General features: G+C 33.0%; 6 protein-coding genes across 40 annotated transcripts; 4 read left to right on the top strand and 2 right to left on the bottom strand.

Moving 5' to 3' along the window:
- Positions 1-1,679: 1,679 nt before the first annotated feature.
- On the top strand, positions 1,680-62,444 carry LOC129791759 (bifunctional heparan sulfate N-deacetylase/N-sulfotransferase). 4 transcript variants are annotated; one of them, XM_055830139.1, is made up of 8 exons: positions 1,680-2,297; positions 33,818-33,926; positions 41,812-43,128; positions 45,088-45,291; positions 53,438-54,514; positions 56,287-57,055; positions 58,600-58,952; positions 59,140-62,444. In XM_055830139.1, exons 3-8 carry the CDS (start codon positions 42,851-42,853, stop codon positions 59,240-59,242), a joined length of 2,784 nt encoding a protein of 927 aa, XP_055686114.1. In that variant the 5' UTR covers positions 1,680-2,297; positions 33,818-33,926; positions 41,812-42,850; the 3' UTR covers positions 59,243-62,444. The 4 variants fall into 4 exon arrangements, with proteins under 4 accessions (XP_055686114.1, XP_055686112.1, XP_055686113.1 ...); XM_055830137.1 differs by lacking the exon at positions 1,680-2,297 and adding an exon at positions 15,741-15,991; XM_055830138.1 differs by lacking the exon at positions 1,680-2,297 and adding an exon at positions 15,741-15,995.
- Positions 62,445-63,786: 1,342 nt separating this feature from the next.
- LOC129791758 (calcium uniporter protein, mitochondrial) lies at positions 63,787-127,979 on the top strand. The gene is made up of 7 exons (XM_055830135.1): positions 63,787-64,068; positions 76,915-77,014; positions 110,185-110,413; positions 117,897-118,002; positions 120,206-120,307; positions 120,760-120,963; positions 123,296-127,979. Exons 1-7 carry the CDS (start codon positions 63,976-63,978, stop codon positions 123,578-123,580), a joined length of 1,119 nt encoding a protein of 372 aa, XP_055686110.1. The 5' UTR covers positions 63,787-63,975; the 3' UTR covers positions 123,581-127,979.
- Positions 78,976-89,145, bottom strand: LOC129791757 (protein javelin). 4 transcript variants are annotated; one of them, XM_055830133.1, is made up of 7 exons: positions 88,846-89,145; positions 88,550-88,754; positions 86,052-88,410; positions 83,652-83,775; positions 83,176-83,588; positions 82,824-83,037; positions 78,976-80,456 (listed from the first exon to the last, which is right to left on the bottom strand). In XM_055830133.1, exons 3-7 carry the CDS (start codon positions 86,607-86,609, stop codon positions 79,405-79,407), a joined length of 2,361 nt encoding a protein of 786 aa, XP_055686108.1. In that variant the 5' UTR covers positions 86,610-88,410; positions 88,550-88,754; positions 88,846-89,145; the 3' UTR covers positions 78,976-79,404. The 4 variants fall into 4 exon arrangements, with proteins under 4 accessions (XP_055686108.1, XP_055686109.1, XP_055686106.1 ...); XM_055830134.1 differs by having other exon boundaries at positions 83,185-83,588; XM_055830131.1 differs by having other exon boundaries at positions 83,176-83,775.
- Positions 127,980-128,879: 900 nt separating the features above from the next.
- On the top strand, positions 128,880-171,435 carry LOC129791748 (serine/threonine-protein kinase mig-15). Of its 29 annotated transcripts, none has more exons than XM_055830097.1 (18): positions 128,880-129,199; positions 140,088-140,153; positions 146,331-146,775; positions 148,298-148,540; positions 150,078-150,601; positions 151,788-151,808; positions 152,816-153,054; positions 155,929-156,070; positions 157,054-157,755; positions 161,749-161,877; positions 164,613-165,095; positions 165,158-165,313; positions 165,397-165,564; positions 165,637-165,786; positions 167,137-167,271; positions 167,350-167,424; positions 167,529-167,698; positions 169,436-171,435. In XM_055830097.1, the coding sequence occupies exons 1-18, from the start codon at positions 129,137-129,139 to the stop codon at positions 169,443-169,445; spliced, it is 3,921 nt and encodes a 1,306-aa protein (XP_055686072.1). In that variant the 5' UTR covers positions 128,880-129,136; the 3' UTR covers positions 169,446-171,435. The 29 variants fall into 29 exon arrangements, with proteins under 29 accessions (XP_055686072.1, XP_055686082.1, XP_055686073.1 ...); XM_055830107.1 differs by having other exon boundaries at positions 128,891-129,199; positions 157,057-157,755; positions 164,853-165,095; XM_055830098.1 differs by having other exon boundaries at positions 128,891-129,199; positions 157,057-157,755.
- An 11,876-nt stretch (positions 171,436-183,311) lies between these two features.
- Positions 183,312-188,016, top strand: LOC129791751 (fork head domain transcription factor slp1-like). Its single transcript, XM_055830123.1, has 5 exons — positions 183,312-184,225; positions 185,558-185,648; positions 185,939-186,130; positions 186,218-186,437; positions 187,752-188,016. The coding sequence occupies exons 1-5, from the start codon at positions 183,537-183,539 to the stop codon at positions 187,916-187,918; spliced, it is 1,359 nt and encodes a 452-aa protein (XP_055686098.1). The 5' UTR covers positions 183,312-183,536; the 3' UTR covers positions 187,919-188,016.
- A 27,412-nt stretch (positions 188,017-215,428) lies between these two features.
- On the bottom strand, positions 215,429-220,474 carry LOC129791754 (fork head domain-containing protein crocodile). Its single transcript, XM_055830126.1, has 2 exons — positions 219,484-220,474; positions 215,429-217,795 (listed from the first exon to the last, which is right to left on the bottom strand). The coding sequence occupies exons 1-2, from the start codon at positions 219,841-219,843 to the stop codon at positions 216,950-216,952; spliced, it is 1,206 nt and encodes a 401-aa protein (XP_055686101.1). The 5' UTR covers positions 219,844-220,474; the 3' UTR covers positions 215,429-216,949.
- Between the last annotated feature and the right edge of the window lie 2,442 nt (positions 220,475-222,916).

The following is a 222,916-nucleotide window of genomic DNA, read 5'->3' as shown; positions in this document are numbered from 1 at the left end:
CATGTGAAATTTCCTTTAAAAGGGCAAATCCAATTTGCCCGCCAATTTGATTAACCCTTTAAGGTTTTTTGGGTCATACGCTGACCCAAACGTGAAACATTTTATTTTTTCAATTATTTATGAATGTAATTGTTTTTCCATGTTACAAATGCATCAAATTCACGCATAAGGGGTCAAAGAAGACGTTCTGAGTGAGAAAAGTCCTCTAAAAAAATTCATAGAATAAAAATCGTGATAAAAGAGCGCATGTTTCAATGTTTTTATGTTTCACGTTGGACGTTAAAGGGTTAAATTGATGGAGGAATATGCGATTTGGGAGGCAAACTCATTTGTTCGAAGGAAAAGGAGGAAAACCACGGCTTTCAAGCAATTTATAGAACCTATAGAATGGGAATGCATTTCCATCATAACTAATAAGAAATAAATGTTGTCCTTTAAAAGAATTTTTAAATTACAAAATATTTCAAGAGCTTGCTTATTGGAGGAATTCTCTTTATTCGGATGATTCGACAAGGAAGTTAAAATAATAATTTTTGCCTCAAAATGGCTTAAATTGAGGAGCAGAAGCTAAAAGAAAAAAGTTATTTCAAACTTTAAAAAGACCTAAAATCAAGCCGAAAAGTAGAAAATTCAACTTGAAACGTGATAAATAAGGCAAAGATTGAGAAACAAGAGCTTAAAGAAATATTTAATCCAAGCCTAAGAAAAGGGCAAAAATTTAAGCCAAAAAATAGTAAAATCAAGACGAAAAGGGCTGTTTTTTTCGATTTTTATTTGATTACGAGTTATTCGGTTATTAGCAAGGATATTTAAGTGAATTAAAATATTCAGATCTTCGTAAATATTCTTACGATTTGCAATAATAACCAAAATGTCAGATAAGCGCCCGTTTTGATAAAATTGAAAGTAAAATGGTCAAGAAGCAGATTTTTGGAAAGGACTTGCAGGACCTCCAAATTCATGAAATTGAATTTCATGAAAAATTGAAATATAAACTAAATAGCGGTGGTAACGTTTAACGGTAAGTTCAAATCCGTATGCGCCATTTTGAAAACAATCTTTAATTTAGTTTTGGCTTTGTTTTAATCTTTCTTACTTACGCTAACCTAAGAAACTGCAATTTTAGTTCGTTATAGGGGTCCTTACTACTTTTTTAAAAAACTAAAAAAAAATGGCGTAATGGCTGCCTAAAAATTTTATTAAAAATTGGCCATTTTGAAATACTTTACCTGGAGTAATAGGGAAGCTTTGCAAATTAATCTTCAGGAGACATCAAAAAAGATAAAACGGATAAAACACATCATAGGTAGGTATTTTGCAAATTATATTATTCATTCTTTATTGAAATTTATTGTAAACGTCTAAAACAATTCTGGGTACAATTTCTTTTGCTTTCAATTTATTTTTCTTTCGGATAAAGGTGTAAAGTAGCGGGAATATCAATCCCACACCCACTTTTTTGCACTATATCTAACTTTAATAAAAAGCTACAGCCGGAGAAACTTTTCATTATATTTTCCAGGTGCGATTGAACCGGAAGTTCCTTAATTTCTGGAAGTTCCGGAAGTTCGTTATTAACGGTCATTTCAAATTTGAATTTTCAAATTTTTCCGTTATTCCGTTAACGGCGAATTTCCATCATCTTTTTCACTTCTTCTCTATACATTTATCCCTCTTCCACTTCGCTTTGTGCTTGTCAATAAGAAATGTCAAAATGATTATTCTTGTGTGTTAGCCTATCGTGCGGTTCCAAAAATTTTCTTGAGCCATTTGCTCTAGTGCCCGCGATGTAAATTGATGGAAAAATAATGGAAAATTGACTGTTGATGGCTACGGTGGTAAATGTGCGGCTCATATGGTGAAGACTTTGGGTGAAATTTTAAATGGAAATGCAACTTCCGCGGACGGCCTTCCGCTTTATCAGTGTTCACTAAAAGAAAAAATCCCAACAAAAAAGTGCTTGTTTTCCAATAGGACCACTCAGCTTGGGAAGAACGACATTTTCTCGTAAAGAAGAAAATCCTTGTGAATGTTTTAGGAATTTTGTGTGATAAGGATGTGCTATCAGTAGCAGTGACAGTGGTTGGTACGGAGGCAAAAGGAAGTTCCGGTGTCAATGGGAATTTTCCATTAGGATTCTTTTTTGCCCCCTTTGTGTCCAGGGTGATTGCTAAGCCCACAGAAAAAATTCTTTCTCATCGTCTCACATTCTCCTTCGGTTGGGATCCTTAAGTGTGGGTGCAACAAGGACGGACAAAGGATAAAATACACAAAAGACGCAGAAACGACGAAAGCAGGTAAATTTTATTATTCACAGCCCGAAGAGGGACACATAACAAAAATGTGGAATTTTGTCAGGCGGGGGTGAGTGGATGAGCCCAAATGCTTCATCCCACACCGCATTCACTCAATGTCTTTTATATAAGTATGATGCTTAGAAGATCTGACACCCCCCTCTTTAATTCCTTTCTGCGACTTCTTGACTTGCGAAATTAATTCCTCCGCTGAAGTGCCGAATAAACCCAAGTCCGCAATATTCATTAAATCCACAACACACATACCCACCAAAATAATCCCACTCAAATTCACTGCTAAAGGAATAGATTAAAAGTTTCGTTCTAAATCCTCCGTAGTTTTAGGTGTTCTTCTAATTTCAGCAAATATACAGCTTCATTAAATTTCTAACGAACTTTTTTTGAGCAAATAGAATGGAATAGAAGGGAAAAAAAAGATTAACTTTTGGATTATGTTTTGTAAACATATTAGGTTTCTTTTTTTTCTATGATTACGTTCTTTTCATAACTTGGCACGAGAATTTTTAGTGTTCGTTGGCTAAATACAATAGCTTACACGTGTGTAGTGGGTGTAAATTCAAGACGACTTGACTGATTGTTACAACGACGTTAGAAAGCCCAGAATTAAAGGGTTTAAGGTTATCTTCACATTCATTACCCTCTTCATCAGATACTGAAATATATCAATCCAATTTATGTAATTTTTAAATTATTTAGCGTACTAAAATATCGTAACGTAATTATTAACCCTCTCGCGTCCATTGGGTCACACGTAGATCCAAACGTAAAACAATTTATCTTCCTACTTTTAAATGTCGTAATTTTACATAAATAAGGCCAAAGAAAACGGCAAAGACGGGGAGCACCCATAGATTAAATATAGGGATAAAAGGAACGCCTGTTTCAATGTTTCACATGGACGCGAAAGGGTTAATTTAGTTAATTGTAGTTAGTAACTTATGTAGAAGGGTGTTCTTATAGGACAATTTTTTTTTCAAATAAAAAGACCATTAAAAATATATATTTAGGGGAACCTGGGGTAAAATTGTACATTTTTGGGAGATAATTTTTCGTGTATTCCGTGTAAATATTTGAGTTTTCCCATGAAAACTATCTTATAGCAAATTTTCCGGGCTACAAGTTTGTCTCAGACGATTTCTCTCTATCTCAAGGAGAAATGCTTTTCAGGCCATTTTTCAAACCCTTGAACTTTTACCGTTTCGCCCCAACCCTGGGGTAAAATGGTGAATTGCGTTTTTTGTTCGCTAATCTTAATTTAATGAAATTATTTTAATTAGGCACTATAATATCCATTGAGAATTAGAGATTTGTCTACTAGTTAAATCTATTTTTAATAAAAGAAAAAATACAAAAAAAAATTTAATAAAAGAAATTGCCTTTTTTATTTTTTTAGTTTATAAAAATTGGTAATTCTAGCGTTTGATGTAAAACTTTCAATTTTCTAAAATTTGACATTTAAGTCATATGCTTGGCATTATTTTCAAACGTTGGAAAATAAGAAAGTTTTTTCAAAAATTCTATATAACTTAAGGCAAGAAAATAATTAGCTGATTTTTTTAGGGTGCTTAGACATCTAACCCTGGCTTCATCGTTATAGAGGTAAAGGTGCCTAACACGAGTTCCTAATTCGAATGCCTAATCCCATACAAATTCTCTATTTTTCCGAAAATCTGGCAAATTTCCCCTAATAGCTACACAAATAATAGATTCTATGTTATAAGAAATATGTTGAGTTAGTTTATATATTCACCCTCTTCATAGAGCTTCCAATGAAATTAGCTCACACAGGATTGGGGGCTCGGGTTAACTTATATTTCGAAAAAAAAAAAAAAATCTTCCATGAAATTCCTAAGAGTTTCTGTTGCAACTCCAAACAGTTTAAGAACAGAACATTTGGTAAATGTATACAATTTTGAGTTTTATTCTTTCACTATATGCAATGCTTGCATGTCATGGGGAGTTCTGAGAAGTGCACGAGTCCAACATTTTGTGAGATGTTTCGGTGAAGTGAAACAAAACCGAATGTTTATCATTGAGAGCATATTTAATTTTTTTTAAAGAATGTCTCATGAGAGCGCAACAAAAAGGGTGTTGGGAGTTGAGGTGAAAAAAAAATGAAGAAGAAAACGAAGAAGTTGGGATTAGAAGAAGTGAGATCCCCCCAATACAATCGGAACTTGTCTATTCCTCAGTATTACACTCATTTCTTTCCATCATCTTACTATGTTGGTTTACCACTTAAGACACCTCCTTTTCCACCTCATCCCTCCAAATGGAATTTTTCTTGTTGGGTTATCGCCTTCTGTCACGTTCATCTGACGACCAAATGGAGTGAAGAGAGAGATGATGCTCAGTGAGGCGCACCAGGTACTACATAAAGCCAAAGGCGGAGGACCGCATGTGAAAGAAGTGCGTGCGTGGGATGGTGGATTGTTGGTGTTGAACGAGAAAATCTCAAGAGTGTGTGTCAGTTTTATGTTGACTCTGCACCGGTTTTCTACAAATTTCAAACACATTCATGGCATATTTTGGACCATCTGGCACAATTAAGTGCGAATTTGCACATTTATGCGACATTTTGGGCGCCACATCTTGCCACAGATGATCACACCGTGCGAAAAAATACGATAAGGAACCCACCCAGGGAGTTTGATGGCAACATTTATGCCAAAAAAAGCCGGCATCGTATTAACCCAAGAGTCCAAGACTTTTTTTTCTCCATGCCTATAAACTTCAACATAATCTCCCAAAGACGCGCGAGAGAAAGATTCAAAAGCCAACACAGAAAAATTGAAATAAATTCCATTAGCATCCTCATTACAATTTGTGGTCTCGGGGTGAGCATTTATTAAAATAGAAAAATCAACATAAGAGATAATTCCACAATTGAATCATCGCACACCGCAAAAGTATTTAGCGCCTCTATCCACCAGCGTGGCGACTTTTAAATTAAATTGGTTGAATCTGATTATGTTTATAGAGATGAATTCCTCTTGTTGAAGGGAATGTGATACCCAACAGGGATTTATTTTTGCATCTATTATCACGTCTCAAAGCTTATCTTGTGTGTGTGTGTGTGTGTGTGTGTGTGTGTGTGTGTGTGTGTGTGTGAAAAAATAAGTAATTTGCAAAGAATTCCAATTTCAGCATCTTTCAGAATTTTCCATTTCTCAAAAGTCTAACATAATGCAAAATTGCAAATTCCTCAATGGCACCATTGAATGGAACTCTTGAAGAATTAGCTGAATTGTTTCAAGATAATCCCTCAAATTCACTCTCTGCAACAATATTACTGAAAACTTTGAAGAATTTAGAGCATTTTGCTGTTCTAAATGTGAGACACTTGCAAAGTTTTCTTATAATAATAAACTTTACAATTATTGTTGAATTTTTCAATTGTTTTAAAAAGTTTCCATTGAGGTTTTCATGTGAATGCAAGAGACTTATGTAGAAGGTAATTGAAAATGTTTTCTCACTTACTAAACTTAAGTACTTGTTCTGTGAGAGTACTTCGGGAGACTCCTTTAGAATGGTGTGTGATAGTTTAATGTCTTTTTTGCAGAAGCTGAGATATAGTCATTTTATGTATGTAGGTTTATGTAATAATTTTATACAGATAAAGTTTCATGTAATAAAAGGCTATGAATGAATAATTAAATTAGGAGTATTTTTTGTATTCAGTGGGATTTGAACTAACGTCGGATTCGTTGAAGAATATTGTGAGCAAACTAGAACCTCTCGACTAATTGAAACCTGAAGTATTGAAGTTAGTCACCTTATCTTAAGGCTTGAATTTAATAGTTTTGAAGCTTGAATTTAGTATTCTTTAGGCTAGAGTAATAATACTTTTTACGCTCTTAGTCCTAAATTTGAGTCTCTTTAGGACTATTACCGAAAAAGTTTTTTTCAGTTTGAATTTAATAGTTTTGATGCTTGAATTTAGTATTCATTATGCTAAAATTTAATACTTTTTATGATAGAGTTTAGTACTTTAGCACTTTTAGAACTGAAAACAAAAAAAAACATTTTAGGGCTTGAATTTAGTCCTTTTTTTTAGACTTTTTCTCCTTCAAATAAGAAAAATAATTTCAGATTTTTGGATTAGATATTTTTGGTAAAAATATACCTAAAGCTCATTTAAAAAGCTTACTAAAGTTGTAGTAAAGAAAACTAAAAATTCAGATGTTTTCTTAAACTCAAATAAAAAAGATTTCATTAAAATTTTAATAAATAATTTTTTTTATTAAATTTTCGGTCAATGTCTATTGTTTTTTCACTCATGTCTATTGTTTCATTTTTGTTTTTTCACTAAAATGATTTTTAGTGTGTACAATAACCATAATATTTTTCACAACTTCATTCATCATTTAATTTTCTCCTTCATATTTAGCATAATATTTCTTTTTTTGTGCTTCTTTGTCACGTTCAACTGAATCAGATTATATTTTTCATATCAAAATAATCTTTCTTCCATTTTCTCTTACAATGTTTATCTCACTTCTCTCTCTATCTTTTCTTTTAAGTCTCATTTCAATGTTCTATTAATAAAAAGAAATATTTTATTTTTACGCCAAAATATTTTTATTTCAATAAAGACGCGCGTCTGAATGTTTGATGTCTTTTTATTTGCTTTATGAATGGGCACACAAAAGTTCTATTTAGAATTAATTTTTCAAAGAATACAACAGCAGCCAAAAATTACCACGAGAGAGGTGATACAAACTACAACCAATTTGCTCAAGAACTGTGGTGTATAATTTGTTTTATTTGAACTGTGGCAATAAATCTCCGGTGTGGCATATCGAAAGCTTCAGGTTTTTAGTTTACAAGCTCTTTTTGTTTATATGAAAAATATGCGACACAGAGAACATGGTAAACATTTTGGCAAAGTCTGCAACTACCATTAAGCCATGCCTTAAAATGTTAAATCATTTGTTGCACCAAACTTTTTTTGCCGCAACGTCCCAGAATATTAATTATACCTGTGCTAAATGTTACATTGTGTTTTATGTTGTGGGTGGTTGAAACAAAAACATACGGTAGAAGTGTCTATATTTGTCTAAATTTGCGTCAATTTTAGAAGAAATATTTTGTGATTAATTCAATTTCTCAATATTAGTTGAATTATGTGCAAAATTTTCAAATCTATTTTAAGAAAATAAAATCAAAAAAAAATTCTATCAGTGTTTGAGATTATGATGAGGGGAAGATTATCATGAAATCCTTATCAGAATTTATGGGAAATCAATGAACTCAAGTTCACAATTTGCTTCTCTGCGATGCTGATGGGGAATACAGCATGATAAAGTTTCTGTACGCTACCACGCGCTGTTAGATGTATGGTTTTGGAATAAATTAAAGTACAAACTGTGAAAATCAATTTCCATTTGAGAGTGTCGTTAAACAACAAAATGGGAAATTTAAAAAGTTTCAATATTTATTATGCTTTGATAGCAAAAGTCACTGAACAGTTTATGTTTAAATGTTTTTTTATGTGTAGCGATGTTATAGAATTTTATTGGATGGAACAGAAGGATCTCATGATGATTTTTTTTAATGAATTTTCACACATTTTGATTAGTTTAATTGGAAAAATCTACCTTTGCTGGATTAAATTAAAACAAACAAAATTTAAAGCAAAATCAACAAGAAAATAAAATAATGACTCGCATGAACAAAGTTGGGCACTATTGCGGTATAGAACTTCCATCGATTCCACTTTACAGAAATTTAATTTTCCTATGGAGAGCTATTTACTTTGGATGTCCCATTTAAAAGTTAATTGGAATGTTGGCACTCTAAATTCAAGAGGTTGCGATTGTGATTTCATGTTAAAACTCTAAAGAGCTTGTTACAAGAAAGGAAAATGTAGACACGATTAGTTTTCCCCCCCAAATAAAAATCCAAATTAATGAAAAAACGTTTTTAATGAAAAAAAAAAAAGTTTTCTGAGAACATCCAGAATAAATATCCTAGTGAAAAAAAATTGATGTAAGTTTAATTTTGATGGTTGCGAAAGAGTTAAATCTTATATTAGAACATTTCCTGGAAATTAAAATTTTTTATGTTTATTTATGATTAATCAATATTTTTAATTTGTTAACCCTTTCGAGACCAATGTGAAACATAAAATATTAAAGCATGCGCATTTTTATTACGATATATGACTGTTCTCAGAGAACATTTTTCATGCAAAACCTTCTTCGACTTCTTCTACGTGAATTACATGTATTCCTAACTAGGAAAAAAAACTTTAAAAAAATGTGAAAATAAAATGTTTCATGTTTGGGTCAACGTATGACCCCAAAAATGTGAAAGGGTTAACTTACTTTGCTCAAAACTTCTTTTGGGGGTCTGTGGCTGATTCTGCGGACTCTTCCATGAAGTCTGAAAAGCCAGAATCATCAACATCAGCGACCTTTATCCTCTTAAACTTTTTCCTTCCCTTAACCCTTTCTGGTCCAAAGTGAAACATAAAAACATTGAAACATGCGCTATTTTATTACGATATTTGTTCTACAAATGATCTCAAAGAACTTTTTTCAGTTAGAACGTCTTCTTTGACCTCTTTTGCGTGAATTTGATGCTTTTATAACTTGAAAAAACAATTAAATTAATAAATAATTGAAAAAATAAAATGTTTCACGTTTGGGTCAGTGTATGACCCAAAAAACGCGAAAGGGTTAAGATTAATGTTAAAGAAAAATCAAATTTCTTTAAAAATGTTCTTTTCTAATCCAAAATTTGACTTCAAATTCTTCGATTCATTGACTTTTGACTTTAAAGATTTCAAGACTCGTGTTGGGCTTTCTTAATAAAAAAAGAGGAAATTTAATTTTGATAAGAGTGATTGATTTGTCTCTATCTCTACCATACCATTCAATTCAACCGTTTTAGATACATACAATAGTTAATGTTTGTTACCTTTCAGGTGAATTTTCTTCTTCTTTTAGAAGAAACATTTCATTCTCCTACATTTCTTAAGCGAAACAATTCTTTTGCCAAGCTAAAAATTACACTCTCCTGAAAGAAGTATTAAAGTGTAAAAGAAGTAAAGTAAATAAAAAAAAGGCCGTTGGCGTCATTCACTATAGAATAGGGGTAACTGGGGTAAAATGGTGAATCGGGAAAAAAATTAAATTCAATATCTCATGAAATATTTTGTCCCAATCATTCGTATTCAGTTAACAGGTGCTTCTTACACCTCTTAATAATCCCAGAAAGCTTTAGTTATGTAGAACGAATGCTTTGGATTTTATTGAGGAAAATAATTTTCCGATGTCTAAAGTTACTTTTACCACCTTACCATATTTCAGTTCTTACCATCTTATTCTGTTTAATATATTATGGAAATGCATTTTTTCATTAAAGCAATTATTGCTGAACACAAACCTGTTCTGATTTTTCCCAAAAATTTTCCGAGTTTTCTATTATCCAGTTTTCACTAAAATGTAGCACTTGGGGCAAGACGGTGAATATTTTTTGGGGTAAAATGGTGAAAAATTTGCCTCCTTCCACTCATATAGTGTTTTCTCTCTCTACAATCTATTTTACTATTGACGCGTATTTGAATAATCGCCCAACATTTTCGCCCTTCAAAATCAATGTTTTTATTCCATTCCATTCTTCACAGATAATATGTATTAGGTAGGTTAGGTAATATAAACAATTAATTAACTCGAAATAATGTTTTTTCCATAATTTTTCTTAAAAAATTTCTCCTTGTTAAATAAATTATCATATTGATTTTGCTACCAAAGTAGCTACGAGTATTGAATTCATTGTCAGCTGGGTTTTTGTTGCACGCAGATCTGACGGGAAGTTGTAGAAAACAAACAAATGGAAGTTCTTTTCCAAAAAATTTGTGTTTTATCAATTTTATAGGACTAAAAAGTGAATAATCATTACTATACGAAGTGAAATCTCTCAATCGAAACAGGTAAGTTTATCCCAAAGCAAATCATTAACCTCTCAGACATGGATTTTCAAAGAAAAACGCATTTGAAAATCATTCACCATTTTACCCCAGGATTTTTGGAACAGGCAAATGTGGAAGGGTTTGGAAAATGACCTGAAAAAGCATTTTCCCATTGAGATAGAGAAAAATCGTCTGAGACAAAGTTGTAGCCCGGAAAATTTACTATAAGATAGTTGTCATGGGAAATATCAAATATTTCCACGGAACTCAGGAAAAATTGTCTCCCAAAAATTCACCGAATTACCCCAGGTTCCCCTACCATGTTAGAGATGATGGAAAAAAAAACTCAAAATGAAAAGTTTATTTGTGTTCTAATGTTCCATTTTAACATTGTGCCCCATACGTGGGGGGAAAGTGTGGATGTTAATGGTTGCAATGCATTGCCTATAAAAGAGATAGACAAATATTAGGTGCAAGAGGAGTGCTACACGGTATAGAGCTAAAAAAAAAGAAAAGAAAAAATATATTAGATGAAATAAATTAACTTGAAGAATATCTTTCTTTTTTTATTTAGAGGGAAAGCTGACAGCTTTTATGTTTTGGGGGATATGTGGGAGACGAAAATTTGTATCAAGCATAAATGTGTGTGTGTGTGTTTGTGCGTATTAATTAAAACTGCGGGAATTTATTTTTTATTGCCTCAAATACAACACGAATATTGATCAATTCTTCCACTATAAAGAACAAATTAAACTTTCAACACTCGCGGAAGAATCTCCGAAACGGAAAAATGGGGGAGTTGTGTCAGATGATCCATACGTTCCATCACGAATCGTCTCATGGCTGTGTGGAGATCATTAAAATAATGCAATAATTCATTGTTGATTGAGATTCACAATGGCACGATGTGAGTGGCAAAATTTCAATGTGATTTATCAGATTATTGAAGATTAGTCAATGAATGAGTCACTTCTATTGTGGCGAATTAATGTTTATACTCATTTGATTTATAAATGAGTTGATTGATTTATGAAATAGAAGTTATGTTGTTTGGCTTTAGCATTAAGCAATTAAAACTAAAACTAATTCTTCATTCTGTATTGCTACCAATATTTAATGTATAAATTTTAAACACTTTTGACATTAAAGTGATTTACAGTTGATTAACAAAATACGATTATAAAATAACTAATTTTATCAATTTTATTCCTCTTCAAATTATTATGCGTTGAATTCACTTCCTAACAACATGGGCGTTTTATATTGTGTTTGCCCAATAAACTCTCTATTTATTCAAATGATGATTACACACCTTTTTAGCTTGATACACAAACGGAATTGTGTGCGATATGATAGTTTTTTTGCAGCTACTGTTGGCGATAAAAATAAAAATCCATTCCTCACATGATAAGCCACATATAGACAGATTGTTGATGGAAGTTTTATATATGAAGGCTATGCGAGGATTTAAAAATAAATACTTCTTGAGTGGTTTATTTGCGATTTAGAAAAATATATTTGCTTGAATAAACTTCCTCACATTTATCACATGAAGTATTTTTTTAACCCTTGGAGGATTTTGCTGGCCAAAATGGCCAATTAGACTTTTTTTTCAATCGCCATAGAATTAAAATCTATAAATTCTACATTTGTCTATAGGGGAGCTTAATTACTTCAGGATCATCGAAAGAAAACTCTGAAAAATATTTTCTTTTCAGAGAAAATAAAGGTCAAACTTTTGAGGTTAGAAACCTCGATCCTCCAAGTGTTAAATGTGTAAATTGATATTTTTATTCACATAGAAAAATATATTTTTTTTTAAATTAGAGAGATTATCTAGCTTTAAATTAAATTATTTCAAGAATTTCGATGGATGTGTAATAAAAGTACGAATAGATCGGAAAATATTATTAATTTTACCACGGAAATAATATTCTTTGAGAAATAATTAAATTTCTTAAGATAAATCCAATATTTTATGTTCCAATTTATGATAAATCCAATTGTTTACCCAAAAGTCGTGTAAAGGATAATAAAAGTTCATAAATATTCTGAAATTGAAAAAGCTTTTTTTCACCAACACTTGCACTGATTTACTCGTAAAAGTTCACGACAATTTATCATTTATTGGCATCTCTATACATAAATGTAATCAATATAATCGAAAATAAACAAGAGAGAGAAAAAAATGTAGAGAAAGGAGAAAAAGCAAACGAATCCTTATTTTATGTAATTAGACTAATGGATAAATCAATTTATTTTAATTTGTGAACATTTCTCCGTGTGATATTTTCACGCCACAGTGAAACTTTTTCTCTCCCAGGTAGAACACAACGATTTTCCGAGCCAGAGAGAGGAAGGGCTGGCTAGACAAACAGCAGAGACAGAAAGTAAACATTTTAGAATTAAGAGGAATGTCGATTGACCTACTATCCATTGATTACTTATTATAGCAAATAAAAGGCATGAGAGCAGCATTGTTTACCAGTTTCTATTAATAAAAGTTTGCATTAATTAGCGTTGGGAAAAGTTGTGTAATATCTCGAATACTTGTGAGTACCGCAGAAATGCGGAGAAATTATATATTGGAAAAGTTAGTTAAAACCACTAAATTATAACGAAAAATCCGCTTTTTGGAGTTTGTTTCTATAACGCGAAATTTTTCCTTTTCCCAAACAGAAAGCAATTATATTATGCATCTTTTGCCATATAGAGTAACCTACGTAAAAGTATAAGTTTAACAACAACAACGCAAAAAAAGCTCTGGCAACAAACCACATTATAGTTTGTAAACTCCTTCATCCACCCCCGTTTGTGCAGGAAAAACTATATTACCCGAAAACTCAACATTACGGCGGAGAGGTATTCTTTGAGAGGGATTTAATTTATTCACAACAGGAAGTCCATATGAGATTTATTCAAAGGGAAAAAAAGTGCACAAATAAATTGAAAATTTCTTCTATTTCCCCCACAATGTGTTTGAATGAAAATGTTTGGTTTTCTCCATCGACTTCTTATACACGTTCTATTTATAAATATATTTCCTTATAGTTTTCTTTTCAAACACAAACATAACCCAAAACCACTTGGGAAATTCTTTAAACAAACTATTTGCAATACATGCAGTCACAGGAATTTTCTTTTCAATCTTTTGAATTGAAAAGATTTTTTTTAAATAAAATTTGCTGAAAGTTAAATGTTAATTAGTTTCAGCTTTGAGTTTTCTTTTAAGGAAAATTCTGGGAATTGTGTGTGGGTAAAATATTCAAATTTAACTACCAATAACGCCCACTAAATGCAAATCGCGCGATTCATTGTGAGAGATGATGTCTTAAAATTCAATTAACATTTTTTCTCCACATTGCCTAATTTGGAAAATGAACAAAATCTTGATCAGAAAATTTGTCTTTTGCTTAAAATAAAATTCTAATTAACGAATATTTTATTGATGTAAAATTTCTTCGAAGTTCAATCAAACCCTTAATCATTGCACAAACCCTTCATCATTGAATTCTTCCAGCATAATCGTCAAGAATTCCATTTCAGCGAGAACTCAGCATAAATCTCGTGAAGAATAGAAATCAAATTTGATGACTTGTGCATGATTACATTCATTTTTGCAAATGCAAGCTACTTTACGCGACACTCCAAGTGCGCGATTACCGAGAAATGTTTTCTATTATCACTTTCCACCCATATATACATAAGTACATAACTACATACAATGCTCTATCCCCATATCTTTGCTAAAGCATTGAATGACACACTCTGTTGCTTACTGATAGGGTAAGTTTCAATGCCAAAAGGAGGGAATCTCGTAGATTGATGGAAAATTCCAAAAGGGATTTTCTATATTGCGAGAAAAGTCAGAATCAATTGAATTGGTAGTTTTGGTTTTCCGCAGCCCCAACTTTGCTCATTGTGGAATTGCGGATATGTCCAAAAAAGCGGATTACTAATCGACAAGAGGGAGTAAAAATCAATAAAATTGGAATTGATGGAGAAATTCGTATATAAAGAAGAATGACAAGGGGGAGAAGGATGTATTGAGAAGAGCTTTTCGACACGCCATATAGCTTTTACTCCACACAAAATATAGGTATCTTCACTTGGGTATAGCGAAGGCAAAGGAGAATCAAGGGATTATTGGGTGGATTTGGCAGTTGGAGACATTTTTTTTCCTTCTGAAAAAAAAATTTCCATGTGAAATGGAAAGTCTCAAAGATACGCGAATGACGGTCTGTGAGGAGTTATAATATTCTTTTTTTTATTTCCCTCCTGTGTGTGTTGTAAAAAAATATAAATATAAAAATGCCTATAAAAGTGGTGTGTGGTTCTTGTGTTTTATATGTCCACTCCACGTGATCTCTTACGAGAGTCACGATCTTTTGTATTTGCTCAATTTCACGAATTTAACGGTCGTAAAAAGAACTAAATTAGAATACTTTTTTTTTATTCCTAAAATATCCAAAAGCATCGTGAAGCGTGTGGAGCCATGCTGTGGATTAGTTTTTTTTAGAGAAAATTTATTAGGGGTACTCCTGAGAATGTCAGGATAAGTTTCTGAGGGTAGTTACTTCTACTTCCTTGCGCATACCTTCAAAGCATAAGAGTTTGTTAAGTTCTGGTTTTCTTTAAGAAGTTTTAAAGAAAATTATTTCCAGTGTGAAATCATTAGTAGTTGAAAAGAAAAACGTTTATGATGGAGAAAAAAATCAAACGTAAGAAAATAAGCGTCAGACATTGAAACGAATGTAAAATACTTGGTATGCCACGATTGTGGTATACCAACTAATATTAGATACAAAAATGTCAAAAATTAAATGATAAATGACAGGTCTTTGAAAAAGTAACGTCAGACGTTAAAAGCGAACAAATGTAAAAACGTTAAAAAAAAACATTATAAATAAAGAAATATTCAAATTTTTAAAAGAAATATCGAACCTTAAAGAAAATTTTTAAAGTTCAAAAAATATTGTTAAAGGTTACGAAGTAAACTGATAATTTGAATTCAAAAGAAACTAATAATACTGTAATTAACTAATTTTTTAGCGGTGTGGGAGGACACAGTTTACGACTTTTAGCAATTTCTTAATCAATTTCACATACGACGTTTCGTAGGTTTTATTCCTTCTTCATCAGGTTTACTAAATTCGTTACAATCTTTATAAACTTTGACTTTTTGGTCGTTGTTTTTGCAACAAATTTTCAAACTGCAATTTTTTAAAATTTTAAAATACATAATTGAATAGATTTCTGACTACGTCACTGCCACACACGGATTTTCATTGAAAGATTGCTTTCATTTCGAGAGCAGATCATGTTCATCCCATTTTACTGAAAGAATCCTTTTTCTCTTGACACGTTGTAAAAACTTATCATGCGCAAATGGGTTAAATTACTTCATTTTCACCAACGTTGCTACTAAACTTTGTTCCCCACACGACCAATTACAACCACGAAAAAGTTCAGTATTTGTATAAAAAGGGGAGTACGTGGTGCCAAAAACGCCACATGTTCCAGTGCTTTTGTGCATTTTGCACGTCGACTCCCTTTTCTCTCCCAGAAGATATTGAAAAATTCTTGTTTGAACGTTTTATTATTGCTAATACAAAAATTGATGTGAATGAGTGGAGAAAGTATTTCCTTTTCCCCCCTCTGGGAAATGCTTCAAGTGTGCTAATGTGATATTGAGTGCAAAAAATTGCAGTGCAATCGATCACGAGGACTCGCTGGGAACATAATAACAATCTATCAAGTTGGTTTGTGTATTTGACAGAGCAATCAGAGACGATCTCAACTCTCCCACTATCCCAGAGATATTTTCACATTTATTTACACAAAAATAAACTCCGCTAAAACGCTGCAAATAAGCATAGTTAATGGTAAAGTTTAAGTCCATAAAATCGTCAAGCAAAAGGGCTTTTGGGGGACTTTTTTTATCATAGTTTGTGGTACAAAAAAGGATCCGCAGAAATATTTCAATCAAAGCGAAAATACTTTATATGCAAAGCTTAGTGGTAAATATTCAAATCCAAAGTCGATAAACCTATATATGTAGGGGAGGACGGGGTAATTTGGCCACTTTGGCGGTTTTTGGGATATATCAAGCAAGTGTGGTAGTACGAAGAAAAACAAATAGCCCTATTTTGTAGGAAATTTTCCGGTCTACAACTTCCCCATATAACACTTTTCTCTATCTCGATGAGAAATGGGTGAATTTTCCATTTTCCTGGACCCTTAGCTTAGTGGCCAAATTGCCCCGAGCACGGGTAATTTGGACACTTTTGTGCACAAATTGTTAAATATGAAAATTTTTGGACACCAACAAATTTTTATTTTTTCGATTATTTTATTGGTAGATAGGATATTTATCTAAGATTCGTTTCCAGTAATTTGTCAGATAAAAATATTTAACAGAGCCTCAAACTTTATCATTTTCTGAACCATAAACGAGCATGAACTCAAAAAGGCCATTTTTCAAACTATCCTAAATTTTTTTTTCTAGCTTAAATTTTTTGTCATACTTTGCTTATAATCTTTAAGAAAACATTAAAATGCACAACCATAATTAATATCTTAAATGTGGTCGGAAAATTCTGCCGGAAAAACTCAAGTGGCCAAATTACCCCACTCCAATTTTCCGGATAAAACCATTTCCACAGGAAAATCTGTTTATGATATCGGAAAATGGATGTCACTATCGTGTTTATGAGGGATCAATGACCCTTAAAGACTTAAAAGTTCATTTTTAAGTGTTAAAAATTTTTCGAAAATGACGAATTTCCAAAATGCCAAAAGCACTTGAAAAAGCGAAAAAATGATTTTTCTTAAACAAAAGAAAATCCAATGATCGGATTTTCCCCAAACTTGGTACGATTGAATATTTCTATGAGGAGTATAAACTGTAGAGAAATGAATTTTGTAGCATTTATCATACTTGAGATATTGCCATAAATGACTTTGCCAAAGTGGCCAAATTACCCCGTCTTCCCCTATGTATCGCATATTTGGAGGGTCGTGAAAATGCCTGAAAAGCTTTTTCCCCATATTTTAGCCCTATATAAACATTTCATCCACACTCCTCCATACACATAAACATTTCACTGGCTCTGTGTGCTTGAATTGAAAGTATAAGAAAAGTTCTATTGCTTTTAAATATTTGTGGTAAAATAGGAAAAGGGATTGTAGGAATGGAAAATATTTATTGATTCATATATATTTTTTATTTTTATTTCAATCTTCGTGTCAATTTTATTCCACTAAAATTATGTATAATTTTTTCCTATGTATAGTTGCTACCTACATGTGCTTTTAGTAAATTTTAATGAGTTTTCCACAGAAAGGAAAAAAAAGTTGTCAGGCTTATCACGGCCGAAATGTCGTGAGAGTAATAAAATTAAAAGAATCTCCTAGTTTGTTTTATGACATTTTATGTATATAAGTATCTATTTAAGTTAGAGCTAATAAGCCTAGGTTGGCATGGCTGAGAAACATGAAACTGTTAAATTTTTTTTGCCCACATTATGGAGCTTAATGACTAAAGAATAAGGAAATATAATAGTGAAGTATCACTTTTCATGCTTAACAAAAATTACGGAAGTACACGAAGGGGGTGGGGTGAGGGCTGCAAGGATAAAAGGAGGGACAATTAGGGTACATAGCAGGAAAAAACTTGCCACAACTTTTTTTTCTCTCGCTTCTCACAGCCAACAAAATGCGTGTATAAAATGGTTTTTCTTTTATATTACATAAAATGAAACCTTTTTTTATTATTTTTGTCAGAGTCATCGCTATCTACCGTGGACACGTTGTTGCCTTTTTTATTCTCTTCCTTTATTTGACGTTCCTTTTAGACGTCTGAAGGTGATGGCGTACAAAAATTTAACAAGGAATGTGTTAATTTGTTCATTTTATTATTTTTTTAGGATTACTCTACGTAAAATTGTTTGTGAATAGCTTCTAATTAGGAATAGATATGGTTTGGATTACAGTAATGATCCGCAGTAGAAAATAAAGCTATTATATCAAGGCTTTTCTACGTTTCTCTTTTTATCTTTTACTTTAAAGTTGAAAGCTTTTTTTATTACCTAAGTAGCACCTACATACTGTTCAACATAAATATTCAGAAGTAAAATCTTCTTTTGCCTACACAAATCAAGAAGCTACATGGCACCCCCATGACTTACAACAACGCAGTTAACAGGGAACATAAAATCTCACATTTTAGCTCATGTCACGTTAATTGCGAGAGCATCTCTCTATGCTATAGTTGAATAAATCTAAATGTGTTTAGTGGAGGGCTTAGTGAAGAAAAGACATGTTAAGCATTTAAACAAATCACAATATAATAGTGGGATAGTTTGCAGTAAAATGTGTTCGCTTCAACAACTATATAACTCTAAAAACTTACCCCCAAGGCGCGTGTTTCTCACTCAAAATCCAACCCCCATTCATGAAATCAAAGTAAAACAGAGAAACTTGCTCGTTTGCAAATTTATTCCTAACATACATAACATCTTAAACAGAGGTGGTTTCAAATTACGAACAAAGTTATTGTATTCAAGGGGTGTTTCGGTTTGAATTTAGTATTCTTTTGGTTTGAATTTAGTCCTTTCTAGAGTTTAATTTAGTACTTTTTAGGCTTGAATTTAGTACTTTTTTAAGCTTGAATTTAGTACATTTTAGGCTTGAATTTAACACTATTTAGACTTGAATTTAGTACTCTTTTGGGTTGAATTTAGTACTTTTTTAAGCTTGAATTTAATACTCTTTAGGCTTGAATTTAGTACTCTTGGATTTGAAATAAGTACATTTTAGGCTTGAATTTAGTACTCTTTTGGTTTAAAATAAGCACATCTTACACGGAAAGAAAAAAGTTGAGGCGGCGCAAAAATTCAGTACTTGTTACAATAACAAGTAACAATGTTATTGTACCCGCCACTGTCCATTTGCACTAGCCGGAGACTCCAGCTGTGCCAACTAGAAATTCCTGTAGAATCAAATGAGATTTTCTGCTCTTCTCACACATTTGTCACTCTGGCTTTTCGTCGACTGCGCAACCTTGTCTCGTATTTGCTTTATAAATCTTGTGCAGATGCGTGACATGCTACTTCAGTCGACGGCTTTGCCGACTTGTGAAAAGATGAGATATATAATTTTAAAGATATAGATGTCTCTTTTTCTCCAATTATAGCATACAAAAATCTAAACGAATGAGACAAAATGTGTGTGCATATACGCCATTTCCTTCTGACTCATTGGTGACATAGCCAGTCTGTAGTTGAGTTAGAAGCAAACTTCAGCTCTGCCAACAATGTAACAATTCTGACGCCAAACTGTTGGCATAGCAAGAGTTTCCAGCTAGTATTAGTAGTTATTTTTCTCCGTGTAGGCTTAAATTTAATACTCTTCACACGTGAATTTAGTACTCTTTAAGCTTGAATTTAGTACAATCAGTTTGCGCGTATTCTCGTAACATTATCATAAAACTTTAAAAGAAATAAATATTTTTTAAGTCTTCTTTAGTACAGAAAATAATAAAAATTCTTTGAAAAAATTATTTTCCTTAATAAAATTGTCTATAATTCAATACTTTACTGTAAACTAAAATCCCTGCATATGCATACAGCAAAACTTTATTTTGTTCGTTTTGCTCCCATACTTGCCTCCAATTTTGCATGTAGCACTATGTGGAAGGAATAAAGTTTTCCATATCACAACGAGTACCCTTCTCAGTTGTAGTGCATATGACAAATTTAAACAATCGAAGCTTTTGTACATAGTATAGCGCACATTGTTAGAGAAAGTTTTCACCAATTTGTGATTTTGTTTGTGGATTGGACTTTGTAATTTTAAATCATTCAACTCAATCTATGAAGAATTTTTCTTTCAATTTCACCCTTCTTGGGGTAAGAAATTGGCGAAATTGAATTATAGAGCTTTCAATTTTATTGCTAATAAGAATTTATTCTTCTTAAGCAATAAGCATTTACATTCAAGGGGAATTTTTCACGAAGAATGTTTAAACTTTTCCTAGGAAAGGGTGAGGGCGACGGAAGAATTAATAAATATTCCATCCGGAGAAAGTCTTTAGAGCTTTTATTTAAACTTCTGTGTATAATCTAGCTTTATTCTGAACTTCTTGAGAAATTTCTTCTCAAGAAAATTCATCTATTGATAGAATTCAGCTATTTGATAATTCTCCTGTAAAACAAATAAAGGCTTCAGGCTTTGTTTTCGAATTGACCTAAAACAATATTTATTCACTAAAGTATCTCTCGGAGGTAAGATAACAAGAAGATTGGCGATAATTAGTTCCAAGAAACCCAAGAACTAAACTAACATACTAAAGCTTCGGCTTAAGATGAAATATAAATACAAAGAAATTAAGCTTTAGTCTGTGCATTGGGTGAATAATTTTATTTTCTCTTTCATTTCATATTTATTAATTTTAAAATTCATAATGCTTCATTGAAGATGTATATATGTATCTGTAGGTAAAGCTGTGTGCTGAAAAAAGTTTTAAATATAAAGAAAGAGATCAAACAGAAATTTTAGAGAATATTATTAAACATTAAAGAAGAACAGAGGAGGATTTCCATTATCACGAATTTTGCTTTTCGTACATTGTATTCATGCTAAAAGAGCATACCAAATTAGAACATTATGGTGCATTTATTTAACCCTTTCACGACTGCAAGATTTTAATCAAAATAAAATTCAGTGAAAAGAATTAATTTTTTGTTTAGTTATTTATTTTTAGACCAAAAAATAATTTTTCCTCATTAATAAAGTTTCTAAATGATGTTTTGCAATTTATTTAATTATTCTTCTAAATACCATATATACATTTCTGTAATGTACAAGAGGAAAACGAGACAAGAGATTCCTCATTAAAAGCATCAAACTCAAATCCACACACTTTATTCTTTCACATGGGAATGTTCATTTTCATTACAATTTGTGCTTTTCACATGTTTGTTGTTGTATGTAGCACATATATGTGTCATTCATTTTAGGTGAACTATACCTACATAGATATATAGTGAATTATGGGAAATGCAGAAGCTTTCGCTATAGTTGGAAAAGCTTCTGGTGCTGAAACTTTCTATTCAGCCCCTATTTGTGTAATTGTTAAACTTTGTGTCAGTTTGCTGCTTTTGATGATTGCTTCAAATTCTGGGTTCTTTTTGTCAGTCAGTTGGGGGTGGATGAAATTTCCACCAACACACTCTGGTGGGTGTTGTACGGAATCCCGTGCATGTGGATGATACAATTTCGTATGGCGCGAGGGGATGATGAGGTGTCAGTTGGTGGTGCAAAAGTGGCAAACGCTGCAATGTGTTTCCATCTTGCATTTTCACAGTGTGCGTTCTTTAATAATTGTTTAGTGTGGCGCAAAAAGCCGGATGTGAAGGGAATAGAGGGGGGTGGGAAGGGTTGGAATTGTTGCAGGATACGCGGGCTCTTGGGACGAGAGAAAAGCTGTATAGTGTGGGGGTACTTTCGCCAATTTGTCGAGGGATGGAGCAAACATTGAAACTGTTAATTTAATTAATTTAAATTAGAGTACTTTGTGTGCTGACAAAGACTTATCATGGTACTCCAGCAGACTTTTCCTAAATGAAATGAGATTTTAGATTGTTAAACCCAAAAAGCACTCTTGGAAAGAAAATGAAACAAAAAGGACCACTCATTGTTGAGCAATGTGGATAGTTTGCAAGTCAAGAGAACCAACATTGTGTTTAAAATACTTTATTCTCTACATTAGTGTTGATTTTTTTATTTTGCGCCATTTTATTAAGAAATTTTAATTTATAAATTAATTTAAGGTAATCTATTGAATTGTTTAAGAATTATGAAAATTCCGCAGATTCACCCTTACTAACCCCTCAAGGAAAACAGCAGAAAATCCAATTCTTTAGCAAATTCTTTGTCAAACTCATGCAATTTACAACAAACAATCTCCATTAAATATTCACAAACAGAAAAATTGAATTTTATTTCAATTTCATTGAATGAATAAAAAAAATTGTTAATTGAGCTTTCAAAGCTCAGACTTTGTTGAAAGCTAATATTCAACCCCTTTCACAAAAGTTTATTTAATTGAAATCATAAACCCAGCACTTTTAGGGTGAGAGAGAGAAAGATGAATGTAGCTTTCAGAAAAGTTTGAGGTTGGAAAATTTAATTTGAAAAAAATCCTTGTTTTCCCCCGGCAGGAAGTTGAAAAACAATCTCAACTTATCAAAGGTTCCGGAAATGAATGGCCACATATTGTACTTCTAAAGTAAGAGTTATTGCAATTTATTAAATGTTTCACTTTTACGGCAACCCAAGGCAAAAACAAGCTGTTACATTGCCTGAATTCTTAATATGGGAAGAAAATTGATTTTGAATTTAATTCGTAAAGCACATAGAAAATTATTAATGGGAATCCCCTTCCCTAAAATAATCTCATGTGTTTAATGCGAAGAGTTAGAGTCTTGTGATTGTGCGAATTATGCAAATTTTCAACTCGGGCATGCATTTCAAAATTGCATTCATTGTCGGGGAATTTATGTGCATACACATGTGAACTAATACCATTGGAGGGGTGCCATGTTGCGCCCGTCAAATGAGGAAATACGCTGCGCCTGAAGATGAGCAGTGGGTTAGAAGTGTGGAAACGGAAGTACTACTATGAAGTATTCAAAATGGTCACAGGTGTGCGCGCGAAAACTGAAATCCCCAAGAGTGATTGATGCTGTTGTATATACGGGCAATCCCGGGTGCTTTTGCAATAGATTTTGTGAATTGAATGCTACGGGAAAAGGGTTTATTAACCATTAGAAACAGGATTTGGGATAAGAATGATTTTCGGGTGGGTGGGCCGGTGAAAATATGCAACATGAATATATGTGTGTGTACATGCCAGAGAGATTAATTCCCATGAATTTCAAACATTCAAAAGCTCCTTTTCAGTGCAACCGTTGAAATGTTGTACAGATGATTTTGAATGGAAATTTTGACTCACTACAGCAGAATTATTTCAAACATAAACTGTAAGAGTTTTAGTCTTACTAAGACTCTCGGTGTTCCGGACATTTTATCCTTCACATTTGAAGAGTTCTCAGAATGTATGAACAACCCTTCATACCCCATGTTTCAATGGTGAAGTATCACACCGCCCTGAGGTGATTAAAAGGTAGATACTTCAAATAGCTTTTCTTTTTTATTCCTCCTCTTTATCCTTTTCAAGTATCCATACTTACATAGGTAGCTATATTGTATTGTTCTCAATTTTCCGATTAATTAATTTTTAATTTCACACCATTTTTGTGAAAATCTTTGACTTTTTCTTAATTTGTTTAGTTTCAAAGCTTTTTTTTGGTAAATTTTTGATACTTTAGAATCAAAGAAAGAAACCTTTCTATGCGATTTTCCTATAAGTCTTAGCTACCGTAAAATTGGGTGAATAGAATCAGTTTTTGAGTTTGAGAGGCTGTAACTAAAAAACTATTTAAGCTAGACCGATAAAATAAAAACGAAATTATGAGTCTTCCCTTTTACTTTAAGGACATTATTTAACTTTTTCACTATAAGTTGCACCTTTTCGTTAATAAAAAAAAATTGTCCTGATTCTATTCACCCCAACCTTGGGGTGAATGGGATCACCTATTTTATTTGTAATTTCTGTCTAGAAAATCACTAATTATTGTAGAAAAAATCATTTTTAGTTAATTTCAATGTATTTTTAACTAGTTTAGCCAGGCCCTGAGTAAATTGATGACTCTTAACCGGTTAAGGACCGATGAAACGTTTTCGTCCTATAGTTTGTTTTTTGAAAATGCCTAATTTTGCCAAGTTAATTATTTATTCAGTTAGAAATAATGCAGAACTATGTCTTAATGGTCACAGAACCTTTTGATATCACAAAGGAACATCACCAATGACTCACAAGATAAAGAAGGACGAAAAATAGAAAACTCCAAAGTCGAGGTTTTTGGTAAAAAATAAACGTCATACTTGAGCTCAAAGGAACCTCTATAATTTATTTTCACGGCATTCCGGAATTTTTGCGAATCCTTCCTTATCAGAATCTACCCACTTCTCTCTTCTCTTGATAAACACACAAAAATTTTCACAACTCTCCAAGTTTTTTTTGGAATTTTTTTTTTAATTTTCACGATTGAAAATATCCATTAATTTCATTTCCTTTTTTAAAAAAATATAATTTTGTTTAATACTTTGTTAAAAAATCTGTGAAAATTATATTTTCCTCCCAACAATGCATTTATGCTTGCTCCAAAACTGCGGGTAATGTGAGATTTTGCAGTAAAGGATTGATTTTATATGCAAAAAAACAAAAATCAAGAAAAAAACTAAAACTGGGATTCAAAGTCAATTAGGAGAGCATATGGGGTCGTTTATTGTGATATATATGGTGGTTTTTCATCAATATTCATTCCTGGAAAATAAATTCACCTGATTCCATGACTCACGTATTAAATTCAAAACACACAGAGGGACCATTGATGGGTGGGGGGTGGGCAGGGGATGAAGTGAAAGAGTGGATAAGGATTGATTGGACTACCGCTGTGGGGAATATCCATTGGATTATGTGTTCTCTCCCATGCTCCCAATTCATTTGGCATTTAATTTTGAATTTCTCAATGGAAGTTTGTTTGCTTTTTTGTCATGACTGCTCTCTCCCAGAATGCTGATGATCAATTTCAGTCAATGTTATTTGGTAACATTGGTACAACATCATAAATATTCCATATATATTATGTATAATATGCTACTCCCCCCCCCCCTCATCATCCTCAATGTATTGAATAGATGGGGTGTGGGAGGGGGTGGTATTTGTGAATTTAATCAGCTATCATTAAATACATTATATGGGATGGAATGTAATAGTGATTTGTGGAAATATCAAAATTTACTCTGACACACATGATATTAGCCATTGTGGTGGCAATTTTCCTGGGTACCCAGGGGACTATATATTGGGAAAATATTGTTGCGGTGAAGCCTCAACAGCTGCAACTAATCGTGGTATAGTCATATCATGATAGAAGATGACCTCATGGTGGTTGGAATTGAATGAAAATGGGCGGAAAGTGGGTGGCACTGTGAAAATCATAAGGCTATTGCGTGCTTATGAACATTATGAGTTTTGTTGGATATATATTTTCCCTTTTATATATTGCGTTTAATATTATACGGACCCGAGATGGCATGATGGGTTGAATGAGGTGGGTGGAGGAGGGTGGGTTTGGGGTGGTGGTAAATGGTATTTCGATGACGTGACATTTAGCCTGAACTTGTTTTTGATGCCTCCTTTTAGTATAAGGATCGCACGTCATAAAAAACAAATTAATTACCTACACAGACGAATGGGGGAGTGAGTAAGCGATGAAAAGCGAATTTTTCACACCTGTGCGAATTTCTATTAGCATTTTTTTTATCATTTCGCAAATGATTTAAACCATTTTGTAGGAGAGAGATTTTTTTTTGATATATACAATTCAATAGATTCAATGAATCGTCATTTATTATTGATAATGCCTCAGGGGATGAATTGGGTACACGCGATGGTGTACACAAAAAAAAGTTTCGATGGATGTTTCCCAAAACTGATGAGGAATATTCTGTGATTTTAATTAATTGATACGATGAATTTTCATGGAAAACTCCATAACACCGCTATGAATTAATAATGATTTTAGCATTTTCTAATGAAATATTTAAATGTTTTTTAGGAATGATTAAATAATTTTTTCATGATGAGAATTTTACTTATTTAATTTATTTACCAGATATGTAGTACATATTAATTTATATTTAGTGAATGGGAAATTTGGGGAGGGTGGGAAAATAGGGAAAAGCTGGGTAAATGGGATTTACTGTGTTCCTTCACTTAATCTATTGTGATTACATTGACCACAGAGGTAGAGGGACATTTAAATGTGTGTGGTGGTGGGGCTAAGGATTTCCGGTGTCGCTTGAATTGTGTGTATGTGAGGTATTCTAATTTGAGGTAAATGTCCTTTCTCACTTCCTGATTTTAATGAAGGTACGCTTAAGGATAACTAAACATAAATCACAGCACGATAATACACTTTTCGTGTGACAGTGATTGAATAGTTTGTGAGTGAATGTCAATTCATGCCGGTTAATTTGGTGAAATCACTTTCTCACTGCCTCCAAATGTGACATGAGTAATTAATAATTAATTGAAGAGATGAAATGCGGGATGGGGGAGAGTGTAGGATTTCACAATGTCTACCTATATACAAAAAATATACATACATCACAAGATGGGGTTTGTGATTAGGAGGGATGCTAAATTAATTGTTTGTCAGGGTCCTTTTTCTGTATTGTCTCACAGTTAATGAAAGCGCCGGGCAATTAAATACTCTTTGACAGTATTAAATTCATCAAGAATAAATCTGAATGATTTTTTTCTCTTCCCCCTTAAAGTCCTTCTGTTGGTAGATAGATGCGTTAAATGCGAAAGCCTTGAATCCCTTGAATGATTCAATGAAATGGAAAAGGAGGAAAGATTTTCCATCGCTACATATCTATGTACAAATGCATAACATCCTCCATTGTCTGTCACATCCATTTCCCTTTTGAGCCTACTACATATTTCTTTCCATAATCCTTACCATTTGTTGGTATTTTGCTCCTTAAGTCCCTTCGGTTGATGTCTTTTGCCCCCATTCCCACGCTGACCAGAGTCCTTTAATGATTTAGCACAGTGTTGAGAGATTAATGAAGCACATTCTGTCACTCCACCCATGTCCGGACCACACATTACTGACAGTTTCTATTCTCTCTGTAAGAATTTTTTGGTGCAGAATTAAAAATAGCAAATGTGCAAGGAATTTATGTATTGGATTATTTTCACATTATATTCCATGAATTTTACTTTATTTTCCTGTTTTTTAATTTATTTTCATTGTACCCATTTCAGGAATTTTTCTTTATTTCATTTAGATGATTTTCCCTTTATCCTAATTTCCTGATTTTTTTTTTTAAATTAACGCTTTTGCGTCTACATGAAACATTGGCGGTCTTTTTATCCCTATATCTATTCTATTGAAGCACCCAGAAGACATTTCTCATTCAGAACGTATTCTATGGCCTTTACTTATTACATAATTAAATTCATTTAAAATTAAAAAAATTAAACTTTCGACCGAATGAACGCGAAAGGGTTAACCCAGATATGTGACTGTGCAAAGTTTTTTAGAAAAGCCCAATCAAAATTCTTGAAATTTCACTTTAAAAATTCTCTAAAACTCTTCACATTTAATCGAATCAATTTACATATTTTTTTGTTTTTATGGAAAGTCAACAAAGAGAAAATTTCCGAACGTACTAAATATAGAACAAGGGAGAAATCTCGGTTAATATAGAATGTTTTGCCCGAATTAATATAGAAAATCTTTCCAAAAAAAATGCTTTATTCTTTAAAAATTGATAATCACTTTAAAATAAATCCAAATTAGGGTATGTAAATGAAAAGACTTCGTAGGGAGATTATAGAGGAAAGATTGAGCTAAATCCTGAGAAGAGCAACGTCCATGTGAATAGTAGGTATATGTATTGTATATAAAGGGAGGAGATATGTAGCATGACAACGGAAAATTGTGGCATAATATAAGTTCATATGAATAAATGTATCGCTTTATCAGGTGTTTCGCTTCATTGCACAAGAATGGGATTTTGCAGAGTGAAGGGCAATGGAAAGTTACAAAATTACCTAACCCATGTACAATTTTTCACCATCCCCCAAGCATTTTTCCACATACGCTCCATTGTGTTTCGCATGTTAATCAATGATGCTCCCCCCGGATTGACTTTTAGTCTGGTCGTTTCAGCATTGCATTACACAATTTCAATTCATAGGGATTCATCTTTATCCCTGCATCATCACACATTATTTCATATGTTCCAATATGTTGCAATATATGAGTCGAGTTGATTTGGCTATTGTGACAAACTACATACTAGCGTGCAATTTATCGGATTTGTAGGAAAATTTGCTAAATCCTTGATTTCCTTCTCATTGAACTAGTTTTTGTGACTTATCAACTACATTTCTCTAATATTTATGTTTATGTTGCAAATTTCGTATTGATTGGAATTATCATAAATCAATGAAGGGGTTGAATTTGAATTTTCTTTAACGTATTTTCTTACTCTTTCCTACCTACTCTGGAGTGAAAATTGAAGGGAAATTTAAAAGAATTCTCACAAAAAGCTTTTTCTTTTTAAATATAATTCTAACTCTTAGATAAACTCCGTGAAAACCCCAAAACTTGCCTTAAAAGTGAAATATTTATTGAAGGGTGTATTGTTGATTTTCATGGTGTTACCCCTAAAACACAACAACAATTTTTCCTTAACAAAAAATTCACCTTTCTAGCGCTTGGAAAATTGCGGGGGATTTTTTTTTCTGAAGCCTGGAAAATGTTTTAAACACACGCAATGTTCAATAGTTTGGAATTCGGATGCGTTTGCATGACGTTTATTTACATTTCAACTCCATGTTCTCTAGGTTTTTGAGGTGAATGAACTATGGGGCAACGGGGAGGAATTAATTTTGTCCAAGACATGATTTATTTCCCCTTTTCAGCATTAATCTGATTAAAATTTCCATCGCGCGGAGGGGGTTGAAAAAGGAATTTTCCCAACGCTTAGACTTGGGGGAGGGTTAAGAAAAAAAAGACTCCCCACAATGGCTAAATTTAATATTCAAGACTTGAAAAGGAAAACTAATTAATATGTATTTAATTTTGTGACTTAAGGAAAGATTTATATTATGCATTACCTACTTTATTAATTGCCATTGTATAATTCAAGTACGAGTTTGTTTAAAGTTTTACTTTGTAAGTTTAAAATGATTTAATTTAAAGGGAAAATCCAAAGAGAAAATTATTCTTAACAAACTTTCTTGTTTGAAGTACAAAAAGATTTTTTTTAGTCTCTTTAGTCTTTTATTATTCATTCAATGTGTCTAGAAAATAAGTCGGTACATACATATATTTTTTTTAGTACCTTAAGCAATTTTCGTTCCATCTGTTTCTTAGAAAAATCCTTTAAATATTTATTGCAATTTACTCGATGATTTGTTTTTGGTAAATTGATGGTGACATTTTCTACATGGATACACCTAATAGCCTGTCAGAGACTCCAAAACGAATGACCGATACATAAATCTTTATGAGATTTAGAAATGTAATTCAATTCCATACGATTTGTCTAGAATTAAGGCTTGAGAATTTAATAAACTTTTTGAGAAAATTTAATATTAACTACACGAAAGGATGCAATGTTAATCGTTAAATTTGCATTATATTCATTTGAAATGCAAATACATTTCAATTTAGACGCAATCCTGATTGGAATTTCTCAAATGCGATCTAATTGACAAATCTCGTATATATTCCGAGATTCAATTTATCTAACGTTGGGACAATTTGCATTTTCCTTCTAGAATATATAGTTTGCAAATGTATTTGTATGCTTGAGATTTGGGTTGTGAATTGTGATGCTACATAGCGTAGTAGTTGAATGATTACTGAACCGTTGGTGTAGCTTATTTCCTGCCTTCGCTTATGCAAAAGGTCTCCAACAGACTCCACGAGAGTAATAGAGTCTTAATCTCTAAGTTTAAGGATTTATCGAATGGAAGAGAGTTTTTACGCAAATTCTCGTTCTAATAGTTTGAAAAAATATGAGTTAAGTCTTAATCTATTATTATTCTAGCTTATTGAACAATTATTTCCCGATATTTATATCAAAAAATTGGAGGAGTCAATATTTGCTCAAAAATTGATCAATATTTCATCAAATATTTGTCAATTTCACAACTTTGTCCAAAAGCACAAAAATAAATTCTTATTGTCTTTGGGGACAAGTCTGAATCTCAATCTTGGTCTCAGGATCCGAAACAGCTGAACCCAATAATTGATCAATATTTGTGCAAAAAATGATCAATATTTCATCAAATATTTGTCAATTTCACAAGTTTTTGTCCAAATGCATAAAAATAAATTCTTATCGTTTTAGGGACACTGAATCTCAATCTGAGTCCTTCATTCAAAAGTAATGTAAGGAATTTAAACTGAGAATCCGAAATAACTGAACCCAATAATTGATCAATAATAACTCAATTTTCTCTCAAGTTTTTTTTATTAATCGTTTAGCGGAATTTTTATTAAATTAAATTATCGAATGAATAAACATAAATATTGATTCATTCATTCATTCTAATGTTTGTCAAATAAATGTCGAGATATGCAGTCTCAAATATTGGCTCAATGTTTGCTCAAATAGTGCTTGATAAATATTTAACTTTAATCTCCCTGGATTTTCATGCTAAATTAAATCTCATAAGCATCCCCTAATCTTTCTACTGTGCTTCCAAATTTGTTTTATTTAATTATTAAAACAAATAAATATTCATTGATTAAAGCGAATTAAAATAGGATTAAAAGTATATTTTAGATTGATTTGAGTGATTTGTTTGAATTTTCACATAATGTGCGCAATAATAAAATGAATTTATTGAGGGGAGGTTGGGGAGGGAAAATGAGTCAAATAGTGTTGTTTAATAAAGTTAAATTACTTGAAACATGTGCCCATGATTGCTACTACACAGACGGGTCACGTAAGCTGTAATGTTTGAGATTTAATTGAATTAACAAAATGAACACAAAATACTTATATTATGTGACCCCTCTAGCATGGTTCATTATAGGGCTCTTTTGAATGTGCACAGAAAGCTTTCCCTTCCATTGTGTGTGTGTGTTTCACGTAAGATGCCATGGTAATTTCTAAATGGAGGGTGAAAATATACTTGACAAGAGCTTTCATCACAGTTGAGGTGTATTTTAGGGAAACCCGAGAGAGAGAGAGAGGGAAATGTCTATGGGGGGTGTGTGGGCCTTCTGGGGTATAACAACGACGAGAGAAATTGAGGACCACTTCATCAGTCAAGTGCAAAGAGTGACGGTGGCATGGAGAATTGAATTAGTGACACGGAGCACTATTGTTAAAGTTTTCACCATGTGTACGGGGGGGATGGGGTGAGATTCTCTTATACCCAAAAAGCACTTAAGTTCCGTGTGACACGGTGTTATAAATGTACCATGAGGTCCTTTGTGACAAATTAATGCAATTCGTTGACAATTTCGTTGCATTATTTAGTCACAAATTGGGCAAAGTTTTAACATACATACATACATATGTATATAAGGAATTAATTCCATCGTAAGGAGATTCTTACAGGCATTACAGAGACCTAATAAATGAAGGAAAATTACTATCAAAAAAAGCTCAATGAGTTTTAGGCATGTGATGCTGTGGGTATAGTTTTGTGATTTGTGACGCCCACAGAAAGCTCTTCGTGATCATGAAAATTGTGGAAAACCCCGCAACTAGCTGTACATGGAGAAAAATACATTTTTTGGAAGAATTTGGGGAGAAAGAAATGTGGAGGAATGAAATAAATGCCCATGTCATCCATTATTTGGTGTACAAATTCACTTGTCGTCCAACACAGCTGAACAATTTACATTTTATATATAGAAAAAAACGCCATTTCTCCCAAAACTTCCTCTCCATATCACTTTTTTTTGCATCCAGAGGGCTTTTTCGAGGGGTTCCAATTCAAATTTGCCTGTTTTGGACATTTGTCTCTCACCAAGCTGATTTTTTTCACACTACACCAACCAACAATGTTCTGGGGGATACTGTAAATAAATTGTGGAGAACTTTTCATTCATTATGGGGTGATTCACTTGTGCCTGTGGTAAAATACACCACGCAATAAATCGTGATGTAAATTGAGATTTTACGGAGCTTTTTATGCTAAAAATCAGTCTAGAAGTTTTTTTTTATTTAAAAGAGGAGTGGCATTAATATGAAATATTGTAAAAATGAATTTATCCGCTCCCACTAGAAAAAGATCTTTCATTAGAGGAATCAACCATACGAGCAATATTACAGATAATAATAAATAGATTAAGAAATCGTCGAAGAAAATTCCCATTTTCCAATAGGAACTGCTGGGAAAAACTATTAAAAGTTTGCATAAAAAATGTAAAAATTGACATTTTTTGTTTTTTATCTCTTAATTCGTGCTAATGGTTTGTTAATGATTTTTAACAAGTTGTATTTATCTCTTAAAGATACAAAAAAAAACAAAATGGTGATGTCATTGTATACATTTTTTTGGAGAAATTTTTGCAGTATTCTCTTGCTTATTCCACTGGAAAATAAGGAGTTTTTTTTAGTATTTCTTTAATTGATTCTATGCAAGTTTTACATGTGTTCTGAATGTTTTCTCCAATCCAGGTTTTTCTCATACAGAAACAGATAAACTCCTTTTCTTCTTTTCTTTCACAAAAAAATAAGAAAATGATTTTTCGTAACAAATCTAAATTCATTTGAAAGGGTTAATTTGGTTAAATTAGATTATCCTTTAAATGTTCTCGTCTCTCTTATGTACAATATTAAATACATAATGAGCTTCTAAATGTCCTTACGAATCCCCCATTGATTATTATGGTGAATTTTGCATGATCATCCAATACACCAGCACTTCTACTTATAATGCAGTTAAATCTACGTACATTATGTCATGACACATTCATTGAATAATTAAGCTATACTCAATCTGTAAATGAGGTAAAAGCATTATGTATAGTCAATAACTTGTCAGTGCCAATGAGTGAATTATCATCAATTTCACTCTTGGCTACCAATATTAAACCAACACCCATAGCTCACCACCAGCAATGTTTAAGAGACAGAGAAAGAGAGATTAATTAAAATTCCACTTGGATTTCCTTGAGCTACGGCTAATCATTTTACAAAATGAAAATTGCTCTTTAATGCATTAACTAACAACGACATGAAGCAGATTCGAAATGATCAAGAAAGTGGACAGAGTGTCATGTTATTCTAAATCATGGATTCGGAATCAATTGAAAATTCATTAGTGGGTGAGATTGCAGTATATATTTGCAATAAATTCCATTCAATTGCACCTAAATGGTAATAGTTCTTGCTCTAGCTCCCATTACATATGTTTCACTATATATAAACAATGTAGGTATGTATATATAAAGGATAGTTTTGTCAGTGAGAGAGCATTATATATAAACTGTAGAGATGCATCAAATAAAGCTACATGTACAACAAAATACGTTTAGGTTGTGTGAAGAAGGAAAAGAGAGAAGTAGAAGCATTTTTAGGGGCATGTTTTGCAATGTGAAAGACTTTTCGAATAGCAAGAAAATTTCATTAGAGTGGAAAAGAATATATGATGGAGCTTTCTCGGAGGAAAATGGGTGAAAGTATGGCGCACGAGGGAAGAGAGAGAGAAAATGAAAATTGCATTAAGTGAAGTATCCGTCATGGCATTTACATTTAATACTTGCATTGAGTTTCAAGATGAATTTCCACACTAATTATGCATCTTTTGGAATTTCTTCCCCATTTTCCTTTTAAGGTACTTCATCTTTGCATTCATTGCATACTTTTCTCACCTTTCTTTACCATTTCTTTTTTTTTCCAGAATTTCTTGCTCATTTTCCAACTGCAAATTTCAAAAGGAAACTCCCACCCTGTGAGAGATGACATTGGAAGACCATTAAAATGATACGAGGAAATTAAAATCCCTTCAGGTAATTTTTTTTTCAACTTGAGATTATAATATTTGACTACATATTTAAAGGAGATTTTCTCTCAAAATATAAGTAAGAATTATATAAATATTTCTCATGAAAGTATTCTCTGTTTAAACTACATATAACACGATATACATAAAGAAACTTTAGCGGAACTTACATATCACATTCAGATGAGAACTTTGCATAACATTACGTGCCTGCATATGTGGAATGGCTGTAATGGCATACATATGTATGTATGTATAAATTCAGTTGTTAATTAAAAGTGGCTTCTTGTAGACCACTTTTGGACGTGTACCGAGATAAACTTTGCTGTTTACTAAAAGCACCATAAGTATTCACTTGTCGCGACACAAAAAATTGCAACTTTATTCAGTCGCCCTGTTTAGAGCTTTATTAATCTCCCCATGACACCCGCTTTAAAGCAAACATGACTTGAATATGCATACGAGGACTTTCCATATCCTTATCTAACCATTCTCCCTAAATGTGTTAAGAAAGAAAAGCATGAAAAGGTATCCCATTTGCAGAGATTTAATATTTAACATTCACTTAATGAACTCTTTAAGTTTATCCTTTCTTCTACCTCCTCAAACATTTTTTATTCTTTTTTTTCACTTTGTTTCCTCTACAATTACTTACATATATAGACAAAACATTTATTACGCGTCCTCTCTGTCTAACCATGAAGTAAATCCATGGCAATTAGATGTGACGTACAAATGGCGTGTTCACAGCTGGTGTTTGTTCTTCCAAAAAGAAAATTGTTTAATAAGAGAAAACAAAACTTTTCTCGCTTTGCAAATGCAAAAATATTGGCTTTTCTTTTGTATTAAATATACTCACGAGTACATACTTTTAGTTGCTATTTTATTAACCTTTTGTGTTTGAGGAGGAAAATTAGATTTCTGTTATGTCGTCCGCAAACTAGCTGCGAATTGGTTGAATGCGGGAACAATTGGAATTCTTGTCACATGCAGAAGAAATTAATTGTAAGGATTTTCACGATTTTACCAAGAAAACAAAAGAAAGGTTGGAAAGAAAGAAGTTAAAAAAGCAACAAAAGATCAATTATGACTGGTTAGAGAAATTCCTTTCTAAGTCCAACTTAAGTTTCATAGGTCAGCTTTACGCTTTTGAGCTAGATCTAATTTTTAAGACTAGACTAACTTTGCTTAATTTTTATAAAGCCGACGTATGATATTTAAGAAAAAATTGTTCGGAAAATTGCTTTTTTATCGGTCATTGTCGGAAGTCAGATCTCAGTGCAGAATTATAGACACAATTCTGCCAGAGCTTTCGGAACGAGTCTCAGGCATTGAAATCCGACTTTGGACGCTAGCAGGTTGAAAAGCAATTTTCCGAACTATTTTTCTTTTAACCTTTTCGCATTTTTTTAGGTCATACGCTGACCCAAAGGTGTAACATATTATTTTTCCAATTATTTTTGAATTTAATTGTTTTCCAAGTTACAAATGCATCAAATTCACGCAAAAGGCCAAAGAAGACGTTCTGACTGAGAAAAGTCCTCTAAAAGCATCTAGACGCTAAAGGGTTAACTATGCTTAAGTTATTTTTAACTAAACGTAATTTTTTATGCTAGATCTAGAGTTTTGAAACTAGGCCTAAGTTTCTTAAACTAGGCTTAAATTTTTCAAAGCTAATAAGTTTAGGTAAACGTACAATCCAATATAAAATTTTCTTAACCTTTTTAGAGCACCTTTATTATATATTTTCTGTCTTTAATGAGGTGGAAAACTCATTTGCCCTGTTTTCGGTACAACGATTCAAAGTCGCGAAAATGGGTTCAACATACTCACACCGGGAGATATTGAAATGTCAACTTTGGTAATGCAAAATTATGTATCCTACTATCAAGAAGAAATAAGATTTTTTTCCCATTTTATACATAAGGCACAGGATACATAATGCCATTGCAAACGAAACGGAATTGAAAATCCTCCGATGACTTTCGTTTCTGATAAAACCCATGGGATCATTCATAATCACATTATGCATGTGATTTAGCAAAATTCTCTTATAGGGAATATTTTATCTACATATATAATGTTGGTACATATGCATTGTATATATTTTGGTGAATTTTATGGATTTTATGTAAATGCAATTTGCCCTATATTATAAATTTTTGCGACAGTGCCAGATTTTTCTATATATGCCATTTTGTCTACACCCACATGGTGTAATCTTTATTTTGCAAATACAAAGAGTCAGGAAGTGGGTGGAGGAAGGGGTGTGGGGGTTGTGTGGTCTGTGTGTGGGTGGCAAAAGTCACCGAGTCGAAGTCAATTTGGAAGGTGGGATTTTTGTCTGCATGCCAGATCAAGGTGGAAAATTGGGGGAGGGACATTTTCCCCATAAACATACATATTTTTTCTCCTTGGAACAGAAACCACAACTCAAGAAGATAAATTGGTGAAAAATTGTGAAGGAAAAGAGCAAATGTCCCACTTGAAGTCACCTCTTTTATCGTGATGACATTAAGAAAGTTTCCCCTCACCACTCATTCATTCTTTTTCCTTTTCCATGGCCTTTGCTTGAAAATTCCAGCTCATGTTGGGAAATTTTTGTGTATTGAGTGGGTGAAGAAATTTTATGGAAATCTTAAACTCCTTGTTATCCCTTTCACTTCCACCTACATACCCCCTCATCTACCTACCAAGCTGTGTGTATAAGAGCATACAGCTTTTGGGATGTATATAGCAAACAAAATATTTCTCGGTACTGCGGGGAGAATGGAAAATTCACAAATGTGGTATATGCTAAATTGTGACTATCTAAAATACCATAAAATGCTCCTCCTTGCAGGCAGCACAGACAAGTCAGTATTGTTGTGAAAAGGAATTGGAGATGCTGAGTTGAAGGCATTGTAATGTTATATAATTTATATGTTGGAAAAGAAAATGGAGAATGAAAACAACGCACAACACATAACCCTCAAACTGAGAGAGACACATAAATGGATGTTTTTTTTTAAATAAAAATCACACACGAAAGGATTTCAATTCAACTCTCTTTTCTCTCCCACCGGAAGTTAATTCTTTTTGAAGATTTTTCCTTCCCCTGAAAAAAAAAAGAAAAATGAATTCAGCTCCAACAATGTATAATAATATTGTGCAAATGAGCGTGGTGTTTGCCTAATTACAATATTCTATTTGAATTAATTTTCCACCCTCACTGTATACTTGAGCAATTCAATATTTACGAAGTAAAAGAGGATGGTATTAACAGCTTAGGCACCAAAACATAGTGCTTTTCTGGTTTCATTTCATTAGCAAAGATAAATAGAAATATCATCTCAATTTTCATCTCCAGAGTGGAGGTAAATGTTATTCCCTCATCGCACATTTGGTCACCCTTTGAGGCAGGCGAGAGCACACATAATAGGATGATTATGTTAAAATCCCTGTGAGTGTTATCTTCATTAGTAGAGCATTTCACACCTCCCCCCACCCTTTGTACAATCATGCAAGTTTGATCTGTAACTAACACCGCACTCTCACGATTACCTACATACATAGCACAATATTACCTCCACATTATATGCAGGATAAATTCTCAACAATTTTGATATATATTTTCCCCTTACCACCACCAAATCCACAAGGCGAACTACCTCATCTTTCCTGGAAAATCCCCATCTATGCCGGAGAAGTATAGTGAAAATGATTAATTATCCTAATACCGCACTTTCATGCACACATTCATCATCATTCTTGGGCACCAATGTATTTTAATTAGACTCCTCCACAGTCCCCCCCCCTCAAAAGCATTCATACCAAACAAAACTTTAGAGTTTGTCGCTTTCGCATTTTCAGCAACCACTTCAAAACTATCCCACCATGAATAATTTATGACATAATTACCCATTTAAGGAAATGAAGAAGGGATGCATCAACTGGAACTTTTTTCCAGTTTTTATTTTCAGCTTGAGAACTACGTACATCCTACATAGGGAAAGGTGGCTCAAAAACGAACCCAAGTTGAAGATTTTCTTGCATAAAATACATTTAATATTTTTTGTGTTCTGTTTATTTTTCTGTAATAAAAATAAAACTAATTTTATTTTTCACTTGAAAATGAATTATTTTCTGAAAAAAAAAACTTGAAAAGGGTCGCATTAGAGCCATCTTCCTGTATTCTGTGGGAAGGTACGGAGATGATTAAAAGTGATATTGTGGGAGGAAGAGCTTTCAACTTTCAAAGGGATGTAGAGTGGTTTTTTTTTTAATTTTTTGTGACGTTCGTTCAGGTCAAGTTTGTGGACATGCTCAAGTTTTTTAGAAGGTATAATATTTAGAAATAAATTTATGGTCATAAAGTTTTCCTTTTCATTTCATAAACTTTAATTAAATATATGATGGGTACACTTTTGACAAAATAAAGTACAATGAGGGATTTTTTTTTAATAAGAACGTGAAATTAATAAATGAACACACTTAAGAGATAGCTAAAAGGGAAAATATTTAATAATCTACATCAAGAATTTATTTAAAAATGTTGAATTCTGTAGAATTCTGTGCGTTCATCTCTAAGAAGTTTATTATGTTGATTTAATTACTTATCTTTGAATTTTGTCTCTGATTTATGTACGTACTGGTAATAATATATCTGACAAAAGGACTACAGTCGTGCTCTCGTGGTAAGACCGTCGTCAAAATGACTTCTCCGCGGTAAAACGGCTTCAGAATGAAGTATTTTGCCTTCGCAGTGGGACAATTAGTACTATTGGAAAGGTAGGATACTAATTGTCCCACTGCGAAGGCAAAATTCCTCATTCTGAAGCCGTTTTACCGCGGAGAAGTCATTTTGACGGCGGTCCTACTACGAGAGCACGACTGTAATTTGATACTTCATTATTATCTGCCTATTTGACTGCAGTCTTCTCATTCATTGACAACGTCTCTTTGTGTTGACTTCCTCAAGCCTTTATGCCTTTAATATCCTTTGAACCTACAATTGTTACGTCTTTGACTTAATTCGTATCGTATTCATTGGACCAGGAGACATTATATTATAGTACACAGAAACAATAGTAGGATTATACAGAAAAAAAGTAATTACTGACTTAAAATGTTTTTTTTTTTTTTTATTTTCCATGCTCGTATAGAAGAGTCTAAGGACTATTTAATTCTTCCTTGCCAAAGGAGAGTTTTTCTTCTTTGTCATGATTGATTTCCCAGCTCAAAGCTAGTGAAAGCATTCGTAACAAATTTTTCAAAGTATAAAAGTTAACATGTTCATTTATTTTAACTTTCTTCTTATCCAAATAATTCCCAAAGACATCGTTGAAGATCATATACAGTCTGTCTGGAACCACTGAGTGATCCTCGTCTCCGTCTGGCTCTTTTTCAAAATATTTAAGATAAATGGTTAAGAATTTTCGAAATTCTTATTTTTCTCTCCGACTCGAACTGGTTGAGTGCATAATTTCCGGCCGATCTTTTATTATTATTATTATTATCATTATCGAGCTGGTTGACGAAAACATCATAATTCAAGCCTGAAAGCCTTTTTGTAATGCCGGATTCGATTCTCCAAACTATCGGTCTGTTTGTAGCTTACCCAATAGCAAATATTGTATTTAAAAATTTTGGAAGGCATATTCGCAAAACTCTATGATTGACTGAATATTTTTCAACAAAGCATTGAATATTTCTCTCGTCAAATTTTGTGTTAGGATGTGCATAACCTTTATTGACTACGGTTCAACTATCATGGTACGATCTAATCGATTTGAACTCACGGTTATAAGTAATGACAGAAGATTTCATGAGGCATGTGCCAACCACATTTTAGGGTGATCGGCACAGAGGCCTGTGCCTGTGCCGTTCCCATGCTTCAAGCTAGTTTATAAAATCTCTCAAAAAGATCAACCCAGCACTATTTTTATCCTAAATAGGCTAGGCCAACATTTTTCTGAATCGAATGCCTTGATTTTGGAACCTCACATTGCTTACTGTCCACCAATTCCGCATTATGCTGAGAAAATCTGCGGTATTCGGAAAGAATTTCTTTAATTACAGCGATTGTGCTCTCATGGAAGATATTGTCAACCAGTACAACCTTTTACCTCTCAAAACTGTTTGGATACAGTGTTTGATGATTCAGTTTGTGCATTCCTTGATGGGCAGATTAAGTTCTTCTTCATAGTGGTCACGAATTTCCTGCAAATTTTCTTTTTTCGGTCCTTTTGTTTCAAAATATGACAAAAGGTGATGTTTATCCAGTTATTTCGGATGTTTTTGAATAGATGGACACAATCAAACATTAAAAATATGCATTTGACAGTAATAATTTGGATTTTCGAAGTTTTTTCCTTCACGTTCTTGCACGAAGCAGTTGAACATTGTCACAATTGATGTAACATTTTACTTCCAATTTCAACTGAATCTTTGAGAATATAAAGGGTATTTTGGAATGAATTCTATGACTTGTATTGTGATTTCATGTAGTTCTATTCCATTCATTTTTTTTTGTTGGAAGCAATTTAATGACCTCCATAAATGACCCAAAAATGGATTTGATCATGAAGCATTGAACGATTTTGGCTCCAACATTATTGTATTTTCTTTAGCAAAACCAGTTACTCTACAACCTTTATAGGTGAATCTTTCTTTCACGTGTATCCCATCAATAAGGAGGGCTACTTTCTTTTCACGATCACTCAGATTTTCAGTCACCTTTCGCTAATAATTGGTGTTTTCGTCCGACTTTGGTGACACATTCAACCTTGATGTAAATTTTCGCAGAACGGTGTGATGCGGAAAAATGAAAAATTCGTTTTCACCACATTTTCTTTTTTACCATTCAATTTCACCATCTTTCCTATCTCACCTCGGATGGGCGCCAAATTCAAACTCAATATTATATGTATCAGTTTCCGGGAAACGGGTATTCATTTGTTGCTTCAACCAGTAAAAATGAAGGGATTTAAAAGTATTTAATAAATTAAAGAAAATAATAGATCATCGCAACTAAATGAAAAATTGATTCTTCTTTTATTTCCCTCACATTGTAAACTACTACCAGACAACAACAAAAAATTTGCTGACTAAAATCTTGCATATAAATGTATTGATTTGAATATCAATGACCATGACTGACTGTGGGGGGATGGTCGGAAAATTTCTCTCTGTCAATCTTTCAATTCTTATTCATAACTTCGGTGCCATGTTTTATTTTTTTATTGTAATGTGAAATTGTCTGGAGGAATGATCGATAAATTCTTCAAATTTCATAATATGTGGCATATGCATGAGCAAAGGCTCTCCCATTTGGGAGCTTTTTTTTGTTGCGAATCACCTGAGAAAATATATTCCATGCATTCTTGGAATTTTAAAATTGGGTTACACTTGGTGAATATTATTAGCTCATCACCTTGTCTCTTCCTTTTGCTCGTCCGTATATTGCCTTTCTTGTCTACCCACGAGGGAGGAAGTTTGCTCAGTGCACCAGTTTATGTTGGGAAAGATACAATGTGAAAGGTTGTATGGTAATCGATATTGTGTGCATTATACACAGTTTGCAAATAAAAATGGAAAAGAATTTTTCTTCAGTGTTTTTAGAAGAATAAACTATAAAGGAAAGAAAGAATTCCGGGAGCTTCTTTTCACTTTTTTTTCTGACCCACATACTTGGCATATTTAACATATTTCAATATTTTATGATTTTTTTATTTGCATTGGCAACATAAAAAAATATTTTCATCATCTTCCTTGATGGAGTTGACGGAGGAACTTGCAAAATGCATTATATTAAGTCTTGTGAAGAATACTTTCAATGAATTTTATCTCGGAAATTCTTTCAGAATTTTATACTTTTTTTTTCACATTCTACCTTCTCAATTTAATTTCAGAGAGATATAATACAGCAGATGGAAATGAGATTCATGTGAAGTACCCCACAGAGGAGAAGGTGAAGGAGCCACAAAGGAGAAGGGATTCAAAAATCCCCGTGTTTTTGGGAAGAATATGAAAGGAGTCGCGATGCAAAATGTGGACAGTGTGTGTCTCATGTCATGAATATTTTGAAATTTGGAAGCATAGCAAATGGCGAAAGAAAAATCAATTTTGGAAGAATTTTGGGGGAAAGAAAATATGAGTGAAGTGTGGGACTTACCCCTGAGAGATGGTTCGAAAGAATAGCAGACAAATTGATAGTGCAGTGTGGGAAAAAAATTGAACTCTATTGTGCCATTGAAATAAAAAAAAATCTCCATACTCGTAAATCCATAATTTCACTGGCATCTCCATCCGCTTGACGGGTGAAAATGAGAAAAATCTCTCAAAAAAATTCTGATGGATATTCCGTGTCATCGATGGAATTAAATATCTCGTTGGTGGAACAAGAAAAATCTAAATTAAACGAATTGTTCGCGTAATTTTGATTCACTTGAAAAATTTGTTCATTGCATAAATTTAATCTATTTTACAACAATAAAAAAAACTATCAATGGATTTTTCGATTAATATAATAAATGAATGAATGAACCAATAATTTCGACGGAATGTGCGTGACGTGAAGTGGATTTTATTTTTGAAAAAACATTACAACAATACAACCAACGAGCAATAACGAGTTTAATTGCATTTCCGACCCGTGGGAAAATTTTAAAATTTTAATTAACGTGTAATCCAATAGAAAATTATTCCACGTGTATAAAAAAATCAAATAAACATTTTTATGAATACTAATAGACGAAGCTCTGTGTGCCATCCTCTGTAAAGTAGCCTGATGGTCCAATTAAATAGAGCTAGAAGGACTATTTCCTCAATCGAGCGATATAATTAAAAAGAAAATTTCCGCAGTGAGAGGGAGTCTAGAGACAAAAAAAAAAATCAAGTGTAAGGAAGAGTGAGAAAAAGAAGTAGAATTTTCCAAAAAAAAAACAGAAGATGATTGGTTTGGAAAAGACACCACTATGGAAGCCATCGGGTTCACCACAAAGGGAGAATCACATTGAAAATGGGCACGTGATTCTGCGTAGTCCGGCACGTTTGTTAAATGGCAACTTTCCCACAGCCGCCAATGGAAATGGTGGAAATGTGGTAATGAAATGCACATTGTACCTGTTGAAGAGCGTCAATTTTCGAAGATGTGTCGCCGCTCTTGTTCTAGTCACCGTTGTAATGATCTTCTACTACACAAGTGTCGTCAATTCACCATTTCCTGGGTAAGTTTCCTTAATCTTTTCTATAAATTTTCTTTAATTTGTTGAGAAATGAGGAAATTTTGGTCATTTTTACTTTAAAAAATATGTTTCTGACATGATTTTTGAAGTTTCCAAAATGGCGGTGTTTCTGAGCGTCTGTTTTTGTTCAAAATGGCGATTTTTGGGCGTCTGTTGTAATTCAAAATATCAGTTTTGAGACATTTGTTATGATTCAAGATAACGGCATTATTAAGCATTTATATTTTCAAGATGTTGGCCTTTTAGGCAGCCATTTCTTTAAAAAAAATCCGCTTAAAATTTCGCAATAAATAGTACCTAATGAGCAATTAAAATTGCAGACAATGGGGTTATCCTAAATAAGCTGGGCCAAATTTTTCTGAAGTGAATACCTTGATCTTGGAACCTCACACTGTTTACTGTCTACCAATTCCGGAATATTCTGAGAAAATCTGAGGTCTCCGGATAGAATTTTTTAAGTGCAGCGATTGTGTTTTCGTGAAAGAGGTTATCATCCAGTACATACAACCTTTTGCCTCTCAAAACTGTTTGGATAGTGTTTGATGATTTAGTTTGTGCATTCCTTGATGCGATGCGTAGATTAAGTTCTTCTTCATAATAGCTGCGAATTTCCTTCAAATTTGCTTTTTTCGGTCCTTTTGTTTCAAAATTTGGGAAATCGAGAATTAAGTTGTTGAGAAAGTTATTCCGGACGTTTTTGAATAGATGAATAGATGAATAGATGGACACAAACAAACATCAAAAATATGCATTTGACAGTAATAATTTGGATTTTCGAAGTTTATTCCTTCACGTTCTTGCACGAAGCGGTTGAACATTGTCATGTAAAATTGTGGGTTATAATTGTGGCTACTTCCAATTTCAACTGAATCTATAAGAATATATAGGTTTCATGTAGTTCTATGCCATTCATATGTTTGTTGGTAGCAGTTTTATGATTTCCTTGAAGGACCCAAAAATGAATTTTAACACGAAGTATTGTATGATTTTAGCTTCAACATTTTGTATTTTCTTTAGCAAAACCAGTTACTCTACAAGCTTTATAGGTGAATCCTTGATTCTTCTGTAATCCCATGAATGAAGAGGGCTACTTTCTTTTCACGATAACTCAGAGTGTTAAAGCTTAACCATACTTCAGCGTCAAAAGACGCTGTTCGTTGTTTTTTCTCACTTGCTCCTTGTCAAATTGTATTGCGCTGTCACTGTCAAACAAGAAACGCGGTTTCTATGTTTTATAACCGCGTTTCTTGTGTGACAGTGACAGCGCGATACAATTTGACAAGGAGCAAGTGAGAAAAAACAACGAACAGCGTCTTTTGACGCTGAAGTATGGTTAAGCTTTTACTGTTGCACTTTATTTTTGTCTTTTGTGTTGGCAGTAGGGATGCGTCCATACCATTTGACTGGACGATGAGCTCTTTCTTCTTTTTCCTTCTCCGCGCTCACAGCGCCTCTCGTGGCAATAACGCCAAAAGATTTTTAGTCATCGTTCGCTAATAATTAGTGTTTTCGTCCGACTTTGGTGAAATATTCAACCTTGATGTCAATTTTCGCAGATCGGTGGGATGCGGAAAAATGAATTCATCACGAATTAAGTTATAAGTTTAGGAAGATTTGGTGTATACCAAAAATGCGAAAACTGTTGATTCGGTATTATAATGTGGCTGGGTTCGAATAACATTTTGCAATTGATTGATTTTCAAAGAATACGAAAAATTTTATAATGTATTTGAAAGAAAAGTAAAGATTTTTATCAAAATCGACCCCAATTATCTAAGGACTATTAGTTTTTAATAATTCTAATGCCGATGGAACCTCACTGTATTCAAAATTCAAAATATAACAACATTTTAATTAATGAATAACGTAATTCTTAATTTTCTCAATAAATCGTTTTCCTTATAAAAAGAAAATATTTTATAAATTTCTTTTTTTTTGCAGTTTCATCCATCATGACACAAGACCATCACCCCTGGTGAATTGTCGAATGATGAATAGAAAGGTCCACATGGAGGGGTCCACGGCGCCTGATCATCGTTCCGAAGCAAGGCTGCGTATCGATCCCAAAGTGCTTGTATTTGTGGAGACCACGTACTCAAGGCTGGGTCGTGACATTGCAGAATTGCTTGTCTACAATCGAATCAAGTAAGTGGCAGTTTGACTTTCCTCATTTCGCATCCAATTTCCGGTTTGGGGGGAAGAAGAAGAAAAAAAACTCCTCCCCCGTCTTTTCCCACACACATTTTCCCTTCAATGTCTATTGCGGTAAAAGATCCCGCGAAAAATATAACTTCTTTTCATGTGGGGTGGTGAGGGAGGTAGAAATGGGTGCTTCGGTGACTTTTCGACAGTGCTGATTGGCATGATGCCACGATGGAGCATAAAAGTTTTTCACCAGACACAAACTTCTTGTCTCGATCCTTTTTCACGGAAGAACAAGGAGAATGTGGGGAAAAGTAAATAATAAGAAACAAGGGTGTTAGTCTTATTTACATGCTTCAGCGAAATATTCATCTTTTGGCGGGGTGAGAAGTATCGTCAATAGGGGGTGAATAGTTCACATGAACTGCTACAGGGGTGGAAACTTTCCCGTAAGCAGAAATTCCTATCTGTCAGAATGCTTTTTGTCAGCATTTTTTTCTCTTTTGAGTCTCTCAACTAACTTGCAACTCATTAGTCATTAGTAAGCAGTATACTGGAAAGAATTTATTAGATTATTGGTAATTTATTTTAAAAAATCTTTTGCTGAATAATTAAAATCTTTTTTATAAAAAAAATTAATATTTGTTCAATGAATTTAATTTATTCCCAAAAAATGAAAAGAAATATTTAATGTTTGAAAAAAAAAAAATTTAAATAAAAAGGAATTTAAGTGTTTGAAATTAAGTGTCAAACGTTAAAAAAGAAACATCAAATAAAATAGGAAAGGATCGTCAAACGTTAGGAGAGAAACGTTTTGATCAGTTTTGTTTTCTTAATTTGAAAGAAATCATTCTCAAAGAACAAGACATTTTTTAAATAAATTTCTAACTACGCCCCTGGCATATGGTACCACCTGGCGTCTCCACTGTTACCAGGCGTCCCCATCGTTGTTTAATTTTACTTATAGTACAAATTAATAAATAAAAAGTGAATTAAACGAAAAATTATTGCAACAAAAGTATATTTCACATAAAAATTGAGAATCCATAATTTCGACAGAACTCCCATGAGCAGGGAGGGTTCAAAAAAAATTAACTACCTATTGAAATTATTTTACAACGTATATATAAATTTTTCAAGTGAATTAACAGCAATTTCAATTAGTTCACTTTATGGTGGTTGGCTACTAAATGGAATTTGGCAAATAATTTTGTTTTAACCCACAAATTTGATGGATTTTAATTGTTTTTTAAACATATAACATAAAATGGTGTTGAGTGGGATATAATTGAATATGTGTGCTGACTCTTCATTCTTTGAGTGAGCAAATTATACGGTGGGGAGGTGCAGGGAGGAGGAGGGGGCGGAGGGTGTCAATTAGTGCGCAGAATTGCAGGGGTTGAAATTCAATGGTGATAAATTCAATGAAGAAGGGCGGACCATTCAATGCAATTTACCGTTTCAATGGGCAAATTATGTCTCGAAAGTGACATGTTGGCATAAATGTGTGTGCGTGTGTGTGTGCCTCTAATCATCCGCATAAGGATCGCTTTTCGGGGACGATGAAGAGCATCATCACCCATCTGGATGTGACACATGGTCAGAAGTGTGTGTATGGTGTCCTCAAAAGACTCTTCCTCTCCTCGATATTCTCATCATTTTTCGGGTAATATGCTGTGTACAATATTCTTGTTTGGTAGGGCGGTGGAGAAGGGAGTGGGAGAGGCGAGTATTTATTTCACCATTTTCTTCCTCTTGGCACTCATTTTCTGCGTGCCCCGGAACTCTTTGAGCCGAAAGTGGCTTGTGCCGCAGCAGATTTGGCAGAACTGGGGCCGTTAAGATTGCCATGGTAGATGGTACGTGATGCCCACAAATAAATTAGTACTTTGGAGAGCAAGTACAACACACAATGGGGACTCATTCAGTGCGGTGGGCTACTCTCTGGGTGTGGGTGGGAAGTGCGGGATGGAGATGTTTCGGTATACAATATACAGAGGAGAAAATGAAATCAGGGGGTTCTTCGCATCCTCCTTTTACGACACCATGAATCTCTCATGGCCAAAGGTACTCACAAAATCCACTTCGTTGTGGGATTGTGAGGCATCAATAATCGTCCCATATTTCCTCTATCGCATCTGCTTCAATAAATTTGTTTATTTAGTAAATGTAACTATATTTTCTATTGATTATTAAAAAGACCTTTTTGGCTTAAATATAATAACTTTTACTTAACATTTTAACCCAGATTTGTCCATTGGACGATATTTTACACTTACAGAAAATTTTCTCTGCTAATTTTGAGCGCCTAAAGATTCGGTGAAAAGAAGAGTTTCACAACTTCTTGTGCAGAATTTCAAGAATTTCGATTAAAAATTAAACTTTTTAGAAAATTTTCAAATCAAACTTAGCAAAAATTCTTTAAAAAAAATTCTTGGACCCATCTGCGTTAACATTCAAAGAATATTTTGAATATCCCTCAAAATCATAGATAAATTTTCTAAAATTATTTTGAAATAGTTGTGTGGAGGAATGCGTAAGACTGAGGCTCAAATGGGTTAATCTTGGAGCAAAATTAATATGAAAAAGAAGTTTACCAGTTTCTGTATAGGAAAACCCATCATTTGAGAAAACATACATGCATGGCCGTACGCATAATCTTGTAAAGAATTTAAAAAGAACTAAATTAAATTAATTAGAATCAGCTGGAAAAAGATGGTTAAGGCAAAAAAAAACTGTGACGTCATTGTTTAAATTTTTGGGGAAATCTTTGCTAAATTTTCTTAACTAATTTCAATAGAAAATAGGAAGTCTGACGATTATTGATTTGTTTTGTGATTCTCTGCAAGATTGCGCATTTCCTGATTATTTCCTTAAACGCTCTAGTTTACTAAACAGTTAAGGGTAAACTCCTTTAGCTCTCTTATTGAATATCCTCAAAATATTACGAATATAAAAAAAGAAGTGATTTTCCGACGTAGAGATAATAATAATTTTCCGGGTTTTTCATCGGTTAAATGGGGGTTCTCACCCAGAAAAACTCACGTTTTTCAGAGCTTTCGGCTTTGTTCGGAGCCTTCTTCAGTGGCTACAGAGAGATGGAATTTATTTACAAACATTTTCTACAAAAGCAAGACAATTTTCCACTCACTCAAGCGTGGGGAAATTTTTACTATTCTAAGCGATGAGAATCCCCATTTAACCGACGAAAACCCCGGAAAATTATTATTACGAATATATTTTGTAATTGCGGAATTTCTGATTCATGCCTCTCATTTCTTAAAAAAATCGATTCTATTCCCAGGAAACTTTCAATGAAGCTTCTCACCCCCTTAGAGCTAAATAAAGAATTTTACTTGAATTATATAGAAACCATATAAGTATTCAATTTCACGTCATCATTCCTAGAGGATGGTCATTAAATATCAAATAAATGACACATGACGGAGTTTTTAGTCATTTTATACGCCTCCGTGTGTCCTTATTTCATCCAATGTGTGTGCCATAAAGTTCTCTATGTGTGGAACATTTAAGAGGGGGATGGGAGGCAACACTCATTTGGCATGGGGTGCTTAGCAAAAATATACGGAGAAAATTTGGGAAAACTTTCTAGCGGGTGGGGGAAGGAGGAAAAATTGCCCAAAATGGCATCAAAAATTGGTGTAGGTGGAAATTAAAATTTAGTTGAGAGTTGAAAACTACAAAAATTGTTTTTTCTAGTGTATGAAAAAAGGGAGGAAGTGAAAAAATGGCCAAGGAATGGCGGGTTTTAAGAGGAGAATTTAATTTATGAAAAGTCATTCTTTTTCTGCACATGACGGGAAAATCTGTGTGGTACAGAGTATTATTTAAAGGAGAAGCATGAATTACCATAAATATTAATTAATATGTATGCGAAATCTGGGTGAATTCGTTGGAAAGTGTATTTGGGGTTGGCACGGGGGTAAAAAAAAGTGCACGGGGAAAAAATGAGAAGAGGAAAATTGGCAAGGCCTGTGAAATGAAAAACGTACACCGGGCGGAGGGAGGGAGATGTGGGTAAAAACTGAAAATGAAAGCTTCAATTGCTCTTAATATTTTGTTGATTTTCCTCTTGCCACACCGCTGATTTATGTATAGGGAAACTTTTTGACCTCTCTGTGAGTGAAATGGGAAAAGCTTTATCATAATTTGATGTGGAGTAAATGGGATAATGAAAAGGCAGTCCTTTCCTTGTGGGAAAGCTCTAAAAATTGCTTTAGAAGCTTCTTAGATTATAAATCTGAATTATTACTTTGAAAAAATATAATTAGTTTTTCTTCTTTAAACTTACTCCCTTTTTAAGTATCGCGAAATCGTCGTCTTGTGTCTCATAAATAAATAATTGTCTATTGAGTGGGGAGACATGCAACACCACTAAACCTACATATATATGCAGAGCTTGATGAATTTAATTGGATTGCGTGGGTGTGGGGAAAGTCCAATGAACAGGGAAATAAAGTGGAGGATTGAAGTTTTCCGCACGTTCTCTCATTTAGCCATCAAGGAACACGAAAAAAAGCTTCGACTGTAAATTGATGGTTCACAGACAGGAGTAGGTACATAGCACACAAAAAAGGACTAATTTATTACTCCACTACTCTAACAAAGTTTACCCAACCAGGAAAGTCAGGAGCATTCTCTATATAAATGACTCGGGAACTTTCCACATTTTTTTCCACACTTCATCCTTTTTCACCATTTAATTTAAACAATTTTCATGTATCCTTTCCCCATTTCCCACTTTCACATGAACTTTCCTTGTTTATCTACTTATCTCGTGCAATGTGATTCCACGAGGAAATGGATGATGGGGTATTTAAACGTCCGTTTAAAATTTTAAAGGCTTTGTTCGCTTTGTTAGTTTGAAATTTAATATTGAAATTCTTTTGCAGATGTTTCAGAATAAATTGGGAGTTTATTAAAATTGAAATGGAACAGAACATAAAGTAAAGGTCAAATTATATTTTAAAAATTCTGAAAGTTTTTCTGAAGATATTAAATAACATTCTCAATTGATAATCCGTAAGAAAAAAAATTCTTTTTCTCTGCAAAGTTTTCAGATGAAAATATAATTTTTCAAGCACTTACAAAGTGTTAAAAAATACCAAAGATAAAACAACCCTGGGGTGTAGCAACAAAATAGTTAATTTTCAAGCATTATATTAACCAACAAGCAGAACAATATTGTACCAACTATATGATGAATTTACTTAGTTTTCTTTTTATTGTTGACTTTCATGACTTTCATATTGAATTATTTCTCTCGCTGGGGGGGTGGTAACAATAAAAAGAAATATAAACCGGAGTTAGAGTGAAAATATATATTTGATTAATATGTACGCAGGAGTAATGCAATTGCGTATAAAAAGTAGAACGTGGGCGTGCAATGACAACGAGCTGGTAGACGTGAGGACTTCTTTATTTAGTGATTTGATGCGATAAAGCAAAATACAAAAGTTGATTCAATTTATTGATATTCACGTCACATGCATTTTTTCTCATTTGTGCCTTTCTGCTGATGCGCAAATAGCTGCTTTTGGACTTCCACAGCGTACAAGCATAACAAACAAAGTTTATGGGGGAAATCCTTGCTTTTTTTTTGGCATGTCACGTTGATTGATGTAAAACTAAAGGAGATCATTGTGGTCAGATTTGAGAATTAAATCTTGATTTGTTTGTATTTAATGGACTTTTATTTTTCAATATCATTTCACTGATTCAGAATTCTAATTTGTCTTCTAATGGAGATTATGTTTAACCCTTTCAGGTCCGCGACTTATCTAGTTTGCTAATTAAACTAAAAATAATTTTAATTATTATGGGTTCCTTTGAGCTCAAGACATTTCTAGAAAAAAAATCCTAACTCAAATTTTTTCGATTTTTCGTCCTTCCCTATCCTGTGAGTTCTTGAGAATGTCCTTTTGTGGTCATAAAATGATCAGGGATTGTAAAGACAAAGTTTTGTACTAATTTAAACTCAATATTAAAAAAATTTATATATAAAATGAAACGTTTTCCAAATCGAGCCTTTGGGTCAGCGTATGCAATGGACCTGAAAGAGTTAAAATCTTTCTCAGTCAGAGAATTTTTTTTCGTAAAGCTTTATTAAAGTTCTACTGCTGTATTCAAATTAACCTTGCAACGAGGCTCCATATCATGAACAAGCGGCAGCCAATGAAAATGCTTTACCCGAATTTATCAACCAATCATAGCTCTTCTTTCCAATAAATTCTTCTTCTTATTCATTTACATTTCATTGGCTATTTATTTGATTAAAATTGAGCAAATAAACATAGATAAATTGGAGATTTAAAAAAAATATATAAAATTGAAATAAAATAAATTACATTTAGCAAAATTTACCTAAAATTAATCAAAAGACTTGAACATATTCTTTAAGATTTAAAAATAATTTGTAGGAAATATTTTTATAGAGATATTAGGCACCTACCTACCTATATCGTTTAATATATAACAATACATATAGGTAAGAAAATAAAGGGGAAAAATCTATTATCACGCATCATCGATAAAGTTTTCCCTTTCGCATTTTTTCAATTTATTCGCGGAATGTGAAAGAATTGGCCACCAGTATAAATTTATTTCGGGACACTCAAATGATCATGAAAAGTGAGAGTTAAGGGAAACGTGTGCAATTGAAGGGAGAGAGACAGCGAAAAAAAGTTAATTTTATTGCCTTATAAAATGAATTTATTGATCCGAAGGTAATTTCCGGGAAATAAACATTTCTTCCCCGCAGCATGTTGGTATGTGTGTTGTATATAAAATGAAGACTGACGCACAAAAGTGACTTCTCGATGGGAATCTCCCTGAAAAGAGAGGGGAGGCGAGGGTGGTGGAAAACCAGATGAGATGTTCACCACTCTGTGTGGGAGCATTCGAAAGGTGGCCGGAAGGAAAATTGGAAGGAAACAATGGGAAAATCTCACCATCACCCCCATTTCTTCTCTCCTTTTATTATTTGCAGTTAGACTCCACCGCCAGTAAATATTGCATCACTCGATCTCATTCCACCCACATTTCACTGAAAAGAAAATATTTCTGCTATTTTTGTTGGCGTTGTGAAAGATTGATAACAATTCTTGTTGGGTGTGAGAAAGGAAAACAGTGGAGAAAATCATAAATAAGACTTTTTTTGCGCTCCTTTTTTCTCTCATTGAATTTCATAAATATAAAATTATTCAACCCACCACAGGAAGTTATATGTAGTATTGCAATTTTCTTTGCTTTTAACTAAATATATACATATGTATGTGATTTACATATATGTATATTCCGTATATTATGTAATAGAGATGAATCTAATATTGACTTAATCAATTTGTTTTTGTTGGTATTCAATAAAGTACTTTTTTAGTTCATAATTTGGCAGCAAATTTTAATTTTTTTTTATCACTCTATAGATTAGAATTTCAAGGAAGAAGACACGGAAATTACCTTTTTCTTTGTTTTTTTTTATCACGACGTTTCGAGGGTTGTTTTCCCCCTTCTTCAGCCCTACATGAATATATTTACAAAACAATTACAAAACGAAACTCACAATAATTAAATTAGAAGTAAAATCAATCAAATTTAAATACATAGTCACAAAGAAAATTGCAAATATTTAAATTTATTATGGAATCGTTCAGAGGTACCAGGCGCCTCCACTTGTGCTCTAGGTTTGATCTAATTATGTTAAAAGAAAAAAAGGAGACGCCTGGTAGTACTTAGTGCCTGAAATTAATCTCTTAATAACCTATTTTAAAGCAAAATAGTGGCATTTGATTGTCCTTGGCTCCTTTCCTTGAGTTTTTAATTAATTCGGAGTAAAATGGAGGCGCCTGGTAGTAATTTAAAAAATCTCTAATTTACTTCAGATTGTAAGTTAGTAACCAAATGAAGCCTTCAGTCTTTACTCAGAACGTCTGTTTTCCCTCTAAATTAGTTAGAAACTAAATGGAGGCGCCTAGTTATACCCGGCGCCTCCACTTTAGTTAAAGTTTCCTTCAAAATATTCTGAATCAATCTTTTTCCATCAATGGAACTTACGCAGAATAATTCTTCATAATTAAAAAAAATTAAAGATTAACCAATTTAACGTTGTTTTCTTTGAAATTCTTTCCAGGTACAAAATAGAAGTGGCTGGCAAAAGTCTTCCGGTACTTACGAATCTGGACAAGGGTCGATACGGTGTAATTGTATTTGAGAACTTTGACAAATATTTGCACATGGACAAGTGGAATCGTGAGCTTTTGGACAAATACTGCCGGGAGTATTCGGTGGGAATTGTTGGATTTATCAGTGCCAGTGAGGAGACTCTCGTGGGTGCTCAACTACGTGGCTTTCCCATTTACATTCATACAAATCTCAGGCTACGGGATGCCACACTGAATGCCCTCTCGCCAATATTGAGGCTAACACGGGCCGGGGATACGGCATGGGGTGCCCTCCCTGGGTCCGATTGGGCTGTCTTCCAGCACAATCACAGCACGTATGAGCCCCTTGAGTGGGCACAGAGGAATACGTTGGATTATCCAACGGACGGTGTGACGCAACCCCCCTTGGCGACGGTTGTGCAGGATCATGGTAAATTCGATGGGATTCAGCGTGTTCTCTTTGGGTCTGGCTTGCGATTTTGGTTGCATCGTCTTCTCTTCTTGGACGCCCTGTCGTACCTGAGCCATGGGCAGCTGAGCCTAAGTCTCAATCGGATGATCCTTGTGGATATTGATGATATCTTTGTGGGGGAATTGGGGACACGCCTCAAGCCGGATGACGTTCAGGCGCTCATTGCAACACAGAAGCGTCTTGCAACCCTCGTGCCGGGCTTCAAGTTCAATCTCGGCTTCTCGGGGAAGTACTTCCATCATGGGAATCACGATGAGAACCTCGGGGATGACATGATCCTCCGGCATGTGGATCAATTTAATTGGTTCTCCCACATGTGGAATCATCAGCAACCCCATTTGTATGATAATCTCACAAATCTCGTGGCGGACATGATGCTCAACAAGGAATTTGCAAGGGAGAAAGGGATCCCCGTGGATTCGGGCTATTCAGTCAGTCCGCACCATTCGGGTGTCTATCCCGCCCATGAACTCCTCTACATGGCATGGAAGAAAGTTTGGGACATCAAAGTTACCTCCACAGAGGAGTATCCACACCTTCGACCAGCACGACTGCGACGGGGATTTATTCACAGGTAAAAAGACATCTACATATAAAAATAATAATGCACTTCCGCCAAGACTTCCGGCTTCTGCTCACTTTGAACTTTCCCAAAGTCCAAGGAAAAAAAAATTCAATTGATATGATAAAAAAAAGTCCTTTTGATTTCCCTGTGGAAACATTTTTTTTTTCTGCACAAGTCTTGAGGAAAAGAATTTCCACCATGGAGTGAAGGAAAAGTTGTCTTTTGATGTTGAAGGGAGTATGATGGGGGGAAAAGAAGAGATATAAAAGAAATTCATTTAAAGTTTGAAGAACTGAAATCATGCCAATGGAATTTAATCACTTTTGTGGTTCTTTTTTTGGCCAGTAAACTCGAGAAAGGAATGTTTGCCTCTTTGACAGTAAATTTCTTCTTTAGGAAAGAAAAATGTACGGGTAAGCTGACCAAGCTTACGGGAGCTGTGTTTCTTTCAGTGTACCAATTTTGTGAGAGCAAACTAGAACGCAAATTCATTTAAATACGCGCAAAGTCGGGAAAAGTTGAAAAGTCATCCCGCAAGAAATCTTTAAAATGCCATATCTCGGGAACGGTTCCATAGATTTTCGAGTTTGAGCTATCGTTGGAAAGGTCCTCAACTATAATATATTAAAATATGAAGTAAATCGATAATGGCATTTTCGAAATATTCGAGTTCGAAATTTTCGAAAATTTTGATTTTGACTTTAGCGCCTCTCGCGGTCATTTCTCGAACTTGTAATGTTCTAGACATTTGTAGGGCTTCACGAAACCTTTCATTTGCACTTGAGTTGATCAAAATCGGACTTGTAGAACCCGAGATATGACATGCATAACTTTGGAAGGCTATATCTCGAGAACGGAGATATAGATTTTCTTCATTTTTGGCATGGAGCTAGATAATATGGTCAGCTATAACATATCAAAAAATGAAGCAAATCGATAATGGCGTTTTCGAGATATTCATCGAAAACTCATCGAAAATTTTGTTTTTGGTTTTTGGCCCCCTAGCGGTCACTTTTGAAACTTCGTATGTTCTAGAGAGTTGTAGGGTTTGTTGAGAGCTTTCATTTGAGCCCGAGTTGATCAAAATCGGTCAAGCCGTTTTCGAGTTATGGTCGATTTTCGATAAAAAATTGTGGCGGCCATATTGACTAAACGGATTGACCGATTTTCGAAAATGAGGTATCGTTGGAAAGGTCTTGATGGCCCCTACAACATATCAAAATTTCAGATTTTTAGCTATTACAGGGGCTGAGATATAGCGAAAACAAAATTTTGAGGTTATTCAAAATGGCGGACGGGGGGGTGGGGGGTAAAATTTGACGTCATAATCGGACGTCTTCCAGTCGACTTTTAAACTTTGCCGTTTACCGCAAGTCTCTATCTATTACCGTTCTCTTGCAATTCAGTCATAAACCACGGCCGGACGGACGGCCGGCCGGCCGGCCGGAAAAAATTTTTTTGGCGCATACGTTTTTGGAATGTGGGGACCCTAATTCGTGCTCATCCCAAGTTTGAGCCCGATCTGACGACTTTCGATTTTGCTCGGTACACAAAAGCTGTGTCTGAAAGAAACACAGCTAAAATGCTGTGGGGGGTTCCTTCAATAACCTCCAGTATACAAAGGACGATTAAAAGCCTTTTTTGGGGAATAAATTCGTTGAAGGAAAGAGGAATTTTTAAAAGAAAAAAATTTGTGATTTTTGATAAAGAATTTTTCTGAGAAGAACTTTCGCTTTTTCTTTACGTAAATTTTCTTCAATTTCTTTTCTTCCCTCATGAAGAAACATCATGGTACTCCCACGACAAACATGCGGCCTCTTCACCCACACAATGTACATCGATCGCTACCCGGGTGGTCGTGAGAAGCTCGACGACTCAATCCAAGGTGGTGAGCTCTTCCAGACAATTGTCTACAATCCCATAAACATCTTCATGACCCACATGTCCAACTACGGGAGTGATCGCCTTGCACTGTACACCTTTGAGTCGGTGATAAAGTTCCTGCAATGCTGGACGAATTTAAATCTCACATCGGCACCACCACTTAAGCTAGGTGAGACGTACTTTAAGCTGCACCCCGACGAGGTGGATCCCGTGTGGGGGAATCCATGTGATGATGTGCGCCACATAAAGATTTGGTCGAGGAATAAGAGTTGCGAGAGTCTCCCGCGTTTCTTGGTGATTGGACCGCAGAAAACGGGCACAACCGCCCTCTATACATTCCTCAGTATGCACCCCAGTATTGCCAGCAACCTCCCCAACCCCGATACCTTCGAGGAGATTCAATTCTTCAACGGGATCAACTACTACAGGGGCCTAGATTGGTACATGAACTTCTTCCCGGTACAGAGCAATGGTTCAGCAAAATACATGTTTGAGAAGTCAGCAACATACTTTGATGGGGATTTTGTACCAAAGCGAGCACACGCCCTTCTGCCAAAGGCAAAAATCATCATGATCCTCATATCACCGGCTAAACGTGCCTATTCCTGGTATGAGCACATTAAGGCGCACGGTGATTTAATTGCCAACAACTACAGCTTCTATCAGGTGAGACCTCTATTCTCTTTCTTTTCATTTATTTTTGTTGAATTTTTCTTTTTTTATTAATTTATATTTAAAAAAAAGATTTTTTGTTGTTTTTGACAAAGTTTTGTTGAAAATTTTCAAGGGATGTTTATCTGTTGAATATTTTAGTTTTTTTACGAAGATTTTCCGAAGATTTGAATATTTTCATTCAATTCAAACATCCCTTAATAAAAACGAAATAAATCTGAACAGAATAAATGCCGTAAAATGAATTTAAAAATTTTTAGGCTTGAGTAAGGTTGATTTTAAGCTCATTTTAGGCTTGAATTTAGTCCTTTTTTAGTTAGAATCTAGTCCTTTTTAAGCCTTAAATTTAGTCCTTTTTTCGGCTTGAATTTAGTCCTTTTTTTTAGCTAGAATTTAGTCCTTTTTTAGATAGAATCTAGTCCTTTTTAAGCCTTAAAATTAGTCCTTTTAAGACTTGAATTTAGTTCTTTTTTCATCTAGAGTTTAATTCTTTTTAGGCTTAAATTTATTCCTTTTTGGTTTTAATTTAGTCTATTTAAAGCTAGAATTTAGTTCTTTTAAGGCTTGAATTCAATTCTTATTCGGCTTAAATATAGTCCTTTTTTTTCGCTTGAATTTAGTCCTTTTAAGACTTGAATTTAGTTCTTTTTCGGTTTGAATTGTCTTCAGTTTAGTCCTTTTTCTTCTTGAATTTAATTCTTTTTAGACTTAAATTAGGTCCTTTTTCGTATTTAATTTAGTCTTTTTGAGGATTGAATTTAGTCCTTATAAGGCTTGAGTTCAATTATTATTCGTATTAAATTTAGTTTTTTTTTGGGCTTGAATTTAGTCCTTTTAAGCTTTAAGCCTTGAATTTAATTATTTTTAGGTTACAATAATAAATTTTAGAGCTTTTGCTTCCCAATCTGTTGAAAGCTCATCTTCTTGTAAATTCCCGATTTTATTCATTTACATAACAAAAAAAACAAATTTTTTCGAATGAATTCCTTCAATGCAATGTTAGTTTAATTTCTTTGTGAATTTTTCATTTTTCTAAACCCTGTTAGTATACCAATTGCCCTACTTTCCCCTAAAAAATATAGAAAACTTGTCTTCAAACCATTTTTCTTTAACGAGAATTTGTCAAACTATTTTTCTTCTCTTAAATAATTTATTTCCAAAGACAGAGAGACTTTCTCCTCTCATAGAGCTTTCATTGAAGTGGAGAAAAAATTCAAATAAAATGTTCTCCTTGTAATTGCACCGTATCAATTTTCCAGGGGAAAATTGCAAATAATTGCTTGTTAATTGATGGAAGGAAAATTAAAAGAATAATTTTCTACTTTGCATAATTATCTTTTATTTTCTTTTTCGCTCTGTTTAGAAAAAAGAACCAAATATAATCAACAAAGAAAATTAATTTTTATTTAATTTTATAATTTCTTAGTCAACAATTTATTATTTTTTAATAATTTCAATAATAGTTTAAGGGGGAAAGGAGAAAATATTCCATGAGCGCTGCAATAAATTTCTCATGATTTTCAATTGAATTTCTTCAGGTAATAACAGCGAGTGATTCCTCCCCACGTCCCCTGAAGGATTTGAGGAATCGCTGCCTAAATCCAGGGAAGTATGCTCAGCATATGGAACGATGGTTGGCCTATTATACAGCACAGCAGCTCCACATAATTGATGGGGAGCAGCTGAAATCGAATCCGGTGGAGGTGATGATGGAGCTTCAGAGATTCCTTAAAATAACACCCACCTTTGACTACTCCAGTCACCTGCGCTACGATGCCAAGAAGGGTTTCTATTGCCAAGTTGTCGGGGAGACACGGAATAAATGCCTGGGGAAGTCCAAGGGGCGACAATATCCGCCAATGGATGAGAGGAGTCAGAAAATTCTTCAGAGGTGTGTTATATACGAACTTCTTTTCATCTCTAGATTTTTCTTTCAAAGTTAAATCACAAAATAAGGAAGAAAAAATGACTTCCTTCAATTTTTGTTCTTTTTTGTTAATTTAAGAAAATTTAATTTGATTTTTTATTCAATAAAAATTAATTTTTTTATGGAAAATTCTCACTTCATTTTTTTCCAGATACTATTTGAGCCACAATACAGCCCTCGTGAAGTTGCTACATAAACTCGGCTCTCGCCCAATTCCACAATGGTTGAAGGATGATCTCTCCACGACATCATAACATGCAGAGAAGCCCATTGGGGTGGAGCAAATTGCCTGCCCAGGAAGTCTCCGGTAAATGCGGTGCGCAGTGTGAGCCTAACTAAATGGAAGAGTTGTATCTTTCGTCGATTGTTGTATTTATTGAAAAAGGGGGTATATATTATACCCTTTTTATACCCTTTTTATACCCTTTTTGTATGTATTTTACCTTAATTCTCAACCTCTTCGAAAATACTACACTTCAATACACCGACAAAAGTATTTAATTTGCTACATACTTAATTTTTTTTTATTCCTTCAAAAGAAAAGAAGAAAAAAAAACGAAAATCTTGGAAATAATGCAAAATTTTTCGCTGCTCCAACATTTCTTTCTATTTTCTCCCATCATGAAAGAAAATCGCAACAACAACAAAAAAAGAACTATTTATCAACAATAGAATGGAAAATTGAAGAAAATAGGGGTTGCAGAGCACGATGTTCCATTGAAAAGTGATATATAAAAGAGTGAACGACGAGAGGTGAAGAATGGGGAGAAAATTGACAATGTGAAGCCTGCAAAAAAAAAAGTGAGGGGGAGAAGAAAGCTAAACCGTCCACCTGTCTACTTTCCGTCCTACTGACTCAAGTAGTAAATCCCTTGATTGCCTCAACTTAATCCCACTGCAATGCATTTTAAGCCAATAAATTGCTTCTGTGAAGCTTTTCCACACTCTCATCCTGTCCCAGATGTGCCCTCCACGGTGGATTTTCTTTTGACATTTTTTCTTTCGCTCTAAAGACATTCCAGAAATAAAAATTATTCTAAACTCTTTTTTTTTAAAGAACTTTTAAATTTTTTTAAAAAGACCTCAAAAATGAACCATTTTTGGGATTTTATTTCCAATTTTCCTTTGCCTAATAACAAGGATTCAATCAAAATTACGAATTAAAAAAAAAGAGAAAACGCAATGAATGAATTTAGGTAGAAATAAAAAATATATAAAATTAATGTTCCAATGGGGTTATATACCTTTCAACCGTTCAGATTAAAACAGTTATTTTGTCTTTAATATTTCGATGAATTTACCGAAGAGCTTTCGTCTAAATTCTAAAGCTCTAAAAGTTTGGATTTTGCAAAAAGAATTATTTTCAAAATATTTTTTTTTAAAGAAATGGATTGACTTCTGTGGTCAAGACTTTCAAGAACTTGAAATTTTTATTAGAAACATTTTAAAAAAGATTTTCAAGAATTTAATTTTCAGTTTGATTTTAAAATTAGAACTATTGGGTCGTATTCTGTGACCAAGTTTTCCTTGAAATCGTTGAAATTTCAGATGAAATTCTTCAAATTTCCAGGATTTCTTAATCACTGAATATACCCCTATAACTTCCAGAATTTAACATTGAAAATTCTGGAAGAAGTGTGGGAGGACACTACAACCGAACCGAAACCCACGCATTCCGGAAGAAAATCAAAAGTTAAGAGAAAATCAAAAATTTTATTTTTGTTTAGAAAAAATCTGTTAGTATTTTCTTGAAATTTTGATTCGAATATTCTTCTACAATTGTAAAGAGATTTTTTATTCTGTCAGCGAATTATTGTGTTAAAAAAAATGTCAAATTTTATGCATTTCTCTGTCAAAAATAAAAGATAAGAATAAAAGATTCTTTTGACAAAAATATCTTTAGCAAGGATCTAATTGTAAGTTAAAGATGATTTTTTTTTAAATAATAATATCAGAAAAGTCTCTTATTCTGTAAGCATTCTATCTTTCTATTCTATCTGTAAATGAATTCTGAATAGAATGGATTTTTTTTTCAAAATTGTTCAGCAAATATGGGCAATTCTGTCAAAGAAATCTTTTACTCTTTTTTACCTTTATGTCTTACAACGATAAAATAAAAATTCTTTTCCGTTTTAAAGAGAAAAATGTGTTCCGGCTTTGGGATCTAAAAGTAGGTACTATAATATTTTTTTAAGATCTGACAAATCTTTCAATTCTTTCCGACGTAATTGGATCAAAATCGAACTTTTAGAACCAAAGATGTGACATATCAACCTTGAAAGACTAAAAGAAATCAAATTTTCCATTAGAAAGGTATATAACCCCTCATGTAATCCCCAAAGTTACACAATGAAATTCAATTTCAGCTGCAATAAACTTTTTTTTTTATTAGGACACAAAATCAACGTGGCCACTAGTAGAAGCAGATTTATTGAAATGCAAAAAAAATCAATTAAAAAACGTTTTTTAAATAAATCAAAAAAGGGACACGATTAATTTTGCATTATTTCCAACTTTGTGTACCATTTAATTATTTAAAAAAAAACACTGAATATATTGAAGAGGATATTTTTTATTTCTTGTACTTTATCCCAGTTTATTTGGCTTTAATTTAAATGAGAGATTTTACGTGGGGAAATACAATATTTTATTTTTTGAATGGGACACGTTTAGGGGAGGGGGTGGGGCGTGTTAAAATGTGGGTGGGCGTATGACGTGTCAATTGATTCCAAATCCTCGGGGTATTTCACACACAATGTGTTAAGGAGAAATAACTCACTTGGATACATATCAAATGAGATAACAAAAATGGTTTAATATCAAACCGATATGACCAATATTTTATCCACCTTCAATGAAAAAAAAATTGTCAAAAATTATGTTTATTAAAAGGAAAACGAATTACATATCGAGTGAGAAATTTCGGCACAATAAGCAAAAGAAGAATTAAAAAAGAAAACAATTCCTAATAAAGAAAAAAAAAACGAAAATAAGAAATAAAACTTTAATGCAAGAAATATTTTCAATAAAATGGCAAAAAAAATTTAAAAATTGTAGAATAAAGATGAGAAAAATTCAAAATTAATGCAAAAGTTAAGTTTAAAAAAAAAAAAAAAGAAATCCCATTAATTTGTGCCATTAATTATTAAAGAGAAAAAAGAAGTATCAATTGTAGATTTTTATCAACGTAAAAAAAAACTTGTAATTAGCCCATTGAGTAATGTGAAGAGATGGTTAAGATGACTGTAATTGATGAAATTTACGTGAAGATGAGGGCAAAAGTGAATGGTGTGAAAATAGAATTTACAGCCCAATTAATTGTGTAAATATTAAATAGTAAAATGTGCTAAAATTAATGATAAATATTGGACTAAGAGTGACAGAGGATATTTAAAAGAAAAAAAAAAACAAGTCATGTGGTAAATCCTTGTTTGACAATAAAAATTATAAAATGTACCCAAAATGCATTTTTATTTAATTACAAAAAGCTTTTTATTAAAGATTTGCAATCATACCGTCTTTGGGGGTGAATTTAGGCAATTTTAGTGTTCAGGGGAGTTCGTTATACGTTTTAGTGGATTTAACCCTTTGACGTGCTTTGGATCGTGCGTTGACCCGAACATGAAACATTATATTTCTTTTTTTTTATTTTAATGAATTTAGTTTTTTTTTTTTCAAGTTAGAAATGCGTTGAGTTTACGTTAACCCTTTTGCGTCCACGTAAAACATTAAAACATGCTCTCTGTGCTTCCTTTTTATCTCGATATTTAATCTATGGAATCTATGGATGCTCCGAGAAGATATTCCTTGGGCAAAACGTCTTTTGTTTATTTCAGTTTATTTCTAACTTTAAAAAATAATTTAATTCATTCAACTCATTTGCGTTCTTTGTATCATACGTAGTCCCAAACGTGAAACAGTTTAATTTCTCGAATCTAAATGAATTTAGTTATTTCTTCAAGTTGGAAATACGTTAAAATTACGTAGAAGAGACCAAAGAAGACGTTCTGATGAATAAATGTCTAAAGGCATAAAAATAAGTATCGGGATATAAGTGATATAAATATCGAATGTTTCATTATTTCTATGTTTTACGTGAACGCGAAAGGATTAAATTAGAGAAAATAAAATATTACACGTTTAGGTGTACCTTATGACTCAAAAAAACGTGAAAATGGCTAAATACTCACCTTATAAAAACTCAGAAGAAACATTTACGCTAATGTTTCACATGTTTGAAGAAACACGTCTAAAATGGTTTACGTATTACCCAAACAACACGAAAGATTAATAAGACAAAAAAAAGACGTTTTGACTGGAAAATGTCCTCTTTGAGTATTAAAAAAAGGAACAAATATTGCAATGAAAGATCGAATATTTCAAAACTATGAGTCACGTGGACGCCAAAGGGTTAAATATCTTGTAAAGACCCATCGAAGAAAGATTTGCGCGAATGTTTCGCAAAGCTAGTGACGTCATTGTTTAATTTTTTGGGATGATATTTACCTGCTTTTCCCAGATAGTCTTGATGGAAACATAGATGTGTCTAAAAGGGTTAAATATACACTGAAAAACAGATAACAAAACGTTTATCCGGTTTATCCAGAAAATTCAAAAATGTTTCTCAAACGTTGCTGTGCCAAAATCAGCGCAATGAAACACGGAATCCACGGAATTATCCGCAAGAAACATGGGTGTGGGTGTTGACTACGTACAATGTTACACAAAATGCGCGAGAAATCCATGAAACGCAAGTTTTGCACGTGCCGACTGTGTGAAACATGGGAAATGTCAGTTTTTTGCGGAAAATTCTGTCACATTGCGCCAGTGCGAGTGGAAGAAGTGGAGGTGACGGAGTTTTCGTGTGTTTTGTTGTGTGACGAATTTAAAGTAAAAATCCCTGTGAATTGGGCCCCCTAAATGCTCAAAAGTGTCCGCAATTTGTGCAGTTGTGCGATGTTGCTGTAGAGCCGCTGCAGCAGGTGCAATGTCGCTCCAAATAGCACGGTGTCAGCTATTCAGGATTGACCTAGCGCGCTTTGGATTAAAAACATTGGCTGGTGCCCAGGAGGGACGAAAGGTAAAAAGGCAGCCGGGAGATGAATTTTCACACAATGCTTTTCCACCTCTGCCCCCCTCCCCGCTTCCCGTGTGTGTGGCCGTACACGGGGAAAAGGAAAAGCTCAATTGGGCCAAAGTGCGCGAAGAAGTAATGTTTGGGGGAGGAAAAGTGAATGAATTTTCGGCACGGGGTCACAAAGAGGGTGTGTGCGCTCCCTGCGGACTTTTCCGGGGGATTTTTTTTTAATTGGAGAAAAGTCCATCCTCATGCTTTTTCCGCGAGTGAGCTTTTTGGGCTGTGGCAGCCCCAAAAATAGCTCCTCTCTCGCAACCAAAATTCGCCAGATGGAAAATTAAGAAAAAAAATTGTTTTGCGAGAAAAGCGAGATTTACATTTTATGCTCAGGAGGAGGGGGGGTGGAAGCCTTGAACTTTTTCAACCCCCGCACATGATTACAAGAAATTCTTCTGAAGGGTAGTACCCCGAAAAAAAATCATCCCACTTCTTAACCTTCTGATTCAGCTCGAATGTTTTAAAAAGAATGATTTTCTTCTTAGAATCGTACAGCGTATGAATCACAGAATATATGGGAACAGATAAAAGAGGCTAAGAGGTTTAGCTAAAAATAAATTTATTCTTTTTCAAAAAATAAAATTGATTAGAAAGATTTATTTGTTGCAAATCAAAAAGGGAAAACAAGTCGTGTACGATAAGAATTTTGTGCACATGCTAATCACAAGAGTCAGGTGTGTTGTGTGCAAATAATTCGTTGATAGAAAGGTAAACAATTTAAAGCAAAAGAAATATGTGAAGTGATAAAAGTGAAAAAAAGCTTTATCAGGCTGAAAAAAATGTAGAATCAAAAATGTGAATGATAAGCACTTTATGTGGGTTATCAGAAAGACATTCAAAATACATTTATGCTACCTTTATGCTCTCTCCCTCTCCCCACGATTAATCATGTTTTTCGTCAACGGCTTGTCGATTTTTCTATTGACTGGGAATCACAATAAAATTTAAACTTTAACGAATAATTTAACAAGAATTGATTTGATGGAAACGGGGCTAAATGAATCATTTGAACTTAATGTATTTTTTATTATACGGTGAGATTTAAAAGCTTTTTATTTTTAAAATGTTTAGATTTTTTAAAGTTTTTTTTTATGATTAATTATGTGAGTTCTTTTCGAAAGTTTCTTAAAAAAGAATTTCAGAAGTCGTGGCGGTTATGGGGCTAAATGAATCAGTAGAATATTTGGCTCTTTGAGGAAAATGAAAAATTGATCAAGAGCTTTTTATAAATAACCTAAAACAGAACTCAAAAGTTCTTAAGAATAAGTTTCTTTACAAAAATAGAATTTGGGTGATAAATTAAAAAAAAAATTCTCTGCAATAAATAAATTCCTCTATTTTCCTAAATATAATTTTTTATTAATCTATCTTCACAAAAAATGGTATTTATTCAAGATTTCTTAATTCTCTGTATATTGATAATGCTGAAAAAAATTTAAAAAAATGAATAAATAAAATTTGATAACAAAACACAATATGTGAATTATTTTTTTTTATCAATATTTAACTCCTTCAAGAGAATGAATATTTGACTGAAAGTTTTTTATAAATAAAAATCTTAAATGGAACTCAAAAATTCTTTAAACTTTTAACCCCTCAAAGGCGTTAAGCTCGTTTTTGAAAATTAAAATTTTAGAGTTATTTTACTTTTATATATTGAGTCAAAATCAATACAATAAGTCCTGATATTTTTTAACACCTTCAAACCATAAGAGGATATCTTTAAGGACTCATAGGATCCAGAAGGATGAAAAACTAAAAACAAAGCTGCGATGTTTTTGTTAAAAATTCTTATTTGAGCCCAAAGTAATCTCCAAAAGATATGTTCAGTACACTTGATCCACTGAATGCATAACGTTCCTTAAAGGGTTAACACTTAAAGTTTTTTTCTCACAAAATAAAATTCATTCTAAAAAGTCTAAATTCTAAAATTCTAAATTCGCAGCATTCTAAAAAATAAATTAGTACTTCACTGTAAGTCCACTAATTAATTGTTAATAGTTCCTGGCAGAGAGAAATGTCATTTTCACAGCTCTGTGTATAGACTTTAATTGAATGGATTAAATAGATGGCAACAGATTCATTTCTAATGCTTTTAAGCATTTCAATTTAATTAAATTTTTATTCATTTTATGGTCACATATATGTATATTTTCAACCCCTATATACGTTGATTTGCTTCCACACCCTGCGGGAAGAAGCTTTTTATTGTGATCTCGCGTAACCCACAGAATTAAGCTTAAAATTTTTGCCATTTGAAAATGAAGAAGTCCATATAGATTTAATCCAATTAGGGGAAAGTGGAAGAGATTAAATGGGATGTTTTTGAAACTGACCGCATTTGGAGGAAATTCTCTCGACTCATGATAAACTTTCCTCTTTCATTGTCCGCCTTTCCGCGATTGAATTTAGCGACGGGTGGGGTGTGAATGAAACGTGAGAAACGTGCTTTTAGCTGGGAGGATTTTATTGCCATTGTAGCCCCACCTTGAATTTTCCTTTTTTTTTTTGAAAAGTCTGCAGGAAATTTAGAAAATTTTCTTGGCTAGTGTTTCCTTTTGGGCACTATTAGAAAAGTTCCGGGCAAGCTTCCGGGTGGAAATTGCACGAATTTTGGACACTACATGACTTTTTAATGGCACTATCTATGCCATTAAAAGGAGGAAGCATGTAGTTTTCCTTTTTTGCCAATAAAAAGAATTGGATTTTATAAGATACGTCGCATATAACGTGCATTTTAGCAGCATATGCTGTGGGGAGAAAACGTGCGGAATATCCCCGAAGGAAAAATATTTATACCATCACATAAATCACGCGCGTGAAGAAGTCATCAGTGTAGAGCACTTTAGTATGAATGGTGCGAAATGGAAATGTTCACACTGTAAGTCCCTTTTCTTGCATGATAAGAGGAGTAAGTATGTGTAGTCACTGAAAACAACTGAATACCAACTAGAAAATCACCAGGGAGGGCTCCAAAAAAAAATGTAAGAAGAAGGGAATGAGAAAAATACGTTGTGGAAACAGACGGAAAATTTAGCAACATAGTTTTTTTTTCATACATAACGTGTAGAATAGAAACACCCAAAACATTATATCTCAATACGGTTCCTCATCCAAAAAAGGAGAGAGGACCTAAACTGCTCGCTATATATTCAGTTTTGACACAGAGGGATCAAATTATCCCGAAACATTTCAACCCTCTATCCGCTATAAATTCAAAAACTTCCTTTTGCCCACCCACAAATTCATTTGCGTAGAAAATTGCAAACTAATGCTCTCTCTCCTTTTTGGTGGAGTGAGAGCTTACAGGAAAAAGAAGAAGAGTTTGGCATGAAATAGAAGAGGGTATTTTGGATGTGATATGTGTGAAAGTGATTTTAGAAAGACACAGACACTTCATAAAGTCGAAGCTAAAATTAGTTTTGCGGTATATTCATCTATTTTTCAACTTCAGTGCTTTATTTTAAACGTGAAATTTTTTCACACAAGACACACATTTTTGCTAAATCTCTGCAAAAATGTTGAATGATTTTTCTTGTGATACTCAATGAAAATTTTCCATTACTAGGGAGGACTGGAGTCAAATGATAGAGAACTAGAAGATAAATTTTCTTGGGAGAATTTTAATCAATTTTTTTTTAAGTTTCACTTCTTAATTTATTACATTGTTCAATATTATTTAAAATTACAGGGGAATCATCAGCAATAAAGGCACCCCCTTTATCAAATAAAAAAATAATTATTTAAAATTTTAATTCATAATAAATCTCTTAAAATGTTTTAAATTAAACTCTGATCATTTAGAGAAAACCCTAAAAAGCAGTTAGGACTAATGTGGACGCAAATTTGTCTTATTGGAACGCAAAAAATGTCTAATTGTGACTCAAAATTACCTTATTTGGACGAAACTTTTGCCTAATTTGCACTCAGTTTTTTACCTAATCTTGACATAATTTATACATAATCTGGACAACAAAATACCTAAAGCAGTCGTAGCAAAAAATTTCGTTTAAATCAATTTTTTTGAGTCTCATTAAGACATTTGAGTCCTAATTAAAAATTACTTGAGTCACAATCACACAGAGCTTAAACAAATTTTTACAGCAGGAAGAATTAAGGAAAATTCTAACTTAAAAAAATATATTTTTAAAATTAATCAAGCGGAAAGAATTAAATGTTTCTTTCAAATGAATTTTGCAAATTTCCTGAACTAGAGGCAATAAAAAGTAGATTCTATAAAATTGTTCTTGCGGAGAATTAGGTTCCATAAAAGTCCAGTAAAGGGATAAAATTGCTGATGTGGGCTAACAAAAAATTTGATTTTACTGAACAGAGTGTAGATGCCATTAAAATTTTAGCAAAAATGCATAAAAGAACTCGAAATGGTCGTAATATTAAAATTAAAAAGCTTTTTCATTCACCGGGCGAGACTTATTTCACTTTTTCGATTAAGTTTTGCACCATTTTCCTCTTCTATTTCCCCAAATTATTTGCTTAATTACTACAAAAATAGGACTGAATATTTTCATTCCATCCTTCTCTACAATGCATACAGTGGTGGTGGTGGTAATAGCACCATTAATTTCTTCGCAAAATAAATCTATGAGTCGACAGAAGTGGGTTAAGTTATTAAAATTCACACTGAACTAATATTTTTTCTCACACTTTTGGAAGCTTCTGGGCATTTTTTTCACACCTCTTTCAAGCTTCTCACACTTCCTTCTTTCAGTTTTATGCCAATAACGTGCCAGAAATTTGTTAATTTTCCAAACCTATTAAAAAGTAATTTTTTAAAAAATATTTGTGTAGAACAGACTACATTTTAAGGATATATCGCGTGGCGGGGTGTTTCGAAATATATAAATCTCATGCAATGGCACCGGGAAAATTCTGTTAATTTTATGGGATAATAAAACTTTATTTCACTCCAATGATTTACTATAATAATAAAGTTGAAAGAAGACTCAATACACGACCAAATGACTACAATGGAGAAAAAAGAAAGGAAAATTTTAAAAATTTTGAACAATTATAAATTGTCCAACGTGATGGGATTTATTTTCAAAGTATTTTACCTTCGTCTTGAGGGGTTTTGGTAGTTACTACGCCCTTCATGCCCTTCATACATGTGGAAAATTTTCGTTGCATTTACGTGCATTGAATGTACAGTCCTGGGTAAAATATGATTGTACTCTCTTTATATCCTCCCAATTTGGACATGAAATTCCCCATGAAAGTGGAAAATGGGAAAAGAAGAAAGAGCTGTGAGAGCAACCATTCTGCTTACTCACTCGTGTGTTTATGAGAGCTTTTCCCCGGGTGCTCTCAACCCCATTTTCTCCAATTGTCGACGATGCTAAGAGGATAAAATGGCTCTGTTTTATTGGTACAACTTATAGGTAAAAAACTACATATTAGACAACATCATGCATGTTCTCAAATAAAATGTTTTCAATGTTGCTTTCTCGCATAACTCAAATATTTATCTAAAGTGGTGTATAAGACTCTTTGCCAAAACAATTTATGCAAAACATTCTCAAGATTCTCAATAAAATAATGAAGATTCTTGAGAATAAAATGGACAAAATAATATTTAAATGTTTTTGCTCCTTCTTCACTAATGAATTTCACAAATCTTCACCAGAGTGAGGTAGGTACCTTTTAAAGGATGTACGAGTAATAATTTCAATTGGTTCCACTTAAAAAGCTTCGTTGATTGTAACATTTAACAAGCATACAATACGACTAAATAGTAATGAATTTAAAAGTCTCCCCTCATTTAGTGTTAATGATGTAAATCCACTCGAAAAATATTAAATTGTCCCATTTAGTAGGTATTTTCGATGGAGTCTATATAAGCTCTTGCTATATACGTGATGAATGTATCAAAATTGCGCATTGTCATTAAATTTAGCGATGAAGAAAATTTTCAACGACAAATTTATTCTACTTCATAAAACTTCCTGACATTTTAGCACATTTTGCGGTATCTCCATCCATATTTCTTCCTCCCATTTATTGTCCTTCCCTGATACGGCTATATAGTAAATGATACCGATTAATTTCATCTCGTCCACACCCTCGCCCAACTTTAACATTTATTCAAGATCAAATTAAGTGATAGGAAGAATTTTACGAACTTCTATGAAGAATTGAACATAAAAAAAGTTCAACGGAGAAAAGCTATCAAAGGAAAATTTCGGGGCGGGGGTTGGGAAAGTTCCAAAGGGGTCAACCAGTTTGTAAGTTAGTTAGTGGACTCTCAAGGGGAAACACCCGAGTTCCTTTTTTGTCGAATGTGGGAAAGGAATTTAGAAGTTGTCCATATGTTTTGTTTTTACCCAACGGACAAAGAAGAAGAAACATTGAAAATATTTGTACTAAAAGGTTAAATAATGGGTACCTATCTAATTTGTTGTATTTGCTGACAAAATTTGCTACTTGGTGTAGATTGAATAATAGATTGAGAAAAGTTTTTAACGATTTTTTTAAAGGTTTCTTGTTAAATAATTAATTTATCAAATATTTTAGCTGATATTGCTTGGAAAGAATGATCAGCAACGATTTTCGATCCCATGACGTTTGCTTTTAATGACATTTGTTTAGTTTACGTCATCAAATTCTATTCTATTTTGCCAATAAATATGCTAGGAAGTATGGCGGTTATTTGAAACGTTAAAACATAAAACAAAATGTAAAATTTATAAATAAGTAAAAAATTAATTTAAAGATTATCAATTATTCAATTAATAAGAATTTCAGTGATTTCTTTTAATGGAAAGAGTAGAAAAAGATTCGATAAAGTTAACTAAAATGGATAAAATGAATTTTGAGGTAATATTGGCGTTAAAGTTCTAACTAGAATAGTTCTGTAGGAAATTATCTCCTCTACGATTTTTCTTTTAAAAATTTTCCCAGTTCTATGTGATGAAAATCTCACTTAGCTATAACAAATTTCCTCAGTCGGGCATTAGGAGAGAGAGTAGGTTAAGTTAAAGAGGTTAAGTAAGTTGAATAAGTTTGTTTATTAAATTTCGAAAATGGTCTTAATACGATAAACACGAATACTACAGTACTCATCATAAATATGTTGACGTATTACATATTTTCAAACAACATTTTATCTCAAGAGAAATTTTCATTTCCAAACCAAAATAATAAATGATATTCCTCTGTATGAAATGTTCTAAAGAATTCTTCAATTTGTTTTATTTTTCGTAGAATATTTAATTCTTCTCTTTCCGTGGGAGTTTCTGTTTTCTTTTGCTGTATTATTTTGTTCGATAGACTTTCCATTTCCTCGGAGTTTCTTTTTTTCTCTCCCGCCACGACTGCCACACACGAACTTACGTCAGAGTGATGTTAATTTATTAAAAAGCTTCGAACTTTTTTCTTGTTCAATGCACACATATATTTTACAGAACTAAAAAAAAGTTTAATTATTTAAATGCAATGCTTCCCCCCAAAGCTTATGCTGCTGTATATATAATTTATGCTACATATACTACCTCTGTGTAAGTATATACTTATGCTCCGTACGTGATAATGAGTAAGCTTCTATTAATAGCCTATAGCTTGTGATTGTACCACAGGCCACAGGTTTATTACAAACGATTGCCACATCAGAGGTCAGTCTCTGTTAAATTCCTTTGATTGTCTGTATTATTATTTAATCTCCCGTCTTAGTACGTCTCTTCTCACAGATTAATTTTATTGTGATGAAAATTCATTCAGGAACAGCATCATTTTTTATCAGACAATTATGGGAGCTTTTTGTGATTTATTTCTGTGCATAATCGCTTCGAATTTTCTTATTTGCATTGCTTAGTTGGTCTAATGACCTGTCTAACGACTCAATGACCTCAAAGGAAAAAGGAAAAGGGGTGTAAAAAAAGCTCAAAATTCCCATATCGGCTACAAATAAATATAAAGCTAAATAATAATAAAAAAAACTCGAATTTACAACCCGCATATGGAATGAAAACACGGAAAGATAATAAAACAATATCACCGTGTGGAAATAAATTGAAAAACTCATCGCAAAAATTTACTATTAATTATTATGTATCCGCAGAAATCCTGGCAAAAGCCAAACAAATATCAGTTCCACGTGCAAATCATTGAAAATTTATAAACACAAAATACATTATTCATAGCATGGGCACAAATATGTAGATATGACTGAAATTGGCTTAATTAGTCGTCGTAATTCTTTTATGTATGTTGTGGTGTGTTTTGCATGATTAAAATTAATGATAATTTATGTGAAAAGAAATAGAAAAAGAAAATCAATTATTAGTTTAAAAAATTTCCTTTTCAAAGTTCTTTCATCAGGTGTAAAAACGTTAAAAACCAACCTTATTCGATTTTGGAAAATAAATCAATTTTTCCGTAAAAAAACGATTTTTTGTCCAAAGGAATTTGCATTATTTTCGGCAGGTGTCTGTAAGTGGGGCTGTATGAGAATTAATATTGATTTTCCATTATATTACCCACTTAAACTGTTTTGCTAAATCGAAATAGTAACTAACAATAACTGAATTGGTAAAAATAAACAAATACGTCTCTATACAAAACTCATTTCACCTCCCCCAATCCTCCTTTAAGAAACCCTTAAAATCTTCAATAATTATTTGGAATTAATCAAAAATATTTATTTGCCAAAGGTGCCAAAGTCTGCGGGGAAAAAATTAAATTTTTATTCAAGTAGGTAAACATTAAACACGCATGGAAGAATGTGTGTCAGTGTTTGCCCTAGAAAATAAATCGTGGGGCGTTTTTGCCCTTTCTTGCGTTTACTGTAAATTTTCCTGCCAAAATGAGGGTTGGTTTTTCTCCGGGGTGGTTCACGTGAAAATTACATTCGGTGAGCATGTTGGTAGTAGAGCTATCTGGAAAAAAAGAGCAAGCTCATGAATTATTTTCAATGGAAAAGGATAAACTGCAAAATGCGCCCAAAGTTATGGTGGTTTTTCTTGACATCTTAATGCTGCTTTTATCTCTTCCTTTTTACATTGAAAGCTCGTGTAATTACTGACTTCTTAATAAGCTTAAATTAAATTTATTTGATTGGGAAAAAAAATCTTTTAAAACTTAGAAAATATCCAAATTGGTAATGAAACTGGACAATAGTTAACTTAACTGTTTTAAAAATCTTTTCTTTTAACAAAAATTCTCAATCAAAGCTATTGAATTACATTAAAAAAATGAATTATAAACAACTTTAAAGTCATGCATTACACCATAAAGGGGACAAATGTTGAGAAAGAATTTGAAAAATACATTTATCAGTTTCCTTTTGATACAATCATGTGAATTTTCTGACTTTTCCATTTGGTATTTGGCGTGAAAAGTTTGTTTTCTCATATCAAATGTATGAATAAGCGATGGGCAGGGCTGATAAAAAAAAGCTCCAACAACCCCCATACATACATACTCCTATCTGTATATATATGAGGATGTATTGAGAGGAAATATCAGTGAGAGTGCTTCGGTTACGTGACATGTGAACTAATTGTCATTTACACATTCACCAAGCACTTTGATGTGCGTTATATATATTTTATCATTTTCCCTTCTTCATTATCAAATTTATTGATCTCTTTTGGAAAAATCAATAGTTTATTATGTATACACAAAAAGGGGGAAAACAAAGGGAAAAAATGGGAGAGGTTCTTTTTTATCTTTAAACTAGGTTCATTGGAAAACCCGAAAAACCCCTAAACAATGCAAATAAAATAGGAAAATAAATCACAAAAAAATAATTCGAATTGGGGAGAAACTTTCCCCATATTTTCTTTTGTAGTTTTCGAAAAGCTCTTACATAGAAATAAAATAAAAAAAGTGGAAAAAATTGCGTGAATAATTTTATCATTGATTACATTCCAGCGATGACATGGGAAATGAAATAAATGAGCATCACATTTCTCCATATTTATCGCAATAATGTATGACACGGCTTTTCACGTTTCTCCACTTACAAGAGGAGGTTCTTTTTCACGTGGAAAATGGCACGAGAAAGGGAACGAAAAGAAAAATATGAGAATAGAAAAATAACACGAGAAAAGGTGTACATGGCAGCCCTTTTAAGGAATACCACACAATGGGGGAAATTGAATGATATTTTTTTCACATGTTTCTCACTTTTCCCTTCGTCTGTGAGACCTCCTATAGTCAAGCTCGCACTCTTTAGTATTAATAATTTTCCTCTTCAATGCGCTATAATGAAAAGGATTTTGTTGTGTGTGAGAAATAGGCCATTGGGTAAATAATATCCCAATCCCAAATGTATATCCAAGAGAAAATCTGTGGGTTCACTTGTGGTGCTCTCTTGACCATATTTACCTTGCCTTTGTGTTTATACGAAACCACGGAAATTGGTTGGATTTACAAAAAAAAGAAATTCGACAAACAGCTGCTAAATAAATATAGAAATTGTTTCATCATTTTTTCAGGATGTTTCCTTTCTTTTTTTTATTTAGGGAAAACAGGGGCTAAATAGGTTTAGAAAAAGGTTAATAAGAGAGCTTAAAATATCATTTTTCACAACGATAAATTGTAGAAGAAAACGTTGTATAGGTCGAGAAATTTCTTACAATATTTTAACCCCAACCTTCGGTAATTTTCTCTTTTCTTTTCAATACATAATTAATAGAGAAAACTGTTTTGTGTTCTCTATGAATTTTCGCTGACTACTCCACCCCCTGCCTTGACTGCTTTAGGGCCTTAGGGCAGTCATTTGTGTTGTATGTTAATAAATGAAGCTCATTAAATACCCTTGTTGTCATCAACAATATTAAAATAAATCAATATATGTTCATTTTCGTTCAGCTACCAATCATCAGGGCTGTTGTAATCAGAAAGAAATTAAATTCCGACTTATTTATATTAAAAAATTAACCCCTTAATCTATTGTTGGTATTCAATTAAAGTTTAGTGAAAGACTTTCGAATATTAAATTTTCCCTGAATATGTGAAAACCAATTTAATTTAACCTCTAATGAACTGAGCTCCTTTGAAAGCATACCCCGTGGTCTTCCTTTCACCATCACTCACCTGCATGCGAACATCAAAGCACCAATGCAGGATCAATTTAATTGCTAATCAGGCAAATATTTGCAAATGTTGTGCTTGAATTATGCACTCGAATAGGGTAAAGTGGTCTTACATACGGTAATGGGTATAATGACTAACCCTTTGTGATCCTGACGGTTCTTCTATTTCTTTCTAATATATTTCTAATATTTTTTAGAATAAAATTAGGAATAATATCGAAGTGATTTTAAAAAGTTTATTCCGTATTGAACTTGTTAAAAAAAATCGTATATAGTGCGAAATTCATTATCAGTTTTGACTCAGTTTGTTTAAGCAAAGTACAAAAGTTTCTTAAGCAAAACTTTAGTTTCTAAACCAGGCTTCAGATTTCACTTCCATATCAAATTAATTCTGTCTGACCTAACTTTAAAACGTTAAAAGCCTGACTTTTAAAAATCTAAACCGAAACTAAAAATTAAAGCCTGATTTAATAAGTATTAAAGCCAGCTCAGAAAATTTAGACCTGACCTAAAAAAACTTTGACCTAGTTTAATAAAGTCTGGGCTGAAAAACTTACTCCATCTTAAAAAAAAAACTTAAACTTCGTTTAAGAAAACTGATATATGTCTTAAAAAACCAAAGTCGGTGTTTGTAGTGAACTTCCCCTTTATTTAAGACTCAGTTATTTGGCTAGAATTGAGCTGATATTTTGTGGAACTTTTGTAAAATAAACTACGAAATATGAAAGGAAAAGACGAGAGGAGTTCTTATAAAAAGAGAGAAACCTAGAGCCACATAACGACGCAAGCTGATTAGGTTGGTTGCCCCATTAATGATGCGTTGTCTTGGCCACAAATCTGGGTTATTGGCTTTGAATCGTAAGCGGTGGAAGTCCTTTGTGGTTGCCCAATCCTCCTCCTCCCTAAACCTATAGGCTAGGAAATGAATAAATGAGGAATAAATGAGAAATAAATTGAACAAAAATCACCCAATATTTGGTTACACTAACCCTATACAAATATTTAGTAAATTCATATCATAATTGAATTATCCAATTACAATTCGTGAGTACATAAGTTTGTTGAATTCAAAGGAAATTGCAATGAAAAAGTAATGACAAAAAGGCACAGACAAACCATATTGAAATGAAGAAAAAATCCTTTTGGCAATTTAACTGATTTCCTGCAATTTATCGATGTGGAATCCAATCGTAAAGATTGGTCTAAAAATCAGATTAAAGGGTTTGTTGTGGATATTTTTACGAGTAGGGTGAACATTGCGTTCAAAAGTGGGTTAAAAGGGGATTGGGTCACATTTGGTTGAACAGGAGAGATGGCTCCAGTCCATTTGGCAGCAATTTTCCTCCTGGGAACTTTTACTCTGGCCTCTGGTAAATAATTTCTGTTCACGACCCTTTTTTTCTCCCCTCGTCTTTGCCCCACATTTTGCCCACTTTTCTTCGTCACTCCTTCCAAAGGGAACGACGATATTCTTTCAAGAATAAGAATTTGTATATTGTTGAATTTAGATTAAGTTCAGTTGTGCTGGTGAATTTGTAATTTCACAACTTCCGGTGAAAATGCAGACATCTCGATTGTTTTGCAGTTGTGATGTTGTTAATGAATATTTAAATTGAGTCCTGTCTGGGTTTTTTTTTTTTTGAGGGTAGAACTTTAAAACACGAAAATTTCAACATTACGACCGTTGTGAAATGAATGCAAAATGAAAATTTTCCCTTCTCGAAATTCCCTCTTGCAGGAAAGCTGGTGTCGGCGTGGAAAGAGATACTATTGCTCATCGAGTCCACCAGATTCAACAACACAATCCCAATCACAAAGTGCACCTAAAAATGTAGAAGGTGAGCTATTCCCCACAGGTTACAATGCCATGATTGAGACCACATTTTGTTCGATAAATCAATTTCATATCAAATTGAGGGTGTCACGAGGGGTTTACATTGCGTTATTTCCAACTGATTTTACCACGATGACATTCTAATAGAAAAAAGCAATTCCAATTACAAATTTCAAATGGAATTTCTCCGCGCATGAAAATGCGAAACAATAGAGAGAGAAAGGATTCAAATTTAATTTAGTGGAAGGCTCTACATTTCCAATTGGAAGCAATGTTGGGGTAAATTGTAAATTACATAAGTCGAAAACAATATTTGTGTTTTGTTGTCTCTTAACGCAACTCTTACATCCATGAGAGAGTCATTAATGTGACACACAGAACGCCTAATTAGTATCATTCTACACGAATTAGATACTTGAATGTGAATTATCACCTAATTCAGTACGATGGAACGCATTAATTTTGACCAAAATAAATCAACACGCTAGATTAGGCATACATGCATACATATTATGCTAACATGATTGTATAACATTGGTGCAAAAGCTCCCAATTTGAATAATTAAAGTTGTGGAATTAAGTTAAGAAAACTTTCAATGAATTTTGGAATTTATATGAGCTCATTTTTGGATTTCTCTTAAATAGCCCTTTTATTTATTAAAAAAATATTTTTGTTTACCGTTTTTACGAATTTGCTCAAGGGGTGTTTATCTGAATGAAAATATTCGAATGATTCGCCAAAGAAATCAAAATATTCAGCAGATGAACACATTTTTACTTTTAGCTCTAAAATGGTTTAGACTGAGGAGCAAAAACCTGAAAAGTACTAATTTCAAGCCTAAAAAAGGACACAAGATTGAGGAGAACAGAACTCATTTCCCAGCCTAAAATTTACTTAATTCAAACCCGAAAAGTACTAAATTTAACCCTTAAAAATGACTGATTTTAAGCCAGAAAAGTACTAAACTTAAGCTGATAAGTGTTGTTCGGTTTAATCCTAAAAACCGAATTTACCTACTAAATTCATGCCCAAAAAAACTACAATTCGGTTTTGAGAAAAAGGTGTCTATTTTCGGAAATAAATAAATTAATCGTCAATATTCGAATTACTCACTTAAAAAATCAAAATATTAAGCAGTTAAAACCCCCCTGACTTAGCTGCAAAAGTATAAAAAGTGCGATGAAAATATGCAGAAAACATAAAACATGAGAAATGTACAAAATACAAAACGTTATGATCTTGATAAGCTGCTGATTTTAAGATAATAACAACACTAATGCGCTTTCATTTCCATCCTGTAATTAATTGTCTTGTTTTCTGTCATTTTTTATGATTTTCTGAAGATAAAACAATCCGATTACAGTGGGGGCGTTAGCATACCTATTTGAAAGAAAATTGGAAGATTTTTAAAACGTTTTCATCAAAATTAATCAATTAAAATTAAATTAAATTTATATTAGCCTAGATTTGTCTAGGATTTTTTTTTGAAAATTATAGAAGAGTCAATTCTTAACCAAAAGTCTTGAATTTTTGACATTAAAAGTTCATAAACTTTACCTTTGTTTGAATCCATTCAGTTGTTGTGAAAAAAAGAACTTTGTATGCGAATTTTATGCTCTCAAAGTTAATAAAGTGAAATTTTTGAGCACAAAAAAAGAAAAAAAGTTTAAAAAAAAGGAACCACAAAAATTTTTTTTAAAATATTTCTCCATAATTTCTTTACATGAATAAACAGCGTAAAGTGATTTTTACGAAAGTCTTTAATGTGAGAAATGAAATTTTAAAAATTTCCTTAATTTTTTACAATGAGAAAATTTCTTACTTTTCACCTTTTACGCTGTTCTTTACATTTCTCAGTGAATTTCCTAAACGAATCATTTCCTAGAAATTAAATAAAAAAATTTTTTTTTCAGTATGACAATAAATGTTTGTAATTTATTATTTTTTAAATACAATAATATACATTTTTTTTGTTTTGAAAGTAATGAACTTTTATTTTTTTTAATTGCGCAATAGGATTATGTGTGTGTGTAACAATAAACCACAACCGAAATATTTCTATTCAATATTCTAATGTGATTTTCTTTAAATGTTTTTTTTTCTTTAGGGGAATAAACTTAAGAAATTAGATTTAAAAGTGGGAAAGAGAAATACTGATACATTTCGTTTCATTTTTCATGACTTTATTCAATATAATATGTACCTTATAATGATAAATTCTACATTTAATTAAAAATTTTTTTTATGTGAGATGTAAGTTGGAATGAGTTGGAAGAAGGAGAGATTTTTATTTGATGATGGACGATGTTAATGATGATTGAATTAATTCGCTGGTCTTTGAAGGATAAATCACACTGTTGTGCGATAGGAGAGAATGTAGATATTTTCCAGCTTCATTTGCAACTGTTGAGGCTGTCGTAGCATTCGCCATTGGGATCGAGTACTTCGAATTCCTCAAATTCCATTTCGTCGTACTTTTTCTTGTGCTTCAGCTTCGTATCATTCGTGACGTAGTTCTTCTCATCAAATTTATTCAGTGTACCCCATTTAACCATCTTATTCTGCATTGGGGGCTGCTGGATGTTCCCGAGTGATTGAGTGGGTGGTGTGGTGCTCACATCGGGTGGTTGACTCTGTGGGGTGTTCTTCTGTGAATCGTACAGGATGTGGTCGGAGAATCTCCTCATGACAACTTTGGGATTTCTCTGTGGGCCACCATCACTGTCGATTGAGTTGGATTTCTGTTGGTGATAGATTATCTTCGCCTTGGTGGATTCACATGAATTCCCCTTGATATCCCGAAAAGTTTGCTCATTGCGCCCATTGACTAAATTCTCAAGTGACTGAGATGCCTTCTTGGCATTATTCTCCTTGTCCTTGGTTGGCTTTGGTGTTGGCTGACTCTTTTGCGTACTACTCATACTAAATGCTAAGTCTACGTTCTTATTGCGGCACACTTTGGTACTTTTTGTCGTCTCACGGGCAGCATGTGGGGCCGCCTGGACGGCTGGTGTGGCCGCCGGGGGGCTACAGAAGCTTATGTGATTATTCACGGTGACTTGAGTGATGAGTTCAACAGGTCCAAGACTCCGATGCTCACTGCTTTTTCCACCCTCAGTCAGTTGATTGTTGATGGTCATTGTTGTGCCATCGCCCGTGCCACCCTTCGCGTCGTCATTTCCAATTTTCTCAATGCATTTCGATTCGATTATCCGTGGCACGGGTTTTTGGTGAATTGCACCCGTTTCCAGGCGCTCAACTATCGTCCTCACCGATTGTTCCGTTTCCGCATCGAGTGAATGCTCTTCGGAACCATTTTCCTGAATTTTCTCCTGTTCCACGGATGCAATTTTATTCGGTGAACAAGTACTGTTGAGCTTCCCCGTGCCCACAAGCTCCAGGCGACTGCTGCAACTATTTGACTTTACAAGCTTAAATTTGACTCCTGAAATCACAAAATAAACAAGGAATCAGATTTATTATTTTAATCATTTCTTAAGGATTCAAAGGATTGATTATTTGTCCTTAGAAAAAGAAACTAATAAAAAAATATTAGGTATTTGAATTTGGCGCGAACTTGAAGCGAGATAATCATGGTGGTGAATTCGAGTGGTGAAAACAATGATTGTGGGGAGAAAGGAGAGATTTGGCAGCAAAAGAGACATATCGGATTTAGAAGGCAAGGTGTACGGACACAAACGTGCTTGTTCCGTAATAAAGTGTAATTTTATCGTGTAAAATACAGAAATTTTGCGAACAGACAAGAAAAAGAAAAAAAATTAATTAAATAAATTGTTGTCGGTTTTGAATAATAAAATTTTAACAGAATATCTTACTGAAAATCCGTTATTTTAATTCTTTAAAATAAATCAATTTTAAACAATGAAAAATCCAATTTCAATTTAAATTAGTTTTCATTGATTGATCAGAGCTACATCAATTACAACGCATAGTTACCTATATCCGATATTTACATATTTTAATATGTAGCAATATGACACAGATGCTATCTGTGGAGGATTATTGAATATTTTCCATAACATGTGTAGAAAATTCAATGTAAAACAATTTTAAATAATTTTCTCTTGAACAAATTAATAAAATATTAAAGAAATAAATTAAAGAACTAAATTATTTTGAGAAATAAACCTGAACCTACCTGAAATTTTAAAAGGAAACATTTTAAAAGAAATGAATAAAACATTTCAAAAAGGGAAAGAGGAAAAAATGACAAACAGATGAAAAGTCTTTTGAGTTCTTTTAAGCTGTGGTTGTCAGGTCAGGAATTTTCTCAAGGGAGGAATTTAATACTTCATCCCAGAGGGCTTTTTTAACCACAACCAAAGCCCTCGTCACCGGAAAATCCTCTAAACATCACAAAATGAATTTTCCAACATATGAAAATTCGTGGTTTGCCTAAAAGTTCACATCTTTTGAATATTTATTCTATCGATTTCTCTGGAAATTTTTATTTTACAACGATTTTCATTTAAACGTACAAAATAGAATCTACTAGAAAAAAAAGCTAAATAATTTATTTGATAAATAAATAAAATTCCTCTCGACTATTCCATTAGCTTTCCAAATATCCACTCTAAATTGCATTTTGAATTAAAACCACCGAGAGGAGAAATTTCTGCAAAAGCTAAATAACTTTGCAAACAACTTTTCAAACTAAAATTAAGTTTCTTGCTCAGGTTCTGTATGTAATTATTATCCCTGCATGACGTGTACAGTGGTGTGAAATAGAACAGCATCAATAAATTTCATTTTCCCAGAAAATCCACATGTTCCTTTCTTAATAATTCAACTCTTGACCCGACTGTTCAGACAGTTTAGGTTCGATTTTGGGAAGTTGCCAAGAGTTTGAAAGCTTCGTTCATCCCAATTTCAGGGCTAGGATATTTTTAAAAATCCATTTCTTCGTTTGATTTTAAATACTTTCAGTGTTAGCTTGGCGAATCTTCTATAGGCACAAAAGATTCTCAAAATCGTATACCTTAACCGATTTTGATTTTATCATGTTTGAAAAGAAACTTGCTGAGGCATTTGAATTTTTTAAATTTTCATTCTTTATCTTAAGTATTAGTTTTTCCAATAAGAAAGAACATTTTAGAAGAACATTTTTAGAACATTTTTAAATCAGACTTTGAAAAAAAAATCTAGATTAATTAAATTAAATCATAACCTTTTCCTCTTATAAATAATTAATTAACTGACTGTCTTTACAATAAAACTTTAGTCAATTTTTTTTCTGAGCCTGAAGATGATAAAAATCTTTCCGTAACGTCGCTGAAAATGTAATAAGTTATTTCAAAAAGATTTTCAAAAAAAGTCGTTAAAAATATGAAGAAAAGTTTTTTTTTTAAAACTTAAAAGATTTTCAGAATAAATTAGAATAATGGGTTTTATTCAGAGACTAAGAAACCTCTGAAATCTTTGAACTTTGTACTGAAATTTCAAGATTTCAAGCGAATTTCAAGGTTTTCTTTGTCGCTGAATAAGGCCCAATTATAAGAATTATTAAAGAATTAATTAGATAAAAGTTTTTGCTGCTATTTTCTTTCTCATCACTGTATTTTTGCTATATTTGTGCACATATTTACTACATATACAGAACTCTGTGATGGTCCACACATCATCATCCCTCTTTGTGTGTCAATTTGAAACAATTTCTCATCCGAAATCAATCCAACGTAATAATCTATATTATACTACATAATATTCATCCTTTATTTAGCTTCTGCACAAAAGCAGCTAGTTGTTGGCTTTGATTGATTAATTGGCAGATTTGTGTGGGAGTGGAACTCACCGAGATAATTGTTGTCTGATCTCTGAAATTTGGCCGTAAGCTCCTCCGTTTGTGGGCAGTTGTGGGGTTGACATGCCCCACATTTGATTTGTGACCCCCTAATTTCCTGCATAATGGCCTTTGTCATTGGGCTGATGTTTGATTTCTTATCCACAACACGTCCTCCGTAGTATGTGACAGATGAACCACGTTCGCGAATTTTTTCCAGGACATCCTACACAGGTGGGGTTGTTCCAATGTTTCAGGGGAATGTTTGGTGAGAAGAAGAAAATTTTTTTAATCAATAATCAAGAAAAGTTAATTAATAAAAAAATAGAGAGAAAAGTAAGAGAATTAAGTCTTAATTTTGTACCTGACTTACGTAGTGTGTATCACAAAGTTCATCGTCGCAGAGATTCTCTTCGCTGGAATAGTGGATCACTTTGTGACCGTCGGCCGTGAAGAGGGTGTCCCCGTGCTCGGTGGTGGCGGTACATTCGCATGGGGAGCTCAGATCACCGCTGGAGATGCCACTTGAAAGACTAGCAGAGTCCCATTTCCTAATGCTGCCAGCTGCATCGTCGTATGATGTGTCAATTGCTAAATACCTCAGCGTTTTCTTCCGCAGGCAATCCGTGTGCTTTGCCCCAATTGCCGGGGATGCCTTCATACCAGCCGCTGGATGCTCCTTACGCATACGCAATGTACCCTCAAAGAGTTTTCGTACATTTCTCACTGTGTCTGGCGTTGGCAATTCCTCATCAATCAATTCCTTGTTTACCCTAACTGGGTGATAAAAGAAATGTCTCTTGAGTCCATTTTTACCCTTTTCATTTCCCTTGCCCGCACCTCCTGTTATCCGACACGCCGGGCGATGGTGTTTCACGGGTTTATCGCTGATTTTCTCAATTTTCGTGCGTACAGGCTCTATAATCACCACATTATTGTTCGCCAGCAATTCCTGCAGATTAAACTGAATAATTATACAAACACACTCGCTGTACAATCACATTTCCTCCACAATTTCATACTCCAACAACAAATGTTATCACGTACAAAAGCTCTCGGTTTCCACCCTCACAAACAGAGATCATCCCCAATTGGCATTTCACAATGGTTGCATATTATGTTACTGTTGCTGCCTACATACGTACAATGCGAAAAGCTCACAATGCAATGAAAATGCAGAATTTTCGAGGATTTATGTATAGGAAGGTCAATGCAGGATATGAATTGAAAAGCAAAATTGACTATTCACAAGACGAAGAGTAATTGAAATGTTTTGTAAGATTTATGCATTTATGCAAAAGCAAAAGCAATTTATTTCCTTCAAAATGTATTCGAAGAATTGGAATTGATTTTAGGGAATTTACTGCATTTACGAATTCTTTTATCCTAATAGGATTCATTCAGCAGATGGATAGAATAGGAAGGACAACGAGAGATTACAAATGACGAAATTTCTACATTTTTGGAATAAATTATATCTTTTTTCTCTCTTTTAAATAAAGGATTGAATATTCATCTTCACCACCAAGGATTTTGTCAATTTTTTTTCTGAGCCTGAAACTCACAAAAAATTTCTAAAACGTCGCTGGAAACATGGAAAGTTACGTTATTCGAATGCAAATTTAAAAAAATCGAAGAACTTTATTCATTTTTGCCCATGATTCTCAATAAGCTAACTTTGCTCTATCTCAATATAGGGTGAAATTCATTAATCAGGCAGACTTAAGTATTTTTTTTTTAATTTAATTTTTCTTAAGAATGTCTTAAGTTTTCATAAGATTTCTCAAGCTTCTTTAAGAAAAAAACTTAAGCTCAATAAAAATTTAAGATTTATAAGTTTTTTCAGTGAAAATTAAGATTTCTCCAGTCAGGTTTAATCGGGCTAAATATCTATGTTCTGATTGCCTTCGGGGCATCGAAATTCGTAAAAATCATGAAAAAATATGTATTTATCTCGATTTATTTAAGTAGTCTTAAGTTTCGCTTAAAAATACTTATGAATCTTAAATTTTTTTCTAAAAAATCTTAACTTTTTTCTTAAGGAATCCTAATAAAACTTAAGAAAACTTTGTAAAACTTAATACATTCTTAATAAAACTTTTAAAATATTAAGAAAACTTTAAGAATATTAAGAAAACTTTTAAAAACTTAAGACGTTCTTAATAGAACTTTAAGAATCTTAAGAAGTCCTTAAGAATCGTAAGAAAGTCTTAAGCAAATTTTAGAAATCCTAAGAAAACTCAAGTCTTTCTTAAAGAATCTTAATTCTGTCTTACTAGTGAATTTCACCCATAGAAAGCTTTTTCCACTGAAAGTACTCCGAAGAAGAGACCCAAGCTGGCACAATTTAAGCCAGTTGTATCGTGCAGCTGAGCTTTTATTTTGATCTGCAGAGCTTTGAATATTTTCGTCGTTTTCGTCATTATCAAGAACAGCATAGATTTTTTACGTTCAAGAACCGATTAGAATACATTTTTTAAGGTTCTATAAAATTTTCTTAACCCTTTCTCGTCAACGTGAAACATAGAACCATTGAAACATGCCCTTCTTTTATCGCAATATTTATTCAATGGATGTGCTCTCAGAAAACATATCTCAGTGAGAACGTCTTCTTTGGCCTAATTTACATAAATTTAGCGCATTTCTAAGTTAAAAAAAAATCAATTTAATTAAGTAAAATTTAGGAAAATAAAATGTTTCACGTTTGGGTTTACGTATGACCCAATAGACGAGAAAGGGTTAATTTAACAGCTTATTTAATTATTTGAATCTTAATTCATTTAGTAAACCAAAAAAAAAGAAAGAAATGGCGGACACTGCACAGAAGCTTAGACCTCGCAAAATATTAGCTGGAGCCGCATTATTTTAGCGTAGCTTAGGTCTCTTGTTAAAAACCATTCAAAGTCTTTCATTTCCTGAGCAAAAAATCCAACAAAAAAATAATACTCGTCATTTTCATTTGATTTTCCTGTCAATTAATACATCAAACGAATTGTAAAAAAGCTCGGGGCAAATATGCTTTGGATAAAAAAGAGCTTTTTCATAAAAAATTGAACATTCAAATTGAAACTAAAAAAAATGTCAAAAAATCATCCCTTATTGAACGAAAAAAATGAAAACCTCGTCGTGTTTTATTTCAAATGAAATGACAAATCAATCAATCCATCCCCCAGCATAAAAGCAAAACATAAAATGTGGAATGCCAATGGAGCTAAAATTGGTTATAGAGATTTAATTTACCTGAAAACTGTAGTCTTGCAGGTATTGCATTAATCCATCAAATTGTGCTTCACGACGCGATTGAGTGAGGAGATTTTTTTGGAATGTGTCGGATTTCATAACTTTATATCGAACATGATCAAAATCATTTTCCGCACTTTTGGCTTTAACGACGGCCGTTTGGGTCTTCCCGTCGAGCTCGATGATCTCAACGGTGGGACAGAAACTCTTCTCACCGTTGAATTTGCCCGAATTGAAGACTTTCTTGTCACCCACATCACCCTCAATGGTCTTAACGATGTTCTCAACGGACGTGAGTGGGGCTACGTCATTTTGATTCTCTTTGGCTTGCGCCTCATTGTCGGGTTGCTCATCGGATTCACTGGATGTGGCCAATTTTGACCAGTAGCACCGAATTGAGTCGACTTTATCGTGAAATTCCTGCTGAATTTCATCTGGATTTGGCTCAGGAGGAGGCGGTGGTGGTGGGTCAACCTTTGGCGGTTGCAGGTTGAACGACACCGAAGGTTTGCTCTTCTTCGTTGGTTCAACAATGTGGAGGATCTGTGGTCGTGGCATGTCTACGTGACGCTTCCCGTTGAGTACTTTTGACTTTAAACAATCCTCTTTGGCGCTTTGGTTGCTTCTATCATTAAGTGACTTCACCTCATCAACAACCTTTATAGGGCGTGCATTGAAGACTTCCTCTTCGGGACTGTTTTCAGGAGCGTCCTGGGATTTAGCTTCCTGATTTTCCTCCACGTCACACGATTGACTTTCTTCGGGGAGTTCCTTAACTGGAGACGGAGGACTCGGAGGTGTGAAGTTGCAGCAATTCCCACCTTCGTCCTTTGTCTCACCACTCGTATCAGTTATGAAGATTTTTATCTCTGAATTCCTCTCTTCAATACTCCCCTTGAGGACTTCGCTGTCGCGCAGGCTATTTGACCGTTTTACACTTCGATCCTGAAGACGATCTTCGGCTTCTTGCAAATGCAACTTGTCCACTTCATCCACAATCACCTTCTTCCCACCAATATTAACGGCGTACGCTGTTTGCTGACTAAAGCCAATTGAGCACTCCTGATCGGATGCAGCTGAAAAGGTGTCCAGGGAATTTTGTTGTGTCTCAATGTCCAAACCTAACTGACTTAGGTACTCATTGGTTGAATCTGAATCCTCAACTTGCTTTATTGGCGTTTCAACTTCAATACTCGGCGCCTCACGTGGTTGCTCCTCAATTGAAATGGGATTGAGAACGACCACTTCGCAATTTTCACGCTGCCGTAGACGCTTGTGCGCTCGACCAAAATGCGATATGGAGTCGTAGATGGTCTTCTCTTCCTCAATATCGCACGAAAGGCGCAATTTGGCATCAATCCTCTCGGATGCTCGAAGGCATTTGCCAATGTTAATGTCCGGAAGACTGCAGTAGTGATTCTCCACGAGTTTCCCCTGAAGATCCCGATTGGCTTTGGCGTCGTTGAGAAGGCGATTCGTCGTGAGGAGTGTTAGACGTTCGAGTGTGCCGCGATTTGAAATGTCCGAGAATGTTGTGAGATTCGTAACGGATGCCTTTGGTTCAATCCCAACAATTTTGGGCTTTGACTTATTCACTTGACTATAGAGTGTGTCCAAGTCATCAGCTATGCGTGGATCAACGTACTGATTGCGACCCAAAACTTCGTCATAATCATCCACTGTTATGTGGATTGTCCCATCCCCTGAGGATATGGTTACTTCTGGCAGAGGATCGCACAAGCTCTCATTTATCACGGTTTGTCGATCACTTGTCTCCGAAGACAGGTAGATTGAATCGTACGAAACTACACTTTTGAGGTCGTCTCGGAACTTTGTTGTATCACTATTTAGCTCAATAATGAGCTTCGAACGCTCCTCAGGAACTTGATCCGACTGAAATTCCTCCCCTTGCTCACGTTCATTCGCCTTCAGCCACTTTAGTGTGTTATTCTGTGAGGCAATCTTTTGATCTTCCGTCTGAAGAATCTCATCGAGAAGTTGAATTTCTGGCAGGGATGTCTTCTCACCAACTTCCGGGCAGTGGTCAACACTATCGGAATTGGATGTTGTTGTATCAGCGAGGATTCGTGAATCAGCACAATGAATATCAATTTCAGCTTCTACGTGCTTCCCATCGCCACATTGATCACGATTCAGCTCCAAGGATGCTTGATGGGAGGAATTCTTGAAGTAGCTCGAATCTAAACTGTCCAGATCACTCTTCTCATTCTGCCACGTACTCGATGCAGGTTGCGTTGAGGCGTCCAGACGTTTTAGATTCGCATAAAATTCATCAGACTCCTGGGAGGTGTGAGTTTTTGCACTAGCAGCGTCGTCTTCCTCCTTTTTGGCTTTGTACCTGGAAAAGGGTGAAAAATACAAATTTTCATCAGATTAAGTGGAATTCACCTCCCTCCCAACATTGTGTGCACATTGAAAATCAATGTTGATTTATTGTGTGCAGAGAGAGAAAGAATTTTATTGCGCCAATCTTTTACCTCTCTTGAAAGAAATTCCTATCCACAAGTTTAGCTCGTGGAATTAATTGGGAACGTCTCGTTCGGACGCCACTTATTTGCAAATCATTAAATGTTTCCTCCCTGATTACAGCCAAACTTCGTGTACGTCTCAAGCTGCACGCTTCAACTCCACCAGCATTGAAAAGTGGATCCACGTGATCGTAAATTGAATCTCCCTTTCTTGCTGCAAAAATTCCAAAAGAAATATTTTTTTGTTGAGAGATTTTTGCATTTTTTTTAATATCTTTTCTTCATCTCTAATCGTGCGGTTTTACCTTTATGATTGACAGCATAGAAATCCTCGTAATCACGACCAGTATCTACGCGTGTGTAGAGATCGTAGAAACCACCGTAGTCACGAGATCGTCCACTACTGGTGGAGAGATCGATACTCGAGAAAGATCTCTGCCGCCACCCGGATCCTCTGCCTGGTCCACTGAAACTATGAGGCTCTCGCAGTCGTACACGATCCACGTAGTTAAAATGCCCCTCGCCAATTCTAGAACAAGAGATAGTGGAGAAAATGAAAGATAAAGCGCGAGTTCTTATTTTCTTCTTATCACAAATGCTCCATGTTTAACTTTGTAGAATAAAGACCAGCGCTGTACATTTCATCGTTAAATATGTTTTTAATCTCAGTCTCTGTTTACATTGTTCCCCCTCTATAAAAGAGTTGAAAGTATTAGATAAATTTTATTTAAAATTATTTCTTTAAGGAATTAAAATTTTAAATGACTTAAGAACACTGTGAGAAATGATTTGATTAATCTGATTATCTTAAATTGTAAGAAAACGTTTTTAGAAAATGTTTTAAGGTTTTAAGGATTTTCTAAACGTTCTTTAGACATCAAAAAATTATTTATTAGGCTAAAAATTATATTAAAAACATAGAAAAAATATTTGAATTGTTTAAAATTAAAAGAAAAACGTTAGAAGAGAAGGAAAATGCTAAAAAGATACGTCAAAGGTTCAAATAAATGTCAAACGTTAGAAAAAACGTTAAACATTAGAAGAAGATTTAAAAATAATGCGTGAAAAAGAATAAAAAACAATAGAAAAGAAATAAAAACATTTTAAAACGTTTTGAGTAGGAACATAAAACTTTAGAGACTTTAGAAAATAAATGTCAAACAAACACTAAAAAAAATAATTAAAAAAAAAACTTTAATGATTGAAAAGAAACGTAAAACACCTAAAACAGTTCGCCTAAGATCATCAAACGTCAAAAAGAAACGTCAAATGTCAGGCAAACGTCAAATGTCAGGACAAACGTCAAATGTTAGAATAAACGTCAATCATTAGAAAAAATCAATAATGAAGAAAAACGATAGAAATGAAACCTATTCCTCTCAATTAAACGTATTGAGATTAACATTAAACGTTAGAAAAAACGTCAAACGTTAGAATTGCAAATATTTTCATTAAATTGATTTCTTAAACAATATTTTTTTAACAGATTTCCAACTACATCTCTGCCCTTAAAAAAACTAAACCTAACGAAAGGAACTAAAACCATAACTCATTCATTTAGGTTCAGATTTCTTTAATAAAATTTCAGTGATTTCAACCCCATTCAAACCTGATTCTATTCACCCCACTAACTTCTTGGAATCTGTACGCATATAGAATGGAAAAAATGTCCTCTATAAATGCATTTTACATTCAATTCTGTGATGTTCTACTTTTCTTTCGTGAATAAAATGTGATTCACTGTGATTTATTGAATCAATAAAACTCCAAGATCATGGCGATTGGCGATGGAGGTAATTTAGCAAGAATGAAAGATGGAAAAAAAGTAAGAGAAATTACATGAAATGCTCAGTTGCATTTTTGAATTAAAACGCGGGAATTTTCTGTGAGGTGGGGCCGTGAAACATTGGAAGATGAGGGCGATATTAGTGGAGATATATTGATTTTTTAAATGCAAACAAGTAATTTTTTCTCATGTTTATCATATTAATTCGGTTGAGTGAATACAAAATATTTGCGCATTTTTAATACGCTTTACCTTCGTAAATTTTTCTCATTTTGCAATCTCGCGATGAGAGCTTTTCTCCTACACACGGAGCCCTATGCAAATGCACTTCTACAGCCACTTGAGATACGCTTCTTTCATATTTCATCTTTTCACAGCAAATATTTGTATAAATTTTCTTCATTTTTTTTTTTTTGTAAAAAGTGTTGAGATAAAATACTTCCATGTCTTTGCATTTCTTCAATCCACAAATCAGCAACTCTTTACATACATAGTATGAGGTACTCTGTGCCATAGAAATGCTTTTTTGTGGATGCTGAAAAAAAAACTCTCAAGAATACACGAAAAGAGTATGTTGGTGAGTTTGATTGTACAAAAACCGTGCTTCACGGTCAATGATTGCATATCCAATAGAAATCACGAAAAGATCTTTTGTAGTACAGCTCATATATATATATAAAAAGTTGTTACTATAAAAATGTTGCAATATTTTAAATATTCTATTGTCTGTCGCCACTGTTGGGGGAGACATATATACATGCTGTACGTACAATATAAGGGATAAATAATGTAATTTCACTGTTCTTTTCTTAACCATCTTTCCACACAACACAAAATTGTGTCAATTGGGTAAAATGGAAATTTTACCCGCCACAAACGTCTGAGAGATTCTCGTTTTTCATCAACTTCTCATTAAAGCGTCACTACAAATCACTTGAGTAAATATGATATGATAAATTACTCAACAGAATATTTTCTTCAATGATTATTTACGCAGATACTTAAGAAGCTTCGAGCAAACTGCTAATTTTTGATTCTGAGCTCGTGACATTTTATTTAGAATTTATTATTAAACGTAACTCGTGCTAAAAAGTATATTTTTTTATGCAAAATGCACAATACGGAGAACTTTTTGGCGCATAAAAATTAGATGAATTGTTAACGACCTAATACGATTTTGCATGTTTCAATTTTTATCCTCAACATTGGAAGCACAAGCTGACACCGTGTTGTATTGTAGTTTATCCTTATTTTCTTATCGCCAATGGCAGAAAAGTATTTGACAACACTAACAGCTTGTTAACACAGTGATGGTCATGAAAAAGTTTGAAGAAATTTTGCCAGAGAGTTTTTCCTAACTTTACCATAGTTTTTGTTAACCCTTTATGCATCCATTGGACGATTACACAGACCCAAAATGTGAAACATTTTATTATCTAGATTTTAAATTAATTTAATTATTTATTAAGAATGTGGGGAAATCATCTAAATAAATGGAACCAGTTATAAGTCAATCATAACGCGTCCAGTTATTAGAGTTGGTATACCACAACGCGGATGGGTCAGTCTATGCGTTGTAATTTAATTTTTAAGTAGTATTAGTAGGCAAAGTTGATTTTTTTTATGAAATTCATCAATTCGAAAGACAAAAATGGTTATATCTCAAGTTCTACAAGACCTACAAAAATTTCGAGACTAGTTCTGGAAAGGTATTGAAATAAGCTATAATCTGACATATATTTCGATACATTTCAAGGTCACCTCCAGAACACAAAATGGCGGATTTTTGTTCTACGAAAACAGTTTTTTGCATTTTTTGTCCTCAAGGAATGGTTCTAGAGGTTTCTGATGTTCTAGAAAGTTGTAGAGTTTTGCAAAACCTTTAATTTGATACCAAATTGAGCAAAATCGGACAATCCGTTCAAGAGATATGACTCTTAGAACTTTTCAAATTCAAGAATTTTTCAAATGGCTATATCTTCTAAACGGCGACATAGAATTTCTTCATTTTCGGACTGATGAAAGATATTGAGTCAGGCTACAACATATCAAAATTTAAAGGAAAACGATAACAGATGTTAGGAGATATAGCCCCTTAAAGTTAGGTAATTTTTGTTTTTGTTTTTAGCGCCTCTTGCGGATGTTTTTGAAACTTGAAATGTTCTAGACAGTTGTAGGGCTTCTCAATACCTTTCATTTGATACCAAGATGGTCAAAATCGGTCAAGCCGTTCTCGAGTTATATCGAAAAAACACTTTTTGATTTAGGCCGCCATATTTGCTAAACCGCTTGACCGATTGTCAAGTATAAATTATTGATGAAAACATTTCACTGAGCTCTACAACATACTAAAATTTCAGATCTCTAGCTGCAAGGGAAGTGGTTGACGGTATTTCAAAATGGCGGACGGCGGCCATCTTGGATTTTGAAAATGCGAAAAAATGAAATTTTACACCCACATTTCTATAAAAAACTTCAAACCGGAAGTCTCTATCTGTTATCGTTCTCGAGCTATAAGGCAAAGTTTGGCGCACCGGCCGGCGGGACGGCCGGCCGGCAGGCCGGCCGGCCGGATCAAAAATTTTCCACCACAATTTTCGTAATGTGGGATGTCTAAAACGTGCTCATACCAAGTTTGAGCCCGATCTGAGGTGGTCGGTTTTTCCGACGATTACAATACTTGGTATGCCACGATTGTGGTATACCAACTAATAAAAAAAATTTTTAAGAAGAATATAAATTAGGTTTAAGTAGAATAGACCCAAATATTGAGATAAACAAATGACCGATTGTTTCTATGTTTCCTGCGAACGCGAAAGGGTTAACTGATATTAAAGTCTATTAGAGTCTACACAATTACCAGGCGGCCCCATCGCGTGATCTATGACATAACTTTTGGTCAAGGCAATACCGGCTGAAGAAGATTACAATTTCGCACAAAAAATGATTTTAAATTGTATTCAGGGTGCTAAGTATATGAGAAAGAAGAATTTATAATTAAAAATAATTTGCATAGAATGAATTTTAAATCATGAAAGAATTTAGAACTTTATTTGAATGAAAACAAGTGAAGGTTGTTTCTTTTAGTCATTTTTTGAGTGGAAGTTAATTATTAAATTGTTTTGTTTTCCATTTTTTTCTACTTCTGAGTGTTTAAGGTTTTTTTTTTAATTTTCTAATTTATTCCTAATTAACAGTTATGATTTAAATAAAGCTATTTAGTATATCCTGACGAGTCTAATTGCAATCTATTACTTTGTAGAGAAATCGATAGATATATAGCAATGACCAGGCGTCCCCATCTTAAAATCTACTCTATGTACTTTACGTTTTAAATTTTTTTCTTCATCTAGACAATCTAGAAGAGGCTTTAAATATTCCTAAAATGATATCTATTTTCTTTAAAGTGCAAGAAAATTAATAAGAAAGTTCATTAAAATTTAAAGTCATAATGATCCTTCAAATAAATTCTTTTAGCTGTAATTCTTTCAATTTAAAATCTTTTAAACTTATTTTATTTGATTAAAAAATTAATAAAACTGTGGATGCAAAAAATCAGTGCAGATGAGTTAATTAAAATCTTCAAGAGATCCTTAATTATTCCCTTTTCCATCTTACACCATAATACGAACACTTCAAGTAAATAAGCTAACACAATCTATAGATTATATCCACTTGCGTATCTCTTGTAGTACCTACTTGAAACTTTCTTAATTTTCAGTTTACACAAAAATCAAACATAATATTATATCACAAATACAAACTTTAAGCACTTTTCTCCTTCAGATTACGATTGTTTGGAGGGAATAAAAACAGCCAAATGGGAGTTTCTTTTAATCCAATGCAATTGTTGATTTTATTGATTATGCTCACATTCATTAAATTCTCCATTATTTGCCTCTTTTTACCACAATCTTAGAATCTTTTCTCCACAATCTTCACCACGTGACTTGAGAGAGAGAAAAACAATCATCTTGGAACGTTCTAAAAATAACATTAAATGAGTTCTAAGTAGAAGTTACATAACAAACTTCCCGGCAATTAATGGCGGAGGTTTTGTATATTATTTTCATCTTTGCAAAAAATGAGATAAATGAGCGATGATCCAAGAGTTTAATCGCGAAAAAATTTAATAAAAAAAAACTTCACAAGAAATATAATAAATAACTTTTTTGTGCATAGAGTAAACTCTACTGTCGTACCTCTTTTTTTTGCGTGAGGTTTAAGGGAAAAAATGCGTTAGAAATTACACTGAATTCACGTTAAAAAAAAACAACTTATTCACAGATGATTGGAAAGGTGTAATCAGAAGAAATGTTGTGTTTTCGTGGAAAAATCGCTGCGGGAAAATTATTAATCCATTCCCGTTGGCTGCCAAACCGCGACTAACCGCATGCGCCACTGACTTAATTGATGGGAGGGGAATTTCATTCGTCGCATGCAACATGGTGCTGTATAAAAGCTTTTTTTCTCCTTGATTTTTTTCTCTCTTCACCATATTTCCATGTTGTATGTAGGTATGGTAGTTTGGGTTTAACTATGAGATGATGATTTTCTGTGTGTGTTAAATTCATGCCAATGATCATTTATGAGAAACAAAAAGGTCTAATTATAATGCTGTTATTACACATTTGCACACATTTTATTTTATGCAAAAGAAGTGGATAAACGAATGATTTCCCAATATGGGGAAAATTTCACAGCTCAGCTTTACCTTTTGGATGGTTACTTTTGTTAAATATAAAATGCTGTGTGAGTAAGTTTGTGGGGGTGGATTCTATTGAATTTATTCAGAATGAACAAAAGGTGACAAAAAGGTAAAAGTCATGAGGTGAAGAACAAACAAACTGCCATTGATGATAAGAGAGCAAAGTTTCACAATGTCTAATTAATAAACAAATCTCCACAATCTTAATTTCTTCTCATCACATTTTTTTTTACAACACCCATCAGTCCCATCTTGAATGATAAACAAGGTGTTTGTGTAGATTGTGTCTGCTATTCGCTATATAGGAGCGACAATAGTAATTACAATGCTCAATTTGTGCTTCTATAAATATTTACTTCTTCCACACGTGATGACTCATGCACTGTGAGGGAGTCAAAAGACTCTCTTCGTTTGGTTCCACAGGAAGTTCAGGTGAGGAAGTGAAATATCCAATGCGCTCACAATTGTTTGACAAATTCACCTCCCCCTCTTTAACTGTGCACAAGCACGCGAAAAAAAATACGAAGAATCCACTTTTGGTGGCAACAAAGTGGATGGACAGTCATTGTCTATCGGTCACGGTTTGTCAATCACTGCGTCACGTCCATTTGGCGGAATATTTACGCATAGACGCGGCATAAAATTCAGTTATTTCATCTCACATTGTTAACATCACCGAAGGGAACTTTTCAATGAAAATGAAAATGAATTTTTACTCTTTGTCCCTTTCACTCTTCTCTACGTACAGTATTCTTCCATTTTAGTTGCAATATTCTTTTTTTTAAAGAGCACAAGCTCTTGTTTTTGCTTCCCAATTCATAATTTCTTTTGTTTTGACGGTAAGTGGCATCTATGCGGAGATTGAAGTGCTTCTACGAAGGGAAGCTAGAGTTAGCTAGCTATCGAAACTATGATTTTAAAGTTTTCCGTTTATTCAAATGCTCTTAATTTATTTAAAATTAAAATATCTTCAATTTGAATCTAATATGGGGTGGAATTCACTACACAGTCGGGCTTAAAAATTTAAGTCGGTCTTATGTTTTAAGTCAGTTTTTTTTTAAAAGTCGGTCTTAAAGTTTGTAAGTCGGTCGTATAATTTGTAAGTCGATCTTAAGATTTTCAGTCAGTTTTTTTAATTAGGTCTTAAAATTTTAAGCAAGTACACATTTCAATTTTTTAAGTTCAAAATAGTGCATCTGACAATCTCTAAACATCAAAAATTGTAAAATTTTTTGAAAAATATGTAATTTGTTAATCTGACTTAAAAATTTTAAGACCGACTTACAAATTTTAAGACCGATTTATAAATTTTAGGTCATACTTAAAATTTTGAAGTCAGATTTAAAAAAAACTGATTCAAAACTTTAAGACCTACATAAAAACCAACTTAAATTTTTAAGTCCGACTGAGTAGTGAATTTCGCCCATGATCAAAATCGAGCCATTAGAACGGAAGACATTTCAATTTCTTTTTTTTTTTTTTAATAATTCCGCTATTTTGATTTTGTTGTTTAATCTTGTTCTTAACTTTTCTTAACACCAAGTTAGCGTATAGTGTTATAATCCCGATGTGCTCTTAGACATTTTTGTAAAGTCTGACTTCAAAATTGCCTAAAGACTCAAATCTTAACTAAAATTCTTAAAATTTGTTCTAAGAAGTTCCTTAAGTCTTCCTTAAATCGAAACTATTCGATTTTAGGAAAATAAGAGTCCTCTTTTGTTTCAATTCCAAAAATTCATCATTTTCGAAACTTAAGTTTTCAAAATAAAATATTTTTAATTTTTCTTGCAATAAAAATTAAAAATTCCACGCCGTTTAGTGAAAGTAGAGCACTGCTATTGCACTCATCTTTAACCTCTCAAACAACCCCAGCAGTAATAACAAATCCAACAACCAAAAAATAAATGAAACAACCAAAAAAAAAACGATGTCATATTTAACCTAGAAAATTTAATAGCAAGACTTATGTGACGGCATCATACAATTCTTTGCATAATCTCCTATATTGCACGTAGGCCCTAAAAACAGTGTTCATAAATTATACCATTTTTCGTGCGGTAAGGCGAGGGGGGAACGTGGTTAAAAAGACTTTCTTGCTTCATATGAAATAATAAAAATGTCTCTATTTCTCAAAAAGAAATATGAAAAAAAAATCCATAGAAATTCTTCTCTAAAGACTCTCGCTTTTTATTTAGTTTGGTGGTGCTTACATGAAAATTGCTTTTGCTGAGTAAAAGCAATATGCGCGCGAGGAGACCTCCTGAAAAGGTGCTATTTCATAATTTTTCTAATGTGCAGCATTATACAACGAAGTAGAACATCCGGTTAAATTTTGCAATGGCATTTTTTGTTGTTGTTGTGGTGGTTTACCTGCACGCGTGACATTCGCCAAAGAGAGGTCCATTTGGCGTGTTTTATTTTTATTTATTTTTTAACATTTTTCCTCTTCATGCAACTCTCACCTGTTGCACTAATTGCAAATTGAACATTCTATGCTATATAGTTATTTTTTTGTTCACAGGAATTTTTCGATTAAGTACGGCAATTTCTTTGAGCAAATTGTACGGCGAAGATGTTTGGTATTTTGTGTTTCTTTGAGTGAAAATTGAAGGTGTGTTCCTTAAGTAAATTGAGGGGTTGGGAAAATTGCGAAAATTAGGTGAAATTCACCCCACAGTGCTATATATATGTACATTGGTGTTCTGAAAGTAAACTCTGTGGCTTTTCTCAACAATCCCAAATTACCTCCTGAGTCACGAACAAATGTTATCATCACGTCATTAAGATTCATTTACGCAAATACAGCTTAAAATCGAAATGGGAAAACTTTTGTTTACTAACTGCCATACCTGCGAAGATTTCGAGAGACGTAACAGTGGTTAGAACTTGAGTTAGAACATTTTTTTTCGAGTTTATTGATTGACATTTGAACTATATTTAATTTACCTCTTGTATGAAGGTTTGAGGGGGGAAATTTGGAAGAAATTGTGAAAGTTTTTCTTTAAAAAAATGTGAAAGTAAAATTCCTTTAAGATCCTTTCTTTCCTTTTTATTATACTTATTGAAGGCTCTCTTACTTTTAAGAAATATGAGAATTTTATAGATTGGGATCGATTTTGTGAAAATCTTTTCTTTCAATTTAAAAGTTGTTATAAGATTTTGACAGTTTATGTTTTTAGCTGTGATTCTTTCGAAGAAAAGAATAGCACAGCTTCTGTGTACCACCTAAAATGCAATGTTGTCCGATCGGGCTCAAACTTGGTATGAACACGAATTAGAGTCCCCACATTCCAAAAAACGTATGCTCCAAAAAAATTTTCCGTCCGTCCGGAACCTTTCGCTGAATTACAAGAGAACGGTAATAGATAGAGACTTGCGGTCAACGGCAAAGTTCATATATCGAGTGGAAGACATCCGATTATGAGGTCAAATCCACCCCCCCACCCTTCCGTCCGCCATTTTGGAACACCACTAAATTTTGTTTTCACTATATCTCAGCGCCTGTAATAGCTAAAAATCTGAAATTTTTATATGTTGTAGGGCCCATCAAGACCTTTCCAACGATACCTCATTTTCGAAAATCGGTCAAGCCGTTTAGTCAATATGGCCGCCACAATTTTTCATCGAAAATCGGTCATAACTTGAGAACGGCTTGACCGATTTTGATCAACCCGGGCTCAAATGAAAGCTCTCAACAAACCCTACAACTCTTTAGAACATCCGAAGTTTCAAAAGAGACCGCTAGAGGGCCAAAAATTAAAAACAAAATTTTCGATTAGTTTTCGATGAATATCTCGAAAACTGTACGATAGATTTTGATGAAATTTTAGTATGTTATAGCTGACTATATTATCTAGCTCCATGCCAAAAATGAAAAAAATCTATGTCGCCGTTCTCGAGATATAGTCTTCCAAAGTTAGCATTAAATATCTCGGGTTCTACAAGTCCGATTTTGATTAACTCAAGTGCAAATGAAAGGTTTCGTAAAACCCTACAAATGTCTAGAACATTGCAACTTCGAGAAATGACCGCAAGAGGCGCTAAAATCAAAAACAAAATTTTCGAAAATTTTAAACTCGAATTTTTCGAAAACTAGATCATAAATTTTGATAAAATTTTAATATGTTATAGTTGAGGTTAAGACCTTTCCAACGATAGGTCATTCAAGAAAATCTATCGAGCCGTTTCGGAGATATAGCGTTCTAAAGTTAGCATATAATATTTTGGGCTCTACTAATCCGATTTTGAGCAGATCTTTATTATTTATGTGAGGTTTTGTAAATGAATGTTAAAATTTTAAATTCATATAAGTGTATGATCAAATAGTGGAATATATAGGCACCCTGCGCCCCGCGAAGCGGGGCGCCTTATATATACATATATAAGTATATAAATACATAAAAATATAAAGAAGAAATGAAACTTTTTGGCGCCCCGCGAAGCGGGGCGCTTTATATATACATATAAAGCATATAAATGTAAATGCAAAGTAAAATATAACGGTAAAATATATATAGCAGCATAGTATGGATTACTACAAAAAGGGAATGTACATGGTAAGTTTCACTTACGGGCTGTGATTCTTCCTTCAGAGGCCAAGTAAAGTATATGTAAATGCAAAGTTTAATATATAGCTGCAGAGTATGGATTAATAAGAAAAGGGAATGTACTGGTAAGTTTCACTTACGGGCTGTGATTCTTCCTTCAGAGGTCAGTCCAAGTATGATATTTGATGAAGATTGAGGTGAAATGTGGCAGAAAATTCAAGTGTGTCATAAATTGGGGGTGCAAACTCTGGGGAAGGATGACTCGCGCCAGGAATCACAGCCAATGCGCGAGTTAGCCTTCCCCAGAGTTTGCCACCCCCAATTTATGACACACTTGAATTTTCTGCCACATTTCACCTCAATCTTCATCAAATATCATACTTGGACTGACCTCTGAAGGAAGAATCACAGCCCGTAAGTGAAACTTACCAGTACATTCCCTTTTCTTATTAATCCATACTCTGCAGCTATATATTAAACTTTGCATTTACATATACTTTACTTGGCCTCTGAAGGAAGAATCACAGCCCGTAAGTGAAACTTACCATGTACATTCCCTTTTTGTAGTAATCCATACTATGCTGCTATATATATTTTACCGTTATATTTTACTTTGCATTTACATTTATATGCTTTATATGTATATATAAAGCGCCCCGCTTCGCGGGGCGCCAAAAAGTTTCATTTCTTCTTTATATTTTTATGTATTTATATACTTATATATGTATTTTTTAATAGTTTTAATGTCGTTCTATAAAAGAAAAATTAAGAATTTGTTTTTCCAGAAAACGGCCAGAACGATTCTTAAAGTGTCCTGGATAAATAATTTTCCTTAAAAAAAAAACGATTAGAGAAATAAAGAATTGTCAAAATTTTATAAATTAAAAAAAAAATATCAAAAATGTTGAACTGAATCGAGCTCTTTGTCTAACTTTTCTTTTATGTACAAAATCTTGTTCAAACTCACCCCTTTTCACAGTATAATAATATAACTTGATATAAATTAAAATTAAGGAAGACATTTTCCCATAAAAAAAATCATAATCTTATTTCAGAAGATTAAAAAAAGCTCCATCTGATAGGGTTTATGATGTTTCTGTTTGTTTAACTCTAGCGAAAAAGCGAAGATAAAATATTTTCATATTTGAATGCAAAAGTGGGTCAACTATACTCTTGGCTCTATATTGCACTTTATGCTCCGCTTTATTAATGGATTATTTTCATAAAATATTAATATTTTTCCATTCATTCTCTTCTTTGAAAATGCTCTTAATTTAATTGTTGTTTAATTTTTTGTTCCACGAAATGATTAATTGATTGTAGACGAAAAAAAGTAATAAAATTAAAAAATAATTTTTTTATGAAAACTTCTTAACATTTTATGCAATATTTGTTTGGAGTTTCCTCAAAATTCTCTAAAAAATAAATAATCAGAATAAATTTAATTAGGCAATGTTTTTCATGAACAGAAAATCATTGTCGTTCAGATGAATAAAAATGTTCAATGGTCTCTGTCAAGGTTAGAGGAAATGACAAATAAGTTGATCATATCAGAAAAATCTTTTAGCATGCAAATTATATTATAAAAATCCGTGTGATCGCTGTACTTGCAATTTCAATGGATATTTTCCATGTTCTCGTCAAGCACTTATATGTCTAATCGCATGAGATCTTGAAATAAAAGAATTTGATGTGGTCTCCCAGGCGATCAAAATTGAGTCATTGAGATTATTTTTGAGTCCATTGTCGTTGAAAAATTGTGGAGTATCTCACGTGGAAAAGTTTTCTATAAAAGTTTAATCACACTTTTATCTTTCTTTGAGTGAATGAATGTTGATTGTGAAGTATAGGCAATTGTTTGTTTGATAAAATTGATAAGAATACAGCCAACATGAATAAATACCGTCAATTGGAGTTAATTTGATTTGAATTTAGTACTTTTTACGATAGAATTTAGTACATTTAGAGTTTAGTACATTTTTGGCTAGAATTTATTACTCTTGATCAGCATTCTGAGCTTCTTTAGGACCATAATTAATAAACTTCTTTTTCGGCTTAAAAATTCTTTTAAGGTTAGAATTTAGTTTGATTTTTGGGCTTGAAGTATTTTCCCTTCTCAATGTAAACGTTTCTCTAGGGCTAAAAACAATTCCGAATTTATTGTTTTGAATATTTTGAGTTTTTGGCGAATCACACAAATTTTCAGCGAATAATGCAAATACTTTCGAAAATCCGATATTTTTATTCAGATTAACATCCCTTTATCAGTCTAAAAATCCATAAAATGACGTCACTACAGAGTTTTTTGTCATTTTCAGTTCACTGAGAAGTTTTTCCATACAGAAACGAAAAAAACTTCTTTAAGTTAATTAACCCTTGATGGCTTTTGCTGAGCACCGTGGCCAATTTGATTTTGGATATCGTCAAAAAATAAATTCTTTTTAGAAAATTGTGACAAATTCTACATTTACATGAGTAGGGAAGTTCAATTACTTCAAGTTCGTTAAAAGAAAACTTGGGAAAACATTTTCTTTTAATACAAAAATTAAGGTTAGAAATATCGAGTCCTCCAAGGGTTAATAACTAAGAAACATGTTAAATGTATCTTACTTTTTACGCTTTACTATTTCAAGAGAGCTGCCCTAGTAAAAATCATCAATAAATATGCAATTAAACTACTAAATGAATCCATAACAGCCCCATTTGACGGTATGACAATTTTTAAAGTTTTTTTTTTTATTAAAAAATAAATGAGAATGTTGTAAATCACAAATGGCACGTGATAAACATTTTTATTTCATTTTATTCCGGTGCATTTGCAATAATTAATACAAATTAAATGGTGTAGTATCAAAAATTTTAATCATTCGTTTAAAAAGTATTTTTCATAAAATTATTATTATACTCTACATGCAATTTTAATGTACAACATTGCATAAAATATATGAAAGCTTCCCTAATTTTCTGCTCGTTGACGTTATAAGGGAATTTGGGGGAAGTTAGTTAATTTGAATTAAATATAATATGACTTTCTGGTAATTTTATTGTTAGTCAAAAATCTGCAAAGTTTCATATGGGAAATTCCTCTCCTAAAACTTTCTCATGAGCTTTTTTGTTCTATGTCAAATGGGAAATGCATTTTTGCGAGCTTTTCCGAAATAGTTGTATATTATTAACACCACCCCTTTCTACTCTATACAATACAGCTTATATTATGTAGTGTAGTGACACAACTTTCAAATTTATCGTACACCACAGAGAATTATGATGTTGGAACTATTGTGGTTGTGGCTTTATATTGTGAATTGTTCAGAAATAAATTTTATATAGGTCATTTCGAGAAATTCAATTGTTTGTCGGAGATATTTTATTCCTGGAAAAGTTGAGATAATTTTTTTGGCAAAATAATTGCAGTTTCGTGCATTTTTTTTTAATGTTTTGTATTACATTTTAAAATGCAATAATGTTTGATGCGTGGGAGGGTATCAGTGAGGGTGAATAGGTGTGGGGAAATTTATGATTTTGATGATGTGTTTGGAAATTGTGTAAATTTTTCACCTTCCCACCATGTTGTTGGTGGCTGTTCAAAATCCTGTCACAAAGGATATCTTTTATGGACGATGCGGAGAATGAGAAAGTGAGGCGAAATGTATGAAGAGAATACCATGGGAGTTGTAAAAGATGAAAGCTTTGGTGGTGTATTAGAGGACATAATAATGGGATTATGTTGGGGTGTGGGGGGATGGTAGAGAGCGGAGGAGACTGAAGGAATAAAAATAATGGTGTCTCATTGATTATGTCGAAAGGTTGAAGTGAAGGGCGCCGTGATGGTGGATTAAAGCTATATCTATTCCTGAAACATATTTGTTCACCCCCGCATTTTGCTTCTTGTCATCTCCATCGCCCTTAAGTCTCTGGCGGAATGAACAATGACTCTTCGCGCGCGTATTCATAAAGCACCGTCCTCTTGAACAAAAAATATAATTTAATTATTTTGAGAGAGAGAGAACTCACTTCTTCTTCCTGCGATTTTGCGATCCCTGTAGGTATCCAGCTCGGGTTCCTCCATGGCATAAGCCACTACTCTGTCCGGAACCTATGTTGAAGAATATGTCGTGTACTTTGGTCAGAAGACTCGCAATATTGGCGCCGAAATTGGGTACGAGATGATGACTATCGCAAGGAGAAAATTTGATTGTAATCACCGCACACAAGAGCACAGAAATTCAATTTATTTCTGTGGCAATGTTCCACAGAGATGAAGAACTGAATGATATTTTTGGTGAATTAGGGAATGCGCACAAAACTCTCTTACAAATGTATCTCTACGTCCCAATCACGAGTTACAGAGAGAAAAAAATCTCTTTTTATTGTGATATGATGTGCAATCTCTCTTAAAATTTCATGAATAAGTTTTAATTAAGCACGCTCCACAGAATTATGTCTTACTTCACGTGGAGGAAGAACAGTTTTAACAAATTATTTTCTAAACTTTCTCATGTACACAGAGAAAGGCCAATTTGTCCTCAACTCCTTTTCGCGCACACGTTCCTTCTCCTCTCCCCCAAAAGAAGGTAACACAACTCAACAACTTAACACTGGAAATTATGAGAAGGAAATTCTCCTTTTTTTAAAGCCAAAATTTCAACGGAAAAGTCTTTCTTAATTCACGTAGAATAAATCACTTTTCATTCACTAAATAACTACACAATCATCCTTTGATAAAAACTAATTACACCAAAGTGCAACTGATGCGATGTCGATGAATTTTGAACTTCAACTAAATTCACAAATTCCAAAGAGAATCTCCCCATTGATGTACTTTCCAAATGGTAGAACACATAGTCGAAGAGGAAGATGTTGGTTTTTAACTTTTACCAATGAGGAAGATTTGCAGATGATACGCCAAGGTGAAGATTGCTACGTGCAATGCTTAGACACAATAAAATGAATATTGGCTTAGGGAAGTTGTGTGTATGATGATTGAAACTCAAAATACATTTTACTCTTGCGTGTGGTATGATTTTTTTCTTCTTCATCTTCTTTCAAAGCCACACTATACTAAAAAACCAACATTGCGAAAGAGAAGATGATACCACTGAGTGGCGAAGAAATTTTCCACATTTAAGGTGTTTTGGATAAAAAGAGTCAGACATTGGTGATGGTTTTGGTGTGAAGGTGGGTAAAGCAGCAATATAAGAAAAGTATATCTCTGCGGTGAAAAATGTGAAAGAAGCACATCTTCTTTTTTTTATGCTTTAATTAGAAGATAAGACAACATGGTGAGAGAAAGAGGCCCATATAGGTGTGTGAAAGAAGAAAAAAAAGGCGAAGAATTGAAGAAGAGTAATGTAATTTTTCTGCTCTGTAGCATTTTTGGCACACTGAACGGTGTGATATGCAATTAAAAATGCTACCTATGATATGATTATTTTGTCTGCTCATCGCACTCAGGCTATGTGCCATAGCGCCAATTGCCCATCTTCAACTTCTGGGATGTGCAATCTCCCATATACATATATGTATAGCCTGCAACGGATTTAATCTCTCCACCAAATGCATCTCAAATGCATAAGAGATGCAGTTAACTAATGGAAAAATCACTCAATGATCGTACACTTTTAATTCAACTAATTGGACTTGCACATCTCATTATATTTCACATATCAATACATTTGTATTTATTAACAATTTATGCATCGCAATACAGGTTTATGTTCACTGCACTGAATCCGTAAAACATCTCTCTGCGCGCGTGAATTAATTTTCTCTAACATTAGTCATTGGGTAGACCGGCGAGAGATCTTCCTCATCATTAAGCCATTTTACAGTAGCCACAGACGATGCAAATTGTGCACTCAAATAATTATTTTTTCAATGAAAATTAATCAATTATTTTTTCAAATTGATTTTGCAAGAATTTTTCTTTTATAAATTTCTAAAGTGATTAAAATTCTTATTTAGGAAATTTTTCTTCAGCCTAAAATGGTGTTTCGTTGTTCAATTTTATTGAAAGGTAAGACATTTATTGACTTATTAAATTTTAACGATTTTACAGAGGTAATTTTTTTGTCATTTTGTAATGTGTAGTGTGGCGCCCTGCTTTGGGGGGCGCCACAAGGAGGCCCTGGTCAACTCCCCCAGTAACTTGAACCCTCGTCCTCACACAATCTAATAGAGCACCAACTACTCTGGACCGAGGCTAAGCTAAGACTAACTCTCTACACTCATCATTACTTTCTACTATTCTCTCATCTAATTCCTCTCTCCGTGCTCTCCTATATTCTCTTGTGGATTCTTATCTACTCTCACCTATTTGAGGGTTTGTCACCTCAAATAGGGGGGTAGAAGACCATCGCCAAGGGGTGGGAAGCTGTTACAGTTACTGCCAATCTAAGGGTACTCACTCTATGAGCAGGTTAATATTTGCTAGATAGTGAGTCGGGCGCAAACAGTAGGTAACGTTATTTATCGCGTAAATGTACATTTTTTTTTAAATTTATCGTTCTTATTTAAAATTGTTTATCCTGAAACATAAAGGGACTTTCTCATACAGATACGACTAAACTCCTTAATTGGGTTTAAAAAATAAATTATTTTTGTTCCTAAGTTACGAACTTTCCAATTTTGTAAAGAACCTAACCGCTATTATGTTTTTTCCCAAAGTTTTAAAGAAAAAACTCACTAGAAAAATTAAGTTTACGAATAAATACTTATACGCTCAGTATTTTTCTTATACTCGAATCAACAGACCCTAAAGATTTCAATTAATTTATTGCCAAAACGTCGCTAGATAGCATAGAAGTGGTGCGTTTAATTTTTTTGTGGCTACTCTTCTGAGGTTTTCTTCCTGAAAATATTTACAGGAGTCGTTAAGATTTCCCCAATAGTTTTCCTACGCCTGTCTTACGTTTACTCCTCTTCACATACTTGTGTTCTCTTACGTTTTTTTTGTACGTGAATTCCCCTATTGCTTCACACTACAAAGCAACGAAGAAGAAAATTTATTTTCAAATGAACTTCATTAGAGGAAATATTTTGTGTTTTATTGCTTTGAGTGTAATGAAGCATCTTTCTTTGGAATTTATGTTACATAGAAATTGCATATGTAGCTAAAAGCTGATTGTGGGATGGAAGTGACGAGTGAAAACCCTTGAATTTGCCAATAATGTCTTAATTAATCAATACTTGGAGGATGGATGGGCAAAATTCCAGTGAGAAAATTGCTTTCTCTCGCAACGATGGAAATCACATTATGATCTATGATCTAGTGTTATGATGAATAATGTTTTTTATATTAGTTTTTTTTTACTTCTGTGTGAATAGGAAAGTCTTGAGAGCTCATTTAAGAACTCAAATGAGTTGAGAATGTTTCTTTGGAACATTTTGAGCATCGGAAATTGATCCAGGAGATGAAATTTTAAGCTCTCGAATGAATTGTAGGTAGCAATTAGGCATCGAAACATAATCCTTTTCGGTCAAGGCAACAAGTCAAGCAATTGATTAGGATTTAATCGGATCTTCCAGGACGCAGGGTCAGGATTTAAAGCACAAACAATTCATGAAAATCGTAAATTTCACAAATTCAAATTCAGAATGTTATCTCAAAGTCAAGTTATGCCTTCACTTATATGCATTTATGCTGACTTTCGAGGAGTCCAGAAGGATGCAAGAGTGCACCTGAGTGAGGTTTAATTTGTGTGTATTTTGTCTGAATTTACATTGAAAGTTAACTTCCCTGCATAAGTTTACCCGCACCATACACATTAGTTTATAAGTTTCAATGTAAATTTATTATTAATACTTGCAATTAGCAAAATATTGCCATGAGGAAAATCAATAACGGAATTTGTTCGTGATGTACAAACTACAGCAGAAACATAATGGTGCTGTGTAGTGGATGGAATTTCCACGAAAGGGGAAGAAATAAAAGGCATGGTAATAAAATTGAGCATTATATTATATCTTATGGAAGTTGTGGTGGGTGAAAGAATTATTAAAAAAAAACTCGAAGCAAATTTCTTATAGTTAGATGCATGGTTTGATTAATAGATCGGTTAAGAGGTTTGTAGGATTGCATTTTTTCCACATTCATGAGTACTTTTGCATTTGAGCTGTACTACACATTTTCATGCGCCGACGTATTTTAATAAATTAATTTATAAGAGTTAAGAGGGAATGTATTTATACAACACACAGAATTTGCAGTCACTTTAGAAATTCCACCGCATGTAGATTACTGCAGCACGTTTAAACTCGCAAGTTCTTTAATTATGTAAATGTATCTAAATCAAAATTTAAATTTACTATCTTCGCATGTAAATTCTGCACCATATTTTCGTAATCTAATGTTGAAATTTTGTCTCCACTCTACCATCCAACGTCTATTATGCTCACTAAATCTACATAAAGCAGAGATGACTTAATTGGTGGACTTTTTTTTGCACAATTTAAAAATTTGTTAAAGATAGAATAAAGGATGTGAAACAAGATGAAAGAACCCAAAAGTCATCAATTTAAACTAATCTCTAATCGAAAAAATCGATTTTAACAAAAAAAAATCAGTCTTTCATCATTCGAATGATAGATTTAGGTGGAAGGGAAGCTTACAGTGCCACCGGGAAGACTAACGAGCTTTCCTCCACCCACAAATCGTTTTTAGTGCTCTTGGGAATGGCTTTGAATCAATTTTAATTGGTTCAAGCGTCATCGTTATTAATTGAAAAGTGTTTTACTGAATTTCAACAAGAAAGAAGCATCAAACGCAGTTTTATCAGAAATTAATTATTTTTTTATATATAAGAAACATATATAGAAATAATATATTATTTACGCCTTTCTTTTACAATTTCAAGTGAATTAGTTTCCTATATTCCAGGGGTGTAGCTTGGAATTTATTTAAGAGATGTTTTCCATTGCATTCAAATTACTATCAGATTTAGATAATTTACGCCATTTTAATGCTTACTACGTAATGCTTTTCTAGTTCTAATGTTTAAAATTTCTTTTTAAACGATAGAAAAGCACTTAACATTTTTTTAAAAAATATTTGACGTTTGTTTTTCATTAAGAAAATGTAGAAAGATGCTTAAGAATTTGACGTTTAATGTTTCTTTTTCAACGTTTCACAATAATTGTGATAGTCACATTTATAGAATTTGACATTTAATGTTTCACATTAATTGTCCAATCCTTGCTGTTTCTTTTTAAAAGTTTGACGGTTATTCTATGCTTGACAATTTTTTTCCAGACTTTAGACATTTCCATAGAGTTTGACGTTTCTTTTCTAACTTTTGGCGTTCTCTTTTGCAGTAATGTTCGAAAATTTCCTATTTACCTATGATTTTTTTAGAATCCTTTTTTTTCATATAATTTTTACCCTGAAATTATTTCATTTGACAGCTAAAGAAAACAAAAGACCAAACCTATTTAAACTTTTAGGATGTTTAGAGACCTAAATACATTACCTGAATACGCCCCTGCTATATGCATCATGCATTCTATATGTTACACTCATGAATATTTATAAACTGATTTTATTTTAATATGCCGCTAATATTAATGCAACAAAATCCGCGGAAACCTACATAGTTAATAAATAAAATAACAATATAAATTGTTTATAAAACAAATACAAACAATTACATTTTTCCACTATTTTCACTAAATTATAACATAAATGTTAGTAAATATTAATGTTTTAAATAAAATTCCACCACAGGTGAATCCCAATTTCTTCTAACTAGGATATAATTGACCCAAAAAACAAACCATTAATTTCTGTTCGGGGATTTTAATTAAATTCAATATAAAGGTGGATAAAAGAGAAAGTACCAAAAACACCGCTTTGGGTTTAGATAAGAACATTCAATTTAATGTGTTTACAGAATAAATAATTATTCCGAGGGATGTTGGTTGAACATGTACGCATAAGATGAAATTCTCTGTGGTTGATATATGTGAGGTGTGCGTAGGCGAAAAGGGTGGAATTTTTATGTCCTCTCTGTGACCCAAAATGAACACAAATTCCTCTCTTTGCAATTAATTCGAGAGATGAGATTATATTGATTTCCTATTTCTATGTAGGTTATGTACATAATGTGTAAGACGAAGCAATATAATGAAGTATATATTTATGAACTTTTAAAGGTCATTTTGTCAGGTATTGAGGCGTCACAAGGACAATGTGAAATTTTCTAAAAGGGATGCGAAATGTTCTGAAAATGCTAAAAGGTCTCAATGGGAATTAAATTTTGGACTTTTATAACACAGAAATATTTCTTCTTAGGCGTCTCTTTGTTAAATTCTGCTTCGTTTAGAAATGTAAATTCCAGAAGTAATTGAATGAAAATTTTTGTGGTTTTCCTTTTAGCATCAATTCTTCCTTTTTTTATGTATTTATTAAAGAGAGACAGAAAATTTAGACAAATATTTATTTTCCAGTAAAAAAAAGAATTCATTGAATTCAATAAAATAATTAATTAATTATGTTCCAGAGAGAAACATGATACAGAAAAGATAAAATAAACAAATTGTGTTCTCTCATGTAGGTGGAAGTAATTAGCAAAAATTAATTTATGCTCTAAAATCCTCTCTGTTGCAGACGTAACTGTGAAGTATATCCGTGGGCTTCCTCATGTCACTGTGCCACTGCCAAGTCGAAATGAGAGATGTCAGTTTGCTCTCAGGCCTGTATCACACAATGTAGGTGACTTCCTCAATATGCTGCACGAGGAGGATCGTGGCATCGACCGTGCAGCTGTCTTGAGCAATGAAGGCATCAGGATATCCTCGGCGTGCTCAATAGAAAATCTTATGGATGATAGTTTCTGGTAAGTTCACCCTCCTTCATCCTAATTCAATTTATTCTCCGCAATTTTCTAATTAAATTTGCAAAAAATCATTCAAATAAACTGATTACGACTTCCCGTGCGGGGGAGGTGCAAGAGGATAAAATATTGATTTTCTTCTCTCATTTACGTGCTTATTAAAAAGTTTAATTTCAACAAATAGCTCCAACAAACTTTTTTATTAGTTTCTATGGCATGTTTGTTTTTTGTTAGACCTCCTACAACGGTGGGTGGGTGGGGATGGATATAATAATGCTTTTGAGGGAAAAGTGCCTTTCATGCTCAAAATCCCCCAAGTGCGTGAATGAAAAAGGCTCTTGGTGGAGTTTTCAAATAATCATCCTCACCGGCCCCAAGCGAGCTTTCGCCTTTTGAAGATTACAGAAAGAGGCTGAAAGAATTTTAAAAAAAAAGTTTAGAAAAGAGAATTTTTTACACCACCAAAGTGAATCCCCCTCACAAATTTACATTAATTATTAAATCTCTTTCTTTTATCAGTGACTTTTCTTTCTTAATTGGATGTGGCATTTTTGGGACAAAAAACATTTCTCTAAATGGGTTAAAAAAAATGAAAAGCATAACTTGGAGAATGATGATGAAAAGGAAAAGATGAGATGCTAAATGAATGTGATGAGATTATGAAAAAATAATATTTCTAGAGTATAACTATATAAACATGCAATTGTTACTAATTAAACATACCTACGTTAATTAATTAGAGCAGATTGTAAATAATTCGTTGTCAAGCACGAAAAAATTCGTCACAATTTCCATGGTAAAATGCACACCGAAAAACATGAGCTCTATGTGCTCTGTTTTTGCCATTTGGGGGAGGAAAATCGTTAGCAGTGTACAATTCTTCTTTTTTTAGCGTGTAATTGGTAACATTTACAGAATGTACTACATCCAAGTTGAATCATTATGAACATGGTTTTATGTGGTTGATGCGAACGACCGACAACTACTATGTGTACAAATGGGGTTGTCTTGTCAGTTCTAGTGAATTTTTATCGCTAGAATTATTCCGAATTGAGTGGTAGATTTTTACAGCAACTCTTCCGTTAATTTTCATGGAGTGTTTTATATTTTATTTTCCATAAAACTTTTCCTCTTGAATTTTTATAAAATACATGCATATACAGTGAAGCCTCTGCAGAACGACTTTCAGCTTGAATTGTTATTAAAATTTATCGAAATTATATATTTTCGTGCGTCTCGAGAAAAATTCTAAAATTAACTCAAAATAAAAGTGGAAGGCTGTCGTTCTCTGGAGCATCACTGTATATTGCAATTGTGGGAAATTCTCTATTTAATCCGCCCTCAGAAATGTTTTACAATTTTGCAAGTTCGTCATGAAATTTTCCAAGAAGATTCCATTTGAGCATACATAATGAGTCTTTCCGCAGTAAATTTTGACAGAGAAGCACCATGTAAATCTCATTCAACTCCATTCTGGCTAATTATTTCTGCAGTACAAGACTAAACTATGTAAAATAAAGTCTTCAGGGGCGTAGCCAGAAATCTATTTTAGTACAAATTAATTTTAATTTTAACCTAAAAATGGTTTCAAAAATTTCTTTACAATTCTCTACGAACATTTGACATTATTTTCTAACGATTGATGATAATTTTTAGTTTTTTTTTAACGTTTGATATTTCTTTTGTTAACCCTTGGAGGATTTTGCTGGCCAAAGTGTCCAAATCGACTTTTTTCAATCGCCACAGAATTAAACATTGAACAATTAACATTTCGTGATAATTTCTATATCTGTATACTGTACAGGTAAGTTTCATTACTTCGAAATCGTCGAAAGAAAACTTGAAAAAATCTTTTCTTTTGAGAAAAAATGAAGCTCAAACTTTTGAGGTTAGAAACTTCGATCCAGGAAGTGTTAAAACGTTTCTTTTTTGACATTTGAAGTTTGTTTTTGCACCTGACGTTTTTTTTCTAACGTTTGACGTTTTTTATGACACTTGACATTCGTTTTTTACGTCTGACGCTTTTTTCTGACGTTTGACATATTTTTTTAACGTTTGACATTTCTCTTCTAACATTAATTACTCGTTTTAATTTTTGGTGCCTACTTCTTTTCTAACGTTTGACATTTTAATAAACGTATGACATTTGTTTTCTATGTTTGACGCTCTTTTCAAATATTTCTCGTTCTTTTTTCTAACATTAAATATTTATTTATTTTTAATCTTCTTTCTAAATTAGTTAGTTTTTCGTTTTAAATTCTTTTAAGCTTAGAAATATCGTTTTAACTTCTAAAGAAATTCCTTAACTTCCTGAAGTTTGGGGGTGAAAACTTAGACACCAAAACCTCTTCCCGCGTTACGTCCCTGGAACACTTGGGATTTATTAACATAATTTTTAAGATAAATAAATTTATTTTTTCATTTAAAAAGAATTACTTTTCATATCAAAATCATCGTCCAACTCAAAGGAAAAGCTCTCGAATTTTCCAGTAGAATGAAGGTAAAATGTCTCATTGAACATTTTTCCATGATATTCAATGAAAAATTTTTCATCCTCTTGCAATTCCCTTAATAAAAGCCCACAGGGGATTGAGAACTTTGCAGAGGAAATAGGACAAATTTGCTCCCTCGTCAACATGGGGAGTTTTCCTGAAAAGAAAAATTGCTTCCAGTAGGTAATCACAAGCAATAAGTTATATTAAAGTTTTCTTTTTCTTAAATAACGATCCAATTTCGTCAATTCCGATTAGGTCTTCAAACACTCTCACCCTTATAGGGTGAGTTGTGGGAAAAATCTGTGTTTTTTCTACAACTAAATTATGCGTGTTTAGTTTTCTGAACACACAAGAACAATGAATTTAATTTGTTCTCATGTCGTTTTCATATGTGACCCCCTCCCATCCAGCAGCAAAGAAAAACTTTTTGCCACAAAAACGCAGGAAAAGTCTTGTGGTACACAGAACAAAAGAATGGTGTGGAAAAAGTTTTTCTCTTCCTCCACAGAAGCTCAAATGATGATATCAATGACGAGAGACAGGCTGGTCCTTACGGGTGTTGGCGGATGTAACACTTCTTCTGTACAAATATTGACTCTTCCGAGCACAGAAGAAGGTGCCACGAAAATTCGTGTTTGCGGTATTTTGGCAGTGAAACGAGGTCAAGGGCTCGGTGCAGGGAGGCGAGGAAGATTATTTTATATTGACGCAAGATGAGCATTTACATTTTAAAGTCCCGCACCATGCGAAAGTTTCCATTCTCTTTGGATTATATCCAAGAAAACAATACAAATTGCAATAAATCCTTTTTGGGAAAGAAAAAAATTGCTGAATCTCCCCCAATAACAATACATTAAGTTTTGCTTTTCCTTTTATAACCAACGCATTTCCCAAAGTCCAGTAAATTTTTTTTCATATTAAAATTTTGAGAATTTCCAAACACGACAGCTTTCCCACATTACGTGCATATGTCGTGAAAAAAAATTTAGGCCACGGGTTTCCCAGGACATTAAAACGTACATAAAGGAGGGAATGGTAGCGGTGCTAAAGGTGAAAAAAAAAGAATTGACATGGAGAGAAAATCGAGGTGGTTTTACTTCGAGAAATCGATAAGCTACATACAGGATACAGAGTATACAGAGAGACGTCTGAAATGTATGAAAATTTTCCCATTATTGACGCTTTCTTTGGCACTGCTATAGGAAACTTTATTATAAGACTTTAAGTTGATTATAATGATTTTAATTAAAAGTTTTTAATTAAAAGATCTTGCAATTAGAAAACTGAGCGTCTCTATTATTAATTCTTTATTGGTTAGAATACAGTCTAATAACGGAAGAAACTTTCTTGGCTTCTACAAGATTTTTAAGGACAATAAAACTGTTTTATTGACATTTTATTGGTTATTCTTGTTCCTATATTTATCGACGGTATTGATGGCGCTTTAATTATTATTCATGCAAGGAAATTCGCTTTTCACATTTTCCCCTATAATGGAAATTTGCCGCATGTTTGTCATGCGTTTCCGTATCCATTCTATTGAACCTTTCAAAAATATCACCGCAAAAGTGAATGGAATACCAAACATTTACAATACATAAATTTTAATGGAAAAGCAAAAAAGGGCATGTAAATGTATTTTCTAAAAATATATTACAGCAACAATATTTTCACGAATTATGTACGTTTTTCATCGCAATTTCTTTTCGTATTTTTACAAAGAAAAAAAATCAAAATTTATCTTAATTATTGTTTAACAATTCTTCTTTGAAAGGGTTGAAATGATTCAGAACTTTAGCTTGAAATTTTCTTTTATTTTTCATCATCAAAATATAAATAGATTGATGCGAATAAATTCAGAGCTTTTCTCCAATTTCCATAAAAGAAAATCAGTGTCTCTTTGGTCGTGTTTCTGCAATTCATTCGTGCGAAATTTAATTGTTGTAACAACCTGAACTACCTACATATACCTTGAGGAAATGTGTGCGAGATGAATAAGAAGTTGCGCCTAAATTATTACGATGGGAAAATGATTTTCTCTCCAAAAACATTCGCAGCTTTTCCCCAAAAACTTCTGATTAGATTTCATGGGAGAATTCTCAATGGAATATTCAGGAGTTTTGTAGTCAATACATCCATTGAGATGGTAGAGAATTCACGATTATATTGTTATTCAAAACGTTTCCAAGCAATTTTCCTCTCAGTTCCGTTTTAGTAAAGATGGAATATAATTTCTGTCTTCAACATCCTTCAGCCGCATGAGAATTAATTCCCCCAAAAATCAATCCCTTTGAGATTTCCTTGTGAAAGTTAATTTTCTTTTTATTTTTTGTTAATTTTCTGCATCAAAAATCCAAAATTTGTACTTTTTCCCATTTGAAATTTTGACACAGTCCCCATTGAAAGAATTTTCCATGCAGTCATAAATTTTCTTTCATTTCTTCTATTGTGGCATGAAATAAACATAACAAAGTTCTCACTTCGCACTAACACTTTCCTTTGATTCTTTTGTGTGGAAACTCGGAAAATTCTATTGTTAAGGGTTGTTTGTAAAATATAACATTTACATTTTCCCCATTTTCACATAAAACGCTTTCATTATGTCGCAAATACAATCACACGTCATTTAGTAAATAGGACAACAATGGATTTGTTTTTGTATTAAATTAATTTTAATTAAATTTTATATAGTAAATCCTTTGTTATTGTTCCCTCAGTCTTTTGTGTCCCTTAAAACGAATTTGATTAATCATTCTTGGGGGCATTGAATGCATTGAAATTGATTGCAAGAATACATTGATTATGATTAAATATTATTTAATGGATTTTTTTTTATTCTCTTGTCGTTACATTGTCTCGCAAATTGTTGTAAAAAATTCAGTAAACAGGATAAAGACTGATGCAAATGACGATTTAATGTTCCCCTAACATCCCTTGCAGAAGTTTGATGCATATTTCCCGTAAATAATCCCTTTAAGCATGGCTTAAAGATATGTTTTACCTAAATAAAAAAAAAAACAAACATCTCTCTTTCTCCCAGTTAAATGTGTTTTTAAAACTTGGGATTACCATCACGTTGACATAGCGAATTCTCATTAAATCAACATTATATTTTGACAATTTGTAAATTTTTCCCTCATTTTACATGCGGGAAGAGAAAGAAATCAATAAAATCGAAGAATTTTCCTCGCAATTTGTGGGAAAAGAAAGTTCGTAAGCACAAATCTATTAAGTAAAAAGTTTACTTGCACAAAGTATTTGGAGTATTTAGGAGCCTAAGGGGATACAGAAAGACTATATAGCTACGGGGTGAAAGCTTCAAACACCCTCAACTCATCTCAGCCACAAAACTCTTTCAGAAATAGTCCAAAACAAAGCGGAAAGTTCTGAAAAGCGTCAACCATTCACCAGAGAGTACGTTCATCTTTGAATATAAGACAATGCAGATGTGTTAAGGGGAGGGGTGGTTCTCTTTAGTTTTCAGAGTTGAAGAAAAGATAGATAAATGAGCTTTTTTGTGGGTTTCAGGGGAAAATTATGTTGCTGAAAATAAAGTGATGAGTTGAAGGAGTTTATTTATTTTGAGGGCTTTTCAAAAGAAGCATAAAATCCTAATAGATTTATTAATAGCAGCTTAAACTGTCTTCTATCTAGATACAGCTTTCATTCTTTCCAGCAACGTTTCGGCAGATTTATTGCCATCATCAGGCCCTATTACATAAAAGAAATAGAATTTCCATTTCCCAAATCTTTTAGTTTTAAATTTTCTTTAATTTAAAGCAATATTTTCCATATTTTCTAATTTATATTTTCCTACCAAGGATGAAATTTACTATTCAGACAGCCTTAAGTTTTCTTAAGAAAGACTTAGATTTTCTTAACATTCTTTAAATTTTCGTAAAAATGTCTTAAGTTCTTATAAGATTTCTTAAGAAAAGTTTAGGATTCTTAAGTTATCTTAAGCAAAATTTTAAATTTCTTCAGTCAAGCTGAATTAGGCTAAATTTATTTTTTCGATGATTTTCTGGTCGCTTCCGGGTATAAAAATTCGTAAAAATCATCAAAAATATCCATTTTGCTCGATTTACTTAAGTTTTCCTTAAGAAAACTTAAGGATCCTAAATTTTTCTTATGAAATTTAAAATTTTTTTCAAGGAATCTTAAGAAAACTTAAGTCTTCCTTAAGGAATCTTAAGTCTGTATGAGTAGTGAATATCACTCAAAGTCTTAAATTGCCAAAATGAATAAACTCCCTTTCAAGAAAATAAATTTATTTGTCACAATAAACAAACCCTGTTACAACACATGAAAAAAATCAATTTATAAAAATCAAAATTAATTCTCAACTCTATCCGTTAAATCCTTAAATATGTACCTTTTTCTGCACCAATTGGGAACCTTGGGAAGCCATAAATAAAGTCTGTGTCGCATGAGGGTTGAACTTGACAGAGAGATGGTGGATGGTGGCTTTTTTTTCGTTGATGTATTTTATCACCCTTGCTATGTGGGGGGAGTGTAGAGAATTTGTGTGTCAGCTGAAGCTGATGCTATGTATGAATGATGCCGTAAAAGGCACTAAATGCAAAAAGAAGTTGATGCAGAGGCATTTGAGATGCGGGAAAATTTTTAGAGTCTGGGCTTTATTTTATTTATCGTTGTCTCGTAGATAAAAAAAAGTCAAGAGGAAAAGTCTTGCAATTTGTGTTTCTCTCATTTATGTCTGCTGCTCTTTTTTTCTGGTGTTAGACTTTGACTGACTTTTTGGCAAGAATTTTCTTTCTAACAAAGAAAAAAAATTAATTGAACGTTTTTAATTCAGACAACTTGCATTAACTTCTTGTATTTGCGTCATTTTCTCTTTCAGACATAAAAGTCTTTGAAGAAGCAATTAGTTAATGAATATTCCGTTCTTATAGAGCTTCTCACGTGAAATGTTGTATCATGAATATGTATTTATGCATTGCACATCTAATGATTCTCCTCTTTTCCAGGCTCCACATTAATGACAAGCAATATCATGTGATGCCACCGATAAGAGATAAAATCACATCGGAAGAGTTGACGAAGATAGGAGATGTTCGAGTTCTCGTAGCGCAGGTAAAAAAAAGATTGATGATTTGGATACTTTTTACGCTTTTCGCCATTGAGTAGGTAGTTTAGAGTAAAATATTTCACCCACAAAGATTACCGCCGACAAATGATGGATTGATGATGACTCAATCAATTTTGGGGGTAACGCACCTATTTATCTCCTCAAGATTGAGGGCATTAAGTTTGGTCCCTCTTCCAGATTGATAAGCTCATGAATGGGCCCCCAATATGATTTTCCGATTTTCATCAAATTGAGTGCTTTTCTCAATAAAAGTCCATCTTCTTGGTTCTTCTTTTTCCCTCTCAATAAATGCCCAAACGTATATGAAATTGATTTTATATGATTGAGATGATTGAGGGCGCTTTTTCCTGACACTCCTTTGAAACTTTTAACTAAACAACAAGACTTTGATTGATGTTTTTATTGGGATTTATCAACACAAATTTACTGGAAAAACATGATTTTCTTGCTTTGCTCTTTCGACGAAAGATATTTATTCTTTTATTCAAAGGCATAATCTTTTTTGAATTTGATAAGAAATCTTCCTCCCACTGATTTGATGGCAAGTTTTACATTCTAAGGACTTCCTTAGTAACGATGCAAACGCAGAGCTTCTTAAGACACACAATCATCCTACAGATCGTTCATTTGAAGCGTGTTTTACGGAGCTTTTTTTTGCAAACAATAGACTTACAGAAGAAGCTAAAGGGATTATCTCTATTACGCTTTTTGTTAAGTTCTCTAAATGGGATCTTTTCTTTAAAGGGGCACACAAATGAGAAATTTTTATGATTTGCCGAAAAAATGTATTTGTTTAGCTAAATCGTTAATTTTTTTCAAGGTTTTGACTAATGAAAATTTTTGTCTCTTGATTTAATAATGTTAAATTTTAATGTTAAGAAATTTTTATTTTGCGTGACATTTGATTTTTTTCGAGTTTCGAAAATGGCGGCGAATGACATTTTCTTTATATTTCTATCGTGAAATATCATTTTCTAATCTTAAATTATAGACGTTATTGGATGACATTTTGTTCTCTTGAATTTCCAATGTTTTAGATCATTTTATTCTCTAGAATTTTTAACGTTTTTTTTGACATTTTCCTCCCTTAAATTTCTAACATTTTAAAGCATTTTATTCTCTGGAATTTTTAACGTTTTTTTGACATTATCGTCACTCTAATTTCTAACGTTTTGGAACACTTTATTCTTTCAAATTTATAACGTTTTTTTTTGACACTTTCATCATTCTAATTCCTAACGTTTTAGAACATTTTATACTCTCAAATTTTTAACGTTTTTTTTATAAATTTTCATCAGTCTAATTTCTAACGTTTTAGAAAATTTTATTCTTTTGAATTTTTAACGTTTTAAGGCACTTCCTTCTCTTAAATTTTTAACGTTTAGAGAAATTTTAATTTCTAACGTTGAATATCATTTTCTTCTCTTAAAAGGCTAACGTTCATTGACACTTTCTTCCCTCTAATTTCTAACGTTGCCAATTTCTAACTTTTAGAATTATTCTTGTAGATTCTATTCAAAATTTAAAAGAACAATTCTAACGTATACATTGACATTTTCTTTTACAGTCTTCAAACAATTAAAACTCACAAATTATTTGTCCCTAGTTTTCCTTTAGCTGAGTTGCTTTCAGACACTGCTTTTCCTACTTAAAATCCCTTTTGTGGTATCCTTTTATGTTGGTTGGTTCTAAAAGAGAAAATTGTCTGTCTGACGAAAACAGGAAGTTAAACTCACATTAACGTCAGTGTCAGTCCATAAATTATGTAAAACGCTAGAATACTCAAGGGTGTGAATTTCTTTTCTTGTATGTTCCGAAAAAAATAAGACAGATAAAAAGAACGCGCGAGTTGGTGAAGAAACTTCTCTCACTTTACCTTACATTTACTAAAATATAAATTGATGAAGATAAAAGGAAGTTTTCCTTCAATGAATGCCAAAATGTGCATTTCTTTCTCTGAGATACCTTTCAAGTAACTTGAGAACTGAGCTCTGAGTTGTGAGGAAATTCTGAAGAAAATTTCTTTGGTGGAATTTACAGGAAGAACGAATAAAGAATTTCTTTTAGCAATAAAATTATTCAAAGTTTATGAAAAGTTTTGTTAATGAAAAAAAAATTAAAAGTTAAATTATTTCTATTGCCCATTTAGGGAGGAAAGTAAATATATTTTCATTGGAATTTTTCCAGCTGTACGAGGCCCTCCATGTTGGTGAGCATCAGATTAAGAAGGAACGAGAATTGCACGAGAAGCTCGAGGAATTGAATAGTAAAATTTCACCCCTTGAAAAGGTATGTTTAGAGAGAATGTGGAAAACATAAAAAAATATATTGATGGCAGTTTGTTGCGGGAGACGAGCTGAAATGGGAGGAATTGTATAGAGGGCTCCAAAAGAAAAACGAATGGAAAGACATGGGAAAGCTTTTCTTTTCTTTTCCTTTGCCAAAATATATGAGAGATTCATGGAATGTTTTCAATTCCAAAAGAAAAAGAAGTTTTCCTCTGCAGAGGACCTTTTTTTCCTTCGCTCCCTCTATCTTTCCTCTTTAATGCAATATTTATTCGTTTCAATGCGTATATTTTTGGCGTCTCGTGTTTTCAGTTCGTTCATCCCTTTTAAGAGATTTTGAGCGATGTGTGTGCTGGAAAGCCATTTAATTTTCCGGAAAATCGCCTTTTAAACAAACCCTTAAAGGAAAAGTGTTAAGTTTTTTTTATCGACTTTGTATATTTTTTTATGCAGAAAAAGAGCGAATTGGAAATGAAAGCTGTGAGAAGGACAAACATCCTCACGTGGGTGGGCCTGGGATTTATGTCTGTTCAATTTGGAATAATCGCCAGATTGACCTGGTGGGAGTATTCTTGGGATATTATGGAGCCAGTTACATATTTCGTCACATATGGCACAGCAATGGCAGCGTACGCTTATTATTGTATTACGAAACAGGTAAGAATAAATCCAGGACTTGCTCCTTTATGCACCATCTTCACAACCCCATAAACATCCATCGTTGAAATCACCCCCAGAATGAGAGAAGGGAGAGAGAGAGGAAGTCCCCATGATGAGTTTCCCTTTTCATGGCAAAATGCCAGGAAAATTACCTTGTCAGCCTCTCGAATAGAGATATCAAAGTTTGTTAATAAAAAAAGCACCCTTCTCCCCCACCCAAAGGGATACATGACTCCGGAACCTATACTTAATTTTTAACACCCAGAGCCTTTTTTATGTTCCATTTGAACCATCTAATTCACTACACAAGGATACATCGTAAGTCCCATAATAAAGAGAAGATAGACACACACATAATCCTAATCAAAATTGGACTAGAAGAATCAAAAAAGAGTGATAAAAGAGAATATCAAAAAGTCATGAAAATCACCTTTAAAGGAACATTTAGAACATTTTCTTTCTATTTATTGACATTTTAGGGAGTTTATGATTTTATTTTTTCTAAAGTTTCATTTAAATAAAACACTTCTGTAAATATTTAAAGGAAATACTAATAAATAAATTGGTGGAAATAAATTTAAGTACCTACTTGAATGATTAAATAAATTCAATATTATTTCTGCAATAAAATTCATATTATGTAATAATTTAATAATATGTAATAACATTACGCATGTATGTAATAACATTATGCATTTTTATTTAATACTTACATGACAATTTTTAATGTCATGTCTCGTCATGACTGTAAAATAAAGGTACCTTTTGAACATAAATAAGCTTCAAAGATAATTTTTTTAATTTAGCAATTTAGCTTGAAATTCTGGGAAAAGCTCTCAGAGAAATAACTATTCACAAGAAAATCTTATCAGTAATACATCAAGCTTATTTAAGCAGAAAAATCATTAAGTTTTTGAGCTTGGAAAAGCTCACAGCAGGGGCGTAGTCAGAAATACGTCAGATTTACGTTATGAAAATGATTTGAAAAACAATTTGATATTTCTTTACAAATGTTTGAAATTTCTTTTGTAATTTTGGATGGTAATTTTCAATGTTTGACACTTCATTTTTTAAGATTTGACATTTCTTTTCAAATATTTAACGTTCTTTTTAACGTCAAAAGTTTTTAACGTTTGAGGAATACTTTTGAAGACTTTGACATTTTAAAAAGCTTTATAATACTGTTCTAACATCTGACGCTCTTTTAAAACATTTTGCATATTCTTAATATTTGACATTTCTTTCTTAACGAATAAAGAGTAATTTTACCAATCGTTGATATTTGTGAGATGAATACTTCTTTGAAAATCAGCCAAGATAGGGTGCAAGAAAAAAATTCTTTTCTTACGTTTGACGATTCTTTTTAAACGTTTAACATCTTTTTAACCTTTGACGTTTCTTTTCTAACGACGTTCTTTTTAACGTCTAACGTTGGAACGTTTTTTTTTTTTAAAGTTCCACATTTTAAAAGCTTGATGTTGATTTTCTAACCTCTGTCGCTTTTATGTTAAAAAATATATTTGACGTTTCTTTTCCAACGTTGAACGATTATTTTTCTAAGTTTGACGTTTCTTTTAAATTATGATTGATTTTTTTCAAACGTTTAATATCTTATTAATAAATTTTCATCATAAAAATGCTTTCATTTCACTTCTAACCTCTGAACTTTCTGTACTGAAAGAGAGTGTTTTGTTTAGATACTCAAACATTCTCCCTGGCTACGGCCCTGTCACACAGGGTAATTCATAAAATAAGTAGAAAAATAATCTTTCCTTTATGAAGCTTTTTTCGTATTAAATATAAATCCTTAAAGACCATCAAATTGGGTAAATATGAAGGAAAGAACATTTTTTTTAAATTGATGAATTGTACTTGATTCATGAAGATGAATAATTAAGGAAAGAAAACAATGAATAAGGACACCCCACCTTGTACATTTTATTTTCCCAAAATCTTGCTCTTTAATTTAAATTTCCAACACATTTCTTGCCTCGAGCACCATTCAGTCATCTCTCCTTGTTCTGCCTCTCTCACGGAGGCAAATACAGACATAAAAATAATTTTCAAATAAATTATTTTCTGTGTGCGAAAAAAGAATAGGACATAAATGGAATTTATTCAGTTAGAAAAACTTTCTCTCTTCCATTTTTTTCTTTACTCTCCATCTCCACTTTATATTTGACTTGAAACTTCATCGTGTTCCTTTGGCTCATTTGAAAGCTCATTCAATTAATCAAAAAAAAATTTTTTCTTCTTTTTCCAAAAAAGTTTTTTTAGTGTGAAATAAATTTTTCCATACTCTGAAGGTTTTTTGTTTGAATTTGCACAGGAATACGTGCTGGAGGACGTGAGAGATCGTCAGTATCTCATTTCGATGCACAAACGAGCGAAAAAGCAGGGACTGGACTTGATGACATACAATCAACTTCGACGCGAAATTGCCGATGTGGAGCAGGATTTGAGGCGACTACGGGACCCGCTCCATCTCCACGTACCCGCCGTACCTAAGAAGTACTATGACGAATTTGATTCGGATGGCAAGGAAATTACCCTAAGCGCTAGCAAAAAAATTAGGAATATCCTCAATGCCGCCACGAAAAGACTTAAAAAGTAGATTTGACATGCACGGTTTGTTATTTAAATATTTTTATGTTTTTCTGGATATTTTCTTGATCCTCCCCCCCCCCTGCGCCCTTCCTGCCCCTCTGGATCTCTTATTTTTTGTCCTTCTAAAGGTATAGAGAAGATTTAAATCTTTATTTAATTTAATGAGCTTTTTTTCGGTTTAATTTAAAAGCTTAAACGGAAAAGCTTATTAAATATTGTTTAGATTTAAATCTTCAAGCAACAGGGGGCCCTCCGAACTTTCTTACAAAATATTTTAATACAAATTTCTAAAGGATTATTTTTTCGTGGGAAATGTCCTTTTTTTTGTTACTTTGCTGTTTTTTTTTCAATGACTCAACAATATTTAGCTTTGATTTGAAATCATCTTAAAAGCTATTCAATAGAAAGGACTTATTGTGTGTTGTATATACAATATTATATAATTTATTCTTGTCAACGAAAACAAACTCGATATAGTTTTAAGTTAACAATGCTGTGTATGCTTTAAAACAAAAGGACTATGTACTTAGAGAGACATTTGAATAACATTTAGGAATGATAATGAATGTGGGGGATGTATAGAGGGTGGACGATGATACCTCTTGGTGTTTAAAATACAAACAAAAATATTTTAAATTCATTGCACGTAAAAGTCTTGAAAGATTTTGTAGATTAAATCTTCAGTCTAGATTTGAATGAAAAAAAAAAAACATTTAAAATTGTTTTTTGCGGTTATTCCGCTTAGCAGAATCTTTGGACCAAAAGCACTAAAAGCTCCTTTTGTATTTGAGGCTAAAAGAGAACACCTTAATCCCATGGAAATCCCAAACAATTAAAAAAATGTTAATTCCATGAGGAAAAACAATCTAATGCCTTTTTATTCAACTGAAAAGAAAATCTGTAACAATCTGTTGAAAGAAAAAATATCTTGTCTTCCTGATTTATTTTTAAAGAAAAAAGGTATAAAATCGCCCATCTACTCTCTGAAGAAGTGAAAACCGAATAAAACTGATCTAATTGTATCTTTAAACATCACTATGACTATCGAAACACATTAAAAATGAAAATAAAACTCCAATATTCGTTTTCCTTCGATGCCAACTTATGAGAATCTTTACAACAACAAAAAACTTACTTCTAATAAAATAAAAATTAGAGAAAAAAAAGTAATTCTTCTATTGTTATTTAAATCTTGTTAATGAGACAAAATGTAAGAAGTTACGCGTAGAGCTAAAAAAAAAACAAAGTGATTGTAACTTCTTAATTTACTGATAGCATGGGGAGCAATCACTTTATAACCATACGCTCCTTACACTGCACTGCAGTTCTTTCTTAAGAATTAAATTTACAGCATTTTACGTGTTACACTCCACAGCATTTTTTGGGAGTTTTTTATTTTATTTATTTAATATTTCAAAGACATTGCCAAGGTTGCAAAATTCCCTTCTAGGTCGTTCTTCTGTCATTGAAATAAATAATTAAATTTGCTGCAAAACAGATTCCAGCGAAAAATAATTAAGCTCTGTTTCTTTCAGTTTTATTATAAATAAATTTTGTGTCAGTTTTAAGAATTAGCCCAGGAGAGATGTCTTTAAGAGTTAAAAAATTTCGGAAAGACCCAAATTGACCACTGTTTGATTGAAATAATTAAAATAAAAGGTTTTTACATTTACAAAAATTTTGATCAAACGTGAGCTTTTTCCGGGAAATTCGTTTTAAGATTTTCACTCAATTTTCTCGTTGAACAATCGAAGCCATTTTACGAATAAATTGTTTCAAGAAGTTGATCAGAAAATTCATGTAAATTACTTTATTTTCTAGAACTTCCGCTTAACCGATTAAAATAACTGTATTAAAAAGATAGGATTAACAACAATAATAACACTTTTCTGGAAAAAAAACTTCCCAGAAAAAAAATATTTACTCAAAAACTCTCAACTAAACACTCCGCAAAGTTACTTGTTCGGTCAATGGTTTCAATGGCTCCTTTGGGAAAATTGTATAGAAAATAAATAATAAAACGTGTTTAATGAAGAAATCAACCGTTTTATCAAATTTTTTGTAAATATAAAAAAGTTTTAATTAATTTTTTAAAATCGAATAATGCCAAATTTGGGCATATCCCAATTTGTTTGAGGTTTTACGCCAAGTTTTTGTTATTTCTCCTGGGCTAAATTGCGAAATTTCTATGATATTTTTTTGTTCTACTTATTAAACAATCAATGTAATTTTATTTTATTGAAAAATAGGTATTCAGAGAATTTTTTAACGAGATTCTCTCAATCAATTTTGATAAATCTCTTTACAATCTTCTATTTTGTCAATTTAAGGAGAGAAATGATTTTTCAAAGTCACAAAATTTATCAAAGTCGAATGCATAGAAAGCAAATAATTCAAAAATATCACAGTTTATGACGCCAATCCATTTTCCCAAGCAGAAAAGAAAATATAAAAGAATCAGAACTAAAGGAAAAGTAAAGTAGAACGCCAATTAATTACAGAATCTGTCTGAAAAATGATTCAAGAGCTTCAAGAAGCGAATATATTTCCTTTGATAAAAATCACCAACATGAGAAAATCAATTCAGTCATAAAAAGTATAAAAATTTCCGCATTGAGGATGGATTTGGGATGAGAAAAAATACCTCCCACCCTCCCCCTGGAAAATGCTGTGGTGTGTTATTCTTGTGTATTTATTGATAAAAAAAAGAACTTTATATTATATTCCTGTTACCATATATTTGAGGGATTTATATATTTTTGCAATGTTGTCTTCATAATTGTTACAAAAAAGAAAATCTTTCATAAAAATCATCGAATGAAAAATCCTTTCTTGCGTGTTTCTGACACAAATTCAATCCTCTCTTAAAGAATCTTTAAGGATTGAATTTTACGTGTGTTTGTGAAAAAAAATCGCAGAATAAATGTTGATAAAAAAATCATCGCATCATATCAAATAAAAAAAAAACATAAAAATATTCTTCTCATTGTGATCACTTTTTCCAAAATCTGCAATTTCATCTTTTTGAGATTGAGTTGGATTGAGTGCAAATTTTTTATTGTAAAAAATAAATAAATTTTTGATGAGCTTTTTGCACAAAAATGAATTGATAAAGCGCTTCTTTTATGCTTTATTTTCGCTGAAATTCTGCACAAATAAAATTCACATGATAAATCTCATTAAAAATTATATAAAAAGAAAGAAAAATTAATGCACAAATCCGTCCTAATCTTCTTTTTTGAATTTCATGTGAAAGAAATAAGAGAGAGAAAAAAACAAACAGAGAGTGCATAAGGAATTTGGAAATAAGACGGAAAATTGAGTGAAAAACCAACCAATTTTTAATGTAAATATATAATAGAAAAAAAGCGAAAAGTTGCTACTAAAAGTCAGATAAAAAAATTAGCACTAAATACGATATAAAGAACCCAAAATAAATTTATTAAATTCGAGCTTCAAGAGTTCACTAAGGAAAAGAAATTTTTAAATGAAATGAAAAAATCCAAGAAATTGCAATGAAAACCAAAATTTTAACTCTTTCCTTGACTTTTCACTCCCATTTTTGAGCAAAATATTAAAAGAAAAGAACTTTTCCTAAATAATAAAATATAATCCATCACTATATAGAGTTATTTACTTAAAAGAAAAAAAAAAGAAAAAGAAAATTGGACTCTAATATTATATAGAAAATTTATTGAGAAAATATAGTTGACTTTTTCGAAAATATAGTGAGAAAAAAAAACAAGAAATTACGCTTCATTGCTTCTATGAGAGGAGGAAATTGATAAAAAAAAGAAAATTTTAAAGTGAGATATAAAAGTGATTTAACTCTAGATTTTAAGCTTCTTACCTTTAACCTCATACTAACGTAAAAAAAAATTTGGGCAAGATCCTATATAGAAATTCTATACATACTTACTAAACTAACAAAAGAAGTATATTTACATAATGAAAAAAAAAATATGTAGGGGTAGGCAATGATAGTGGAAAAGTTTTATAAAATGAAAGAAAATTTTATTCAAATCACCAATTTTCCAAAATAAAAAAAATATTGCAAAGAGAAGAAAAAGCAAATGAAAAATTATTTAAAAGGTTAATTGGTGATGAAGATTGTTGAGTTCTTTACTTTAAAATGAAAAATAAAATTGTATATTAGATAGTGATTGATATAATTAATCAAAATTTATAACTTTTATCCAGGAGATTTTGATTTTTATCTTTATATCATTTTCCTAAAAGTTTTCTCTCCAATTTATGAGCATGATGGGGAAATATATAAGTAAATTGCATTAAATTTTGACGATACCTATTGACATTTATAAAATAGAACAATTCAACATTTTACTTGTAATTTATATACCAGATGAAAGGATGATAAATAGCATGAGATTAAAATTAAAAACAAATTGTTTTTATTCTTTATTTTTCATCACCTTTTAGAAGATTAAAAGAATGGATTTCAGAACATGAAGAATTAACCCTTTAACGTCCAACGTGAAACATAAAAACATTGAAACATGCGCTCTTTTATCGTGATTTTTATTCTATGAATTTTTTTAGAGGACTTTTCTCACTCAGAACGTCTTCTTTGGCCTCTTATGCGTGAATTTGATGCATTTGTAATATGGAAAAACAATTATATTCATAAATAATTCAAAAAATAAAATGTTTCACGTTTGAGTCAGCGTATGACCCAAAAAACGTTAAAGGGTTAAAAAAAAATTCAACGAAACACGAGGATTGTTTCACAGAACACAAGAAACCAGAAAATCGTTTCCTAGAACATCAGAAATTTGAAAAAAAATCTCTAAAACATGAGAAACGCGAAAATCGTTTCATAAAGCAACAGAAACTAAATAAAAAAAAAGATCAGCAAAACTTGAAAAAACTGGTAAAGAATTTCGTAATATACAAAAAAATCGGGTAATCGTTCCATACAGAACATGAGAAACAAAGAAAGAATCTATAGAATTCTAAACAATCTGAAACTTCACGGAACACAAGAAACCACTAAACCGTTCTAGAGAACATGAGAAACTAGAAAGAAAATTTAAAAAATCGAAAAGTGTATACATCTAATCCTGCGAAACACAAGAAAAAGAATGGAAAAATCCGTAGAACATGAAAGAATAACGAAACTATTAACTATTATTAACGAAAATTTTGAATCATAAAAAGAACATGGAACGTTACAGTTCAAATTTTTTTTATGGAAAACATGATGTTTCTGATATGTTTCTGATGCTTCATGCTTGACGACGCTTTTGGGTACACTAATGCAACATGTTAATTGTGGAAGTTACTTGTGGGGCACACTGATGAGCTGCATGTTAAGTCAAAGAAGAAAAAGATGTCGATTTTGCCAGTCGCAGAGTGAAAAACGGGCAGAGAAAAGAGAAAAGTGCCGTGGCCGTTACAGAAGAAGCCTGCCCCAGTGTGGATGGTGTTAAAGGTGTCGCAGTGGGTGGTAAAGTGCATGAAATAGTGCAAAGGTGATTCCCAGGGGCGAGTGTGGATTTTTGCTGTGTTTTGGCTCACAGAGAAAAAGTGTCGTCGTCGCAAAATGGCGCACCAAATGCCGTCTGTGAACTGTTCGCTCGACGATATTGACTTGAATGCTCTCAAGGTAATATCCGGGTGTGTTGCCCATTGAATTTCCCCGTTTGCTTTATGTTTTGGGGGGCTCCTCAGCTGGTGCACAGTTGCCCACGATCAAGGCGCCTCCCGTGGTGGTGGTGAGAAAAGAAGGTGTGGCTCATGGGGGCGCTCTCTCTTGGGATTTATCCGTGCTGGCGGGATGTGTAGGAAGTAAGCGGGCAGGAGGGGAATTCGGGTAATTCTGTGTGGAGAAGATCGCGTGGCAAGTGGCACGAAATTCCCACAATTTCTCCACCAAAATCATCCAACGAGGTCTGCCTCATTTTTACTTTCCAATCTCTCAAAGAGTCTTCCTTGTCTCTCTTTTGTGCCAACACGCACACGTTTGGGGCACGAGAGTGTATCAGTGCTTCCGGAGGCACAACATTGCAAACATGAGACACACTCTGGGGCACCTCCTCGCGCTTCTAAGGCATCCCAGCCACCTCCGAAATGCGTCCCAGGGCTGCAGAAAGGGACGTCCGGGAGACATAGCCGGCGAATGTGGTGTGTTTGCGCAATCGCACTTGTGGGCGGGAGGGCAGCGAAGAGTGATTCCAAGAGTGAGATGATTTATTCCAAAAACCAATGCACAATGGGAGAAATTTTCCCACACTTTTCCCAACAATCCGATAGCGTGTGTGTTGTGGTGGATCCCGTGCCCGCGAGACAAGGGAGGGGAGCTGATGTGATGCGAGATTTTCTTCCAGCCTCACTTCATTCCACGATATTTCCAATCAATGAGTCAATTCCTCAGCTATTTACCTTCTTGCTGCTGTAATAAATCTCTCAACGTTGTCTTCGCACTCTCTCTCGCTCCATCCCATTCGCGTTAATTCGTGCTAGAAGGAGGCAGAAGAAGAATAAGTGATTCAGACTCCGCATAGCAGCTGGAGGAGAGGTCTTTAGCCAATAAGACAGCCAACTGAATCGAATTTGTCACAGAGAATTTGGATGACGAAGGAACTGTGATAGAGGTTAATTGGGGACTGATTTGACTTGGCATTTTTCACATTAACTCCCCTCTATTGTTGCCTCCCGGAAAATCATCTTCTGGGAAATTCAAGAAAGCTCCGCACCAAGCTACCTGTCAGGGCAATTTTTGACCAATTAGATACTTCCGGACTTCCTGGGTTTCATTGGGAACTCGTAGATTGTATGGGAAAATCAATTTCTAAACATTTTTTGAATAAAGAAATCATTTAGGGGTTAACGGGGGCTCAAACAAATTAAAGAAAGATTTGTAAAGATTTTTTGTTCTTATTGGATTAACCGGATTAACTGAAAAGGAATGCAGATTGGAATCCTATTGGACTTTCTTGAAAGTCAATTCTTATACTTTTCTGTAAAAATGTAATCTTTCAGGAATATAAAAATTGGACCAGAAGTTACCGTTTCCACAAAAGGTTGGGCAAGCTCCCTTCCGAACGAGCTATTCGAGCATGTCATTCCAAAATCAATGCAACACAGAATGACAGAAGTTGCGCTCCGTGCTCTGAAAATGAAGGTTGAGGAAGAAAAATCTAGTGGAAAAGCACAGGTTTTTGAAGCTTGCTTATGGACGAAATGACATTCTTGACAGTTGGAACTACAGGAGAAGAAAAGTACAAACTTACACAGGAAATCCTTATTTCTTTGTCCAGTGTGGATATCAAAATTATCTCATTCACGTTTGATAGATCAACATCAAAAAAATAGAACTTCTGGAACTGCTGGAAGATGGGTTAAGCCAAAATCGAATGTTACTCAAAAGATACGCATGAAAATAGCCATATACCTGCTTAATCTCTTATGAACCTTTTTTACTCAAATGACACTAAAATAACACGGCCCCAAAAAAATATTTCTCATTTAATACCCAAATTTTAGAATCTTTAAAATCTTTTACTTAACAGTTTTCCTTTAACAAAGCTCCAGCATCTCATCTTTCCACCGCGATAGAATTATACTCTTAAGCAAAACAAGCGTGAAAAATGCGTAGAGAGATTAATTAAATTTTGTCAAGTTTAACCGGTGTCAGTTGCGGCGATAATTCCATGAAATGATTCTTTAATTGGGGAAATAATGTTTTTTATGCGAATGTTTTGCCATGGCGACATATCTCACCGACAAGGTCAATGTTTGCATTACCAACAAGATTTTTGAGTGTTTTATACCTACATATAGCTCACAGAGCATCGAACGTGTTATGTTTTTCGGGGTAAATATTTGCAAAGGATCAGTTGATTGAACTGTTTTCCCTCCTCCCTCAACCCCAACCCCTTTATCTATGGGGATGAATGCAAATTTATGTACATACATTAAATGAAATTCCTCTTCATGTGAATTTCCTAAAGAAATATAATAAAAAAAGTCCCTAAAAATTTGTTATTTTGCATTTTGAATAAAATTAGAAATTACTTCATGATTTTTCTCATGAAAATTCCTCAACTTTTCCTTGTCTTCTTTTCCCGCATCGTATTCTGGAAAAGCATTCTGTGGGTTCTGTGTGTGGTTGAGAATTTTCCGAGTTAAATTTTCTCGTTAAAACATTCAAAATAACATTACTTCTTCGTCGTCGTTGTATATAATCCAGCCTTGTCGTTTTTTCCGGTCTCTTCTCTCACCAAAAGAATCGTGGCTTGAGCGAAGAAATTCTTTTGCACTTCACCAACACTACATAGGCCGTTAAGTGCACCATTTTGTACGACAAATGTACAATTTGTGTGTATTTTTGTGCACTAAGTTCCTATAAAAATAAACACAACAGTGTGTTCCATTTGAAATGCAATAAGTAGTTTGTTTAGGTGAAGAAGTTGTATTTGGGTGTTAAACACCCTGAAAGTTTGGGAAGTTTTAGTTTTTTTTAATTTTGAAGTCGAAAAGAATTATTTTCAGGCTAAGAATTATTATGTAAAAATGCGATTTCTTACGATTTTAAAATGTCAAATAGTAGAATAAACGTCTGTCGTCAGGAAACAAACGTCAAATTGAAAAAAAAACTTAGTTTTAAAAGGAAAGTCATAAAACGTTAGAAAAAAATAACTTCAAATGTCAAGCATGTCTAAATTATCAAAGGAAACATAAATCTAACGTGGGAAAAGAAACGTCAAACTCTAGATGAGCAATGTTAAACTTTTGAAAAGAAACTTTTAACTTCAACAAGAAAACATGAAACAAACTGTAAATCAAACATTAGGAAGAAAATATCAAATTGCAGGAAAACATGACACGTTAGAAATTAATAGAAAAACTTTAACTGTTAGAAAATTAACGTCGAACGGGAAAAGCGGGAAAAGCCGTAAAAATAAGATAAGAAAAAACAGATTTTTTTTACAAAGAAATCGAATAAAAATAATATTTAGTAATTTATTTTGTTTTTAAAATTCCCTTTGCCCTCTCTTATTTTTTTCTTAAAGAAAGAAAGAATAATATGCATTCTGCATGGAACGCACTACATCTCCATCTTAACTATTATAATCAGTTTTATTTATAAATTTTCTCCTTGTGCTGCAGAGAGTCTTTTTCACGAAATTCTTGCACTTTCATGGAGTAATTGGGAGGAAATTAGGAAGATGTTGATCTTGTTTGGATTTACGAACTTTTTTTTTTTCACGTAAACGCCTCTTTGTGGTTTAGTGGCGTCGTCTTGTTTTATTTCTTTTCAATTTTTATAGCATTCCCTATGAAAGAATTTTTATTGTTCGTCATTTTTTCCTCACTATCGCTGATCGGAGCTATTTAAGTGATTTTCATTCTTTCCAACTTTTGCTTTTTTTTTCTCTATATCTTATCAAATGTGTAACAATTTTACTTTAATGCCAAACTCATGTATTTCCTGTGTGATGTGTTTGTATGAAAATTTCAACCCAATTTTCGATTTTATTTTGGGGGGTTTTGGCAAATAAAATCAAATCATTGGAAGATTGGCGACAAATGTGGTTAAGGTAGTATGTGTTAGTGTTGCAGGGAGAGAGAGAGAAATATTGCCATACGGAAGTACACCACATATGTGACAGATAAAGGGTGGAAATGATGATTCCAGGTGGTGTTGAATACATAGAGAAACAGGAGGGAAGTTTATATGGGGCATGATTCGAAAACAGCATCAACTGCAAAGTGATTTCATGCCTTTCACTGTGATTTTCAAAACAATAAACTTCTCCTTCAGTTTATCCTCTTTTGTCCTCTTTTGCACATTCTTCGAGGATTTCACAGGGATGTGATTTTTTATGCTTAAGGGAGTATGAAAAAAAAATCCCGAAGCATTATTTTTCATCAATTGCGATCCTTTTGATGGGGAAATGGGAATCTTCACACAATATATTCGCACGATAGAGGAAATATCCCTACAAGGATATGGCAAGGAAAGAATTTTCGTGTACATTTTTCCTCTGTTCAAAACGACGTACCTCACATAAATCGATTGATGTTGGCGCCATTTGATATGAGAGAGACTCGCTGCTGGATTTTTTTTGTCGTTTATAGGGAGGGTGTTGTGAGTGCGTAGGTGAATCATTCAAACTAAAGGCGCCTTCCGTGGAAAGTTGATTTTTCATGCCAACAGGGGACACCTGTTAATTAAGTTTTTTTTTTTTATTTCATATTACCTTGATTGATGCACCCAATAGTTTTTTTTATGAATATAATTTTCCACGTCATGTGAGACATTAAATAATATACCTAATTATATTATGAACAAAGTTTCCTTCAAATTTATTCAAGAATGGAATAACAAAGTAATTTGATTGAGTCTTAATGGCACGAAAAAAAAGTGTGGCAGTGAAGGCAGGAAAAAAAGAAAATAGATCAACTCTGTCAAAATTGATATGAGAATCAATTCTTGCCGACAAAATGTATTTATATAAAATTAAGTTCCTTTTGAGATTTATTTATTCAGCTGATGACATGTTTCCAGTGTTGCGTGAAATGAATTCTTCTTGGCATTGTTGATAACACCAGACGCATGATATACAAAGTGTGCTCACAGTGTGTTTGAAATACTCGTAACAATTTGGACTTTTTTTTCTTCCTCAATGCAGAGACAGTGGGAAAAGATACTGTGTTCACTTTTCCGTCATTTTTCGTGTGTATTATGACGTGATGAGTTGCAAAGAATGTAGATAGAAGATTATGATGAAATTCTGAATTTTAAAAATTTGTGAAAGTTTACTTTTGAAATTTATGCAAAATTGTGATACAATCACTGTTGCTCACTTTTGAGTGAAGAAGAAAGGGGCTTTCAGATCAAGGCCCTCTCAAAAGCCTTAAGAGTCGATTCACTGCCATGAATCCCCAAAAAAGTTGAATCTTTTCCGACTCTTTGGCATGAGTCTGAAAGAGCCTGCATGAGTCTAAAGAAAACCTCGTGAGTCTCGCTTGAACTCGGTTGAATCCGATGAATATACAGCAAATTTCGCATAGAGTCGAATCTATTTGAGCCTTAAAAGTCTCTTGCCGTCGGTCTCTGATTTTTTGTATTTTTAACCCTTTCGTGACAGACCTTTGTTTATTTATTTGCCTATAAATTTCGTATTCCTTTATTTTTTTCAAGCCCCAAGAGACTTTTAAAATTATTTTTATAAAAAAAATTTTTAATTAAAAATCTTAATATTAAAGCTGAAAAGTTTGTTTGTGGCACATGAACTCCTCCGAAACGACTGTGCCGATCATAATAAAATTTAAAAATAAATTAAAAATAATTTTATCCGTGTTTTTACCTGCTGAAGGATCAAATAACATTTTTTTTTAATTTTAAAAATTTGTCGGGGTACTCTATAATTCGCCCCTATAATTACATTTAAATGGAATATGTTCACACGTGATTAGGGGCTCGGGTTGACAAGTCTATATAATAAAGAAAGGATTTCACGTCTCTACATCTATGCATTCCTATATCGTTGGCCCGATTATGATAAAATTTGGTACAGAGGATGTACATAATCACCAGAAAAAAGCTACTTAAAAAAAAGGGGAAAAGCCCTTAGTCTACCTGCTGTGTTAACTTTGTTAATGAGGGTACCACAACGGTAATTGTTATTTGAATTAGCATTCTAGATCCTTCTAGAAATTAGTATATAATGCTGAAATGTTTGCTTGTGGCAAGTGAACCACTCCGAAACGGCTGAGTCGATCCAGAAGAAATTTGGTATGGAAGGAGAGGGGTATAATATGAGTTACAAGCGCTATTCCTATGACATTCTGATCCTTTCATAACGCTCCCGCATAGAAATTGCTTTTTTTTGGAGGGGGGATGAGTATGGCCATTTGAAACCACGTGATATAAGGAGTCTTTGTACCAAACATAGCGATCGATCAAACGGTGTAGATTTGTATAGCTGTACAGATGCGATTACCTACAAACAGACTTTTCTTTGTTATATAGACAAAGGTAAAGGATATGTTAGAGGTAAATAAGAATTGTGATGAATTGAAATAAATTTAATTGAAGGTTTATTCGTTGGTAACAATCGCCTGGTATCAGTAGTCTCTGTACCAAATTTCATCGCGATCGGATCAACGGTGTAGAAATGCATAGCTGAACAGACACGAAATCCTTTCTTTGTTATATAGATTTGGAAGGATCTAGAATGCTAATCAATAAGTAGGATTAGGTAATTATTTTCTTTTAAATAAATAACAATTACCGTTATGGTACCCTCATTAACAAAGTTAACATAGCAGGTAGACTAAGGGCTTTTCCCTTTTTTAAGTATTTTTTTTTCTGGTGAATATGTATAGCCTCTGTACCAAATTTTATCACAATCGGGCCAACGATATAGGAATGCATATCTGAACAGTAACGGAAACCTTTTTTTATTATATAGGTAAACTAGTCAACCCGAGCCCCCAATCACGTGTGAGCAAACTCCATTTTAAGTTATAAAAGGGGGGCGTATGTATATTAGTAGGGGGGATGAATAATGCGGTACCACGAAAAATTTTTAAAATAAAAAAATCCCGTTATCTGACACTTCAGCAGGTAGAAAATAGGAAAAAATCAGTTTTTCAGTGGGGGCGGTATAAAGGGGGGTTGGGGCAGAATCCCATATAGCGCTTGCAACTCATATTGACTCCCTCTACCCCCCTACCAAATTTCATCAAGATCGGCCCAGCCGTTTCGGAGGAGTTCATGTGCCACAGACAGACAGACTTTTCAGCTTTAAGATTTATAATTTTTAAAAGTCTAATACTTTTTGGGCTGTCTAGATATAGAAATGACTTCCGACATGGAAAGTATAAAAAAAGAAGTCTCATATTTTACAAAAATATATATATATTTTTTTTTCAAACTGACACACCGCATTTGAGAAAAGCATTGAAAAATATTTTTGAAAAAAATTAAAAAAGGTGCTTTGGCTTCAAAATAATTTAATTATTCTTTTAAATTAAAAAAAAATGCTTTGAATAAATTAATAATTATATATCAAATTATCTAACGAAATATCTCTATTGATGTTCAATAATATTCACATCACAGAAAAATGCCCTTACAGGGTTAATTATGGTAAAGCATTTGAGCCTCTGAGCATAGAAAGAGCATTAAAAGCCCTGCTGAAGCTCGAGTGAGTCTGAAAATTTTACCATGAGCCTGAAATTTTTGCAGTGAATCTGTGCGAGTCTTGTGTGAGTCTCAATATTTTGTGTGAATCTTATGAAATATCACTGAGTCTCTTGAAATTTCTTCAGTGAATCGACTTTTAAGGCTTTTGAGAAGGCCTGGTTTCAGATAGATCACCGTAGGGCCGCTTTTAATGATGAGAGTGTATCAATTTTCCAATCTACCCGATAGGTATCTAAACATTCTAAGAGAGGGCCCAGGGAGCAGTGGATAGAACACTCGAGTTGTGTCCATAGAGTCTCTGGTTCGAATACAGACGGTACCGCCCGTAAAAGGGATAGGATGTTTGTATCTCGATAGGCAAAACTCGTACTGTGCTCGCCGAGAAGGCATGCTGTATTCACGCTGGGTGACCACAGCTGTGGGTATGTCTCTCTCAGGCACACGGAAGCGAACGCCGAAAAACAGAGATGAAAATGCCCCTGCCTGGCTAACGTTGTAGTGGTACACGTTGGTCAGATTGTTGGATTGAGAGAAAAGAGATGCACTCTCATCCACAAAAAAAAAACAATGGCCCTCTTTGCATCAATACGGAGAACGAAAGTAACACCTAGATGACTTTCCAATCTGTACACAAATCTAGTTTCACAAATGATAACCCTCTGAGCGCTCTTTGTTGATTCTGTGATAGGGTAAATGGAAACATTTGCCTACCCTTTGGCGATCGATTCCGATCATTGAGGAAAGAAATTGCCGCGAGCTGTCGTTCGGCTTGGGCAATATCGATCTTCAATATATATCAGATAATGATGATAAAGAGCCGAGGACCCTTCCACAATAGACCTTTCAGGTCGCAGTGGGATGAAAGCGACTATACGCATTCGCCTCAAATAAAAATCTGAATCTGAATCTGAAAACATTCTAAGAGTTTAGGCAGTTCAGGGTTTTCTTCAGAAGTCAAATTAAATTATTTACAATCTATAAGACTTTTTTAAAAAAAAATTAATAGAGAAAATCGGAAAATACTGAACGTTAGAAAAAATTGATTTCTATTTAAAAGAAATGTCAAGCTGACACTTAAAAAAAATAAATCAAATGAGAAATCAGGATAAATGTCTTCAAAAAACTACTAAATTTCTTACTCTAAACACTATAAATTTAAAACAAATTTAATGATTTATTATTAAAATCTCAAGATCTACAAATATTTCAACTCTAATGATGTGTTTTGAATATGTTTAGCTCTTTTTTTTTCATCTAAAAAATTCTAAAGTCAAAACTGTAGCGGAGTAAAATGAGAATTTAAAGGGGAAGAAAAGAAACTTCAAGTCACATTTGAATGTCTAAATTTGTGGAAAATTCATTCCTTTCCTGCATTATGAAAATATACAAAGTAAAATGAAATGGAAGGAGTAGCATCACTGCTGTCAAATCTTTATTTTGTGAAATAGCAAAAGGGTTGGTTTTGTGAACAAGACCTCTCGCGCGCGGATGAGGATGGTGTGATAAAGTGAAAATGATAGAGTTAGACACGTTGAATAATTAATAAGTATATATATAGCCTCTCTCTCTCTTCTCTACCTTCTCTCCTGTCAAGGCTTCTATATAGTTACATATCTATATATAGTGTTTTATTATACTACATAATATAATAGGTATTGAATGTGTGACACACCCGAAAAAAAAGGAGAGAAATTTCCATAAATTCTTTATGGATGGATTAGTGGAATGCTAGTGATCCCCCAAGAGAGGTCTCTTTATGCAAAAATATTCCTACAACTTTTAATGTTTATCAATGAACTTTTGTACAAAAAAAAACAGATTTCTGGTCAATTTACTCAGCTGGATGTCAATGACACGATGTGCCGCCAAAAATTACGAACCAGAGTAATTTATTTGATTATATTCCGAAATGATTTTCTCTTCATTTTAACAGCCGAAAAAAAATCACGTTTTGTGTGCAATCTCCATGTTTTTTGGGACGAATTTTCGTATAATTTTTGAGCTTTTTAGTTGGAATATTATTCTTTTATTCTTAATCAATCCAAAAACAAGATCGAAACGACTAAGAAGAGAATTTTGACCTCAACAAAGGTCACAAAGTTTCTGTGTGAAGTTGTATTGAATATATTACGTGCTAGTGTATGTGGATCGTCTTGAGTATGAGAATTCGTGAAAGACTCTACTGGAGAGACCATAAAAATTATGACTGAATTGTAGCAGAAATTTTAAAGTGAAATATGCGGAACTCCCACTCAATTATATTTATCAAATTGAGTCATTGTAACAAGTGCAAGAACAACACAAATACAGAGGCGACAACGAAGAAATGTCTGCTGTTAAATTAATAAGATTAGAGGAGTTTACATGGGAAATATTTAGGGGAGAGGGGGGACCATTTCCGGTCTGTGCTTTAGGGGATTTTCTTAGATTGAACAAATTGAAAATATTATACAACTTTTGAGTATAATTCTTAAAAAATAATGAAAGGAAATTGTTTTTGAAAAATATTTTCTACTGGGGTGAATAGAAACCGCATAGGAACTATATTAAATTCATGAAACATCTGTTAAAAAAACCAAGATTTCAGAAATTAATTTTTATTCCTTGGTTTTACCTTTTTTGAGATTTTTTAAAACAAAATATTTCTTCAATGAGATTGATTCTGTCAAATATCTTTTCTTATAATTCGTCATTTTTTGACAATTTGTTTTTCCATTAATAGTGTTTTAAAGGAAAAATACTTTTCCATGGCAGTTTAAAGACCTTTCTAACTGATTTTAGGATCAACAAATCCTTTGTTTTTTATGGAACGCTATAAGAACGATTTAAAAATGCAACCTGCCAAAATCTTAAAGAAACTATTATTTTCAAAGAAAGGTATTTTGACAGAATCAACCCCAATATTTCAAAAACTTCCTAAACTGAAACATAAAATTCTCAGAAGAATTTATTCTTTATTTATTTATTCACATTTCAATCTCATTCACAGTTTAGTAAAAGAAAATGAGATAAAAAGAATTTGCCTCTATATGGCTACAGTATTTGACAATCTCTTATTTATTTGCTGAAGTGAAATAAGATTTTGCAGAGATATTGCATTTCAGCAGTATTTTATCAATACAAGAAGAGATAGAGAAAAAAACTCTTCTTGATAAATGCAAATAAGACACAAATTCCCAATATGGAAACTTTCTTTGCTCTTCGAGGCAAGAAAAAAAAACGATATTTTATTAGCACCACATATATGTACAAATATATATACATAGTTTTTTTGACAAGGTGATAAGTCTTTCAAATATTTACCGACTTTTCTCTCTCTTTGTCTTCTCTGTAGGATCCAGCTGGAATATTTGAGTTGATTGAAGTCGTAGGAAATGGAACGTACGGCCAAGTTTATAAGGTAAGCAAAATTTTTTTCTTCTTTTGCATTTAACATTCGCAACATTAATTTTCCTGGTGTATGTAAATTGATATGAAAGTTTGCTATTTAATTTATGGCTAGAGGTAAAAATTGAGTCATTATGAAAGATATTGCTCTGCATTCATTAGAAGTTGAGAAAAGGCGAAACGGTGTGTGTGTGGAGTAGGTAAAAAATTCACAAGCTTGTTAACATAAGAAAAAGTAACGAAAGACGCAAAGAAGTTAACAAAAAAGAGAGATATTATATTTTTTTCACAATGGCTAATATTTAGAACGTGTGATTGTGATTTAAACATGAAAATAAATTGCCATACATTTGTTGCAAAAAAAATGAAATATTTTTTATCGGTTTGCATCTGAAGGAAATATTTTCATTTTTTAAAGACAAAATTGCTTTTAAAGGGAATTGTATGTTAATGCAAAGTTTGAAAGTTTTCTCTCAGAAATCTTTATTAATATTTAAAGACATTTTTTGAAGTTGAGAAGTAAAAGTTGCGGAAATGATTAAAATTTTACAAAATGTACATTTTATTGACAATTTCCGGAAGGTTTCCATGTTAAGAACCATAAATGCACATTTCTTTTATTGCAATGTGTTTAATGCCTCAACAAGTTCCAGCTAAAGAGAGAAGGAAACCTTCCGATTTAGCCTCTTTGACCCCATCAAAATCTTATCGCATTTGGGGACTGGAGTAGTGCAATATTTTATGATGGAAAACGCAAATAACATTTTAATGCTATGCGTATTAGGTCATTAGCATCCAATTACTTGGACACATATCCGTCAAAGTAAATGGGAAAGACAGACAACACCACACACACAAAAAATCTGGTGAAAATATTTGAATGAGTCAGAAGACTTTGAGAGAGAGAGAGAGATGTTTTTCTGTTTAGGGGTCATCAAATAATAATAATAATAATAATAATAATAATAAGTTTATTTCGTTTCCCAATTTCGTTTATTTACGTTTATTAACGTTTATTTCGTTAATCCCCAAATGATTAAACATTATGCTTCAGGGTTTTTTTCTTTCTTTCTTGATTGCATTAAAAAGAAATGACGCGATTGTGAGATTTTTTTATTATCATTCTCAATGCGATTTGACATGAAAAGAGAGCGACTTTCATGTAAAAATGTACATTATATTTGATTTTGATTACTTTCTTTGCTTTGGGAAAAAAAGCGTCATCAACATTTTACAAAAAAAAAATACACAACACGCATTTTATGTCTGTGGTTGTATTGTGAATAACTTGATAGTGAACTTGATGATTTTCATGTGATGAGATTTTATTTGAATTTCTAGAAATATATAGAGGAGGTAGGAGAAAGAAAGAAATTATTTTACTTAATGTTCTATTATTTGGATCTAATCAAATAACAAATTCTATTTTTGATTAACTTTTATAAAATAAAAAGAGCCTTAAGATGACAAGAAATTTGTCGAAACGTCGCTGTTTCGCATCAAAAGTGATTCATTTTAATTTTTCTAAATACGTATCTGTATTTTTCCTTTTTAATGAATACTACAAGATCGCTAGAAACCTACAATAAATACTTAAATCACATTTTTTAAAAATAAATAAAACTTTTCCCAGATCTCCCCTATAAAGGAATGATAAATCCATTTTGAAAACTATTGAGATCAATTTTCGTGTCAATTTTGAAACGTAAAATTTAAAATCTACATATATTCTCGATAAATAGTTAAGTATTGATTAGAACTCAATATTGGGCGTAATTTACTACTCAGTCGGGCATAAAATTTAAGTCGATTCTATTAAGGTTTTAAGTCATTTTTTTAAGTCTGACTTAAAAATTTTTTAAGTCGGGCTTAAATTTTCCTGAGTTGTCCTGGAAAATATGTATGATTTTCTGAAAAAAGAATTATGTATTTTATTCTTTTTTTTATTATATTATTTTATTTTTTTATTTTATTTTATTTTAAAAATTTTATGTCAGACTTAAAACCTGACTCAAAACCTTAAGATTGATTTCAAAACCGAATTAAAATTTTGAGCCCGACTGAGTAGTGAATTCCGCCCATTTTCACTTTCAAAAAAATGTATTTTTCTCCCAAAGATATTTTTAAAGCTTTCACATTTAGGCCATTTTGTTCTTGTAGAGCTTCCACAATTATTTGACCATCACTAGAATTGAAAATTTTAAAGTTTTTTTCTTTAGGCCAATGAACTATCGCTTATCGTTAATTTTGTGGACATTTTTTATCTCTGTTCTTTGTTGGGAAAATGTTATCGTTAATTTTATTACTATACCAGAGACTGGTGAGTTGCTATGCTACATTACTAGTTAAACGAATTATTTGAGTTAATCTGACGAAGTATATAATTAATAATTTTTAGTCATTTTTTTTTGACAAAGTTTTGCCTAAAGTACAATTTTGAGAAAATTGTTCTTTAGAACTTACAAAAAAAAATTTCACTGAATTATTTCGTATACCGGCTAATTGGTTGTATTTTATATTCAAAATAACCTTGCACTGAGGCTCTACCAAGTCAGGTTGTGACATAAAGGAGACGAAGAAGCCAATAGGAAGTCTTCACCCGAATTTATCAGCCAATCAGAGAGTTCTCATTTAAAGAGATTCTTCTTCTTATTCAATTACATTTCATTAAAATTCTTTCAAATGATGAGGAGTCCTTCATGCAAACCAAGTCATGAAAGGGTTAATAACAATTTGGGTCTCTTCAACATCAAGATTACAACAAAGTTGTTGGGTACTCATATTGTGCTAAATATTGTGGTGTGATTCAATATTGATTGAGTGTTTCTGCTGAACTGACAAATACACAGTTCTACTTCATCTCTCATTCGCTTCTCAAATGTACTCAATTTAATCAAAAAGTTTTTTAAAACAAATATATATAAGACATACAATCAAACCATTTTAGTCACTTTTATATCACGTCAATAATTTTTTTCGGCGTGAAGGGAATGTCTCACTATTTGCAATACTTTTTCCAACACTTTGTGACTGACTATAATGTTGTGAGTAAATAACTGGAAATATGGCGCATCACAGGAAAAGTGAGATTCCACTCAAACATCATTCCTCGTATATACGTACATATGTTGTGTTTGTGGAGAGAGAGAGAGAAAAAAAACTTCACTGACTGTGTATATTTTCAATGAAACTGATGACTCTGCAGATGAAACTACAGAGATGGGAGGAAAGTTACAGAAATTCATTTAAAGTTGATTTTTTAGGGGTTTTTTGGAAGATTCAAAATTCCAATGCATCAGAGAATGTATTGATGATGACCTAAATAAATGAATAAAGAATCATAAAATGAGTAATTTTTCTCTCAATTAATTAATTAATTAATCAGAAAAGCCGCAAAATATGATAAGATTCTGATTCACTGCATTACGTTTACATTTAAATGAAAATTCTTTCAAACAATTCTAAACAGATGAAGGAATAAAATTCAATTTGTATTTAATGGTATTAATTGCATTCCATTCATTGCAATTTGCCGGAGTTTGCAGAACATTATAAACATGATGGCAAAAAGTGAAAGTACAGATTTGAAAAAAAAAAATATTGTTGTTTTTAATTGATTTTTCAATGAATATCTCAACACTTGTGCATCTAAAACGTGTTTGCATTTATGTATTACAATTGCGCTAATTAAATCACATTTAAATATTAACATTGTGGTGCATTTTTTTTGCTAGTTCCTTTAATTAGAATCTTGACAAATGGAAAGGAAAGTGTTTTTTTACTCGCTAATTAGACTATTGAGATTCTTTTTCTCTTTTCTGCTTCTTTTATGATTATTCGCTTATTTAATTTTTTTTTCATTTCTAACCGTGAAATTCCTCAGTTGTATGGCTCATTTGATGTAAATCAACAATGATTTCTTATTCGGTAGATTTCTCCTCTATTTTGCATGAATTTTATTTTTTAATTAATAGTTTTAAAATAGAAAAAAAAAATAAAAAAAGAACGATGAAGAATTAGCAAGGAATTTTACTTATTTAACATTCTATTATGATTAAAAAAAACTCCTTGCAAACAATAAGAAATCAAGAGCAAAGCTTAACAATTTTTCTAAAAAAATTAAAGATAATTTTTAATGATCATTGTTTTGAAAGGCTTAATCTCTTGCTTAATAATAGCGAAAGTAATTACTCAAAAATGTTAAAGATAAGTCTCATTAAATTATTTTCCAATTTTAGTCGTTTATGCGAGCTTATAAGGTACTAAATTAAACCTAATAAGTCCTAAAATCAAACCTAAGAATTAAAAATAAAGCTCACGAAAGTAAGTATAAAATTAATTCAAGGGATTAAATACAAGCTTAAATTTAACCAAAAAAAATTATTTTTTAGTAAGTTTTTTTTTTATCTAAAGGAAATATTAGGATGATTTACTAAAAAAATCGAAATATTTGACAGATTAACACCTCTTGTTTCAAAGTACAAAATTAAGTCTGAAAGGGTTAAATTCTATTAACAATAAAAAGTTAAAAAAGTTTTTTTTTATTAAATTAATCAAGGGATCTTGAATGATTTCCACAAACATATCTTAATAGTTTAATTGAAAACTAATTAAAAAAAAAAGATTCATAAAACTCACGCGATAAGTACGAGAGAATTCCTGTAATCAGTATTTGTTTTTGCGTATTGAGATAAATTGCTTAAACAATAAGAGGCATTGTTCGATTTATTGGTAAACAATTGATTGAGAAAAAATGCTATCAGAGAAATATTTCAAAATGCTTAACGAGGTAGCATAAAATCTAGGTAGGTACAAAACACGAGGGAGAAAAAAAGTCTTGTCAGCACACTAAAATATATAATAATAGATCTCGTTTGTGGGATTATTCTTTGAAAAACGAAAAAAAAGAGGAAAGAAAGAAAAACTTTAACCACAATTTTCTCAATAAAATTCTTTTACACTGGTTGAAAGGAGAAGTAGTAAATAAATCACACCGTTTAAAGATGTGTAGCATATAAATTTGTCTCGTGTTTTTCCTCATTTTGTGATGCTTTGAAAATGGCATTTAGGGCGAGGAAGGTGAGAGGGTACGAGGAAGCGATGGATGAGGCGAATATTGGAGAAAATTGGAATTGGGTGGTTGAAAGAAGTAAATTATTATTCTCATAGTGTGTGTGTGTGTGTGGTGTATGGTTTTTGTGGTTAAAATTCCGGATATTGTTGGTTTAGTATTTCCTCATGTTGAATAAATGCATAATTTAACTTCGAGGAAAGGTTCTACAAAATGGGATTTTTTTTATTAACATTTATCAATCTTTTCTAATATAAATTTTATTTATTTTTCTCAATGTCTTGTGGGGAAGATTTAAAAATTTAATTTATTGCTTAATAATTTTTAATTAACCCTTTCGTCTGCCAAAGGGATTTTTGCACGAACTCATAGAGTTTTTGTGTAAATTCAAACCGATAAATATTTGGTTTTAAGTCCCAAAACAGCACAGATTGAGGAACAAAACTTTATGAAATTATTGAATCCTAAAAAAGCACTAAATTCAAACTGAAAAGTAATAAAATGCTAAAAATCAAACCAAAAAATCTTAAATACGTTTTTGGGTTTTTTTCGGTTTTGAGTTTTCGCTTTTCAGCAAATTCGCTTAAAAAACTAAAATATTCGTCAGATAAACACCCCTTGTTCAAGATGGTTCAATCTTCTGTCTATTTATTATTTATTATTTATTTCACTTTCTTGTCCCTGTACATGTGTAGGTACATGGTGGGGCTGCATTTAAAATTATACTTACAATTATAATAACAAAACAGTAAAGTTGAAATACATTGGGGCGCGCATGCTAAAGATACTATAAAAACAAGCTAGGAAAATACATAACATTTTACATCATACTTTTTCTTTGTGTTCAAGCAATATTTTTCTAGCTAGTAAGTTTTTTTTTTACTAAATCTTTTAATTTTATCTTCAGTTCTTCAATTTAAATCGGAGAGTAAACCGACTAATCTATTAGGTTCTTCTTGTCAAGCTTTATACAATTAAAAAAAAACTTTTTTCTTCTTAAATTTGTTAAATAATTTCTCATAATAAGATGATTAATCGATAAATAATTTCTTTTTTTTTAACTTTGAATATTAATTTCTTAATTTTAAAAACTTTTCTTCCACGTCTCGATTTTTGCAGGGCCGTCACACAAAGACTGGCCAATTGGCCGCAATTAAGGTGATGGATGTGACTGAGGAGGAGGAACAAGAGATAAAATTAGAGATAAATGTACTGAAAAAGTACTCAAATCATCGCAATATTGCCACATACTATGGGGCCTTTATTAAAAAATCACCAGCTGGCAAGGATGATCAGCTGTGGCTTGTGATGGAGTACTGTGGCGCAGGATCCGTCACAGATCTCGTCAAATCCACAAAGGGTCAGAGTCTCAAGGAGGAATGGATAGCGTATATTTGTCGTGAAATTTTGCGTGGTTTGAGCTACCTGCATACGAATAAAGTGATACATAGGGACATCAAGGGGCAGAATGTCCTTCTCACGGACAATGCCGAAGTGAAATTGGTGGATTTTGGTGTTTCTGCCCAATTGGATCGAACGATAGGGCGTCGCAATACATTTATCGGTGAGTTTTTATTTATTTATTCCCCTTTTCATCCACCCTTCAATCCCATAAAACTTATTTTTTTCTCACTGGCGTATTCACTCACAATTTAACAAGAAGCTCTAAATACGAACGCGCAATCATTTCCACAGATTTTATAACCATTAACTGTGTGAATTTTGAAGGCAAAGAGATGTAATTTATGATGAATTCAAATGCGATTTTATCCATAAATTGATTTACGCACCGTTAAATTCTCTGTAGATTACAATTTTAGAGCTATGGGTGTTGCAAGGTAAACATTTTAGAGAATTTTATCGCTGAATTTTAAATTTTGCACAGAAAAACCTTGAAGGAATTGTGCGTAAAGAATTTCTGATTTTTTTCTTGTTGAATTTTTCTCTGAAATTAAAGTTCAAAATTTATTTGTGAGAAGTAGTTGGGGGTTTTTGGGAGGTATTACAACATGGAGGCATTTTTTAGATGGAACATTTTTTAGGGTGGAATTCACTACTCAGCTGGGCTTAAAAATTTAAGTCGGTCTTAAGGTTTTAAGTCAGTTTTTTTTAAGTCTGACTTAAAATTTTGAGTCTGGCTTAAAGTTTTTAAGTCGGTAATAAATTTTTAATTCAGTTTTTTTTTTAAAAGTCTGACTTAAAATTTGGAAGTCGGTCTTAAGGTTTTAAGTCAATTTTATAACTCTGACTTTAAAATTTTAAGTTTTAAGTTCAAAAAAGTGCATCTGAAAATCTCTAAACATCAAAATTTGTAAAATGTTAACTGACTTAAAAATTTCAAGACCGACTTACAAATTTTAAGTCAAACTTTAAAAAAACAGACTTAAAACTAAAATACCGACTTAAAAATTTCAAGACCGACTTACAAATTTTAAGTCAAACTTAAAAAAAAACTGACCTAAAACCTTAAAACCGACTTATAAACCGACTTTAATTTTTAATCCCGACTGTCAATCTATCAATTTTCTTGATAAATGTCTTCTATTGTTCTTTTCAAATTAATTTATTATTGAAAATAAAGCCAATGAAAATGCTTTCCTTGAATTTATTAGTTAAAAAATGAGAATTTTTCTTTGAAATTAATATTCTTTCTATTTATTCACATTTCATTAAATAATAGACACCGTCGAAGAAGGAAAAAAATCCTCTGGTTCTGTTCTCGAACCGACTACCTTTTAGACATGAGCTGTGTATTTTAACGATTGTGCCACAAACTTAACCATTTCATCAAAGAGATTGTTATTTAGCATAAACTTTATGATTTTTTTTTCTATGGAATATTTTAAATTAAAATGTTATTTTGTAATTTTCTTGATAAAATAAAATATTTTTTCATTTTTTCACACAATTGAATACCCTCTGAATGATTATTTAGGGATAAGAAGCACAAATATCTTGTATCAGACTACAATACAAAATCCCCTTAAATATTGAATGAAATTTAATCTAGTAAAATGTTAAATCTTTTTGGGAGGTTTCCTAAATCAATATTTTGTGTGTGTTTGGTGTCTTATTGCCTGGAACAGGTACACCCTATTGGATGGCACCAGAGGTGATTGCCTGCGATGAGAATCCGGATGCAACGTATGACAATCGAAGTGATTTGTGGTCATTGGGAATAACAGCATTGGAAATGGCTGAATCACAACCACCACTCTGTGATTTGCATCCAATGCGTGCACTCTTTCTCATTCCACGAAATTCACCCCCGCGCTTAAAGTCACGGAAGTGGTCGAAGAAATTTCAGGGATTCATCGATACAGTTCTTGGTAAGTTTCATGCTGCGCGGATTAAATTGAATGAGAAAAAGAAGAAATTCCAGAGACTTTTAGAGACTCTTTATTATTTGAATAAACTATTATTGTATGATCAATTAAATGCAATTGAGTGCAGATTGATGGCCTCTGTGGACCTTGACTCTCCGGTATTGCTTTATATATTGGTTGTCTCAAATGCAACACTGCATCGTTTCACATGATTTTCATTAATTAATCCAATTAAATGAAAGAGAGAGAAAGAATGGGCAAAAAAGTGATGAATCATGGACTGTGCAGAGACTCAATCTTCCTCCATATTCTTTGCATGAGAAAAGATTTCTATCACTTCCTCCCTAATTTTGTTTCCAATTTAACGTGAATTTTCAATATAAAATACGTTCTATTGAAAATCCATCATTTGACATTAATTTGTGTCACGTCTGATGGTTTTTTTCTTCTTGCTTGTTATGTACCATTAATTAGCATAAACAATGAGAGTCTGGGGTGGAGGAGAGACAACAAAATAATGTATAATTAGTGTGGCAGAGAATAGAGTAAAAGTTCAGCAATATAAGTAAAAAAAAAAAGAGAGTTTTCCATTAAAATTGCTGTCTCTTCATGCAATGCAGTGTCTCTCATGTTTGCTTTCAATGCAAGTTTCAATGTTTAAGATCAAGCTGAAGGTTTTGAGTTTTCTTCATTTTTTGGGAATTTGCCAAATTAATAAAAGACGGTTCAAATAAACATGAAAATTACTCCAAATTTTACTATTACACTGTTAAAAATTAAAATGTGAAGTAAATCGATAATGGCATTTTCGAAAATTTTAATTTTGACTTTAGCGCTTTTCGCAGTCATTTTCCGAAGTTGCAATATTCTAGAAATTTGTAGAGTTTCATGAAACCTTTCATTTGCGCCTGATTTGATCAAAATCGGATTTGTAGAACCCAAGATATGACATGTCAAAGTTGAAACTCAGTATTTTCAAAATGGCGACATATTTTTTTCATTTTTTTTTAATAAAAAGATGTTATAGTAGGTTATGATATATAAAAATTTGAGGAAAATCGGTAATGGCGTTTTCGAGATATTTATCGAAAATTTAGTTCTTGATTTTTGGCCCCGTAGCGGTTACTTTTGAAACTTTGGATGTTCTAGAGAGTTGTAGGGTTTGTTTAGATCTTTCATTTGAGCCCGAGTTGATCAAAATCGGTCAAACCGTCTTCGAGTTATAGTCGACTTTCGATGAAAAATTGTGGCGGCCATATTGAATAAACGGCTTGACCGATTTTTGAAAATGAGATATCGTTGGATAGGTCTTGATGTCCCCTACAACCTATCAAAATTTCAGACCTCTTATCAAGCTTTATCAAATTGTATCGTGAAATTAAGTTAAAATAATTGATATATTTTGTTAAAATGCCTTTTTACTGATTACTTCAGTGATTTTAACCGAAGTTTTTTTAAAAGTGAAATTTAGTTTCTAAACTTAAAAAAAATGCAAGAAAAGAAACAGAGAATGAGAAAAAAATCTTCTCTCTGAATTTAGTGAAAGACTATCATCAGCGGCCTTACACAGAGCAACTACTCAAGCATCCCTTTATCAAGGAGCAACCAACTGAGCGACAGGTGCGAATTCAGCTGAAGGATCATATCGACCGATGCAAGAAGCGCAAGCAGGAGAGTCGTGAGGACTATCGGTACTCTGGCTCGGACAATGATGACGAAGAGCCCCAGACTGCTGGGGAGCCGTCCTCAATCATTCAAGCACCCGGCGGTGATACACTCAGGCGCAATTTCCAGCAAATCCAGGAGGGACGCACAATGGCGCAGGAGCAACAACCGCAACCAAATCGCAATCAAAAGCCCCATCGTGGTGCCGAAAAGCCGGCAATTGAGGAACCGGGGCCACCGTCACGACCGGCATTGCCGCAGAGATTAATTGTCTCAGATGGGTCTCAGCATGCCAATAGACCGCTCCCGCCGACGCCAAGGAGTTCCGGATCGTCACAGGCGCAGCAACAGACACCGCAGCAGGCTCAGAGGAATTCTCAGAATATGTTTAAGCCAATGGTGAGTCTCATTTTCATTGATTTCTTTCATTTAATTTGTTGCTGAAAATTTATTAAGGGAGGTCTCTTTTGAGAGTTGGTGAAATTAAGTGTTTTTAAAGACTTATTATTGAAAAAAAAATCACTTTCCACCATCTTAGGTGCGACGCCATCTTGTGATTTTCCTAAAAACACAAAGGTAGGGTTTTCTCAGGATCTACTTGATGGATTTTGATGGGGTAAAATGCAAATGAAAGAAGACATGTCAGTGAAAAATGTACCGGAACAGAATTTTGAATTTCCATTCTGGAGATGAAAAAATGAAAAAAAAAATGTGATTTTTGTTCACAATTTTTTGACGTTTTTCCACTTTTCTCAGTCCCAGAATGGAAATTCAAAATTCTGTTCCGGTTCATTTTCAACTGACATGTCTTCTTGCATTTCCTTTTTATCCCATCAAAATCCATCTAGTAGATTCGGAGAAAAACCTACCTTTGCGTTTTAGGGCAGTTCTGTGGAAAAGTCAGAAAATCACAAGATAGCGTCGCACCTAAGATGGTGGAAAGTGATTTTCTTACTCTTCAATAGAAAAATGAAAATATTTAGAATGTTTCAATACCAATGGTTCTCCCAAGAGACCCCTCTTAAGCTGTGTACGAAGTAATTATTTTGTTAAATAAGAAGATAAAAGAGAAAGAAATTCCACAAAAGCAAAAAGATTTTATCAAAGAAAAAATTATGAATTTCCTTCTCTTTTGACGCAAATTTCGTCTATTTATATATTTTCCACATTTATGTTAATTTTATTTATTTTTTTCAAAAAGAAAAGTCTTTTATTTTGCTGCTTTACACGTGTTTCTTTCTTTCTTTTTTTTTGTTTCATGTATTCCTGGGCTGTTTTGTTCTTCAAATCACACGCACCCACAATATTTCAATAATAATGTACAATTTTTATTTATGTTGTTGTGTTTGCCTGCTGCACAAATTTATACACGTAAAAAACACCTTCACACCTCTAAATCCACTCAAATGTCGTTGAATATTTTGTGACATAAAAAAAACATTAAAAATTCAAATCACGCATAAATTTCTTCAAAAAAAAAATATGCACAACACCAAATGCTCGAGAATGTCTTTCCTGCACATTGTTCGTTATTTTTCTGTACATTTTTTTATGCTGTGATACATAACATGAACATATGTAAAAGCTTCCACCACGAAGACCTGAGGTATGTTGTCAGAAATAGTTTTTTTTTCGTTATGAATGTTTTATTTTGAAATATCTACATAGCTCCTATGTATATACTTTTTTAAGATTTTTATTCATTTTCTGTCTTTGTAAAAAAAATTTCAAAAAATAGAATAATTCTTTAAGAAAAAACATTTGGCAATAAAAAGTTTGTGCATCAAAAGGTCTTCTTGTGACAAATGACCAGAAAACTCTGCATTAGTAAATCTTTTAAAAAAATTTAATATTTCTTTCGCTGCTTTTTTAATAAAAATCAAACAATTTAATGCTGCTAAATTAATGCTAAAAGAATAATTAGAAAACTCGCATTAATTTTCAACGTAGAAAGGAGATTATGCAGAGTTCTTAGAAAAACTGCATCATTGATAAAACAATTTTGACTAATTTTATTTTGTAGACAATCAAAAAAGGTTTAAAAATCATTAAAGAAACTCCCAAATTTTCACTGGGATCATATAGAAAAAAAGCCGATAAACTACAAAAAAATGTTTCGAAATTTCAAAAGGATAAAAATTGCAAATGGCGACGAAATTTTATATTTTTTTTTCGATAATCTTTGTAGGTTTTTTTTTTCTAATTGGGATGTTTCTTTAGCGATTTCCCATCCTATTTTTATTCTCTACAAAACAAAATTGGTTAAAATTATTTTGTAATATGAGGAAGTTTTTTTTCAAGAACACTGCATAAACTCCTTTTTAAATGAAAGAACATTAAAGCATAAAATGAGAAAAATTGCATGAAGGCGAAAAAAAATTTTTGTTTTACTTCTTTTCGAAACAAAAAGAAGCTTCTCATTGTTTTATTTTAATTAATTAGCAAAATAAAAAAAAACGAATTGTTGATAAATTGAAAAAAAAATGGTTTAAAATGGCAAATGAAATAAGGAGACCTTTTGTTCTTAACTTTGTGACCGGGGGGCGCGCGCACAAACAATAGGATTTGGACATGATTGCGGCACAATTAAATGAATTGGGGGTCTCTCAACAGTCGCAGCAGCAACAAGCTCAACCCGAAGCACCGCCACGGAATAGTCGTCAGGGGTCAAATTCAGCATCATCTGTGCCATCGAAGCCAGCACCGGCGCCGCCAAACAATCATCATGCACAATCAACTGTCAACCCGTTGGATCCAATTGAGAGTTCGGATACAGATAGTGAGCCAGAGGAGGCAAATGGTGGGACAAGGAATGATGGTACACTCCTAGCTAGTGATCCACCGAAACCACTGTAAGTACCTACTTTACGTGAACTATATACTTAACGGTTTTTACACACAGAGAAAAAGTTAATTAAATCATTCATCTTTCATTGCGAAATTCCACTGAAATGCATTCAGTTTTGACTTTTTGAAACTTTTTTTTTAACGTTTGAATTAATCAGAGGAAAACAGTGTTCTAATGGGGAGAAAATAATTGTAAATTAAATGAAAATTTTGTATTTAAACTCGACTTAAAACAATCTTGCACAGAGTACTCGCTTTTGGATTACAGGATTTCTTTAAATTTTACAAACGTTAGAAATAAGGGGTGGTATTCTAGGATAGAGAAGCCTTTCAAGATCAAGATAAAAATCAAAATAAAGACCAAGACTGTCGGTATTCTACTTTACGACGAATTATCCAGAAAAGTAAAATCAAAATTTGCGTTATCCTACTTGTCAGTTTCTTGGTTTCAGCTTCGCGCCAAGAAAACTTTAGCGATATCTCTTTCTAACGCATTAATTTTTTATATTGCGCTTTCTCGTTCACTCTCGGATGACAATTGAACGAAAAAACACTTTATGGGAATTTCTTCCTTATGACCATTACATGCAGTAGCCTTGATTGTATAATCTCGGCTATTATTCCCAGGCATTATTGCTCCGGGAATGGAATGTAGGTATATTGTCAGAGAGTTGCTTTCTGCCTCCAGATTATGATAATTTGGTGGTAACTGTACCCACAAAGATGGGTATGCTACTGAAAAATTTTGAATTTTTCGTAGGAATCATGGTCACTTCTTCTTGCAATTGATGGAGTGACCTTCGGATTAGGGATCTCATCCCAGGATTGTCATATCCTGGGATGCTGGTGCAAAAATGTTTGTTTTTCGCCGGAATTGTGGTCACTTCTCATTGGTAATGATAAAGTGACCTCCGGATTGGGGATCTCATCCCAGGATTGTCACATCCGGGACAATCCTGGGATGCTGGTGCAAAATTGTGGGTTTTTCGCCGGATTTATGGTCACTCCTGATTGGTAATGATGAAGTGACCTCCGGATTGAGGATCTCATTCCAGGATTATCAAGCCCTGGACAATCCTGGGATGCTGGTGCAAAATTGTGGTTTTTTCGCCAGAGTAGTGGTCACTCCAACATTACTAATGAGAAGTGACCATAAATCCGGCGAAAAACCCAGAATTTTGCACCAGCATCCCTGAATTGTCCTGGACTTGATAATCCTGGGATGAGATCCTCAATCTGGAGGTCACTCCATCATTACCAATCAGGAATGACCACAATTCCGGCGAAAAACCCACAATTTTACACCAGCATCCCAGGATTGTCCAGGATGTGACAATCCTGGGATGAGATTCCCAATCCGGAGGTCACTTTATCATAACAAAGGAGAAGTGACCATAAATCCGGCGAAAAACCCACAATTTTGCACCAGCATCCCAGGATTGTTAAGGATGTGACAATCCTGGGATGAGATCCCCAATCCGGAAGTCACTTTATCATTACCAATGAGAAGTGACCACAATTCCGGCGAAAAACAAACATTTTTGCACCAGTATCCCAGGATATGACAATCCTGGGATGAGATCCCTAATCCGGACGTCACTCCATCAATAGCAAGATGGAGTGAACACAAATCCGGCAAAAACTCGTCATTTTGCATCTGCATCCCCTATTTGTTCAAGAGTTTTCATACCTCCCATAGCGAATTTACTTTGCCTTTACCTCATTTAAAAACCAAGTTTTCAGGCAACCTCTGAACAGTCTTGGAATTTCACATAAATCCAAGACATTTTACGTTATAATAAGACCGTAAATCTCTATCGTAGAATACAGAATCTTGGAATATTTTTATCCAAGCCTCTTTTGACAACTCATTTTGTAAATCTTGATTTTGATTTTGATTCGTATCTCAGAATACTAAAAGTCTTGGAAGTTGTATGAAGAAACAAGATTTTTAGGTTATGGTTTGACCGTAAATCTCTATCTTAGAATACCAAATTTTGAAATATTTTGAATTTCCAAGATTATCCTGTGAATTTCTTGGAATTTTAAAGTAGAATACCAAATCTTGGTTTTTTTCTTTATTTTGATCTTTATATTTATCTCAGAATACCGCCAAAGATTTCATAAAAATTCTTTACAAACGTTTGAACTCTTCAAAGGTTTTATGTTATTTTTTCATAAAATGTTCATTTTTATGTTCCTTTTTCAACATTTGACGTTATTATTCAAACGTCTGATGATTTTCTCGAACACTCGACGATTCTTTTTAACGTTTGACGTTTCAAAAGTCTTTTTTTTTACCGTCTGACCTATTGTTTACCATTTGACGTCTCCTTCTCTTGAACGTTTAGGGCGTCAAAAGTCTAACGTTGCAACGTTTGAATTTTCTTTTCTTTGAAAATTTCTTTTCGGTTTGTTTGTTATTTTTTCTGTCATTTAAAGCTTTCATTTTTTGACGTCAAAATAAATATTTATTAAATTAAAGAAAAAAACCGTCATAGCTGTTTAAGAAATCTTAGAAATCAATAATTAATTTAACCCCATTTTGGCTATTTATTTAGCCTCACCTTTGTTATTTATTTAGCCCAAAAAAAAGTTTTAAAGCTTTAAAATTAAAACGAATGCATTTTGTATAAAAAAAAAGACAAATCAAAAATTTATTTTTCATGAAAATTTTCAAAATTTCTAACAATAATTTTTACATTTCGTCTCATTCCCATTTTTATAATTTATTCATTTTATTTATTTTTTTTTAAACTTTAACTATATTTCAACGACATTTTCACATTTTTTTTCTCTTAATTTAAAATTCACAATTTTTGCGTTTATTTTGTGTTTTTTGGGAAATTTTGTTCTGTTAGTCCTGAATTTTCATACAGGCCCGGTTTGAGTGTTCTCTCGGAGGATTCTGCCGCTCCAGTGCCAAGTCATGGATCAGGTGGTCCACCCAATAGGCCATTGCCACCCACCCCAGATGACGATGATCAAAATCAAGGCGATCGTACGCTAATTATGAAGAGGGTGAGTTTTTTTTTATCTTTCAAAAACAAAATATTTTCTTTTCTCTATTTATTCAGCAAAATGTGTGAGAGTTTCGCATTTAGGGAAATTTTTGTCTGCTTTGTGAGAAAATGTCCCCAGAAATGTTTAGAAGTACACGTATTTTATATAAATATTGTGAGCGTCAATTTATTTATTTTGCTAAAATATTAATGTTTTATTTTCTTTACTTTTTACATAAATTAGTTGAAAAGCTTGCAATTAATACGGGAATTAATTCCTTCTATTTTTATTTTTCAATTGCAAAATTTCGGTTTTAGTTTGAAAGCAGTATTAATTGGTGTTGGAGAATTAATTTGCAAAATAATTGTTTATTAGATGAAATAATATTTAAAAAAAAACAATATTATGGTGTTTTAATTAGGCGTTGATTATCATGAAAGTCTTTATTTTTGTTGTATTTATGTGTTAGTAGAATGAAAAGTACAATTTATGTCTTTTTGGAAATTTGAAGAAAAAAAAATGTAAAAGCCGAAATTTTGAAAAAAAAATTAAAATTTCGCGATAAAAACGCCAAAAGTGATAGACAAAATGCTTTAAAAATATAAAAAACAAATGGTTATGGTTCATTATTTTAATTTTTATGTATTTTTTCTTTTTTTTTCTTTCTTTTACCTCCTCTCCATCCTAACATTGATAAAAATATTTGAATCCCTTTTTTCCTTTAAAAAAAAATTATAATTTTTAAATACAAACACACACCTCTATGCAAATTCCTTTAAATTACACACAACACGATGAAAAATAAATATATAATACACTGCACACATCATTTGCAAAAAAAAAAATGCCTAAATTGAAATCCAAATGAACGAATAAATTAAATGAAATTCGGGGAACAAAACATCCTGCACATCGCACGGAATTTGGAAATGAAAAACGATGAAAAAAAAATCTCTAAATGGGGGTAAAAATAAAAATTCCGTGGGCGGAAATTGTGGCAGCAGAATCAGAAGAAGAACAGTGATGGCCAGGAAAATGATGAGAGGGTTTTATTGCGTGAATGGGATATTGAGAGATTTTTCCCAGCATCGCGAACGCTGGAGCAGAGGAAGGGGAATGGCGGGAGTGGTGTGAGGGATCGGATATCCCTGCAACCGCAGGAGATGAAAAAATGCCTCGATGGCACGAATGACGCGCCCGGAAAGGTCCCCACGAGCGATAGGAATCGCATGAAGTTGGAGGATCGGGTGAAAAGTGAAATTTTTGCCAATAGCTCACGCGCAAAGCAGGAGGCAATGGCCAAAAGTAAGAATACTCCAACACACAAACGTCAGGATAGTGATTCAAAGCTCTCCCTGAATTTTGTTCGTGGCTTCCGGCGTGAGAATACGGATTTCTTTCCACTTGCAAAGAGGCATTCGGCAATTTTGGGTGAACGTGCTGCCACAGGGCAGAGCCCCAGTGATCCAAATATTGTTCAACGTTCAAGTGGAATCTTCCAGAGACGCCCAAAAGTGGGGGCTGAACCAATTCTCACGGACTACCGTGAATCATCGCCAGCTTCCACCACCAAAGATGCCAAGACAAGCACGAAAACACCATCAAGACCTTTAGATTTTCTCCGTCCAAGACGGGAGAAAACTGAATCTGTTATTGTTATCCGCAATTCGGCCACGCGGCAACTTTTATTTGGCCAGCAGCAGGTAAAGGATTTCTTGACTGTAATAGATCAATTACTCTTTCCTCTTTTTTTTTAATTGTTTTTCTTTAAGTTGATATATTTTTTCTTCTTTGTTTCTTCCATTTGTTAAAAAAAAATGTTTTCATTTGTCTAAAACCGCTAAAAAAAAAAGTTAAAAGATGGTATCATGGGATTTTATTTTCAAACTTTTTTTTTAAAGAGAATCTTTAGCGCAAAAAATGCTACATGTGTACATATAAAACAATCATCACATTGCTTTATCCTATTGTCCTTTTTACATGTCATTCAGCTGTAGGGGTTGGAGAGGGACTAAGCCTTGAATACGTGGTTTAGAACCTTTATAATCAAGTCAGGAAGGGGTGTCTGTCGCATCCATCATGTTGTAGTTTCTGTGTAAATCATTTTGCAGCAAGGAATGTTCTTAAACCTAAGATTAGATCGTTTTTCCTGATTATTCGTTGCAAAAAACGCGTAATTTTTAAAGAAATTGTAAAAATATGAAGAAATAATCAAATAAACTTACAATTTTCTAGTAAAATCCGTTGGAAAACCCAGTAAAGATTCCCCCAAAAAGTTTAAAGATTTACAACACTATTCTGCTTTTTGTTTGTGAAATATTCACGTTAATGTTTCATCGATCAATTTTGTCTAAATCGGAAATATTCTGCTTTGAAATTTTTGCTAAAACATCTTTATTTTTATTTGTAAGTAAAATTAGCTGAAAAAACCGGAAGAGATTTACCCTAAAATGAAAAGAATAACGTCGCGATTTTGTTTTTGTCTCTTTAAACATAATGAAATATTAACGCAAATGTTTTGTCGATGAGTTTGGACAAACGCTGTGACTGTAGAAAGAAATATTATACTTTGAAAATTTTGCTAAGAAAACTTTATTTTTTTTAATTGTAAGTAAAATTAGTTGGAAAAAGCCGTTAATTTGTCTAGAAATTCAAAGATTCCCACTGACGTTTCATCGATAAGTTTTGACTAAATGGAAAATATTATGAGTTGAAACTTTCGCTTAAATATCTTTAATTTTATGTAAGTAAAATTTACTAAAAAAGCTGATTAACTTTTACCCTAAAATAAAAAGAATAACGCTGCGATTCTGTTTTTGCGATTCTTTTAAACGCGTGAAATATTACCGCTGATATTTCGTCGATGAGTTTTTTGACAACTGCGTCAATAAAAAAATATTATAACTCTGAAAATGCATCTTTATTTGTAAAAGTAAAATCATATGGAAATTCCGAGAAAGATTTGCTAACAATGCAATTTGGTATTTATAAAGCATTCACGCTGATGTTTCATCGATGAATTTTGAAAAAAATATGAAATATTTGCTTTGAAACTGTCGTTAAAATATCTTTAGTTTTATTTGTAAGTAAAATCAATAAAAGTATAACGTTGCTATTCTATTTTTGTCTTTTTAAACGCGTGAAACATTTACCGCTTATATTTCGTCGATGAGTTTTGACAACTGCGTCAATGAAGAAAATATTCTACTCTAAAACTCGAGAAAGATTTGCCAAAAAAAAATTAAAAGGATGACATTACAATTCAATTAGGTGTTCATGAAACATTCACGCTGATGTTTCATCGATGAATTGACTAAATGGGAAAATATTATGCATTGAAACATTCGCCGATAATACGTAATTTCCCAAAGCTCAAAATACCTTCGATTTTGGATGTTTCTCTACAAAAATTTTAATTCAATTTTTAAGAAGTAACTCACTGCACCCAATCCTCCTCTTTATGCAAGGTACTCCAAAAAATTAAGAATTACAAACCCCCAAATGTACCGAAGGGTTAACCCAGCAAGCAACAGGGAATTATTGCTTAAAGCCTTTCTTTTTTTTTTTCTTGAGAATTCTCATGATATCATCTTCTCAACTGGTAGGAAAAAATAAAAGAAGTCGGCATGTTGTTTACGAAGAAGCAAGAAGAATCAACAAGAATAATAAATTAATATTGAATTCGCCAAACTTTTGTAATTTGATTTATATTTATTTTCTTGCTCTAATTTGATTTTTTTCTCTTATGTTTTTTCGTGTGTTGATTTTTTTTCTCTCTTAATTACACTCAATATAGCTTATTTTGTACACACTTTGACATGAAAACACCAACATTTTTTACAGACTTTTTGGAAGTTTTCTTTTAAAAGTTTTTTAGATATTTTTTTTATCTACATAAACTTCGTGCAAAGATTTTTTTGTTTAAAAAGAAATTGTATTAATGCTTCTAATTTTATCCCATAAATTGACAAACTGTGGAGTTGATTAATTTGTGCTTTGGCTTAAATTAAACTTCTTTCCCTTAACCCCCACTTAATCGTAGTTTTAAAGTGAGATTTTGTCGCGTGAGTCACGTTAACGTGTTTGATTCATTTCCCTGTGTTAGAGCGAATGCATGGATTTTATTTATTTTTTTATTTCCTCGTAGAGTTGAGAATAAAAGTGTTTTAGTTTTTTTTTAATGAAAGCAAAATGAGTAGAAATGTGTTTTTTTTTAATTTGTGTTTTGACGTGTGAAAAAAAATGTTTACAATCTGTGTATATAAATAGAATATTAGAAATTGTAGTAAATTGGCATGCCCGTAAATAAATTCCTCATGTCCTTCCTTCATTAATCGAACCTTCACCATTTGTATAAAGAAACAAATCAAAATTGTAACAAGAAAAAAAAGGTTTTGTCGAATCCTCGGAAATAGATTTAAATAAAAAACTTTTTGGCACTGCATAGAAAAAATGTGATTTTGAAACATTTTTTTTTGTTATTTTCAAATCATCAATCACTTAACAAATTTATAGGTACAAAAAAAATTAATAATATTGCATCTGCTTCAGAAACTTCTAAAAAAATGCAACAAAATTACATTTCAAAAGTATTTATATCGTAATTAATCGATTTATCGCTTTTCTTAATCATTTTTTTTTAAATTATGAATTTCATCACAAAATTATGCTTTAGTTACAAAGGATTTTCATTTGAGAAATATTAAAAATTTGAATTTAATATTTCCGCATTAATTTGAATCTGATTTCATTAAAATCCGTTCAGTAGAAGCTGAGAAAAATATGTTTTTGTGACTAAATTGAAGATGTGCAAAAATTCAAAATGGCGCCCCCCGCGAAAAAGATGAAATATCAATTTTCTTCACATTCTTAAATTTTGTGACATTCAATTTATTGATTTATAAATGAGTTGTTTTTGACGGCAATATTAAAACACTTCATAACTACCAAAAGTATAGAAAAAATCCATCAAAGCCACGACGCCATTTTGATTTTTTATACAGATTTAATGCAATAGAAAAAAAATCTTTTTCTGAGCTTCTACTAAAAGGATTTTAATAAAATTGAAATTAAATGAAAGAAAAGTCATCAGTTGAAATTTTCATCAACAAAATTTGAATAAATAGAGAGATATGAATTGTACAAAAAAAAAATGTAAATTTTTACATTAAAAAGTATCAAGAAGTAAATTTTAAGTCAAGAAATGTACATTTTAACAGTATTTATGGATTTTTATTTGTTTACTTGTTGAAGAAGCAATATAATCTATTAAAGAAATTAAATTTGTAGTTAAAACTTCCATGTTTGATTCATAAAAAGAAATTTTAGGTTATGTTCTTTACGTTACAGCAAGAAAATTTGATTTTTAAATTGATTAAGAAAAAAAATATTAGAGGAAGTTTTCCATTGATTACGTTGACTCTCATTTGCTGCTTTTCATTATTCAATTACGTCTCATCAATGTGAGTTTCTTAATTATTAAATAACTCTTGTGTTTACGCTTCTCAAGTGAATACCCCTTAGAGAAAATTCAGCATAATTTGTGATGAAATTCTAACGAGTGCGAGTGTGAGATTATAAATAATATATTGCTTAAGAAAATATAACTACAAAGATATATTCTTCGATGAATTTAACTTTGAATTAATTTAATTTTCTTGTCTTCTATGGTCCCTATATTTATTTTATTCCCACAGAATCGTGGTGGTGAAAGTAGCGGAGGTTTAGGGACACCTGGCACACGAACAAGCAGTGTTCTGCCGGATTTACTGAGCCAAGCTTCACCAGCAACTCCTCCGCGTCACGATAAATCACAAAGTGAAGAGGTAAGATTTATTCCTTTTTCTTTTTTTTGTATCTTGTGTGCTCTTAATTTTTTTTTGCTCGAGATTTCGCCTCGTTGCTTCACATATCCCAAAAAACACTTGCAAACAAATTGGATTTTTTCCAAAAACGGAGAAAAACTTTACGTTTTTCCGGTGAAAAATTGCGAGGATTTATTTGCAAGTTTTCTATGGGAAAAATTCTTTACCAGACAGGGGAATTTTTACTAAAAGGAAATTGATTTTTTTTCTCCATTAGTTTTTACAATTTATTGTTTTTGCGTTTTCTTACAAAATATAAATCTTGTGTGCCCAAAAGATTATTATTACATCCATTTGTGACTAACGAAGTTTAAAGTGTGAATTAACATTGTTGTATTAATTGAAAGAATTTTTGGAAGACTTTTGGATTGAGAAGGGTCTTTTGAAAGTTTTTTTTGCATTTGCTGTAGGTATTTGTTTACTACTAAAAAAGACGATTGTTTGTTGCCTAACAAAAAATTCGAATTATTTTGGAGAAAAAGTTCCTCCGCAATGAAAATGTTAATTCACATAATGAAAAGAATCTTTTTATCTATTTTTTTTTCTATTAAAAAAAAAGAAGGGAAATGTAGGAAAATTTATTTTTTATCAACGATGATTTTTTTTTAAAATTTTTTTTAGTAAATTAGTTGATTGATTTTCTTTTCAGTAGGAATTTAGAAGAAATGAACGTTTTATAAAATAAAATTAAAAATTTAATAATGAAATGCCAATTAGTTAGAGTTTAAAATTTTGAAAGATAAGAAGAAAACAAAAATCTTAAAAGTAACTTTGAAGAAAAGATATAATCTGTTTATTTTTGTATTGTTATTTTGTCTTTCCTGGGAAATCGAATGAGCTCGGATGGCTGACTCCAAATATAAAGTACACCAACGTATTAGCTCTTAAAATTTTATAAAAGCATTGTGTAAGTATTTTCAGCATTACAACATTTTTTATGTGGAAATACAGTTGATAAAAAAAGGAAGACTTTTCTCTGTTTAATATCCTTTTTGTTGTTTTTTTTTTAAATAACTTTATTATTTCGGTTATGAACTAATTTATTTTTCACAAATAAAATTCTTTTATTTCACTGAGAAACTTTTGTAACATTTTTTTAGTAATTTTTCAAAAAATAATTAATTTTCATTTAAAATATTTTTTATTTAGTTTTTTTTTTTGTATCTGTGAATACATTTTCTATGCAAATAATTAAATTGTAGTTGGAATAATAAGGACATGAGGATTCTTTTCTTATTGAATTATTAATTTAAAAAAAAAATAAATTATTGAAAACTTTATTCAAATAATATTTAATTCAAATTAATTAAAAGAATTCTCAAGTCTTTTCAGTGATAAATGTGCAAAGAAATAATAAATAAAGCAACAAAAACAAAAAAAAATTGAAAGAAAATCATTTTATATTTCATTTTATTTCCAAAAAAGCACTAAAAATTATTTCTTTTCTTCTCTTTCGTGTAACATTTTGTTGTTGTTATTAAATGTGAATAACCCTGGCATGATGATATGACATTATTAATTTATTATTATGATTACATTAGTGTTGGTTTAATGCTAAATACTTTTTTGTAGGTTTAATTAGATGTTGCTAAAGGTCGTATGATGGGGAGGACTAATATAATTTATATTCATTTTTTATACCCACACCAATCCCTTCTGAATATTTATTTCTCAAGCTCTATTTTTAGGCATTGTAATGTAATTCAATCGATAACATTTTACTTTGTAACATTAATAGTTTATAATTAAATTGAAAAAAAAATCTAACGAATGCAATTTCCCAGGTATCTTTTAGTATTGAAAGAGAATTAATAAGAGAGCATGTTGGTTTTAAAAAAAAGTTATATTCTGTTAAAAATGAATGGAAAAGTGCATTAAAATTCCGAGAAAAAAATCTTTTAAAATTCTTTTATTAAGGGTAAGGGGGGTCTCTTGGGGAACCTTTCTTATTGACACTTTTAAAATGTTTTCATTTTTCTTCAAGTTTTTCATGGATTTGGTTTTATTGAAGTGTAAGAAAATAACTTCGCAATTTTAGGTGCGACGCAATCTTATGATTTTCCGACTTTTTCACAGAACTGCCCAAAAACACAAATGTTAATTTTTCTCAGGATCTACTGAATGGATTTTGATGGGGTAAAAGGCAAATCAAAGAAGATATTTTAGTGGAAAATGTACCAGAACAGAATTTTGAATTTCCATTCTGGGGCTGAGCAAATTGAAAAAGTATGATTTTTGTTCACATTTTTTTGTGTTTTTCATGGAAGTTCAAAATTCTGTTCCGGTACATTTTCAACTGACATGTCTTCTTTCATTTGCCTTTTACCCCATCAAAATCCATTTAGTAGATCCGGAGAAAAACCTACATTTGTGTTTTACGGCAGTTCTGTGAAAAAGTCGGAAAATCACAATTAATTAGACTTTAAATGTGGCCAATACTGAAAAACTAAAGTCTAAGAATTTAAAGAAAAATGAAAATATTTAAAACGTGTCAATACCAACGAGTCTCCCAAGAAATCCCCCTTAATTAAAATTTATCTCATTTGAAAATCAATGCATTTTTCCGAAAGCACTACTAATGAAATAAAAAATTTAAAAAGAATAAATAAATAAAAATTAGTAAATTGGTGCGCAAATGTGATTTATTTAACTAATAAATTATCACAAATTCTGTTTTTTTGGTGATCTCTTTGCAGTATCGTGCCGCTGTGAGTTCAATCCATTCCACACCCTCAAAATCCTTCATTGCCACAAATTCCTCCCCCCAATCCACTGTGTCGTCCATCCATAATCACAGTCAGGGCATACAGCATAGTCCGAGTCAGTCGATGGTGCGAAATCACCAGGGCGGTGGGAATGTTGGCATAAGCAATAGCAATTCATCAAATAATCTCTCCCCAAACTCCCTGCCGCCGCATGCGATTGCCCTGGAGCAGAAGCAACGCAGTTTTCTCACATTTGGCTTCGGGGCCGGTGGATCGGGTCCATCACGGCGTGAGAGTCATGTCAATGTGAACGTAACACCCACATCCCATGATGCCGCAAGCGATACACCCGAAATTCGCAAGTACAAGAAGCGTTTCAATTCCGAAATACTCTGTGCTGCACTCTGGGGTGTTAATTTGCTCATTGGATCGGAGAATGGGTTAATGTTGCTCGATAGATCCGGTCAGGGGAAGGTACATTGACCACGAGAATTTTCCCTTTTTAAATTATTCACAAAATTTGGTTTTTTTGAAAGGTCTATCAACTCATCTCGAGGCGTCGTTTCCAGCAAATGGAAGTACTCGAAGGCCAAAATATTCTCGTAACAATTTCCGGAAAGAAGAATCGTGTTCGAGTCTACTATCTATCGTGGTTAAAATCCAAGATTCTACGCACTGATGGTCTCTCCGATGTAAGTTTCTTTGGAATTTTTATCCTCAATTTATCCTTCAAAATAATTCTTTTTTTTTTATTGGTAAATTCAAAACTTTTCAGCAAGTTGAGAGGCGCAACGGTTGGATAAATGTTGGTGATTTACAAGGTGCTGTTCATTTCAAAATCGTTAAATACGAACGAATCAAGTTCTTAGTGATTGCATTGAAAGACTCGATAGAAATTTATGCATGGGCCCCAAAACCATATCATAAGTTCATGGCATTTAAGGTGAGTTTTATCCTTTTTTCCCTTAAAAAATATTCAGCGTGAAATGATTTGAAAAATAAATGTTTAATGCAGAGTTTTGGGGAACTCCATCATCGACCATTACTTGTGGATTTAACGATTGAGGAGTCTTCACGTCTCAAAGTGATATATGGATCTGCTGAGGGCTTCCATGCCGTCGATTTGGATTCCGCATCAGTTTATGACATTTACCTTCCTAAACATGTAAGTTTTATACTTTATTTATTTACTGATTTTCGCTATTTTATTATTAATTTTTACGTAAAGTTTTGTTAAATTTCAATTAAAAATATTAATTTTTGAAAGGATATAAATCATTAAAAATTGATCAAAAACAATCTTTGATAATGAAGAGATTAAGAATAAATCATAATTTATCGGGAAATCGGTAGCGAAACTAACTCTACGGAACACAAGAAACACGAAAAAAATTATGCGAAACTTGAAACAACAAAACGTGAAACTCTTGAAACCTAAAAAACAGATCCAGCTTCGTGGAACACAAGAAACAAGAAAATTTCGCAGAACCTGAAACATTTTTTTATAAGTTCTGCATAAAATTAGATAACGCAAAGAAACGGAGCCAGTAGAGCACGAAAAATGTGAAAAACTTTTTTTTTTAATAAACTTTAAGACTCTTCAGAGTACGAGAAACATCAAAATATAGCAGAGTAAAAATTTATTTCAAGTTGAAACAAGAGAAACAGCAAAAAATACAAATCATTTAAAAATAGAGCCCAAAGGGATTCACATAACGTGAAAACCTGAAACTACAAGTTCCACGGAACATGAGAAACTGGAAAAAAAATCTTTCGTATAACGTAAAAAATATGAAACTATTTTCATAAAACATGAGAAACATGAAAATGTCGTAAACGTGAAACCTTTAAAATTTATTTCACAAAACGCTTGAAAAAAAAAGAAAGAATATCGTAAACTAAGTTTCATGGAACACGAGAAACACGAAAAAATTTCATGAGAAACTTGAAACAACAAAAAGTGAAACAAATGAGAAACAGCAATTTGCATAACGTAAAGAAACAAAACTAGTAGAGCATGAAAAAAATTAAATCTTTGTTTTACAAACTTTATAAGACTTCGGGGCACGAGAAACATTAAAAAAAAACTGCAAAACATGAACAAAGCGAATGAATTAATTAATTTACTTCAATCTTTTTAACCAATTTAAATGATGAAAGCACTTTGCGAAATTTTACTGAAGCTCTTCTTTGTTCGTTTTGCTTCTCACTATTTGAATTGGTTAAAACACTCTTTCGCTGAATAAAATTGTTAAACATCTTCCCTCAATTGAATTAATCAAAATGACCAAAGTTTGGATCGAAATATTTCTGTTAAAATGGCAAAAGTTTTCTTTTTAACAGTGTAACATTATATTGGGATTACGTCACAATTCCGTTAGTAGTTCATGCGCCAGCCGGGTAATTTTTTTTACCGTAAATAATTATTTATTACGCGTCACCTAAAAATTATTTTTTTATCGTTTTTTAATGAATTTTAAATGAATAAAAGAAAATAAATTCGTAATTATTGCAGACTCAGGGTCCAATAATTCCGCACTGCATTGTCACACTTCCCAATTCCAATGGAATGCAACTCCTTCTCTGCTACGATAATGAGGGTGTCTATGTGAATACCATTGGGAAGGTTTCGAAGAATATTGTTTTACAAGTAAGTTTCTAATTTTTGGTATTTGCTTCAAAAAGTTTATTTTATTAAAATATTTTCTCATTTTTTTTAAAACTTAAGTGGGGTGAAATGCCAACATCTGTGGCATACATTGGAACAGGACAAATCATGGGCTGGGGCAACAAAGCAATTGAAGTGAGTAAAAATTCTTTAAAATTGATTAATTTTATTAAAATTTTTTTTCTTTTACTGAAAAGTGAAAAAAATGTGTGGAAAATGTATTTTTTGTTGTTTTGTAGATTCGATCAGTCGAAAGTGGACACTTGGACGGTGTTTTTATGCACAAGAAAGCTCAACGTCTCAAGTTCCTTTGCGAAAGGAATGACAAAGTGTTCTTTAGTAGTGCCAAAGGTGCTTCATCGTGTCAAATTTACTTTATGACACTGAACAAACCTGGAATGGCAAATTGGTAGACATTTTTTTGCTTCTTAAAACAAACAAATCTTCATTTTAGCATCATTCTTGGTTTGGATCTTCATCTATATATATTTTTTTTAGATTTTCTTTTATTAAAAAGTAATAATTATATTTAATTAAAAAAAAAACAAAATATTCACATTTTTATTCTCATAAATCATCCTCCTAACACATCGCAAATACATCGTTTACAAAAATAAAAATCATTTGAGAATTTTTATTCATTTATTGGGACGTATTCTTTGACCAAGAAATCATTGAAATTTCAGAAGAAATTCTTGAAATTTCAATGATTTCTGGATCGAAGAATTTGACTCATAAAAAAAATATTTCGGAACTTTTTTGCAACATGAAAAAATCCTTAATTTCATTTTTAATAAAAAAAGCAATTTCTTTCAAATAAAATATGCACACACAAATAAAACTAAAATGATATTTAGAACTTTTACATAATGTAGGTTATTTTGGAACAAGTCATGCAAATTAAAAATAACAACAAAAAGTACTAAAAAAAAACAGAAGAAAAAGTCGTACTATAGAATTTTTATAAAGCATTTTATAGAATTGAATGTCACTGTAAAAAAAATCAACACAATAATCAACTTTTAATCAGCATTTTATAAGTAATTCGTATAAATAGAATTTTTTCATATAAATAGGGAAAGAAAAGAAAGCATAATTAACCGTAAAATAAAGAAAAAAACACAGTTTGTAGGTTGAAGTTGGATAAAGAATGAGAGCTCTGCGTGTAAATGTTTTGAATTTTATTATGATTTTTTTTTATTTATCCTACGTTTTTGTTTTTAAAGTTACAAAATAAATCACAGAAAACGTGAGAATTTTTATTAGAATTTCGTGAAAGGTGAAAGAAAAAAAAAACAGGAATTAATATTTAAAAGGAATAAAAAAAAGATTCTTGAGTGAATGCAAGAAAAAAAAATTTGCTAAACTTTCGGTGTACAAATTTTTTATATACTAAAAGCATCCTCTCAAAACTATTTAAAAAAAATAAACAGAAAAATCAGGGAGACGTAAAGAAGCAAAAAAAAATCATTTATTTTCCAGTGAAAAAAAAACAATGAGTGTGTTGAATGAAAAGATAAAATATAAATTTAGATAAATGAAATAGTTCAACTCTTTTTTATACTCAAAAAATAAATAAATAAAAATATTAGTGAGTATTTGAAAGAGAAAATTAAAAATTTAGCAATGCATTTATCATCCACACCGCTGCAAGAAAAATATTTGTAAATATTTTAAGGAAAAAAAAAAGTAAAAAAGAAAGGAAAAAAAGATAAAACAAGTTCGTAATTTCAGTAAATAAAATTAAATTTAAAAGAAAAATCATAAGAATTGAATGTGGCACAAAGTATAACCTAATTTAGCATAAAATACAGCCAAGTGATTGAGTTAACTCCCTTTAAACAATTAATTTTGCCAAAATTATTAATTTATTGTTTTTAAAAAGAAAATCATTAAGAGAATTTCGTCGTAAACACTTCATTTTGGCACCAGCTCCCCACCCACTCAACATTTAATTTAATTTACAAAAATAATCGTCACAATCGCCTTTAAAAAAGAAAAAAAAATAAGAAAATATGCATTTCATCGCTCACTCTCATCATCACCGCAAAGATGAATTCATTTGCCATAGATTTTTAACAAAAAAAGAAGAATAATTTATTAAAAGTAAATCCTTTTTTTCTCTGTTTCTTCTCTCTTCAAACAGGTGCGCGTAAACTTTTGGCGGATCAACGTCAATTTTAAATAAAAATTCCCGCGCGAGAAAGTATCGCACACACAATAAAAAACCCATAAAGCAGCCTCAACAAAATGTATTTGAAAGAGAAAAAGAAATCATTCAAATAGACTTTAAGATTTTAAGATCAAAAAAACAATTCAGTAGAGATATTGCTCAAGTATTTTATTTACTGCCAAAACGAACAAAATTATAAATTTGATTTTTAAAAGAAATCCAAAAGGGTTCAGTTTGATGGATTTTTTGGGTGTTTCTTGGTCAATTTAAATGTTTTTTTCTTCATAAGTCTGTGAAATTCTTTAACAAAAAATATTTTTGTTTAACAGTAATACAGAGAAACGGTAAGAAAATAGTCATAAAATCGCGATTTATTTATTTTTTTTCTTTGAAAATATCGTGAAAATGTTTTTTTACGATCATTTTGAATATTCCGATCATTTTGCGATCTAATTAAATTGATAGCTGGATATCGTGAAGATTTCTGAGAATATCATGCCAAATATTGCAAGTATTTTAACCTTTTCACGTCCATTGGGTTCGTTAGTGTTGATGCAAACGTGAAACATTATTATTTTGCAAATTTTAAGAAAGTTGATTTTTTTTTAATAAAAAAACAACAAACTTATGCGAAGAAGATCAACGAAAACGTTTTGACTGAAAAATGTTTTTTGATGGCATCAATTGATGGAAAGTAGGAATGTTTCAATGTTTCTATAATAACTGATCTTTCGTGATCGTATGAAACATAAAAAACATTGAAACATTTGTTATTTGTATCACTTTGTTTTCTTTTGGCTCTAAAATGTAAAATTATCGCATTTTTGACTTTAGAAAAATATTAAAATTCATTTGCATTAAATATATGGAATGTTTCACATTTGGGTTAGTGTATGACCCAGTAAACGTGAAAGGGTTAAGAATAAATATCACTAAAACGTTCCAATTAAACGAATGTCTTAAAATCATTTAAGATCATAGAGAAAATATTATGAGAACAAGTTTATTTGTTCATGGATATTTTTTTTGTTAAAAAATGAAAAATTAAACAATCAAAATTGACCAAAAACCAAAAGAAAATCACTCTAAATACATACAAAATCGATTTAGATCGAAATTAATTTGTTTCAATTCCAAGTTAGTTTTAATTATTCAAATATTTAGCGCAAAAAAATCGATTTAAAAAAAAATAAACAAAAATTTTTTTTTCTAAAAAAAAATAAATTCCTAAATAAAAAAAGAAAAAATATAACTTTTGCACAGTGAAAAGGTATAATGTAAAAGTAAAATACAAATACATAAATCCATTTAAATAAACGCGAGTTACTCGTAAGAAAATGAAATAAAACGACGCCCAATTCAGAATTTAGAATTGAGAAAAAAAAAGAAGAAAAATGTGTTTTATACTGAGGAAAAAAAATAGCAAAAAATATATATTGCATATTATGGCTGTTTCGTATAATTACGTGACTAATAGGAAAGGTTTTTGCGAAAAGAAAATTGGAAGAAGAGATTAAATCGCGCAATGAGCAAAAAAAGGACCCAAAGAACGTCCTACATTGCTGCTGACTTTTTATTTGAAATAAAAAAAAATGACTTTTCCCCGAAAGAAGACGGAATTAATGGAAATTTATTTTTTTATTCTTTTCTCTTAGAAAATGTATTTTACCGCATTTTCCTTAATTGAATTTTTTAATTTTTTAATTTATACGATATATAACATGAAAAATTAGTCAGTTTTTTTATTACTTAGTATTTTGATGATAATAAAATTTAAAATTAAAAACAAATATATATCTATTATATTCATTTTTTTAGATGGTAAATTACGAGATGAGGTATGAGGAGAAGAAAAATACATACAGTATAAAAAAAATAGCGTATTATGATGGTGAATTTAATTTAAAATCATTTTTTTTATAAAATGTTATGAATGCAATACTTGATGAACAAAATAAAAGTATTCAAGGATATTTTGCTGCCATTCTTTTAATTTCTTTTTGGAGGTTTCATTCCGTTTCTTTAAAATATTAATGAATCTTTAATTTAATACTTGAAGAACTTGCACTGTGTGCAATTTTAAATTCAGCGCCGAAAACTGTTCACAACTCATGCAGCATATGCTTCACGGAGACATTCGATTCGTCCGTTGAAATTTCAATCAAGATTTCAAAGAAGAAAATAAAAATTTACGAAGCTTTTGAACCTAAATTGAATTCAAGAACAAAATATGTTTGATTATAAATTATATTTAAAACATTTTAAGAAGAAATTCTTTGATTGACTTCAATAGACTATTGATTAGATATTGTCAGGGGTAATGGAATTGATTTTTTAGTTCCAAAAAAAGAGTTTTCTCTTAATACCTTCCTCATATACTCTCTATTCAAAAACTTTTCACAATCTTCTTGTTTTCTAAGCAACTAAATTTTATTAAATATTAATTTCTTTGAAAGTTTTATTATTAAGCTTCCTGAACCAAAAAGACTTATCAAAATCGGTCAAATGGTTCGGTTTTTACAGAGTGCTTTAAACGTTTAAATGTAGGTATGCAAAAAATCTCATTTCTGTTAAATAAATTAATAAAATCGAGAATACTTTTTAATCATTTTATTTTTATTTTTTAATTAACAGGATGTAAAAAAAATATTTTTTGAGTAACTGAAACTTTCAAAATCCATAATAATACATATTTTTCAGAATCATTTATTTCAAACCATAGACTGATTGAGACAATTGAGATAGAAAATAAAGAAATATCTTAAACAAGCTTCATTTTTTTAAGTCAGTATTCCCGCCAAATCCGCCAAGTTTTCCGAACAGTCGGTTTTGTGTTTTCTTAAGCCAGGCTTCAATTTGTCAACTTTGACTTAAAGTTTTCAAGTCAAACATTTATTTTTTTTTATACTAAACTAAATTTTTTCAAAGTCATATCAGGCTGAATTTAAGCTAAGTCGTAAAATTCATTAAGCCACAATTCATCCCATCTTGCCTAAAAATCTTAAACGCTTGATCCTAAAAACTTAAACTAAAAAAAAACAGATTAAACTGGACAAAATTCCTAATTTTACCCGATATATTCCATAATGCCGCCCCTTTATGATTAAACTTCCGGAAGTTTTCATAGCGCTTTGTTTGCTCCTCTATCCTTTCTTTTCTTCTTTTTTTTTGTCTCGTTAATCTTGATGAGGAAAAAAATGCACACGAGTGCACAATAAGAAGAGGAAAAAATCGTGGAGACAATGAGTGCGCGAAGAGAGGATATTACTGCGATGAAGAAAATCTTATCTCAATGTGCCGAATGAGCGTCTCGCAGAGACTCTTCGGGCGTTTGTTTGTTTTTGCTGCAGACAAATTACAATCTCCACCATTGAAGAAATAATAAATAGTGACGATTCCCAATGTTTGTGTCTTCCTTCACCTCACCCAAAATGCTCCGTCCGTATCCCACAATCAATTCAGCCCACTCTTCGCCACTAATTGTCTGCATTTTCTCAAAAGTGGATGCAAAGAGGAGTGTGGAAGAGTGCGCATGTGGAATAAGAAGAAATATGGGCACTATCCGTTATTTTATTTTTAAATTATTTTTTAAAATTCTAATGAGAATAGGGCATGAATTCTTTAGGAGTGAAAAACTCCTGAAGGCTTTAGCGCTTTAAAAGAAACGTGAAAACCGGGAAAATCATGCTCACGTGAAGTTTTCCTCACTTTTTCCCTGCAAAAAGCCTTCGGGAGTTTATCACGAGAGTTTTTCACTATTAGAGAATACAGCCCAAGGATTTTTCTTCAATTTTAAATGGATTTTTTTTACGTTGAAAAAGGATTGTTTGAATAAAAGCTGATTTTGTATAGAAAACTCCTTATTCAAGGAAATAATCAGGACTCGCCTAATTTTGTAAAGGATCAGAAAAAAATTAAGAAATTGCCAATGAACTTTACATTTTCCACTGCTGGGATCAGCTGGAAAAAAAACTGACAAAATTGACTTAAAAATGCAAACAATGACGTCACGAATGTTCGCAGGACTAAGCAAATTAAATTCAAATCCTTTTAAATATTTTTAACGACATAAAATGCAGCAACTCGCGACAATACAGACAGACAATAAATTTATGAAATGTGAGACAGTGAAATGGAAATAACTTCTTCTCCATAAAATAAAAGTTAAAAAGAAAACAGAGAGTGGGAAAAATTTCCCGTGAATGGCATCGGCGGTGGATGATAAGAGATGAAAATTTGAAGGAAGAAAAAAAGGAGAAGAAAGAGTGTAATAAAGGGAGAAAGAAAAGTGAGGCATGTGAAGATCAAACGGCTGGGCACGTTGATTATTTTAGTAATTGATGATGGTGGAAGTCGTCGTTTTCTCTTTTCCACCCGACATGTACACAAAAGATTCCAAAAAAGCCACACACGCATGGGACCTCTGCCGCCCCCCATTCTGCCATCCGAGAGACGTCTCGATCTCCATGCGATGTTGTTTATATCAAAATGAAAGAGTGGTAGGAGGAGGATTCGATGTGCAGCAAAAGGACGGATAAACGATCACACGATCTTGCGCCTTTTTTTCACGCGCCCGCTTCACCGCATGGAAAATATTCTTGTGCCTTTCTTGTGCGCGAGGAGAAGAAAGGTCAATGTTTCCACGCAAACAGTTACACAGTCCAGATCCCCGTGGATGACAACGTAACGTATCCTGTCAACCTCTTTTTCTTTAAGGTACTTCCTCCTCTCTTTGCAAAATATCCTTTCTCTAAAAAGAAAACTCTACAAAGGAATGTTAGGAAAGTTTTCAAATGAGTGCGATCTTGATTGAAAAATGGATGAATTAAACAATTTTCTCCTCTCATCGCATGGACATTCCTAACTGATCTATATTTAAATTAATAATAATTCTGGGATTTTGCGATGATCTTCTCCCCTGTCAATACAATTTCCTGCCAGTGGCTCAGGCCAAAAAAAAAGCCAGACATTCGGTAGCTGGTGCCAAATTGGCCCCACCAATGAAATCAAACTCACTTCAACTTCATCAAATTCACTGCATGAATATTTCTTTTTCTCTCTCCACTGATCTGCAATGTGGGCTGTTTTTCTTTCCCACCCAACGATCAGGTGAAAGATGATTGTCAGATCACTCACGATCGTACGCAATTCAAATCACTATTATTGCGATCTCTCTTCTTCACGCATCACTCGCAACAGCATAGAACATATCCAACCTCATGGAAGTCATGGAATGAGAATTTCATCAAAGAAATAAAAAAGAATAAAAATGTCTCAAAAGATTTTCTTTTGATGCACGCAAAAGGAAAAAAGAAAAAGAAAAGATTTCGAAAAAAAAATCGAAGCGACTCCGGGGCAGAGAAGAAGAACTTTTCTCAATTGCACAAGAGATGCTTCCTCCATGAGCGTAAGATGCTGCCTGTTAAATTGAGCGTGTTGATTGAGACAAACAGGAGATGATTTAACATTTTATCACCATTTCACCTCGCATCGGAGTGCCGTTTCTCATCTTCCCCGCATGGATGATACACTCTCAAGTGAAATTTAACAAATTCAAACAATTATTTATCTCTCTTTGCCCCACACTTAAAAATATTTTTATGACTCACACTCGCGCGATTAATAAATTAGTTAATTTACGCAAATTTATTTAGAATTAACTCTTGAGAATTAATAAGTTTTCTCCAAATTTTTCCAATTCAATTTGACCTGAGAAACATTTATTTAGGATTTCTTTGAAATAGATCAAAATAATACAACAGTGACGTCATTGTTTGCATTTTTAAGTCAAGCTTTGTCAGTTTTTTTTTCAGCTGATCCCAGCAGTGTAAAATGGAAAGTTTTCTGGCAATTTCTTATATTTTTCTGATTCTTTACAATATTAGGCGTTTCCTGATTGTTTCATTGAGTTAGGAGTTTCCCATACAAAAACGGATAAACTCCTTTTGAAATTTCTGCAAAGGCTCATTTAAAAATTCTCTGTAAAATTATTTCTGACTCGATTTTTGTGAAATTTTTTGCAGTGATCACAAATCATATAATTTTAACGAATTCATTAAACTTTTGAGAAAATTTAAATATTTTTAATCCTATTTTCATGCTCTTGAAGTACAAGTTAATAAGCAAATATCTAAAAAGCTTCATTTATGCTGCTGATCTTTCAAAGACAGTCAAAATCTGAGGAAATTAAATTCCCCAAATAACCCGAATCGTCTTTGGCCCGTTTTTGTGCTCTTGAAGGGGCCATTTGTGAATTTATCGAGGAAAATCTCTCGTCAGCTCATTAATTGAGTCAAATGGAAGCCTTTTTGAGGTGCTAAGTGAATAAATGATGCGTGTAAATGCTTCCAAAATGACTTCTCATATTTTTCTGCCCTCATTCCATCCTTCCTTGAGACTCTAATAAGTGTGATTAGGATGCCTCTGGGAGACGTTTTGCCATCTCTCAAGTATCTACCCCCATAGATTATCCTTTACAATCATCAAGTGGAGGATGCAGAGGAATTTTTACCATATAATACACATTTTTGTAGGAAAAGAGATCTTCGTGATCTCTTCCCCTTCATGCACTGTACCCACTAAAAAAAATGTTTTTTTTTGCCTCATAGCGCTTACACATGTAAATGGGATGAGGAGATAAAGAAGAAAATCGTGAACATGTGTTTTTTGGGTGTGCAGAGAATAAAAAATCACCATAAAACTGATTTTTTTCTCCTCTCGGTTCTCCTCAATGGAGATGGAGGATCAGATTCTTCGTGGATCTTCATGATATTTTTCTCGCGCCCGGGTTAAACCAACATGATCTTATTTTTTTTACGAGCCAAATGCGCCTTCCTCGACACGGGGAGGCACAGGAGGTGCCAAAGGGGTCGATCCACACGCGATTGTATGATGCGAAGCTATTTGGTGGGGAAATGAAAATGCCCCAACAAGAAGCAAATAAGTGGTGAAATAAAATGGGCCAATTTGTAGCCACACGAAGGACCACCCTCCTACAGGAATTATTTCGTTAACATGTGTAAATTTCAACCAGAAGAGTCAGTCAACAAAGCATGAGTTTCAATGGAGAGAGAAGAGGCTGGAAAGACAAGTGAGGGCACTCAAGAGCGGCCCAAAATGTATTGAACTTGATACTCTTGGCCACAGAGGAGCGTTCAATGGCGCCAATTTTTGGGATTTCTTCTGTGAAATTTGAGGCCAATTTGTCACAATATTTGAGCCACCAAAGTGTTCATTCGTCCCACCCAAAAATTAATTCTCCTCTTGACTTTATGCTGATTTATGTCCATTGCACGTCAATGTTCTTGAGTGTCTTGTTTATTTCTAAACTATATAGGATGATTTTTTTTATGAAAAGTGTTCTTTGGGGGAGGTCTTCAGTATCAATTCAATTTGGTAGAAGATTGTTCTTAAACGTTCTTCTAATCAGCTAATTTTTAAAAATAATTTGAATATTTATTTTATTTTAATCAGATTTGAACGATTTTCTCTTATCAATGTTACATAAAATATTATGTAAAATAATATATACATATGTATGAAGCATTCTTCCTCTTTGAACCAACTTAAGGAACTTTTATTTAAAAAAAAAATGAGGAACTTGTCAAAACATATCGTTTTAACTTAGGTTTTTGAAGAGCAGGGGTGTAGTCAGAAAATTATTCAAAAGGAATATTTAGATAAAAGAATTTCTTTTTATTTTAGTATGAATAAAAATGTACAGTGGGACCCCAGTACAACGACCACTTGGTTGAGCTACTCTCGCGCATTAAAAATAATGAGTGTGAAGAGTATATCCGAGTGGTCGTTCTACTGGGGTCCCACTGTATAATGAAATAGAATTTAAGGATTAGAACTCGATTTTTTTTTTAATTGAGACTCTCAAAATGTATTAATAACTGTTTTATTCAATTAAGCAGATCTTGACAATTTTTTGATACAATTCTAGCTTTTCACGTTGTTATTTCTAACGTTTGATGTTTCTTATTAAAAGTTTAATGATTCTTTTCAGACATTTTATACCCAATATTTATTTAATCTCTGATCTTGTGTTTATCATATTTTTCCTTATATTGATATTTTGTTCTCCAACTTCTGACGTTTATTCTAACGTTTGTCATATTTAAATTATTATTCCAAATTTGCCTTTTCTAACCCTTTCGCGCCCACTTGAAACATAGAAATGTACGCTCTTTTTATCACGATATTTATTCTATAAATGCTCTCAGCAGAAGATATTTCTTAGGCAAAATGTCTTCTTTGGCTTTCTCTGTGTGAATTTTAAGCATTTCTAACCTTGAAAAACAATTAAGTTCGTAAAAATTTTTGAAAATGCTTCACGTTTGGGTCTACGTATGACCCAAGAACGTGAAAGGTTTACGAGTCGTAAAGTATTTTCTAACATTCACTGTTTGACGTTTCTTTTCTAACGTCTGACGTTTTTCCTTACATTTAAAGTTTCTTTTACATTTCAAATTTACTTCAATGTTTGACTTTCTTTTTCTAACGTTTGAAAATTCTCTTTCAAAACCAATAGAAAGATAAAACATACCACAATCTTTTAGAGCGTTTAAATACGAAAACTTCCACCCTGGCTACGCCACTGGGTGAGGGGTTTGTATTCTTGAGCAACATGTGCATCCCTCCTCGATGGATTATTGTTGTTGTGATGTGAAGAAGAAATCATACTGTGAGCTGCAATTTCAAAGCCATTTCACCGACTATGTGCAACCATTCGGCGGGCTTTGTGGCCTCTGCTACGATGTGAAATATTTTATTTTTTATCCATTTATTTCAATATCGAATTTCACATTAAAGGGTCGATTGCGTCGCATCATTTTAGCGCTCATCCCGCATGACTCCTCGTCGTTCTTCACACTCACATCTCTTTTCTTTGGTTGTTAAGTGCGAAGAGCGATGCGCTCTGGAGGCGGATCATTCACAAGACCCTCCCAGCCATAATCTCACGTTGAATCTTTCACTGCATAAAGCGAAGACATTTTGTTTTTGCCACCAAAGATCCCGCGGAAATGAAGAAAAATGTCTTCTTTGGGGGATTTTTCACATTTCAGGAGGAAATTGCACGAACCATGACCTACAGCAGCATGGGAATCTCCTAAGATTCACACATGCATGATTAAACAAGTCCATTTGGTAATATTTAGACAATTAAAGTTCGTTTTCTGTTTACGATTTTCATCTAAAGTTAAAATATTTACACACACTCACTTGTATACAAGGCGATCTTTTTTCTTGTAATAATCAAAACGTCCCGCCGATCGTGCGTAAACTATACTGCGGGTGTGTTTGAGGAAGTAAATATTAAATGTTGAGCAAAAGCGCGCCAAAAAGGAAGTCTCATGAAGCTCGCTCTTGGTGGCTTTAGGACCTCCAATTGAGTCATCAAGTCGGTCCCCCGAGAGAGCCACCAACAAAGGAGCAAATTAGCTATTTAGTGTGTTACATAAAGTGGGATGTTTAAAAGTTTTAAATGAGTTAAGAGGAGATTTTAGGAAAATGCGCGAAGAGTGTGAAATTGAGACTCTTTGGCAGTGTGGTGTAAATATTTATTAAAATTTTGGTTCCATGACAATAACAAACAATGTTTTGAGGGAAAATTTTATTGAGATTTAACAATTATGTGCCCCATTGAGGAGCTCCTTCGTGTTTGAATTTTAATTCATGCCGACGGAGTAATTAAAATGAAATTCAACAAGTAGATTATCAACAAATTTTACTCACAACTTCTTCCTTTTTTTCGCACATCAGACACTTTTCCCACAATTTTCCTCTCTGTACACAATAATTATGCTCATTCACGAACTATTAGTTAATTGAGGGAAGTATAGGGGAGACTGGGGTTGACTCAGTGGACATAACGTCTCGATGTTGATTGGAACAGTGACGCAAACATGAAATATTCTATTTTCTTTAATTTAAATTAATTAAATTGGTTTTCAACGTTAAAAATGTTTTTTTAGAACATTCCATTTTCTAGAATTTTATTATTATTATTAGATTTATTTTATTCAGGTACTTTTTTTTACAATTTCGCACCGTATAATTTCACTCTAGAATTTTAATGAATTTAATTGTTTTTTATTATGTTAAAAATGTGTTGAATTCATATAAAAGAGGCCAAAGAAAACTTTTTGATTTGAGCGTAAAATTGCATACGAATTCTCTAAGAGATATTTCTTTCTATCTCTATTTCCTCTTATTTTTTCACATTAAATGATTTATTCATTGAAAAATTGAAACATTGAATTAAATTCAATTCAAAGTCTTTGCCTCTTTTGTAGCGTAATATGTACATAATTTTCTACATGATTTTATTTAAAGAACTGTAAAGAACTTAATTTATTTTATTACAAATGCACTTGAATGGGTATAATTCCATAAAAATCCTTTCTAGAGCATGCTTCAATGAATATTAACCTCCATCATTATCGCTATAGACGTTCATAAATGACTCAATGTAACAATAATATCTCAAATTTATGATCTCACATCTCGCGAGAAGAGCGACAATGATATAATGTCATCCAGTCCATTAGATTGTTGTTAAAAAGTCCACCAAAGAGGAGAATCCTCAGTCAGAGATCGAGTGTTGTTGGGGCAATTATGAAGACTTTTAATAACGTTGAACTCGCATCAAGTGTGAGGATCATCTTGAAGAGTTTTTAAAGGTTGTCCCTCCTTCGCCATTGAAGAAGCGATTAAATGCACTGCAGTTATCTCGAGGAGGCTTCTTTCACGCACTCCTCACTCACGCTCAATACTTCCCTTTTGGGGGCTGCATAAAAAGCCCATAAAGATCTCATTTTTCTTTCGAATATCTCTCAAATTACATCTTTCATCGCAACCTCAGCATTTTTTTGAGCTAGAAGTACTTGAAGTTATTCTTTTCGAATCATTCTTGACTCAATAATTGCTCAAGTTTCACTCAACCTGTTTTTTTATTCCTTTAAAAAGCAAGAAATTCTTCAAATATTGTCAATCAATCAGATTGATCAATAATTGACCCTCTATGTGAAACTAAATTGATTCAAGAAATGATAAATGATTGTTCAGATTTTTGCACACTTTATTAGTTGGATATGTGGTGTAGTTAAGCAAAATGGAGGTTCCTGGTCGTTGGTTTTTCTTCAATTTTAATGAAAAATATCTCACAAATCTTTCCAAACAAGTACTATTCGGTGTTAGAATGCTTAAAATTCAATCGACAACTCTCAGTGGAGGCGCCTGGTTATCCATATACTTTCAGTACAAATCAGCAGAGAAAACTCCGTACAGTGGAGCTACCGGGTACTACCGCACGCCTCCATCATGCTTAAAAATATCAATAAAAATCCAAAAGATTCGCATGAATTTTCTGAACCTTTTAATCGTTGAGAGCTTTATACAATATACATGAAAATAGTAAATAAATAAATTTCCTTGTAAACAATTTATGTATCGTCACTCTCCTCAAGAAGGGTTATTGGTATTAATTTGTGTAAAATCTCTCTAGTCCAGGTCAGTGAGGCACTATACATTGCTTTAAAAGTTTATAAAGTTTTTGGTGTGCCCGAGACTAGCCCATTTTTCCTCAAACATCTCAATAATAAACACGCAATATTATATTAACAACATTGAGATTCTGTAGTGGTGCGCCTCCTCAATATTCTCCTTGTGGATTGAAGTAGAAGAAGAAGAAGGCTCTATAAACACGATTTAAGTGTACGCAGAGAAGCATCTCTTCCTTTGCCGAAGAAGTTCATCCACATGCGGGGATCCCGCAAAAAAAAGTTCATGAATGAAATTCCTGAGAGGAAAATATTTACCTGATGATGATATTTGTTTAAATCAACGCAAGAAAAATCTAAGTTATGTCTTTGTTTAAAATCCCCAAAGAGCAAAAATCTATGCGCACGTAAACATAATTTGTTTGATTATTATCTTATCGTATCATACGATGTGTTTTGTATACAGATGAAGAAGGAGAAAAAATCATTGAGAACAGGTGAGAAAAATTCGTCTAGAACCCTCAACTTCCATTGCAAGAAGCATTGAAAATTGATTTGGAATTGACAAGGATTGCTTCTTCGTTTTTTGACCTCTAGTGGCATTTTCAGTTGCTTTCTTGGAAGACAATATGGGATATTTCGGGAGCACCCGATAGAAATAGATCGAAGAAGCAATCATAAAAGTCAACATCAAAGTGGTGAGATTTTTCTTTCTTGCCACGGGGAAGCTCCGGTTTGGCCAGCAGATTTTTTTGCCATTGCCATGTCGGAGTTTTCTCAATCGCGCAAGAAGGAGAAGCATTAAAAAATGACTCTCCCACCCCCTGGCCTCTCCGTGTTAGCATGTAAAAAACAGCCGAAACATCTTCCAACTGACCATGCCATAAATTACTCATAAAAAGGATGTATTTCAAACCAAAAGAGTCGACAGGCTATTGTGGATTTTATCTTCTTTTAAATATCGTCAGCAGTCTGGCTGAATCACGAAAATCTCCCCCAATGAATTTTCATGGTTTTAGGTGGAATTTTCACGCAATTTTCCGCGTTGAAGCGTAAAAGTTTTTTTTTTCTTAAATTCTCAAAATGGAAACGCCCACCCCAAAGTTAATTTGCGATTAAAATACAAAACCGGAGGCAATATAGGTACATCCTCTTCCTTCGCACTTCTCACATGATCGTGTCTTCACATCATCATCATCATGTGTGTTAGTCTCTAAATTGGTGCCACACTTTACTACATGCCTCTCGGTAGAGTTGAAAGTTCAATAGATTGGAATTTATTCATTTTTTTACATCTTTTTAACGGATAAGAAAGAGTCTTTTTATCATTTTTATTGCACTTTATTGAGTCAGAAATATTTCATGAATTTAATAGAAAAAGATTTATAAATAAAAGAAGTTTATTCCTTTTTATACGGGAAAACTCTTTCACGTTCATTATATATTCTGACCCAAACATGAATTATTTTATCTTGTAGAATTTAAGTAAATTTAATTATTTTTACAAAAATAGTGAAAAGTTTACCTAAAAGGGACAAAAAAGACGTTTTGATTGAGAAAACATTGAAATATTGAATCTTTTCTTCAAACTTGTCTTCACGATATTTGTTCTAACGATACTCTTAAAGAATATTTATTACCCAGAAAGTTTCTCTTTGGTCTCTTCTACGTTATTTCAACACTTTTTTTTAAGTTAAGGAAAGGACAAAAAAATTTATTAAAATTCAGAAATTCGAATGTTTCACGTTTGGAGCAATCTATCACCAAAAGAACGCGAAGGGGTTAACCCAAAAACTCCAACATTTGATACTTAAATATCCATTTTTAATGTTAAAGTTTCTTTTTTAGATGTTCTAACATTAAATCATTTTTATTTTATTTTTTAAATTAGCGTAGAACTTATTATGTTTATTTCTTGCAAATTTTGTAGCTTTATGTGACCGTTTAAAAGCTCCTTTTTACAGCTTTCAAGATAGTTTTTATTTTTATTAAAATTATCTCACAATGGGTCTTGTTCAGCGACCAAGAAACCCTTGAAATTCGTTTGAAATTTCTCTAAAAATTTAAAAGATTTCATAGGTTTCTTGGTCGCTGAAAAAGGTCCAATACGTAGAATATTATAATAAAAAAGTTAAGAACATTTTTTGATCGTTTTATTCGTTCCAATCTAGTTGAAATCAACTCTAATTTGAGAGAGACCAAGATGGAAAATTAGTTTTCTTACTTGTTCCCTCCTTTTCCATCTTACGGATTTCTTAGCCTCATCCACAGTATCCGCAGTAAGAATACAATCTCAAGTGTATTCATGTGTGGCGTATATATCAGATCAATGTTACTACTTCGGGAGCGATCTGCGGCAGCATCCCAAAGTGCCAGACATTCACCGAGTCAGTCTTTGAAAAGATCTTCAGTTGAAAATTGTTAGACGTACCGCATGGACGTATCCTGGAAAGAGTCCGTGGAGTGATCCTTTGCACATAAAATTGCTGTGTGATCGTGATCTCTGTGAAAGTGAATTAAAAAAAGAAAGAAAGAAAAATTACTTTTCTGCAATTGAGTGAGAGAAAATGATAAAAAGTGAAGACAGTGTGGACTCTAATAGTTCCAACATTTGCCATCGGAGTATCCCCAACATAATTATGCCACCGACAAATATTTTTCCTCCACCACCTGCCTCTGGTGCCATGGATCGTATTCTCGAGGATAAACCACCGATGACCTTCATTAATAGCCACTTTGCCCCCAACCCTCATGTGTCCAGTCCCACATCCATCATCCAAAGCACCCCCAGGATCACGTCCATCCCATCGTCTGTCCTGTGCAATTCACCACAGGGCAAATCTCCTTCACACAGCCTCCCACCCAAGTTCTCAATCCCATCCCATTTGAGCCCTCTCACGTCATCCTCCATTGCACCCAGTCACATCATCGCCTCGCCAAACATCAAGTATTGCTCCAGCAATGGCGCTGAGGTGATGATCCACCACCCGACGGCACCAGACACCAGCACCATCTCACCAGCTACCTCCTCCACCAACATTGGAACCCACAGCATGAATGGTGATTCGAATTTGGGGATCACGAAGAAGGGGCAGCAGACGGAGAATGCAGCACCGGACACCACGAAAAAGAGCACCAACACACGACGACCTGAGAAGCCCAACATAAGTTACATTAATATGATCGCAATGGCAATCAGGGACTCCCCCGATAAAATGCTCACTCTCAGCGGGATTTATGCCTATCTCCAGTCAAAGTGAGTGATTTTTCCTGCACTGAAACTCCTTTTTTAAAATTATTTTTTGAGGATCTCCCTGTGAAGTGATTTTGGTGATTTTCTGGGGTAATTTAAAGATTTTTAAGAAGTTTCAAGATTAAGATGGATTTTGCTGAATTATGTTAAATGAAAAAATTCTTAAACCTAATTTTGATTAAAGGTTTGATTAAGAAAAAGAACGATAAATGATCGTGAAAAATAATTCTAATTTTGAGATATTTTCAAATTGTTTTTTTCGGGATTCATATAAAAATTTTAATTCATCTTAAAGTCCAATGGAAAACGCTAAACTAATCAATGACCGTTTAATAAAGAAAAATTCAGCAATATCTTCCTAAATTTTTTTAAGTTTTTTCAGTAAGAAGAAAGATAAAAATTAGATAAAATAATTTTTTTAATTGATTTTAAGTTTCGAAGAAAAATAATCGTTAAAGGATGATAAAAATATTTGAGGGATTTTCTAAAAAAAAATTATACAATACAAAAAATGAAATTTCAAACAAAATTTTACTTTTTAATTTAAAAATTAATTGAAATTGTCCTTGAATGGTCCTTCGTGATTTATTTTTCAATTTCCTGAATCCGAATGTCGAAATTTGCGGTAAAATAGCGCAGTTAGCTAAGCAAAATAGGTGTATTCTCGCCTTAAGGAAGAATTTCAGTTGAAGTTAATTTTTCTAGATAAATTTCATAAATTTTGAATTCAGACTTTGTGAAAGTTTCAATAAAAAATCTTATGCAAATTCCTGGTTAGTTCTGTGAAAGAAACAGAAGACCAAAAATGCACTTTCGAATAAACTTTGAGTCTTAAAATAGAACAAAATTAAAATAAATTAATTACATTAAACATATAGCAAAAACTTCATATTGTATGTAGATTATACATAGAAACATACAACGTACCATATCCAATCGCTTTATCAAATTATTAAATGTAAATTTTATTCTAAAGAAAAGAGAAAATTGAGTATGAAAAGAAAACAAATCATCTAAAAAGAGAAAAGTTTATCTTGAAAGATAAAAAAAAATCTCCCCCATTGCGAGTTCTCTTCGTGCGAGTATCTAATTTCTAAAGGCAAAAAGGAATATATTGCCAATTGGCAATTAGCCCAGGAAAGGAAATCACCGAGATTAGGAATAATCTTGAATTGCCCGCAACTGTCTTATTCTATTCTGATATATCATTTGAGGGAGAAATTTTGCAGATTCAGCATAAAATTCTCATCACACGATGAATAGAGTGTGTGTGAGCTTTTGCTGAGTGTTCAATCGATAAGAGAGACGATTGATATGTGAATGCTATTTTGGCAGATTTGAATTCTTCAAGGGATCATACGTGGGCTGGAAGAATTCCGTGAGGCACAACTTATCACTCAACGAGTGCTTCCAAAAGGTACCAAAGGTGAGTTTTTTACTTGATGAATTTTCAATTAATGAAAAGGATGAAAATTCTTATTGTTGAGTTTGAAAATGATCATTTTTTTTTTTAACTTTTATTAGGTCAATTTAAAAAAAAAATCTTTGAATCTTTCTTTAATTCAATTCTGTATTTTTTAATATTTCTCTTAATAAAACATTCCAAAAATATTCTAAATCATGAATTAATCTGAAATAAAATTAAGTATTTTTAAAATTCAACCCTAAAACTACCCAGTTAAGATTTTTTTTTCAAAATTTCCTAATTCTTTGCAGAATGCTGGGATTGGAAAATCAGGAAAAGGACATTACTGGACGATTGATGCTAAATCTGAGTACATGTTTCAGGATGAGAGTTGTCAGAGACGACGTCCTCGTGGCTATAGGAAAAGAATGACATCAGCCCCTTACGTGAAGCCAGAAAATTTCTATCCACCTCCATCGAATTACGAACCAACTCCAATTACAGTGAGTATCTACTTCTTTTTAAAAAATAAATAAAGAACGAAATTCTTTAAAAAAAAAATGTTTAAAAATTCTTGAACAAATTTTCAGGATCTTTCAAATTGCTACCCACCTTTCCCCTATGACTACACAGCAGTTCCCGTAGCATATGAGAATATGGTGCCCTACGGGACGTATTCAACGGAAAGTCAATACCCAAAGATATCTCACGGATCCATACAGGATGGATCTCCGCCACTCAATCAAAATACCGGGCAGGTGATCGAGTATGGCTATCCCTTCAGCACGAGTTCTTACCCAAGTGAAAACAGTGAGTTAATATTCCTCTAAATCACTCTAAATTAAAGTTAAAAAGATTATAGAAGATCCTTGAGAAAATATCAAGAAAATCTCAAATTTATGATCTCACATCTCGTGAGAAGAGCGATAATGATATAATGTCATCCAGTCCATTAGATTGTTGTTAAAAAGTCCACCAAAGAGGAGAATCCTCAGCCAGAGATTGAGTGTTGTTGGGGCAATAATTATGAAGACTTTTAACGTTGAACTCGCATCAAGTGTGAGGATCATCTTGAAGAGTTTCTAAAGGTTGTCCCTCCTTCGCCATTGAAGAAGCGATTAAATGCGCTGCAGTTATCTCGAGGAGGCTTCTTTCACGCACTCCTCACTCACGCTCAATACTTCCCTTTTGGGGGCTGCATAAAAAGCCCATAAAGATCTCATTCCATATTATCTCTCCTCAAATTACATCTTTCATCGCAACTTCAGCATTTTTGAGCTACTTGAAGTGATATTAGGTCACATATTTTTATTTTATAATTATGTGAAGAAGCTCAGTGACTTTGGTACTTGAGGTTAATTTCTTAAGTTTGTTTTATTTATTACATTTTGTCGCTTATGTTAAGTTCTCGAGGGAATATAAATGAAGAAAAATGAGTGATAAATTTAAATGAAAGATCAATTTGATACAGCTTTAGAGCTTTTGTGGGATGATAAATGGACTTTAAATAATTAAATAAAGCTAAATAAACGTGAAGTTTTAAAGAAAATCTTTAAAAAAAATTTGTGGCCATTTATGCAAAGCAAAAACCTTAAAACGGCAGGAAAAATCAAATATTCCTGTAGGAATTAATGAATTTAAAAACAAAGAAACTTCATTCAAGATATTTAGAGTCTTTCCTCGTATTTTATAGTGATAAATTACACATTTTTGACAGAAATGACCTCAAAGTCGAAAATTTTAACGCATTTTTCGCTTCTTCTGACCTTTAGTTAATCTGTTCTCGAGTTATTTGTATTTGACACGAATGGGTGTTTTTACTCCCAAATCACGATCTAACGTTTATGCGTTATAATTTTATTTACTCCCAAAATCCCACCTGACTACGCCACTGCCACTCATATATCCTTATTATAAAAAAAATCATTAAAAATCATTACCATACCAGGCGCCTCCACTGAAATTTATCTTATTCTGTAAAAATACCTTGATCACCAGGCGTCTCCATCGATTTTAAAGCAAATTCCAATAAGGATTAGTTAATATTTTACAAACAAATATTGTACAAAACACTAGACTAGAAAGTAGCAAAAATCACATTTTTCTTCTCAAAATTCTTTACAGGTATTAGAGTAGCAACGTTCCCAACGCAAATAGCCCCACCACCGCCGGTGAGCAACGGCGGAGGTGTTCTAATGGATCGAAAAGGTGGCTACACAGCACCAACCACACTGCATCATGCTGTAACAAATGGAGATTCACTGCAACCGACGTTCTATGAGAACTACTGAAAGGACCTCGCAAGAAGAAGATTTTAAGAACCAAAAAAAATGTTTAAGAAAGAAATTTTTAGAGACAGATAAATGGGAAGTAAAACACTGCAGACGCATTATGATATTTTTTTCCCCAAATGCAACCATCATCAGCATATGAAACCCATAAACCTCCCCTATCCTTTATCCTTGCGGTGCATAATCTGGTGTCCACCACTCTGTTCTTATTTTCTGCTCCATCTTCCCGTGCGACTGCATGAGAGCGAATGGGCTGAAAAAAGATCGTACGGAGCAATAAATTAAAATGTAGGATCGTAAAAGAATTCGAAAATGACGCTCAAATGTAAATATTTACATATCGTAAACATTTAAAGTCGAATCAAACGTAAACACAACGGCCATCCTTTCGCTCATTAGACACTCTCTCTCTATGCTACACCACTCGCCCTTGCCTCTGACGCTGGAGCATCCATTCTAGCGCGCCTTGCCCCCTCGAGAACAAATTATCTATACGGCCGAGGGGGAAAATGTTAGCAAATATTTCACGCCATGTGATTTCCATCAACGATCCCATTTTGCTTTTGAATCTGTTGCTGCTGTTGCTGCTTTTGTGGAACATTCAGAGTCATCTACACACTGTAGCCACAAGATTGGGTTTATGTTTGTGAGAAAATTGAGCTTTTAGCATAGTTTTATAACTCCTCCTATGCTTTTGTACATATAACACAATTTACAGGCTAAACTGTTTCGATTATTTCTCAATCTCAACCACATTTCATTCCTTTCGATAAAGCTCAGAGCTTTTTCGTGCTTTATGATTTTAATTCCAATTTCAGGATGTTAAAATCTTCATACTTTCGTTAAATATAACGACTTGATTCAAACTTTGCTCAAGAAATTGAGCAATAGAGTGCACTATGTACCTCAAATATCTCATATCTTTGACTCTATTATCAGCACACCTCAAACATATTTAGAAGAAAATTTGGGCAAAAATAATTAAAGACCAAATGTTTATCTAAAGAAAACGAAACAATAATGGATAGAGACTTACTAAATATTCTTAAAATATTTTTAAAAACTTAATGAATCTTAAAAATATGTAAGAATATAATTTTTTAAAACAAAATTATTTAACCCCTTAAGGACCAATGGAATGTTTTGGTTTAATCGGTTTAATTTTATGTGTCACAATTTTCAATAATTTATTATTTATTTATTTAAACACAGACTCTAGTTTACTTTACCTAAAGGGCAAATCCTTTGACAAATTTCCTTTCAATTATAGTCGCCTCACAACGAACCTTCACTGTATATTCCGTATAATTATTTACTTTTAACGTTCTTAAGGTTTTTCAATGAAAACATAAAACTTTCTCCTCACAGCCCTCTTAGCCAATTTGTCGCCATTGAACATATAAATCATTTATATATGTAGTAGATAAAGTCATAAAAAGTAAAGGAAAAAAGGCAATGTCTTCCAACTACAATCCTCCCCCCATTTATTTACATAGGATAATGAGGGAGGATAAAAATCCACACAGGAAGTGTGTTGAATAATTTGCGTGTCTTCTTCGGGAGTATATCTCATCAAAATGCAGATGAATGTCTGTGCGCCTTTTTATGTTGTGCGACAGAAAAAGAGTGCACCACGTCCTGCCCCTGTGTGAGGAAATTAACCGAAGCCGACAGGCTGGATTTCGAGGACGAGCTGCGGAGTTCAATTTTGGGGGTGTTGACATCCGCAAAACATTAGGAAATATCGAAATTGAGGGTGAAAAACGTCTTTTCGTACATAAGGGAGGTGCGAACAACTCTGTGAGCTCAAAACATGCTTCTTCGCTTCGGTGGAAATAAAAGAAAATTCGTGTGTTGAAAAAAAATTGGAGAAAAAAGTCCTCAAGATAAATTGCAGCAATGTGTTGAAAAAAGAAGATATTTCGTTCCTTTTTAAAGAAAAACAAATCTAAGAAAAATATTGAAAAAAATCAAAATTCTTTTTTATATGAAAATTAAAGGAAAAGGATTTTTCCTAATTTTTCAACAATTTCAAAAATTTATTCTTCTCAACATTGTTCTTCCAGACATGTTGTCGCCGCATGAAAATAAAATCCAGTGCATGGCTGCAAACCATGAAATCTGTCTCATGCAGCCCACCTCCGCACATGTTACCTATTTGGGAAACTTTTTCTTAGAGTATTTCCCCACAAGTTTTCATCTTCCTGAAGAGAAAAAAAATCACCTCTTCTCCCGTTAGAGGAATCCCTGTTAAAAAAGTGCAGTAATGTTGTGGCATGAATGAAAATTTAAGAAAAATATACACCCGGCGGGTATGAAGCTTTCCTCGGGCTGAAGGTTTTTAAAATGTGTATATAAATAAATAAATAAATATCATCGTATAAACAATAAAATATAGTTACACCTGTGCTCCATGAGGCGCTCGTGGAAAATAAATAAATAAACACCTCGTGGATGAAATTGGGTGAGTGTGAAAAAAATCTTGATTAATTTTCAGTGTAAAATAGTGTGCTCAATTGCTAATCATCGACTTATAAAATTGATTTTTTTTCTCATGGCTTGGTCTCTATTGTACATACCTACATATATTGTACATAATATTGTTTGACTGATTAAGCTGTATTTAATCATTAAGGTGAGGTATTTGTGTAGAAGTTTTTAAAATTAAAATCTTTGATATTACAGACAGATTAAAAATAATTGAAGAACTAATTTAAAATTAATTTTTCCATTGAAAACAAAGCTTAAATTTTTTTTAAGATTGATTTTGAGAAAATGCAAAGCAGTTAACAATAATCAATTTTATTAAAAAAAAAAAGTCAAATGAATTCGATTAACCCTTGGAGGATCGATATTTCTCACCTGAAACTTTTGATTTTAATATCATCTCAAAGAGAAAATGTTTTCCTAAGTTTTCTTTCGACAAACTAGAAGTTCTTGAACTTTTCTAGGCCAGTGAAATCCTATAAGGATAAAAGAGCGAATTTGAGAAATTTTACATAAAATTTCAACTGTTTCTAATTTTCCTAGATTTTTTTTTTTTTGCCTTATTGAATAAGACTGGAGCTAATAAAGTCAGTTGAAAGTTTTCAAAAAGCAATTTATTAAAGGATTTCAAAAAAAATCACAGCTAATAAACGTGTTTTGAGGCCTCTAATAAAACTTTTCTTATGTTGAGAAAAATCGCTGGCATTAAGACCTTTCCAACAATAGGTAATTTAAATTTCTAGGTTTGCTAGAACTTGAGATATTGCCAGTTTTAAGTTTTCCTTTACAAGCCCGTGTCTTTGGTTCTACGTGACCTACAAAGGTCCTTATAGTTGGAAAGGTCTAATCTTTTTGACTTAATAAGCCCCAATTTCCCCTGTCTAAGAGGCTTTCAAATATCCTTTCATGTGAATTTTGAGTGTAAATTACAAGCTCCCCAAGCTCATATTATTCTTCAATTTGATTTCAGCAATTTTGCAAATTTATACAATAACATCTAATTTCGCAGAGAGAATCTTTGGGCAAGAAAATAGCCTAAAGTATTAATATTCTATGCAATTCTCTGCCATTGATTTGCAGACATGAGGTAACCTCAAATTACTTAATATTATTAACCCCTCAAGGTTCATTGGGTCATACGCTGACCCAAAGGCTCGATTTTGAAAATGTTTCATTTTCTTATATTTCTATTATGAATATTGAGTCCAAATTAGTACATGACGATGTCTTTACAATCCATGATCATTTTATAACCACAAAAGAACATCCCCAAAAACTCACAGGATCAAGAAGGGCGAAAAACTGAAAATTTTGAGTTGGGATTTCTTGATAAAAATGTCTTATTTTTAGATCGTGGACCGGAATGGGTTAAAGAAAAAATGTGAAATAGAATATTAAAAAAAAAAAAAACGAAACTAATCATAAAAATTAGGAAAACAAATCCTCTAATGTTTTTATTAAATTCCCTCATTTTAATGAAGTTTTGCCCACAATGTGGTCAGTGTTAATGATAACCAAGCATTGTCGTATTATTTTCAGGAATATTCTCATAATAAAGTGTTGTATATGTATGGTAGATTGCATCAAATACACAGGTTTATGTATAGAGAAAACCTAAACAGTAATTATGAACTGGATGATATGAGAAATATTTATCTTCATTTACTCCGGTGTTGCAGGATAAAATACAAACTCCTGGGGGAAATGTTATTAGGTGAGACCATAGAGAGGCAATCTATAAAATAAAATAAACTATTATGCACTAATACACCGGGAATTTCAATATCATTCCAAGGCAGGACAAAATTCATTTTATCAAATTAAAATGAACTAAATTCTATTCTGTGAGGAAAATATTTTCTTTTAATTTTATGCGTTTGCCGCATTTTTTTTAACGTCCCTCCCTCCTTCCACCTACAAACTATTCATGTGAAAAACAATTTTGCATATTCACGCGGCTATTGGAAGCCCATACCGATGGGCTTTTGTTGTCTTGTGGGAGCTTAGAAAAAATATTGGTGGATTTTTGCATAATTTCCATTCCACAGAAACCCATTAGTTCGTGTGAAATATATTCCAGCCAGCCATCATTGGTGAGGTGTCACGTCCTTGTCTCTGCGGAAGCTCTAATACTGAAAATATTTAACCACAACACATTGTAATTTAGTTTAGAAAAATAATGTCTTTTAACCATTTCAACCTTAAGCCGTTCCATGCCCATCATCAACGACATCTCCTCGTGCGCCAAAGGAAATCTGCATGCGCTCTTGGGTAGAGATTTACGTTCTCTCTCTGTAAATCCCGGCATTTTACTAATCGTGATGGTATTCCTGCTTTTTCTTGTCCCATTTGTTCAACAAATGGGGCCCTATTCAGTTTTTTCTTGAAGCACTTCCAAATTTTTATCTATTTAGAAGAAGAATTTAGTGCCAAAGAAGAAAAATTAGTAGAATTTAGGTGAGTTTTCACAATTGTCTCAAAATATTTTTCTTTGGGAATTTTCCAAATAATCTAAAACAATTTTCAGTGCAAAAGCTCTCAAAATAATGCTCATTCGTAGAAATACATAATTTAAGTTAAAAAAAAAGATCCATGAGCATAAAATCTCATGGATGAGAAGCTTAGTAAGAAGGGAAAAAAATCAATTTAAATTTCAACAGTGTGTGCTGAACGAGTGCTCTTGAAACCTTTAGAAGTGAAAATTCCCCATCTCTTGCCATGAGATTCTCCTCTTGGAGGATTCGCCTGGGCTATATTGACCAACGCGCACACGTAAATTTCATGTGTGGCTGATTGCTGGCTGACTGAGAAATGTGGAGGATGGGCGATGATGTGCCGAGATGCACCTCTTGATGGTGATCTTCACGCGCGTGCACCCTTCATACTGACGAGACGATGTCAGTGGAGGACCTTTTGATTTGCCCCATTCATCAAGCCTCATTACACTTGCCATTGATGACGAGACCTGGCTCAAGATCACGATGCCAACACAATTTTGAGGTCCACAAACACACGCATACACATCCACCTAATTATTACCTTCAATTTAAACCCAACCCAATTTTTAAATTCTTATTTTTTTCATCAGAAGGAAATTCTTAGACAACATGTAATTCTCATTAGAATAGAACATTTATTGCAATAAGACGAGAGACGAATGTTCAATCAAAGACAAAATTCAATGAGTTGTGTCAAGGTAATTGTAATAAGAATCATTCTCAAGGGGTGATTATCTGAATGAAATTATTCGGATATTCGCAAATATTCGGATTATTCGTTAATATTCGTATAGTTCATCAAAGAAATCAAATATTTTATTTCAGTCTTAAAACGGCTAAGATTGAGTAGCACCAGCCTGAAAAATATTTAATTCAACCCTAAAAAGGATTAAAATCAAGCCGAAAATTGTAAATTCAACCCGAAGCGTGATAAATTCAACCCTAAAAAATGACTGAATTGTATCCTAAAGGTTTTCAGCTCTGGAATGGCACAAATTAAAGAACGAAACCTTAAAAAATTATATTTTTAATTTAGCTTAAAAAAGTCAAAAAGTAGTCAATTGAAGCTGAAAAGTAGTAAATTCAACCTGAAACGTGTAAATTCAAACCTAAAAGTATTATTTGGTTTTCAATCCTAAAAAGGCAGAGTTTTCAATCTGAAAAATCTTAAAATAGTTTTTAAATAAAGCCTAAAAAGTACTAAAATTTAAAGCCTAAATAATAGTTAATTCAAGCAATGTTTATTAGAATTAAAATATTCTAGGTAGGACATGACGTTCTATTTCTTTCTCAGATTTAAAAAATATCAAGTTTATGCATTGCTTGAGGGGAAATTGGATCAGTTTTATTATTTTTTCATTTAAAAGAGTTTTTTGATCTTTTCTAAGATCCTTTCAAAATTGACTCCACCCCAATCCCACCTATAATCTTTTTTCCCCTAAAGAAACATTAAAAGAAAAACAAATTGTCTTAATTTTATCCTTAATTATCATGCTTATAAAGACATGAGATTCACCTGATTAAAGGACTTCGAAAAGTGATTTCTTCAGTCCACTGAAGACATTGTTGTACATTGGAGCGTCGGGAAAAAGTGAATATGCCGAAAGAATAAATTTAGGAACTTCTCCGTGGCTGTAAATCACTGTGAGATCCCCATTTTTTTTAATTCTTCTCACTCCAATTCTTGAAAAACACACCAATTCTGTGGATGAAAAGTCGCATCCGGAAGATTATTGTACCATTGGTTGTTCCCACTCTGTTGTTTCCAATATGCCTCAGTTTTTGCGCAAGGCGAATGCATTTTATCCGTGAGAAGTACACCGGGAAAATAATTTTCTTTTAATCTCTTCGACTCAGAAAATCTCTTTTAGCTCAGAAAATTATGAAATGTTTCGTTATTTTCAAACATTTTTGTTTAAGAGTTATAGTTGGACCCTTAACTTTACGACTTTTCATGCAATAGAATATCTTTTTTCCAGAATTTTCATTTCAATTTTAAAGTTTGAAAAATTCTTTAATAAATTACAAATAAATCTTACATTTTTACAGACTTCTTTTACGATTCTATTGATTAAAATTGAGTGAAGTAAAAATACAAACGTACACCACAAGTAGAGGAAAGTGTTCCCTTTGGCATACGGTGTCCAGAAGGGGGCCCTCACCAATTGTTCTCATAGCAGTGCCTGTGGGTCTAGGCGATTGTTTAAAAAATCAACCACGAAAGCAACTGCGAGGAGGAGGTAAGATGAAGATCTCGCGCCCAAATCTGTGGGCCACAGTGTGTTTACACCATAATTCTCCTTGTGTTTACAGAACCGTTGTCAATTTATCATCTTAAGAGGTAATTCCCCCACATTGTTTACAGTCAAAATGCTGTTCCGCACCACGATTGAGAACAAAAAAATCAATTTAGTGTTAAATAAAAAAAAGATAAATGTTCCCTATAAATAATTGGAGAGGACGCGAAAGGAGCAAATTGTGCAATTTTTTTTAAACTTTAATTTAATTCTAAGAATCATTCTTTTGCCAAGTTTGCAATCTTTGCAATGTGAGGGAACCTTTTCGGAAGATCCCGTAAAAGAGAGATTTTCACACGCAGATGATTGTTTTTCACCATCTTGTAGTAAGAAGTTCGTTTCTTTTTGTTGTTCTGAAAATTTATCTGTTGCTGTTTTTCCACACACACACACCCTAACATAGATCACAGCTTATGGCTACTTCGTGCCATTTAATTCCTCATACACAAGATTAGTACAGTATTCACTTACAAAGCAAATATTTAAACATTTTATTTCGTATAAAAACACGTGGTTGTTGTTTCAGAAAACAACCCACAATTTACAGCTCATCAATGGATAATTCTTCAAAAAGCACAAATTAACAAAACATTGATACATTGTACATATTTTCCACACTACATAACAACTCTCTATACATTTAATATACCCGCCATTGTGTGATAATTAAAATTAATTAAAAATTATAAAGAGATTTATTTACATTTTAAAAAAATCCAACAAAAAGTCATTGAGATTGTGTTGGAAAATCTTTGGTAGATTCTGTGTTAAAAAAAAATTAAAAGAATCTTCCCACAGGATTCACTACACCAAATATGGTGCATCATCAGAAAATTTGTTTACATGAAAAGCCCCATTCAACATAATTCCCATTTCATCTCCGAATTGATATTGAGATACATTTTAAATACCAAGAATTTATAATAAATTCGTGAAGCACCACGACTATTATAAACAAAAAGGGAAAAATACGATCTCAAGAGGAAAAAATAAAATTATTGCTCACACCTCTCTTTTTTTCCACACCACTCCCCGAGAAAATGTTCTAAACTGTTGCGGGGCACAGAGAGAGAATCTTAATTTCTGTGCACCCGCACAAGATGCGGTTCCATGACACACATGGGAAAATTTAAACACACGTTATATTGCTTGTGACTAAAAGTTTTCCCGGAAAATTCCGAGTTTATAACAGAAAATTTAAGTATTTTATAAGCACAATGAGTTGTGAGGAAGTGACTTCAATATTTCTTCTTTAAAAAAAATTGCAAAAGAATTTGGATTGAAAAGAGAAAAGCAAAATAGTAAAACAGGAAAACACATTAAAAATTAATAATCTGAATATTTATGTAAAGTACATATTGTCTTATACAGTGATATGGGGATATTTTATAAATTTTCCCTTTTTTCTAATTCACGTTAAATTATAAGAAAAAAAAAACAGAAAAGGTCTTTGACAAAATCGACCCCTAAATTTTCTTTCATTAACTTATTTTTAAAAATAAAATTAATTATTTTAGTAACAATTAATTCAATTCAAATTAATTAAACTTTTTAATAAAAAATTGACCGAAATGAATTGATAAATTCCCTACATTTTCAATCATGAGGTATAAGATAAATCTTTTGCCAAAAAAAGTCTCTTATAGACAAAATATTTCAACACTTCTTCAACAAGAAAAAAAACGTAGATGAATTTGTGACTGAATTGTATCAATATATTGAATGAATCCCAACTTGAATGGAGAATCATTCATCAGTTTTATTAACGAGGTGCATTATGCTCAATAAATTCTTGAATTGTGCTGGATAAATGCTGCGTTGAGGAATTTGTCGACAAGACTCTGGTCAGACATTAAGGATTTTAAGTCTCATTATTGAGAAAAAAAATATTCAAAAAAAAAATTATATGAAAGCGATTTGCAAAGTCATCGAAATACTTTTGGAAGCTGGAAAAGGATTAAAATCATTTCGATAGTTTGAAGAGGTGCGAAGAAATGTATACACCAAAAAATCTTCTTTCATTCTCTTGCATATAGAATTTTTCAGTATGAGATGATGATGTCTTTTAGCTTTACTTTTGTGTCATTCTTTCGGCCATCATCATCAGATTTTTTTTTCTTGAAGAAGGAGAAACAGTGCGAGGAATTTTATGTACAGCCACATGTACATATGTGGATATATGTAGAAGAAATGACGAATAGAAGGGTGTAAGAGATACGCAGAAGAGACCATCAATGAGAGGAGGAAAAAGAGAATATCTTACTCTATCCAAAAGTACTTCTTAACAATACTTTTTTTGTTGATTTATTACATTTTAATTGTTTTCTTTGCTTTTAAGCGTGCGTAAAAATCATTTTGAATATTATATTATGAAAGGTGACTGCTATATGGCAATTCCGATATATTCTGATGGAAATGAATGAAAAAATGCCCATTTAACACTATTTGGTGACTTTTTGTCTCTGGATGACGTGAAAAAACAAATAAATGTGGTTTCACGAGATAAATACAAGTCAAAGAAGTTTAACGAACAAAAAAACGGGAAGATATATGTATTTGACGATCTAATTTCTTTCTTAGGAATTCTATTGTTTCGCATCATTAGTCTCGTATTTGCCGATCTGGCAAAAATGACCTAAATATTGAGGAAATTTTCAACGGAAAACAACTGCGATGGTCAAAAAAATTACAATATTCAACCCCTAATAAGGATGGTAATGTGATACTTTGTGTGCCATCATTGACCATTCTCTGCGATGGTATTTAGCGTCAAACTCTCGTATTTCTCATCTTCTTTAGAGATTTTTTTTCTACGTTCCTTCATCGTCAAATTTATGCCTCTAAATTGAGATTTTGTCTAAAACACACCCTCTACTAATACTAAATATTGCCATATGTTTTCTCATGATTTCCGAACCCATTGAAATCTTCACGAGGCATTTAGTCAATCATCTCTCAAATAAGCCCCAGTCGGTGGTGCCAAAAAGTCTGCTGGATTGAAGGCACAAAAAGGGCGCGGAGAAGATGAAGAGGGACCGTGATTTTTTTTTTTCAAATTTTCGACCCCACTTGAAGGCTTCGACTCTCTTGAGCAAAATTTGAAATGTAAAGTAGCTCTTCAATGCATTGAAATATATGGAAAAGAAATTCCAACAACAATGTACATAACTCACAAAATCGGATAATTCTCTGGAGGATTTTTCGTGTAGTAGATATTACCTTAAACTACAATGGCGACATTTAGGCTGTCTTAGGTGAGTCTTCGGAGGCAATAACTGTTGGAAGTCTTTGTATTTTAAATCACAATTTTAGTATTTATATTCATTTTTTGAAAAATTGATTTTATGAAATTAATTTGAAACTAAAAGAAGAACTCAAGGGGTGTTTATCTGGCGAATATTTGGAATATTTTAGCGAATCATTCGAATCTTGACTAATAATCAGACTGTTGATAAATACTACAAATCCTGACAAAGACTTCGAATCATTTTGAAGAAAAATTAGAATTTTCACGAATGTCTGAAACTTCTTGACGAATAATTCGAATCCGAATCTAGACGAATAATTTGAAGAACTTCATTTAGATAAAAACCCCTTGGAAGAATTTTGAACTAAATTCTTAAAGACTTTTTTTTCTCAATAAATTCAACGTCTATCTAACCTCTAACCGCCTTGTTGGAGGATCACATGATGATGCTTTTTTATGCATCTTCCAAATTATCACGTGTGGCTAAAGGGGAATTAGCTGGAAAAGTGCTTAAGAAATTCAATACCGCACCTCATGTCGATCTCAATGAATTTTTCCCACTAATTTGATGGATGCGGAAAAAATCGTTAAATTGCGGTGCATTCAGCTGGAAAACTCACCCATCATGGAGGATTGTTTAAAATGTTTCCCTTTTGCGCCTTCGTGAGTTTGAGAAGCGCGAAGAAAAGTTAGTAAATCATATCATTTGGGGCTTTTTTGAAGTCTCTCTCCTACTCCACTAAATGCAGTGCCTGATGCATCTTTATGGGTTATTTTGTTGGATGCATTTCCAAATACACCATGCAACTCCATCGTCACAGAGGATGAATTCAGAAGAGAGCGGATAAGGCGCTTGTGGAGCACAAGGGGCGAACCCTTTGATGTTGACCGTTTGGGTGGATGGGGCACTAAATCGCGAGTGATTTCTGCACAAACGCCTAATTTATAATATCTCTACCACAGTGTTGATGGAAAAATGGAGCAATGCGAATTAATCACACACTGCTCTGCGCAGCACCCTCCCGCCTTTCTTGGGGTCACGATTCAGTTGAAAAGAACTCATTCGCACCTACTTGTCTCTCTCCCTGTGTTAGCATGTGCCATCATCGCACTTCTGTGTGACTCCCGGGTATACCGCCGGTCTATCTCCCTGCATTTCCTCCTGAGAAATCTTCAAGATGCAAAGAAAGTGTCACTATGTGTAGAAGAGAGAATCTATTAATAGGTGCCGATTTATTGGGAAAGGTGTGATCTACAATTTGTTCTTCACGTCGGCAAAAACTTTGGGTTGTCTCCTCATATAATTGGTGCAACATCAATCATTCAACTCGCGGAATGTGGCGTCAAAGAGTGAGTTTTAAAAGCAATAAATTTTAATATTTGATAAATTAAATGACAGAAAATGCAGAAGAAAATAAAAGGCTATAATGTTCTAGGAAATTTAATTTTAGGATCATTTTGCAAATTAAAGACTTCCACTTTAGCTTAATAGCTCAACAAGGGAGGTTTATCTGGACGAAATTATTCGCATCTTCGGAAATACTTGGATTATTCGCTAACATTCGGATGATTTCTCCAAGGAAATTCAAATATAAGTTAAAGATTAAAAATGTTAAATTCAAGCATAAAATTCTTAAATTAAACCGAAAAGTAGTAAATTCAAGTCGAAGAGTTGTAAATTCAAGCTATAAAAAGCAGTAAATTCAAACCAAAAATAAAGACTAAATTCAAGCCGATAAATATTTGGTTTTCAATCCCAAAACTGTAGGTACAGACTGAAGAACAAAACTTAAAAAAAATCATTAAGCCTAAAAAAGGGCTAAATTCAAACTAAGAAGTCCTAAATACGTTTTTGGATATTTTTTTTTCCGGTTTTGAGTTGTTCCATTTTTAGCAAAAGATGTTTATATGAAGCTGTAAATATTCAGATCTTCGGAAATATTCAGATGATTCGCTTGAAAAGCCAAAATATTCGCCAGATAAACACCCCTTGAGGTTAAAGTATTATTTAAAAAAAAAATTCAACTACTTTTAAAGAAAATAAGAATTTATTTAATGGAATATTGAATTTGATTTTATTTTCTACATAATTCATTAGAACTTGCGAATAGTTCACGATAATTTGCAAAAAATACACAAATTTATTCGGAATTGCAACTTTTCATTTACCCGCACCTAATAAAATAACAAAACAACCCCCCTCCCATCAATGAGGATGCGGAATGAGTAAAAATAGGAGAAATTAATCAACTCTTAATTAACTCCCGCGCTTATGTTGAAACTCACCAAACAAACGCTTATCTGCACAAAATAATTAAACTGACAGATTAAGCTGATGGAATTGCATCATATGGCCATAATTTGGTGGCAAATGTGATTGCATATAAAAGGGTTACAAATCAATGTTCTCTATGCGGTATTATCCACGAATATTTGCATCACAATTGCGCATTTGGATGATGTGAACCAAAGCCACAACCCCTTTGATATGTATCTCACACAATGAGAGCCTGCGGGTGCCCGATAAGTGCTGGCGCGGGTTCCATGCAACCCGAGACAAAGCCCCAGTGAGAAATTAGCTATTTATATGCAACACCCAAATCCCACCCACACCATTTTACCGCCACATCCTATTAATATCTCGTCTCCAAATGATCGACAAATTACCATCTTCTTTCACCGTTGACACTCAAGAGGTATTTTACATGGGACACCTGTGAAGGTTTTGTTGCTCTTTTTTTCTTCGTCTTCCTCTTCCACCTCCTTCGTGAATACTCCATCGATGTTCTTTTGGACTAGATATTTGCTTTTTCAATGGGGGGTTTTTGTGTGACAAGAACATGGGTAAAAATAGTTAGAGCATTCCTCAATTTTTGGGATGCTTCGTGGTGTTTCTTTCGGCAGCAACATCCACCAGATGATATATCAAATGTTGACACTTCGATGTCGCTTAACTTATGCCTCGATGATGTGCTGAATCTCAACTTGTTGACATGTTAATCACCGCAGAGAGACCGTGTAATTTTTTTAATGGCATAAGAGGACATGGCAATCTCTCTTTTTACCATTTCACCGAAAGAAATATTTAACTTTTCTCCGCAGGAGTCCATTCTTTTCTCTCCGCAATAGGATTATTGCGGCGTACAAAGAAAAGAAACTTAGACCCAAAAAATATGATAAATTCAAGAGGAAGATGGAAAGAAATTCATTGCCCCCACTCAGAAAGGAATGAAAATTGAAGAATGATCCTCCAAAATAATTTATTGTTGTTTATTCAATTCTGAAGAAGTTTCTATTTAGGAGTGTTTCCCTGTTTGGTTAGGATTTATCAATTGAATGTAATTTATTTCACATCCAACATAAGCCCACAAAACATACCCCCAAATATCTCGCCCATATTGTGATTATTATTGTTATTTTACGCCCAGCAACTTCATCACCATAGTTAAATCCCATATCCTCAAAATTTTCAACTTGCGCGCCTTCTCACTATATATTATCTAAAATTTACACCGCACAGAATCAAAATCTCCGTAGGAATTTCATGCACGCGAGTTGTAGAGAATAGGCTGAAATTGCATGAAATTTATCTCACAATGCCACTCTCGGGAAATTCAAAATCCGCATCTAATTCGAAACATCTTTTTTAGTCGCTCAGCTCTTTTTTTTGTGTTGATGAATTGGCCCTCACGCAAAATATATCTTGCGGACGGATAATGCAATTGAAGGGATGAGCGTACTTTTGTGTGTGCCTCATTGTTGGCCAATCTAAATGCGGTCTTGAAGTCTGAACAAACACAGGATTATGCCAACCAATTGTATTGCATTTGCCACATTGCTCTAGCTAGAGGGTGAAATTGCGGGGCGACAACGATTGTACCTTAAGGTGTTTGAAATTTTTCAAGAATTACGGAAAATTTCATATATGCCCTAGAAATATTTCCAATCGTAAAAGCAGTTTTTTTATGTATTTTTTGTAAGAGAATTGCATTATAAGAGATTTCGGAATATTCTGAAGTAAATTTTGACATTGGAGGTAGATTGTGGTAACGCTGTTTACGTAATGTGGACGCAATTTTTATCTAATCTTAATTACTAAATACCTAAAGAAGTCGCAACTATTACCTTGAGGGAACGCAAAACATAAGAAATCGAATTATTACTTTAGACAAACAGAATCCTAATTAATTTTCATAAAATTTTCATTTTTATTTTCAAAAAATTCAATAAATTTTAAGATTTCTTCAACAAAATCTCAATGAGTTTTTGATTAGGAATTAAGTTTACTCTGAAATCAAACTTAGCGGAAATTTCGAAAATTTTCTAGACATATCAGGGTTAAAATCCCCCTATTATATGATTTTTTTTAAATAATCAAAATATAAATATATTTTTCAATTCCCATTTTAATTTTCCCAAAAGTTTTCCTGAAATTTTCATGGGAATCTTTCAACCCTCTAAAATACTACATACACACATAACGAGACAGCATACATAGGAAGAATGAATTGTAACGTTTTATGCACTCGTGGATAATTGTTTAACTGAGCGAATGGATTTTTATTTCTCGAGGCAATCGAAACACTAACATCTTTGACCACCCAAACGTTTCCATGCGTCTCTCACGGAACACCCCGTGTGGGATTAAATGCCCGTGAAAATGAGCAAAAATTTCAACCCCTCAAGGGGGGTGCAAAATTGATGCCTAAATCCAAGAAAAGGTAAAAAGAAAAGAAGTAAAAGCGGTGCAAAAAGATTCGATGCGCATTTTGTGAGAGATTTCAATTCAATGCACGTCAGGATAATCCTTTTTAATAAGGATCCCCCGAGAAATGGCCTAAATTGCAAGTAATATTGCGGTATTAGATTGGAGGAAGGTGTGGGTGAGAAATTTTAAGATTGAAATAAAAAAAAAACTCGAGACATTTTGTCAATGGCTTTGAGAATGTTGTCGCCTGATGTGGCGGAAAATGTGGGAACGATGTGTTTGGGAGTTTCGTTGATGAGTAGTTAATTAATTTTGACGCAGCAGGAGGAGGAGTTGACATGATTTGATTAAATGAGTCATTAGTGGGGAAATAAATTAAAGTATGGATTTCGTGCTTCTAAACACCATATCAAGTGGAATTAGTGTGAAAGGTTAATTTATTGGGAGATTTGTCAACTTTTCTTATGCACACAACATGCTTAAGTAGAGCAGGGAATGATTGGCAGCTGAGGGAGCGAGAGAGGATCTCCGGATGGATTTCAGGGAAGTAAAACGAGCTGGAAGTTTTCACTAAAAGCCAGCATATATAGGAAATTTTCTTATACATGCGAGTCTGGGCTGTACATTTTGAGAAAGCTAAAGTGATGCACATCTGAGAGACGCGTTGAAGACTGAAGAAAAATCTCCGAGAGAAGGAGTGAGGAGGAAACTTCTAAAAATACCCGACATCATCCTCAATATGTATCCACAGGGGATGGGGAAGATGGGACAAGCAAAAAAAAACTATAATCTAACATATGTTTTGTGTACCCTAAAATTGTCAAAACATGAACCACACAATCTTTCTCCAGGAGAAGAAATCTCTACCAGCATGCCTTTTGGTATATGGAATGGAGGCAAAGAGACGGAAGAAATAGCAAAAAGGGATTTAATTTTGTATCTTTTCACCCAAAATCCTATAAAACCGCAGAGATTTCAGCGAGATATAACAAACTTTCTCGATAAATTCTTCATGAAAATCCCTAACAGAGATCCAACAACGTGACATGAAAAATGCTTTATAAAGATGCAGGGGTCTGGGATGATTTGATGAGGTGCCAAAAGTGCGCGTAATTGAGGTACGTGTGAGATGAATCACAAAGTATCAACAAAATTGTAATTTTACGACATCTCCTTGATTTTGTCGTAATTTTTCTTGAACCCTATAGACCACATGATAGATAATTATCATAACTATTTTATTTTTAGCACCCTGATCTTTCCATTTTTTTATGAATTTTCTTTTGGAAAAATTCTAATTTTCGATTAAAAAATTTTCAATTAAGAATTTTGGAGATAGAAGTTTTTATATTTTTGATAAGAATGACAGAGAATTATAAGAGAAGTTAAAAAATGAAGAAAACCATAAATAAAAGAATCCAAATTCACCCCATTTTACATTTTTCTTTCTCAATATTGTGGCTAATTTGTCACCCCTAAATCTTCTCTTTCAACTCATACAAAACTGACATAAATAAGAGGAATTTTTTTCTGATATCTCGACATGTGCAGCTGAATCTGCTAAGTTAATTACAAACCTCTAACTTTTTCTTCACATTGAAAAAAATCAAGCACGCCCAGCACGCGTTTTAATTCACAACCAATAAAAGATTTGGTTGACACTTGAAAAAATAAATATATCATGAGTGAGTGAGAAAATTCTTTTTTATCTGAAATCTTAAAAATTATGTACAATATGAACTCTGTCGGAATTTCCTCAAGAATATCATTCAAAGTTTTATGTAAGGTTCTCATTCAAGCTTATATTGGGGATGAACTTCATTCGAAAAAACATTTTGATGTGTTTTATATTTTAGAGAATCAAAAAAGAATAATAAAACGCCAAAAATAAACTTTTCACCCTTTAATGTTTCAAAATATTTGCGTCAATGTTTCGTCCGTGAGTTTGTCGCTATGAAACATTATTGCAAATGTTTCAAAATATTTAAAAGGATTAAATGGCCTATTGCCTTTCAATTGGCTTTTCCCTCTCTGATCTCAATTGAAAATGAATTGTTTTTCGGCCATTTCTTATTCTTTTTTAATTCTCTAAAAGATTCTGTGGGTGAAAATTATTTCCTCGCATAAGATCCTGACTCATATCAGCTTAAATGAGCTCCTTTTGGAATTTTCTTAGTAAGAAGCCTTCTTCCAGTCTTTAAGATAGGTTGGCTTTATCGATAAATCTTAAAATATTCATTGTAAGAAAGAAAAATCTCCCATTCTTCTCCAAACACGCACCACCCAATAAATTGAGATATCCACACCTTAATGGTCATTTGACCACTCTCTGATCATTCACTGGCTAGTTTTTGAAGCAATTTGTTCAACGATGGGGTCCACCATTCACCTCTCAATGTTTTCTTGTGAATATGCGGCCCCTGTGAGCCCCCTTCGACCAATATACGTGAATTTATACAAGAAGAAAAGTTATATTACTTATGTACACTCCACAAAAGCGAATAGATATGGGAGAGGAAGGAAAAAATAACAGATATAGAAGATTGAACGAACGCCATTTTATTCAATTTCACTGACGGTAAAATAAACATTTCCCAACTATTTTTGATTGACATTTTCCCTCTCCAGCATAACATAATCTTTTTTTCCTCCACCATTTCACATTGATGTATTGAAAAATTAATTAAACATGAAAAATTCACACTGAAAGGCCTCTTGAGACGCTTTAATTGATGCACTAGCACTTGAAGTTTTCGTCTCACAGGCTTTTCTTTCTCAACAGATGATGGGTCAGGTTTTTTGGCAAAAGCCGCATGAAAAAGGGTTTTCAGTAGAATGTCATAAGAGCTTGTTTTGTGTCTGAGAATTCAAAGACGCTCCAAAAATGATTATTTTACAGGACTTTTTTTTTTAATTTCAATTGAATTTTACGTGAATGAAATTAATTTATGAGAATTATGTGTATGTAAAATAACAAGAAAAAGTTTCATTTAACTTTATCAAGAGCAGTGAAGTAAAGTAAAAGATGCTGTAAAAAGAATGCAAAAAACGCACTGGAGAGTAACTTTTATTACAAAAATTGCTCTTAGGGGTGTGGTTAGTGTTTTTATTGCGGAAAAGTCTGTCGCACATAAAGAAAATACAGACGAGAAAAATTACTTCAATTGCACAGAAAATGTTCATCATTGATTCAAAAAAATTTTTCCCTCAAAGCTTACAGAAATATACAGTGCTGTGAAAAATAATAGAACCACTTTTATTGTTTAATTTAATTTAATTACTTTGATTTCATGAATATCTCAGATTTGTGGATGACAGATTCGAGGCCAAATGGTTGATTTTTGATAGTCTACAAGTAGACCCATGAAAAAGTTCCTTCCTTCATTCTTTATTGAAAAATTCAACGGATAAACCGATTTTTAAAGCATCACTCCCACCCTCAGAAGAGGGATGAATGTAGCTCTCAGAATCAATCCAATTTTTCAAAATTCTAATTCTAATCTGAGATATTCATAATTGATTTTAAAGGTATGTATGTATTTTTAAAACAATAAAAACGTTTCTATATTTTTTCTTACCGTTGTATATGTATATTCCTTTCCAAGAGACCCTCCTTTAAGTATACGATTCCATTTTAAAACAGCGTTTTTCGGGACTTTTAGTTCACATATATGGTGTTTCCCTGGCAAAAAGGAAGCAGCAAATGGTTCATGTAGGATATACTGATTTCACTTAACCTCTGCTCATCTCATGCAACCAAAGATCCCCCCGAAATGTTAAATGTGATCCGCCACAGAGATCGCGGAACACCCCAAGGGCTGATGTATGTCACGGTGATAATTAAAAATAGGCACGTACACCTCATTCCTCAGGGGAAGTCATGCAGGAGGTGATCTCACACTTACAAGGAGTCTCTTGTAGCAATTTTTTGACTGCAATTTCTAAGCTATTAGTTTTCTGGATTTATTCATTTAATTTTTCAAAATAAAATTAATTTATTTAAATTATTCAAAGAATGGAGTTTTTAATTTAATTTTAAAGAAAGAAAAATTACCTTTCTTTTGAATTTTTCTTCTCCATACAAACTTCTTCCTTTTTCACCAATTTCTTTGGATTTCTGAGTTTAAAAAAGAGAAAGAGAGAAGAAAAGCATTTTCCCACTATATGAAAGAGTAATTTGTGGTTGGAAAAGATGTGTACAAAGGCGAGAGTCCCCAGATGTAAATGACAGGCCCGTCAATTAACGCTGCAGAGAATTGAATTGTTTATTTACCTTCACTTCACCATATTCTTACTAATTGGACTTTGTCATAATAATTCACGTGCTCTGGTGTTCCATTGGGATGTAACAAGGCGTGAATTTTCTGCACTTTCGCCACATTTTATGGAGTAACCATATTTGCTATATTTTCCATAATATTCCGAATTTTCATCGCCCGCGGTTGCATCTCGCACCCAATTTCCGTTGCGCGCGTTTAAATGCGAAATTGAAAATTTGTGCGCGCCCCCGCAATTTGTGGAATTTTCATGGCTGCATTTTACAACGGACCCCATGCGATGGGCGGCGGGGGGCGAGACGTGCTAAATAACCAATCGAAATGATAGCCCGCGGCACCATTTTATCCATCAAACATAAAGGGGTGCCAATGCGAAAGAATAACACACACACTGAATCCAATTCTCATTAAAACCCCTTTTGAGGAAAAATCACGATTTTCCACCTCATCCACGCCCAGGAATTCCAATTAAGCCCCAACCGCAGAAGCCCCGTCATTCCATCCGCTCTGTGAAATATTATTATCCACTCCCCCGCATCCCGGGCATTCAGGATGTGCCATTATAATTTTTCCTTCGTCCGAGCGACGGCTCAAATGTCTGTGCGGATGGGAAAATTCTTCAAAAGGTGGCCTAGAGACATGAAAAGTTGGATGGAGTTCATTAATTTTTTTTTGCCGTTGATTTTGGCAAAATTTTCACGTACCACCCCGGGTATGGAAGGGTTTAATTAATTTCTCTCTCCCACCACCGCCGCCACACACAGTGGGATCTAAACTTCGAGAGGGGAATAAATTTAAATTTCGGATCCTCACCAGAGTGACGGAAGTTAAGTGGCTGAAACTCCAACTCAAATACATTATATTTGTATATGTACAGAAGATTAACAAAGTTTGCAGTATAATTTTGGTATGAGAACTCAAACACACCCGCCATTCAACCCTCTAGCGAATTTTGCAATATGCTATCATTTATATATAATGCTCTATACATAGGTTTACATCGCGGATAGAAGAAAAGCTCAGATGCGAGAATTAACATATTTTTAAATGAATTTTTAACGTATAATAATCTTTTTAAAAAAAATCTTCTAATCATTTTCTAAGAACTTTCATTCCTAATAAATTTTATGAATTTTCTCATAAAAAACTGCATAACTCGATGAAGATAAAACACCGATTTGCGCTTTGCAGTGGAGACGCCTAGTAGTCAGGAAGATTATTGTAAGAAGGAAGCCTTCTGCTGAATATTTTGAACTTTTTTGCGAATCTTCCAAATATGGCAAATAATTCGAATATTTCCGAAGATCGAAATAAATTTTATCTTGTTTAACATCCTTGTAACAAACCAATAAATTCTTTTTCACCTCAATCTGAGTACTTTTAAACTTAAAATTTAATACTTTTAGGTTTTATTTCAGTACTTTTGAAGTCTTTAGTCCTCAATCTGAGCTTCTTCAGAAATCAAAATTGAATAATCTTTTTAGTTTGAATTTAATATATGTTTTAGGCTTCAATTGATTACACTTTTAATTGAATGTGAACTTCTTCAGGATTAAAAATAAAATATTTTTTCGGCTTGAATTGAGTACTTTTAGTCTCATTAGGCTTGATTTTAGTACGTTTTAGGCTTGATATGAATATCCTTTACGATTTTACTCCTTGATCTGTGTCTTTTTAGGATTAAAACTAAGAGATGATTAACTGCTGAATATTTTTATAAAAAAATAAATTTAAAGATTTCAACATTATTTAAAAAAAAACTTTAATAAACCAAAAAATATTCAAAAATAGTTATTAATTCAAATTTATATACTTTGAGACGTCTATATGTGTGCTCCTCTCCAAAATCATTCCACTTGAAAATATCCCTAAATTGCCTTTATATATCCCTTATTTCAAAGGCTAATGGGATGCAAAAATATTATGTTAAAGAAAATATCTCAATCTAGGGGTGAAATTGCTCATTTTCACTCCATCCTCCACACACACAAAATATTTATACAGCATTGGCAAATCCGAATGAATCGAACCAATTTTGGCATCAATGCAAACCACTACCCTGAATTTATTTTTCTGACTGCATTCTTGCAATTTTCTTCCCTAACTAAAGCCACACACACATATCCCTAGAATGCAGCATACATTCACATAGAAATTTGTTGGGAATTTATGTGGTGAACGTGAAAAACCGCTGAAATAACAAACTCCCTTCCCAATTCAATTACGAGCATCGCCATCAGTTGCGACGGATAGGAGTTTTGTCATCAAGTTTCGCGCGCATTATTGTTCACTTTTTTGCTGAATCTTCAGCTTCATAGCATCAAGGGGGGAGAGAGGAGGGTGTTGTGTGAAAGTGCGGGGTTTGAGAGTCACGATGGCTATAGAGAGAGGGATTGGAAGTTTTAGCTGGAAGAACGAATGAGACACCACAAACGCATACCCTACCCAAACATTACTAACGATATTAAAAGGCAACTCCTGAATAAACAGAATTCTCCCCCTTGTGGTATTTAAACCACCCTCCTTCTGTCTTTTTTTTCCCTCTGCTGCTTCTCTCGTCACCAACCCATTTGTACATAGGAAATTCTCTCCCCTTTTTGGAAATTCATGGAAATTTTCGCCACGCCCTCAAAAGTAAAGCGCATGGATTTTCCAACACTTTTCCAACCCCAACTTTGTACCAAACATTTGCGGGGAGCTTCGTCTCTGTAATGAAACTTTTTTCACTCATCCAACTTTGCCAACTTTTCCGCACATATAGATGGAAAAACTTTCTCTCATCCACCAAAAGGGAAAAGATGACACATCTGGTGAGGAAAGACGTGTAAGAAGGGGTTGAATGAGAAAAGATATTAATTTCCTGTTTAGAGAATACCCAATACAGATGCAAGTGGTTGGCGCACTGAAATAATAAACATCCACCATCATTTTCTCCATGGTGTGCACTTGAGAATTTATTTTTGTCTTTCACCCGAAATACTCTTCAAGAATCCACCGCGCGCATATCCCTCCGCGGGAGGTGTTTATTGCACATCATTGTTGCAAAATAATTGTTATTTCAGAAATATTTTCTCACGTTGAGGGGTTTTGCTATATGTTCGTTCATATAATCATAACTTTATGCTCAACTATTGATACATAATTTTGCATTTTATAAGAGGAATTTATAAAACTTTTTCTTATAGCTAAAAATTCTAATTCAAATAATTTCCTATTTCAATGAAATAAATAAATTGCAGTGGAGACGCCAGGTCTCAATAGAAGCGCTTAGTAATATCATCATAATTCAATGAATTATGTTCTGTAGATACAATCTGAATTAAATAAATCCTATCGTAATACTATTAAATGATAAATTATCATAAAATTAAATTATTATACATTCAATTTGCAATAAGAAGTCATTGCAAAAAATCAGGTGATTAATAATTAAAATAAATAAGAAATCCACCAATAATAATACATAAATCTGAATGGCATAAATAATACCAAAAACAACGTTAAAATTCCAACCTTATTTTCGAGGAGGCAGGGTGCTTTCGGGAGGCAAAAAAAGTGGGTTAAATTTAATGCAAATGTACACAATATTTTCCACACCCATAATAATATTTGGATGCCGTAAGTTAAAACGCAATGAAAATATTTACGCAGATAATGTAGCGCAACCACATAATATATATTTTATGTCAGAGTATATATGGAAATGCTTCGATTCTCTCCCCACATCCCCCCTCTCTCTCTCTCGCAAGTCTGTGAATGCCTTTTTCGGGATATGGTGTGTGCGCAAAAGGAATTCCATTGGGATGGATTTCTTGTGTCTTATGGGCAAAAGAAAAGCAACGGATCGGCCGGAGAATCGATGGGATGATTCGCGTAGAAGGATTTTCATTTTGTAATGTTTGGTGGAACAACAAAGGAGCGATATATAGCAAAAGCAAACGATGGGATTTTCCTGTAATATTTCTCTTTTCCTAACGCCTCACCCTTTTTATGCTTTCGCACAGTGCCACCCCCTCAACCCACATGGTTAAATCTTTACCAAGATCCTTACTCAATATACATTGAAAATTTTCATCTTTGCCGCTGGGTAGAATATCATATAAATTTTTCGTATATATGCAAATTTTCTCAAGTTTCCCTGAGAAATGGAAAACTTAATTAAAATCAATTCTAATACATAATAAATTAAACAGCGTGTGATGAAAATTAATCCAATTTACGAGGAAAGGATCCTTTACTTGAAATTTATTGTTTTAGTAGGAGGGAGCGGGGCAAATAAAAGCAACTTAAGGACTTGGAAAAAGCTCAAAATATATCATATTTTCCAACAGATTAATTGAAATGTACAATAGCTCATTTCTTTAGGATATTCTTTGTCCTACAATTCTTTCTCAGATCCTTTTCTCGTAAACCTTTAAGTGATTTTTTTGTCCCGCTCTCCCCCAAGGAATTATTTATGATGGATTATTAAAATTATTATATTAGCGTGCGTTGCCTTCGTTTTTGAATTAATTCATAAAAATTTCTTTTTAGTTAGTTTTCTTCAAATAAAAACTTTTACATACACTAATTTACAGCAGTTAAAAAATATTTTATATTTAGGGCAACGTGGCCCAATTCCGACCTGCAAAGGTCCGCGCAGAATGAGAAAAAAAAGGTATCAAATAAAAAGCAATATTTTTAAATTTGGTATCATTTTAAAGCCCATTTAATGCTCTACTAACTCGCATAACTTTCTACTGTTAACGTTTTATCAGTTTTAAATATTAGCGGATTGAAAAAGGCCTTAAGAGGTCCGAATTGGGCCACGTTCCCTTACTCATAAATTATACTTTTCACTATATATTGAATTTTCTTGTGTAGTACATACATAGTAAAGCTCTCCTTGTACCAAATTCAGAGAGAAAATCTTCCCTTGGATTTTCAAACAATTCCTGCAAAGCATTATTCAATTTTCCGTCCATCCAGCAACATGAAATGGCACTTCCTCTTTTCTTCCTTGTGATGCTCCCTTGTAGACGTACAGCTTGGATGGCTCTGAAAGGCACTTTAGGAGTCTCACCCATCTCCTCCCCAACCCCACTCCACCCCTCCCCCCCCTCCAAAGGAAAAGCATCCATGGGTGTGGTGGTATCTTGTGAGAGGCAGAGTAGCAGATGTTGAAATTCCCACTGAATAATATATTGATGTGGTGGAAAATAGCTTAAGATATGCGCCATCCTGAGGAGTCTCGAGGGAGTCCCAATGGCCGGGGAGAATGTGATGAAATTCACCTTAATGTATTGCATTTAGTTAAAATTAAATGCTCCCCGAAGGCAAATTATATTAATACAAATTCCCAACAAATTCACCATCTCCCAAAACTTGATGTCTGCGCGTGGTTTTCTCCTCAGGAAAATTACCATGCGAGCGCGATAAATGTGCACAGTGGGAGGCCACCCGCATAATGATGCTGGTGAGAGTGAGAAAAATCCAACTGTGCTGGTACTCCCCAAGACCACCATCCATTGTGTGGAGGAAGCACACGAGGAGTCAGCTCACCGGGAAATTGGGGAGCACATCTCTCTCGAATGGGTGCTGAAGTGTAATTGTGCATGAGCCAAAAATAGGTACTCATTATTGATTTTATAATGCATGCTTATGTGTAAATATTGCAATTTATTGTTTCTCCCCTCAACATGGAGATGTCGTAAATTTACCGGGGTTTACATGGAGAGAATAAATTCGCCAAGGGGGCAATCATGCTAATTAATTTTTGACTCATTTCTTTTTACCAGTAAAAGGAGCTTTTCTTTTAGTGTTTTAGTCAAATAAAAGAAATTTCTACCTTTGGGTGAGGGTTGATTTACAAAGAAATTTCAGGAACAAGAAATGAATGAAATTATCGCGTATAAAACATATCATTTCCCAGTAAACAAAATTTCCTCAATATTGAGTCAAAGGATCCGCACCGCAGAGAAACTCAAATATTCATTCAATTAATTGACACAATAAACGCTCAGCTGTTGTCTAATCTGATTGATAGACGATAGTCTTAGAAAATGTTGATTAATCACAAAATCTCAGTTTTACGCATAAAAACTGATTGAGAAGGGATTGAGTGAAAATTGAGCATTTTTGAAGTACTAAAGATAAATAGTTCAATTTCTTGATTTGGTCAAAAGCAAATCTGTGGATTTCTCTAGAAAAAATAAAAGCAAGAATGATTTTAAAAAGAATGATTACCAGGTGACAAAATTTGTTTAATCGATGGATGATTGTGCGAAAAAAGCGTGATTGACTAATGATTGAGCATAAATTGACCAAGAGATTGATAAAGAGTTCGAAGAAAATATTGAGATAATATTAATCCGCAAAGAAGATCAATTATTAGGCAATTAGATTTGCCTGGAGATTGATCAATCTTTGTTGAATAATTGATCAATCGATTGACTAACTCAATTGATTTATCAATTCTTGATCAATATTTTATCAATTTAATTGATTCAATAATGATTGAGGACTTGTTGGCTCAATCAAAAAGTTTACTGGAATTGATTTAAAATTAATCTTCCTGATCATCCTTAGTTTGAAGAAAAAGATAACAACAAAATCCCTCAATGACGCACCAATTAGTAGAATTAAATGCGGATTTCATCAATTTGTGAATTGCAGAATTTAAGATTCATAAACATTGTTATGAGAATATTTTTCTCTCTTTTTTGACACTCCCAGCCACTTTTCCACTCTTCCACAGAGACTCCAGAAATAAATATTGTAAGAAAATCTTTATAGAGATAAGGTAAACGTCCTCATATAGGGTTGAATGGGGGAAATTGGGAGCTAAAAGATAAATTTTGGCAGAATGTTTAAAATTTGATCTCACACGTGCTCTCTCGTACAAATTTACGATGATATTGTCATAAATGCAACAATTTTCCTCACATTTTCCCTCATCATAATCTCTCACTCTCTTGATTTTCTTACCCGGAATCCCATACAATATGGTATGAGGAAATCCAGGAAAATTGCGACTTTGATTTATATGCCTGAGTGTCTCGTGGATGGAGATCAAAAGACCCATTGGATGCCAGACAGAATTGCCTGTATACTGCCAATAAATTCCCACAATGCTTGGCTGGCGAGGGAAAAAGTCCACCAGACTCCGTGTGAGTTATTACTTTGATCCATCATCGGGAAAATATTCTAATATACCCCCGAGATTGTCGGAGTTTCCGAAGGAGCCACAGAATAAATAAACCATCTGGATGTCTTCAAGGTAAATAACTTTTATAGTATAAGCCATTCGCCATACATATACAGTTTTGATTTGTGAAAATATATATAGCACTCAAATGGAGGATGTATGAAAGCTCAAAGCAATGTGACAAGATTTTTTATATTTGATTTTCTTTTTAATTTCCCGAATATTTATTTTGCAATAATTTTATTGACAATGTTTTCCATTTTATTTCATCTTCCAATCGATTTTTTATGCGATTTAATTCCTTTCCTTGAGAAAATGAAAATATTAAGAGCTTTTCTTTGGATGAAATTTGCAAGAAAAGTCGTGGAAGTTTCTCAATTTTCTCTAGAGTTCCAACAATTACAAGAACTTCAAAAAGAACAAATACTCCCAAATTTTCTTGCAGTTCAACATAGGCCCAGGAAAATGTTTTAGTGCGGAAAACAGTTTTTCCGACTTTGAAAAAAATTCAAAGAAAAAAGAAAATGCAGCGTTAAAAAAAAACGTGGGATGAGAAATAAAATTCAAGTCAAATTAATTTTGTAATTGAAATGGAAGAATCTCTTTGCCATCTGACTTGATGATGATGAGGTAATTAAAGTTTTATTTATACCCCCTTTTCATTGCAATGAAATCCGTTTCATGCGCACTTTTTCCGCCGGAACACCAATCGGCAGAACGTCTGAACTTCAAAAAAAAATGCCAGCCACATTAAAATTTTTCTCTCTCTCGCTGGAAAATCAATCAAATGAAAAACACCGGATAGATATCGATTGAATTTTCAGGGAATTTCCTTTAATAAAAATCACTTCAAAACGCTGTTAAATTGCAGGAGGAAATATCTGTCAGAGATGGAAATTTAATTAACATACAATTTCTCTGTCTAATATCATTCGATTTTGCTTAATTTCTTTTTTTATTTAATACTTTACATAAATTTTACATTATTCATTACTTATTCAATTTCTTATAGACTACGCATTTCTTTTTCTTTAATCTGTATTTAGGTAGGTATGATTCTGTGCTGTTTTTTTAATGTGATAATTACAAACTACTAAAGCCAAAATGAAAAATCAATGAAATAACTAATATTTCCCTTTATGCTATTTTTGTCACAAAATAATGCTAAATATGTACGTACACCATGTTTTTCCTTCTTTTATTTCAAAGTAAAATCTCCCTTAAATATCCTTTACCAGCTAAGTCAGAGTAATTTTTTCTTACAATGAGAGAGGAATGAATTTCTCACTAATCTATACATAAATGTGACACAAGATTTGTTATATAGTTGGGTTTTTTCTCTTTTAAATTTATTTCTCAGTAAAATGATAAATCAGTCGATTTTTTTTCTACATAATTTGTTGAATATTTTGCATCAATCTCATTTTTTTTGTTACATCTCAAAACTAATTTATTATTGCAAATTTAAATATTACTTTTTGCTATAACTTCTCGCGAAAAGATTCTCCTATTTCATTTTTTTTTATGGGTCAGAGTGCGCCATTTTAGTGAGTTTCTTTGCTTTTCACGAGAATTCTATGCGTACGTGAAGTAATATTGGAAAGAATCACAAAGTTCTTTTACATTTTATTTGTGAAAATTTAAGAGAGGCGTTAGAGTTCTTTGAATCGTTTAGAAACGTAGGAATTTTTCATTTAGAACAAGTTGGTTTTCCTGATCAAGCCTGATTCAAGCCTTGAATGTTTTAGAGCTTAAAGCTTTCTTGAGACCTTGAGTTTGATTGTAAAGTATTTTATGAATTGAATTATGATTAAAAATTCTTTGAAATTATAGAAGTGTTTTAAATCATTCTAATTTAACCCTTTCGCGTCCCCATGAAATGATCTTTTCTTCAATAAAATGAATGTTTTTAGAGGAAACTTCTCACTCAAAACGTTTTATTTTATCTAATTTACATAAATTTAAGCATTTCTATCTAGGAAAATCAATACCTATGTATTAAATTCATTAAAATTCGAGAAAATAGAATGATTCACGTTGAGGTCAACAGATAACCCAGAGAACGCGAAAGGGTTAAAAAAAAAACGCTTAGTATTTCAATAAAAAGTTTTATAATGAAGGTAAACATCCCAAAAAATATATTTCTTCGCAAAAATTGAAAGATTTTGTTAATTTTTATGAAGAAATAAATTTTTCGGTCAACCTAAATAATAATTTAGATTTATTAAAATTAAAATTGAAGATGTTGATTTTTTGTATTTGTTGTGCATCAGGAAAACCACTGTCTAATCTGATGAGGGAATTTTACAAGAATTTTGGTTGAACTCACGCTTATACGCCGTACTTGACGCAGTCCTGGTAGTAACCCATATGGGGTCGATAATGGCCAAGATTGGTGGGTAAATGTGCGGCGGCGGCGGCCGCAGCAACGGACGAGACTCCACCGAGTACGGGTGGGCTACCCGAGGCTAGACTGCCGCCGCCGGGGCTACCTGAGTCCATCTGACAATGCTGACTGTGCTCAAAGACAACCATATCACGAAAGCCGGCGGTTGGGGGTGCAGAAGACACAATGGCCACCGAGGGTGCACTCACACCTCCGGTGCTGTTTGCATTCGTGTCCGGCGGTGTTTCCGGCGTATACCAACCGCCATGGTGGTTCGTGTGATGATGACGCATTTGCGATGCAGCACCAGCCAGATTGTCCTCATTGAAGTGATACGCCGCCGAATAGGCGGAGTGATGAAGGCGCGGGTTGTAGACATTCATCAGGGAATCCACGGAGAAGCCATGATCAGCTCCAGCACTGAGATGATTCACCTGTGATGCCAGTGTGTCGTGGCAGGCATTGAGAATGGAGGCTCCCGTGAGACCATCTTTGGTCATACATTGCGATGCAAGCTCAAGACCGGGCTCCTTCTTGAATTGCTGATGCTTCGACTCCAGCATTGCATTCGCGACTAGTTTTATAGGCTTTATGTCAGTCATCTTGTCCTCAAGCACGAGATTTTGCCGCTTAAGGCTCTCCTCTTTCTCCCGTAAGGCATCCTTTTTCTTAAACCGTCGTCGACGTCGTAGGAAGGAACCATTGTCGAACATATTGTAGGAATCCGGATCAAGTGTCCAGTAGCTACCTTTTCCTGGTTTCTTATCGTCTCGTGCCACCTTCACAAAGCACTGAAAGGATAATTTTTTTTTAACTAAAAATTCAAATTCTTCTAAATTCTTTTAGAATTTATTTTTTTAATTCTTTTAAATCGATGCTAGCAATAAATTAACCGAAACATTGCTGGAAAAAAAAACTTTTTCTGTTTTAAGTCAAATCTTGTGAAAAGAAAATCGTATTATAACGTTAAAAAATAAGATTATTATAGAACTTTTTCTTTAAATTTATTTAATCTGAAATAGTTTTCAAAACCTTTTTTTCTTCAGTTCTTCAACAAAAATTGAATGGTCAAGAACAACAAGAGATTCATCTTTTAAGCTCGACTGACGACAATCTCAGAAAATATTTAAAAAAAAAAACTGTAATAATCCTTTATGAAATTGTATGTCTTTCTTATCAATAAATGTCTTTCTTATCAATAAAAGAATGTCTATCTATTTATCTAGCTTCGTATATTACCTATATATTAAAGGTTTCTTTAAACCAACTAAGAATAATTCTTTTAGAATTTCAATTCTTTGTTTATTTTTTTTCTCCAATTAATTTTAAAATTGAAATTTTTTTTTTTTAGCTTGAAGAATTATTTAATTAATATGCCGCATAGAAAAAGAAAATCTGGGGATCTAAGCAGAAAAATTAAAGGTAAAAAATTATTCGATTCCTTCTGCTAAAGATCACGAATTGCCGGTAGATAAATTTATTACTTTCAGAATCCTTAATGCAAAGCCCCCATCAATGTCGTTGACCCCAAATTTTTTTTATTGTAACGCAAAACAAAACATAAACCAATTAAATTATGTTTTATAGACTTTACTTCTACTCTTAATTTATATTCTGTCTTGTCTACTTTTGTGTTAAAATTTAATTTTTTAATGGATTTATTAAGACAAATGATTGATGAATTTTTGTCGGAGCTTTTTTTGTACATTTAGCCGGCTTCTAGAGTTTCTAAAATAATCCCGAAATTCTGGAAACTCACATAAAAACGTAAGGGAACTCGTAAGTAACAGGGAAATATCGCAGATTTAGTTTTCAATAGGTACCTACCTAATTTCCTCTTTTAACATTCTTACAGAGACTCTGGCAGAACTATGCCAGAATTATTCATTAAATTCTGAACTGAGATTCATAAATTTCTTTTTTCCGTCCCGATATAAGATATATTCGTTTTCTTTAAGAGAATAGTTCTCGTTAACCCGGAAGTCAAAGAAGAAAATTCAATTTTTATCCAAAGCTTTGACTCCAGAGTAAATGAGGATTATTTCCACGAAGAAAACTGGAAAATCAGGCAACATTACTCTACAACACAGACTAAAGAAAATATCTAAAAAAGAAATAAAAAAAAAACATATTTCCGGTCGGATTCTAACTAATATATGGATACATAACTATTAATTTTTATTTAAAGTCGATGTTTTGAAGTATAAAAGAAAATCCGTTTTTTTAAGTTTTCTCATATAATTTACGGTTATCTGCTTCCTTAAAAAACCTAAAAAGTTTTCTTAAAAATTTTCTCCCTCTTACTCCGTTGCACTGCTTTTACATATTTACATCTTTTACGATTTTATGTGAGTTCTCTACATATCCTTCTCTTCTTATGCATTCGCTTTACTGCTCTAGCAACAAATATTTATTTTCCAGAATGCACCTAATATGCTAAAAACCGCAATTTTTTAGGAAAAAAAAACTCATAACTCACCTCATTGAGTGAGAGATTGTGCCGAATGGAATTCTGCCAGCCTTGCTTGTTGTCCCTGTAGTATGGGAATCTGTCCATGATGTACTGATAAATCCCATTGAGAGTTATTTTCTTTTCCGGTGCATTCTGAATGGCCATGGCAATGAGGGCAATGTAGGAGTACGGTGGCTTCACCATCTCCTTGTTCTGATGATGTGGACTCGTCAGAGCATAATTGCTTGGGTAGGTGTACCGTGAAAATTGATCATAAGCATAGTGCGGTGTGGGACCCATTGTAGCACCGGCGGGTCCCGCATAGCCCGTCTGGTGTGAATGGTAGTGACGTGAGAAGGTATTCTGGTCCGTGAAGATTGTATGCATTGTGGAAATTATTTCTTTTAGATTTTTTTCGTGTTATTTTAATCCTTTTATTGCTCACGAAAACATTTTGTTTTACTCCATTTTTGTGTATTCCTTTGCACGATGAGGTCAATCACACTACAAGTCACAGATTCACGCTGTTGATGGATTGCACAGTGTCACGGTGAGATAAACAGAGATCAATGATGGTTACACTTGCATCACTCAACACCATCCTAAACGGTCATTGTCCTGGATTTTCCACCATTTTCACGATATTTTATTAAATTCGTTTTCACACCACCATGTCCTTAAAATCTTTAAGGATTTTTTTAGGAGTTCCTTTTTGTATTCTTAAACTGTTTTTATATCCTTATGATTTTCTGAGATCCTTTGGCCACCTAACTTCTACCTGACGTTGATGATTATCGCACAGAGTTAAAGTTCACTCTCGAAGATGGAAAAATCACAAAAATCCACTTTTACAAAGGAAAATATCGCTGGAAAATATTTTTTTTTAAATAAAAGGAGAGAAGTTATTTTACGAGATCCATGGAAAGAGACCGTTTTTTTTTTTGAAAGACTGATTTCACGGAGAAAGAACAACTTTGTTGAATAAAATACGTCCTCAGTCCATAACACTTCCACACAAACTGTTGGTTACGATCACGCTGGAAATGTGGGAATCTCTCTTCGTGCCACAGACTGCGCCAGGGCCTCATACATATTGCCTCACAGCGGGCTGCTAATCTCCTCAATGAATACCTACTTTTCTCTTCCTCCACACACGCGCACATACCCATCAAATCCTCGCCGATTCGACGAGCCCCGTGCGTACTATATATAAGCAAGAGTAGGACCACATGCTATATACATTCAGTGGGTGGTTTCTCATGATAATCGGGAGCATTTGATTATGTATGGAGGAAAAAAAAAGTCCAAAAGGGTGTTTTAACTCTGTCAGTGGTTGTTTTTCAATTCAATATTTTCATTTTTAATTACAATATTTATTGTGATGGCGCCGTAGAACAATATTATTCTATTTATATTATTAACCTCACAGACGAGAAAAAATGCCGCTCAATTGACTTGGAGAAATTCATTTATTTATTCAACAATAGCTTGACGGTGACAAAAGGAGAATTTTTCAAACTAAAAAACGATGAAAAGTTTTTAGTTTGAAACTTCTTTTAGACAATAATTATGTCTCCTCCTGCTGTGCCAACATGTTAAATTTTGATCCAAACCCAGGAATAAATTAGCAGAATTTAATGTCCTCGCATGCTGGGGAAATTCAAAGGAAAATGACCGTTGAAGGGATAATTTTTTTGTAATTTAGAAAATAATATAAAACCTGCCCCCCCGCATGGAAGGAATTTAATTCCTTCTTTGGACATTTCCTGTTGTGTGAGATGGTAAAACCCGAAAAAGCCAAAAAGTCCCCAGAAGTCTCCGACAGGGCTTTGGGTATGTTTCTCACACAAAATTTTCCCCACAAGAAGTCAATCATTTTGGCTCTTTTCTTCAACATATAGCCCTGAAAAATACACACACAGAGGAAGAAGAACTGCCATGAAGAGAAACGCCCAAAATGCTCCGAATGGGAATGTCTCGCAAATAGAAACGCCCCAAAGAGGGTTTCTAGCTCTAAATACACAACGTCCTCCGGAGCAATTTACTTGTACATAATGTACGTACTACATTACATTTGAGTGTACTCATGGTGGTGTGCAGAGAATAATGGGGGTTGGTTTGAAAATTTAAGGGTGGATGGGAACAATGAAAATGGGATTTAGAGATGGAGCAAAGTTGTACATAATGTACAAATTGAGCGGTGAAACAGGCAAATTCAATTTTGCCAACGCACACACAGTCAAATTTATTCGTTCTAAGTGGATTAGTGAGGGGAAAATATACCGCAACCATCCTCCCTTGACAAGGGCGAGATCGTTTTTGGAAAACCACTCTGTTTTTCCAAGACACATGCCTGCATTTAGCGAAAAGAACAAACGATATGGAAAATTTACTTTACAGAATGGCTTTAAAAAAAAGAAGGAATTTCTAAAAGGATCTCTGTCTCTCTTAAATCTCAACAATTCAACCTTTTCTATTTTTATGACCTCATCTGCTACATCAACAGGGGAAATTATTAATTTGACGTTGCAATTAATAAGGAATGTTTTTGTGGTGTCTTTTATGACTTAAGGGATGGTCAATTAATTTAGGAATCTCAAAGAAATGATTAGAAGAGTTTTTCGAACAACTTTTGAAGCAAAAAAATATATTTTCTTGCATTCTCGTTAACCCTTGGAGGATTTTGCTGAGCACCGAAAATTTAATAAGGCTAGTTGTAATAAATTCTTCATCCAAACTAAGGAAGTTCAATTACTTAAAATTCGTCGTAAGAAAACTAAGAAAATCATTTTCTTTTTGAGACAAAAAATAAGATCAATGTTTGAGATAAGAAATATTAGATCCTCCATGGGCTAAAAACCAAAAATAAGTTCTAACTTAGATTTGCCCATTGTCCCTTATTTAATACTCGCTTTTCCATGAGGGGTAGGTGACCAACCCCAGAGTCTTTTTTCGAGTTATTACGCCCTAATTCTTAGAGATTTAAAACCGATGTTTTGGGAATAAGTTCTTTGATTATCTGAGAAGATTGCATCAAAATTTCAGGTCGATCAGACCACTAGAAAAAAAGTTATTAACAAAAATGTAAGAAGTGGGAATTCAAAAATTGGTGTAACGGTCAAATTTATTTAATTTTCTCTTCTCAATGGAAAAAAAATCATCAAAAAATCTATTAAAAAAATATTTTTGTGTTTTAAAATGGACAAAAGACTCTTAGGGAGTAAACTGCGAAAAATAGTTTGGGGTCGGTCACCTACCCCATGGCAATGCGCGTAAGTATTTTGATCATGGTTCTTCCCAAAATCAGAACCAATAAATTAGAAGAAATATAAAATTATATTCTAATCAAATCATAAAATTAGTCTAAAAAACTAAATATGTAGTTGTTTTGTCTTAAAAGATGTTAAAATTCAATTTCTTAGTTAATTTTAAAAGATCATTCTTCTAAAACTTAGAAAGC

Source organism: Lutzomyia longipalpis, chromosome 3 (assembly GCF_024334085.1).
Source record: "Lutzomyia longipalpis isolate SR_M1_2022 chromosome 3, ASM2433408v1".
NCBI classification, from domain to species: domain Eukaryota; kingdom Metazoa; phylum Arthropoda; class Insecta; order Diptera; family Psychodidae; genus Lutzomyia; species Lutzomyia longipalpis.
Note: the sequence above shows the minus strand (reverse complement) of the source record. Positions and strands in the feature narration are given on the sequence as shown.

Excerpts from the sequence above, each read along its gene's own strand:
- LOC129791748 (XM_055830088.1), top strand. The coding sequence starts at position 129,137 with ATGGCGCACCAAATGCCGTCTGTGAACTGTTCGCTCGACGATATTGAC. Across the intron at positions 165,314-165,396 it reads GCACTGATGGTCTCTCCGAT|CAAGTTGAGAGGCGCAACGG; the intron begins GTAAGTTTCTTT and ends AAAACTTTTCAG. Across the intron at positions 165,787-167,136 it reads ACATTTACCTTCCTAAACAT|ACTCAGGGTCCAATAATTCC; the intron begins GTAAGTTTTATA and ends TAATTATTGCAG.
- LOC129791757 (XM_055830131.1), bottom strand. The coding sequence starts at position 86,609 with ATGCCACGACCACAGATCCTCCACATTGTTGAACCAACGAAGAAGAGC. Across the intron at positions 83,776-86,051 it reads TGCAAGACTACAGTTTTCAG|TTTAATCTGCAGGAATTGCT; the intron begins GTAAATTAAATC and ends ATAATTATTCAG. Across the intron at positions 83,038-83,175 it reads ATACACACTACGTAAGTCAG|GATGTCCTGGAAAAAATTCG; the intron begins GTACAAAATTAA and ends CCACCTGTGTAG.
- LOC129791759 (XM_055830139.1), top strand. The coding sequence starts at position 42,851 with ATGATTGGTTTGGAAAAGACACCACTATGGAAGCCATCGGGTTCACCA. Across the intron at positions 43,129-45,087 it reads GTCAATTCACCATTTCCTGG|TTTCATCCATCATGACACAA; the intron begins GTAAGTTTCCTT and ends TTTTTTTTGCAG. Across the intron at positions 45,292-53,437 it reads CTTGTCTACAATCGAATCAA|GTACAAAATAGAAGTGGCTG; the intron begins GTAAGTGGCAGT and ends AATTCTTTCCAG.
- LOC129791751 (XM_055830123.1), top strand. The coding sequence starts at position 183,537 with ATGATAAAAAGTGAAGACAGTGTGGACTCTAATAGTTCCAACATTTGC. Across the intron at positions 184,226-185,557 it reads TATGCCTATCTCCAGTCAAA|ATTTGAATTCTTCAAGGGAT; the intron begins GTGAGTGATTTT and ends CTATTTTGGCAG. Across the intron at positions 186,438-187,751 it reads TTCTTACCCAAGTGAAAACA|GTATTAGAGTAGCAACGTTC; the intron begins GTGAGTTAATAT and ends AATTCTTTACAG.
- LOC129791758 (XM_055830135.1), top strand. The coding sequence starts at position 63,976 with ATGTCGCTCCAAATAGCACGGTGTCAGCTATTCAGGATTGACCTAGCG. Across the intron at positions 110,414-117,896 it reads CTTATGGATGATAGTTTCTG|GCTCCACATTAATGACAAGC; the intron begins GTAAGTTCACCC and ends CCTCTTTTCCAG. Across the intron at positions 120,308-120,759 it reads AAATTTCACCCCTTGAAAAG|AAAAAGAGCGAATTGGAAAT; the intron begins GTATGTTTAGAG and ends TTTTTTATGCAG.
- LOC129791754 (XM_055830126.1), bottom strand. The coding sequence starts at position 219,843 with ATGCATACAATCTTCACGGACCAGAATACCTTCTCACGTCACTACCAT. Across the intron at positions 217,796-219,483 it reads ACAATCTCTCACTCAATGAG|TGCTTTGTGAAGGTGGCACG; the intron begins GTGAGTTATGAG and ends TTATCCTTTCAG.